At 40.5% G+C, this 288,358-nt stretch overlaps 1 protein-coding gene across 1 annotated transcript; it reads left to right on the top strand.

Annotated features, from left to right (window-relative positions):
* The first annotated feature begins 45,726 nt into the window (after positions 1 to 45,726).
* Positions 45,727 to 259,356, top strand: ST6GALNAC5 (ST6 N-acetylgalactosaminide alpha-2,6-sialyltransferase 5). Its single transcript, XM_052637829.1, has 5 exons — positions 45,727 to 45,741; positions 46,554 to 46,784; positions 236,113 to 236,522; positions 245,813 to 245,920; positions 259,125 to 259,356. The coding sequence occupies exons 1-5, from the start codon at positions 45,727 to 45,729 to the stop codon at positions 259,354 to 259,356; spliced, it is 996 nt and encodes a 331-aa protein (XP_052493789.1).
* The last annotated feature ends 29,002 nt before the right edge of the window (positions 259,357 to 288,358 follow it).

Below are 288,358 nucleotides of genomic sequence, written 5' to 3'. Positions count from 1 at the left end.
GGTTTCTATTTTGTGTGAACTGTTTAAAAAATGCTACTTCACCCCTTGAGGTAAAGATTTTATCCTATATTCTATTTCAGAAGGTTTAAAGATTTCTTTTCACTATTAAAGTTTTAAGTCACCTGAACTACATTTTTTTTGGAATACAAGGCCTAGGCCCAATTGTACTTATTTGAACAGAGAGAGTCAATGGTCCCAACATAATCAACAGCACAGCCCATTTTCCTGCTTGGTCCGCAATGTGAGCTCTGTATAAGTCAGGTTTCTATGTATGAGTGGGTCTGTTTCTGACTCTCCTGTTTAAGTGATCTCTTTATGTATCCATACACCAAGCTAATGAAAGTGAAAGTCACTCAGTTGTGTCCGACTCTTTGCAACCCCATGGATAGTCCATGGAATTCTCTAAGCCAGAATATTGGAGTGGGTAGCTGTTCCCTTCTCCAAGGGATCTTCCTAACCCAGGGATCAAATCCAGGTTTCCTGCTTTGCAAGTGGATTCTTTACCAGCTGAGCCACCAGGAAAGTCCACATCAAACTAATACAAAGCATTAAAATAAGTCTTTACAGTTCTAGGTCAAGTTTCCCCACATTTTTATTTTCAAGCTGTTCTTGGCTGTTTACTTTCCCTTTTCCCTTTCCTTTACACTTTAGATGCTATCTACTGAGCGAAGAGTTGACTCATTGGAAAAGACTCCGATGCTGGGAAGGATTGGGGGCAGGAGGAGAAGGGGACGACAGAGGATGAGATGGCTGGATGGCATCACTGACTCGATGGACATGAGTCTGAGTGAACTCCGGAAGTTGGTGATGGACAGGGAGGCCTGGCATGCTGCGATTCATGGGGTCACAAAGAGTCAGACATGACTGAGCCACTGAACTGAACTAAACTGAGATTTACCAACAACTCAATTGCTATGTTAACAGATCAATTATGGGAGACCTGATCATCATACCTAGCAACATGTCATGTCCCCATTTATTTAGGTCTTCTTTCTACGTAAAAGACAGACATCTTTTGTTAAATTTATTCCTCAGTATAAATTGTTGTTGCTATTTTAAAACACTTTATACAAATTAACCCTTTATAACTATTGGTTGCTATTGTATTACTATGCAATTGGCTTTTAATAATCTTACATCTAGCAGTCTTCCTAAACTATCCTAATGTATTGTGTGTGTGTGTGTACATGTAAATACAGTAGTCCTTCTACTTGAACAATTTTCATGTCATCTCTGAATACTCAGTTTTGCTTATTTCTTTCCACTCATGGAAACTTGTATTTCATTTTCTTGCCTTACCCCAGTGGCCAAAACCTCTAATAATGGAGGTTTTGACTCAATATGACTGAGTAAAAGTCATAACACATGACTTCCAAAATTAAAATAAATCAATAACTTCTTGCATGGGAGTCATGCTAATATTTCTGAACTCATTCCAGGGTTGGTATAGATGCTGCCAAAGTGAGACAGAGCTCTGTGGCCTCAGGTGGCAGTCGGCCCCTCCTGGGTGCACATGCAAGGACCTGAGATGACTCCACAGGTGAGCTCTGCTTTCTGAGGAGGAAGAGGCTGTTTCCAGAACAAGTTTGAGCCTTTGGACCAGAATCATACCTTTAACCACCTCTCCCTTTAGCCCACCTCCTTGAATAAAGTCTCGTAAGAAGCCATGACATTTTTCTGTTTTCAACTACTTTGAAAAAGTGAGGCATCACTTGTGCCACAAGGTGAGCAGTAGGAGATCCCAGGCAAACACATTATCAATCCTCCAGAGGACCAAATTTGCATTAGGCACTAATACACTTGATTATCTTGCCAGCCCCAGATGTGTCATCTTTATTACCTAAGTAACAAAGTGAATGTGCTGAGGATTTTCAGCATGCAGTCTCTCGCCTTTCCTTCTAAATTCCTATTAGACAAATTGGACTTTCAGCAGCCAGTGGCAGATTTTGGTCCATGTTACTCTTTTCTGGTGTATGAAAGTGAAATTGAGCATTCGGTTTAAACTCCACTGGATATTTAATCTACAGCATAAACTGGGACATTGACAGTGAAAAGGGGTGCTAAATAAATTAGATGTCTGGGCAGAGGTCTAAACTGCAACTCTCCTGAAAAACCCAGGGCATCTAACCACTTCAGCTACGCCACTTTTATAAGTGCCCTTTTTTTCTCTAGCTGCTCTTGCCGTGATGTTTCTTCCTGTCATGTCTCATGCCTAATTCAAATGTTTCTCAGTTCTATTTTGCAAGGGATTCACCCAACCAGCAGCCAGCCTACACAGTCCACTTGTAAACCGTGAAACCGCAAATGAGGTGTAGTTTAAGTACCTCATGAAAAATGATTTCAAAGAAACTCTGATTGACCTCAAATGCTGTGTTTCACATCCTTTGTAGTGTTGCAGATAAGGCTCTAATCTTCTCACCTATACTCTACGTTCCAAATTACATTATCCAAATTTCCTGTACAATGGATGGCATGCATTATTTACCACATATACACACACATAAAATACAACATAAATGATCTATTTGTCCTTGATCAGGGAAATCTGCTATAAACAGCACAGCATCAAGATGCTTTGCGGGATGCTTTTGTGTTTTCCTGGTGATACTCAGAGGAAGGCATTTCAGCTGTTTTCAAAGAACATTTAAATGGGTTTCTGGCTTACTCTGCCAACCTGATGGGCCTCCTGGGCAGCTCCATTTCTGAACGCTTCTGCCACAATTCGACATCATCCTATGCCAGCGTTATCATTTATTAATTGCATTTTAATTGGTTTCAACTATTGCCAGCTAACAAGAGGAGATGACCATCAAGTGTGGTTAGACATTAACTGAAAGAGAATAGAGTAGGAGCTACTCCAGTTGAGGAACTGGCTTATCTGAGACAGATAAAAAGTTCCACAAACCACATTTCTTGATACTCCAAATAGTCTCCTAATGGTCCCCAATTTTATATTTGCATAAGAAAATAAAATGTTTATCTGTCAAGAAAGATGGATCTAAAGAGCTGGATTCAAGATGAGCACTGAGTCAAGTCTCACAGGTACATGGAGAATAAGAAGCTCACAAGATGGCAAATGGTAATAATTAATATTTGTTAAATTCCTACCATATGCTGGGATCTTATTGCGTCAATAGCTTAATAGCTATTATCTCATCTAATCTTCACTACCCTGTGATGTTGGTACTTATGTTATCTTCACTTAACAGTTGAGAAAACTGAGTAACTTGCTTGAGGCTGTAACATGGAGTGGTAGAGCTGGGATCTGACGCCAGAGGAGGTGCCCTTGAATAACCCAGTATACAATAAGGCTGGTTTTATGTATGTAGTAAGTGCAAATCTCTGATGTTTGCCTCCCAAATATCTTGCAACCAGCTTCTGCATATGTACCCAGCATGACTAAGGCATGCCTTACCTGTGCCCCATGACTGTAGTAAGATACAAACATTTATAATTCCCATAGTGATTCAGTCACCAAAAATACACATTGCTACAGTTACACAAAGGAGTCCCACTTGCAGGCTATGACAATAAAGAAAAACTTCACAAGGAAGGTTACAGTTGACCTATTCTAAAAGTGAGGATGGGAATCATTCAAAGTTAGAAGAAATAAAATGTGATAAGATACAGAGTTTGGAAAGCATAAGTATTGCTTAAGAAATAGGGTAGTTCACTGTAGACATAGCATAAGACACTGTGATAGAAAATTCATTTGGAAATGCAGATTGGGCCAGATCATAGAAGTTATAAGATTAATTATTCAGGCTGCCACACACATCCCAGGAAGACTGATGGTTCCTTAGAGTCAGGGACAGTAACATTCACGTTAGCGACCTCCTCTCCCACACAGGATATTGCATGGTGTCTAGCTCATTAAAGACATTTACAAATATGCTAAATATATAAGAAAATAAAGTATCAGTCTGTCCAAGGCAATGTGCGTGCTAAGCTGCTTCAGTCATGTCTGTCCCCTTATGGACTGTAGGCCGCCAGGCTGCTCTGTTCATGGGGATTCTCCAGGCAAGAATACTGGAGTGGGTCTTCCCAACTGAGGGACTGAACTGTGGTCTCTTAAATCTCCTGCATTGGCAGGTAGGTTCTTTACCACTAGCGCCACCTGGGAAGCCCCCAAGGCAACAGGCTTTTTTTTAAAAAACATAAATCAAAGCCTTAAGTGAGCAGAAGTCACTCAAGTGGTGCCGTGGGGCTCCCTTAAGAAAACAGAGAAGAATTTAAGGAGTTAGCAGCATCTCCCTAGAATTCCTAAAACTGCATGAACTTATAATAACTAATATTTTCTGTGCTCTCACTGTGTGTCTGCCTTTGTCCTTGTTGTTACATTCAGCATCTCACTTTACCTCCACAAACCCTATGAAAACAAAGAATTATTATTCTTGGTGTCCATCCAGGGATTCTGAGGGTTATTAATTATCTTTGTCACATTGAACTAAAATTAACGTGTAAGCAAAATTTACGGAAGTCTCAAAATCAGGATTCTATTAAGTCTGACCACTCTTCAAGGTTTGCCAACACTGGAAATCTTATTCTGCATGAAAATATACATAGTTAAAACTCCCAATGTTTAGAGGAAGAAAGGTTGTTATTAGAATATTATTAGTGTCCTGAAAGGCAGTGCAAAGAAAATGCTAATTATACAATGCTCACCAACCACTCCTGACATTATTATAGTACATACTCATCTGTTTATTTTATTATTGCATGGCTTCCGCAACATAATACAAGCACCAGGAAAAGGAAAAGCCCTTGTTTGGTTCACAGCTGTGTCCTTAGCACCTAGAACAGTGGCCGGCATATAGGGGCCTGCCAATAAATAGGAACAAATTGGCTAAAAGGAAAGTTTGCCAGTTGTCCTGGGACTAACATTGTGTTAACCCTTATGTGAGGAGCAATGTTGAGAACAGTGGTTTTATAAAGAGGCAAGAGAGTGTTCTTTGTGGTACCATGTCTTTTTACCCTTAATAAAAGCCAGAGATATCCACATGACGTGTCTCAGAAAGGCAGTTCAGTGGAGAACTAAGCATGCCATTTCTAGTAATCAAATTTGATCAAAGGGCCATAAAATAGAAGAGTTCAATAAAATATTGGTGGCAGGATCAAGGTGGTGGAAATTACGTCAATTTTCCCTGAGTTTGAAAATGTTCTTAATTGAGTGTTTGGAGAACATCCCTCAAAAAAGAACATTATTAGTGTGTTCTTGATTGATCAGGGTTTTCAACAGGTGCTAGGCTTGCTTTTTAATTACTGTTACTTTAGTTTTCTTATTTTTAATTCAATGTTTCAGTTCAGTTCAATCGATCAGTTGTGTCTGACTCTTTCTGACCCCATACCAGGCCTCCCTGTCCATCACCAATTCCAAGAGCTTGCTTAAACTCATGTCCATTAAGTTGGTGATGCCATCCAGCCATCTCTTCCTCTGTGGTCTCCTTCTCCTCTCGCCTTCAATCTTTCCCAGCATCAGGGTCTTTTCTAATGGGTCCAGGTCTTTACCAATTCAATGTTTATGGATTAATAGCTCTAAAATAGATAATGTCTTTGGAAGAGCCTATAACTTTTTGGAAACAAATATGAAAGAGTTTGAGTGTAGTGCTTATTATTTTGTTTTCCTCCAATATTTTTTGCTGCCATAGAGTTGTTTTTTTAATCCTAGGAAATGGGAAGGAGTACAGCAGCAGCAAGACAGATGAATCAAAGACTCTTTTGCTCCATATAAGCAGGAGGCAGTCAAAAAATAAAAGGGAAAAAAGTGACCTAGAAGTGTGTGTGTTTGTGTGTTCTCAGTTGTGTCTGACTCTTTACAACCCCCTGGACTGTAGCCCTCCAGGCTCCTCTGTCCATGAGATTTCCCAGACAAGAATACTGGAGTGGGTTGCCATTTCCTACTCCAGGGGATCTTCCTGACCCAGGGATCAAACCCTGGTCTCTCATATCTCCTGCATTAGCAGGTGGATTCTTTATCACTGCACCACCAGGGGAAACTGACCTAGAAGAGCAATGCTAAATTAATGTCATTGGATAATTCTTGCCCTCTGCTCTCAGATCTGACACCTCTTATCAGTCATGACATTTTCTTTCACTGAGCTAAGGTGCAGCTTCAGATTCCTTCCTAACTCAGCATTCCAGATAGCATGTGGGCAGAGGAGTTAGCCCCTATTTGCAATCTGTCCTATAGCTATAGTCTAATCTTTGATTGGAAAAGACTCTGCAACATAATTACTCCTTATAAGTTTATTGTTTTGGTTGGCACACACAGGACCATTTAACAATATCAACATTGTCACTCATATAGCCATCTTTATGCATCATGCTAAGGGTTTTATAGATTATCTCTCTTCATTCTCACAATAACCATCTCAGGCAAGGACAATGGATCTTTATTTTGTGATACCTCTGTAGTCTAGAAGGTGAATCATATTTCCAAGTGACTGACTTGCTAGGCCCCCAGGTCCTAACAACTAATGACATCTTAGTCTTTGAACAAAAGAGAAAAGTTTCTAGAATAATGCTCTGGAAAAGCTTTAAATGACAAATATTTAAGTGATCCTGAAATTATGTGAATGTGAGTGTTATGAAAAAAGAATTCTCATAAGAGATAAGGAGGCTGTATAGTGGAAATTTTTCAAGGTGAACAAGGTTAGGACTAAAATTAAGCCTCTCTATAAAATATAAAGTATATTCTACAGGAGTATGTGTTAGGGAATGTGACAGTTATTTTCACCATGTTTATTCTCCACAACTATGGGGCATGAGTGTTATTAATCAGTTCTATGCAAAACAGTATTGAGTGAGATGAAGGTACTTTTCAAAGTCTCACCTCTAGGAGCCAGGATTCAAACAGCTCATCTGAATCCAAAGCCTGGACCCACCCTGATGAGGCAACCTGAGGGAAAAAATCAGGGTCAGCTTTAAATGATGTTTGATGGGGCTCAGAAAGCACTGACACCGAAATTCAAAGACTGGATCCTACACTGGGGACTGGTCAAGGTCTATGATGGATTCAAGAATAAGATATAAGCAACTTTTATGGTTAGGTACAAAAATGGGAAATGGGTTTCCCAGGTGGTGCTAGTGATATAGAATTCACCTGCAAGGCAGGAGACATCAGGGACATGGGTTCGATCCCTGGGTCAGGAAGATCCCCTGGAGAAGAGAATGGCAACCCATTCCAGTATTCTTGCCTGGGAAATCCCAAAGACAGAGGAGCCTGATGGGCTACAGTCCAGGGGGTTGCAGAGTCAGAGACCACTGAGCACACACACACACACACACACACACTGTCACCTCTGAAATGGAAAATGGAGTTAGCCACACATTTGAACACTCTTTTACCCAACAGCTTTTCATTTCAATCAAATATTTCTTCTCTCCCCTAGGGCAAACTCTTTTCTTTTCTAACCCACCGTGCAGGTGCTACAAGCTGACATCATTCATTTTAGCCCATTGTAGTGTCATCAGGCAAATCATGCCCGTGATTATTTCTATTCACTTGCCAGAGAAAATGCATCAGGAAATGTCAGCCTTCCATTTCTCATCTTAAGGACGACGGCATTAAACAAGAACCAAAATTCACACAGGTGAACCCATCTGTGCTAAGCATAAACTCACACAGTTCTCAGGATGAATTATTTCAACATTTAAGCTTTTAGTCACATGACCAACTTGGTCAAATTATTAACATGTTACTGTTTTTATTTTCTCTCAGAAAATGACAGTTCAGAAGGAAATTCTAACTTATGCCCTCTTGGCATCTTGGGTTTCAATCATTCAGATTTTCCTAACATTTTGAAAGCAGTTGGTGGAGAACTTGCATCCTTTTTCCCTCTTGTCCTTCATTAAAAAACATGTGTCTCCTATTAATCCACCAACCATTAGGCAGCTCTGAAATCAAATGTGCTTCCTCATTGTTCTCCCATCCGCCTGAGATAATAACATAGGTCAAGCTTCTTTGAAATCTCATTTAGTTGATGGTACAGATATTGCAGGGACCCACTACAAGGGTCAAGATTGGGAACCTGTAACTTTTCTTATGGCTCACTTTGCCTTAATCTAAAAAAAAAATTCAGGGAAATATCTTTCCCTTCACAAAATATTTATTCAAATGGAGCATGATTTATATACTAAATGTTTTTTTTTAAATTATAAATTCTTCTCCTAGCAAGTAAATGAAAAATAAAATTACTTTTATAAGCATTTAAAGAGCATATTGCTAAATTTTTTAGTTTTAGTCATAATAATTAATACCAGTCTTTTCAGAATTGTTTGTTGAGTCTTTCATTTTATTTCCCATGGACAGAGGAGTCTAGCAGGCTACAGTCCATTAGGTTGCAAGAGTTGGACAAGACTTGGTGACTAAATTACCACCACCACTGTTTTATTTCATGTATAATAAGGCTCAAAATTAGTAGTTTAAAAATAAAAAATTAGACTTAAACATAATTACCCAACTTCTTGTCCCCTAAATAAATATATTATTTGATTATTTTTCTTATCACAAGAGTGATGCATGTGCTTTTTATGTCTTCCAAGTTTTTCTAAAAGCAAAATAAAACATAAAATTCACCCAGAGTCCACCATCCAGAGTTAAGCTCTGCTAATATTTTAATGTAGATGTCCCTGACTTTCATCTTTCCCCATGAATTAACATATAGATTATGTACTTATTGGATGTGGGCTAAGGAAACTTAATTTAAGGAATTAATGCAAAAGAGGGGATTTATAATGAGCATAGTAGGATGCCTCCATGAACTCAAAAGAAGGAAGGCAGCCAGGTCTTAGACACAGACTAAAGCATGGCAGGGAACTGGAAAAGTTTCTTCTCTCCATCCCTCACTGTTTTCTCCTCTTATAGCAGAAAAGGACACAAACTACCATCTTGTGATTTTCAATTTCCTCTATTCAAGCAAGCAGCCAGACAGAGACCGGACATTCTTGGTCACAGTCCCAGAGCTCCCAGGGAAGGGCATCAGAACTCTTTAAAGAGCCCATCACAATCCAAGGGGCATGCTTGTGTCCCAGCAATATGGCTGCTTCCATTGTAACTGCATGTCTGGATTGAAGGACAGTAACAAGGGAGGCGTCACTGTGAGACACAGAATCTACTAGCAATAGCTGTTACTTTTCAAAGGTGAAAATAAACCACATGTATTGTTTTATAACTTGCCCTCTCACTTAATACATGTTGACCAATATTCAAATAGGCTTCCTTTATTCTTCCTTTATTTTTGTTATTGATGAGACTTTCTCTGCATATTCATTTTCCTTAAATAGTTCTTTCCAACCTTTTTTACATGATGACATATGTGCATGGAAAATAATACTTCTGTTGCACACTCAGGAAACTGGAGGAAATATGAAGGCTTGATGCAAAATATTTTTTCTTTATATTATGAAATTATGATTAAAAATGAAAAAGTAAAACTGAGGAACATTTAAAATACAAAATTTAGGATAGAAAGCGCAGAGACAAACCCACACACCTACAGTCACTTAATCTATGACAAAGGAGGCAAGAAGATACAATGGATAAAAGACAGTCTCTTCAATAAGTGGTGCTGGGAAAACTGGACAGCTACAGGTAAAAGAGTAAAACTAGAACACTGACACCATACACAAAAATAAACCCAATGGATTAGTGACCTAAATGTAAGACCAGATACTATAAAGCTCTTAGAGGAAAACATAGGCAGAACACTCTCTGACATAAATCCCAGCAAAATCTTTTTTGACCCATTTCCTAATGAAAATAAAAACAAACAAAAAACAACAACAAATGGAGCCTAATTAAACTTAAAAGCTCTTGCATGGCAAAAGAAACCATAAACAAAATGAAGATAGCCCTCAGAATGGGAGAAAATATTTTGCAATCAACAAGGGGTTAATCTCCAACATATACAAACAGCTCATGCAGTTCAATATATATATATATATATATATAATACCCAATCAAAAAATGAGCAGAAGACCTAAATGGAGATTCTCCAAAGCAGACATACAGATGGCCAAGAGGCACACAAAAAGATTCTCAACTAATTCTCACTGCTGCTAAGTCACTTCAGTCGTGTCCGACTCTGTGCGACCCCATAGACGACAGCCTATCAGGCTTCGCTGTCCCTGGGATTCTCCAGGCAAGAACACTGGAGTGGGTTGCCATTTCCTTCTCCAATGCATGAAAGTGAAAATTGAAAGTGAAGTCGCTCAGTCGTGTCCGACTCTTCACGACCCCATGGACTGCAGCCTACCAGGCTCCTCCGTTCATGGGATTTTCCAGGCAAGAGTACTGGAGTGGGGTGCCATTGCCTTCTCCAGTAACTAATCAAAATTACAATTAGGTATCACCTCACACCAATCAGAATGGTCATCAGAAATTTTACAAACATTAAATGCTGGAAAGGGTGTGGAGGAAAGGAAACCCTCCTATGCTGACAATGCTCTAATTTTCAGAAACAGCATATGCTCTCGAAGAGGCCATCCTGAAGCTGGCTAAGTTGCCACTAAAGAGGCATTCTGCCACCAATGGGCATGTTTTCAGATGTATGTAAAAACAGGGAACTGTGCCCACCTGGACACCCCTACACTGGACGAGCATCACAGGAAGCTAAGTGTGGTTCTCCAGCTACAACTGGTGAACACTGGCTGCTGAAAGAGGGGGATCCAGGATGCACAAGTGCTTCCTCATCTGTGCTCTGGCACAGCCCCAAAGAGCAGAGGGCAAATGTAGAAAGGCATGGCCAGCCTGTGGGGGCTAAGAGGCACCATCAGATCACTTCGCCCGTCAGGAAGCCCTGGACGTAGCTCCATGTCAAAAACTATGGGAATCCAACAGCCCCAGGCTTGCTCACCCACCCCATAGTCAGAGGAGATCATTATCTTGAAGCTGGAGTCCATTCATAACACCTTGGCAAAAGCTGTGACATGGAAGATGACATGGAAGATTTATTCATTCTATCTATTAGATAATATCTATTAAGATAATGGTTTTCAAATTTTGCTCCATGAGCTCCAAGATTTTGTTCCAGGGCCTCTGAGTCCTCAGGTAGATGCAAGGGAAGCCCAGGGGTCAGTTTTGAGTGTGCTGTTCTCTCTCAACCAGAGCAGGCATCACTATGACCTCTTTTATATTTAGGTGCGTGGGTGTGTGAAGAGGGAAAGAGGAAAATTTCAACTACTAAAAACAAAAAGGTGTTAAGCTACTATATTGGTGTTCATCTTTGAAACTTTTAAAAAGCACATATGAAGGACTTCCCTAGCGGTCCAGGGGTTAAGATTCCATGCTTCCAATGCAGGGGAGCACAGGTTTGATCCCTGGTGGGGGAACTAAGATCCCACATGCCACACAGTGCAGCCAAAAAAATTAAATAAAAATAATTTTTTTTAAGTTAGCTACTTTTTAAAAAATTTGTGAAAACATATATTTCTATTAACATCAAACATGAAACAGTATACTTCTTCCTATAAAATGTGACATTTTTGTTGAAATGATCTAGGACTTTAAATCTCAATCTTTTCAGTACTTTTTTGACATTATGTATCTTCTCTTTCCCTTTATTTTTGACATTTGCAGTAAGTTCCATAACTACATTAGCAATAATAATCTAAATTTAATGTTATTTCACTGGTTTCATCTTTCACTACATTTTCTTTTATAAATCCTCTTGATTTCTAAATTCTTAATTATGATTAATTTCTTGGTTCACTGAAGCACTTAGTCAATACTTTTTTTCAGGAAAGGTACACTAATAGTATGCATTTTGAAGCCTTGTACATTGAAGATTGTTTTCCTTCTACCCTCCCATGTGAAGGCTAATGTGTCTGGGGCTAGAACTCAGGAATACAATGTTTGTGCCTCAAAATTCCTTCAAAAAAAAGGAAATCTGTACTGTTATGTGGCCAGTGTCCATTGTTTTCTTCCAGTGTTTATTTTTTAAAGAAGAGTTCTGATGTCGGTTGGATTATTTTCCATTATAATGAATATTTCCCTTGAATCTGCATGCTTTAAAGCACTCAAAAATCATTGAATTAAGAAACTTTGCCCTGACGTAGCTAGACATTTTAATTAACTGTAAGAGTCAAATTTTTCCTCCACTTAAAAATAGTTTTCTTTCGCTATTTCCTGCACCTATAATGTCCTCTCTGGAAAGCATTTCAGCTATGCGATATCAGCTCACTTATTAATAGATCATGTCACATGTTTCTTTGCTCTCAGTGTTTCCATTCCTTTATTCTTTCCCTTACTGTCTTGGGAGAGTTTATCAGCCTTACTTTTCATGCATTAATTCCATTTTCTCCTGAGTTCAAATCATTAGCTGCTTCTTCCACTGAATGAATTCAGAGTTAATGTTCTTCATCTCCAAGATGAAAACTTTCAACAGAAATAGACTCACAAACTTGGAGAATGAACTTATGGTTGCTGGGGGGAAGGATGGAGTGAAGGGATAGTTAGGGGGTTTCGGATGTACATGTACACACTGCTAGATATAAAATGGATAGCCTACAAAGTCCTACTGTGTAGCACAGGGAACTCTGCTCAAGGTTATGTGGCAGCCTGGATGGGAGAGAAGTTTGGATACACGTATATGTAGGGCTGGGCTTCTCTGGTGGCTCAACAGTAAAGAATCTACCTGAAATTCAGGAGACTCTGGAGATGCAGCTTCAATCCATGTGTCTGGAAGATCCCCTGGAGGAGGGCATGGCAACCTACTCCAGTATTCTTGCCTGGAAAATCTCATAGACAGAGGAGCCTGGCAGGCTACAGTCCATGCGGTTGCAAAGAGTTGAACACTACTGAGCAACTGAGCACACACCCACATAGGCCAGAGTTCCTCTGCTGTTCACCTAAACCTATCACAACATTGTTAATCGACTATACTCCAAAATAAAATAAAATGTTTAAAAAAAGATGAAAACTTTCAGACTCCTCCCTTTTCCAGACTGCCTGCTTTTTCATCATAAATGCAATTTACTCCTATTGAGAATGCAAATAAGAGGTTATCTGAGAGTTTTCCTTCTTCTTCCTGTGACTTGCAGGGTGACACCTGCCCTGTGGCATGAGGATGCCCACTGTCTTTAGAGCTGCTGTTGTTTTATATCACATGCCCAGTGAGTGAGTGTTCTCTGTTTGCCCACTCAGAAGAGGAGCAGCTATGTTTCCCCAGCATTGTTCAGGCAGATTCTGCCACAAAGACTGCGGGTCTTTGATCAAATATTTCCAACAATATTAGACACATATTAAAATAAGAATATTTAGATATACTGTAGTTTTACTTGTGAGATTAGAAGGATGGCTACTCTCTGGGAGGGGCCTTCCTGTTGACTCAGCAGTAAAGAATCACCAGCAGTGCAGGAGATGCAGGTTCAATCCCTGGGGAAGATCCCCTGGAGGAGGGCATGGCAACCCACTCCAGCATTTTTCCCTGGAGAATCCCATGCATTCGGAGGAAGTTTGCAGCCCAGGTCAGTCCCTGCAGGTAACCTCATCTCTATGCAGTGGCTATTTTCCACAGGCGACTTGGCAGCCAGAAAGTTATCTGGAGCTCCAGGCTTCCCTTCTCTAAAGGATACAACCACCTTCCCTGGGAACCCACACAGCTTAACTCATCATCCAAGCCAATTACAGACTCAGTGAGTGCTCTGAAGGTGCTGGTTTCCTCCCACACCAGAGGGGTTGCTAGGATTGAATACTTACCTCGTAGTAGTATATGAGGATTGGATGGAGACCTCACACGCACACCCACACATCTGCCACATGTGCCCCGGCCTCTTTCTCACCTCACAGCAGTCTCAAAGCTGGAAAGCACTTCCCTTGGTCTGAACTCACCATCTTTTCCAATTACAATATTTTGTTGTGTTCAGTGAGAATTTGAAGGAGGGAGTAAGTTCTTACCCTACTCCAACAATATCTGGCACAAAGTCAGATCTTTTTTATTTATTTATATTTATTTATTTTTAATTGGATAATTGCTTTACAGCACTGTTAGTTTCTTTCATACATCAACATGAATAAGCCGTAGGTATATATATGTCCCCTCCCTCCTGAACCTCCCTACCACTACCCACAAAGTCAGATCTTAATTTATATCTGTGGAATGAAAGGTGATTCATAGTATCAGCTCCCCCTCTTGATTCTAAAGCTGTCCTGTTTATGAGAAAGTGACCTAATGTCACCTCCAGAATGTCAGGGCTTACTGAAAACAGTTTTATCACAGTTGGCAGCAGCTGACACCAATCAAAGTCCAATTAGTTGATGAGAATGCTGGAGAAATGATTTTAGAGCCCTTTAGGGCTGGGAGTTGGAAAGGCAATCGGTCAGTGGTGTTAGACAAGAGGCTTGGAAATTTACTGAAGAGTTTTTAAAGGAGTTGGAACACCTAAATGAACATATCCTAATCAAAGATAGACCGAGCAGCTGAAATCTGTTCAAAGGCTTTGAGAGCTTCAGCACTGAGCTAATTTTAATCACCGTCTTTAGATAAGAGAGAAATAAGCAGGTCACTTTGGCGCGTTTAGAAATTCTATGTGAGGTTTGAGACTGAGAAGTGAGGAAGGGGAAGACAGAGCCTAAAATTTCTCCCCACACCAAGACTGCAGAGTCCCAAATACATCAGGAGACTGACACTACTTCTCAGTTTCTGGAATAAGTTCAAAAGAATATTAGATTTGGAAAATAGAATTCATTTTGGAGCAACAAAATTAATCCTTTTTTAATGATGAAAAACATGGTACATCCATGATCAAAACGAATTTCAGAATGGCAAGAGTCAAACTATAGAAACAAACTAAGAGGATTTGCAGTACAAGAAAATAACAATAAAAACTCAGACCTTCATGAGGCTCTCTCCCAGTGGATTTGGTTGTACACAGTACAAAGGGACATTGGTCAGATAAGTTCAAAGCAATGATAGCACATGACAATTTTCCTAGTAATGCCAAATAGCAGGCTGTATCCTAAAGAAAGTGGAGCTCCCCTCACCCGACCATAAAGGAGAGCTTTAAACTCTTGTTAAGCCACTAAGAAATAGAAGTTTATTTCTGCAGTACATTCTAGCTTTAATATTAGCTTTCACTAAGGATTTCTTTGGCAGAAATGATGCTAAAGCTGAAACTCCAGTACTTTGGCCACCTCATGCGAAGAGTTGACTCATTGGAAAGGACTCTGATGTTGGGAGGGATTGGGGGCAGGAGGAGAAGGGGACGACAGAGGATGAGATGGCTGGATGGCATCACTGACTCAATGGACGTGAGTCTGAGTGAACTCCGGGAGTTGGTGATGGACAGGGAGGCCTGGCGTGCTGCGATTCATGGGGTCGCAAAGAGTCGGACACGACTGAGCGACTGAACTGAACTGAAGGTATGCTGTGAAAACAACCACAAAATATCCGTAGCTTAGAACACTATTAGATATTCTCACATTAGATGTGGTTGTGGATCGGCTGTGTATCTGCTTTATGTGTCTTCACTCAGGCGTTTAGGATGAAGAAGCAGACCTAGCTGGGGTGCTGCTATTCTCGTAGCAGAGGCAAGAAAGTGGGAGGACCCATGAGATGGCTTTTAAAGCTTCTGCTCAGAAGGGGCACGCAATAGTTCTGTCCCCATTTCATTGCTCACACCAAGTCACATGGCCATGCTTACTACAAAGGAGCAGAGAACTATAATCGCTCCACAGAGAGGAGCAGCAAATAATTCGGACCAATAATATTAATATAACTTACCGTAATACCTTACCCTGGCTAATACACATATTGAGAACAGAAGCAGTGAGCTGTCACCAAATAACAAATCAAAAACAAATCCCCCATAATTATAATATGTGGCATTGGTCCAGCAGTGAGATATTAAGAAGACTGATTTCTGAAGTTAGAGAGATGGAGATCCATGTATCATATTTGGTAAAACCACCTTCTGAGATAACATGAAAAGCAAATTGTGTGTCTACTGAGCAGGCATCTTTAGATGGAGAGATAGGAAAACGGAAATGTAATTTTATGTATGTTGTTACTGGCCGTGTTTGGCAATATTACAAGACAAATAATACCACATGGGGAAACAAACAGCAATTTCGATCAGTAACAAAGTAAATAGAGAGTCTAGAAATGGAGGGTGTTACAGAAAAACTAAGTTCCAGACCCCACAGTGATATATGAGGTGTCAAAACAACTTTAAGTGACAAACTAAAACAGGGAAATTTGATTTTTCCAACAGAACTTACCCTCCATCTACCCATCTAATTCTGGACCAATACATGAAATATAAACTTTTATCTTATCTAAGCTAGTATGTTTTGGGGGTATCTTTGTTATAGTAGTTTAGCCTGTACCCTAGCCCACAGCAGTAAAGTCTGTTTATCATTGCTTCCAAAATTCAAATGTATAGCCTCCTGGAGATCAGAACAATTATCTAGCACTGGTGACATCTAACATGACCTTGAGTAACTTCTTGTTCATTTAGCCTTTATAATTACCAAAAGAAAGAATCTCATCTAATTCATTTCACACCTACTATGAAGTATCACTCTTAGGGAAATATCAAAGAAGTCAAAGCACTGCAAGAAATTATAATTTGGTGTAATTATTACAATCTGGTATAACTATTACATTCTGGTGCATGTGTACATGTGTGCTAAGCCACTTCAGTCATGTCCAACTCTTTGCAACCCCATGGACGGTGGCCTGCCAGCCTCCTCTGTCCATGAGATTCTCCAGGCAAGAATACTGGAGTAGGTTGCCATACTCTCCTCCAAGGGATCTTCCCAACCCAGGGATCAAACCCACATCTCCAGTAGCCTCTGCATTGCAGGCAGATTCTTTACTGCTGAGCCATGAGGGAAGCCCAATATAATCTGTTATAGTTATTATAATCTGGCACCAGAGAAACCTTGAGAGTCCCTTGGACTGCAAGGAGATCAAATCAGTCAATCCTAAAGAAAATCAATTCTGAATATTCATTGGAAGAACTGTTGCTGAAGCTGAAATTCCAATAATTCTGCCAGCTGATGTGAAGAGCTAACTCACTGGAAAAGACCCTGATGCTGGGAAAGATTGGGGGCAGGAGAAGGGGGTGATAGAGGATGAGGTGGTTGGATGGCATCGTCAGCTCAGTGGACATGAAAAGAGTAAACTCCAGGAGATAGTGGAGGACAGAGGAGCTTGGATCCCTGAAGTCCATGGGGTTGCTAAGAGTAGGACATGACCGAACAACAACAATAGACTTACACTGAATTTAAAGACCAGTGAAGATGCAAGGCCAAATCTAGGTAATGACATTCTCCTCAGTTCAGTTCAGTTGCTCAAACATTTACTGCAGCCTGGGAGACTGAGAGATAGACAGTTTTTGCCCTCATGAAAGTTCCTATTGATTAAGAGAAATGATAAATATGCAGAAAGTTGTAATATAGTACAGTAGATGCTACGGCAAAGGGAAGTACGCATGGAGTGCTACAGGGACATGGATGCACAACACCCGTCTCAGCTGGAGGCAAGTGCTTAGGGCAGGTTTTGCAGAGAAGGAGATGCTTTATCAGAATTCTACAGGAAAAAGTGAAAAAACATCTTTGCAAAGGGAAAAAAATTAGTATTAATATCATAGGCAGAAAGAGCAAAGTCAAGTATGTGAAGGCAACACCTTTATTCCTGTTCCAGGATCTCCAACTGAGCATTTTATCCAGCTCTATCACTCTTTGTTGAGTACATGGCCACTGGGACTCTGGAAATTACCTCTTGTGCTTGCCATTCTTTTGTTGGGAAACCATTTCAGATGGCCAGGCTAGAGAGTGTCCTTACACACTTGGTCATGTGTATAAAGTTGCTAGGGGCTTTAATAGTCTTTCTCTCATATGTTGGTTGACAATTCTCAATAGTGTTTCTGTTTTTCTTATATCAGCTTTTGTTCCACACTGTTTTTTCAAGGTTGCCTGTGTAACAGACAGCCTTGGAAGACAGATATAATATCTCCCTCCAGGACAGAAAGCTCTTTAGCTTCATGATCCAGGGTAATGAAGATAATGTCTGCTTCCAAAGATTATCCCAAGGTTGGGCAAGTTTAGTAGAATAACTCTTTCAAAAATAGGGATTTCCTCAACTGTGATTCATAGCTTCACCTAGGTCCCCAGTGAGACTTGGGCACAAGGGGAACCAACGTGAGCATGAAGCTCATGCGGCCTGCAAAGCCATCAGCATCAGAGTCCTTTGTCTCTGACACAGAAGACACCTGTCTCCTACTAGCTTGTGTGAAATTGTGGCAGGCTAGCTTGTTAGCTTTCGAGTAAATAAAATCTGAGACTCCTCATAGTTCTTGACATTACAGGGATATTTTCTTTTTGGATCAGAAAACATTTCCTTAAACTAGGAGGATGAATTTCTAATGAAGAATTGCCAGACACTAACAGCAGACAGAGAAATATTTTTTCAACAATGAACCCTCTCACGGCCACCACCATTCCCAGCTGTGTGTTAGGACAGCCCTGAGTGGTTTGGAACTGGCTCACCCTCTGAAAGGAAGAAGTGGAAAGTCAAGGTGAATGGAGCCTTCAGAAGGAGATGCTTGTCAATGTATATGTGCATATGTGTGTGCTGTGCTCAGTCATGTCTGACTCTTTGGGACCCCGTGAACTGTAACCCACCAGGTTCCTTTGTCCACAGCATTTTCCAGGCAAGAATACTGGAGTGGTGGTGATGGTTTAGTCACTAAGTTATGTCTGACTCTTGTGATTCCATGGACTATAGCCTGCCAGGCTCTTCTGTCCATGGGATTTTCCAGGCAAGAATACTGGGGGCTGAAAGGGCGGGGGTTGCCATTTTCTATGAAAAGGGATATTCCCAACCCAGGGATTGAACCTGTGTCTCCTGTATCTCCTGCATTGACAGGTAGATTCTTTACAGAGCCACCAGGGAAGCTTACTTTTCAATGTACTGCAAGAAAAATTTCTTTGGAAGCCTGGAAATGATTTATAATCCATGGGTACAATGTGTCATGTTCTAGAGTGTGGAAGCATAGTTAAATCAACTTTGTGTGAAACCACTCATGTCAAAATCCTTCCTTCTGAACTATAGAGGCTTTGTCATCTCCCGGGAAGTGGTCCTAGTTATATAATCAAAGCTATCTCAGCAGCACAGGATCCATTTTCAGCCCATGGAAAAGCAGAAAATGAGCATATGGAATTCAAGCAAATGTCTCTAAGTGGCATGGAAGTTGCATACTTCCCTTCTGCTCATCACCTTTGGGAGAACTTGTTCATATGGCCACACTCAGCTGCAGGGGGAGCTGGGAGATGTTGCCTTGGGCTGCGTTGCCTCTAGTTGTGTGCCCTGATAAAATCTGGTGGGGTTGCATAGCGGCTATATGAGTACAGAAAGGGGAGATACAATACTGGAAAAGAGATAGCTGTCTTTTTCACAGACTGAAAATATGATCATTCACTGTCTTGTGCATCCTTGCAATAAATCCACTTATCAAAGGTAATCTGTATGAGTCAGTTCCTTAAAATGTCCAACTAGTGTATGTGTGGGTCTTCAACAAAGTTTCTAATTTAACCTGGTGAGATAAAGAAGTGCTTTCCTTTTATTTATGCAAAGTGACTACAACAGCACCTGTTGAGTGTCTGTAATAGGTCCAGAGTGAGGCCCAGAGTTGATGCCGCCACAGAAATGAAAATCTCTTGTGTACCTGGCCAACTGCAGTTACTCAGTGGAGAGAAATCAATATCCCTTATGTTGACGAGCAGTAGAAACTCCTATGTTACTACATTACTATAGATTAAAAGCCACTGATATCCCATTCCTGAGCATGGTTCTCGAGAAAACCATAATCTGAAAAGATACATACAGCCCAGTGTTCATTACAGCATTATTTACAATTGCCAGGACATGGAAGCAACCTAAATGTCCACTGACAGAAGAATAAAGATGTGGTACATATATACAATGGAACATGAAGTTCAGTTCAGCTCAGTCGCTCAGTCGTGTCTGACTCTGCGACCCCATGAATCGCAGCACGCCAGGCCTCCCTGTCCATCACCAACTCCCAGAGTTCACTCAGACTCACATCCATCGAGTCAGTGATGCCATCCAGCCATCTCATCCTCGGTCGTCCCCTTCTCCTCCTGCCCCCAATCCCTCCCAGCATCAGAGTCTTTGCCAATGAGTCAACTCTTCGCATGAGGTGGCCAAAGTACTGGAGTTTCAGCTTTAGCATCAGTCCTTCCAAAGAAATCCCAGGACCGATCTCCTCTAGAATGGACTGGCTGGATCTCCTTGCAGTCCAAAGGACTGTCAAGAGTCTTCTCCAACACCACAGTTCAAAAGCATCAATTCTTCGGCGCTCAGCTTTCTTCACAGTCCAACTCTCGCATCCATATATGACCACTGGGAAAACCACAGCCTTGACTAGATGGACCTTTGTTGGCAAAGTAATGTCTCTGCTTTTCAATATGCTATCTAAGTTGGTCATAACTTTTCTTCCAAGGAGCAGTGGCTGCACGGGTGCAGGAGGGCCTAGAGGAGCTACTCCACGTTCTAGGTCAGAAGGGGTGGCGGTGAGGAGATACCCCTCGTCCAAGGTAAGGAGCAGTGGCTGCACTTGGCTGGAGCTGCCGTGAAGAGATACCCCATGTCCAAGGTAAGAGAAACCCAAGTAAGATGGTAGGTGTTGCAAGAGGGCATCAGAGGACAGACACACTGAACCATAATCACAGAAAACTAGTCAATCTAATCACACTAAGACCACAGCCTTGTTTAACTCAATGAAACTAAGCCATGCCCTGTAGGGCCACCCAAGACAGGCGGGTCATGGTGGAGAGGTCTGACAGAATGTGGTCCACTGGAGAAGGGAACGGCAAACCACTTCAGTATTCTTGCCTTGAGAACCCCATGAACAGTATGAAAAGGCAAAATGATAGGATACTGAAAGAGGAACTCCCCAGGTCAGTAGGTGCCCAGTATTCTACTGGAGATCAGTGGAGAAATAAGTCCAGAAAGAATGAAGGAATGGAGCCAAAGCAAAAACAATACCCAGTTATGGATGTGACTGGTGATAGAAGCAAGGTCCGATGCTATAAAGAGCAGTATTGCATAGGAACCTGGAATGTTAGGTCCATGAATCAAGGCAAATTGGAAGTGGTCAAACAGGAGATAACAAGAGTAAACATCGACATTCTAGGCATCAGTGAACTAAAATGAACTGGAATGGGTGAATTTAACTCAGATGACCATTGTATCTATTACTGCGGGCAGGAATCCCTTAGAAGAAATGGAGTAGCCATCATGGTCAACAAAAGAGTCCGAAATGCAGTACTTGGATGCAATCTCAAAAACGACAGAATGATCTCTGTTCATTTCCAAGGCAAACCATTCAATATCACAGTAGTCCAAGTCTATGCCCCAACCAGTAGTGCTGAAGAAGCTGAAGTTGAGTGGTTCTATGAAGACCTACAAGACCTTTTAGAACTAACACCCAAAAAAGATGTGCTTTTCATTACAGGGGACGGGAACACAATGGAATATTCAGTTCAGTTCAGTTCAGTCACTCAGTCGAGTCTGACTCTTTGCAACCCCATGAATCGCAGCACACCAGGCCTCCCTGTCCATCACCATCTCCCGGAGTTCACTCACACTCACGTCCATCGAGTCAGTGATGCCAACCAGCCATCTCATCCTCTGTCGTCCCCTTCTACTCCTGCCCCCAATCTCTCCCAGAATCAGAGTCTTTTCCAATGAGTCAACTCTTTGCATGAGGTGGCCAAAGTATTGGAGTTTCAGATTTAGCATCATTCCTTCCAAAGAACTCCCAGGGCTGATCTCCTTTAGAATGGACTGCTTGGGTCTCCTTGCAGTCCAAGGGACTCTCTGGAGTCTTCTCCAACACCATGGTTCAAAAGCATCAATTCTTTGGTGCTCAGCTTTCTTCACAGTCCAACTCTTGCATCTATACATGACTGAAAAACCATAGCCTTGACTAAACGGACCTTTGTTGGCAAAGTAATGTCTCTGCTTTTGAATATACTATCTAGGTTGGTCATAACTTTTCTTCCAAGTAGTAAGCGTCTTCTAATTTCATGGCTGCAGTCACCATCTGTAGTGATTTTGGAGCCCAAAAAATATAAAGTCTGACACTTTTTTCACTGTTTCCCCATCTATTTCCCATGAAGTCATGGGACCAGATGCCATGATCTTCGTTTTCTGAATGTTGAGCTTTAAGCCAACTTTGTCACTCTCCTCTTTCACTTTCATTAAGAGGCTTTTTAGTTCCTCTTCACATTCTGCCATAAGGGTGGTGGCATCTGCATATCTGAGGTTATTGATATTTCTCCCGGCAATCTTGATTCCAGCTTGTGCTTCTTCCAGTCCAGCGTTTCTCATGATGTACTCTGCATATAAGTTAAATAAGCAGGGTGACAATATACAGCCTTGATGTACTCCTTTTCCTATTTGGAACCAGTCTGTTGTTCCATGTCCAGTTCTAACTGTTGCTTCCTGACCTGCATACAGATTTCTCAAGAGGCAGGTTAGGTGGTCTGGTATTCCCATGTCTTTCAGAATTTTCCACAGTTTCTTGTGATCCACACAGTCAAAGGCTTTGGCATAGTCAATGAAGCAGAAATAGATGTTTTTCTGGAACTCTCTTGCTTTTTCGATGATCCAGCGGATTACTCAGCCATAAAAAAGAATGAAATAATGCCATTTGCAGTAACATGAATGGACCTAGAGATTATCATACTAAGTGAGGGTAGGTCAAACAGAGAAAGGCAAATTACCATATGATATCACTCATACGTGGAATCTATGTTTTAAATGATACAAATGAACTAATTTACAAAATTGAGATAGCCTTATAGGTATTAAAAACAAACTTCTTATTACCAAAGGGGAAATGTGAGGGGGAGAGATAAATTAGCATCTTGGGATGAACATATACAGACTACTATGTATAAGACAGTTAATCAACAAGAACGTACTATATAGAACAGGGAACTCTATTCAATACTCTGTGATAACTGACATGAGGAAAGAATCGAAAAAGAATTAATGTTTGTATATGTATAACTGAATTACTTTGTTGTACACCTGAAATTAATACAACATTTTAAATCAAATATATGCCAACAAAATGGGGGTGGGGAGAAAGCCCCTGGTGGTGGAGGTGATGGGGATGTGGGGTTAATAGTCTCTTTCCCTCTGTGTGAGTGTGCTGGGGAAAGACACAATGAAAATAGAACAGAGAGGGCAACTCCTTCTTGCCTGGACACAGGCTGTCCTAAAATAAAGAAGAGATACAGTGTCTGTTAGGATGGATCTGTTTTCTTAGTGGATTATCTGAAATAATTCAGCAATGTATTTTCTTGCTTGATGTAGAGGATGTAGTTAAAAAGATGCCAACCAGCATTTTATTCAATATTTGTAAGAATTTGGAAATGAATTGCTAAATTGGTTTGGTCCCAAGAGTGATTCAAACACAAGTTTAAAAACAACAAACCAACAATCCCTCCATCAGTATTTATGTAAGTTAAGTGAAAACACACTCCACTAAATGAAAACTAAGTTGGGAGCCTAGTGTGATCAGCACAATCTCTCATTAGCAGCTCTCAGCCTGAGGGAGACACCTCTCACAACAAAACCCTTCCACAGGCATCACATGTGCCACTAGAATCCGAAATAAGCTATGTTCACAGTGTATTTTCACAATTTTTAGTTTGTTGCCTCTGTGCAGTCAGTTCTAAAATGGTTCTCCATCCTGTATTCTGTCTGTCACATGTTCCTTCCCTTTCTCTTCCCTCTGGATCCTTTCTATCATCGCTGGAATAATCCTCCTGAAACACATGCCTCACCATGTCACTCCCTGACTTTATTTCCTTCCGTGGCTGCTCAGGGCCAAGGTTATTGGCTCTCAATGGCTCAAGCAGATACCATCACAAATATTTGTCAAGGGAGCCTTATGTACATGTTCCCAACAAGATATCTTATTTTATGCGGAAAAAAATAGCCAAATATAATCTTTACTGTAAGAGGAATTTCAACTTTTTCCCCCAGAACTCTAAGGTTATTCCTACCTCAGGGCCTTAGCATCCTCTCACCTGTTCATGTGGCTGGTGCTCCCTTCTTTCAGCTTCTGCTCTGTTGCTACCTCCTTAGGAAGGTCCCCTGTGATGGCCCCCAGTCAATGTTATCTATTTCCTTACACTCTGCATTGCATTGTCTTAATTTCTTCCACACTAAATTTATCATTCCCTGAGATTTTTATAGTGTACTTATTCATTTCTTAATTTATTTTCTCTCTCTATTAGGAGACTATAAGGTCTCTAAGGGAAAGATCTTTCTTGTTTACTGCTATATTCCTGGTAACTATAAGAACAGTGCATAAATATATTTCTTGAATGAATGAATAAATGTGGAGGCACTGCTCATTGTTTCTTAAGCTAGAATTACTTTTATATTCAAACTTATTATTAAAGTATAATATACATTCAGAAGACTATACTTACATATCCTAAATATACAACATATTAAGTTCTATGGATGAAACACATTTGTGTAAATAGTGCATGCTAAGCCACTTTAGTCATGTCCAACTCTTTGCAACCCTATGGACTATAGCCCACCAGCCTCCTCGGTCTATGGCATTTTCCAAGCAAGAATACTGGAGTGAGTTGCCGTTCCTCTTCCAGGGGATCTTCCCAGCCCAGGGATCAAACACACGTCTCTTACATCCGCTGCTTTAGCAGGTGGGTTCTTTACCACTAGCACCAACAGTACTCAGACCTAAAAACATAACAAGACCAACTATTCCAAAATTCCCTCTTCCTCCCTGTGTCATTCACTCCCACCATAGATAATCATTATCATGACTTTTACAGCATAGATTAGTTTTATCTATTTTTGGACTTCATTGAAATGGAATAATAAACATATTATCTTTTGTGTCTGATCTCTTTGATACATGATGCTTGTGAGATTCATACATATTTTTATATGTAGTTTTAGTTTGTTGTTGTTGTTGTTTTAAAAAGAATTTTTATTGAAATGGTTGATTTATATTGTCATGTTGGTCCCAGGGGTACAGCAAAGTATGTATATATGTATATGTATGCATCTTAGCTCTGTCCACTGACCCAGTGCACTACAGCAAAATCTTGGTTTCTAAATTCTATCCTACATTATAAGGAAACAGGACTCCTTGGGGAAATAACTAATTCCAAAGGTGAGACAGGAAAAATATGAGACAAACCTAGAATATCTTATTGGACCATAATTGAAGGAATGCTCAAAGAATAATAAAGATTCATCAAAGGGACAGAGGAGTCAGCTTGAAGAGGCTTCTACTGGTCAAATCTGGGACATTATAAGCATCAAAATAAATACTGATAGTAACAGATTAAAATATATTATTCAGTAAAATAGACATCCGTGAGCCAACACTGATATGAATGAATGAAGGGGAAAGAATAAAAAGCTGTTCCTTACAATAGGAAATAAACTAATAAATATAGAAGAAATGATAGAAATAGAAAACACCATTTGATAATCAATATACTGGTAGTTGATATAGTAAGAAATTGCCTTGGAAGTAAAGGTTGGTGGCTGATGAAGGGGAATAGGATTAGTATTTATCAACTACAAAAGAAAAAAATGGTGACTTTGTAGTACAGAAACCTGAACAACACTATCGTGTGCCATGACCAAGATTAACATTGGCAATGATGTCAACACCTTGTGCCTCCTGATATGACAAACCACAAAGGACACAGCTCCGCTTCTGCCAAGAACGCCTGCCCGAGTCTGGCCCTGAGGAAGCAGCAGGTGGGCCCGAAGCATGACTCGCAGTGACAGCGCCCTGCCCAGTGTGCCGGCTCTGGCTGCACGCGGCTCTCAGGCGCTTGGGATGTGACCAGTCTTAACTGCAATGTGCTATATTTACACTGGGTTTCAAAAAATTTATGGAAAAATAACATAAACAGACAATTTTTGTACTGATTACATTTTTAAATGATACCATTTTGAAAACAATGGATTAAATAAGTATATGTCGTTGCTGTCCAGTCGCTAAGTCATGTCCGATTCTCTGTGACCACATGGACGGTAGGCCGTCAGGCTCCACTGCCCATGGGGTTCTCCTGGCAAGAATATGCAGTGGGTTGCCATTTCCTTCTCCATAAATAAGTATATTATTCTTATTAATTCCTACTAATGGATCGTCTTATTAATGAATTCATCCTTCCTTTTCCTAATGCTAGAAAAAACTTCCATTTCGCTTTTCCACTAGAAAATTTTAAAATATATACTTACTGCATGTATTGAACAATGCATGAAAGGCCTGCACTGTTTAAAACTATCACAGATGCGGGAAAAAAAAAAAAAACCAAAGATTGTAAAACTATTCCAGACTGAAGGAGGCTACAGAGACAGGACAACTAAATGCACAGCTAGGGTCCACCAAGTTTCCTCATGACTAGACTCAGGAATTCAGTCTTTGCTTGACATAGATAGACAGATATGCTGTCTCCTCTTATCTTTCTGATATATACATGTGAGAGATTAGAAGACCTACAGTAAATGCAATAATATATTGACAATCAGGAAATCTGAGCAAAAGGAATGTAGGAATTTTTTAATACTACTTTGTTAACTTTTGCATAAGTTTGGATATTTTCTAAATAAATAATAAGTGTACCCACAGGTCAAGTGAAATATAAAAAGAAAGTAACAATGGAACTACAATTCACAAACACTAAGACAATGTCTTACCTCTATAATCATCAGAGCCCAGTACCAGAGGCGCACCATGCTCTGTGATGGAGATAGAATAGAAAATGATTTGTGTACAATTCTTGGAGTAGCAGTTAAAATTCCACTCTGTTCTCTCCCACTCAAGAAAACAAATCAGAATGCAAGTAGACAAGATGAATTTACAGAAAAAAACAGCCTTAAATCTGATCTGATTTATAAAAGAAACAATCACCTATAACCCTTGGAATTTCAACTAATTTTAGTACCAATTTGCACCATAATAGACAAAATGTGTTAAGTACTTTACAACTGAGAACTACTGCTGACTTAGACCAGTTGTTCCCTGCCATTTCAGCAGTAAAGCTTCTTATGTTTTAAACATTTTCCACATACCACATGACAATAATTCCATAGATTTTCCTTCAGTTTATAGGTGAAGTTCTTAAAGACTTTATTTCAACTGTAGAGACACATAGCCAACATATTGGGACTCACCAGGCAAGGATAAGAAACACTTAAAGATTAATTTTGTATTGACCCTTTTTTCTGAGCTACTTGAAGTTATCCAGACTCACCATGCTGTTTAAGACCATCATCATTTGGCTCATGACTTCCTAATGCCAGGAGTATTTATCTTTTCCCTTTCTGTCTGCTTTAAGAGCTTTCTATTCTGACCTAGTTAGGGTTATTGGATTCCAATCTAAGCTTGGAATCCAATCTAGTCTCCAATTAATATTAGACAAAATGAATTTGTTTGATGGATGTAGGATGGTTCACAAGATGGAAAGAATATTAGAGGAATAGGGCTCAGAAGGAACAAGAATCAAGATAGCTCCAGAGATTCTGGTGGAAGGAGCCAGACATGGTGCTACCACCATGAGGATTCGTCCACTTCAACCTGATTTCATTTCCTTCTTTGTATCAGTCTGCTCAAGCTCTCATCTTCTGGGAGATGAATTCCTATTAGCCAAGGACATGTGTACCAAGTCATGAATTCACTCATTAGTTAGACAAAGGCAGGGCCCCTTAATGGAGAGTTCCATCTAAATGACACAAATTGGGGAAAGGGGATTTCTCAAAAGAAAACAGGGAAGAGTGGATTCTGGGAGACAGGAAAATTAATAAACTGACCCCTATAATCTTTAAAAGTTAATTCAAGCAACACATTTATCAAATAAAAGAAGGAAACCATACCAAAGCAAAAAAATACCTACACTCTTCCCCACAAAAGGAAGACTATGCCAATGCAATGTAATGTGATTTGACTGACTCTTGCCCTTCACCCAGGTCCTATTCAAAGCTGAGCTCAACTATTTACAAGAGCCAGAATATGGAAGCAAACTAGATGTCCATGGGCAGATGAATGGATAAGGAAGTTGTGGTACATATACACAATGGAATCTTAGTTCATTTCAGTTACTCAGTTGTGTCTGGCTCTTTGCGATCCCATGTACTCTAGAACGCCAGGCCTCCCTGTCCATCACCAATTCCCAGAGCTTGCTCAAACTCATGCCCATTGAGTCAGTGATGCCATCCAACCATCTCATCCTCTGTCATCCCCATCTCCTCCTGCCTTCAATCTTTCCCAGCATCAGGGTCTTTTCTAATGAGTCAGTTCTTTGCATCAGGTGACCAAAGTATTGGAGCTTCAACTACAACATCAGTCCTTCCAATGAATATTCAAGACTGATTTCCTTTAGGATTGACTGGTTTGATCTCCTTGCTGTCCAAGGGACTCTCAAGAGTCTTCTCCAACATCACAGTTCAAAAGTGTCTTCTTCAGGGCTCAGCTTTCTTTATGGTCCAACTCTATATGACTAGTGGGAAAACCATAGTTTTGACTATACAGACATTTGCTGGTAAAGCAATGTCTCTGCTTTTTAATATGCTGTCTGGGTTTTTCATAGCTTTTCTTCCAAGGAGCAAGCATCTTTCAATTTCAAACCTGCAGTCACCATCTGCAGTGATTTTGGAACCCAAGAATATAAAGTCTGTCACTGTTTCCATCATTTCCCCTTATATTTGCCATGAAGTGATGGGACCAGATGCCATGATCTTAGTGTTTTGAATGTTGAGTTTTGGCCAGCTTTTTTACTCTCCTCTTTCACTTTCATCAAGAGGCTCTTTAGTTCCTCTTTGCTTTCTGCCATCAGGGTGGTGTCATCTGCATATTTGAGGTTATTGATATTTCTCCCGGCAATCTTGATTCTATCTTGAGCTTCATCCATTCTGGCATTTCTCATGATGTACTCTGCATATAAGTTAAATAAGCAGGGTGACAATATACAGCCTTGATGTACTCCTTTCCCAATTTGGAACCAGTCCATTGTTCCATGTCGGTTCTAACTGTTGCTTCTTGACCTGCATACAGATTTCTCAAGAGACAGGTAAGGTGGTTTGGTATTCCCATCTCTTTAAGAATTTTCCACAGTTTGCTGTGATCCACACAGTCAAAGGCTTTGGCACAGTCAATGAAGCAGAAGTAGATGTTTTTCTGGAATTCTCTTGCTTTTTCTATGATCCAATGGATGTTGGCAATTTGATTTCTGGTTCCTCTGCCTTTTCTAAATGCAGCTTGAACAATGGAATATTACTCAGCTATAAAAAGGAGCATGTTTGCATCAGTTCTAATGAGGTAGATAAGCCTGGAGTCTATTATACAGAGTGAAGTAAGTCAGAAAGAGAAAGACAAATACTGTATATTAACACACATATATGGAATTTAGAAAGATGGTACCGACAATCCTACATGCATGGCAGCAAAGGAGCCACAGATGTGAAGAACAGACTTTTGGACCCAGTGGGAGAAGACAAGGGTGGGATGACTTGAGAAAATAGCATTGAAACATGTGCATTACCATATGTAAAACAGATGACCAGTGCAAGTTCACTGTATGAAACAGGACACCCAAAGCCAGTGCTCTGAGATCCAGAGGGATAGGGTGGGAAGGGAGGTGGAGGGGAGCTCAGGATGGCGGGGATACATTTAAACCTATTCATGTTGCCTATTCATGTTGATGTATGGCAAAACCCATCATAATATTATAAAGTAATTATCCCCCAATTAAAATAAATAAATTTTTTTTTAAAGTTGAGCCTGGTTTAAGTTCTTATCTTCTTGAAAGGGGTTAAGAGAAAGGGTAAGTAGAAAGTGACTGCCTTATAATCATTTGGGACTTTCCTAGTTTTGTTTATAGGATATATTCTGTGTGTAAGTTAATCTATTTTCTGCATAACTAAATAATTGAAAAATTCCCTTTTCTTTTACAAGGTGACTGAAAGATCAACTCTAAATACCACTTTTCAGGAACCTTATTAAAACAAGAATGTTTAAAAGTTTGGGGTCCAATTTTCATGTTATGGTGAGGTTTTACTATGTATGTATGTATATGAGTGAGGCAAATGTGATAACCACTACACTATGGAAACACCACATATGTATGTATGTGTCCATCCATCCACCCATCCAGCCATCCAGCCTCCCAGCCAAATTTTTATCTGGCTAGCTAGCTACCTGTCTATCTAGCTACCTAGTATCTACCTATCGTCTATCTATCATCACCTCTATAGAATAGCAAAGAAGGAAATACAACTCAAGGCTATACATTCTGTGTCTCTTTGCTTTATCAACTCATTTGTTGGAGTTCTTTGCCCAGCTCATTGACCAGACTTTCATTCTTGAGGGATCGGAGTCCTTGCTGGACCTGTCTATGTGGAGTTGCGACAGTCTTTCATTAAAATTCCGTGAAGCATTTACTGTTTCCATCCTTACTTCTCCCTATTCTCACCATTCATGTAGCCTCAGCACTATTTTGCTACTCACAATCATCAAGCCCAGATGAAATACAATCTCTTTGGTGGCAGCATCCTAGGGACATGAAGAATTTGAAAGCACAGGGTAGCACTGGTTGATTCCAATTCACGAGAACAACTATTGTATCTCCAAGTAGAAATAGAACCCAGAGGCATAAGGACAGGAAGCACAAAGTTGCTAGGAGACACTAGATGTAATCACAAAAGGCACTACTCCACTCAGCTTTTGGTTCCCCAATGTCTGTATTTTGGTCATAGATAACAGGAGGAAAAGGACCATGCCAGACACTGATCTCTTGATTTATAGCAACCTATAAGATATCACACTAACTTTACAGGATGCTGGCTTCAGCCAAGAACAGCAGTGTTCAATATTCTATTCTTACACTTTAGAAGACTAGCTGCTCCTGGGGACTGAGGAATGTGATAGTACCAACGACTTCCATAAGTATCATCACATTGCCTTTTATTCTGCCATGATGTATATTCTTTGGTCCAATGTTACATAGACTCTCATAATTCTGCATTATAAGGCATTGGTTTGCAAAGAGATGGTGCTGGCAGAAGCATGATGGATGGGGAAACCAAATCCAAATCCCTTTATCAATTCTATGATATAGGTGTTCTTTTTATTTCCATTTTATATATAAAGAAACAGATGAAAGTGACAGAGACAGGATCCACACCAACTGACCAGCTTCAGCTTCAGTGAATGGTCTTTTCCACTGAGCCTCTCCTTGGAGAAGTTAGGTGACTCAACCAAAGGAATCAGCAGGCTTGGCTCTCTAACCACTGCCTTATCACCCTGCACTCTCTGCTGTACTCCCTGCCTGCTTGGGGAATTGCTGGAAAGAGAACAGCAAGGATTTACAATCTGTAGGAGACGAAGAGTGAATATGCTTTACATAACTATTCAAAGTACTAAACATATCATGTTGTTTATCTTGCAAAGATGAAATGTGAAACCTCATTAATTTTTAAGTAGCACAGATTTAACAGCATAGATTTTCACCAAACAGAAGGACACTGAAATCACTGTCACCCTCCTCTGTAAAACCCTTCAGTTATCCCTCAATACTTTTCAAATGAAGTCCAAATTCCTTTACCAGGCAGAAATGTACACCCCGCCACACCCCCACCCCCAGCCCTACTACTCACATGTCCTAACTCTGGATTCCAAGCATATTAAAATACAAACAGATTCTTCCAGGGCCCTTAGCATTTGCATAAATGGAACCCTCTGCTCAGAAAGCTCTTTTCTCTTGATTTAGTCCTGGGTTGGCCTGGCCCAGATGGGAGGATTAACCATATTCTCCATTTCGTATATTTTGATGCCTTGATATCTGGGGACTTGCTGTTTCTGGAGGGACTGCTTCTCCAGGGGTTAGCTAATTCCTAGAGAAAGACAGTGAACAACTAGCCCAGGAGCATGCCCTTTACATACAAACCAAGCGATCCAGACCCCACACCCTCAACTGCCTTCTTTACAGGTCTCATCCACCTGCCTTAGTCGCCCAGGACCATATACCAGGCAACCAGGGCCAACCTCTATGCCCCAGAGTCCACTGAAATCACTCAACAAGCCAGTCCTAAACTTGCTTACCCTACCTTGCTTCACCACAGGAAAGCCTCCTGCCCACATCCCATCCTCCCCCTACATCCTGACCAACCCTGGATCTTTCTCAAGTGGTACAGCATGCCCCTTCTCTTGGAATCTCTGAATATAACAGAGTATAAACTATTTTTCAATGGAAATCATCTCACAATCTGTTGGCCTCATCGTAGCATACTGAAAAAATTGGTGAACTGATTGTTCTTGCTTTTTTGTTACCACCATACCACACAACTATGGCTGCACATTCCGCACACCATGCGGCAAGCCTTTACAGAACCGTCTCTACTGATTGCCTATGAGCTTCCTGAGAAACTCTTTCATCTTCATATTAACAGCACCTAGTATGCTGCACATCACCATGTAAGTTCTCAATAAATGTTAGATAGGTGAAGCAATTAATTAATAATTAGTCCTAGAAGCTCCTGCATGTCAAGTCACTTAAATTCAAATCTCATCACTTTTCAATTAGCCTTCCCACTTCTGACACATACAAATGCAAGCACCAAATTTATACGTGGAAAGCTAAAACTTAGCTCATTGGTACATAAGACTGCTTGACATAAGCATGAAACAATGCCAACAGTTATACAAATGTCCAAGCTGAAAAGAAGTTTTACAACTGCAAAATATTATTATTCTGTCCAAAAATGTGTGTGAAAGAAGTTCTGAGCCAAAGTATGGAATGGAGCTTTAGTGCCTCAATTTTATAACATTCATTGTAAGCCCATGAATCTGAGGGTTCATAAATTCTATTTGATGATAACTTAGAAAAGGAAGAAATGACCTCCATATTTTAATCCCTTGATGTATAACAATGCAGATTCTTTTCCAGAAGAGCCACTAGGGAAGCCCAAGAATAGTGAAGTGGGTAGCCTATCCCTTCTCCAACGGATCTTCCTGACCCAGGAGTTGAACCAGGGTCTCCTGCATTGCAGGCACAATCTTTACCAGCTGAGCTACAGGGAAGCCCAGATTCTATTTGATGATGTTAGAAAAGGAAGAAATAACCTCCATATTTTAAGCCCTTAATCTATAACAATGCATATATTGTAAATGATCTCACAGTATGTAACTTAGGCTACCATGTTATTAAAGAAGAGAGGAGACCATATGTAACTGAGGGCCTACCATATGACAGAGATCAAGCCTCATGAGCATCTTGCAAGTTAGGTGCTGTGCAGCTCTGTCCCTTCAGAGATATCATGCTGAAGAAAACCCCAGCGTTTTGACTTGAAAAGGGAAATAAATTCACTTGGGAAGTTTTCCTTGGTTGGCAGAGCATGGAAGGAAGGTTCTGAACATAGAAAACAAAACAATGCAAGTCTCTATGGAAATGATGATAGAAATATTACAGAATATGTAAGAACACATGGGGAAAAAAATTAGTGTCTGGTTTGAGATGGTACAACAAGTAAGTGGTCATCCAGACCACACCCAGTGGGGAATGGGCAGGCAGGGGCACCAGTAGGTGCCAAGAGTGATGACTCAGGGGGAGGAGGTGTAAGCATATATAGTTGGGTTTCTACTTCTGTATCTTGAATCCAACAAACCCCAAATACTGGAACTGTGTCAGATACATACTTTGTACTCTATGACTTTGTTTGCTGAATGAATTAATGAATGAATACTTCTCAAACAATTTAAGTTGTTAACTACAAATTTTAATGCAAAATTATCTGGTGGCACCACTCACCCACCCTCATTTGGATTTCACAAAACAGGCCCCCCAAAACCTATTGTCATGGCTCTGGCCTTGTCTGTCAGCTTAGGAGATGCAGCTGTTTATTTGAGGAGCAACAGGATAGGTAGTTACCTCTGAAGTATCCAATGGGACATAGAAGGCATTCCAAACAGAACATGTGTAAGGATCCATCAGTTGTTTTTGTTTTTAATTCATGTTGATTTTTCTCTATCAGCAATAGGATGGCCAGTGGTTTCCAACCAAGTGACAGCCACTTTGGGCAGCAGGAAGAAATCTGGACTTCCCACTCCTATCTCAGCCAAAGTGAAAGTGAAAGCGTAAGTTGCTCAGTCGTGTCAACTCTTTGCGACCCCATAGACTATACAGTCCATGGAATTCTCCAGGCCAGAATACTGGAGTGGGTAGCCATTTCCTTCTTCAGGGGATCTTCCCAAGGTTTTCCACATTGCGGGCGGATTCTTTACCAGCTGAGCTACCGGGAAAGCTCTAATTTTAACTCACAAAACAAACCTCCAGGAAAGATTTTATTTAGGCAACAATAATAATTGACAGTGCTTTTTTATAAACTTCATTATGTGTGAGGGTTCAAATATTGATACTGCTGCTGCTGCTGCTAGGTCGCTTCAGTCTTGCCTGGAGAATCCCAGGGACGGGGGAGCCTGGAGGGCTGCCGTCTATGGGGTTGCACAAAGTTGGACAAGACTTTCTCCAGTGCAGGAAAGTGAACTACCACTCAGTAACTCTGTGATCTTGATCAAGACTTTTTGCCTATTTATGCCTCGATTTCCTTATCTGTAAAAGGACACTATGACAGTAGCTAACCGAGAAGGTTGTTGTGAGGATTAAATACATAAAAATTCTATGGACCTATTGGAAATTATCATCATTATCTCCTTTAAGCCTTTAAATAGCCCCACTGAGGAGGGCATTATTACCATCATCCTTGCATGGATGAGACAAGTGGGGCATAGAGAGATTTGGTATCTTGCTCAAGGTCACAGTCTATAAAGAGTAGAAATGAAATTCCAACATAGATGTAGTTGACAGTGGAGCCTGTGCCCTTAATACAGAAGTGAAGTACAGTTTCCACAGATAAAAAGAAATTCAAAAGTCACAAATTTAGGTCTTTTCATGAGAAAGCAAGGTCCACACTGACTTAAAAAAAAAAAAAAAGTTGACAGGTTAAAAGTGTAACATTTCTGTATGGCAGAAACCAACACAATATTGTAAAGCAATTATCTTTCAGTTAAAATTAAATACTTTTTTAAAAAAGTGTAATGTTTCAATGCTACTTAAATAGAATCAGCTGTTTAAAATGTCATATGCAATATTTCCTAACAAAAGGAGGAAGACACAAGAATGATATAAATTAGAATGGGAAGAGAAGCAGAAAGATGCTTATAGATCAATCATGCTTTTTACATTAGCAGAAATTTATTGCAAGGACACTCAAGAATGCACTTTTAAATTCATTTTGAAAACTCTTTAGCTGGCTTCCCCTCTTGCAGCTGCTACCCCTTATGTTGAATGCTGCACAAAAAGAACAAAAAGGCCGGTCTTCCTGGATGTAGACCCCGCATCACCCTTGACTTCCCACGTGACAGAGGGGCACAGCGAGTTGTATAGCACATGCTCACTCAGCTTTCAGGTTTTGCACTGGGTCCTACAGGGAGGGTGCTTTGTCTTTCACACATGGAAAGAGAAAGTTTTTTCACATATGGAGGGTCACAGTGTTTGTCCCCGTTTGTCTTTCCCCATTCTACTTTGAGATATTATAAACAACAAGACAAAAGTCAATTCCTAATGTGAAAAACTCCCCTAATCCAAAGTTTCCTGGTCTTCCTTTCTAGCGTTGGCCTGCCTTCAAATATTAATACTCCAAATGTTACAGGGCTCTGGGATTTACGAATTCTCAACAGAGTTGCCATGCCCACCCTCACGGATCTGTGTCGTGGCAGTAAGATTTCTCAAGAGGAAGGTGGAGGAGTTGAGTTCAAGTCCTGTAGTCTCACTAGTTTTGTGACTTTAAGTTGCTTTAGCTCTGTCAGTCCAATTTTAACAAAGTGAAAAACGCGATGATTATAATCATTCATCCAGCCACTCATTTACTAAGTTACATTTACTAAGCACCCCCTGTTTACCAGGCTCTGATAAAACAAAGGTGAGGTATACAAAATTTCTAGATTCAGCAGTTCACAGTCTACATCAGGAGACAGATATCTAAACAGGTCAGTAGTGAGGAAAAGGGGAAAGACCTTGACAAGAGATGTGTTTGTTTGGAATCACAGCTATGGAGGCAGGAGCAACTGGCTGTGAATAGGAGCCTCCCAGCCTCAGCTGGAAACCACACATCTTTCTAACTCACAAAGTTGTTGGGAGGTTCAAACAACTTAAAGAGTTGAATCTTTTAAAAACTCTAGAGAGCGATTTCCACATGTGGCAGGTGTTGTGGGTCCTCTGCCCATATCCCCTGCTTCTGCCACTTCAGTGCAACCAGGGTCTTAAACTTCCAGTGCCTGCCAGCCTCTGCCAGAGGGACTTTTCTAGCTCCTGGAGCCCACCTCCTTTGCCACCTGTGAGGCAGTCAGCAGGAGCCAAAGAGCCAGCACCCATTGCCCCACGCTCAGAGCAGCCCAAAGACCACCTCTCCCTCAGCCCCCAGTGGAATAACCGTGCCTGGCATCTGCATTGCTGCCAGAATCTCTCCAGCAGGACTGAGCCCCCATTGTCTACAGTAGTAACTTGCTTGATAACGCATTATGTATTGGCTGTCTTCTCTCCCTATTTCACTTCCCTACTCCCCTCAAAGTTTTCTCACCTGCCAAAGAGATGTTTGCACATATATCTTTATCCCAGAGTATACTTGTGAGAACCCAAACCAAGATATCATGTAAGCCAATTTTTCTGTTATTATTGTTTATCATTTTGAAATGTGGCCAGAATTATATGCACTATTTTGCACGGAAAAAGCACTGCTTCGTATTTATAAATCCTCTTCTGCATAGTTAGGATTTGATTAACTGTAACCATTATAACATAATACCTGCTTAAGAATTTCTTGAATCCTATCCCAACCACCATTGCCCTGACTGAAGACTTTATCTGTCACCTGGATTTCCATAACAGTGTCCTGGGTGTTCTCTCTAGCTCCCGTCTTTCCCCCTATAAAGCCATCCCTCTCACTATCTCCAAAGACCCCACCTAAAAAGTAATTCCGGAGAAGGAAATGGCAACCCACTCCAGTATTCTTACCCAGAGAATCCTGTGGACAGAGGAGCCTGGTGGGCTGCTGTCCACAGGGTCACACAGAGTTGGACACAACTGGAGTGACTTAGCAGTAGCAGCAGCAGCAGAAAATAATTCTGACCCCACCATTCCCAGTCCAAATGGTACTACTGTGCAAATGTTTAAAGCTTCGGAGGACTTCCCTGGTGGTCCCGTGGCTACATCTCCATGCTCCCAATGCAGGAGGCTGAAGTTCAATCCCTAGATCCCACATGTCACAACTAGGAGTTCACACAACCCTAACTAAAGGTCCTTCAGGCTGCAACAAAGACCCAGGGCAGCCAAATAAATAAATACTTTTTTCTAAAAAGCTTCTCATACTTACAACAGTTTACTTCCATCTAATCAAAAATTGTTATATTATTCTGATATGTGTAGAGTAAGATGCTTTCTGGTCATTTTCAAGGAAATTGATGAAAAGAAAATATACAAATCTGCAGCATCAATGACTGCAACAACCACTTAGATGTGTATCCTTACACACTGCACAACCTGCACAAATGTACAGAACCTGGTAACTTCTTACCCACACGGTTTCTATGTTTTCTGCACCTACCATGGGCTTTGCTTTGTTATGTTGTCTTTTCTGCCAAGGGACACAGGCTTTCTCTTGATCTATTTCTGGTGATCCTTTAAAACCAACTAAACATCCCTCTTTTGCCAGAAATCGTATCTGAAGCACTCTCACACAGCCATATGTCCGTTTTCTGGGACCTCTTTATCCTTCGTGTATAACTCAACTTTTACACTTAGCCTGAAAAAAAAGAGTTAATTGCTCAGTTGTATCCAACTCTTTGCAACACCATGAACTATAGCCCACCAGGCTCCTCTGTCCATGGAATCCTTCAGGCAAGAATACTGGAGTGGGTAACCATTACCTTCTCCAGGGGATCTTTCCAACCCAATGATTGAACCTGGGTCTCCCACAGTGCAGGCAGATTCTTTACCATCTGAGCCACCAGGGAAGCCCTTTGGGGTAATATTACTTGATCATGGATTTGTCTTTAGAAGACTGTGTCTTTCTCCTCTTTGCACCTCCAGCATCTAGTGGAGGACTTGGCCTTGAGTCAGAGAATTTAGAAAAGAGTGGAGTGTGGAGTGTGGAGTGTGGAGCTTGTGAAGGAAGGCTCTGCAGACAGACAGACCTGGGCAGGTCTTGGTTCTGTCCCTTTCTAGCCATGTGACCTTGAGCAAACGGCCTCACATCTCAATGTTTCAGTTTCCTTGTTGGTAAAGCAGAGATGACATCATATCCTATTTTAAAAGCCTACAATTAGCGCAATGCCTGACAACAGGCACACAACACCTATGAACTATTATTTTAAGTTGAGTAAATATTTGAGGATGAATTCTTCTCTCTTTTTACCAAATAGGCAACCCCTTAAGAAAACATATCTTTTATTTGATCCATCTGTATAGTCAGTATGGTGATGAACTCTATCCATATGTTAGCATGTTTTGTCTACACAGCTACTGGGCTTGAAAGGTTTTACTATCTGCCTGTTACAAATGAGGACACTGAGAAGGGCAGTCAGTGGCTTGTTCTCAGTCACATTAGAGTTAGTGTCAAAGGTTGGGCAAAACCTGGTCTCTATGACGCCAAGCCTATGCTTTTAACTGAGCTGGGGTGGAATTAAGGAGGGGCCTCACTGTCCACCTGCAGGTTTATAAAGGAGAGGATACTGGTGGATGCTGTACAGGCTGAGATGTGAAGTAGGACAGAAAGGGACTTATTGAAAGACCCAGCTGACGGCCCACAAATACTGTAAATTCAAAGAACAGTTTTTATGGCTAATTCAAAGCATCCCTAGGTAGAGAGTCAGAAGATGAGATTCAAAGGGAATGGTGGATCCATAGTTAGGAAGGACCTGGGATACTAAGAAAGGATTTCTAGCTTTATCTGGAAAACCGTGCAAAAGCAAAGAGACCTTTAAAAGACTGCCAACAGCATATGCTGACAGGATGGGGAACAATGGAAACTCTCATTTGTTGCTGGTGGGAATGAAAAATGGTCCAACCACTTTGGAAAACAGTTTAACAATTTCTTCTAAAGTTAACCAGTCACTTGTCACACGATCCAACCATTCCATTCCTAGGCATTTATGCAAGAAAAATGAAGTTATGCATCTACCAAATGGCAAGAATGCACTTAGTAACTTTATTCCTAAAAGCTCAAACTGGAGCCCACCCAAATGTTCATTAACAGGGGATTAGATAAAAACAATTGTGTCATTTTCAAACAATATGAGTACTCAGCAATAAAAAGGACTGAACTCTTAAAATACCCAACAACATGGAGAAACCTCAAAATAGCAAGTTAAATGAAAGAAGTCAGACTAAAGGGCATATGCTCTATGTTTTCATCTATATTATGTTCTACAAGGCTAATTTAGATGAAAATCGGGACCATGTTTGCCTCTTTGCTTACTGGGTGAGGGTTAGTCTAACTGGAAGGAAGCATGAGGGGATTCTCTGGGATGATGGAAATGAACTATAACTTGATAGCAGTGGTAGCAACAAATGCATAATTTTTTCAGAACTCATCAAATTGTACACCTAGTTTTATGTATTTTACTGTCTGTAAAATATACCTTGAAAAAACAAAAGTAGCAAAACAGTATATCACAAAACAAGGAACTGTTCTGGGTCATATTATCTAAATATTTGGTGTAAATTATATTCTTATAAATCAGACTAGTTTGGGGTTTAGTAGAGGAACTTGGTTCTGGGAACTCTTACAAAGCCTCTAACCATTCATTCTTAAATTAATATTTGTTTGTTTTAACAAATATTTATTTGGCCTAATGCTGTTGTTGTTCAGTTGCTAAGTCATGTCCGACTTTTTGTTACCCTGTGGACTGCAGCGTACCAGGCTTCCCTGTCCTTCACTATCTTCCAGAATTCACTCAATTTCATGTCCATTGAGTCAGTGATACTATCTAACCAACCCTAATGCTCACCACTCACCAAAGTCACCAAAGTCAGACTGACTTTGCACAAATGACTTTCAGTGTCTCAGTCCACTCATTTGTGAAATGGGGAAAATAATAGTACCTACCTCGTGGGGTTGTTGTGAGGAATGAAGGAGTGAAAATATAAAAAACTCAGATTAGTGCTGGCACATAGTAAGGAGCTGAATAAATGCTAGTGCTTAACATTTTTTACCCTTGCTTAATGTGCTGGGCTTGTAGGGTATAAACAGTAATAGGACACAGTTCACATTCTAGAAAATTTATGATCTAGAAGCAAGGATGAACAATAAATACATAAATGAATATGTTTGGTACAATAACAGAATTTGAAAAGTGCTTTGAGGGCATAAATGACTAACTATCTTGGAACGGAAAATCCATTCAAAGTGAAAATAATCAGCCACCTAAATCAAATCAAGTTTAGAGAGTCATTTATTGTTTTCTCCAGTATCATCATTGCTGTAATAATGCCTTCTATTCTCGGCATCTGAAATTTGGAGCTCCCAGGGCTCAGACTGGTGACCTCCTCTCATCTATGTCCTGGCTTATTCCTAGGTGACTTCATCCTTTCATGAACTGTGATGCCCTGTTCACGTCTCTAATCCCAACATTATGCCTGAATTCCAATTGCCTGTGACATTTCATATTGAGAACATCTACATGCAAATTTCCATTCTCAGCCCCCCAAACCTGCTTTTCCAGAGCATTCATCATCTTGGAATTAGCACATCTTTCCCCAAGCTTCCCAGGTCTAAAGTCTTGCATTTGCTTACCCACTTTCTTTTTCTCATGTCTCATACCCAGTACCAGCAAATCCCTAAACCAGTCACTTCTGAAAGCACCACCACCTTCTTCCACCTAGACCACTGAAAGAGCTTCCTAAGCAGTCCCCCTCCTTCTTGCTCCCCTAAAAGCTCTTCTCTGCACATCAGCCAGGTGATCTTTCTGGCCTTCCTCTGCTCCAAACCCGCCAGTGGGTTTCCTTTCCTCTGTGCTTTCATGGTCTATGAGGTGTTAGACAATCTAGCCCTGGACTATGGCTCTGTGCTCCCCTCCACAACTCTTCCTCTCATTCCCTCCAGCTCCAGCCATACGACCTCCTTGCTGGCTCTTCAGCGTGCCAACCAAGCTCTTACTTCGTGGTCTTTTCATAGGTTGTTTCCTTTGCCTGAAATGCTCCTCCTCCAGATAGTTTCGTGGCTCCCTCACTCACTTTATTAAAATCTCTCCTCAAACATCACTATCCCACTAAAACAGTACTACATCCCATCCGAACCTCTAGCTTGCTTTACCCTGCAATTTGTTCCTAGTTCTTGACATTCTAGTATATTAGTTCATCGCCCCAGCTCAAATATAAGGTTCATGGGCCTAGTTGTCTCTGTCACATTACTGTGTCCCTGGCACATGATATTTCTTGGATGAGTGAAAAGAGTTTCTATTATCTTAGCTCATGCAGAGCTTCATAGTTTACAAAGCAGTCAGTTATACAACATCATCATAACCCCTCCAACAATTTGGGGGCAGGGCTTAGTTATATTCATTTTACAGGTCAGTTTACAGTTTGCTTAATATTTTTAAGTTCTTTGGTCAAAGTCGTGCAGGTCTTGGTCACACAGGTCAAACCCTGTTTTTCCCCCTTCAAATCCAGTCTATTAATCATAGTATTAGTAATCAAAGTATCAATTTATTCATCAAAGTATTATTAGTAACAGCTTACAATCTGTTAGGCTTCCCTGGTGGCTCGGTTAGTAAAGAATCCACCTGCAATGCAGGAGACTCCCCAAAAAGCAGAAGACCTACATTCGATCCCTGAATCGGGAAGACCCCTTGGAGAAGAAAATGGCAACTCTCTCCATTATTCTTGCCTGGAGAATCCCATGGACAGAGGAGCCTGGTGGGCTACAGTGCATAGGGTTGCAAAGAATCGTGTTTGACTTAGAGACTAAACCAATGGTCTGAGTGTTCCTCTTGACACTTCATTTGTAGTATCTCAATTAACTTTCACAACAATGTTTTGAGGCAGGTGCTTTTGTAGTTTCTACTTTACAGATAAATCAAGGTACAGCTAAATAACTTACCCAAGGTCACAGCACTTAAAGTCAGAATCTGGGTCCTGACAGCCAAACTCCATGGACTTGTTCCCAACCACGCAGCCCATTAGGCACAGGCTCTGGGTTGGGAAGATCCCCTGGAGGAGGAAATGGCAACCCACTCATGCTGGGAAAGTCCCACAGACAGAAGCCTGGCAGGCTACAGTCCAGAATCAGACACCAAGCAACTGAGCTCACATGCACGTGAAGTAAAAGGAGTTAAGGAAACTGAGGAACAAGTATCACTTTGTTCTAGGACTTTCTGCCATTATGAGACTTTATGCTCTTGTAGTATTTATCAGAGCATTTTTTCTTTAAGGTCATGAAGTAGAAATCAGTTACGCCTTAATGCAGTTTACACTATGTTGCTTTCTGCTTTTCATACATCTTTGGAATGTTTGAATCATTTGTTTCTGATTTGAGAGGTCATTTAGCAGTCATGGGCAGGGCTCACTAGTTTCCAGCAATCTGTCTTTCCTTCTCCCTGGTAGCTTTCTGGTGCCTCTGTGGCCCTGTGTACAGGCAGGCGTTCCCTTCAACCTCTAGATCCCACCTTCTCAACTATGACATGCTTTATTTCATAAACCCTTACCTTCAGTTTGCCTCATAACCTACATAGTGGAACACGCAATTTCTTTGTCTTTCCTTTCATTTTCTTTCAAATGTAAGAATCTGTCTGGTTGGATGTGATGGCACCAGAGGCAGAACTGTGGCAAAATTTTAAATGGTGAGAAATCCATCTCAGCTGGATTTTGAGAAGCAAATTGTGATTCCTCGACTCACTTTGTATTGAACAAGACAAGTTAGATGAACTAAAAAACTTGATTGACTTGTCTACTTGTCTCCAAGTCAATCAAGTGTCTGTGAATACTGCCTATTTTCTGCTGTTTCTGGCTCTTCAAAGTACTAACTTAAAAGTGTGCAAAAAGTTACATCAACAGAGGTGGATACCCTTAAGATAGTGAGCCCCTCAGGTAATAATAAGCTAGCACTCAGAAGTTGAAAAACAAGCCAAACATTTTGATTGTTTTCTAATTCTTTGTAATATAAAGATTCATGACAGTTATTTGGGAATAATAGGCTGTGAGTTGCTTCAGGGCAGCATGTCATCTATTTATCCAGGTATCCCCATGCCTGGCATGTAATAGGTACTCAGAGGAGATGCTTAATATGGTGGGCACTTGACAAATATATGTTTATTTCAATCTTTCATTACCAGCTTGCAAACTTGTCACATACACACACACACACACCCTAGGCTGTGAGCTCTTAGACGACAGGATCTGTGTCTTATTCCTCTCTGAATTTCCTAATATAAAACCACCAGATAGGAGATGATCATTAAATGATCATTACACTGAACAGCACAAGGATTTTCACTTTTGTCACTTGTTTTATCTGCCCTCCCCAAGGCCCCTTGTCCATTTGTTTCTCGGATCACAGTGCCTAAAACCTTTGCGTCAATCTAATCAAATATTTGAAAGCCAGAGACCGTGAAATTATTCAAATCAACTTCAGAATTACATCTTTCAGATTTATCCTGGTCATCTCATAAGTAGATCGAGCTACTTGCTAACTGCTATCCCAGGAGAGGGGAAAAAAAAAGCACAAGCTTAATGAATTTGGTCAGACATACTGTGTAACAGATGTCCAACGTGCTGCCATGAGCTTAAATCATAAATATGATGGCTCTGTTTGGCATGGCAAAATATATTAGAAGTGTTTTATTGGTCACCGGGCAACATACTAGATGGAAGGGGAATCATTCTGAAAAATGCAGAAGCTATGTCTAGTAGCATCTCAAAAGTAGCCCTGGAGAAACACAGATAATCTGCTTGCACCAATTCATCAAGTTGGTCCTTTGTTTCCCTAATTTGAGTGTCAAGAGCAACCATCCAATAAAGAACTGCCAAGACCCGATAAGATTCTCCTCTGGCTGCTGCTTTTTTTGCCCTAACAACTGGTACTATTCATGTCTAAAGCACAAATTGAATAAATAGCTTCAAGGCTGGCAATGTTGGACACTGTTTGGAAATTTTTGTTCTTCCTTGAAAGGCTAAATCCCATATGTTTTTCGCTTCCCCCCAAACACATAGCATTGATAGTCATTGTTGCACTGACTAATTTTAACTTTCTTAATACTGAGTATAGAAGGATGCTTCATAAGTTAAAAATAGTTTCTGTTGTATCATCAGTTCAGCAATGGATTAGTGAAGATTAAAAAATGGATTGTAATGCCTTCTTTGGCCTTGAGAAAGCTCTTATTGTGTCTATGGTTCAGTTGGTCTGCTGATCATTTTCATCTTAATGTAATCTTTAACATTACACTGCTACAGGTGAGGAATTGAGTAATACATTAAGACAACTATTCCCACTGAGCAATTTCACAAGAAATATGTTTCTAACTAAATTAGACATTTAGCAAATGCCATTTGTAATTCAACGTGGGGTGGGAGAAGGGGAGATCATTCTTTAAACAAGATATTGATTATGCATTTCCTGAGAAAAAAACAAATAATTATTTTTTTTAATTTCAATTGGAGTTCTAAATGTGAAATTATATACTGTCAGTGCAGTAGAACAACACAAGGAGAGCACTAAAGGCCTTAAGATTCTTACAAAATAAGCAGTAAACAGTTTATCTCTAGCAGCCAGAAATCTTTCATTTAAATTAAGAAGAATCTACAGGTCCAGTTAATCCTGTGGATATGATGTGCGGAATGTTCTTAACACTTAAATAGTTTAGATGAACACTAGGAACCTCAAGGTTCTGATAAAAAAAATAAATTAAAATGTTTAAAACGTAATGAATTTAATAATTTGGATGAAAATGAGGCTATAAAGATTGCATGAGAATCACTAAATTTAAAAAGTAAAATTAAGGGGAAGAGAATATCAGAAAGCTTACAATTGGAAAACTGAAATATTAATTAGTTTACTTGAAAAAAAAATTTCGTGACAGATTCCTCCCTGCTAAGAACATAAATGCAAATTCTATAAATAGAGCCATTGACATTTCGGTTGTTGATTTGTTGTTACCAAAATCACAAAACAGAAATATTAGTTTGCAAATTTTCAAATGGCTATCATGTTCAGAATCCAACTGGATTCCCTCTTCCTTTTTACTTGATGACTTCATAAAAGATAAATAAGCCCTTGGACTAAGAGGTGGGTATACTGGCACGGTTAACTCTCTCGCCCAAGAAATTCTACTCCGCTGAGATTACTATTTGGGGGCTGGAAGGGGGGAATGCAGAGGTCTTTAGGACCCAGCAGGCGGCGGCAGGCGGCAGTTGTGTAGATCGCTGGGAGACTACGAGGGTCCGGTTCAGTTTTAATTCTGTCTCTAATCTCTGCAACAGCGGCGCTTCCTGGGTCCCGCGGCTGCCCTGCTCACTCAGCCGAGGCTGGCCGCCGGGCGAAAATCAAAGCCGCCTTCGCCCCATCACCCACGATGGAAACCCTCCAAGAAAAAGTGGCCCCGGACGCGTGTGCCTAAGGATTCCGCACAAAAGAAGTGCCCAAAATGAAGACCCTGGTGGTGAGTCATTTGCTGTAACTCCTCTGGGCATCGGCGGGATCCCGGGGCGCAGCGTCCCCAGGTCGCACGGGAGAGCTCCAGGGCGCCTAACCCTGAGCTGCCAGATCCCCCGTTACGAAGGGAGAACTTTTCACCTGCTCCCGGTCTACTCCCGATTCCTCGGTTCTGCTAGGCTCGGAATCCCAGAGCCGGAACGGGAACTCGGGTTGCTGGGCTCCGGGATCTCCGGCCGGAGTTCCGAGCTGTCAGCGGAGAGCTAGAGAAACCTAGGAGTGGTGGGCGTCTTGCTTGGGAATGGGGATTGCCCTAAAGCAACAGCTTGGCAAAAACTAAGAGGGGCGGGAGCGGGGGACCTTTGCCGACTTTCTTGATTTCCTCGTCGTATTTCAAACTTGCAAGGATGGCCGAGGTAGAGCCCCACGGGTCCAGAAAGGAGAGGCTAGACATTCCAGCAGCCGAGCTGGGGACAGAGGGCCCCCTCCCAAAGTGCAAGCCCACCCCTGCCCCCGCCGCCGGAGCGCTGTCCCTCGCGTAGCCTAGCGCCGCGCACCACCTGTCCTCTGCCAGGAGATGTGGGAGGCGGTGGCGGCCGAGAGCAGCGACGCGCAGGGAGCATCCCCTGCGCTGCCCCCGGGGACTGTGCCTTCTCTGCCCGGGCTGTGCGCGGCCGGGGTAGAAACCTAGCCACGCAGCCCCCGTCCCCGACCTCCCCCGCCCGTCTTGTCTGACCGTCGCGCCGGTGTCCCCGCCGGGCGCGCTCCTCCGGGTCGGCGCTCAGAGACTCTCCGGTGCTCTCTCCCGCCCGCCCGCAGCGCCATGGTCTGGCAGTGTGTTTAGCGCTCACCACCATGTGCACCAGCTTGTTGCTCGTGTACAGCAGCCTCGGAGGCCAGAAGGAGCGGCCCCCGCAGCAGCAGCAGCAGCAGGAGGCAGCGGCGACCCTCAGCTCGCGGCTGTCGGCGGAGAGCAGCCCCCCGCCGCGCCCGGAGACCCCCGCGGGACCGCGGCCGCTGGACGGATACCTCGGCGTAGTGGACCACAAGGTGACAGCTCGCTCGCCAGCCTGCCCGCCACCCAGCCTGGGGATCCCGCACACCTGAGCTTGCCCCCTTCCCCTGGGCTGGGAGGCGCCGTGAGTAGGTGCCATTCGGAGGCTGAAAGGGGGAGTGGACCCTGCGGGGTGGGATGGGATAGTTACTACTTGGTGTGAATTTCTATTTGGAGAAGGTAGCAAAGTTTTTTAGGGAACAGGGATGAGATGGGTGCACCCCAAAGCCTAATTTCCTGACAGGAACCGTCCCTGGAACTAGAACCGCTCATCCCCGGAACGACAGCTACTGCTGGGTGCTGGATTCCTGAAGCCTCGGGTTTGGCGGCCGAGTCGCGCCCTAATGGGAGGAGACCGGGGAACCGAGCGGGTACCAGTCCGAGCGGTTACCTCGGACAGGGTGCCGGAAGCTAAATAGCAGCTAGTCCTCTGCCGGCCGCTGCTCAGGCTCGCAGATTCCTATCTGATCTCTGCTTCGGATGCTCAGGGCTGAATTACCACAGCCCTGGAGAGCAGTGCCCAGGCAGGCGCAGAAGGCTTGAGGCACAAACTCAGCTTCCATTGGCTTGAAACTCATCATTGAGGGCCTATTTTCCTCTGCCTTCCGGGAAGCCGCTGCATGGCTTGGCTAATAATTAATAAGATGAATTTTTAAGAAATTGAGCTTTCTTTTCCTGGAATAATAAATCTCTGGTTTCAGAGTGTGAAGCCTCTGGGAGAATTGTAATCAAGTTTCCTGATTCTAAAAAGATATTTTAATACAGTTTAAATGTATTTCCCATTATTTGAAGCTGTTAATATATTTTTATTAAAACACCATTCCATTCCATATATGCTCTATAAAGCTACCTCTTGAAACCACCCAACTGTTCTGCTTTATGTATTACTACGTTTTATGGTTGTGAACCAAAGTAATATTTAGGAGGCGCTCCTTTTGTGTGAAAAGGTGGCTTTTGTCATGCATGAAAAAGTCAGACTTTTTAAAGTGGCAATCAAAATACTTCTACTCACTTGTGCAATGTATAATGCTAAGGAGTTTGGAGGGTACAAAGGAATTTAAGGCAAGACCCAACCTTTAGAAATCTTTGAATGCCTATGGGGAAAAAACGACATACCATGAAATATGAATGGATAGATAGATGACAGAGATAGATGGTAAATACAAATGTATGGGAAATACTGGATATAAACAGTTATTATTGTTGGAATACAGAGATGAGAAAGATCTCTGCTCTGGTAGGATTAAGGAAAGTTTGTTTGAAAAGGTGGAACTTGCACTGGAAGGATTCAGGAAGCAGAAAAGAGGGAGAGATTTTGTTAGGAAGTGATTTGCTGGGGAGGGGTCTGGTGATAGATCTTAAAGTCAAAAGTAGAAACGGCTGTCAGTTTCACAGTTAAGGGTTCTGTTTATCTTTAATTTGTTGACTGATTACATACTTTGTATCTGCAAGCAACCCATAAGGGCTGAGTCCTAGAAAAGTTTGGGCACTGGCTTCTGACTGTGGATGGATGTGGTGTTTATGTGTTTATGATGAATCTACTGAACATGATGGATTCTCATGATGTGGTTTAATGGAAATGGCAAGCATTTGTGAAGCTTTGGTTAATAGGAATGTCAAAAGGTAAATTTGCTGAAAGCTGTGATCTACCTTTAGGAAGATGTTGCTAGTACTTCCCTTCCTGTGCTCTCCTGCTGGACCAGCACTAGCTAAGAATATTGATAGCCTAAGGCAAAATATGATGCCCTCATGTTCTTTTTCAAAACAGTGTTTATTCACACTAATATACTGGTTTTCATTTTCAGTGAATCAGCATTATATTTCATTAAAATGAAGAACAGCCCTTTTAGGGAAGGAATATGGACACTATATATGAGAAATTGAGATAATCTGTAGTAAAGGGTTTTGTAAACTGTAAAGTGTTTTGTGAAGGATGGATATGTGTGGAAGACCTTGGAATTCTTAGCTGAGAATTATAAATGTGACCAGGAAGGTCTTTGTAGATAATATTAATGAAATTCTTTTCTAGAAAACCAACTTCTCACAAAATTCCATACCCAAAGGGTTCAAAAAAGTTTACGCTGCCTCAAGCAAAGGAACAAATGCAGATCTTAAAACCAGTGCCTTCTCTTTAGGCATTATTGCAATTGTCCCACCGAATGAAATGTAAGCTGCTCAGAATGTAGTCACTTTGTTGTTGTTTAGCCACTAAGTCATGTCTGACTCTTTGCGACCCCTTGGACTGTGGCTGCCGGGCTCCTCTGTCTATGGGATTTCCCAGGCAATAATACTGGAGTGGGTTGCCATTTCTTTCTTCAGGGGATCTTCTCGACCCAAGGGTCGAACCTGTGTCTTCTGCACTGGGCAGGCAGATTCTTTACAACTGAACCACCAGTGAAGCCAGTAGTCACTTTACGGCTACTGTTTACTGACTAGAAGTTGGGCAGAGTTTCATCTCCAATGGCTATCTGAAGGTATACATGTAAAATGTTTATGTTCTCTCCCAGTTGCTGTTAAGGTTTACTTGGGATTTTCCTATATATAGTCTTGCTTAAGCAGAGGTAGAAATCATTTGTTAGACTATTGTTGGGAATTTTCTTTCCAGTTAATACCGAGGAAGGTAAGAAATGAAAGCTTTTCTATTCTTATTGTGTTGCCAGATGATGCTCTGATTGCTTTTTGCCCCTCACTCTCACATCAGGCTTTAGAAAAATTACGGGATGTCCTGACTGTGATGACCAAGCCATATGCTGCTACATATTGAATCGGAATTGCAACAGACTTTCTATTTCCCATTGATTTACTGAATCTGGAGAGGGTTTCAGATACCACTTAGGAAAACGTTCACATCTCCATAGCTGGAGGTCCCAAAGTCTGATAAATATGTAGTGTTTTTGATCAGTTACATGATGGTATTAACATTACAACTCCAAGATTAAATTCAACAGGCGGTCCTAATCCCCAACACCTGAATTTCACAAATTACCGCCTGTCTGCAATGATAGTCTTGTCTTATACGCTGCAGACTGAATTACTGTTGAGATTAAATCACTATGTGCTTTTGTTGAAAGACATGCCGCAAGTCAAGCCAGTGATGAGCAATATGTGTAGAAGCTTAAAATATCACTTTGCATGGTCATATTCCATACTTCCTCTTTCACAAAGATGTGAGCGGAAATTGTAATTCCAGTATAACTAAGTAAGTGAGGGATTTTTGCAATATCTTGTGACAATGAAGCCATTTCACTTTGTCTTAGATTTTTTTTTCTCTTCATTCCCAACCCTTCCCCTAAACTTTTTCCTACAAATCTCCCACTAACTCATTTCCATCTTGTTACATGTCTGTTACTGCAGCTACTGTATCTGCATCCTGGCATTTCCTGGTCCCTGTTTTTGGAAGCCATTGATTTCTAATCAGATCTGCCAGATCTAAGCAAAGAAGCCAAGTTTCATGGTTTGGGGAAACTTCAGCCTTTGAACTGCAGCATAATGTATAATCAAACTAAAATACACATGCGTGTGCTTGCACACAGACACACACACACACACACACACACACACACGCTAAATCGAACCACCCCCAGAGGAAAGCACCAATTCTCCCAGCAGAGTGGGAGGGGGCATGTAGCACATTCTATGTCCAGACTGGGTTGGCTCCAGGTAGGTAAAGTCATTGGCCACCTGCTGGACCCTGTGAAATGAAATTGTGAGCCAATTCCCATTTCCAGTGCAGCAACAAGAGAGGCCCTTCCAGTGGACAGGAGCTCTTATCACAGAAGGCCAACTTGTCACCTGGGCTGCCCTTTGCTTAAATGGCTTGTAAAGAGAAATGATCATAGGGTCTAAAGCTGAGCTGCTCTCTCCTCGCTTTAGCACGAATGGATTTTACATGTACCAGTGGCATGCTTGCCTTGGTTCTTTCTTTCCTTAAGCACTCAGTTATATAGACAAAACCAAACTGCTTAGAGGTAATAGTAATATCACTATTAATTAGTAGATGTCCAGTTGGAATGCTAAGACAAATTAATGCAAGAGTTGAAAAAAGAATTCAAAACTGGAGAAAAAAGGTTCAGTTCTGACTCTTTGTGACCCCCAAGGACCGCAGCACAACAGGCTTCCCTGTCCATCACCAACTCCTGGAGCTTACTCAAACTGATGTCCATCGAATTGGTGATGCCATCCAACCATCTCATCCTCCGGCATCCCCTTCTCCTCCTGCCTTCAATCTTGCCCATCATCAGGGTCTTTTCCAATGAGTCACTTCTTCGCATCAGGTGGCCAAAGTATTGGAGTTTCAGCTTCAGCATCAGTCCTTCCAATGAATATTCAGGACTGATTTCCTCTAGCATGGACTGTTTGGATCTCCTTGTTGTCCAAGAGACTCTCAAGAGTCTTCTGCAACACCACAGTTCGAAAACATCAGTTCTTCGGTGCCCAGCTTTCTTTATAGTCCAACTCTCACAATCATACATGACTACTGGAAAAACCATAGCCTTGACCAGATGGACCTTTGTTGGCAAAGTAATGTCTCTGCTTTTTAATATACTGTGTAGGTTGGTCATAGCTTTTTTTTCAAGGAGCAAGCATCTTTTAATTTTATGGCTGCAGTCACCATCTGCAGTGATTTTGGAGCCCAGAAAAATAAAGTCTGTCACTGTTTCCATTGTTTCCTCACCTATTTGCCGTGAAGTGATGGGACCAGTTGCCATGAGCTTAGTTTTCTGAATGTTGAGTTTTAAGTCAACTTTTTCACTCTCCTTCCTCTTTCACTAAAAAGGTATATGCCATATAACTTACTCTGAAATTATGGCATAAGAATTCTTTTTTTAGAGAGGTGTATACATTCTTAGATATAAGTTTATATCATTCATTAGACTTTTTTATAATATTTGAGGTATCCAGTGAAGGATAATTTGGTTCTCAAAGAAATTTAAAGTGACTCATTTGCAGTGTTCAAGTACTATAAAATGTAAAGTGCCAATGATGACAAAACTCTGTTATCACAAAGCATCAACTAAAAGAAATCATGAAATGAATAGCTTTTTACTGGCAAAAATTTCCAATAATGTAGTTGTTTTAAACTGGAAAAGTATTCTTATAAAGGTTAATAAAATAGTTAACCTTTCTTAATTCTGAAATCCATGAGTATTTCTCCAACTTCCCATAGGAGTAATCCCAAGATACTGTTATGCCAAAGCCCATATTGTACCTAACGGATGAGTCTGACCTGGCTCTCTTTCAAGTGTCAGGTATTCTGGCCTCTTTCTGATCCTTGCACATGCATTGTGCCTCAGGACCTTTGCACTGGCTGTTTCATCTCCCTGGAAAGCTCTCGCCCAAGATCTTTTACATGGTTGATTCCTTCTGATCATTTAGTCCTCAGATCACATATCATCTTCTTGGGTATCACACTCTTTAAATAGCCCCCTTCTCAACAGTCATTCTCTATTTTACCAGCCTGTTTTATTTCCCTCATAATACTTAACAATATCTGAAATAATCTGAAAGTTTATTTGTGTCTTATCTGCCCTCCCCCCAAGTACAATCTAAGTGCTGTGACAGCAAATATTTATACCTCTTGCTGAAGAGTTTAACTTCAAGCCTAATGCTTGGCCACTGGTCAGCACACAATAAGTATTTACGGAAGGAAAGAAGAAAGCAGGGTGTATTGAGGGTACCTTACATCAAGTCCTTTCTCTACAAGAAACATTAGGGCAGTCCCAGGCCCATGTATGTTCTGTCTTTCCTAAATTTGGTTTACTATTACTCCACCTAATAATGATAATGGAAAGGAAGAAGAAATAATTTAAAACATAAGACTCTTTCGGAATAAGATTTGGGAATCTACCAATTTAATAGGCTTCCCTTATTACCGTGCACATTAAAGTTTGAGAATCATCATTTGATACATTTTTAATCATCACAATGTGTAGTTCTGTAGCTGATTTGTTTCTGGGTTTTGAGCTACTCACAGCCCTTAGTAAATATTCACTGAAGGCCTAATAGTTGCAAAATTACAGGGAATTCTGGAAGAACACAGTCCCTACCCTCAAAGAACCTTTTTGATCTAACTGGAAAGAAAAGACAAAGAAGCAGGAAAGGTTAATAAAGAAGCAAGTGCTGAATAATAATATGAAACCAAGAAACAGTAAATCAAGGCAGTGGCACTAAAAAGGAGGCAATTTCTGTGATCTTTTCCGTCTATAAAATAGGTTAAATACTATTATTACCTTAGAAGTTATAAAACTTTCAAACTATAATTCCATTATTCATTAACCCTTTTAAATATATGTGTGTGTTTCTATATATATAACATAGATGACAGGCAGTGAATAATTAGTTAACAACTTGAATATTAAATCAACTTCAAAATGGATTGATTTTAAATTCAAAATATTCAATCTCTTTATGATTCTCCTTTGGAATGGCATAGGATCCCCTGGACTCTTGAAGGGAGCTAACCCTGTTACCTTGTTCACCTGTCTCTGTAACATATGGTGACTATATTTACAAACCAAATCTCGTAACTCATGGTATGATGAATTCGAACATAATCATGTTGGCCACAAGACAGAATATTTGCAATCGGATCTGTCCTGAAACACAGCATCTGTTATCGAGGAGACTTTTCATAACCTCTAAGGTCAAACCACAGCTCAGTATAATTCCTGTCCTCCAAATGCTGGGATAAAGAGAGATTAGAGATGAGAAAAGACTGAAAGGTTAAAACCCATCATTAATCAATAAATTATTCTGAAAAGCTTTTATACATCTATTAAGTAGCCTTTGAACAGCTGTGAAGGGCCTTACATATTGAAAGACATGGAATGATGATTTCTTAAATAAGAATATTATTACCCACACCTTGTGATTCAAGAGAATTCCCTTGTGAGTCAGTAAATTTATGATCAAATGGTCAATAAAAACTTGGGAGTGGGGGCTTTTGTGAAATGTACTCAGATTCTTCTTCTCAAGCTGTTTTAGTCTTAAACTCAGAGTGTGGGCCTGGGACAAATAAATATTTTCATTGCATGCTCTATTCAATATAGTTTCCCAAATAATAGCCACAGGCATGTATAGTCTTAGTTTAGACAGAATATCAGCAGGGAAGCCTTCCCAGACTTGTAGCCCATGATGGATCTGAGCTATATGCTTTGTCTTCATCACCAGGTTCCCACGATAATACAATATAAATTTATTGTCATTTTTGTCTAAAATTGTCTGCTTTTCCTGTTTGACAATCAACTCTTGGAGATGGGGAATTTTTTTCTTTTTTTGTCATTAAATCATCAGCCTGGCATATAATGGGTCATCAATAAATATTTGTTGAATGCATAAGTGTATCTATAAAATATTTTATATTTCTTCTAAAATAAGCCCATTTATGACCGCTTGGAGTCACTGAAAAAGAATAACTACATATTGTAAATATCAATTTTTCAGGCCACAATTTGTAGTTCTGTAACTATTTCATTTCCACATTCTTGTACTAATCAGATCTCTTCAACATACTCAAAATTTTAGAACTAGAACAAAAACTTCACAATTATCAAAAGGGATTCATGAGTGGTCATGCAGTTTTCCCAGAGTGGCAGAGCTAGGGCTAAAGTATGGGTCTCTGATGTGAATATCATTACTATAAAAGAAATTCAGTGCCAATGTATTCTAAGCAGTGACTCAATGCTATTTGAACAGAATTTATTAAAATGAAGAACCTAGGCCTATCCAGTTATTGGAAAAAAATAAATATTTAAACATCTTATTATTCTGAAATGAATATGAGCATATGCCTCTAGATAGTTGAAAAGAGCTCCCACCAACCACTGACTTAGCAACGGGTACTCTAAAGGCTGCATAAAATGCATGGCACTGATGTAATTGGAACAGTTTGCAAATCAGAGTAGATTTTGCCTTTAAAAAGTAAACCAAGCCAAAAGGAGTGTGGTGTTTAATTATTTGCAGAAAATGTCATAAGTAGACCACTCATTCAGCTGAATGACCTTTTCCTCAATGGGGAAGGAAACATCAGTGGGAGAGTCAGTTCACCGAGTTTCTTCAGGTAACCACTGACTCCTGCTAGATTCTGAAATGAGCTTCTTACTCTGAGATAGAATGACTTGAAGCAAATAAGAAAAACCATTTTACCCATAGTAGGGAAAATGAACCTTGATAGTTGTTGTAGCTCAGAATGAAAAGGAATCTTTTTTATTATATTCTCTTTTAATAGCTAACAAGATGTCTTTAGTGTTCCTGAGAAACTCTGTCTGAAGATACCCTGGCTGACTGAAATGCAGAGTTAAATCATTCTTAAATAAGAAAGCATATTCTGGAAATTAATTGCACATAAGGGACCTCTCTACTGACTGAACTGCATTACTGAGTTTCTCATTTACAGATCTGCTTTTGTTCCTCGCACACCTCCAATGGCTTCCCATTTCCTGGAGGATCACATTCAGACTCCATAGGATGGCTCACAAGGCCTGACAGGTCTCTGTGGCCTAATTCTCCAACCTCACCTCTCACAGCAACTCGTAGCCCAGGCTCCACACATCCTGGGAACACAGCTTGCTGTTTCACACTCACCTGCTCTTCCTCCATTAAGGAATGCCCTTTCTCCTTTTTTCCACCAGGTAGGGAATGAATCATCCATTAAAACCCAGTGCAAGCATTTCCTTGCTAAAGTTTTCCCAGAGACAACCTCTGTGCAGAGTAAACCCCTCTCTTATGCCAATGGCATATCAGTCAGTCAATCAAATATTGGGTGAGTGCCCACTATGTGTTAGACACAGAGAGGGAAAAAATAGGGAGGACTGGGCTGCTGTCTATGGGGTCGCACAGAGTCGGACACGACTGAAGCGACTTAGTAGCAGCAGCAGCAGTCCTTACCCACAGGAAAATCACAGAGGAGGAAATATATATTACAATAACTGTACCTTGGTAAGTGCTAAAATATTCTCTGTATCCTGTGCACATCTCTAATAGCAAAATATTGCAATCATTTGTTTGCATGCTTATTTCCTCTACTAGACTGCACCTTCTTGAGGCTAGGAACGAAACTTATCCATTGTAGTATCTCCAGAATCTGAAACTGTACATCATACATGTCAAAATTCATCAAATGTTTGTTGAACGGTAGGTGGACAGAAAGTGAAAGTGAAAGTCACTCAGTCGTGTCCAACTCTTTGCAACCCCATGGACTGTAGCCTACCAAGTTCCACCATCCAGGGGATTTTCCAGGCAAGAATACTGGAGTGGGTTGCCATTTCCTTCTCCAGGTGATCTTCCAGACCCAGGGATTGAACCTGGGCAGACGCTTTACCGTCTGAGCCACCCGGGAACAGAATCCTGTTCTAATTATGTGTAATAGGAAGAGAGCTGAACAAATCTGGCTAATAGACTTATCATAAGAATGGCAGAAATGATAAGTAGGGACAGAAGGACTTCACATTTGTGGCACACACATTTTTGATTTCTGGTTCCCCTTTAAATGCAGTGCAGCTTTTGCTGACCTTTTCAGAGTGATTGACCTGGTGCTGAGAAATAGGAATGCCTCTATCTGAGGGCAGAATGGTATTGTGAAAGGCAGATAGGCAGTCCAAGCTTTTTACTTGTTATGAGCTCCCTGGAAAGCCCTGTAACTTTTAGGCTAGTCTGTAGAAGGGGCAGTGAGGCTAGATTTGTTCATTCTTTCATTTATCAAATGATATTGTGTGATTTGCCAATATGTTGAGGACCCAGAAAGTAGCAACACATAAGGTATGATCCCTGACACTGTGAAACTTACATATATGAGAGGCAGATAAGCAGGCATAAAAGCACAGCACAGATTTGGAAAGAAAGATTTACATGTTATGGAGATTAACTTTTTATCCTGAAAAGACTTTGAGGAAGTCTTCAAAGGGTGAATTAGAGAAATAACTTCATCAGATGTGTTTCAGTGGATCATCATGGCTTTGGCATGGCACAGGTCTGAGCGGTCCTAGGTTACAGGAACAGGGACCAGTTAGCAGAGTGTAGATGTGATCTGAGGGAGAGATGCTTAAAAAAGATCTAAGATTTGTGCCTGCCTTAAGTTTCTATGATCACCCACCCCACTGTCAGTGCAGACAGTCTGAGTGCATCTTCTCGAAGAGCAGAAGGTTTGTGGCTCAAGATTGCCTCTCAAAAGTTAGTGAAAAGAGTTTGAGGATGATCCCAGATGGCACTCCAACTTTGTCTAATTTTGAACCTTGCTGTGCGTCTGAATACCACATACTGACTTGAGCAAAACAATGGTGTGATGGTTAAGGCTGAAGCAAGCTGTTCGTGGAGATTCCGTCATGCACACTGGCAATGAATGACAGGAATTAAACCCTCCACCTGCAGCAGAGCCAGAGGGGTGTGGAATACATGTGATGAAGACTTTTTATTAGGTAACAGTTCTACAAGGAGAGAATTTACTCTAGAATAACCTTGTCATAGGAGACTTTTGTTGCATAATAAATCTCACCAGGTGTACATCTGTTTGAAGTATGGGGTGGAAGGTGGTCTCCTCTCTTTTCATTCCCATAGTTAGAGAGCAATTGGCATTCTTTTAAACCACTTAAGTTTGTTAACATCTTCTAAGAAAAGTGGATTCTATTTCCCATGCATCAGAAGGAAAAAAATGTGTCAAGGGGGTCTGATTCCTAATTCATATGAAAACATTTGGTTGGAAGCAAAAAATACGTACACCTGAATGAGTTCTAGTTTTATGGGGCTCGTATTTGGAGTTACTCAGCAATGTCGCACCTGCCAGGCTGCCATCAGGGATTTCCAAGTTGTCTCCCATTACCTAAGGAATACATACTTCCATTCTGTAGTGCAAATCATAAAGCTGGATCATTCCATTTTTATTCCTCTTGCAGGTTTTGAACAAAGTGCTAGAAGTGGTGATATTCTACTTGTTTTCTGGAACATGGAAAAGGGATTATAGGAATCTGTGTGTGTTCCCCACTGCCAAAGAAAAAGAAGCTTCACCCTGATACTCAAGCCATAATGAATACCTTAAAGAATTATACCCATCACTCTTCATAACAACTGTGTGTGGTTTTTGGCTCTGTTTCAAATTTGAAGGGGTTTTAATCCAAAAGTTCAGAAATAAAAATCAGAGAAAGCCATTATAAGAGAACAGGGTATCCTGACTGGATGAACCTTCAGTAGTGAAGTATAAAGATGAAATAACTAAATCCCGGACCAGGAATAAAGACCAGAATGAAAAATAAGACCAGTTGCTTCTTCCCCTGTTATCAAAGATGAACTCTTCCTGACCATACAGACATGAAATACTTATTGGGTTCCAGAAAGGTGATTAGGGTGGCTTATCATGGGTTCTGTAGTGTCTATGAAGGAGTCACAGTTGTTTGACATTATTATATTGAGTGTGATTTGATGTGCTGTGTTGTAACAGAACAGAAACATCAATGGACAAGGAATCACAATAGTCTATTTTTTCCCTGAAATGACCACTGTGGTTGCCCGCTAAGATGAGCAGCTCAGGTCCTCAAGGGAGTTATTAATCTCAACATTAATAATTGATCTTCCAAGTGGAAGACCATTCTTAATGGGTCCACAGAGTATCCTGATGGTGTTTCACACTTTAAAAGGTGTAAAGGATGGAAGCAGGGGCAGACCTGCATCTTCAGGATCTTATGCCAACCAGTGAACACCAAAATTCAGTACCATCTCATGAAAACTATACTTCCAGACCGTATTTGAGAGCATAGAATGCCTTCTCTCTGAGAAAAGCTTCTTCGGCAGCATTCCCACAATTGCCTGTTGAAAAAGAAATGAGAGAAAAGAGGCAAAATGTTATTTTTGTAAAGTATACTTTACCCCCACCCAGTTTTCGATGCATATCTTCTCTGTTTCTCAAAATGGCAAGAAAAGAATTATTCATAAACTTACTACCAAGACCTAATTACTGTTGGTAATTTAATATATTTCCTTACACATTTTCCCATATATATCAAATACATGTATCTGTGACACTTTAATGTACTTCTTCCCTGCTTTCAATTCATATATGTTGGGTACATGAGCCTTTTGTTGTTGAGTCATTAAGTTGTGTCCAACACTGCGATACCATGGACTCTTTGGATCCCTCAAGTCGCTAAGTCGTGTCCACCTCTTTGGACTCTTTGGATCCCTGGAAGTCGCTAAGTCGTGTCCGACTCTTTGTGATCACATGGACTCTTTGCAATCCCATGGACTCTTTGGATCCCTGGTAGCACGCCAGGCTTTCTTGTCCTTTACCATCTCCCAGAGTTTGTTCAAATTCTTGTCCATTGAGTCAGTGATGCCATCCAACCATCTGATGCTCTATTGTTCCCCTCTCCTCCTGCCTTCAATCTTTCCCAGCATCAGACTTCTCCAATTAGTCTATATATGCATCTGTGTGCTGTGCTTAGTCGCTCAGTAGTGTCTGACTCTTTGCCACCCCATGGACTGTAGTCTGCCAGGATCCTCTGTTCATGACATTCTCCAGGCAAGAGTACTAGAGTGGTTTGCCATGCCCTCCTCCAGGGGATCTTCCCAACTGAGAGACTGAACCCAGGTCTCCCACACTGCAGGTGGATTCTTTACTGTCTGAGCCGCCAGGGAAGCCCATAAATGCCGGAGTGGGTAGCCTATCTCTTCTCCAGGGAATCTTCCTGACCCAGGAATTGAACTGGAGTCTCCTGCATTGCAGGTGGATTTTTTACCAGCTGAGTGACCAGGGAAACCTATATGTGTATATATATACATATGTATATATGTATATAGTTTTACAATATGATATGATTGCTGGTATAGTAAAGGACATGAGCTATACATTAGATCCCAGTTAAAGATATTTCTTTTAATAGCTTAAAACCCAAATATATTCCAATTAGAGTTGAAATAATTAGTAAATATCTCTTGATATTTGTGCTAAATTCTCCACTTATTAATCCTGAAGATATGTACATCCCTTACTAGGGTATGAACACTTTTTTTTTTTCTTTTTTGGCAGAGCTTGTGGGATCTTAGTTCCCTGACTCCCTGACTAAGGATTTAAACCCATGCCCTTGGCAGTGAAAGTATGGCCTTGTATCTACTGGACCACAAGAGATTCCCTAAACACATTTTTCTTTCCTTGTTGTTTACAATTCTCCACCACTTTTTAGTTGTGATGATGCTTTCATCCCCTGCCTGTTTGCTCAGTTACAAAATGTGTTCCAGGATTTTTCAGTTTTATGCATCATTCACAACAGTCCCTTAATTCTTCTGCTCACTTTCTTTGTAAATTCCCTTCAATCCATCAGTTGCTATTTTGGGGACATAACTGGTGGCAAACTCTTATGAGCTTGCAGGACTCAGAGATGATCGTCATCTTTGTAGTCAGTGAGTGTTCCCTTTCCAGATTTTCATCTCATTTTAGCCTTTATTTTCTGGTCTTCCACTCAGTATTTAATTCCCTGTCTGTATATATTACAGTTTGAATTGCTTGTCCATATACATTACAAGTTTAATTTGACGTGTCTTTCCTAAAAAGAAAATTTACAGCACAAATAATTATATCACCTTCTTAATCAGCAAAGTTTTCTGTATTTCTTTTTTATCTTCTAGTTTTATAAAATATTTTAATTCATTTATCTTGTTTTATCCTAACTGTTGAATTCTATGACTATTCTTCTGACTTTTTTTTTTTAGTACTCAATGTCTTTGAGCTACTCTTTTTCACATTTTTAAAATACGTGCTAAATGTTATTTCTTGACTTTGGCATAATTTCATAACTCCTCATTATTCTTTCAGTCCATGGGTAGAATAATTCTGTCAGTAAAGACATCAGGGCCTGCCTTTTCCATGACAGCCAACTGGCAGGGGATGTATTTTATACATCTTGGTTTGGTGGCTTCCAAGTAAAGGGATGAATCGGAGAACATAAGATCTTTGCCAATAAGCTCTTTATGAAATCAGTCCTTTGGTGCCTGAACTCTTTCCTTTATCCTTTAGATTGAAGCATCACTAAAATTTTCTGACCCACTTTTGTTGTTTTGTAGTTGTCTATAAGACACCCACTTAATTATTTTTTATTAAAGTGTAGTTGCTGTACAATATTATATAAGTTATAGGTGTACCATACAGTGATTCACAGTTTTTAAAGGTTATACTATATTTATTATAAATAAATAGAATATTTATTTCATAAATATTGTATTTATTATAATACTTTTATACATTTTATAAATGTATACAAGATGGTGGCTATATCCCCTGTGTTGTACAATATATCCTTATAGCTTATTTTATACATAATAGTTTGGATCTCTTCCTCTCCTACCTCTCCTTGCCCCTTCCCCATCCACTCCCCACCGGTAACACTAGTTTGTTCTCTATATCTGTCTAATCCACTTTTTCAAATGTTTTTATTGTGGTGACATATGTATAACATAAAATTTGGCATTTTAACCATTTTTAAGTCTACAATTGAGTGACATTTTAAGTAATCCACGGTAATGTCGATCATCATCACTATTTTCAAATTTTTTCATTACCACAAATAGACTCAGTAACCATTATGCAATAACTCCCCATTCTTCCCCCCCTCCAGGCCCTGGTAATCTCCATTCTACTTTCTGTCTGTCTCTATGAATTTGCTTATTTTACATATTTCATAAAGTGGAGTTCAATCAGTATTCCTCATTTTATGTCTGACATTTCACTTGGCATAATCTTTTTTTCCATGTTTTAGCATGGATCAGAACTTTGTTCCCTTTCATTGCTGAATAATATCCATTTCATGGCTAAGCTGCATTTTGTTTATCCACTGATCTTTTGATTGACACGTGGGTTATTTCCAGCTTTTCGCCATTGGGAAAAATGCTACAGTGAATATTGGCATTGTTACTGACTTTTTGAAGTACCTCTTTTTATTTTCCCCTCCTTTCTCATCCCCATGATAGCACCTGAGCCTCCAGCTCCTATCACTTCACACCTGGAAGGTCACTTTATCCCTAGCTGTTCCCACCTCCCTGCAAAAATAAATAAATAAAAAGGAGAAGTCATTAATGGCACTAGTTACACTTGTTAAAAAAATGATGCAAGCTATTTGAAAAATAAGGAAATGTTCCCATAATTTTATGACTTTAATGTAAATGATGATGTAATTTTGGCTTGTTTTTGTCAATTTTTGGCATTGCATTTTTAATTTAAATGTGAACATGTTATGTGTTTTTTCAATAAGTGTGTATGATTTAAAGTTTGTTTTGTTTCCATTTTGCTCATAATCGTTAAGATTTATTTTGGTTAATGTTTGCCTTTTGTATCTTTTTGCCTACTATATCCATCCTATAACTTTAAGTCTTTGGTGTTCTTATTTTTTATATATAGCCAGACCTGTCCCTAATATTTGCAGGGCCCAAGACAGTGCAAGTGGAGGCCCATATACATCCTAATTGCTTTAATGAGTAATTATTACATCTTAATTTAGAAAAGATTTCCATGTTTCAGAAATTTCATGTGATGTACCACATGGAGGATGGTACGTTATGGATTTGATCAGAATTTATACCTTGTACATTTTATTGTTTGATCAATAATTAAATCTTCATTAAGTGAAAAGGTTGTAATATCATACTTGTGAATTTTATGTGGGGAATGCTTGACAAAAGTCTGTCTACTTGCGTTATCTCCAATTTTTTTATAAAAATGTAAGCAGACTGCTTCTTTAAAGATTTCTCTTTATTTTTTTCAGTTTTTTTCCCTCCTTGAGGCTCTTTTTCATATGCTCTATTTTATCTCAATTTAAAATTTTCATTCTGCTTCCTTCTCTCTGCCCTCCAGACCACACACACTGCAGCAGTGATAAGCTCCACCTCAGCAGCAGTACAGCTCATACATCTTCATGACATTTGAACAGTGACCTTTTGTTTCAAGGGTAGAGCACAAGAAATATGGAGAAACACTTTTTCTGGGGACTGACCGATGTTAGATATAAGAGTGGATGTTTACAATTATGGGTGTTGCTGTGACAATGAGAGAGGTGTCCAGGTGGACTTTGATACAGTTTGTGCCTTGTCTGTTACTTGCTGTGCCCTTTAAGCAGTGCTTCTCAAGCATTAATGTATATATATGAATCGCCTGAGAATCTTATTAAAATGCAGATTTGAATCTTAAGGTCTGAGTATGGGCCTGAGAATCTGCATTTCTAACAAGCATTCCATGCAGCTACTGGTCCAAGAACCACATTTCGAGTTGCAAGGTGTTGAGGCATAGGGCCCAGACCAGAGGTTACTCTCATCTGATATTAAGGGTAATACTGTGTATCTTGTATGAATAGCATATAGCTGGAATTAATTTTTAATCTAAATTTATAATTATTTTCCTTTAAGAGCTAAATTTAGTTCATTTACATTTATTGTGATTTTATATATATATATATATTACTGATATACTGGATATCAGTATACTGATATACTGATATATATATATATATATATATATATATATATATATTACTGATATACTGGAGTTTTTTTTTTAAACTTCACTTAAACATTGGCTTATTTATCTCATTTTCTATGCCTTTTTTTCTTCTCTTTTTTCCCATTCCTCTGGATGGGTGGAGGATTTTGTGTGGGAGGGAGAGGAGGTTGTTTTTCTTATTCCATTTTTAACTTACACTGGCTTGGAATTTATACTCAATTTTTATTCTTTCAATGTTATTCTTGAAATTTTAAGAATACTTACCAAAATCATAAGTTATCTTTACCCTCATTCCAGATAATTCAAAGGCATTGTAACAGTAACTCTGGGCAACCTGAACAGTAGTCTTACTATTATATTGAAGTATTTTCTCTTTTTCAAGCCTAACAAATTGGATATTAGCATTATTAATGTCATTGTTTCAGATAATCAATGTTTATTTAAATTTATCTGCATATTACCATTTTTCACTCATCATTTCTTCTTGCAAGTTAGATTTCCATTATCCTTCTTCCTAAAATAAATTTTTTAGAAGTTATGCTGATGAGGTTCTGTTGGTAGTAAACACTGTTTTAGTTTCTCTGAAAATATCTGTGCTTACACTCCACAGAATACAATTCAAAATCACTAGTTATTTTCTCTCTCAGTATTTTGAAGGCCTAATTCCTATGTTTTCTCCCTCTCATTTTGATATTGAGCTGTTTGCCATCAGACTTGTTGTCATTACTTTTTATGCAATCAAAACCATTATCTCTTTATAGGATCTCTCCTTCATTCTATCTCTTTGTAATGCTTTATTTGCCTAGGCTGCGTTCTAATTTTTTTCTGATTTTCCAGTTTGTTTATTTTCTACCCAGCTATGTCTTATCTGTTATTTAACTCATTCACCAAGTGTTTTCCCCCACACATTTTATTTTAATCATTTTGTTCAACATTTCTAGATTATTTTTTCCCTCACATTATCCTGGTCTTTTTTCATAGTATCTTCTTCCTTACATACATTTTTATTTCCGCATCTGATGCCTCCAATATCTTAAATCTTTGGAAGTCTAAGTATGATTTTTCACTTTGTGCTGATTTCATTCAAGGAAACATTTATTGACGTGTTTTGTTTGTGGTTGTGTGGATGTGGATGTTTATTGTGACTCCATGTTCATCTGGATTATATATGTGGAAAGTCTTAGTGACCTAAGTTAAAGCGTATTCCTCCAAAGAAAGCTTTCATTTTCTTCTGCCAAGCTCCTAGGGGCCATACCAACTAAGAAATACCACTTTGTAGTAAGCCTGACCTTTTGCACATGTCAGTGGTGTGAATGTAAACTGCAAATCAATGTGCTTTTTATGAATTCTTAAGAACAATTATTTACCCTCTTCAGTTCAGTTCAGTTGTTCAGTCGTATCCAACTCTTTGCAACCCCATGAATCGCAGCATGCCAGGCCTCCCTGTTCATCACCAACTCCTGGAGTTTACTCAAACTCATGCCCATTGAGTTGGCGATACTATTCAGCCATCTCATCCTCTGTCCTCCCCTTCTCCTCCTGCTCCCCAATCCCTCCCAGCATCAGAGTCTTTTCCAATGAGTCAACTCTTCACATCAGGTGGCCAAAGTGTTGGAGTTTCAGCTTTAGCATCAGTCCTTCCAAAGAACACCGAGGACTGATCTCCTTTAGAATGGACTGGTTGGATCTCCTTGCAGTCCAAGGAACTCTCAAGAGTCTTCTCCAACACCACAGTTCAAAAGCATCAATTCTTCGGCGCTCAGCTTTCTTCACAATCCAACTCTCACATCCATACATGACCACAGGAAAAACCATACCCTTGACTAGATGGACCTTTCTTGGCAAAATAATGTCTCTGCTTTTGAATATGCTATCTAGGTTGGTCATAACTTTCCTTCCAAGGAGTAAGCGTCTTTTAATTTCATGGCTGCAGTCACCATCTGCAGTGATTTTGGAGCCCAAGAAAATAAAGTCTGTCAGTGTTTCCCCATCTATTTCCCATGAAGTGATGGGACCAGATGCCATGATCTTCGTTTTCTGAATGTTGAGGTTTAAGCCAACTTTTTCACTAACCTCTTTCACTTCCATCAAAAGGCTTTTTAGTTCCTCTTCACTTTCTTCCGTAAGGGTAGTGTCGCCTGAGGTTAGCATATCTGAGGTTATTGATACTTCTCCCAGCAATCTTGATTCCAGCTTGTGCTTCTTCCAGCCCAGCCTTTGTCATGATGTACTCTGCATAGAAGTTAAATAAGCAGGGTGACAATATGCAGCCTTGATGTACTCCCTTTCCTATTTGAAACCAGTCTGTTGTTCCATGTCCAGTTCCAACTGTTGCTTCCTGCCCTGCATGTAGGTTTCTCAAGAGGCAGGTCAGTATTCCTGGTATACCTGGGAATACCAGACAGTCTGGTATTCCCATGTCTTTCAGAATTTTCCACAGTTTATTGTGATCCACACAGTCAAAGGCTATGGCATAGTTGCTAAAGCAGAAATAGATGTTTTTCTGGAATTCTCTTGCTTTTTCCATGATCCAGAGTCAAAGACAGAACAGACAGGCTTTACTATACTTTCCCCACACTGAGTATATTTTCTTTTTTCTAGTTTACTCTTTTCTTGAAGGTAATAGCCTCGGGGTTCCTCTTCCTTGCTCATCCTCGAGGCTGTACCTTCTGTCCCTCCACGTGGATGCTGAAATCCGAGGCTCTAAGTGAAGGGACCAGCAGTTACTCTTAGAGTAGCAGCTGTCTTCAGTGCCCACTCATCATGCTCGATTTGTTCTCTGGCTTCATTTTCAAACTCTGGGCACTTCCCTTACTTTTTTGTTAACCTGAAACTCCAATAGTTTGGCCACCTGATGTGAAGAACTGACTCACTGGAAAAGACCCTGATGTTGGGAAAGATTGAAGACAGGAGGAGTAGAGGACGACAGAGAATGAGATGGTTACATGGCATCACCAGCTCGATGGACATAACTTTGAGCAAGCTCCGGGAGTTGATGATAGACAGGGAAGCCTGACACACTGCAGTCCATGAGGTCACAAAGAGTTGGACACAACTGAGCAACTGAACTGAACTGAACTAATTTAAAAAGATTTAAAAACATTTTATTCAACTTGTTTTTTTAGGAATTTTGTTATCTGATTACTTATATCAGTGGCAAATTTTGAGGTATTATTTTTTAAATAAATATATGGTTATTATGGAGAAGGCAATGGCGACCCACTCCAGTACTCTTACCTGGAAAATCCCATGGATGGCAGAGCCTGGTAGGCTGCAGTTCATGGGGTCACTAAGAGTCGGACATGACTGAATGCCTTCACTTGCACTTTTCAGTTTCATGCATTGGAGAAGGAAATGGCAACCCACTCCAGTTTTCTTGCCTGGAGAATCCCAGGGATGGGGGAGCCTGGTGAGCTGCCGTCTATGGGGTTGCACAGGGTCAGACATAACTGAAGCAACTTAGCAGCAGCAGCAGCAGCATGGTTATTATGGTTAATTTAGAAATACAGAAAAGTAGAAGGATAAAATAAAAATCTGCAGGGACTTTTTTAAACTATAGATGGCATAACCATTGTAAAAACTTTGGAATGTTTCTTTAAGGTCTTTTCTCTACATACATTATTTTTACATAGATGAGTTTATACCATATGTATCAATTGAAACATAATTAAAAGATATTCACAAGTGGGAAAGTGGAAGATTATATAGAGAGGTTGGCAGCAAATAATATTAAGTCTTTCCAATAAAATTCTTTATTATGCAGACTTCTATTTGTGGAAAGTGAAAATACTTTTATTTAATCATTCTGTTAGCACAGTGTCCCAATCATGTAAAAAATTTTAGTAGTGTTGGGAATAGAACAGTATCAGTAATTAATTTAGACAGTCATCAAACATGGCAAGAGATTTCATCTAAGGCATAGAGTTAAAAAATAATACTAAAAGATCTAGTCCTATGACTGGGATAAAAATCTTAAGTGGAATAACTAAGGAAGAAGTTTAAGGACAACCTTACCCCAAACCAAAGAACTCACAAGAAAACAATAGTCCATAACTGGATTTCTAACTTTCAGTTTAAATCAGATAAGGTAGATTCCCGTCATTTTTGCCCCAACTTTCTTCTTATTGTATTGATTTGTCTTTATCTCTTTTGGCTGGAATATACATATAAATCACTTTTTCAACTGGAATGGATAGGTGGATCGACTTCCTAATTCCTTGCCTAGCTGACATTCTTAGATGCTTTCAAGTTGGCTGTTAAAAAGTCCCTGGGTGACAAAATTTTTATTTCTACTCTCTCAGCTAGGAGCATGTAGAACTAGGGGAATGCAGTAGAACTCTAGTTTGGAGCTCCCAATATATTTAGAAAAGACAGACAATAAAGCAACTGTTTAATAAGCGTATCTCCATCTGATTTGATTTTTAATAACAGATTTACTCATACATATAATCCATCATTTTGAAGTTTGCAATCCAGTGGTCTTTAGCATACTCACACACTTGTGCCACCAATACCACAATCTAATTTTAGAACATTTCATCACCCCTAAAAAAACTCCATACACATTAGCAGTTACCTCCCATTCTCCTCTCTCCCCATTCCTTTTTGTTGTTTAGTCCCTAAGTTGTGTCTGACTCTTTGCAACCCCATGGACTGCAGCACTCCAGGCTTCTCTGTCTATCATTATCTTCCTGAGTTTGCTGAAACTTTTGTCCATTGAGTCTGTGATGCCATCCAACCATCTCATCCTCTATCGTCCCCTTCTCCTCCTGCCCTCAATCTTTCCCAGCATCAGGGTCTTTTCCAATGAGTCAGCTCTTCAAATCAGGTCGCCAAAGTACTGGAGCTTCAGCTTCAGCATCAGTCCTTCCAGTGAATATTCAGGGTTGATTTCCTTTAGGATTGATCTAATCTTAATCCACTTTTTACTTCTATGAGTTACTTCAGTTCAGTTCATTTGCTCAGTCGTGTCCGACTCCTTGCGACCCCATGAATCGCAGCACACCAGGCCTCCCTGTCCATCACCAACTCCTGGAGTTTACTCAAACTTGTCCTTCGAGTCGGTGATGCCATCCAGCCATCTCATCCTCTGTCATCCCCTTCTCCTCCTGCCCCTAATCTCTCCCAGCATCAGGGTCTTTTCCAGTGAGTCAACTCTTCCAATGAGGTGGCCAAAGTATGGGAGTTTCAGCTTCAGCATCAGTCCTTCCAATGAACACCCAGGACTGATCTCCTTTAGGCTGGACTGGTTGGATCTCTTTGCAGTCCAAGGGACTCTCAAGAGTCTTCTCCAACACCACAGTTCAAAAGCATCAATTCTTCGGCGCTCAGCTTTCTTCACAGTCCAACTCTCACATCCATACATGACCACTGGAAAAACCATAGCCTTGACTAGATGGACCTTTCTTGGCAAAGAAATGTCTCTGCTTTTGAATATGCTCTCTAGGTTGGTCATAACTTTCCTTCCAAGGAGTAAGCCATGAGTTACTTATTCTGGATATTTCATACAAATGAAATCATTCAACATTTCATCCTTTGTGACTGGCTTCTTTCATTTAGAATAATTTTTAAAGATTCATTCATATATCAGAGTTTCTTGCTTCTTTACAGTTGAATAATATTCCTTGTATGGATAGACCACATTTTACTTATGCATTCATCAGTTGATTGACATTTGTGTTTTTCCACCTTTCAGCTATTAAAGATAATGAACATTTGAATACAAATTTTTGTGTGAACACATGCTTTCATTTTTCCTGGATATAAACTTAGGACTGGAACTGCTGGATCATATCTTAATTTAGGGTTTAACCTTTTGAGGAACTACCAAATGGTTTCCCCAAAAGACTGACTGCACCATTTACCAGTAATGTATGAACTTTCTGAATTTGTCCACATCCTTGTCAGCACTTAATATCATCTGTCTTTCTTTATTCTAGCCATCCTAGTGGGTATGAAGTAGTATGTCATTGTGATTTTTTGTTTGTTTGTTTTTTGGCCCCACTGTGTGTTTTTGGGTTCTTACTTCCCCAACTAGGGATTGAACCCATCCCTTGACAGTGAAAGCACAGACCACCAGACCACTAGGGAAATCCTGTATTGTGGTTTTTATTTGCATTAACATAATGAAACAGGTTTTAATTTTTGTGATTTTAAATATCCATTGCTTTCTCTTTTGTGTTTCTCATTTATGTTTTTGGTGTCATATTTTAAAAAACTATTGCCTGTTACAAGATCATAAAGATTTACTCTTGTTTTCTTGCAAGAATTTTATAGTTTTAGCTCTTACATATATTCTCCAGTTTGAATTAATTGTATAAGTGACCCAAATTTGTCTTTGCACTTTGCATGTGAACGTACAGATGTCCCAGCACTATTTGTTGAAAACAATTATTCTTTCCTCGTTCAGTCACCAAGGGATCCTTGTCAAAAATAAATCATTCATAAATTTAAGGGTTTATTTGTGAATTCTCAATTCTATTCCATCAACTATTTTATATGTATAGTCACTAGTCATACCAGGTATCATGCCAGGTATTTGTATATCCTTATGATTGGCAAGGATAATGATTATCAATAGTCATGGAAAAGAATAATGGTCTATTATTTCCAAAAGTCCTGCAAAGATGCATGTGCAGCTGAGAGTTTGTTTGGTTTATATAAACTAAGGATAGATCTGCTTTGTACACTATTAAGTAGTTAACAGATTGTAAAATTTCTCAGATCTCTCAAAACTCACACTTGCTGGAAGTTTGATTTAACAACTTGTACATGACGGTCTCAGATAAAACTATTCCCATGAGAGTGTTACTAGGGACAAAAAGAAAAAAAAAGACTGCCTCTTTTATTGTTGTTATTGTTATTTTGGGCTCCTGTGGTTTTTTGTTGTTGTTTCAAATGATTGCCTTTTGCAATCAGCAAAAGCATAGATAGATCTTAAATAGAGAGGACTATGTTTAGGATTTTTGTTTATTTTAGTCACAGTGATTTTTCCATTTACCCTGGAAAGCAGTCACCATTATTTATAAGCAGTGAAGATAAACAGGGTTTCTGATACTCATCTTTATGAATAGCCTATATGTGTACGAATAGAGCAAAAACAGTATCTCAGACTTTTCTTTCAATTCTAGAAACATCTGAATATATTTTGAATATTCTACCCAAACTAATCTCATTTCTAAATAATGAGATTATTGTTGAATGTCTAAGGTGGAGAAACAGAAGATCCTTAAGTAACACCACATAATCACATTTTTTTAAAGGAAAAGGGTCACTTGTAGCTGATGACAGAGAAACTAAGGGGAAAAAAATCCCCTTATCAAAATCAAAAATATATTTGAAATATTTTAGGCTACAAACAAATGAACTATCATAAAATTTACATGGTACTCTCAGCACACATAATAAAACCTCTCATTTTAAGTTTTTCCACTCGAGTCTACCCAGTTGTGCAAAGAAAGGGAAGAGGATTAAATATGCGATGAAGTAGTGGGTGCCTTTAGCTGCTTTACAGGCTATTCCTCAAAATGAATCAACACATGTCAGTCATTCATTATAACTTGTTTATTCTCAGCAGCATTTGCTAGAAGGTCCAGATTCTTTGCTGTAGCCCCAAGCACATGAGTTTCCTGGAGAGCACAATTTTGTTCTAAGTATTAATCATGTATTCACTCTTTAATTTACACCTGTAGTCTTGGCAGGCATGGGGAATATCACAATAGAAAAATGTAGATCCTCCCTTTATGGATTTTGGGAGCTTTGGAGACCCAGCACTCAGAAAATAGCGTTAGTAAAACTTTGTTAATAGAGAAGGAAAGGAGGGAGAGAGGAAGGGATGGACAGACAGAAGGATGAATGGACAACTTGCATTCCATCCCTCCCACCAGAGAAAGATGAAATTGTGTGATGGCACATTGAGACCTAAAATGGTGTAAAATGTAAAAAGAGGTGAGCAAAAGGAAGGCAGAGGCATTAGCAAAGGAGAATTAGAGCATAATGCTTGAGGGCACTGTCTTTGGAGACACAGATCAGATTTTAATCTTAGATCTGTCATTTATTGACTGGTTTGGAGCAATTCACTTAATCTTTGAGGCTCAGTTCCCTCTATAATATATAAGGAGTAGTAGCTGCTACCTCATTGGATTATTGGGAAGATTTAGTAAGATAATAAGAAGATAATACATGTATCCCTTTAGTATGATACACTCAGGAAATATCAGTCATTAATAGAAGATGCTAATTATATTCAGGTTTTCTTTAATCTTTAAATGTGGCCATACACATACACAGGTAAAAATTCGCAAATCAGTCATGAGTTGGGGCTTTTATGTTTATTTCTTTACTTTTGAAATAAGTTCAAGACAATGTTGCCATGGAAAGCCTCTGTACAAGAAACTGTCATTTTTTTGATACCATTTGCCTTTCTAAAATCTGTCAAATTCCCAAGGTTTCCCCCTTGACCTTCCTGGAAGCTGAAACAAAAACTTAATTATCATAAAACTTTTTGAGGTTTGCTTTGAATCTATTTTGGAGCTACATGAGTGAGGTCTCTTGGTAACTGACAACCTGAACAGGCCTATTACGGAACAGAGAGTGCACACCTCCTACCTGGCTACTGCTGCTGTGTCAGCAGTGTTCAGATCCTTGGGGTGAAACAGAGTAGAAAGCCCAGAAATAAATCCCCATATGTACAGTCAAGACTCTTGAGAGTCCCTTGGACTGCAAGGAGATCCAACCAGTCCATTCTAAAGGAGGTCAGTCCTGGGTGTTCTTTGGAAGGACTGATGCTGAAGCTGAAACTCCCATACTTTGGCCACCTCATGCAAAGAGTTGACTCATTGGAAAAGACTCTGATGCTGGGAGGGATTGGGGGCAGGAGGAGAAGGGGACGACAGAGGATGAGATGGCTGGATGGCATCACTGACTCGATGGACATGAATTTGGGTGAACTCTGGGAGTTGGTGATGGACAGGGAGGCCTGGCGTGCTGCAATTCATGGGGTTGCAAAGAGTCGGACACGACTGAGTGACTGAACTGAACTGAACTGAACAGTCCACTGATACTTGACAAGGGGCCAAGAACACTGAATGGTTAAATAGTCTCTTCAGTAACTGGGAAGACTGGATAAAATGATATTAGATTCCTATCTTGTACCGCTCACGAAAATTAACTCAGAGTAGATTAAACACACAAACATAGGCTTGAATCCATAAAACTCCTAGAAGAGTTTCATGTACAGAGTTATGACAAAAATCAACTATGTGTAATTAATAATATCCGGTAACATAATAATTTGGAGCACAGAAGAGAGAGGAGGGACCTTTAAGGCAAGGAAACTTTGTATCCAGCTGTGCCCAACAGACCCTTCCTGTGGACTTCATAGGCACCCCATGGTCATTTGTCATTTGGAGATTGAGTCTATACTCAAAAGGAAAAAACCTTTACCTTTCACGGTGTTATCTCAGCAGTGCAACTTCATGAGTAAAGATGATGATGTTCTAACAGTTAATGCAAACTCTTTAAAATGTTGGAACTAACCAAAAAATTCAGTAAAGTTGCAAGATATGAAATCAGCATGCAGAATGGAGTTGTATTTATGTACACTAACAAAATATCTGAAAAAGAAATGAAACAATCTCACTCACAATAGTATCCTAAACAATAAAAGACTTAAGAATAAATTAACGAAGGAAGTAAAAACCTATACAGTGGAAACCACAAGAGTTTGATTAAATAAATTGAAGAAAACACCAACAAATGGAAAGAAATCCTAGGTCCATGGATCAGAAGAATTAATATTGTTAAAATGTGCATGTTACTCAAGTCACTTATAGATTCAATGCAGTCTCTATCAAAATGCCAGTGGAATTTTTCACAGAAAAACCATAAAATGTGTGTGGACCCATAAGGCCCAGATAGTCATCATAATACTGAGCCAGAACAAAACTGGAGGAATCACACTTCCTGATATCAAACCATACTATAAACTGATATTAACCAAAACAGTATGGCACTGGTATAAAGATAAACACATAGACCAGTGAAGCAGAGTAGAGATCCCAGAAATAAATCTCAATATGTACAGTCAACTAATACCTGACAAGGGGCCAAGAACACTCAATGGTTAAAGAATAGTTTCTTCAATAAATGGGAAGACTGGATAACTACAAGTAGAAAAATGAAATTGGATTCCTATCTTATACCACTCACAGAAATGAACTCAAAGTAGATTAAAGATGTAAACATAGTCTTGAATCTATAAAACTCTTAGAAGAAAACATGGGAAACGTTGGTCTTGGCAACAAATTTTGGGGTATGACGCCAAAAGCACAAACAACAAAATAAATAAATCAACAAGTGAGACCACATCAAACTATAAAGCTTCCATGCAAAAAGAGAAAATCAACAAAATGAAAGCACAACCGACATAATGGAAGAAATATTTTCAAACCATATTTGATAAAGGGTTAGCACTGAAAATACATAAATAACTCATACAACTCAATAACAAATAACAAACACTCCAATTTAAAATGTGCAATGGAACTGAATAGACATTTTTCCAAAGAAGACATCCAAATGGCCAAGAGGTACAAGAAAAGATCCTCAATATCCATAGTGGCTGTACTAGCTTGCATTCCCACCAACAGTGTAAGAGGGTTCCCTTTTCTCCACACCCTCTCTAGCATCTATTGCTTGTAGATTTTTGGATCGCAGACATTCTGACTGGTGTGAAGTGGTACCTCATTGTGGTTTTGATTTGCATTTCTCTAATAATGAGTGACGTTGAGCATCTTTTCATGTGTTTGTTAGCCATCCGTATGTCTTCCTTGGAGAAATGTCTATTTAGTTCTGTGGCCCATTTTTTGATTGGGTCGTTTATTTTTCCAGAATTGAGCTGCATAAGTTGCTTGTATATTTTTGAGAGATTCCTTAAAAAATTGCAAATAGAACTGCCTTATGACCCAGCAATCCCACTGCTGGGCAATCCCACTGCTGGGCATACACACCGAGGAAACCAGAATTGAAAGAGATACATGTACCCCAATGTTCATCGCAGCACTGTTTATAATAGCCAGGACATGGAAACAACCTAGATGTCCATCAGCAGATGAATGGATAAGAAAGCTGTGGTACATATACACAATGGAGTATTACTCAGCCGTTAAAAAGAATACATTTGAATCAGTTCTGATGAGATGGATGAAACTGGAGCCGATTATACAGAGTGAAGTAAGCCAGAAAGAAAAACACCAATACAGTATACTAACGCATATTATGGAATTAAGAAAGATGGCAATGATGACCCTGTATGCAAGACAGCAAAAAAGACACAGATGTGTATAGTGGACTTTTGGACTCAGAGGGAGAGGGAGAGGGTGGGATGATTTGGGAGAATGGCATTGAAACCTGTATACTATCATGTAAGAATCGAATCGCCAGTCTATGTCCAATGCAGGATACAGCATGCTTGGGGCTGGTGCACGGGGATGACCCAGAGAGATGTTATGGGGAGGGAGGTGGGAGGGGGCTTCATGTTTGGGAACGCATGTACACCTGTGGTGGATTCATGTCAATGTATGGCAAAACCAATACAGTATTGTAAAGTAAAATAAAGTAAAAAAAAAAAAAAAAAAGATGCTCAATATCACTAACAATCAGAGAAATGCAAATAAAAACCACAATGACCTATCACCTGTTAGAATTGCTATTATCAAAAAGACAAGAAATAGTGTTGATAAAGCTGTAGACAAAAGGGAACCCTCATGCACTGTTGGTGGGAATGTAAACTGGTTCAGCCACTGTGGTAGACAGTATGGAGAGTCTTCAAAAAATTAAGTAGAATTACCATATTATCCAGCAATCCCATTTCAGGTTATATATCCAAAGGAAATGACAACAGCATATTGGAAAGATATATGTACCCCATGTTTATTTCAGCATTATTCACAATAGCCAAGTCATGGAAACAAAAGTATATGGCAACAGATGAATGGAAAAGAAGTTGTGATCTACTTCATATATATACATATGTACATGTGTGTGTACATATACATATATATGTATATATGTTGTTGTTATCATTGTTCAATAACTAAGTTGTGTCCAACTCTTTACGACCCCATAGACTATGGCATACTAGGCTCCTCTGACCTTCACTATCTCCCGGAGTTTGCTCCAATTCATGTCCATTCAGTTGGTGATGCTATCTAAACATCTCATCCTCTGCCACTCCCTTCTCTTTTGCCTTCAATCTTTCTCACCATCAGAATCTTTTCCGATGAGCTGGCTATTTGCATCAGGTAGCCGAAGTATTGGAACTTCAGCTTCAGCCTCAGTCCTTCCAGTGAATATTCAGGATTGATTTCCTCTAAGGTTGACTGGTTTGATCTTACAGTTCAAGAGACTCTCAAGAGTCTTCTCCAGCACCACAATTAAGAAACATCAATTCTTTGGTGCTCAGCCTTCTTTATGGTCTAGCTCTCACACGACTACTGGAGAAACCATAGCTTTGACTCTATGGATCTTTGTTGGCAGTTATGTCTCTGCTTTTGAATATGCTGTCTAGGTATATATGAATATGAGTATTACTCAGCCATGAGAGAGGAGGAGGAAATCTTGCCATTTGCAACAACATAGATGGAACTTGAGGGCATTATGCTAAGTGAGATGAGTCAGAGAAAGACAAATATTGTATAATATCAATTACATGTATAATTTGAAAAAGCTGAACTCATAGAAGCAGAAAGTAAAATGGTGGTTGCTAGGGACCGTGGGGTGGGTTAATTGAAGAGGTGGTCAAAAGACCCACACTTGAAATTAGGAGAGAAATAAATCCTGGTGCTCTAATGCATAGAATAATAGTTATAGTCAACAGTACTGTATTACATCTTAATACTTCAAGGCTCCTAAGAGACTAGATTGTAAATGTCCTTACCACCAAAAAGAAATGTTAATTATGTGGGGTGATAGGTGTTTTAGCTAACATTCCAGTGGTAATCATATTGTACTATATAAATGTATCAAGTCAACATGCTGCGAACCTTACACTTACACAATTTTGTCAATTTTATCTCTATTTGTGAAAAACCTCCATCATCTAAAAAATTAAACATAAGTAAATAATAAAATTAAGTGCTACTAAGTACTTTGCAAGTGGTAGATGTGTGATGAATGGGATAAATATTGAAATTTGTTTGAAATGTGAAATTATATGATTATAGTTTGGTGTTTCCTCTACAACCATAAGTAGTACCCAGCAGCTTATATTCATTCCTAACTATAATTATTAAAAATAGTAGAGGCCACAATACAATAAAAATATTCATCTCTCAAAGAAGCATTTGGTGTTAGCCCAGAATTAGAACATTTTTGCAATAGAAAATGTTTATCAAATCTGCCATAAGGAGGAGCTAATTATTCATAGGTCTTTTCCCCTGGGATTTTAATAAATCCCCTTGATTCCTGATCAAAGCACTTAACATTCTAACAATGAACAAACTGAGAGCAAGAAAGTGGTCAGTCTAATTTCAACATGAACAAATTGATAAAAATAATTATCATTTCAAGTATTTCATTTTTACATTTTGCAAATAGGAATAATTTTTCTTAAACATGTTTCTTATTTCTTCAGTGATTAAAAATCACATTTAGATACATTTACTGCAAATGAATATTTTTCATAGCTTAATAACACTGGTTTTCTGAGAATTATCTGAATATACAATTAATTCAGATAATAAATTGGGAATAGATTTATAGATTAATATTATATTTTCTCAGACTATCAATGTTTTAAGAAATAATATGTTTACAGTCAGAACATTATTGCCCTCATTAGATGTTAGTGTAATTTCCAAGTAAATATTTTATAAAGCCCCTCAGTATTCTTGAATGAGAAAATGTTTTCCTTTACACCGTAGAGGTTAGGAGAAGGCAATGGCAACCCGCTCCAGTGTTCTTGCCTGGCAAATCCCATGAACGGAGGAGCCTGGTGGGCTGCAGTCCATGGGGTCACTAGGAGTGGGACATGACTTCACTTTCACTTTCACTTTTCACTTTCATGCATTGGAGAAGGAAATGGCAACCCACTCCAGTGTTTTTGCCTGGAGAATCCCAGGGACAGGGGAGCCTGGTGGGCTGCCGTCTCTGGGGTCACACAGAGTCGACATGACTAAAGCGACTTAGCAGCAGTAGCAGAATAGAGGTTAAGGAAGGAATAGTTGCAATAAGTAAACAATAAGTGATACCTTAATTCCAGCATCCTCTTCTGGTGAAAATAAATGACTGGTATATCTCTACACATCAACAACAGGACCACAAAATTCTCCAAGGACATTAAGAACTATCTATTCATAGAATAAATCTTACATTTTTTTAGCCCTCAATGTCTTTTTGGTAGAATAAAAGGTCCTACTTATATTGCAGCATATTGGTCAGCCTTTCAAGGCATTTCCTAGTTAAGAGTTGAAAGAAGTTTGGTTTCTCCAGCTGTGCCCTGTGTGTGATCAGTCCTGTCTGACTCTCTGAGATCCCATGGATTGTATCCCGTGAGACAAGAATACTGGTTGTTGTTGTTCAGTCGCCCAGTCTGTGGGACTCTTCGCAACCCCATGGACTGCAGCACACCAGGCCTCTCTGTCCCCCACCGTCTCCCAAAGTTTGCCTACATTCACGTCCATTTCATCTGTGATGCCATCCAGCCATCTCATCCTCTGACTCCTGGAGCAGGTTGTTATCTCCTACTCCAGGGGATCTTCCAACCCGGGGATCGAACACGGGTCTCTTGCCTCTCCTGCACTGGCAGGCATTTTCTTTGCCACTGAGCCTCCTCAGAAGCCAATACCTTTCTATGTGCTCTCTCCGCATCTGCCGTGAGAGGTCAGCACTGAAAGCACCTCTGTCTGTGGCTAGATTTTCTTCTTTTTACAGTAGGGCCTTGTTCTTCATTGTGAGCATGGCTAAAACCTATGTTTTTATGTGGAACAGTTCAGTCCAGGCAGTGGTGATATATGCTCTCCTAGTCTAACATAGTATCATTTTAGCTCTTTTATTACAAGTCATCAAACACTGTAAGTGGAAAACATGAGGATAAATTATAGTACATTCAGAAACTGCTGAGAAATAACAAGGAACAGAGAACAAGGCACTTTGGGAATATAAGATCTATCGAATGAAGAATGCTTTGTGCTGGCTATGAATGGATCTGTTACTTGCAGAGAAACTCCATTGCATTGGTCTTCTGAGCTGGACTTTTCCTAAACTTTTGCCTAATGGAGCAAATAAAATCTCATGTTATATATTCTTTTAGAGAATTTCCAGACTGTCTTTATTAATTTGAGTTTTGACTTTTCACTTTATTGTGAAGCTGATTTTTAATTCTCTTCAGTATGTTCACTGCTGCTGCTGCTGCTGCTGCTAAGTCGCTTCAGTCGTGTCCGACTCTGTGCGACCCCATAGATGGCAGCTCACCAGGCTCCCCCGTCCCTGGGATTCTCCAGGCAAGAACACTGAAGTGGGTTGCCATTTCCTTCTCCAATGCATGAAAGTGAAAAGTGAAAGTGAAGTCGCTCAATTGTGTCCGACTCTTCGAGACCCCATGGACTGCAGCCCACCAGGCTCCTCCGTCCATGGGATTTTCCAGGCAAGAGTACTGGAGTTTACTGGGTGGCCATATAGATTGGAATAATCTGTTTCTAATTGCAAAATGTTACACGTGATATTTTTTCCAACCTAATTGTACATTTGTTTCTCCCCTGTATTCCTTTGCAGTGTATGCCTTAGGATCAGAGGATTTTGTCCTACCCATCTCCAGAAAATTGTTAGAAAATACTACGTTGAGATTAACAGGTCTCTTCTTTGTTATGATTACATTTCTCTAGGAAAATTTTTGTAAAAAGGGCATATGTTCTTGTATAAAGAAAGTCCTAAGGAATACACTGAAAACTGTTGGGACTTAGAAACAAGTTCATCAAGGTTGCAGGATACAAGATCAGTATACAAAAATCACTTTTATTTCTATATAATTACAATGAGAAATTGTTACTGAGTCCAAGCTTATACTGCTTGCTGCTGGTCAGGTCTGTGAATTGATAGATGAGTTGCTGGGGCAAAGAATAGTGACTTTATTTGAAAAGTCAGCAGACCAAGATGGTGAACTAGTATCCCTAAGAACCATCTTGCCCAAGTCAGAATTCAGGCTTCCCTTAAACTGAAAGAGAACAGAATAAGCTCAAACATTTATTGGCCCTGATCGTTCTCTAGAGGGGATGTTTTAATTTTTTCCTTCTTGAAGCTATTCACAGATGGACCTGGTCAGGATGTTCCTGTGAGCTAACCAAAAGTATTTTAGCTTAATGCTTATTGTGTAGGAGGCAGGGTTCCCAGAGATGGGTCTTTGTGTATAATTTAACCTTATAGGCAACATCCCTTCAGTGACTAACTTGTAGCAAAAGCAACGGAATACAAAGATTAAAGTAGAAGAAACAGACCCAATATGAAGTCAGATTTATTCTTTTCTATTACATGACCTGAAAATGAAATGAAAAAACAATTCCATTTACAATGGCATCAAAAAGAACTAAATATTTAGGTATAAATTTAGCAAAAGAAATGTAAAACTTATACTCTGAAAATTACAAAATATTGTTGAAAGAAATGAAAGAAGCTCTAAATAAAAGGGAAATATCCCATGTTCATTGTCATATGTCTCTATTTTCAAGTTGACAGTACCCCCCAAGTTGATGTTCAGATTCAGTGCAATCTCTACTGGAATCCCAGGTGGCTTCATTGTACAAATTGATAAAGCTGATTTTAAAATTAATATGGGACTGCAAGGGACCCAGAGTAGCCAAAACAATTTTGAAAAACAAAAATGAAGTTGGAGACTTTCAAATTTTAAAACTTTTCTATTTCAAAACTTATTATAAAGTGAGAGTCATCAAGATGGTGTGTTACTGATACAAGAATAGCCATATAGGTCAATGGAACAGAATTGAGTGCAAAAGTGAAACCATGTATCTGCGGTCAACTGATTTCAACAAAGTTGGCAAGGCCATTGGAGTCAGAATAGTCTTTTCAACAAAAGATGTTGAGATGGCTGGATAATCACATGCAAAAAAATGAAATTGGATTTCCACATACCTATTGAAACTTAATTCAAGATGGATCAAAGACCTAAATAAGATATATGTAAATGTTAACCTATAAAACTCTTAGAAGAAAATGTAGGAGTAAATCTGTGTGACCCTGGATTTGGCAGTGAATTCTTAGGTATGACACCAAAAGCATAAACAATGAAAGAAAAAATAAATTGCTCTTCATCAAAATTAAAATATTCTATGCCTCAAAGGACACTATCAAGAGAGTGAAAAGACACCCACAGAATCGGAGAACAGATTTGCAACTTATGCAGCTGATAAGAGACTGTATCAAAGATTATGTGAAGAACTCTCACCACTCTATAAAACACATATACCCAATCTTTAAATAGGCAAAGGATCTGAATAGAAGTATCTGCAAAATAGATATACAAATAGACAATAAGGACATAAAGATTCCCAACATCATATGTAATTAGAAAAAAATGCAAATAAAAACCACAAGATATTCCCCTAGGATATATCTTATACCCACCTAGGATGGCTGTTTTTAAAAAGACAAATGATAATAAGTTGGCAAGGATATGAAGAAATTGGAACCCTCATACACTGCAAGGCAGGAATGTATAAAATGGTGCTACTACTTTGGAAAACAGTCTGGCAGTTTCTCAAATGGTTACACATAGAATTACCACATGTCCCAGCAATTCTATTCCTATATATATATCAATAGAGATGAAAATTCTCAGCCACAATAAACACTGATCAGTGATTTTAATAGTATTATTTATGACACACAAAATGTGAGAACAACCTAAACGTCTGTCAGCTGATCAATGAATAAACATGCGGTGTATCCGTACAACGGAGCGTTATTCAGCTACAGAGAGAATGAAGTACTGACACCTGCTGCAGTGTGGATTAACCCTGAAATCGTCATGCTAGGTTACAGAAGCCAGTCACACATGAAAAAAAAAAAAAAAAAATATGGGAGTTTCCTGGAGGTTCAGTGGTTAAGAATCCTCCTGCCAGTTCAGGGGACATAGATTCGATCCCTGGTCTGGGAAAATCCCACATGCTGCAGAGCAACTAAACCCACGCACTACTAGTACTGAGCCTGTGCTCTAGATCCCGAGAGCCGCAACTGCTGAAGCCTGAGTGCCCTAGAGTCCATGCTCTGCAGCAAGAGAAGCCACCACGAAGGGAGCCCACGCACCCCAGCTAGAGAGCGGGTCCCGCCCTCCCCAGCTAGAGAGTGGGTCTCGCTCTTCACAGCTAGAGAAAGCCACTGAGTAGCAATGAAGACCCAGTGCAGCCAAAATAAATAGTTAAAGGTTTTTTAAAAACACATATTGTATAATTATATTCCTATGAAATGTCCAGATAGACAAACCCATAGAAATAGAAAATAGATGAGTGATTTCTTAGGGTTTGTGGGGCAGGGATCAGGGTTAGGATTTGGTCAATAAAAGCTAAAGGGTATGGGATTTTTTTTTTTGGAGTGATGAAAATTTTCAAAAACTGGTTGTAGTGAATATGCAGGCATAACTTGGAGACACGGTGAGTTCAGTTCCAGCCTATCACAGTAAAATGAATATTGAAATAAAATGAATCACACATTTTTGGGGGGTTTCTCAGTGCATATGAAAGTTGTTTACACTAAGCTGTGCAATAGCATTGTGTCTAAAAATGTATGTATGTTAATTTAAGAAATGCTTTGTTGTTAAAAAAATACTAACCATTATCTGCAACTTCAGTGAATCACAATCTTATTGCTGGTGGATAGCTTAAAATATCAGGATAATTACCAAAATGTAACACAGAGACACAAAGTGAGCAAATATTGTTTGAAAATGGTGGTCTTAGTCCTGCTCCACACAGGGTTGCCACAACCTTCCGTTTGTAAAAAATGCGATATCTGTATAGCACAGTAAAGTGAAGCACAGTAAAATGAGGTCTCTGGTACTGGGAGGGTGAATTATGTGGGGTGTGAATTAACTATACCTCAATAAAGCTGTTAAAGCTTTAAGCCAACATTTTCACTAACCTCTTTCACTTTCATCAAAAGGCTTTTTAGTTCCTCTTCACTTTCTGCCATAAGGGTGGTGTCATCTGCATATCTGAGGTGATTGATATTTCTCCCAGCAATCTTGATTCCAGCTTGTGCATCTTCCAGCCCAGAGTTTCTCATAATGTACTCTGCATATAAGTTAAATAAGCAGGGTGACAATATACAGCCTTGACATACTCTTTTTCCTATTTGGAACCAGGCTGTTGTTCCATGTCCAGTTCTAACTGTTGCTTCCTGACCTGCATATAGGTTTCTCAAGAGGCAGGTCAGGTGATCTGGTATTCCCATTTCTTTTAGAATTGTCCACAGTTTGTTGTGATCCACACAGTCAAAGGCTATGGCATAGTCAATAAAGCAGAAATAGATGTTTTCCTGGAACTCTCTTGTTATTTCCATGATCCAGCAGATGGTGGCTATTTTATCTCTGGTTCCTCTGCCTTTTCTAAAACCAGCTTGAACATCTGCAAGTTCGCGGTTCATGTATTACTGAAGGCTGGCTTGGAGAATTTTGAGCATTATTTTACTAGCATGTAAAGTTGTGCAATAGTGCAATGTGTAAAATTGTGCAATAGTTTGAGCATTCTTTGGCATTGCCTTTCTTTGAGACTGGAATGAAAACTGACCTTTTCCAGTCCTGTGGCCACTGCTGAGTCTTCCGAATTTGCTGGCATATTGAGTGCAGCACTTCCACGGCATCATCTTTCAGGATTTGAAATAGCTCCACTGGAATTCCATCACCTCCACTAGCTTTGTTCATAGTGATGCTTTCTAAGGCCTCTTGACTTCACACTCCAGGATGTCTGGCTTTTTTGCATATCTTTATCTTGGGGATGGTCTTGATGCCTGTCTCCTGTACAATGTCATGAACCTCCATCCATAGTTCATCATGTACTCTATCTATCAGATCTAGTTCCTTAAATCCATTTCTCACTTCCACTGCATAATCATAAGGGATTTGGTTTAGGTCATACCTGAGTGGTCTAGTGATTTTCCCTACTTTCTTTACATCTGAATTTGGCAATAAGGAGTTCATGATCTGAGCCACAGTCAGCTCCCGGTCTTGTTTTTGCTGACTGTATAGAGCTTCTCCATCTTTGGCTGCAAAGAATATAATCAACCTGATTTCGGTGTTGACCATCTGGTAATGTCCATGGGTAGAGTCTTCTCTTGTGTTGTTGAAAGAGGGTGTTTGCTCTGACCAGTGCGTTCTCTTGGCAAAACTCTATTAGCCTTTGCCCTGCTTCATTCCATACACCAAGGCTGAACTTGCCTGTTACTCCAGGTGTTTCTTGAGTTCCTACTTTTGCATTCCAGTCCCTTTTAATGAAATGGACATGTTTTTTGGGTGTTAGTTCTAGAAGGTCTTGTAGGTCTTCATAGAACCATTCAACTTCAGCTCCTTCAGCATTACTGGTTGGGGCATTGGCTTGAATTACCGTGATATTGAATTATTTGCCTTGGAAACGAACAGAGATCATTCTGTCATTTTTAAGATTGTACCCAAGTACTGCATTTTGGACTCTTTTGTTGACTATAATGGCTACTCCATTTCTTCTAAGGGATTCCTGCCCACAGTAGTAGATATAATGGTCATCTGAGTTAAATTCACCCATTCCAGTCCATTTTAGTTCACTGATTCCTAGAATGTGGACGTTCACTCTTGCCATCTCCTGTTTGACCACTTCCAATTTGCCTTGATTCATGGACCTAACATTCCAGGTTCCTATGCAATATTGCTCTTTACAGCATCGGACCTTGCTTCTGTCACTAGTCACATCCATAACTGGGTATTGTTTTTGCTTTGGCTCCATCCCTTCATTCTTTCTGGAGTTATTTCTCCACTGATCTCCAGCAGCGTGTTGGGCACCTACTGACCTGGGGAGTTCCTCTTTCAGTGTCCTACCATTTTGCCTTTTCATACTGTTCATGGGGTTCTCAAGGCAAGAATACTGAAGCGGCTTGCCATTCCCTTCTCCAGTGGACCACACTCTGTCAGACCTCTCCACCATGACTGGTCCGTCTTGGGTGGCCCCACAGGGCATGGCTTAGTTTCATTGAGTTAGACAAGGCTGTGTGTGATCAGATTGGCTAGTTTTCTGTGATTATGGTTTCAGTGTGTCTGCCCTCTGATGCCCTCTCTCAACACCTACTGTCTTACTTGGGCTTCCCTTACCTTGAACGTGGGATATGTCTTCACGGCTGCTCCAGCAAAGTGCAGCCGCTGCTCCTTACCTTGGACTAGGGGTATCTCCTCATGGCAGCCCCTCCTATCCTTGAACATAGAGTAGCTCCTCTTGGCCTTCTTGGGCCTGCGCAGCTGCTGCTCCTGGACGTGGGGTTGCTTTACCACCTGAGCCACCAGGGAAGTCCAAGAATGTTCGTAGAAATACTATTAATAATAATCCCAATATCCATCAAGGACTTCCCTGATGGCTCAGATGGTAAAGCATCTGTCTACAATGCAGGAGACCCAGGTTCAATTCCTGGGTCGGGAAGATCCCTGGAGGAGGAAATGGCAGCCCACTCCAGTACTATTGCCTGGAAAACCCCATGGATGGAGGAGTCTGGTAGCCTACAGTCCATGGGGTCGCGAAGAGTCAGACACTACTAAGCGACTCCACTAATATCCATCAAAATTTGAATTGAGATGTATTTAAAATGGAATGGGCTTCCCTGGTGGCTCGGAGGGTAAAAAATCTGCCAGCAATATGGGAGATCTGGGTTCAATCCCTGGGTTCCATCCCTGGGTTCAGGGAGATCCCCCGGAGAAGGAAATGGCAACCCAATCCAGGATTCTTGTCTGGGAGATCCCAAGGACAGAGGAGCCTCAGAGGCTACAGTCCAGGGGTTGCAGAGTCAAACATGACCCAGAGACTAACACTTTCACTTTCACTTTCTTTTTAAAATGTAATACCATTTGGTAGTAAGAATGGATAAACTGCAAAAGTCACAACACAGATGAATCTCACAAATTTAACATTGATCAAAAGAGCCATTAGTGAAGATACAAGTTATGTGATTCCATTTAAATAAAGTGTAGAAATAAGCTTTATTTAAATCTATGTCATAGAAGACAGATTAATGTTTATTCTTGGGGGAGGGGTTGTGAGTGGAAGCAGAGAAAGGGCTTCTGGGGGCTGATAATGTCTTATTTCTTGATCTGTTCAGTTCAGTTCAGTTCAGTTCAGTCACTCAGTTGTGTCCGACTCTGTGACCCCATGAATTGCAGCACGCCAGGCCTCCCTGTCCATCACCAACTCCCGGAGTTCACTCAAACTCACGTCCATCGAGTCAATGATGCCATCCACCCATTTCATCCTCTGTCATCCCCTTTTCCTCCTGCCCCCAATCCCTCCCAGCATCAGAGTCTTTTCCAATGAGTCAGCTCTTTGCACGAGGTGGCCACAGTACTGGAGTTTCAGTGTTAGCATCATTCCTTCCAAAGAAATCCCAGGGCTGATCTCCTTTAGAATGGACTGGTTGGATCTCCTTGCAGTTTGGCAACAGATCTTCTTTATCTCTTATGTTGTTTTTATGCAGTCTGTAAGTCATGTCTGACTCTGCAACCCCATGAATTACTGCATGTTTGGCTTCCCTGTCCTTCACTATCTCCCAGAGTTTGCTCAGAATCATGTCCATTGAGTTGGTTATGCTATCTAACCATCTCATCCTTTCTCATCTCCTTCTCCTTCTGTCCTCAATCCTCTCCAGCATCAGAGTCTTTTCCAATGAGTTGGCTCTCCTCATCAGATGGTCAAAGTGTTGGTAATTCAGCATCAGTCCTTCCAATGAATATTCACGGTTGATTTCCTTTGGGATTGACTGGTTTGATCTCCTTGAAGTCCACAGGATTCTCAAGAATCTTCTCCAGCACCACAATTCGAAATCATCAATTCTTCAGCACTCAGCCTTCTTTATGATCCAGCTCTCACATCTGCACATGACTATTGGAAAAACGTAGAAGTAGAGATTTTCTGACAAGGTTGGAGTGGAGGGTCATCATTTATAGGAATAAAGTTATGGAGCATTTCCTAAGCATAGAAAAGATAGAACCCTTCCAGTTTTGTCATTTCATTTTTATTTCCTTGGAACCAGACTGTCCAGCAGTTCTGCCTAACATCAGGTAAACAATGGTGGTGGTCATCTCCCGCCACATGTTTAGGCTGCTAGAGCAGCCTCCCTACCTGATTTGCATAGAGACAGAAGGTGTAGACAGGAGCATGAATGGAGTAGGAAACAGTACATCTCTCTGTGGTGTTGCTGTTCATCGTTCAGTCGCTCAGTCAGGTCAGACTCTATTACCACATGGACTGCAGCACTCCAGGCTTCCCTGTCTTCACTGTCTTCTGGAGTTTGCTCAAACTCATGTTCACTGAGTCAATGATACCATCCAACCATCTTATCCTCTGTTGCTCCCTTCTCCTGCCTTCAATCTTTCCCAGCATCAGGGTCTTTTCCACAGAGTCAGCTCTTTGCATCAGGTGGCTAAAGTATTGGAGCTTCAGCATGAGTTCTTTCTGAATATTCTGGGTTAATTTTCTATGGTGTGCTTCTGTCCAAATCAGAAATAGTGCTCATTCTTTCATTAAGAAATCTAATTGCTAACTCTCAGGGTATTGTTCTTCAAACTGCGATTGGAGGAAGGGATGCTTCTTTATGAGTTCTATGAAAAACTCAAAATCCCAGTGCTTTGATAATGAATAAAATAACCTTTCCAAATATAAAGACAGAACTTCTATATTGAAAAGTTATTTTCATAAAATAAAACCTCAGTTTCTTAAGTCAGCCTTTTGCAATTTGGAGTTCATGTGTGAATTATCAAAAAAAAAAATGTTCCCAGTAAATGCACTTGGGCAGGTTTTGTTGTGTTTGATGTGTACATGAAACTGTGAGGGAGGTGAGTGATACAGTCATCCTTTCATTTGCTGCAGTCTTTCCTTGGAACAGAGTGGTTTTTAGCTGGCACTAAGATCGAGAGAGGGGTCTTCTGTAGTGTTTTTGCAGAACTACCTTATTCTTTTAAGCATACAGAAAGTTAGCATGACCTAACGGCTTCAAAGGAAGCAAAATGCTCTTGTCTTAAATATATTCATCATTCCGAGAGAGGAAAAGGCATAATGAGTCTTTCTTTTCTCTTTTTATTAACTGAACAGCAGCAAATGATACTTAAGCTATTATCTAGCAACAGAAAAGTCCATGCTAAAGTGAAAAAATATTGCCTGCCAAAATTCCTCTCTACTGGGCAGTTAAATAAACCTCTATAGCCAAGTTAAAAGCCCTTTCGAGTTGGAAAATATGACAAGAAAAGTGACATACCCCCAAACCAAAGTGGACTTTCCAAGAGCTTCTAGAATAAAGCCACTCTCATTAAGGTTTCTCACACTGGTTTTTGGTGTCAGCCTTTCTCAGGAATCGTTTGCTCCATGGGGGGAGTAAAGTGGTAGAATCGTTCATGGCAGTTGCAAAAGGGGAAGTAAGAATTTAAATTGAGAAAGTCAGTTAAGATAATATCTGAACTTTTGAACTTTTTGATCAGATAATTCTTCTTGAAAATCTGTACAAGATAGGAAAAGAGAATTAATGCCACTTCAAGTGTTGAATTTTAGAGGAATACTATCATTAATGATAGTACTTTTCCCATAATTGTTTGATTGTTGAGTACAGGCATGACAAGAATTTTATGAAGACATTTCTGATTGATAAAATGTAGTATAAACAGAAAGTTCTTGTAAGTAGTAAGGTGAATGTGTTTGGAATTTGAACTTGCCCCTTTTTGCTTAGAAGTGAGCATGATTAATGCAAGACACCTATCTGTATCTCCACCCCGAGTCTCTCTCCTAAGCTGCAAATCTGCATATCCAACTACTTATTACACAGATTCCCCTGCATGCTCCACAGATATCCTAATTCAATATGTTCAAAAAAACTCATCATCTCAGCCTCCTTCTGTCCCCCATACTATTGTCTCTTGCTTCTCTTTTGTATTAATCATTGTTAAACCAGATCCCCAAATCACATGTCTAGGTGTCATCTTTGGGTTCTGCCATCTCAGATGCTACACCCACTTTCTGCCTCCCCATCCTTGCCCATCTAGAAGAGACCACTGTCATTCTTCCATCAACTCCCTAGTTGGAACAATGTTCTAACTAGACTTCCTGTGTCTGTCCATCTGTTTGCCCGTTTTAATCCATTACCACCAGAGAGATCTTTCTTTTTAAATTTCAGTTTTATTTTAACAAAATTTTATTGGCATATAGTTGCTTTACAGTGTTGTGTTAGTTTCTGCTGTATAGCAACGTAAATCAGCTATGTGTATACATATATCCTCTCTCTTTCAGATTTCCTTCCCATTTCATTCACCACAAAGCACTGAGTAGAGCTCCCTGTGCCATACAGTACGTTCTCATTAGTTATCTATTTTATACATAGAGCGATCTTTCTAAAATTCAACTCTCAGGTCACTTCGCTACCCACTTGTTGGTTTCTGATCTTAGGATAAAACCCTTAACGTGGCTTTTAGGATTCAGTTATAATCTTGACCCTGCTTACTCCACTAGGCTCTGAGTCCCTATTGGCCCTGAGCATCCCCAGCTATCTTTGGAGGCAGCAGCGAGGGACAGAAAGAGCAACTGAGGCAGCAGGCTGTCAGATTGGCTGAGAACCTAGGCCAACTCGTAGAAGTCACTAAGTCCAAGATAAGGCCTTTCTGAGGGGTGATGGGGGTGATAGTGACAAGACTTTTCATGGCTTTTTACTAGCTACACCTCCACTGGTGAGAGAAAGCCCTGCTCTGCAGTTTCTTACATCACCAGGCTCTGGGCAGCCTCTTACATTTGCCACCCAAGTGTTTGCTTCCCTGATGTGATCTCACTCTTTGTCCTGGGCTCGGAGTCTTCCAGCTCTTCCTGAGGTTCCACTTTACATTACTCTAGTCTTGATCACTGTGTGCTTCATTTACATGAGGTTTTGCTCCTTACTAAGATTGGGGAGAGAGATCTCATAACTGGAACCAAGACAGGTATTTGAACTTAGGCTTTGACTTAGGGCTTCCCAGGTGGCATTAATGGTAAAGAACCCACCTGCCAATGCAGGAGACTTAAGAGACATGGGTTCAATTCCTGGGTCAGAAGATCCCCTGGAGGAGGGCACAGCAACCTACTACAGTATTCTTGCCTGGAAAATCCCATAGACAAAGGAGCCTGGTGGGCTATAATACCTAGTGTCTCAAAGAGTTGGGCATGACTGAAGTGACTTAGCACACTTCACTTAGTGGATTCCAGCTAAGTGGAGATCCTTGGTTCACATCAATTTTAGTCCCAGGATCATCCTGGTCTTCTTCTTTGTGTTTTGTTATCACTTTCATATATCTTATTAGGAAGGAATACGGAAAGCATTAATTTAGTGCATTGCATTTCTATCGTGGCAACACCTGAGCTATTTCTACAGATGCAAAACTACTTGCAGAGCCTGTGGAAGGGTTTATTTCCCTATGCGTGATTAGCTTAATACGCTATTTTAATACAATAAACTTTCTTTCTGATGATACTACCTAGTACTCACCTTCCCAACCAAGATGCAAACTAGTCTAATTTTTTCACTCCCTTGTTCTTCTCAAGACTTCTACACAACAAATTGCATCTGGACCAGTGGGATCATTCCCCTCCTCTTTGCTTACCTACTTCTTAATCTCTGCTTAGACCTCCCTCCCTCCAGAACATCTGAGTTAGAGCTTTTTCTGTGTGCCCCCTAGCTCCTTTCCCTTCTTATCACATCACACTGAACACACTCTGTTGGGTTGTTTGAGTGTCTGTAAGCTGTATCACTGCAGGATGCTTGCTGTCTTGTTTATCCTTGCCTCCTCAAAGCCTGTTGCAGTATCTGGCCCAGAGGGACTATTTAAAGATCATTTCTTAATGAATGAGTAAATAGTTCATTCTGTTAATCACTGAATCATTGAATTAATGAATTTACAGTCCTATAGAAGTCTCTGATGCTCTAAGAAGTTGAAATTGTGTTTCCTGAAATTACGTATTAGTTTCATTTCTTAAAGTATCTTATTTGTCCCTACTTTCAATCATCACTACTGTGTTTATTAAAATCTTGCTACTGTCAGTGAAATGCATACAGCATCTAATAATGCCTTAAGACACTTATTTCAGGCATGTTTGTCAGCATTTTCATTTCATATGAGATTATTGGTATTTATGTCTCTCTAACCTGTAAGATATGAAGTGTCTCAAGGGCAGTGACCATGTCGGATTCATCATTGTATCTTCACAACCTCATATCTATGCAGTGTCAGCAGTCAGTAAATGTATAAATGCTTAAGGGAGGCCAGAAATCAAATCTAGGCTCCACTACTGTCTGTCTCTGACACTTTTCTCTGTACTTAAGCTCTCAAAGCCTCAATGAATCATGTGTAAAGTGAGAATTCTATTGGTCTAAAAGATCACCTTGCAGGGTTGTTGTGAAATATTACATAAAATATACTGTGAATAAGTACCTGGAACATATAGATATTATGAATAATCTAGACTAAAGGATAAATCTAAGCTTCTTTGTGAAGAATGCTGGCATGCCAGAATGTTAATTTTTCAGTCACAGGTTGGCAAGATGTTTTCAGGTCTAGCAAAATCTTTGCAAAAGAAACCAAAGATGCAACCTTCCCAATTTTTATATTAAGGATGTTTGTCTGAAATAGAAAACAAAGCAAGAAATTAGGATGCAAGTAAAATACACTACAGGGCAATTTATGGAGAGTTCAAATGTATCAGTTGCATAATTTGTCTTATGAATATACTCTTCAAGAAGGAAAATGAATTGGACAAAAGACTGTAAATCCTTGAAAAAGAGATGTATGTTTGGAGACAGCTCATAGAAAAGAGGACCAGAAAATCATAACTGGACCTACTCTTCCCTAACTAAAATAAATCCATAGTGTTGTCTGTAGTGTGTTCATGTTTTATCACTTTACTGATTATTCTCCTCTTTTCTTTGAGTTTATAAGAAATTACTAAGGAAAAAGATTCTCTAGTCATAATGTGTTTAGGGAAGATGTTAAACATTCATATTATAGGCCTGGGAACCAAATTTAAAGGAGAAAGAACTCTGCTCTTAAACCTGAAACTTCAAATTTTTTAGCATAACATGCTTCCATTTGCAAAGACCAAGGCATTTTGCTGGCATGTTTTCTCCTGTATTGTTTTATTCATCTTATGATGCTGTATAAGCCCCACCAGGGACTTCCCTGGTGGCTCAGATGGTAAAGTGTCTGTCTGCAATGCGGGAGACCTGGGTTTGATCCCTGGGTCAGGAAGATCCCCTGGAGAAGAAAATGGCAACCCACTCCAGTACTCTTGCCTGGAAAATTCCATGGACAGAGGCTACAGTCCATGGGGTCACAAAGAGTTGGACATGACTGAGCAACTTCACTCACTCAGTGCTTTCTCTGTATTGGTTTGTCTGATGATTTTCATATCATATACTGTCATTTTAGTGGAATTTGTAATTTTTAAATTGTTGCCTCTTTAATTATTGTAATTTCACCTTATATAATTAGCGTAAATTTATGCAGTCATGAAATTAGAACAAGCGGGTGGTGATATGCAGTGTCACAATTGCAATGGTTAAACATGGATGATTTTTGAAGGGCGGGGGAGCTAAGTAAATATAGTGATTTCAGGAGAGAGCATTTTACCTGTCTAAGGTGACTGCTCAGAGAAGTCAACCAAACATTTTTATTTAGGCTTAGATAAGAAGTTTTGGTTTCGCCTGTACTTATAATGAAGAGATTTGGACAACTTAGTTTTAAATAAAAAGTTTGATATCTGGTGAAACACCTATAAAGAAAGTTTCAGCATTAACTTTAAAATCTAAAACACTGAGGATCCGATCTTTCTAAAGATACCTTTCCTATAGGTTGCTATCAATGAGAATTTGAGAGGGAATTCACTAACATCTTGAACTGGATGTGTATTACCACCATTGACATCTATATCTATAAAATTGAAGTTGTTTATATGGATGTAGATAAAGATGCAGATAGTGGTGATTTTCATGCCTTTCAGAATGCCTGTGACTATAAAATTTGTTCCTCTAATTACTCATTAGGTGAAGAGTATATTTAAATAAGTAGTTAAGACTAAAAAAAAAGCATAATTCAAATTCAGCACTCACTGGAATCCTAGATGATGAAAACCAGGCTTTAATAAAGCTACCTCCATAAGCTCCCTGTGTATGAAGAGACCACAGTCTGTTGAGCTGCATTCATCTTTAATTAAAGAGCTGCACTTGCTATTAGAATATGAGAGACCAACAGTGCATCTACTCACTTAGGGAAGACTTGCGGCTGGTGTAGATCTATGTTAAGATTTTAACATCTTTCTAAAAATTCCTTGGTGGTAATAATAATCACTCTGCATATTTGAGAATTTAGAACATGAAGATAAAACGCGTTTTCTACCAAAATAAAGACAAGATTGATCTAGTTATCTGCATTTAAAAAAAATTCTCTGAAGTATTCATGTAGAATATATCTCCCATGGATTGGCTGCTTGCATAGTTTTAGGAGGAATGTGTCTTTTACTTTTGGACCAAGAAGAGAATCCAAATTTTGGTTGAAAACAAAGTTTTCTATATCTGTGTTCTAAGTGTTTCTGAGACACAGGTTGCAGGTGGGAAGCTGGGACAGATGACGCATGGAGGAGAGAAGTGAGTCAGCCACCTCACAGGGCTGCAATGCACTATCTCTCCCAACCCACCCCTTGTGCAGCATTGAAGAACAGCCACACATTGCCAGAGAGGCTCTCAATCTTTAGTTCTTTGCAAAAAAAAAAAAAAAAAGCCAATCTCCATGCCCTATTCAAATGGCACATTGATCTTATAGATTGGAACTAAAAACTTCATCACCCAGGCCCTTTTTCTTCCAATTTAATCTTGGTCTAAATTGTATTTTTTAGTAAATGGAAGAAGTAAATTTTCTGTAAACATCAAGATTTTGGTAGCCACTAGAAAATGAATGAAATTATTAAGGGATGGGATTTTGAAACATCTTTAGTGCTCAGTAGGGACCAACCACAAGGCATGAATTTGTCTTTCAGTGCTCTGGTTAAAATCTAGCTGGTATGTCATTGGTTTTGTTAAAAAAAAAAAAAGACTGTTTTTGTTGTTGTTTAGTCATTAAATTGTGTCTGACTCTTTTGCAACCCTATGGAGTGTAGCTAGCCAGGTTCCTCTGTCCATGGTATTTCTCAGGCAAGAATACTGCAGTGGGCTGCCATTTAAAAATGGGATTATGTTTGTCAATACAAAATTGGAGGGTTTTTTCTCAGTTTTTTCCTCACTTTTTAGGTATTCTTACAATTAGGATATACCCTAATTAAATCTTGGTTTTGGCTTCATGGTCCAAACAATATGTTTTCCCTTAGAATATGTTAGTATATTTTCCCTGTAAATTAAACTTTGTATGTCAAATGTCACCAAAAATTTAGTATAGGTATTAACAAGGTATATTGATAAATAATTTTAAAGAAGATAAAGAGAAAAATCCTAAGCAGAGTTACTGCTCTTCTGCAGAATTATTTCTTCCTAGATTAATTGTGTAGTCTCCCCAGAAACCCCTTCAGAATGAGTAGAAAATCAGGTGGGCAAGGCTCTGAGCCCTACTTCCTTCCAATATACAAATTAGGATTTTGGAAACAGAGCTTTGAATTCATTTTTGACCTTGTTGAGGACCAGGATGTTAGACGTGTACTTTACTATTGCTCTTTGCACAGGTATACATAAAAAGAAAGAATTTTTATTTCTTCAGTTTATAATGAATGTTAATGATATAAATAATCAACACAAAATAAAGCTAGAAAGACTGAAAAAACATAGGGTTAAATTTATGACATACAAAAACTGACTTGCTCCTCACATTGAACGTTGCTAAAAATCAAGCTGGGGGAAAAATAGATACATCAGGGTCAAAATGTCTTGTATTTGTTTAAGATTTATTATTAAGCTAGGATCATTAACAAATGTGTACAGTGTGATTCAGTTGTTTGGAAAAATTAAGCTGGCAACATATACACACACACATATACACATTCCCACTGCCTCTGGTTAATGGAGTTATAAATAATTTGAATCTTTGGTTTCTTATTTTTAAATAGATAATATTTTATCCAAGTAACATATTTAAAGTTTTTGAATATTCATTTTGGCCGTGCTGGGTCTTAATTGTGACATGTGGGATCCAGATCTCTGACCAGAGGTTGAACCCAGACCCCCTCTGGGAGCCTATAGTTTTAGCCATTGGACCACCAGGGAAGTCCCTAAAAATTATTTTTTAAAAAAGAAATTTAGGACTTCCCTGGTATCCCAGTTGGCTTTAAAAAAAGCTGGCTTAAAACTTAACATTCAAAAACTAATATCATAGCATCAAATTCTATCATTTCATGGCAAATAGATGGGGAAACGATGGAAACAGTGACAGACTTCATTTTGAAAGTGAAAGTCACTCAGTCGTGTCTGACTCTTTGCAACTCCATGGACTGTGTCCATGGAATTCTCCAGGCCAGAATACTGGAGTCGGTAGCCTTTCCTTTCTCCAGTGTATCATCCCAACCCAGGGATCAAACCCAGGTCTCCCATATTATGGGCAGGCTTTATTTTGGGGGGGCTCCAAAATCACTGCAGATGGTGCCTGCAGCCATGAAATTAAAAGACACTTGCTCCTTGGAAGAAAAGCTATAACCAACCTAGACAGCATATTAAAAAGCACAGACATTACTTTACCAGTATTGGCCTATATAGTCAAAGTGATGGTTTTTCCAGTAGTCGTGTATGGATGCAAGAGTCGGACCATAAAGAAAGCTGAGTGCTGAAGAATTGATGCTTTTGAACTATGGTGTTGGAGAAGACTCTTGAGAGTCCCTCGGACTGCAAGGAGATCAAACCAGTCCATCCTAAAGGAAATTAGTCCTGAATATTCATTGGAAGGACAGAGGCTGAAGCTGAAGCTCCAGTACTTTGGCCACCTGATGCAAAGAACTGACTCACTAGAAAAGCCCCTGATATTGGGAAAGATTGAAGGCAGGAGGAGAGGGGGACAACAAAGGATGAGATGGTTGGATGGCATCACTGACTCAATGGACATGAGTTTGAGCAAGCTCCGGGAGTTGGTGATGGACAGGGAAACCTGGTGTGCTGCAGTCCATGGGGTCACAAAGAGTTGAACATGACTGAACAACTGAACTGAACTGAGTTGTTAAGAAATCTGCCTGCCAATGCAAGGGACATGGGTTCAATCCCTGGTCTGGGAAGATTCCGCATGCCATGGAGCAGCTAAGCACATGCGCTGCAACTGATGCCTGTGGGCCTAGAACCTGTGCTCCGCAGCAAGAGAAGCCACTTCAAAGAGAAGCCCAAGCACTGCAACTAGAGGAAACCTGCATGCAGCTGTAAAGACCCAATGGAGCCAAAATAAACAAAATTTTTTTAAAAAAATTTAATGAGTTGGATAGAAATTATCGTCTTTGTAAAAGACAAAGACATAGGCAAGAGTCAAGTTGATGATGTGCCTGAAATCTTTCCTGGCTTCTAGCACAGTTTGAAAGCACAAAAAAGAAGACAGCTCAGTAAAACTTTTCTAAGTATTCAAGTCATTTTTTTAACCACAGCATCAGTGTTGGAGAGGCAAGTCAGAAGAACGAGGCCCCACACCAAGCTCTGGACACTCCTCTTTCTCACGGCTTTAGTGTTTGAAGTAGTGATACCTTGGACCCTACTGAACACTCTCTTTTGCTGGCAGCAGCACAAATCACTCTGTTGAATGGACAACACCTATTACACACACATATGAACACGCAGATTTAAAGTGAGATTCACTGCCACGAAGTGGCCTCTATCACTGAAGAATCATAAAGATTCTGTTCTGCCCACTTCTTGTTTTCTTCTCCATGTCTTTGTTTTCACAGCTTAGGATTACTAGAATGTCATTAGGATATTGTAAGGCAGCCTTTATATCCTACCTTTCAACTTCCTCAGATAACCACCTCTCTACCCTTTTTACCAATGCCTTGGTTCTCAGACCATTGCCTTTCTCTTCAATCGTGTGTGTGTGTGTGTGTGTGTGTGTGTAGGTTTCAAGCATGGGTGCTAAGTTGCTTCAGTTGTCTCCAACTCTTTGTGGCCCTATGGTCCATAGCCCATCAGGATTCTCTGTCCATGGGATTCTCCAAACAATAATACTGGAGTGGGTTAACTCCAGGTCGTCTTCCCAACCCAGGAGTTGAACCCATGTCTCTTAAGCCTCCTCCATTGGCAGGCAGTTTTTTTGTTTTGTTTTCTTTTGTTTTGTTTTTACCACTGGTGCCACCGATTTATGTTGGCAGTTTAACTTTTTCTTTCTGAGCTGGTTTGGCTGCCTCTGGGTTTACCCCTTCACATTCATCTTCCATGCAGCTGACTGAGTGGTCCCTCTGAAGAAAAAGTGTGAGCATGGCCCAGTTTAAACATGATCCAAGCTTCCTGGGTACCCAGAGGATGGAATGAAAGCTCCTACAGGGTATGGACAGGCGCCGCCCACCACCCCCACACCCCTCCGCCCTGCTTGCCTCTTGGTTCCAGCACTCTCATCCAGTTGTGTATTTTCTAGCACTAAACAGTGTAGTTTTTTCACAGGCACTAATTATTGACACTATTTAATCCCACTCCTAAATTGCCTTTCTTCCCAATCTCACAAATCCCTGCCTTATTCCCTTAATGAATTTCTATTCATTTTTTAAGGCATGGCTCAACCACCCTCTTATCTGAAAAGTTTTCTCTAATAGCATCTCCCTCTTAAGGACACGGTGCCTTTCCTTTTTTGTCCAGAAGAAATTTACCAGTGGTAACCCTGGACATGGATGAACCAACTGTCTCATCTGCTAAGCTGTAAGGTCTTTGATTTTAGAACCTGTATTAATTCATCTTGACGTCCTCAGTGTCTGACAGTGCTCAATAAACATGGGGTGAACCAAACTAAATTCCCAGAGATTAAGCTAAGGGCACTTAGTTACTTAAAAAATAAACTTCTGACCTTTCTCCATTATAATCTTAGCAAACTCAGAGTACTTTTGCCTTAAAATATCTTTGTAATTGGAGAGTTGAAGTTAGAGTGAGGATGAGCAGTGTAGCGTTAAAGAAGGAATTTTTTTTTTTTTTAGCATTGTGCAAGAAATAACAGAAAAGAGCTATAACCAGTTTCACTGAGGACTGCCAATAAAAATCAGAGAAAACACCATAAATATGGTATTAAATAAGGTGGAAAGTTGTGCTAAAGCTTTAAGATGGAAATATTTGTGGGAAAATAAGGCAGTGAGAAATAATATCCTGTGTCATGTTTTGACATACTGTATTCATCCTTCTGGTGGTGACTATATTTCAGATGTAAATTAAGAAAAAAAAGAAAGAAAGAAAGTGTAAGTATGTCATGTCCAGGAAGGGATAGTCAAGTATCTTAGAATAGCTTCTCGAGTCAGCTTTATATATCTGGCCTTTTGAAGTATGGCTGATTTTTTTTAATCTTGCCTTCTACAAAGAAATAACAAAAAGTAGAAATTTAAAAATCTCAGTGACTATAAATTCAATGACTTTACATGAATCAATCTATTATTCTTTGACATCTTAAAGGAAAACAGCCATATGACTGATAACCTTTGGTGAATTTCAGACTCATATGACATAGAAGCTGAAGAAATTGAAACAAAAAGTAGTGATATTTAAAACTTTTTAACTACATATATTAGGTCAGATATAATGGCTATCATAGAATAGTCTGCTTATCTTGTTTACCAAAAATGGCCAAAACTTCAAACTAACACTGTAAGTATACCCAGTTTGGAACTTTAAGTTGTGGTTTTCTCTCAGTGCTTCATAGACCCTCTATCCAGAGCTCCCTTCTGATGAGTTCCTATGTACAGTCACCAAGCTTTGTAACCACAGTATCTTGCTGTGCTGGTCACAGATGACTGCATCAGGGAACAGTGGCCAGCCCAGAGTCAGCCTATGGGCTGACCTTACAAAGTGGATGTGGCCACTCTAGCAATTTTTACTAAAGACCGACTGGCCAACCAATTCAATACTCTCTTGAAGAATGTGCCAGAAACACAGATAATGTCTGATGCCAAAGCTCACAGACACGGAGGTAACAGGCAGAGAGCAAGCGGAATCTACAACAAAACAGAAGACATAAGATGAAAAGAGGAATACAAACCCAGACTTGGGTAGGGCAGTAGAAACTGTCTTTAGTAAGAGGCCAGTGTCAGAACTGGACTAGCCACCAGATTAATACAAAAGAAAGAAATTTAAAATTCATTTATATTGGAAAGACATCTGTTTGCAGATGACATGATTTTCTGCCTAGAAAGTGCCAATGAATCTGAAAAAAGAAAAAAGAAAAAGAAGAGAAACCTGCCAGAGCTAATGAGTCCAGCATGGTCACAGAATAAATGATCAGCATGCAGAAACCCAGTGGATTTCAGAAGCAGAATCAGAAGCAAACTGGGACATGACTAGAGGGAACTCACAAGAGGGGCGGGGGGCAGGATGCCTGAGGTAGACTACCTGCTTGAGAAGTGTAATAGTGGGGAAAGCAATAGTTTATTGGAAATTGTGCCTGAGGGACTTTATTTACTGTGGAACAGAGGCGAGAACAAACTTATGGGCTAAGAAGCTTGAAGATGAGAGAGAAAGCACAGATACTGAATGTGGAATACCCCAGAGAAGAAAACCGAGGCAAAACTGGGGAGAAGGCGCTTAGCCTTTGAAAGGAGGAAGGAGCCTTCCTTTAACACAAAAGGAATGAAAAAGAGACGGGCTGGGGATACCAAGAACTAGAAAGAAAATGAGAGAGAAAAAGAGCTCCTCCTGTCTTGGAGACATGATCTTCAACAAAAGAAGGAGAAACTGAAAACAGTAAACAAAGAAACAGAAAGAAAAGCAATGAAACAAAACGCTAATTCTTAAAAAAAAATCAATAAAATTGATAAACTTCTAGCAAAACCTAAAGAGTTATAAAGGGAAAAGACAAAAATCACCAGTATCAGGGATAAAACAAAGATATTGCTACAAATCTTCATCCATTAAAATGACAATGGAATAGTGTGAGTAATCTGACATTGATAGATTTGACAACATAGAAGAAATAGAACAATCCCGTGAAAATCACAAATAACTGCACCTCGATCTGAATAGTTATAAAGCCATTGATGAAATTAGATTTGTAATTTATAATTTCAGAAAAGGAAATCTCCAAGTATGCAAAACTAATTCATCACTTGAAAATCAATTTAAAGGCTAAAGGAGAAAAACATGGAATCATATCCATTGATACAGAAAAGCGTTTGACAAATTATTATACCTATTTAGATCAAGACTCATCAAGTTGAGAATAGAGGTGAACTTATTAAGGTCAATTTATTAAAAATATCTACAAAAATATGTACAGATGTGAAAGTTGGACCATAAAGAAGGCTGAGTGGTGCTGGAGAAGACTCTTGAGAGTCCCTTGGACAACAAGGAGATGAAATCAGTCAATCCTAAAGGAAATCAGTTCTGGATGTTCAGTGGAAGGACTGATGGCTGAAGCTGAAGCTCCAATACTTTGACCATCTGATGTGAAGAGCCTACTCATTGGAAAAGATCCTGATGCTGGGAAAGATTGAGGGCAAGAGGGGAAGGGAGTGACAGAGGATGAGATGACTGGATGGCATCACTGAGTCTGGACATGAGATGGACATGAGTCTGAGCAAACTCTGGGAGATAATGAATGACAGAGAAGCCTGGTGTGCTCCAATATATGGGGTCACAAAAAGAGTTTGACCTGACTTAATGACTGAACAACAGCAACAAAAGAAAACATAAATACGGCTAACATTGTGCTTAGCAGGGGAAGATAATGCATCCACTCTAGGATGGAGAAGAAGGAAAGGATGTACAGAATGACTCTTAGTAAGCAGATTATTGGAAGTTCTAGCCACCAGATTAATACAAAAGAAAGAAATTTAAAATTCATTTATATTGGAAAGACATCTGTTTGCAGATGACATGATTTTCTGCCTAGAAAGTGCCAATGAATCTGAAAAAATAAAGAAGAAAAAGAAGAGAAACCTGCCAGAGCTAATGAGTCCAGCATGGTTACAGAATAAATGATCAGCATGCAGAAACCCAGTGGATTTCAATATACTCACAATGAATGTGTGGAAACTGAAATTAAAAACTTGAAATGATTTACAGTCACTCCAAAGTAAATTAAGTGCTTAGTATAGACTTAACAAAACATGCACAGAATCCATATTTTGACAATCACAGAATACTGATGAAAGAACCAAAACTTAAATTAATGGAAAGACACTCTGTTCATGGATTGAAAGACTCACCATAGTTGAGATTTTGCTCTTCCTGCCAAAGTCCAAACAAGGTTGTTTATAGCTATAGACAAGCTTACTCTAGAATTTATATGGAGGGACTTCTCTAGCAGTCTAGTGGGTAAGACTTCCAATGTAGGGTGTGTGAGTTCAGTTCCTAGTTAGGGAACTAAGATTGCACATGGCTCATGGCCAAAAGGCAAAATATAAACAGAAGCAATATTGTACCAAATTCAATAAAGACTTTAAAAATTATCCACATGAAAAAAACTGTTTTAAATAAAATTTATTTGGAAAAACACAAACCTTAGAATAGCACAAACAACCTTGAAAAAAGAAATGAAGTGAGAGCAGTAACTCTACCTAATAATGAAGCCTACTGTGTAGCTACAGTAATCAAAATCATGTGGTGTTGCGAGAATGATAGGCACATAGATCACTGAAACAGAATAGAGAACCCATCAATCAGTTCAGTTCAGTTACTCAGTCGCGTCCGACTCTTTGCGACCCCATGAACTGCAGCACACCAGGCCTCCCTGTCCATCACCAACTCCTGGAGTTTAGCCAAACTCATGTCCATCAAGTCGGTGATGCCATCCAGCCATCTCATCCTCTGTCGTCCCCTTCTCCTCCTGCCCCCTATCCCTCCCAGCATCAGGGTCTTTTCTAATGAGTCAGCTCTTCGCATGAGGTAGCCAAAGTATTGGAGTTTCAGCTTTAGCATCAGTCCTTCCAATGAACACGCGGGACTGAGCTCCTTTAGGATGAACTGGTTGGATCTCCTTGCAGTCCAAGGGACTCTCAAGAGTCTTCTCCAACACCACAGTTCAAAAGCATCAATTCGTTGGCTCTCAGCTTTCTTCACAGTCCAACTCTCACATCCATACATGACCACTGGAAAAACCATAGCCTTGACTAGACGGACCTTGTTGGCAAAGTAACGTCTCTGCTTTTGAATGTGCTATCTAGGTTGGTCATAACTTTCCTTCCAAGGAGTAAGCATCTTTTAATTTCATGGCTGCAATCACCATCCACAGTGATTTTGGAGCCCAAAAAATAAAGTGTGACACTGTTTCCACTGTTTCCCCATCTATTTCCCATGAAGTGATGGGACCAGATGCCATGATCTTTGTTTTCTGAATGTTGATCTTTAAGCCAACTTTTTCACTCTCCTCTTTCACTTTCATCAAGAGGCTTTCTAGTTTCTCTTCACTTTCTGTCATAAGGGTGGTGTCATCTGCATATCTGAGGTGATTGATATTTCTCCTGGCAATCTTGATTCTAGCTTGTGCTTCTTCCAGGCCAGTCTTTCTCATGATGTACTCTGCATATAAGTTAAATAAGCAGAGTGACAATATACAGCCTTGATGTACTCCTGTTCCTATTTGGAACCCATCAATAGACCCATACAAATATGTGCAGCTGATTTTCAACAAAGGTGCAAAAGCTACTCAGTGAAGAACAGATAGCTTTTTCAACAAATTGTGCTGGAGTAATATGGCATCCATAAACAAAATGGTGAACCTTTTCTTAAACTTCACACCTTATGAATCGATAACCCAAAATGAATGATGGATTTAAAGTAAAATATAAAACTTCTAGAAAAGAACATTGGGAGAAAGTCTTCAGGATCTAAGGCTAGTCCAAGTCTTTTGTCTTGACACCAAAAGCATGATCCATAAAATGAAAAATTGATAAACTGGACCTCATCAAAATGTAAAACTTTTGTTTAATAAAGAATTTGTTAATAGAAAGAAAAGTTAAGATACAATTTGGGAGAAAATATTTGCAAGCCACAGATCCAACAAAGGATTAGTGTCTAGAATATACAAAGAACTATCAAAATTAAGCATTAAAAAAGAAAACTATTCAGTTGGGAAATGGACAAAGATATTAACAGACATTTCACTGAAGAATATATATATATGTATTTACATATGTATATATTGGAAATAAGCACATGAAAAGATGTTCAACATTACTCATCATCAGTTAAATGCAAATGAAAACCACAATGAGATGTCATTGCCTACCTGCCATAATACCTCAATAAAAATTAGTGACAGCATCTAATGCTTTGCCAGTAACTAAATTGCTCACACAGTGCTCATAGAAACGTAAAATGATATAGCCACTTTACTGTGCTTGATATAACAAAGTTTAGTAGTTTGTCAGAAAACTGCTTGTATTGTCTAGCAATAACAATCTGGTAATTTATCTCCAAGAAATTAAAACTTATGTTCACACAGCAATCTGTACAAAAATGTTCTTCATAATAACCAAAGATTGGAAACAAGCCAGATGTCCTTCAGTGAGTGACTAGATCAACAAATAAACAAATTTTAGTGTATCTATTTCATGGATACTACACAGTATTAATAACATAGGGAACAAATAACTAATATGACAATTTGTATGAATCTGCAGGGAATTATGCTGAGTGAGAAAAGTTAGCCTTAAAAAGTTATCTGTTGGATGGTTCCATTTATGTAATATTTTTAAAATCACAAAATTAAAGAAATGGAGAACAGATAGTGGCTTCCAGGAGGTTAGGGAGAATAACTGAGAGACAGGGGAAAGGAGGTCGTTGTGGTTCTAAAAGAGCAACATGAGGGATCCTTGTGGTAATGAGAATGTTTTAAACATTGACAGCATCATTAATACCCTGGCTGTGACACTGTGCTTTAATTTTGCAAGATGTTAACCATTTCGAAGATGCTGCATGAAAGACATATAAGATCGCCATTATTTCATATAGCCACACATGTATCTATAGATATTTCAAAACAGAAAGTTGATTTTAAATAATTAAATAATACTGCCAAATGGAAAAAGAAAGAATTAGTTCAGGTCAGAAACAGAAATTGGAAACTTGCAGTCACAGGACAGCTTATGTGGAAAGCTTGGTTGTCAACTAGAGATGAATAAAAGGTTTACCAAGCTCCATCATTAGCTCTTCTGAGGTTAGATTTCATGGTTTGGAAGCAGAACAACTGACATAACTAAGTGTATTTGGAATAGCATGATCCCAAGTTATGGCTTCCCCCTGCCACTTCTAGGAAATTCCATGCAGATATACATTTGAACTATAATGTATCAGCTCAACACTTCAAAAATTAATGTGATATTCCAATGAAAAGAAACTGCGTGCTGTACTCCTGGGCTTTTGCTCATGCCTCAAATGAAAGTCCTATTGAAAACATGGTCAAATAAACACAGCATGATGGTACTAAACTGAGCATTAAAGTCGGGTAGGGAAAAATCAGCACTACTGTGGTACCTAGAAGTGGGACAGACAGATTTCTGCTGAGCTGTCTTCATGTGTGTGTGCGTGTGTGTGTGCACATGCATGTGCTTACATGTGCACAGGAGTATATTAGTGTAGATTAGTACTGTCTGTGTGTGTAAATATACAAGTGTGGATGAGTTGAAGCCTGAATTAGAGACTTTTTCTTCCAGATAAAAGAAATATTATTTATATCTTCAAAGCCTACAAACCAGAGTCTGTTCGGTGGCATAGCTTTTGCACTCCTCATGGGAAATAGATGGGGAACAGTGGAAACAGTGTCAGACTTTATTTTTGGGGGCTCCAAAATCACTGCAGATGGTGACTGCAGCCATGAAATTAAAAGACGCTTACTCCTTGGAAGAAAAGTTATGACCAACCTAGATAGTATATTCAAAAGCAGAGACATTACTTTGCCGACTAAGGTCCGTCTAGTCAAGGCTATGGTTTTTCCAGTGGTCATGTATGGATGTGAGAGTTGGACTGTGAAGAAGGCTGAGCACTGAAGAATTGATGCTTTTGAACCGTGGTGTTGGAGAAGACTCTTCAGAGTCCCTTGGACTGCAAGGAGATCCAACTAGTCCATTCTGAAGGAGATCAACCCTGGGATTTCTTTGGAAGGAATGATGCTAACACTGAAACTCCAGTACTTTGGCCACCTCATGCAAAGAGTTGACTCATTGGAAAAGACCCTGATGCTGGGAGGGATAGGGGGCAGGAGGAGAAGGGGACGACCGAGGATGAGATGGCTGGATGGCATCACGGACTCGATGGACGTGAGTCTGAGTGAACTCCGGGAGATGGTGATGGACAGGGAGGCCTGGCGTGCTGCGATTCATGGGGTTGCAAAGAGTCGGACATGACTGAGTGACTGAACTGAACTGAAGCCCTTTCACTCCAGTGCCAACTGTGAAAGGTGAAAAGCAGAACATTGAAGGGGTGCTCCACTACCTAAGTATCTAGAGATAATTTTTCCTTTGGGCAGATTCACCCAAATCATGTTTCCTGATGGCAGGTCCATTTCATGCATCTTGTTATACCAACCACAGTTACTTACATAGGAACACACAAATATCTGTTGTGTGGTCAAATGGGTATTATTGAGAGCAAACATTGTGTCTACCAGTTTATTGGACTAAATGGAGGATGCTTGTGTGCTAAGTCACTCAGTCATGTTTGACTCTTTGTGACCCCATGGGCTGTAGCCCACCAGGCTCCTCTGTCCATGGGATTCTCCAGGCAAGAACACTGGAGTGGGTTGCCATTTCCTTCTCCAGGGGATCTTCCTTACCCAGGGATTGATCCCATGTCTCTTACGTCTCCTTCATTGACAGGTGAATTCTTTACTACTAGCACCCCCTGGGAAGCCCAAATGGAGGATACTAAGTATTTAATACACAGTCATTTTCCTAAAATGTTTATAACCAGAATTTTTACATGTCTTTTCTCTGCAATGTCACCTTTACTGATGGACTAGTTCAAACATGTTTCTTTAGCTTCCATATATACTGTTTCCTACCTACTGAAAGTTCCTCTCTATTCTACCCCTGAACAGGAATATCAACAGACCTATAAGATTAAACATCCAGGATTTCAGACCAATGGCAATTTCAACTAAGGGGACCAAGAGGTTCCAAGAGACCTTGAAGGATTAAGTACTATGTAGTCTTATGTGTGTGTGTGTGTGTGTGTGTGTGTGTGTGTGTTGGGGGTAGGGGTGGTTTCCCAAGTGGCTCAGTGGTAAAGAACCTGCCTGCAATGCAGGAGACGCAGGTACAATCCCTGGATCGGAAAGATCCCCTGGAGAAGGAAATGGCAAACACTCCAGTATTCCTGTCTGGGAAACCTCATGCACAAAGGAGCCTGGCAGGCTACACTCCATGGAGTCACAAGAGAATCACATGACTTAGTGACCAAACAACAAAATCTTTGGGTCCAAATATTCCTGACCAGTGCAAAACCATGAGCAGTAACTAGACTGCTTTTAAAAAACTCCTTTGAAACTAAAAAAGGTAAGTAATTATGGATAGCCTGGTTTCTTCAAAAATTCCAGCAATCTATTTGACTTTGTTAAGTCAAAGCTGAAGACACATTTATCTTTGTTATCAGAATAACTTATATGTGAAGATCATAGGGGTTAACAGAGCAGAGTCTATTTTTCTGCCTTCAGTCAATATTGTACCCAAATTAACTCATAATAAGAGCAGTCTGTCCTTTCTTTGAAATTTCAAATGACAGAGCTGCTCATGGAAATACATTCAGGAGTTTTAAAGCCTCCATCATTAGGGGGTCATCAGAGTCAAATATTTGATACCAAAAGAAGAAAAGCAATGAAGAGTCTGTGTGCTACATGATACATTTCATCATTAGTTATATGTTTTGAAAACAAATATAGAAGTGAAAACCTAGATTCTAATATCTTTCAGAAGTTACACTAATAAGTGTTAAGTATTTTTCCTAGAAACTGGGGGAGATACAAATTGCCATTTCAGAAACTCTGCATGGATTGCTTTTCCTAACCTTAGCAAGACAATATTTACAAAGATAACTAGTGACAGACTGTCTAGAAGAGATAACTGGGACCTAGACTGACACATTTTAATTCATAAACCAGCAACACTGAAACCAGGACTTCAACCCAGGAGCAGCTTTTCCAGGCTCTCTGGATGCTGAAATCCACAGTGTCAGCAGAACTCTGCAGTGCCATGTGCCCCACTCCACTGACACATCTGTGGGAAAACTAAGTAAAAACATCAGCCTGATTGGATCAAGGCAGTGAGCAACAGCTCGTGATTCCAGAGCTCTTTCTTTCTTGTTACTTATTTTATTGTTTTCCTTGTGAAGATGAAGCAAAATCATAGTAGAAAACTTAAAAATTATTGAAAATTCTAAAAGAAAGAAAAAACCAATTAATAATCCTTCTATCACATGATAATCACTTTAATCTTTGCACATAAATGTGTTCTAAAATTGGTTGCATGCATATTGAGAAGATTCAAGCATTGTAGAAAAAAGTATAAGTATTCCATCATCCAGAGGTGACTGCTGTTAATATATCAAGAATATCTAGTCATCTCTTTGATCACACATATATATACATTTATCACTGTAATTTAGGTAAGGCGTCATTCTCTATATCATGCCGTGCACGTGGCCTTTGTTTATCCAATCAATATTCAGGGAGATCTTTCCATATCAGAAAATATAGAAAAACATTCTTTTTAAGGCATGCAGATAATTATTTTAAATGAATGAACGGTTGTTCTGGAAGTTATGCAGCCAGTCCCTTATTTATGAGTATGTCGGCTGTTTCTAGATTTCTATTCTCTGAAGTAATGCTTCAGTGAGGCTCTGTGTACATGTATGCTTGTACTTAATAGCTCTTTAAGATAAATTTCTGGAAAAGGAATGCTGCTGCTGCTGCTAAGTCACTCAGTTGTGTCTGACTCTCTGAATCCCCTTGGACTGGAGCCCACCAGGCTTCTCTGTCCATGGAATTTTCCAGGCAAGAATACTGGAGTGGGTTGCCATTTTCCCCTCCAGGGGATCTTCTCGACCCAGGGATCGAACCCAGGCCTCCTGCATTGCAAGCAGATTCTTTACCACGAATGCCACCATAACTGGATCAAATCTGATATGCTTTTCAGGACAACCAAAAAAAAGAAAAAGAAAAAGATTGTGAGGATGTATGCTTTCACTGTAATGTATAAGAAAGGTGGATTCTTCACTCTCTCATTATTACCAATATTTTCCTAATTTACTAGGAGAAAATGAAAGATTTATCCCATTCATTACTCACTTTTACTAATAGTTTTTCTTTGTGCAAACATCTTTCCATACATTTATTGAGCATTTAATTTATTTTGTGAATTACCCATTTTTCAATCGGGATTTTTGTCTTTTTAAAATTGGCTCTGTAAAAATTTATTTTGAAATGTAAATAAATATTCATGTCTAAAGCTTATTGCAATATTTTCCCAATTTGTCATTTGTCCTTTGACTTACAATGTATTAACGTATAAATGTTAATATCTTCAAATAACAATTGATGCATAATTTTTATCTGACTTTTGTCATTGAGAATTGTAATTTTACCTTCCCTTATTATTAATATTTCTAGTAAAATGTTTTAATGAATGTATAAAATACATTTTAGTAATGTACCATTGTTTGTCTGTTTCCTTACTGTCGATAGTATTTATATTGTTCCAGGTTTCGTCACTATAAATAGTGCTGTATTCGAGAGTAGAGAGGTGATAAGCAGATGGAAAAAAAATAAAATAGCTATGATCTTCAAAATTTTAACAACAGGAGAGACTGGAAATGAAATGAGACTATTTTTCCTTTTTCACTACTGGGAAAGGGTGAAGGGCGTAACTAGCAAAAAAAAAAGCCCAATCGTGACACTTTCAAAGAAATTGAGATGCATGTTAAGAAAAAATAACCTTGGTGGAAAAATATATAGAGGACAATAGTACATTAAACTTGCATGATGCGGTAGACATGATTTTAACTGAGCCTTCAAGTTTTTTCTTTGCACCTGTCCCATTTGCTTTAATGGGACATAAACGGTTTTTTTTCCCCTTAACTGTAGAGTCCCTCATGATCTCCATTGCATTTTGTTACTCTTGGCAACAGTAAAATGTATCCATTCTCTTTAGGTCTGTCTAATAGGAAACATTATTGCATTATTCAAGCATTTAAATTTGATTGATGAGTTTACCCATAAAGTTGTTCATAAATCTGTTAAAGTCATTTATTTGTGATTCCCATATAATTGTGTATGCCAGTATTAATGCTTCTTTCCAGGAGATTAACCATATGTTGTAGGGCTTAATTTGAGGTTCAGAATAGAAAGTGGTGATACTTTTGACGAGTGATTTATTGGAGGAAAAGGAAGCTTGATGGATATAATCTGGGAGCAAAGACACAGTTATGAGAAGTCCCCAGATAGATCCCTTTTTACTTTGCTGTTATTCAGCAATTTATATTGTGGGACTTCTAGCACCAACAAGGGTGACATATAGCTTCACTTTTTGCTGTCAATTCAGTCGTATCTTTTTTCTTTACTAAGACCAGGGAAAAGAACATAAAGGTCGACAGCTTTATCCTAATCTGAATTGTTTCAAATATTATATTTTCATCCTTCATTGAGTTTTAACATGATGTAATGTATTATAGCAATAGTCATTATAGTGTGGTGCACCAAAATTATGCTGTGAAAATGTGACTTTTAATAAAAGGAAATGCTTGTGATTATTTATGCGCATCAATTGTGTCACCTCAAATCCATAATACTCTGTTATTCAGGAGGGTTGTTTTTTCCAGTTTCATAGCAATAAATGAAGCACACTGGTTCCATTGCCGCGCCAAAGTTTTAGAGCTGTTTTGTACCATTGAGAGTTTCACTGGTAGTTCCCATGCCTTTTCACCTAAATCAGATGGATGAGTCTACCCCAGCTAGTAAGGATCAGGTGCATAATTGGATAGCTGTAGGTGAAAAGATGACTTATTTTGGAAATGGGCTCATCTACTCTGTTTTGTTCATTGTTGCTTGTCTGCTTTGCAGTTTTTCATGTTTATCTACTCTTACCTAGCTTCAGAATTTTTCATCTTTGCTCTTCAGGATGTAGCCTCTTGCCATCCCTACTTCTTTATCCCAGCTTCCTTTGTGGTTCAGTTGGTAAAGAATCTGCCTGCAACACAGGAGACCTGGCTTCAATACCTGAGTTGGGAAGATAGGCTACCTACTCCAGTATTCTGGCCTGGAGAATTCCATGAACTGTATAGTCCATAGGGTTGCAAAAAGTCAGACTGGCCAACCAACTTTCACTTTCACTTTCTGCCCAGATCCCAAGTCTGTTCAGATTTTGTTCCCTGCCCATACCCACACTATGTTGTTAAAGTATCTATCTCCCTTGTGTGCATCTTAACAGAATTTGGGTCTGTCACCTTACATTCTCAGGGCTTGGTGTCTATCATGGATTCCAGCATAAGGTGACTTTTGATTAGTTCAATTGAGTGAATCCAGTCTTGTCATCTTAACATATTAAGGTGCAACTGATTATTAAAATATTAATCCATCTTCCTTCAAAGCTTTTTTTCTTCCTTTCAAAAATATTTGTTGAATACTTGCTTCAAACATTGTTCTTGGCACAGAGAAATATGATGAAAATGATGGAAATAACTCTTGTCTTCAGGGATTTAAAAATCTAACGAAAACATTTAATAGTCTTCTTTGCCCAATTCACATGCTTTTAAGTTTTTAGATTAGAGAAAACCAATCAAGTATCTCTTTATATTAAAAAAAAATTTTTTGACTGCATTTGGGGCTTTGCCAGTGGCAACATGGTATAGAAGACAAACATGACAAAGAGCTGTGAAGTCCAGGACTGTAGCCACTTTGCCATGTGTAGCTGCTAATACTTGGGATGTGCTAGCCTGATCTGAGATGCACTAGATTTTTGAGATCTAGTATGGCAAAAAGATGCAAAATATCTCAATAATAATTTGCATATTGATTGTTGTGTTAAAATAATAATTTTTATATTTTAAGTTTAATAAAATGTTTCTAAAATCAATTTCACCTAGTTCTTTTAAAAATTTTTGTGACTACTATTTAATTTAAAATTACAGATATAGTTTGCATTTGAGGCTTACATTATATCGCTATTGAATACTGTGAGTACAGAGAGTAGTATAGCCTAGACTAGAGCAGAAGACTTCACTTCAGATCCTGGTGTGGTGCCCTACTGGCTGTGTGGGCCTGGATGACTTCCTTGATCTGTGTTTCTTTTGCCTTATCTTCTTGTAACATCAAGGTAGCAGCAGTAGCTAACTTGTACTATTGTTATGAGGATAGAAGCATAAATCTTCTAGAACAGTGCCTGGCAAATAGAATACACTTTCTAAGCATTTGTTAAGTAAATGAACATATAGGTTACTAGCGTTTTCACCCCAGTGGGTAGAATTATCAAAGGAGAAACGTCATTTTTTAATAATAGTTTTGTGAATAAGCTGTATTTTTCTAGGGGCAATTTCTAGTGGCAATTTCTACTACTATAAATTTAATTTCTAGTAGCAATTCTAGACTGATATAGTGAATATTTTTGATGGTTTCCTAATTCAATTCCCTTCTCCCCACCCTCCTTCCCTCAGAACAGATGGAGGGAAAAGAGTAAAGCTCAAATGAATTAATTACCTTTCTCTCTAGCAGACTATTTTTGAGAGATATGCTGAAATAAATGGCAAATCTACAAAATTCTCTCTTACATGATTGCAGTTCTCAGTTACTTTGTGTTGTTTCCTAGAAAGAAATCTAAAATATGAAAATCCAAGGTTCTAAGTTTGAGAATGGATTCTTGACAAAACATCCATTAAAAAGCACTATTGTCAATTCCTACATATTTTAAACTGATTAAAGAAGACAGCTTGAGGTCAGTCAAAGTTATTTATGATATCTGTATATAAAGGAAAACATATGTTTTAATAAACCTGTCATATATGTTTTCATAGTTGAATAGTAGTCTATTCTATAGACAGTAAGAATATCTTTTGAATCCTTTATTTGTGAACAATTAAATTGTGTTTTTCTCCTATCACAATTAGGAGAGCAAATATCTTCATCAGTTCAGTTGAGTTCAGTCGCTCAGTCGTGTCCGACTCTTTGCAACCCCATGAATCACAGCATGCCAGGCCTCCCTGTCCATCACCATCTCCCAGAGTTCACTCAGACTCACGTCCATCGAGTCCGTGATGACATCCAGGCATCTCATCCTCTGTCGTTCCCTTCTCCTCCCTCCCCCAATCCCTCCCAGCATCAGGGTCTTTTCCAATGAGTCAACTCTTCGCATGAGGTGGCCAAAGTACTGGAGCTGCAGCTTTAGCATCATTCCTTCCAAAGAAATCCCAGGGTTGATCTCCTTCAGAATGGACTAGTTGGATCTCCTTGCAGTCCAAGGGACTCTCAAGAGTCTTCTCCAACACCACAGTTCAAAAGCATCAATTCTTTGGCACTCAGCTTTCTTCACAGTCCAACTCTCACATCCATACATGACTACAGGAAAAACCATAGTCTTGACTAGACGGACCTTAGTCAGCAAAGCAATATCTCTGCTTTTGAATATACTATCTAGGTTGGTCACAACTTTTCTTCCAAGGGGTAAGTGTCTTTTAATTTCATGGCTGCAATCACCATCTGCAGTGATTTTGGAGCCCAAAAAAATAAAGTCTGACACTGTTTCCACTGTTTCTCCATCTCTTTCCCATGAAGTGATGGGACCAGATGCCATGATCTTCGTTTTCTGGATGTTGAGCTTTAAGCCAACTTTGTCACTCTCCTCTTTCACTTTCATCAAGAGGCTTTTTATTTCCTCTTCACTTTCTGCCATAAGGGTGGTGTCATCTGCATATATGAGGTTATTGATATTCCTCCCGGCAATCTTGATTCCAGCTTATGTTTCTTCCAGTCCAGCGTTTCTCATGATATACTCTGCATATAAGTTAAATAAGCAGGGTGACAATATACAGCCTTGACGTACTCCTTTTCCTATTTGGAACCAGTCTGTTATTCTATGTCCAGTTCTAACTGTTGCTTCTTGACCTGCATACAGATTTCTCAAGAGGCAGGTTAGGTGGTCTGGTATTCCCATCTCTTTCAGAATTTTCCACAGTTTCTTGTGATCCACAAGTCAAAGGCTTTGGCATAGTCAATAAAGCAGAAGTAGATGTTTTTCTGGAACTCTCTTGCTTTTCCCATGATCCAGTGGATGTTGGCAATTTGATCTCTGTGCCTTTTCTAAAACGAGCTTGAACATCAGGGAGTCACAGTTCACATATTGCTGAAGCCTGGCTTGGAGAATTTTGAGCATTACTTTACTAGCATGTGAGATAAGTGCAATTGTGCTGTAGTTTGAGCATTCTTTGGCATTGCCTTTCTTTGGGATTGGAATGAAAACTGACCTTTTCCAGTCCTGTGGCCAGTGCTGAGTTTTCCAAATTTGCTGGCATATTGAGTGCAGCACTTTCACAGCATCATCTTTCAGGATTTGAAATAGCTCCACTGGAATTCCATCACCTCCACTAGCTTTGTTCGTAGTGATGGTTTCTAAGGCCCACTTGACTTCACATTCCAAGATTGTATCCTAAAGCATTTGTGTAATCATTTCTATGGACAAAATGCTAAATGTTGAATTCCTTGTTCAAAAAAATGTGCATTTAAAATTTTGACATATGTTGCCAAATTGCCCTTCCAAAATGCTGTGAGTTATTATGCTGAAAATTAAAAAAAAATAATATTTTTTGCCAAATTGCTAAGTAATAGGTGTTAAGTTATAATGGGTTTTTAAAATTTTTATTTTATTGAAATATATTTGATTTACAATGTTGTGTTAATTTCTGCTGTACAACAAAGTGATCCTGTTATACATACACACACACACACACACATATATATACATTCTTCTTGTATTCTTTTCCATTATGGTTCAGATGGTAAAGTGTCTGCCTGTAGTGCAGGAGACCCAGGTTCAATCCTTGGGTCGGGAAGATCCCCTGGAGAAGGAATCCACTCCAGTATTCTTGCCAGGAAAATCACGTGGATGGGGGAATCCACAGGCTACAGTTCATGGGGTTGCAAAGAGCTAGACACAACTAAGCAAACTCACTTTCACTTTCATGGTTTATTACAGGATTTTGAATATATTGAGTTGGCCAAAAAAGTTCATTGAGGTTTCCATAAAGTGTTATAGAATGATTTGAATGAATGTTTTGGCCAACCCAATAGTTCCCTGTGCGATAAAGTCACCTTGTTGTCCATCCTTTCTATATATAATAGTTTGCCTCTGCTAATACCAAATGCCTACTTCATCTTTCCCCCACCTCTCTAGGAAAATTATATATTGGTTGTGGCAAAGACTCTTAGAGGTGACAACAACTAGATTGAGATTATAAGTGGATCCTAACCCAGGTGAACCTCTTATGAGACCACAGTCCCTACCAACACCTGGATTTCAGCCTTGTAAGACCTATGCAGAAGACCCAGGAAAGTCATGCTCAGACATAAACTGAGACAATAAATATATGTTATTTTAAGCCTCTAATTTGTCATAACATTGTTATTGAGCAATAGATAATTAATACACTAATACTTTGACATCCAAATTTTTACTTCCAAGCATATTTTATAGGTAAAGCAAGATTTATATGCATCAAAATTATTAGAACTCATGTTTCTTTTCTCCATTTTAGCTGTTCTTGCCATTGTAGCAAGACTGGCTAAGGAAATTAGGTGTGTGATATTTAAAAATAAAATCAGTTACGATGTTTATTGCATTTTATAGCCTTTTAAACTTTAATAGCAACCCATTCCAGTACTCTTGCCTGGAAAATTCCATGGGTGGAGGAGCCTGGTAGGCTACAGTTCATGGGGTTGCAAAGAGGTGGACACTACTGAGCGAATTCACTTTGTAATAGATTTTCAGTTGGTAGATGATAACTCAGTTTCCCAAGTTATTTTGACTCAGTTCTGTAGTTTAGAGAATATCAAACACATATATCTATGGTTCCAAAGAGAAATATTGAACAGAGAGAGTTTTTTTTTTTTTTCAAATCGTTAGCATCTTTCAGATGGTAGTTAGAGCTACTAAAATGGATTAAATCACTTAGTTGTCTGTAGAAGGTAAAGAAGACTAAGTACAAGGCCCAGGAAAGAAACAGCATGTAAGGGACACAAATAAAAAGAGTCAACAACAGGGGAAACCAAGTCAGGAAGGTAAGCAGAGATTTAGGAAAAAATAATGTCAAGGATGCCAAGAGTTTCAAGACAAGAAGAATTCAAAATAAAAAAAGAATAGAAACCTAAAATGAAACCTGAGTTAATTGGATTGAGGAATTAGAAAGCAAATTTTTTTTTTTAATCTTAGTGAGTTAGGACAGAAGCTGGATTTTAATAAATCACTAAATAATGTAGGATGCTAAAGCTGAAACTCTAATACTTTGGCCACTTCATGTGAAGAGTTGACTCATTGGAAAAGACCCTAATGCTGGGAGGGATTGAGGGCAGGAGGAGAAGGGGACGACAGAGGATGAGATGGCTGGATGGCATCACCGACTCAATGGACATGAGTTTGGGTAAACTCCGGGAGCTGGTGATGGACAGGGAGGCCTGGCATGCTGAGATTCATGGGGTCACAAAGAGTCGGACACGAATGAGCAACTGAATTGAACTGAAATAATGTAGGAATGACGAAGTCAAGGTAAATATTCACTAGGTGAAGGAGATTAATGAGTCAAGAAAAGAGCTTTCTTTAAATGCTGGAAGAGACTTTTATGCTTGTTGTCCATGGGGAGTTACTAGAAGAAAGGTTGCTGATATGGGAAAAGAAGGGGATTATTGGCAAAGTGAGGTCCAGAATTTTGTGACAGTGTATGAGTGGGGTGGACAGCATGAAGTATTACCCATAGAAGGGGGAGAACACCTTTCTCCCAAACTAGAGGAAAATAAGTTAGGCTATATGTGGAAGTAAATACATTCTAGGTGTGAGGGTGAAAAGTCAGGGAATTTACACATATCAAGTCTTTCATTCTGCTGAGTAAGTGGGCTACTGTTGAATACGGTCTTTAAGCAGGGTGGTGAAATGGACACAACTGCTGAGGAGATTCAAGGGAAAGTTCACTGAACACAAATGAGAATGTTGTTGAATACAGCTCAGTTCCTAAGAGGAAGTGAGGATCTCGGCAAAGCTGACGTAGTACTGAGACAGGCTGGGACCTGGGACCCTTTGCTGCAGTGCTGCAATGCTTGCACCAGGACACACCTCTCCTCCAGCAACAAAATACAAAGAAGCTATATGGGACTAAAAATAACTGTATGCATGGGAAGTTGGGGCACATTCTGGACCCAAAAGCTAACAAACCCAATTGCCGCTTTTGAAGAGCAAGGAGCAAAACTGATTGTTGAGAGCATAAGTAGGGTACTGTACATGCGCCCTGCATTCAACATCACCATAGGCGTGGGCAGAACACCTGAGTCACCCTTCTGCTCAATCCCGGCACACACCCCTACCCTCAGCCCATATAAGGAACAAGCTCACTTCCTTACTCCAGGAGTGAGCAAGCAAAGGAGCCTATTGTTTGTTCTTGCTCCCTCTGCTGCAACAGGGACCCCAGTAAAGCCTGGCCTGAAGTCAATTTCTAGTAATTGGGGAAGGCCAACAACCTGGTCAGTAACAGTACCATTATGAAATCTCCCTTGGAATTGAAGAAGATAAGATTTTTGTCTCTATTAAAGTGTGAAACACCTTGCAGCCCACCTGCCAAGACTTTTGCCAAAGCCATCCCTCTTGTACTCATGTGAATGTCCTCACGCCTCTTGACAAACTAAGTTTTTGTTTTGCTTTGCCTTTAATTTAATATGGTCATACACATACACACAATTGAGATCTTCAGGTTGGAAGTAAGGAATTGCATTTGTAGGATGTATTCCTTGCATGAGGTGACGTATGCCCACCATCCTCATTACTAAAAGGTACTACTACTTTACTTTCTCTTTGCCATTGGACCTGTTTTCAGTTCCCACCTCTTTCTATTTCTGATATAAGTAAAATGAGGTCAGAGTCATCCTTCTTTTTTCTCTGAGACTGGTTCTTTAGAAAACTGCATGCATTAAACTCTTTAGAGGTAATGTTTTTTTCTTCAAAAGACTCTAAGTCCATAAAACTAGAATTGTTGTCCACTCCATTTCTTAAATATATCTTAAATTTTTGCTCCTAGAAAAATGGATCGTAAAGAAAGCAACCTCCATGTCTACAGCATCTATGTAGCAATGGAGCTCTGACAATGGCTGCTGCCAAAGCCAACATTCAGATCTTCTGAAACTCTCATAGCAGTTTATTCTTTCCTTTAATATAATGCTTAAGTACATGCTATGTGTCTAGTGCTGTTTTAGGCTACAAATAGGGCCCTAACTTTCAGGGAGCTGCCTTTCTTAGGTGCTTGTGATGGGGAGAGGGGACGGAGGCTGAAGCTGAAAAGAAACATCTAAACAAATATATTTTCTAAAAGATATATCAGATTATAAGTGATAAGTATGAGCAAAATAAAGTAGATATGATGGATAATGACTGGGAAAAGGCTAGCTGTAGACATCTGGAATACCATACAGAACTTGGATTATTAGATTGTAACCAGACAGCTAAAGAGTCTGTGATTACCTTGGCAAGAACACAAATGGCATGAGGCCTGCTGTGTCCATATTTTTGAAAAGCTGAATTTAAATCAGGAGAAATATTTCTCTCCTGTGAACTCAGGATCTCAGAGACACATCCTAGCCATCAGCTGAGGTTAGTACATCCTTTCCTCAGCTAAAAAAAATAGTTCATCCTTTCCTTAGCCAAAAAAGCATCCTAAAAACCAGAAAAGAAGCCAGGAAACCTTATAGATGAGGAAAATTCTTTGTTGGAAATTCAGTCTCTTGGCAGGAAATAGTCCTCTTAGTGTATTGCTGGCATTCAGGCTCTCCCCTTGTACCACCCCTTTGTCTCACATTTTTAATCAGTTGATTATATAACACTAATAATAAACATATTACTACCCTCTCTTGTCCTGATCATCACAACGATGGCCTCAAATGGCCTCAAACTCTACCTTCTCTTTTGTTTAGACTTTGGATTCTGAACTTACTTTAACTACATACAGACTCTGGGAAATGGAGGTTTCTGGGGTTACATTTGAAAGATCCTTGAGTGACAGGCTTTCGTTGGCCACACAAAATTTCAAGAGTGCAATAAAAAAAATGTGGCCATAGTTCAAACTCCAGAAGCTTTTTTTCACCTCAGAAATGGAGTCTGGCTGTGGCGAGCCCTAGGGAATGTAAACAGAACCTTACCTGTAATTAACCCAGGGCTTCTCTTGTTCTCAATGCAAATAGAGTTATAATTGTATTTCCTTTAGTAGAATAGAGAGCCTGCATTTCATGGGGGGAGCTGGCAGTTGAATAGAGGACAAACTGTCTAACTGTGACAGCTCCCTCCTATCTCCTTCTAGAAACCTGAATGATAATAAAACTAGAGTTGCAGTTGATGTAAGACATATGGTAATTACTATAATAATATTATCACCCGGGTTCTGCAATGGTTTTGTCAGTGAGGTGCAATTTCACATATTGTCTGCGATAAAATCCCCAGTTTTTTTGGTTATTGATAGCAATGCCTTTCTAAAATGGTATAGGTGTTTTGTGACAGCTGTGAAGTTCCTGCTTCATATCCAGGTAATTGGGTTGAGAATAAGGCCTGCATGCTAAAACCTGACAATGTAAGAAGTGGTGAAAGCCCAGGGAATACTGTGAATATTTTGGTAGTTATTAACAGGCTAAAAGGAAAGCTTTTGCTTGGCAGATCCTTTGAAGCAATCAATCCTGAATTTTTAAAAAAAATCTCCATTTAGAAAGCATCTACGGAGTCTTGAGACATGATTTTGAAAATTTTAGCTAATCAATCAGACTATGAATCTGTAGGTGATATTTTAAGGCTGTATACTATATTCACAAATTAGACGACAACTATTTCCATTTAATTCTGCTCTTGGGTGTTTCCTAAGTCAGATTTCACTTTGCCTAATTTCTGATTTAATAGAAATGACTTCAGCATAATAAGTATGTGGGCAGGTAATAAACACTTTTATTTATTTGTCACAGGAAAATTGGTTCCACAGTATGTTATCCTGAGCTCGCTATATATACTCAATTTTACAGCTGCTTCCAGGGAACCAAATACTGAAAACATAACAGCATGTTAAAATAGACTGCTCTAAAGCTTTTTTCTTTTTGGAAATATGTGGGAAATGAGTAATAAATAACAATAATATGTCAAAGCGATTCTATTGCTGAGATTAATAAAAGAAAGCCAATACAATGTCCAGACAGGGGGAAAATCAAATCATGGGTTTTTTCCTTTTTAATATCATCTCTTATGCAGAATTCATTTTTTAAAATTCTCACTAAAGACCCATAAAGCAGAGCTCTCTTCAGGAGTTATTATTTAGGAATAAATCATTACTAGTGGCAATATGGCATTGTATATACTCTTGTTGAATTGAATAAATATGTATATGTAAAGGTGTATGTTGGTAATTTACTTCTTCTGTGAAGTGTTAAATTATCAAATTATCAGAAGTAATGTTAATTATTTAGGTGTAAAACTGGTGTTGTATTAGTTGGTTATTATGACTTCAATTCCTTGGTTAATTCTTTTTTTTTTTTGAAAAGGAAAATTTTTTCAGATGTTGAAAAATCGAATTGTAAAGTTAACACAAAAACTTAAGACCTTTGATCCTAGCATTTACAGCAAAACATTTGGGATTTGTAAAAAAAGATTTATTGTAAGGTGGTAATTCAAATCATTTTGATGTAATATAATTCAAGAATTATTATTACTATTATTATTAAATATCTGAAAAGGCCAGGCTCTATCTAGCCCCTGGGAGTACAGACATGAATAAAATTAGGTTCTACTCTCATGAGCTTACACTTAACAAGATGTAGATTCTGTGCCAGACTTTGTATATAACATCTTAGGTACAGCTAGTGCTAACCCTTTGAAGTGTTATACCAATTTCTCACCAAAGCTGGAGACTCCGAGCAGTCATTTATTAATACAAGAAAGTACCAGGAATCAGTTCTAACTCCCTAAGTACTTCCCTGGTAGCTCAGCTGGTAAAGAATCCACCTGTAATGTAGGAAACCCCGGTTTGATTCCTGGGTTGGGAAGATCCCCTGGAGAAGGGATAGGCGACACACTCCGGTATTCTTGCCTGGAGAGGTCTATGGACAGAGGAGCCTGGCAGGCTACAGTCCGTGAGGTTGCAAAGAGTCGGACACTACTGAAGAACTTTTCACTTTCCACAAGCACTCTGAACTTTCCTCTAGTGTAATAAGAAGGTTGTCTTCTGCAGACATAAAAAACATCCTTAATTTAAAAAAAAAAGAAGTCAATAAAAGCCTCTAGTTGGGTTAAAAGTTTTGCATATATATTTGTTCACATACGATTTTCTTTTGTGACTTCTTCATTGACACTTGCAGGATCTTACCATTTTACATTAACTTGAAGCTCATTATGTTAATAAGCTTTTACACCTTTGTCATATGTACTGTAAACACTGTCCCAGTCTATCGCTTTCTTTATTTTGTTGATACGCAAATCTTTAAAGCAAATACCTGATTCACTGTATTTTATTTGAAGCAACAGATCTACCTTCAATCGAAGTAAGAACCAAACTTGCAGTTTAGTTGGTTGTTCATACTCTAAAACAGAGTAAGGCACACCAAATATGTTGGCCTGTGTCTACTTAGGAATGAGCGTTTCCCCCTTGGAGGAAAGGTTACTAGCAAAGTTTCCCTGCAGGATGTTTTTCATTTGAGACATTGTGTGCATGTGCTGTTGGAGTCTGAGGGAGAAGGAAGCCTTTCTTTGCATTAGTTCCCATTGTGAGGTCAACCCTTAGAGAGTATCATGATAAGGTAATTAAATAGTATTTGCGAGATTGCCCAAATGGAGTAAATCTGGGAGATTTATTTTCAGGTTTATGTTTTATCTTTGAAATTACATCAATTGTTGAGCTACTGATAATGAATCTTGGCTGCTAAAGATCTTTCTAAGGCCCATAGAAGAGGTTACATGGTGTTGTAGTGGAAAGAACATTGGACTTTGTACAAGATGTGAGTTTTCATCTGCAAATGAGGACATGGACTGGAGGATTCCAAGGCCCTTTTGGAAGTGGGGGATTCTAGGACCATTGGAAAAGTCTTCTTTTTAAATAGGGGTTATTTTCTTTTTAAAAAATGATTCCTCTTTTCTTCCCCTTCCTAGATTTAGAGACATTCAAGAATGCAGTTGTACTTGCTGAGTCTTAGATGTCTGAGCTGGCTCTTAGCTATATGAGCTTGAAGTCCAGATGAAAATTGAAACTGAAGATGCATATTTGGAAGTTGTAAATAGGTAAATATTATCTAAGTCCATAGAAATAAGTAACGTAAACACATGATATTAGAAGAATTCAGAATAGAACCCTGAGAAGATTCAATAAATAGTTCTAGAGAAGAGGAACTGCAAAGGAGACAGGGAATCATGTCTAAGAATTGAATATGGTATTTTGTTGTCCGGTGCGATGCAGAATTGATTATGACATCATGGTCAGTATCAAGTAATTAACACAGATAATAAATTTTAAAAAATTAACTCTAGTCTGAAATGATCCAATAAGTATTGGAAGGGCCATGGAATATACTTCTTGGTATAATTATTGGTTGAATTCCTACGTAATTTAGGACTTAGAAGAAAAGGCTTCATATCCAGTTTTAAAGGGGGTTGGGGGCTCAGGGACTGGGAAGTTCTGCAGGAAGAAATAATTAATCTGAACCTCAAAGGATGATGGGAGGAGCCAAGTGAAGACATTCCAGATAGAAGGGGAAAACTAAGCAAAACCAGAAAAAGGGTGCATATAGGATATGTTCCAAAAACAGCATAGGGCTCAGTGGGTTCCAGCCAGTCCTTATGTAAATGAGTTGAGGGCTGAAAGTGGACAGGTAAGTAGGGCCCTGTTATGAAAAAATTTCCATGCTAGGTGGGAAGCTTATTCACTAACAGTCAGATAATTGGAAGTTCCCTGGTGGCTCTGACAGTACAGCATCTGCCTGCAATGCGGGAGACCCAAGTTCAATCCCTGGGTTGGGAAGATCTGGAGAAAGAAATGGCACCCCACTCCAGTATTCTTGCCTGGAAAATCCCTTGGACGGAGGACCCTGGGAGGCTACAGTCCATGGGGTCGCAAAGAGTCGGACACGACTGAGCGACTTCACTTTCCCTTTCACTTGGAAGTTAGCGAGTGAATCCTGAAGTAGAGAAATTTGCTTCAGATAACCATTTCAAATGGAAATTTGAAAGTCATAGAGGAAGACAAAATTTAGAACTTCTTTATTAAGCATAATTAATTAATGCTTGAACACTTTCAGGCTCAGAGAGCTTCCTTTGGGTAGAAGCAGAAGGTATGACTAGAAAAGAAAGTATCCCCTTGTTGACAAAGTCATTCCCATACTCCATCATCAGTTCTCTGGCACCTCCAACATACAGGAGATCCTCCAAATTCAGTCCAGTGTTTATTCTCCCAGGAAGGAGAATAAACATCCTCTGACTTAATACGAGACAGGTCCTCCTTTCTCTTTGCTGATAGAAGGATTTTAAGATAGAATCCAAAATCGAACTGATGCAGGGGAAGTGGGCAGGCAGTTTCCAGGTTCCCAAGGCACCAGTGTCATGTGTCCCAAGCTTCATTCAGCAAATGCATCCCAACCACCATCCAAGTGCCATATGCTCAGAAAATCAGGCTCATTCACTGTTGACAGCCATAAAATCTAGTTGATTATCAGGATATTGTCTGGTTTTTTTCTTCTCCAATTTAGCTGAAAAATAACACTTATCCCCATAACTCATTCCCTTCAGAAAGGCCCGTGAAGAGTTAAGGCTGATTCTGAACGCTGAGCTTATTTCATCTCCCATCTCTCAGTCTGTCTGAAACCTCAGTGTGAAATATACATTGGTGCAAAGAAGGGATGGAGTCAGAGAAACAGTGGATTTCTTCAGGCAAAAGATGAAATCTTCAATGAGGGAAGTGAGAGCAGAATTGGGTGCAAAACGTGGACTGTAAAATCTATTTCAAAGTGAGAATTGATTTTTCCCTTTATTTATTACAAAATATTGAGTATAGTTGCCTGTGCTAAAAAATCTTTAAAAAAAAAAAAGATGTATGTGTATGTATAACTAAATCACTTTGCTGTACACCAGAAACTAACACAACATTGAAAATCAGCTATGCTTCAATTGTACAGAAAAGAAAAAACACACACACAAAAAAAAACAAAGTAAAATTGACAGGACTTTGTGACCCACTGACTGAAAGATAGGGAAGACTAGAGACTCAAAAGTGAGTCTGAAGTCACAATCCAACTTACAACAGGAAGTTGAGCCTGTGTGTGTGCCTGTGTGACTGTTGGCAGGGCTGGGGGAGTTGTCAAGGAAAGCAGTAAGAGGCTCATTCTGGACACATTCCTTGAAGATGCCACATTGAGACGTTTTGTAGACCATCAAATATCATCTCCCTCTCTAGAGATGGCCTGTACTGGAAGATATAGGTCTGGGGATCAGCAACATAGCAGGAGTTAATAGAAGCAAAAAAAGAGATTAAGATCACTCTAGGAGGGGTTGTAGAGCAGAGGTCCTACACTAGCCTGCAGGTTATTTTTGGCTTTGTTTGTCATTTCTGTTTGATTATTGTTTTTGATGATTTGACAATAAAAGATTTTCTGAAAGACCAAAGTTTTGCAAATTCACACACTAAAATAATAGGAATGGGGGGGCGGGGATTAGGAAAGAGGCAAAATCACTCAAAACCCATAAGTTTGTAACTAGGATGTTAATAAAAAAATAATAATCTTATTAAATTATCAGCATAGTTAAAAACCATACTACACTTCCCATAATTTTTTTTTGATGAGAATATGTAAGTTTTACTGTCTTAGTGAATATCAGTTATACAATACAGTGTTATTAGCTACAGTCACTATGTTTTAGTATTTGTTTTCGTTGGGGCTGCAGTGGGCCTGCATTGCTGTGCACAGGCTTTCTCTAACTGCAGTGAGCAGGGGCTACTCATCCTTGTGGTGCACAAGCTTCTCATTGCAGTGGCTTCTCTTGTGGAGCACAGGCTCTAGGAACAAGGGCTTCATTAGCTGCAGCTCGTGGACTCAGTAGTTGTGGTGTGTGGGCTTCAGCAGTTATGGCACATAGGCTCAGACATGGTACACGGGCTTAGTTGCTCTGCGGCATGTGGAGTTTACCTGGACCAGGGATCAAACCTGTGTCCCCTGTATTGGCGGGCAGATTCCTATCCACTGTGCCACCAGGGAAGTCCTAAATGTAACCACTTCTTTCTTCATTTGTTTTGGGTTTTGTTTGTTTATTTGTTTTTGGCTCCTGGTACATGGGGAAACTTAGCACAGCATGTGGGATCTCAGTTTCCCAATCAGGGACAGAACACACATCCCCTGCATTGGAAGTATGGAGTCTTAACTACTGGACTACCAGAGAAGTCCCTAGTCACTATGTTTTACCTTAGCGCCTCAAATCTTATAGATCTTACAGCTAAAAATTTATACCCTTTTACAAGCTATTTCTTGTTTCCCCGACCACCACCACCCAGCCCATGGCAACCACTTTTCTACTCTCTGCTTATAAGAGCTTGGCTTTATTTTTTTTAAGATTTCACTTATAAGTGACATTATGCAGTATTTCTTTTTCTCTGTCTTATTTCACGTAGCATAATACCCTCAAGTTCTATCCATGCTGTTGCAAATGGCAGGATTTCCTTTCTCATGTTGAATAATATTCCACTGTGTATATGAAGTGAAGTGAAGTCACTCAGTTGTGTCCAACTCCTTGCTACCCCGTGGACTGTAGCCTACCAGGCTTCTCCGTCCATGGGATTCTCCAGGCAAATATTCTGGAGTGGATTGCCATTTCCTTCTCCAGGGGAATCTTCCCGACCCAGGGATCGAACCCAGGTCTCCCATATTGGAGGCAGACGCTTTAACCTCTGAGCCACCAGGGAAGATCACTGTGTATATATTCATATAATATTTATCCATTCATCTGTTGATGGACATTTAGGCTGTTTCCATACCTTGGCTAATGTGAATAATGCTACAGTGAACATGAGAATGTGGTTATCTCTTTGATATCCTATTTTTATTTCCTCTGGCTATATGCCCAGAAGTAGGATTGCTGGAAAATCCGGAAATTTTGTTTACCAAATAAATACCAAAACAATATTTAAGGAACTTTGACGCTGTTTCCAATAGTGGTTGCACTAGCTTACATTCCCACCAACAGTGCACAAGTATTTTGTTTTCTCCACATTCTCACCAACACTTGTTATTTCTTGTCCTTTGGATGACAGTCATTCTGACAGGTGTGAGGTGATAATTTGTGATTTTGATTTGCATTTCCCTGATTAGTGATGTTGAGCACTTTTGCACGTGACTGTGAGCATTTGTAAATCTTCTCTGGAAAAACAAAAACAAAAAACGCCTATTCATTTTCTCTGCCCATTTCTTAACTGGATTGTTTCGGGTTTTTTTTGCTATTGAGTTGTATGAGTGCCTTATATATTTTGGATATTAACCTCTTATCTGCTGAATAATTTGCAAATATTTTCCTTCATTCCTAGTCTAAAACCATGTTCAGTTCAGTTCAGTCGCTCAGTCATGTCCGACTCTTTGTGACCCCATGAACCACAGCACAGCAGGCCTCCCTGTCCATCACCACCTCCCGCAGTTTACCCAAACCCGTGTCCATTGTGTCCGTGATGCCATCCAACCATCTCATCCTGCATTATCCCGTTCTCCTGCCCCCAATCTTTCCCAGCATCAGGGTCTTTTCAAATGAGTCAGCTCTTCGCATCAGGTGGCCAAAGTATTGGAGTTTCAGCTTCAGCATCAGTCCTTCCAATGAACACCCAGGACTGATCTCCTTTAGGATGGACTGATTGGCTCTCCCTTGTTGGACTACTGGTTGGAGAGTCTCCAAGGGACTCTCAAGAGTCTTCTCCAACACCACAGTTCAAAAGCATCAATTCTTTTAAACCCCCAATATTTTTTTTTTAAAGAGAATGGTTGCTAGCTTGATAGAAGGTGGTGTGAGGAAGAAGTGTCCTTTGCGTTCAGTTGCTGTTACTTCTTTGTGTCTCATGACAAGAAAACCCAATAGAAAACCAACAGCAACCATCCCTGATACTGATATCAGTCCCATCTTTACCAGAGAAGAACATAAAAGAAACATGCCTTTTCTCCTCTGTCCTACCTGACCATTGTCTAACCTCTGGTGGCTCAGAGGTTAAAGCGTCTGCCCGCAATACAGGAGACCCGGGTTCAATCCCTGGGTAGGGAAGATCCCTGGAGAAGGAAATGGCAACCCACTCCAGTATTCTTGCCTGGAGAATCCCTTGGACGGAGGACCCTGGGAGGCTACAGTCCACGGAGTCGCAAAGAGTTGGACACGACTGAGCAACTTCACTTTCTTTCTGCTGCTGCTGCTGCTGCTAATTCGCTTCGGTCATGTCCGACTCTGTGCGACCCCATAGACAGCAGCCCACCAGGCTCCCCCATCCCTGGGATTCTCCAGGCAAGAACCCTGGATTGGGCTGCCATTTCCTTCTCCAATGCATGAAAGTGAAAACTGAAAGTGAAGTCGCTCAGTCGTGTCTTAGCGACCTCATGGACTGCAGCCTACCAGGCTTCTCAGTCCATGGGATTTTCCCGGCAAGAGTACTGGAGTGGGGTGCCATTGCCTTCTCCGTTCTTTCTTTCTATCTGACCATTAATATTTCTGCTTATAATTACTTGCTCTTGGTAAGGCCGCTGAAGAGAGCAAAATGACTTTATTCCAATTTGAATGCCTTTAACATGAGGGTATACAATACCCATTTACCGCAGACCGCACCACTCCCTATTGTCTTATACCTCTCCTATCCCATCTATTTCACGAGTTTATGTTTCTAGCTTTCTCTCTGTTGGACTTGCATTTGCAGGCCCTTGTATAGAGAAGAAAAGAATGTAGGGGGAAAGCTCACCTTTGAGGGCAGGCCAGGAACTAAACAGCGGTCACCAGAGAGGTAGATGGAGCATCAGGAGAAAATGATTTCAGAAAAATAGAGTTGCAAGTATAAGATGCTGTGGAGAAGTCTTAATAGAGCATTGAGACTTCCCTGATGGCCCAGTGATTAAGAATCCACCTGCCAATACAGGGGACATGGGTTTGATCCCTGGTCTAGGAAGATTCTACATGCTGCAGAGCAACTAAACCCATGTGCCAAAGCTACTGAGCCCACACGCCCTAGAGCCCTTCTCTGCAACAAGAGAAGCCACCTCAATAAGAAGCCTGTGTACTGAAAATAGACCCCCATGTCCCACAGCTAGAGAAAACCCACACACAGCAACCAAGACCCAGTGCAGCCAGAGAAATAAAGAAATGAATACATTTTAAAAAGATTTTTTAAAAGAGAGAGCATTAGATTTATGGGGCAGTACAGCATCAGTAACTGATGGGAGCAGTTTGTGTGTGGTGTGGTGATGGCAGGGTCAGGTTGCCACACCAGGGAAGCAGGGCTGCAGAGAGGGAGGAGGGAATGCGCTACACTCTTTTCAGAAATTTGATGAGGAAAGAAAGGAGAGAGGAGAGGCTTTTACAGGGAGACACGTTGAGAGAATTCTCTTTGTACGAGGAGGAACACTTGAGCATATTATTTTTAGAATGAAGAGAAGTAGCTACCGGGGAGGAATAGGGAAATGATTGAAGATGAGAGAGCGAGAGCAAGAGAAAAGACTAAATGGAACAACTCTCCAGGGAGCTTATTTCCATTACATAATTCACTAAACAAATGTGGATTCATCTTTGTTTCAGTTCTAGCACCTTCTGACTGCAAGTGTGATTTCTGGCAGTAAGTTTACATGCTCTCCCCTGCCCCCGCTCACACACGCCCCAGTAACAGCTCTGGATAGAGCCTTTGGAAAGATCTGCATACTACAGTGGTGTGGACCAGAAGACAGCTGCTGGTAGTGAGTGTCTTTTGCCAAGTTGGAGTGAAGTGCTGCATCCGGAAACTGTCAGGAACTGACACAAGCCATCTCTGCTGTGACCCAGCCCTGAAGGCGGCCGGGGAATCTTCAGGATGAGTGGACCCCTTCTTATATGATATCAGCTGCCTCATTATGCTTAACATTTCAAACATTATTAATTTTTAATTATTTACATTTAATTATCTGCAACACTTAAGCATCCAAATTCCACAGCTGATGTTCCTGATGAAATATTTACTAAACAATCAATCCTCTTGGATTCCACAGAGCTGGATGTTTTCAAGCGGGAGCAAGTCCTTCCTCCAGGAGGCTGCCTTTGCTTTCTTGTGTTCTGGATGGACGTGGCTGCACTCTGAGCACTCGTGGCTTCAGCTGCGGTGTCCACTTTATCTCAGGGATGCTCTGTCAACACTTAAGGGATGAGTGGCCCTGCTCGGCATTAGTGATAGCAGGTTGAGTGCCGCTGGGACACTCAAGCCAGCTCCCTTTTCATTTCTCTTCTGTTAGGGCTGGAAATATATTAACAGGTAACCAGTTTTGGTGATAGAAAAGCGAGACAATCTTATTCATGGTCCAAAGGCAGAGGCATGATGAAAACTAATCAGAACTCCTACAAGAGATGGTCACTCATACAACTAATCAGCCAGCTGGCTTTTCCTTGCAAAATCAGGACCCACTGTCAATGGGAATGCCATTTCCAGAGCAAAGGCCAAGGGAAGCAGGCTTATCCACTTGGGCTCCCTGACACAAATACTCCACAGTTCTATCATCCTTTGTGCAAAAGGAAGGGGCTTAAGGCCAACAAAATATGCACAGTTTCACTTGGTTTTCCAGGAGCAGAGATGAAAGAAATGATGCTAATCTACCTGGGCTCACCACTAGGGCCTTCCTTGCTGTCTCTTACAAGGTCATTGGGAGGGCTGACTCTGTGATGTATCTGGCAGTGTGGTTGAGAGAAAGGGATAAGAGTTAACTCTTCACTCATTCACCATGTATTTATTGATCACCTGTTGTATGTCAGATCCTGCTGTAGGCACTACAGAGGCAGAGGCAAATGAGACAGACATGGTTGCTACCATCATGGAATTTATAGTCCAGGGAATGGAAGACTCTGGGATTTGACTGCCACCTACCTGCTGAATGACTTCACTTAAGTTAATTAACCTCTCCATTTCCTTATCTGAAAATAAGAATAATCTGAGTACCACTTTCATAGTGCCACTGTGATTATTTAATTATGTACATGCAAATGCATGTACAACTCAGAAATCATAAGACTTGCACCCACAATCAGTTTCACTGAGTTGTAGGTTAGTTATGCATGTATAGTTCACTAAAACTTATATTTGAGGCATGTAATAGAATTAGCAATTTAACTATGAGTATTGGGTTACAATTGCTATTACTAGGCACGGCTCTAATTTAAATAGCAGTTGGAGACAGGATACAGAAGATGTGGCCATGGTGACCACCTATTAGAGAGGAGGGGTTTCTGAGTTCAGGTAAAGTCAACCCATTAGTATAAAACCTGGCATGAAGTAAGTGTTCAATAAATGCTAGTTGTTGTCAGTATTGTTATGATTATTAGGCCCTGAAGTCTTCATGAATAGGTAGACTCCCTACTCCTCCTCTTTTGTTTGGTTTGGTGGGCTTTTATCATGTTCCTTTACCTGCTGAATATTTCTCTGCCTTTTCATCTTGTTTAGGTTGCTGTGTTTGGAGTTGCCTTTCTGTATGCTGGAAGTTTGTGGTTCCTCTTTATTGTGGAGGTTCCTCCCTGTGGGTGGGGTTGGACGAGTGGCTTGTCAAGGTTTCCTGGTTAAGGAAGCTTGCACTGGTGTTCTGGTGGATGGAGCTGGATCTCTTCTCTCTGTAGTGCAATGAAGTGCCCAATACTGAGTTTTTAGGCATCTATGGGTTTGGTGTGACTTTTGGCTGCTTGTATTTTTGTGCTCAGGGTTATGTTCCTGTGTTGTTGGAGAATTAGCTTGATGTGTCTTGCTCTGAAACTTGTTGGCTCTTGGGTGGAGCTTGGTTTCAGTGTAGGTATGGAGGCTTTTGGATGAGCTCTTGTCGATTAATGTTGCCTGGAGTCAGGAGTTTTCTCGTGTTCTCAAGTTTTGGATTCAAGCCTCCTGCCTGTGGCTTTCAGTCTTATTCTTACAGTAGCCTCAAGAATTCTCTATCCATAGCACTGATGATAAAACATCTAGGTTAATGGTGAAAAGATTCTCTACAGTGGGGGACACCCAAAGAGACTCACAGAGTTACATAAAGAAGAGAATAGGGAGGAGGGAGATAGAGGTGACCAGGAGGAGAGGAGGGGGAATCAAAAACTGGGAGAGCAATCTAGCCAGTAATCAGTTCCCTGTTTGCTCTCCACAGTCTGGAACACCTAGAGAGGTTCACAGAGTTCCATAGAGAAGAGAAGAGGGAGGAGGGAGATAGAGGTGACCAGGAGGGGAGTCAAAAGGAAAGAGACAGGTCTAGCCAGTAATCAGTTCCCTAAGTGTTCTCCACAGCCCGGAAGTCACAAAGAGATTCACAGAGTTAAGCAGAGAAGAGAAAGAGAGGGAGGAGATAGAGGTGACCTGAGGGAGAAAAAGGAGAGTCAAAAGGGGAGAGAGCAATCAAGCCAGTAATCACACTTCTAAGTAAAAATGGGTACTGAAGATTGGATTCTTAAAGGTACAGAATTGATAACAAATACCAAAAAGTAAAGATTAAAAATCTAGAGTAGAGGTTAGACTCTCAAAAACACAATCTTAAAAAAAAAAAAATCACAAAAGTTATTAAAAAAATATGAAATTTGCTTTTAAAATAGGATCTTTTTTTGCAGGGTAATAGTAGGTTTTAAAAATGAAGATTAAAGGAGTAATAAAGAACTTAAAATTTTTTTAATTTAAAAAATTTAAAAATGATGATAGTAAAATATATCTAGGAATTTCTCTGGAGATGTTGAGGGCAGTGTGTGGTCAGTTCAGCTTCAGATAGTTCCTTGTTCCAGCTTGCATTTTCTTCTCAAGGTCTGTAGGTCCCTTCCAGTGTAGCCAGTGCTAACTACAGGGTTTTAATCTGTTGCGCCTGTCACTTCCAGAGTGGTTCCCTCTGTTTATTTTGGCTTCCTCTGTTTGCAAGTCTCTTCAGTGTCTAACTTCTGCCCCGACATAAGGAGATGAAGGTGGTCATTTGCTTAGGCTCACTTGTTCAATTGTTCTGTGGGGAGGGAGGAACACTGCAAACAAATATCACTGGCATATGTGGGGAGTGCGCTCAGTGTCTAGGCCCCAGTGGGTTTGCCCCCACTCACTGCGTGTGTGCTTTCCCGGTCTACACTGTTCAGGCTCCAGGTTGCTCTGCAGGGAAGCTGTCTAAGGCAGGCCCTGGATTACGTGCACTTCCCAGATCTACGCTGCTCAGGTTCAGGAAATCGTTACTCCACAAAGGCGCAGACTCAGTTGGGCCTGCATTTTGTGCCCTTCCCAGGTCTGAGCAGTTCAGGCAACCAGCTGCTTGCCGAGTGCACTCTCCCAGTTTGGCAGTGCATCTTATCACCTCCCCAGTCCCAGCCACTCGGTTTCCTGGGTGTGCAGCGGGAGCACCATCTCAAGTGTGCCGTGTGCCTCCTCTGGGGAGCTGATCTCTGGCTGTGACCCTCCTGGCAGATGGCAGGATCCCAGGAAGACTTGGTTAGCAACTGGAAGCCTGCTCGCAGTTTGGTAGAGGCTGCCGTCTAATGGCACATTCACTTTTCACTTTCACGCACTGAAGAAGGAAATGGCAACCCACTCCAGTGTTCTTGCCTGGAGAATCCCAGGGACAGAGGAGCCTGGTGGGCTGTCGTCTGTGGGGTCGCGCAGAATCGGACACGACTGAAGCAACTTAGCAGCAGCAGCAGCAGCAGCCACCTCTGGGGCCGAGTTTGCCCCTTGCCTTCCAGCTCTGGCTGACGCCCACCTGCCTCCCTGCCTCTGGTGGGGCATGGGCCGGCCCACTGTCGGCTAGCTCACCTCTGGTACTTATTCCTCAGTCCTTTGTTCTGTGAGCAGCCTGTCAGTGCCTTAGGTTAGAGCTCGTTGTGGGAAAGTTCTCTCTCTCTCTCTCCTCTCTCTCTCTTTTATTTTCTCTCTCTCTCTCTCCTCTCTCTTTTATTTTTTTTCTCTCTTCTCTCTCTATTTTCTCTCTCTCTCTCTCCTCTCTCTTTTATTTTCTCTCTCTCTCTCTCTCTCCTCTCTCTTTTATTTTCTCTCTCTCTCTCTCTGGCTATCCCACAGTTTGGGTTTCTCTCTCACATTATCTCCTTCAGATTGTCCTCAGGGAATTCAAGCCTGGTCCTTACCCTAAGCAATGCAGCCCGCGCCTCCCTGTGCACACCCCACTTGCTGGTGGTGGACGCTAGCGTCTGGGCTGCTTCTCTGCTGGGAGTTGCAGTTAGGCACATAATCTGTGGGTTTTATTTATTTTTTCCTCCAGGTTATGTTGCCCTCTGAGATTCCAAAACTCCCCGCAGACCCACCAGTAGAGGGTTTCCTGGTGTTTAGAAACTTCTCCTCTTTCACGATTCCCTCCCCAGGATGAGTCTCCATCCCTAACTCTTTTGTCTCTCTTTTTATTTTTTATATTTTGTCCTACCTCCTCTCAAAGACAATGGGCTGCCTTTCTGGGTGCCTGGTGTCCTCCGCCAGAGTTCAGAAGTTGTTCTGTGGTATTTGCTCAGCATTCAAATGATCTTTTGATGAATTTGTTGCAGAGAAAATGGTCTCCAGTCCTATTCCTCTGCCATCTTAGGGGAGAATCTCCAAGCCTTCATAAATAAATAAGACTGATGTAATGGAGCACAATGTGGTGCTTGTACATACAAAAAAATTAATAAACGTTAGCTCACACAGACTCATGTTACTGTGCTTTTTATGACAGACTGTTTTAAATGTGTATTAAAAGGAGGGGACCTTAGAAGCGATGTCATCTGGCTCCTTCAGGGTGATGAAACTTGAGATCCTTAGAAATAGAATTACTTGGGCAAGTTACATAGTGAGCAGTAAACTGGGAATTAAAATCCTTTGCCACAGCTGGAAAAGGTCTGCTGTACCCACAGTGCCGCTCTTCTAACTCCCTCGTCTCAATCAAGTTCAACAAAAAGGATGATAAGGTCCATACTGCAGTGGCAGCTGCAAACACCATTTGCTTTTATGCCAAGCTACGTTACAAGCCTTGGAGTGCACCCGTTTTGCCTTCTCTGGCTCCTCACCTTTCTGCCACCTGTCTTTTGGGGTTCATAACAAAAATAAAACACAAACACAAAAAGTGTAGGTCTGACAATCATAGCTGGTTTCACTGGATGGCTAGACCTTAGTTATGCTTGTAGAGATTCACTGAAAACTCTTTTGAAGCCTCAAAAAATTAGCATTGTTATTGTGAGTATTAACTAAAACTTGTCATTACTGGGCACAACTTTTGTTAAGTAGCAGTTGGAGGCAAAATACAGAAGCTGTGCTTGACCAAATGTCAGGATTATCAACTCTGTGAGCTTGGGTGATGGGTAAGACATTGTGTAATTTCTTGAAGCACACAAGCCACTTAGATACTTACTACCTCTGTTCCTTTTAAATATATAGTGTACTCAGTGGTTTGCACTGAACATGTAACAGGCAGCATTCAGTGAAGTCACTTGACAGCTCCTTCTAAAATAAATCTGATTTTATCTTTGTGTCATATAATTTCCCATGCTGAGAAGTTCACATTATCATCAACATAATAACAGTACCTACAGCAGGCAGTCCTGAAGTACTTCTAAACCCAGGTTCCCTCAACACCACAACTCTTTCTAGCACAGGAGTCCCCAATCTCCAGGATATGATATCTGGTTATCTGAGATGGAGCTGATGTAGTAAGAATAGAAATAAAGTGCATAATAATTATAATATGCTTAAACCATCCCCAAACCATCCCCCTTCCTGCCCCAGTCTGTGGAAAAATTGTCTTCCTCAAAACAGGTCCCTGGTGCCAAAAAGATTGGGAACCACTCTTCCAGTAGGTTAGGGAGGAGGCTATCTAATTCCAACCATGAGTAATCAGACACAAGTAACATGAGAATTTAACTGTAAGTTTTTTTTTCTTTCCCCTGATGTCTTAGTATATAATTAATGCTTTTAATTCATTGTTGTGCCAAGATATTACATCTAGCCCATGGAAACCAGTTCTAAAATACAAAGACATGTTGGCTGCCAAGGTTCCGGTCATACACATTTCAAATGGTGTGGACTTTCTCTGGAGTATACCTGACTATTGTGTTCTTTAACAAAAGTAGGGTGTGAGTTTGCACATGTAGGGTGCAACAGGAGGATTGTGGGTGCCCAGCAGGTAATTCATTTAGTGGTCATGTGCTGAGGAAAACACGAGTTTTGAGTGTAGATGGATCAAAAGCAAGGAGTCCTGTGTGTCCCCGCTGCTGCTTCTCTGACCCTAAGGCTGCCCAAGGCGAGAGTTTTCATCCTGGTAGGATGCACAAGTGCTCCCCCTGATATAGGGGGCCAGAAATCTAGAAGTAAATGTGTTCTGGTTCTGTCTGAGAACACTAGCAACAATTCCCCTGCAATTGCTTTCGTTTTTTAAAAGGGAGAAATAGATGACTACCGGGTCACTTTCACAGCAAATAGTTTATAGGTCAAGATAATCTGGAGCTAAGAAATGTGATATTCATTATGAAAAATAGAAAACTTTGTTTAGCAGAGAATTTTTGTTTACTTACAAGCCCAAAAGGCTGAGTATAAAAAGTATTTAATGTACCAAGAATAAATTAAATTTCCCCCCTTCTATCTTTCTTTACTTATTCCTCTGATTGTTTATTTTGAAACCTCTCTTCACCCATGAGAATGTGAGCCACACAGAGGTAGGGATTTTTGTCCATTTGCTTGCTGTGTATCCCCAGGGCCTTACACAGAGTCTGGCAAATACGAGTATCCAATATGTACTCACTGACCAACAAATGAATGAATGAGTGAACTGTAAATTGAAAAACCATCCTTCCAAATGAATTCATTTGTGGGTGTAAGCTAGCACATTCCCTAGAAAGCAGCTTCCTTCATTAAGGGTAGGCTTTAAGGTTCACAGGAGAGTTTAGCATCAGCCTAATGATGCTGATTTTCCTTGGAAATTGCTCTCTGCTCCTCTCCCCTAGTTTGTCTTCCTCAGCATTTGTTTTCAGATCAGCATAGGATCTGAACTTATAGCTTTTTCTCCCCAGAATTCACCTGAGGAAAAATTGTCTTTTCCTTGCATTTGAAGCTTAGCAAATTGAGGAAAACCAACTTAGGCGAACATCTGATGATACTGAAAAAAAAAAGAGACCTGGAAGCTCAAGACAGATGGTGCTGCTCCTGCCTTGGGGATGCTGGGCAGCTTGGGCCCAGGTTGGAGTGGTTCTCCAGGGAAACCGGGACTGGCTGGATTCTCTTCTAACTCAGCAGAAGTGCCAGGGCCATGCCAGTCGCAGGGTGAAGTGGCTGGGGTGTGGGCCCTACACAGAGAGGGTCTGTAAAATCCTTCTTACTGACTCGAGCCCCATCAGGCATTCTAAGATTTCAGGACTCACCTAAACCTAATTAAAGGTGTCCAGAGGGCCCGGGGTTAACACTGAGTTGTTCTTTAAGTACAAGATTATGGTTTCCAATAAAGTGGATTTGTGGTACCTGAGGTGATTTTGTGGAAGAAAAAAAGGAAGATTAAAAAGTCTGTGTCAAAGTAGTATTTTGATTAGACCAGAAGCATAATTTTAAGAAGTGGAAAATAGTAGAGATGCCACAGGAAATGCGCTTGGGGCCTGCCCTCCCCGGAGGAACGGAGTCGATAAATCATCTCCCGCCAGTCCCAGTTTTTCAAGTGTGATATTTTCGACATTTTGTAGACTTACATTTTAAAGTAAAGAACGCACAACCCCCTATATTTAAGATTATGTTATCGCATTTGTCATCTTCTTTAATTTTGGAAGATATTTCATTTACCCTTGTTAGGTGTATATATGATCCTGTGCTTTACTTTTCATGAAGGAAGGAGAGTAAAACAACAAGCTTCTTGGTTTAGGAAGAACTAACTAGTAAATTTTCCTCCAGTTCTCCAGGATTGTGGCAACTGCTTCTTTCCTGGCAGTGAACTTTGCATCCCAATCTCCATTAGTCTTAATAGAAGCCAAGCATTCTCTCCCCATCACTGTGCTATAAGAATCATTTTTCTTGAGTGGAGTAATGGTTATGAAGTCATTTAGGTATTCACAGAAAAAAATGCCTTTTACTGTTGTTTTTTTATTGATTCCAGGAATGTGGCAGAGAGAAACCCTGTTCCATTTTACCGTAAATACTATTAATCCAGAGATGACTTCTTAGTATACAGCAATGATTGATTTGAATTTAAATGAGTTGATATTCAGAGTTTGCATCTAAACTCAGATAAAATAACAAAATTATCCAGTGACTCTGGTTACATCTGGAGTTGCTACTTAGATTGCATACATAGTCTTGTATTTTCAGTACCCAGATTTGGAAAAAAAAAAAAAAAAAAAGGATAAGAGCTGATGTATATTAGATCCTGAAAGTATATACCTTACCTCTCCTATTACTGACATTCACTCTTGACTTCATTTCTGAAGAATTTCACCCATTTTTCCCACCAGGTCCAAGATCAATATCTTATTTTAAGTAAAAAGTTTTCACTCAAAATAGGTTGACTTTTGAGTCTGACAAAGTAGAAATTAGAGTTATGGTGCTGTTTTAAGAGAAAAATTGGAGAGGTCTGATTCCCAGTCTACATAATAATTCAACAGAATTTAAGGCTGTCTTTAGCACTTTGCATTAGCAGCAAGTAATTACCTCCAACTAGAATGAAATGAGGGTCAAGAATGGTTTCAAGCAATCAAGTGGAAGTGTTACTTGCTTTATTGAACATGCTAATTCAAAGCTGTACTTGGAAGAGTTAAAGAAGAAAAATGCCTCCAGCCCCAATTGCCTTATGAGCTTTTTTGCAAGAGTGGGCCAGAATGGTTTGTGGATGATAAAAGTTTAAGTTGTTTAGTTTTAATATTTTAAATGACTTTACCTAGGAATTTAAGTGATTTCAGATTTTTCATTTTTGTGTCTAAATTTAGTGGTGCATTTGATGTACATAAGGATAAGCACACATACATTTTTCTGAACATGTTAACAACTATTTTCAAATGGGTATGCCTATCCCTGAATGGATAGGTTGGTCTCCTACAAAATTACAAAATTAAGTAGATATGAATTAGTGTGTGGAAGTGTTAGTGAATTAAACTTGGGTTCACCTGCCTGCTACCCAGCATAACCAATCAATTGACACAAAGTTGCAGTGAAGGAAAGTACAGTGTCTATTTGCAGTGCACCAAGCAAGGAGAACTGGTAGCTCATGCTCAAAAGACCCAAACTCCCCTGTGGTTTTCAGGGAAGGGTTTTAAAATGCAATATTTGGAGTGAGGGTTGCAGGGTGCATGCATTTCCTTTGATTGGGTGGTGGTGGTTAGGTGACAAGGTGGTATTTCAGGAATCTCAGTCATCAACTTTCAGGTTCCAACCAGATTGAGGTCAGTATATAAGCACCATCCTGTACTTAGTCGGGGGTCTTAGTTTCTGCATAACAACCCAAACGTATGCATCTGATTACTGTGTATATTCCTTGAGGAAGACTGTCACTGAACTATTGTTCAAGCTATCTTTCTTAATTGCTTTTCCTTTGTTTCTGCATATCATCATTTCTCCAATTACTAACCATTTGAGTCTGCTGTTTGAAACTAAGGAAGGTATAGGAGAGTAGAATCTTTTTCTACAAACAAGAAAAAGTGGAGGATACACAGGGGCTTTTGTACGTGGGAGGGACTCACAGAGTCCTGTTCAATTTCAATCCCCCTTTTTCTTTGATGCTTATCAATCCTGAGGGGAGCAGGAGCCAGACAAGAAAGGCAATTAGGTTTTGGATAGAGAGGTTAATCATACTTGTCAGGGAAACTCAGTTTTGGGGAGACCTGGTTTCTGAAGTGCTAGCTGAGTCCAGTTCCGCTTATGAAATTCTAGGCCTATAGAATATTGATCCAAACTCAGACACAGTTTTGCTTACTCAATTATCCGTGATACTAACCTTGGGGAACAATTAAAATTCATAACTGTATTTATTAGCAACAGAGCTTCCCAGATGCTCAGTAGTAAAGAATTGTCTCCTGCCAATTCAGAAGACAAAGGAGACCTGCATTCATTCCCTGGGTCAGGAAGATCTCCTAGAGAAGGAACCCACAACCCACTCCAGTAGTCTTGCCAGAATAATCCCATGGAGAGAGGAGCCTGGCAGGCTACAGTCCGTGGAGTCACAAAGTGTCGGACACAACTGAACGTGCGCGCATGCACACACACACACACACATTTATTAGCAAGAGAGTAATGAGAGTAAAAATGAAATCATGTGCAGAATTCCTGAATTTGCCTTTTTTTAAATATAAATTTATTTATTTTATTGGAGGCTAATTATAATACTGTAGTGGTTTTGCCATACATTGACATGAATCTGCCACAGGTGTACATGTATTCCCCATCCTGAAACCCCCTCCCACCTCCTTCCTCATCGCATCCCTCTGGATCATCCCAGTGCACCAGCCCCAAGCACCCTGTCTCACTCATCGAACCTGGACTGGCGATTCGTTTCACATATGATAATATACAGGTTTAAGTGCTATTCTCCCAAATCATCCCACCCTCGCCCTCTCCCACAGAGTCCAAAAGACTGTTCTATACATCTGTGTCTCTTTTGCTGTCTCGCATATAGGGTTATCATTACCATCTTTCTAAATTCCATATATATGCATTAAATACTGTACTGGTGTTTTTCTTTCTGGCTTATTTCACTCTGTATAATAGGCTCCAGTTTCATCCACCTCATTAGAACTGATTCAAATGTATTCTTTTTAATGGCTGAGTAATATTCCATTGTGTATATGTACCACAGCTTTCTTATCTATTCGTCTGCAGCTCAATTCCAGAAAAATGAATTTGCCTTTTTTATTAGATGTTAACTGGCGTTTAGGATGAATAATATATTATATATCTAGGTTGATTATAATATAAATAATTCTGACTTAGAAACTGTATCTTGTAGCTTTAAAAACATATTTTCTCTATCATGTGGCAGGAAATAAGTAGAGATTAAGCTCTCTTAAAATAATTAAAGACAATTTAGGTGATACCAACAAACTTTATTTAACACTTCATGAAGCAAGCAGTCTCCGTTTGCCAGGGTCCAGAGAACTTCATAATGGGCTGGAAGGCAGGATGCTTTTATAGGATAAAGAATAAGAAATAAAGAAGAGAAAATGAATAAGGAAAAAGGATATACATATAGAACCCTGAATTGGCTTGGCCTATGGGGATTGGTTGACAGGATACACTGTGTTTCTGGTCAAATGAAACTTTTCTCCGGACTTGAAAGTTACCTGTATTAGTTTGCTGACCTGGCATACCAGGCAGGAGTAGCTCCATCTTGGACCTAGACATTTATTTCAATGGCTATTTCAAGTTAATCCGCAACTTTATTTTTTCAAGAAGACAATTAGTTTTTTATTTCAGATGTTGTAGTCTGAAACTCAGTTGGTATTTTTTTTAATTGAAAAATATGGTAACCTTATATACTCATTAAATGCTATCTTTCTAAAACATTGCTTGGAAACATGCAGCATGCGTGTTTAACCTCAGTACAATGGATTCAAAACCAAGTATGCATGTTACCTGCATCAAGGCTGGGTTACAAACTATTATAGTCATCATCATCATCTTCACATTTTGTTTTCAGTGCATTTGATGATTCATTGGCAGTATTTTGGTGATGACACCACATTAATGGTAATAAGAATGTTTTAGGACCTAATTAATGATGGTTTAATTACAACATTCTGAATGACTGCCATTGCAGGAATTGATGCTTTACAGCTGGGGATTGTGAAGTGGATATCTGTACTGTGAACCTTTGCCCTGTGAGGGACACTGGAGTCCCTGCTTTAGCTGACACAGACAGGGTATGTGGGAGTACTTGGTCAGCTCATAACTGAACCAACACTTAACTGAGGAACTATTCTTCTTCTTGCAGAAATAGATGACTTTTTTGTAGAGACCTAAATCTATAATTCTGAGCAGTCAAGCAATATCTCCCAGGTAGCAATCTAGGGCTTTAATATGACTTGGTCAATGGCAAGGGAGTTTGATTTCTTTGCCTTGCAATATCGAATTTAAAAATCTCTTGGGAGAGGAGAGGTAAATGATTTAATTGGTATCTTCTTTTCCTGCATTTCCTTCATTTATGTCAGCTAAGAACAGGACATGAAGACCCAGAATTAATCTGCACATTTGCTTCTCTGTCCATGGGATTTTCCAGGCAAAAGTACTGGAGTGGGTTGCCATTTCCTTCTCCAATTCATAAGGTTATGTAATTCAGAAGGAAATAGTGGGGATGAAAAGTTTCAGTAGGAAAAAAGACAATGAGATGGGAGATAGGATTGTTTTCTTTACTCTGCAGAAGATTTTTTAGTTTGATGTAGTTCCACTTGGCTATTTTCGCTTTTGTTGCCAATGTTTTTGATGTCAGGTCCGTGAAATCACTGCCAAGATTAATGTCATGAAGCGTTTCCCCTGTTTTCTTAAGGAAAATTAGTAATTTTAAATGAGGGATTGTTAAAGCTGAAAGAGCATGATGATTAAAAAGCTATAAAATTATTGAAAGTTCACCATCTGGAATATTTAAATCTCCAGAAAGTTTGTCTTTTATCTTATAATAGGTTTTTTGGTTTTTTGTTTGTTTGTTTTTGTTTTTTAGCAAAAAAAAAAAAAAAGGAGCACGGGGGAAACTAGGACCAAAAGAGAAAATTTGGGCTTGTGTATAAATTCCCCTCAAATCCCTCTATCCTGTGAGACACATTCATATTTCTAAGCAGGATAACAGGAATTGTTTTTCAGTCGTTCAGTCGGTCCGAATCTTTGCGATAACAGGATCAGATAAAGAGAGGAGGATCTCTAACCAAATGCAAAATGTTGAATTCATAGAAGCCTCCTGTGCTGCATCCTGCCTGCCCCCCACCCCCTGCCTCCAACTTGTCATCCTCAGATGAAATGGGCTTGATAAATCAGAGGAAAGATCAGGATAGACTATGCTTCAGTAACAAATAAACCTAACAAATAAACCTAACACTGAAGTTTATTCTGCAATCAAAGTCCTAAATGAGTCAGACAACCCTTTTCTATCCTGTAGCCTGCAAGCTGGCTGTGTCAGGAAAAGAGGGTGCTAACAGAGACATTGAGCACAGACTTGTGGTTGCCAAGAGGGAGAGCGATGGGAGAGGGATGGATTGGGATTCTGTGATTAGCAGATGCAAGCTCTTATATAGAGAACAGATAAACAACAAGGTTCTACTGTATAGCACAGGGAACTACATTCAATGACCTGCAATAAATCATAATGGAAAAGAATATTTTAAAATATGTATATATGCACACATATATATACATATATAACTGAATCATTTTTCTGTACACCAGAAACTAACACAACATTGTAAATCAACTACACTTCAATAAAATAAACTTTAAAAAAGAAAAAAGGAGAGAGCTAGAAGTTTGTTTCAAGTGCCTGTGGGGGCCAGGAAGTACCCTCATGACACTTCCTCCCACATTTTATTGATTGTAACTTGGCCACATTATCCCATCCTAAGGGAATTTGGGCCAGCAAGGGGACATGGAGTGGGACTTAGAGGTCTCTGCCTCAGGAGACTTTCTGACTCCTGTAAGCTCATCCTACGTTAGCAGTCAGCTCCCTAATATCTCTCCACAGAACTAGCTTCCCTCCAAAGAAAGAAAACTGGCCAGTAAGAAAGAGAGAGAGAGAGAGTGAATGAGAGCCTTAGCTCTCATGTCAAGCTCCAGAGCACAGAATCACAGAATGGTTCCAGATTCCAGTGTCAGAAAGTCCAGGTCATCCTGAGTTGCTAATGAGTGAGAAAAGAGAGAAACAAAACTATTAAAATAAGAATATATGCTAACACTAGTTAAATAAGGTGATAAATAAGAATATAATTCTTACTCTCCTTCCCTTCCACCCGTGTAACTATTTCCACTACAGTGATTCTGACAAAGTATATGTCTGATTTCCTTACTCCAAAAACATATCAAGAACCATAAGCTCCGATGATTCATTTTCAACCTCATCTTCATTTGTTAAAGGGCAACTATTACTGAGCCATTTCGTATTCTACTGAATATCCTGTGACATTGTGGTCACCAGCATGAGTGACAGTTTTTGGACTCATCCAACCAACATACTGAATGTCTTCCATCTGCCAGGCCTTGTGCCAGGTTGATGCTTGGACTGCTTCTTCTCTAGAGCTCATGGCCTAGCAGCTGCCATCTGAGTCTAGACAGATATATTCCAGGAAACATATCCGCCGTTTCTTGTAAGCCACATCCTGAGGAGTGTTTCTGGGTCAGTGCTCAGCCAGAAAAGGAAGAGGGCCTCTGAGGCACCAGTTACTTACCGCTCCCTACTAATCACATCCAGGATGGGATGGCATGTACATTAAAGACAAAAATCTTCACTGTTCTCATGGGAGTTAAGAATCAGAATTAGCTTTTCCCAAAGCCAACTTCAACTCTCTCCAACAGTCAGATTTTGAGAACTGGGAGAGCAGGGGAGAAGACATTGTGTGTCTATTTGGATCTCACTTTGGCATCAGAGATGCTCCTTGCCAGCTGTGACACTGGCCCAAGGTGAGTAGGACTGAAGGGGGAGCAGAAGCTGTGAGCTGGGACCCTAGGAGGTGCGCTTCCAAGTTCTTTCACTAACTAGCTCTGTGACCTTGAATGAGTCCTTTGGTCCCTCCGATCTCCAGTTTCCTCATGTGTGAGATCAAATGCTTGGACTAGACAGGCGTCTCACAGCTGTGACACGTGATCGTTCCGGGCTTCTGTGTTCCTGCCTCTATAACTGAGGTCCCCAGGCCTGTGTAACATGGGGTCGGCAGGGAGGAGGCATCAGTGCCTTGTCATCAGAGTGATCCACTTGAGAGGCATTCCCCCACATAACTTGCCAAGAGAAAAACGATTAGATACGTCACCTCCAAAACTCTTTGGAGTTGATTTCTTTTTTTCCACGACTTTCAAATTATCACCATGATCACAAACTGAAGAAGGAAATAGTCCTTATCCAGCCAGTAAAATCAACAAGTGGAATGTCGGGGGATCTCTGCACATCACCAAAACACTTTGCCAAAGGGTCCTTAGCCCACTGGTGAGGGTTTAGCCCATTGGTGAGGATGCTGCCTGTCCCTGAGAGCCCAGCTCACCCAAGGGAACTTACCACGTGATATTGTGGAGGTACAGACCTTAGTGCTTCTAAGAGGCTCAACCTTCTTGCATTCACAAACATATTTTGCACTTGAAGGAACTGAGCCCAAGGAGGTTGATTACCCCAAGGCCATGAACACTGGGGAGAAATGAGATGAAAACTAGCATCTTCTAACTCCTCACTTACAGGCCCCAGCTCTTATCCTACACTGCACTAGAAAATTCATAGATGCTTTCACTGAAATCTGAATCTTTATCAGTAATAGTCACATGGCAATGATAGTGCTGGGCTTCCCTGATAGCTCAGTGGTAAAGAACCCGCCTGCCAAGGCAGAAGACAAGTGTTTGATCCCTGGGTTGGAAAGATCCCCTGGAGAAGAAAATGTCAACCCACTCCAGTATTCCTGCCTGGGAAATTCCAAGGACAGAGAAGCCTGGTGGGCTACAGTCCATGGGGCTGGGAAGGGTCAGACATGAGTCAGCAGCTAAACAACAATAATGGTAGTGCCAGCAATGGTAATAATATATACCACATATTTATGTTATATGTGTATTTTATACACACACACACCATTTATTGAGCAGCTACCATTAGCCAGGCACTGAGATAGTCATTTTATATATCTTAGATCTATTTTTTCTCTTCATCATCATTTATAGTCCTTACCATGCACCGGCATTAAACTAGCCACCATGGTGAAGTTTAGAAATAAATTAAGAAAGAGCCTTGTCCTTAAGGAGATAATAGGAACCTGTGACATAAGCCACAGAATATGCGACAGCAATATGAGGGAGAAGATGTCAGAAGAAAGGTCTGGCTACATTCTGGGGGAATTCAGAGGAAAGGACATGTATTTTTCCGTATTGAATGGATTTGGAAAGGAAAGACAAGGGAGGAGGTGGCTGAACTGAATCCTCAGTAAAAGAAAGGATGCTGGGCACTGGAATTGGGATGAAGGACTTTCCAGAATAAGCAGAAGCACTGAGCCTGAAAGTCTAACTATACTACATGGAACCAAACAGCAAATCAGCTGGGATGTTGATCTTGGGCCAGTATTTGTCACAGCCAAGGGACAGTGATTGTAAAACATTTAGTAGGTAAAGACCCAAAGTGACTAATCCCGTGAACCATCTGCTAGAAAGAAATCTTGCTTTCAGATTTTGTTATACCAAAAGAAATGAAAAAACCACTAGAAAACTTGTAAATTTGGAATCTAAGCTGAAAGCAAAGTGGAACTTACCCAGCCCACTCTAAGGGTCTCTTCACAGGAGAAACTAAAGCATCTTCCTGCAGAGTCAACACAGTTTACAGTGGTAGAAGGTCACAGATTCTGAGCACACAAATCTGAACACACAGGGGTCATATCAGTCTCCCAGAAACAGAACACAAGCAAAAGGTAAAAGCCTGATGTGGCACGATTAACCTATATCTGTGCTTTAAAGGGGAGTGGTGATTTAAGAGGATTGGACTTATGCCCGTAAATAAATAGTGTTATGCCAGGAAATGTTTACACACTAGCTCTCTCTCTTTTTACTATAATTTTTGATAATTAGTTTTAATTGAGTAATAGTTACTTTTAGAAAAGGCAGAGGAACCAGAGATCAAATTGCCAACATCTGTTGGATCATCAAGAAATCAGGAGAGTTCCAGAAAACATTTACTTCTATTTTATTGACTACACCAAACCCTTTGACTTTGTGGATCACAATGAATTGTGGAAAATTCTTAAAGGGATGGGAATACCAGCTACCTCACCTGCCTCCTGAAAAATCTGTATGCAATTCAAGAAGCAACAGTTAGAACTGGACATGGAACAACAGACTGGTTCCAAATCAGGAAAGGAGTATGTCAGGGCTGTATATTGTCACCCTACTTATTCAAGTTATATGCAGAGTGCATCATGCAGAATGCCAGGATGGATGAAGCACAAGCTGGAATCAAGATTGCCAGGAGAAATATCAATAACCTCAGATATGCAGATGACACCACCCTTATAGCAGAAAGCGAAGAACTAAAGAGCCTCTTGATGAAAGTGAAAGAGGAGAGTGAAAAAGTTGGCTTAAAATTCAACATTCAGAAAACTAAGGTCATGGCATCTGGTCCCATCACTTCATAGCAAATAGATGGGGAAACAATGGAAACAGTGAGACACTTTATTTTCTGGGCTCCAAAACCACTGCAGATGGTGATTTCAGCCATGAAATTAAAAGATGCTTGCTCCTTGAAAGAAAAGCTATGACAACCTAGACAGCATATTAAAAAGCAGAGACATTACTTTACCGACAAAGTAATGCTGTCTAGTCAAAGCTATGGTTTTTCAGTAATGTATGGATGTGAGAGTCAGACTATAAAGAAAGCTGAGCACTAAAGGATTGATTCTTTTGAACTGTGGTGTTGGAGAAGACTCTTGAGAGTCCCTTGGACTGCAAGGAGATCCAACCAGTCCATTCTAAAGGAAATCAGTCCTGTATATTCATTGGAAGGACTGATGTTGAAGTTGAAACCCCAATACTTTGGCCACCTGATGTGAAGAGCTGACTCATTTGAAAAGACCCTGATGCTGGGAAGGATTGAAGGCCAGAGGAGAAGGGATGACAGAGGATGAGATGGTTGGATGGCATCACTGACTTAATGGACATGAGTTTGATCAAGCTCTGGGAGTTCACAATAGACAGGGAAGCTGGTGTGCTGCAGTCCATGGGGTCTCAAAGAGTCAGACATGACTGAGTAACTGAACTGAACTACTTTACAATATTGTGATGGTTTTTGCCATACATCAACATGAATCAGCCACAGTTATACATGGGTCCCCCCTATCCTGAACCCCCCTATCTCCCTTTTAAAATGTAAATGTGTACATGCTTAAGCTTATTGTGAATTTTATTGATGTGATGGCAGTACACACTTTAGAAATAATAAAATACTAACACTACTACTAATAAAATGCAAATATGCAATATTTTTTGTTGTTAATTTCATACAGCAAATTGGTCCTCACAGAATGCTTTCACTAATTTTTACAAAATTCTTGTGTCTACTATTTACAATAGCTAGGACATGGAAGCAACCTAGATATCCATCAGCAGATGAATGGATAAGAAAGCTGTGGTACATATACACAATGGAATATTACTCAGCCATTAAAAAGAATACATTTGAATCAGTTCTAATTAGGTGGATGAAACTGGAGCCGATTATACAGAGTGAAGTAAGCCAGAAAAAAAAACACCAATACAGTATACTAACACATATATATGGAATTTAGAAAGATGGTGACAATAACCCTGTATGTAAGACAGCAAGAGACACAGATGTATAGAACAGTCTTTTGGACTCTGTGGGAAAGGGAGAGGGTGGGATGATTTGGGAGAATAGCATTGAAACATGTATAATATCATATAAGAAATGAATCACCAGTCCAGGTTCGATGCAGGATACAGGATGCTTGGGGCTGGTACACTGGGGTGACCCAGAGGGATGGTACAGGGAGGGAGGAGGGAGGGGGGGATCAGGATGGGGAACATGTGCACCCATGGCGGATTCATGTTGATGTATGGCAAAACCAATACAATATTGTAAAGTAATTAGCCTCCAGTTAAAACAAATAAATTTAAATTTAAAAAAAAAGAAAGCTGTGGTACATAAACACAATGGAATATTACTCACCTATAAAAAAGGATGCATTTGAGTCAGTTCTAATGAGGTATATGAAACTGGAGCCTATTATAAAGAATGAAAAGTAAGTCAGAAAGAGAAACAGCAATATAGTATATTAATGCATATATAAGCAACAGTTAGAACTGCACATGGAATAACAGACTGGTTCCAAATAGGAAAAGGAGTACGTCAAGGCTGTATATTGTCACCCTGCTTATTTAACTTCTATGCAGAGTACATCATGAGAAACGCTGGACTGGAGGAAACACAAGCTGGAATCAAGATTGCCAGGAGAAATATCAATCACCTCAGATATACAGATGACACCACCCTTATGGCAGAAAGTGAAGAGGAACTAAAAAACCTCTTGATGAAAGTGAAAGAGGAGAGTGAAAAAGTTGACTTAAAGCTCAATATTCAGAAAACGAAGATCATGACATCTGGTCCCATCACTTCATGGGAAATAGATGGGGAAACAGTGGAAACAGTGTCAGACTTTATTTTGGGGGGCTCTAAAATCACTGCAGATGGTGACTGCAGCCATGAAATTAAAAGACGCTTACTCTTTGGAAGAAAAGTTATGACCAACCTAGATAGCATATTCAAAAGCAGAGACATTACTTTGCTGACTAAGGTCCGTCTAGTCAAGGCTATGGTTTTTCCAGTGGTCATGTATGGATGTGAGAGTTGGACTGTGAAGAAGGCTGAGCACCGAAGAATTGATACTTTTGAACTGTGGTATTGGAGAAGATTCTTGAGAGTCCCAGGGACTGCGAGGAGATCCAACCAGTCCATTCTGAAGGAGATCAGCCCTGGGATTTCTTTGGAAGGAATGATGCTAAAGCTGAAACTCCAATACTTTGACCACCTCATGTGAAGAGTTGACTCATTGGAAAAGACTCTGATACTGGGAGGGATTGGGGGCAGGAGGAGAAGGGGATGACAGAGGATGAGATGCCTGGATGGCATCACTGACTCGATGGACGTGAGTCTGAGTGAACTCCGGGAGTTGGTGATGGACAGGGAGGCCTGGCCTGCTGTGATTCATGGGGTCGCAAAGAGTCGGACACGACTGAGCCACTGAACTGAACTTAACTGATATGGAATTTAGAAAGATGATAATGATGACCCTATATACAAGACAGCAAAAGAGACAAAGATGTAAAGAACAGACTTTTGGACTATGTGGGAGAAGAGGGTGGGATGATTTGAGAGAATAGCATTGAAGCATGTATATTACTATATGTAAAATAGATGGCCAGTGCAAGTTCGGTGAATGAAGCAGGGCACTCAAAGCCAGTGCTCTGAGACAGCCCAGAGGGATGGGTGGAAAGAGGTTTAAGGATGGGGGATACATGTGCACCCATGGCTGATTCATGTCTATGTATGGCAAAAACCACCACAAAAGTGTAAAGTAATTAGCCTCCAATTAAAATTAATTAATTAAAAAAATTTCTTGTGTCTGTAGCCAATCTGCAGTTGCAATTATTGAATGTGTATAGTCCCAACATGAATGTAATTGCTATTTTTGGTTACTTAATGAGAAGAAAGGGCTTCCTTGGTGGCTCAGTGGGTAAAGAATCTGCCTGCAATGCAGGAGACACAGGTTCAATCCCTGGGTCGGGAAGAGATGATCCGCTGGAGAAGGGAATAACTACCCACTCCAGTATTCTTGCCTGGATAATTCCATGGACAGAGAAGCCTGAAGGGCTACAGTCCATGGGATCACAGAGTCAACATGACTGAGTGACTAACAGTTTCACTTTCACTTCAAGAAGAAGAAGGTGAAACAAAAAAAGACCAGTGTTGCAACTTTTCTCACTCATGACAAACTTCTTTGATGAATCAAAATGTGAGGAATTTCTTTGCTGAATCAAACAATAGTTTTCAAATAATAGAAGACTGGCTTATCAATTTGATGCTCTTCATGACATCATGGTTTATAGACACAGCACACTTTAAAGCTTCATTTACAATATTAACATTTTCTCCACTATTCTACTTGTTTTGCAATTAGCAGTACAATAAACCAAATTCTGGTTTATAGTTTGTACTTATTTCTATGATATAAATACTATTATGTGGCTGGATTCCAGCCATGAATGAGATGTCATTGAATGCAGAGTAGGGAAGAGAGGCATGATAGCAGAACTTGTATGATGCTTCCATTGTTAGGGACTCAATGTTTGCATCCCCTTAGTATTTGTATGTTGAAGACTCCCTCCCAGTGTGACAGTATTTGAAGCTGGAGACTTTGGGAGGTAATTAACTTTAGATGAGGATAGGGCTCCCATGGTAGGATTAATGTCCCTATTAGAAGAGGAAGAAACACCAGAGCTTGCCTGCACACTGCCATGTAAGGACACAGCCTCAGCTGGAAGGCCAGGAGGAGCATTCTTACCAGGAACCAAATCTGCCCAGCTCCTTGATTTTGAGCTCCCCCACCTCCAGAACTGTGAGGAAAGTCTATTGTTGAAGCCGCTCAGCCTCTGGCATTTTTCTTACGGTAGCCTGAGCTGACTAATACAACCAGCATCAGGTGGATTTAAATAACTTCAGGACAGAGTTAATACTGCTGCTGCTATGTCACTTCAGTTGTGTCTGACTCTGTGCGACCCCATAGACGGCAGCCCACCAGGCTCCCCCGTCCCTGGGATTCTCCAGGCAAGAACACTGGAGTGGGTTGCCATTTCCTTCTCCAATGCATGAAAGTGAAAATTAAGAGTGAAGTCACTCAGTCGTGTCCGACTCTTAGCGACCCCATGGGCTGCAGCCTACCAGGCTCCTCTGTCCATGGGATTTTCCAGGCAAGAGTACTGGAGTGGGGTGCCATTGAAATGCTGTAAAACAATTAGAAATTGCTGTCTTGACTATTTATTTCTTATGCATTTGTTTTGTTTGCTTTTTTATTTTGAAGTAATTATAAGACACATAGGAATTTGCAAAAATAGTAGAGCCCCACATACCCTTCGCCCAGCTTCCCCCAATGTTGACAACTCATATAACTGTAATACAATATCATGAACATGAAATTGAGACTTGTATGATACTACTGGAGCTGAAGCTCCAGTATTTTGTCATCTGATGCAAACAGATTACTCATTGAAAAAGTCCCTGATGCTGGGAAAGATTGAGGGCAGAAGGATAAGAGGGCATCAGAGGATGAGATGGCTGGACGGCACCACTGATACGATGAACATGAACTTGGGCAGATTCTAGGAGATGGTGAGGGAGAGGGAGGCCTGGCATGCTGCAATCCACGGGGTCACAAAGAGTTGGACACAACTGGGCAACTGAAAAACAACGACATGATACTACTAGACTAAAATCATTGATCAGTTATCATCATTTTTATAGGGATCCATTTGTCAGTGTGTGTCGGTGTGTTATGTTTGTGGCATGTGTGCAGTTTCATCCCCTGTATAGATTTGTGTAACCATCAGGACGTTCAAGAGGCATAAATGTCCCATCACCACGAAGGAATCCGCTTGTGTTTTCTCTTTAGATTGTCACCACTCTGTCCTTGTCTCTCACAATTCTTAGTCTCTTCTCCATGTCTGTTGCTAATAGAACAATCAATGTCCAGAATGCTTTAAATACAGAACCATAGGTTATGTAAATCTGATGCTCTCTTTCACTAAGCAGAATTCTCTGAACTTTGTTTCAGGTATTGTTCCTTTTTATTGCTAAGCAGTGTTCCATTGTGTGGATATACCAGTGTGGTTAACCACTCACCCACTGATGGATTATTTGAGTTGTTCCAGCCTTATACTGTTATGGATAGAGCTCCCATAAACATTTGTGTACAGGTTTTTGTGTGAATGTAATTTTTCAGTTTTCTGGGATGTGACAGAGTGTGACTGCTGAGTCATATGATAAAGTACAGGAAATTTTTCCAAATTATTTTGGAAATTGTTTTCTCAGGTGGTTGTATCATTTTAGTTTCCTGCCAGAATATATGACAGATCAAACAAACATCCTTGCCACAGTTTTGTGTTGGTATTATTTTTCACTTTAGCTATGTTAATAATTGAATAATGAAATCTTATTGAGATATTAATTTGCATCACTTAATGGCTAATGATGTTAGACAGCTTTTCATGGATTTGTTTGTCACCTCACCTCTTTCATGAAGTGCTTCTTTATATCTTCTACCCAGCTTCTAATCAGATTTTTTGTTTCCTTACTGTTGAGTTTTGAGAATTATTTATATCACCTAGATACAAGAATTTTGTCAGATATGTGGTTTGCAAGTTTTTTCTTCCAGTCTGTAACATATCTTTTCATCCTCTTAAAAGGGCCTTTTGTGGCACAAAAATTTTAAATTTTGATGAAGGTAAGTTTATCAGTGCTTTCTGTTATGGATCTTGTCTTTAATGTCGTGTCTAAAGACTCCTCACCCAGGTTTAGATCCTAAAGAGTTTCTCCTATGTTTTCTTACAAAATATTGAAATTTTAAATTTAAATCCACAATCATTTTGAGTTAATATTTTATATGGTATGGGTTTTAGGTCAAAGCTACTTATTGCCCATGGTTGTCTAGTTGTTCCAGCACCATTTGTTTGAAAGCTTATTCTTTCTCCACTGAAATTTTTTTTTCATATAATTTATTTTATTGTAAGTTTAATTTTTAATAATGGCTGTGGTTTGACATCCAGCTCACAAACTCTCTGAAAATTTAACAATGTGTTCTGGGAGCCAGTACAGACTGATTCCAGCAAATCATTGATTTATATTGTGTGTATGGTTTTGGTTAGAGGAAAAAAGACATCCATAGGGATGATTGGGGATGGTTAGCATGTGTAAACATTGAAATATATAATGTAAGGCATTATAAAAACACCAAGCCCAGAGATGACATTAGTATCATCTTGTAGAAAATTAAAAGTCAGATTTGAAATACATACTTTTTTAGCTTTGGGGAGAGGGAGCAGGCATTGGATATAATTCATGTCATTAATTTGAAATGGCTTAATTAATAGGTTCCCTTTAAACTAATTGGGTGGCCAAGAAGCTTGGAAGGATAGTCAAGGCCTCTGTGGTCAAATGGAGCTGAGCCTGATTCTTGGCACTGACATTTACTAGCTTTGAGGAACACCTCAATGACCTTCAGATCTGGTTAATTTTAAAGCTGGGAGAAGAATCCAAAGCTGTGTTTATTAATTTAACAAATACTTGATGAGTTCCAGGCTATGTAGAAGGGATTAGAGATACAGCAGCAAGCAAAGTTATTACAATTTTTACCCTCAAAGAATTTACAGTCCAGTGGAAAGGTGGACAATGAACAAAAAAGCACACTAGTAAAAAATGCTATTACATAAGTGATAAGTGGCATAAAAGGGGGAAAAAAGAAGCAGGTGCTGTGATTGAAACACGTAAACAAAAACCCTGCACAGTTCCAGGCACACAGAGGTTGCGAAGTGGTAGCTCTTTTTTTTTTTTTATTACAGATCTGGATCATATGAAGGTGGACAGACAAAGATCTGAAGACCTTATCTGAGGGCCTGACTACCCTTCACTTGTGTTATATACTGTAAAGCCTACTTTGTATAGGGAGCTGTATTGGATATACTTTAAAACCCTCTTAAGATTCCTAAGTGTCTAAAAATCTGTGACTGTCATGTGTGTCAAGCAGGGATTTGTTTAATTTTTTTACATAAAGACACAGATAAATTAGCAATCAATATGGTAGTCATTAGGTCAGATATTGCATATGTTTATATTTTTAATAATAGTTGGCTGCCATCCTCTCTAGCCATTGTGCCCTTTTAAAACTGGACTAAATTACGAAAAAGTACTTAAGGATATAGAATTCTGAAACCTGAGACAATGCAATTGCTGACGTGTTTTATCAATTTTATTTCAACTATATACACATTGGCTTTTGTTTAGAAGTTCAGTTCAGTTCAGTTCAGTCACTCAGTTGTGTCCAACTCTTTGCGACCCCATGAACCGCAGCATGCCAGGCCTCCCTGTCCATCACCAACTCCCAGAGTTTACCCAAACCCATGTCCATTGTGTCGGTGATGCCATCCAACCACCTCATCCTCTGTCTTCCCCTTCTCCTCCTGTCCTCAATCTTTCCTAGCATCAGAGCCTTCTCAAATGAGTCAGCTCTTCACATCAGGTGGCCAAAGTATTGGAGTTTCAGCTTCAACATCAGTCCTTCCAATGAATACCCAGGACTGATTTCCTTTAGGATGGACTGGTTGGATCTCCTTGCAGTCCAAGGGACTCTCAAGAGTCTTCTCCAACACCACAGTTCAAAAGCATCAATTCTTCTGCACTCAGCTTTCTTTATAGTCCAACTTTCACATCAAGTTATTATTAATCAATGTTTTTTTGTAATGAAGTCCATAAATCTGCATTAAATAAACATTCAGACTTGTCGATGTCTTTTTGCTTTCCTGCTTGAGCCTGTGTATTTTCATCAGAATAATTCACTAAATTCAATATGAGTCTATTTAAACATTTTTTTCCTAGTTTTCTACTAAGTTTCCCCTGACCTCTTGAACAACCAGCCCCAGTGTCAGCTGCCCAGGCAGGACTAGGGGAGGGGCTATGGGGCATTTGAACACTTTTGCTTCTTAACTGATTTTCTTATTCTTTGAAACAAAAATAATCATCTTTCCACCCCATTGCTATCTCTGCCACCTCCATTTTTTTTTTTTTTCCAGTGGGAAGATGAGGATTAAGAGGGACATGGCTAGTTCTTTAATTTTTTCTGATTATCAAATTTGCATTACCTTATTGGAAAACTACAAAATCTTCAAAGGAGAAAATAAAATTTTCACAGTGGTTGCACTGTTTGCAAAATTCTTTTCCCCATACCTTGAAACACTGGGCATGATCATTGCAAAATTTCGGAGTCAAGCTCTGTTGAAATCACTGCTTCTGCATTTACCATGGTTTGAGACTACCAGGTAAAGCCATGTACAAGGCCTGAGATCCAAGAAAAATGTACAGCACAAACATGCATAATGCTGGGTTGCAGAAATGCTTTTTAGTACTATGAAGACTCATTTCTTACAACAACCCTATGAGTATGATGATTATCCCTGGTTTTCTAAAGTCACAAATGCAGAGTAAGACACCCTGGATGCAGACCCCAGAAGACCAGTTCCAAGTCCACAGACTACAATAACCTTCTTACACTACAGACAGCCTGGTGACAGCTCCAACCTCTCTCTTTCCCTGCCCGTCCCTTTCTGTATAAAGCAACACCTTTGTTTGTTTGTCCCAAACCAGGCCCAATATTGACTTTGCTCATATTTTGGCTTATTAGATGACATTATCATTCCTGTGAATTGAAGATCTGTTTTGTCCCTTTATCCTGTTTCCTGGAGATGGTGGAGGAAAGAAAGCCTGGCATGCTGCAGTCCATGGGGTCACAAAGAGTCGGATGTGACTGAGCAATGCAACTGAGCAACTGAACAACAACAAACTCTTTCCAGAACCTTCACTCCACTCATTTCTGTTGAAGGCCAACTGCATTTCCTGTGGCTCAGCAGTGTTATTCCCAACCACCTCCCCAGTTTTGAACATCTGGTGCTTCTACACAATAATCACAGTCAGTCACACAAGATTTTGGGCATAAATTTAGGGAGGAGAGAGATGATTATGCTCACTTTTTAACAGGGCGGTCAGGAGGTTTTTTGAGGTCACTGAGGGGCATGGACTCCTCACATTTATTGGGAAGATAAGCTTGGTTGATTTATTTCCTTGATTTTGTTCTGTGAATCAATTGAATTTTTAAAATTTTATTTATTGTTATTTTTTCCTTACTTGTGATTTTGAAATACTTCTGACCTACTGAAAAACCTGCAGTATTTTCACTGAGTAAAAACCTAAAGTATTTTTAGCTTTACCTACCATATTAATTTCCCCAGGACTTGCATAACTAATTACCACAAATTGGGTGACTCAAACAACAAAAACTTATTTTCTCATAGTTCTGGAAAGTAGAAGTCTAAAATCAAGGTGTCCACAGGCCCTGCTCCCCCCTGAAGGCTCTGGGGAAATTCTTTGCCTCTTCCTAATGTTCAGTGATCGCTGGCAGCCCTGGGCACCTCTGTATTTTTCAGAACTCTGCTTCCATCATCAGAACTCTGCTTTCCCCTGTGTGTCTTTCCTTATAAGGACCATATTAGGTTTAACATGTGTGTGTGTATGTGCGTGTGTGTGTGTGCATGTGTGTGTGTGTGTGTGTGTGTGTGTGTGTGCTTGCTCAGTAGTGTCCAGCTCTTTGTGACTCCATGGACTGTAGCTCATCAGGCTCCTCTGTGCACGGGATTTCCCAGGCAAGAATAGTGGAGTGGGTTGCCATTCCCTTCTCAGGGGACCTTCCCAACCCAGGGATCGAATTCACATCCCCTGCATCCCCTGCACTGCCGGCAGATTACATTTTTTTCTTTTTTTTTTAATGCTGAGCTACTAGGGAAGCCCTGTATTAGGTTTAGGGCCACCATAATCCAGAATGACCTCATTTCAATGTAACTAATAATTATCTGCAAAGACCTTATTGTTAAACACAGTAACATTCTGAGCTTCTATGTAGAAATGAATGAGGGGGTGAGGGGAGGGACTATATTTAACCCAGCACACCTACATGCATTAGTTATTACATACATTTTTAAATATTGCCTTCCAATTTTCTTTTTCTTTAAAATTTTTATTGGGGTGTAGTTGGTTTACAGTGTTGTATTACCTTCTGCCGTACAGGAAAGTGAATCAGCTACACATACACATACATCCACTCTTTTTTAGATTATTTTCCCATATAAGTCACTAGAGAACACTGCGTAAAGTTCTCTGTGCCACATAGTTGGTTCTTTTTTGTTGGGGATAATATCTCTTGTTGTTTAGTCATTAAGTCATGTACAACTCTTTTGTGATCCCATGGACTGCAGCCCGCCAGGCTCCTCTGTCCATGAAATTCTCCAGGCAAGAATACTGGAGTGGGTTGCCATTTCTTTCTCCAGGGGATCTTCCTGATCCAGGGATTGGACCCACATTCCATGCATTACAGGCTTTCTTTACCACTGAGCCAGCAAGGAAGCCCTCAGTAGGTCCTAGTATATTTGTTTTATTGGCCATACCACTCAGCACTCCAGTTCTTAATGCCCCAGTGAGGGATTGAACCTATGTTCCCTGCAGTGGAAGCACTGAGCCTTAATTCCTGGGCCGCCAGGGAAGTCCCTCATTGGTTATTAACATTCTGACAAACCTGTTTTATATTTAACTCCATCCATCTATTCGTGCATCCATACATCTACCCACACTCAGACTTTGTTGATCAATTTGAAAGTTTGTACTAAACAGGATGCCACACCCCTAGATACTGCAGCCAGGTGGTAACTAAGGAAAAATAACACATTGTTCTACATCATCACAATACAACTGCCACAACATAATAGACTTAATATCTGCTACCATAATTTATATGAATACAGAGCATATTCAAATTTCCCCATTTATTCCAAAGATATTCTTTATAACTGGTGATTTCTTTCTAAATCAGGATTTAATAAAGAATCAGATGCTGAATTTATTTATATCTCTTTAATCTCCTTTTACTGGAAGAATACTTCCCCTCCTTTGTTTTCACGTCACTGACAGTTCTGAAGGGAGTGCAAGCCAGTTGTCTTTGAGAATGTCCTATGTTCTAGATGTGTCTGATTATATCTTCATGATTAGATTCAGGTAAAATATTTTGGAAAGAATACTACATTGGTGATACTGTATTCCCCTAGCACATCACTCTCTGAGGTTCAGAATGTCCATTTGCTGATTATCAGTGATGCTAAATACAGTCTCTTGGCTGAGCTGTTGAGACCCAACTTTCTCCCTTGGGATAATTAGTTAGTTAGTTAGTTAGTTCAGTCGCTCAGTCGTGTCCGACTCTTTGCGACCCCATGAATCACAGCACGCCAGGCCTCCCTGTCCATCACCAACTCCCGGAGTTCACTCAGACTCACGTCCATCGAGTCCGTGATGCCATCCAGCCATCTCATCCTCTGTCATCCCCTTCTCCTCCTGCCCTCAATCCCTCCCAGTATCAGAGTCTTTTCCAATGAGTCAACTCTTCGCATGAGGTGGCCAAAGTATTGGAGTTTCAGCTTTAGCATCATTCCTTTCAAAGAAATCCCAGGGCTGATCTCCTTCAGAATGGACTGGTTGGATCTCCTTGCAGTCCAAGGGACTCTCAAGAGTCTTCTCCAACACCACAGTTCAAAAACATCAATTCTTCAGCTCTCAGCTGTCTTCACAGTCCAACTCTCACATCCATACATGACCACTGGAAAAACCATAGCCTTGACTAGACGGACCTTTGTTGGAAACAACAACTTTTTCACTCTCCTCTTTCACTTTCATCAAGAGGCTTTTTAGTTCCTCTTCACTTTCTGCCATAAGGGTGGTATCATCTTCATACCTGAGGTTATTGATATTTCTCCCAGCAATCTTGATTCCAGCTTGTGCTTCTTCCAGCCCAGCATTTCTCATGATGTACTCTGCATATAAGTTAGATAAGCAGGGTGACAATATACAGCCTTGACATACTCCTTTTCCTATTTGGAACCATCTGTTGTTCCATGTCCAGTTCTAACTGTTGCTTCCTTGGGATAGTGTTCCCATATTACCCATTTAATTGATTCCTATTTAAATTTTTTGAAATTGTGTCCATTTCTGTTCTGAGCTTTTTTATTTCTGATTAGAAGTTTGTTTTTTTTTTTTTTAATATACAAAGTGCTTTTTTATGTATATTTAATTCAGTTGGAAGTTGTGCTTGTTTCTTCAACTTTGTAGTTTTGGGGTACAGGGAGAATTTCCACCCTTTGAAATATTTTGATTCTCAATTTTCAAGGTCTTAGAGTGACTTTGTGGGGATGATATCTGCCATTTTAACTCTGAATGGTCTTGTATTTTCCTGGATCAGTAACAACACATGATTCTGTATGGACAACGTTATGGTTTTGAGGAGGCTCACTTAATTTCTTAGTTCAAGAGTGCTGTTTTCTATTGGTATAGTTAAGAGCCCTTTTCAAAACTAGATGGCACATTTTATTGGGGAGGGTGTCCTTTTCTTTTCCAGTGGACCCCAATCTTCCTTCCTCCTTCTGCTTCATCACCTGGGCTTTAGCGACATCTCTCACCTTCCCAAAAAGGCGCCTTCCCAAGACTGCCACATCTGGGCAGCCCCCTCCGTTTGTGTCCCCACTGATGGTGTCTTGATCCAACAGATTATCAGCTTTTGTCAGTGTTGATCCTCTCGGAGCATGACATCTTCCTGGTAGGAATGATTTTCATCTGTGCTTGGCCACTGCCAGGCCTGCTGCCTTCTGGTCGTTCTCAAGCATCCTCCAGCAGATTCTCAGCTCCAACAATTCTTCAGTGCTGGCACTTGCAGTTTTCAGATTCTTCCTTCACTACTTCTGGGTAAAATAAGATTTGTAGCATCCTCTGTCATCTAGTTATGTTGCAGATGGAGGTTACTGGTGGTTTTATTTGTTTTTGTTATTGATCTGTGTAGGTTCTAGAGAACAGGTGTAGAGAGATTTGTATTTAGTTAATGTATAGAGACTCAAAGCCTGTATGTATTTATTCTTACTTTCTTGGTATTTTAATGTAAATACAATGATATATTTTGCTTATTTTAAATCTCTAGTGGTAACGTAATTATATCTATTTATATCTATGTATTTCTCTTTGTGTGTATGGTTTGCTTTTTACCTTTAACCCTTGTATCCTTCTGGAAGTACTCCTTGTTTTGGACCTGCTTATCTAGACCCTCTGTTCTGGCCTGTGGGCACAGGAGAACATAAAGAATCATGGCCTAGTTTGCTTAGAAATGGACAGATGCTGAGAGAGATGAAGGGCAAATTACGGCCTTGTAAAATGTAGTTGATGCATTTTGAAGCACAAAATGGACAGGGGCAGAGGAATGCTTGATTGTAAACTCTTGTGAAAGTTGAGTGCCAGCCTCTTGACACTTGAGGTCCTCATTTCTGTTAAGTTGTTGTTTTGTTTTGTTTTTTTGAAGACAACTGTCCTTCAAAGCTGGCTGTTCATCAGATTCCTTGGAACAGCTTTATGCATTGTCACATTGTTAGACACTTGTGTATGTCCCAAATTCTTCATTAAGATTTTATATTCTCATGAGCAACTCCTACCTCCTTCTCTCCCAGGGCCCTCTGCAGGAGTCCTGCTCAAAATAGGTTCTGAGGGACTATTCCATCACCTTTGAAAGTCTCTGTCTTGAAAACTCAAGAAGTGTTACATCAAGAGCAGTTTCTTTTTCTTTGGAGACTGATGAGAAAAAAAAAAAAGACACCTGAGCAGAAATGAAGATAGGAGCATTTGTGTGCTCTATAGGCTTTCTAGACTGAACCTGTAACATGTTAAGCCCTCTTCATTTTGCTCAAACAGTGGTTTAAAAAAGACCATTAATACTCCTTTTAAAAATATATGTTATATGGGTTTGCACAAAAGTAGCCTCTCAAGTTGTTGTCTGGGCATTGCCTGGAAAGCTCTTTGGGAGGGACCAGATTATGAATTCAGTTAAGAATCTTTACTTTGTACATTCAAAAGGTCTGCTGTTATTTGAGGTTCTGTGGGTTATTCTGTTTACATTTATCAGTCATGGCACACACATGTCCCTGGGATGTAAATACCTAAATAAAGCCTAAATAAGGATGTAGATACCTAAATACCTAAGAAAGTGAAAGTGCAGTCGCTCAGTTGTGTCTGACTCTTTGCGACCCCATGGACCGTAGCCTACCAGTCTCCTCAGTCCATGGAATTTTCCAAGCAAGAATATTGGAGTGGATTGCATTTCCTTTTCCAGGGAATCCTCCCCACCCAGGGATTGGACCTGGGGCTCCCGCATTGCAGGCAGACGCTTCACCGTCTGGTCCACCAGGGAAGCCCTAAATGCCTAAATAAGGATGTAAATACCTAAATTTAGGTAAATACCTAAATAGGATGCAAATCCCTAAATAAGGGGGACATGAAAATTGAATGATGTCACCCTCCCTTGGAGAAGCTCTGCTATGGTTTTCCTTGTCTTGGAGTAAAGAACAAGTGTTTTCTAGAACCTGTAAGCTCTTATATTGTCTGCCCTCTGCCTGATTCTCTGCCATCATCTGCCACCCCAACTCCCTTGCTGGCTATGCACCAACCACACTGGCCTCCTGTCTCTCAAATAATCCATGCTTCTTGCCTCGAAAGGATGTTTTCATAAGCTGCTCCCACTCCCTAGCTGTTCCTGCTCCCTGGACTATACCTATCCTATCTCTTCCCTTAGTCAACACTTGCATGTCTGCCAGATCTCAGGTCAAATATCACTTATTGAGAGACATCTTAGAATGTCCCTGTCACATACCCTCAGATTTTCTGGTACTTCCAGGGTATTTCTTACAGTTGTAATTTTACTTTTTTTTTTTTTGGTAGGGTCATTTCCATAACACAGTTCTCCTTCACCAGACTATCACCTTCGCAAACATAAGAGCAGATTTTGTTTTTGCCAACCATTGAATCTCATGTACCTAGAACAAAGAGTGGTCCATAGGAATAGCTGAATAAATTTTTTGTTGGCGGCATGACTGAATTGATTAATGTAAAGCAATCGATGAGGGTTAACTGTCCAAAATGAAACAAATACTAAACAGTTGTTTGGCCAGAGAGACAGTTAGCTGATTAAAAACACAATCATCATTTGATAATCTCCAGAAAAGATGCTGGAACAACTGAACACACATATAGCCTGAGAGACAGATGGAATAACTAAGAGGGAAAAGTTGAGGAAGGAGGTTGAAGAAAACATGATAAAAAATTCAGAGCTACTTGCTGGCTGTGTCTGAAAGCACAGTGTTCATTTCTAGCCACATCACTGCTGCGAGGAGTTTAAAGACGCTGAAGAGAGGAGCCTGGGAAGGGCAGCCTGAATGATGCCAGATCAAATGTCAAGCAGCTCACAGAAAGTTAGAGACATACAGTGGAAAGTCAAGAGGACTGGAAGGAGATGTAATCATAGATCCAAACTGCAGTCGCTGTACATGATAATGTCACCTACTTTCAGTTAAACTAAGACCTGTTTATACAATGCACACCCTAGAGTGGAGGTCTGGAAAATTCAAAGCAAATTTATGAAGTATTTTCATCATCAATAGCAACTGAAAGATCTAAAGGCATAGAGTATTGAAATGATATCTGAGGATAAAGCGTTGAATCTGTCGATGATGTCTCTGGTGTGCACCTGCGCGCGTGTGCACACACACATACATATGTGCTAATTTTAAGAAAAGCATAAAAAATAAAGACTATAACAAAGAGATGGTGTTAATTTGATCTTTTAAACCAAAATGCTGCATATTCATCTTGCATTTTAATCACCCTCTTTTTTTCTTAGTCTGCAAGAAACAGAAATATGGCTGTTTTCTACTGATTAGTGTATTCTTTTGACTCTAAAATTGAAGGGAGATTTTTTTTAATCCTTTACTGTTCACTAAGGGTTTTGAAGGGAATATCTGAACATTGACTCTTTCTTTAGTGTTGTTTTGGTTAGAGTTTTTTTTTTTAAGAATTGTTTACTTTGTACCAATATGGAATTGGCTCCTCAAAGCATAGTTTTTGAAGTATATCTCTTACATTTTGTAGAAATTTGTGCATAAGATTGTTGGAACATTTGTGGAAGACCTAGTGAGAATAGAGAAGGGAATTGGTAGGAAAACTGGGAATGGACAGAGGTAAGGAGGTCGTAATCATGGACTGTGATAGTAGAGAGATATTGCCTACTAGCTACAACTGATTACTTACAGTATTCAAGAATGTGGCTTATAGCTGAAATAGCCATACATTTTTTTCCCGCTAGAAAATAAATCAAATTCAATATGAACAGCAAATGCATTATTAGTAACAGGCTAAAATCACAGAGTGAGTGCTCTGGCTAATCAGATTGCTATACATTTATGACCATTCCTATTAGAGCAGATACAGTTTGGCCTACAAAACCAACATGGAATTGTGCATAACCAGAGACGTAATTGGTCTGAATGTCTTTGATCTTGAGATGAGATAATCAGTAGGACTGAGCAAGATAGGGACTAAATTCAGAACAGACCTAAATTGAAGAATGGGGTGTCTTAATCACAGGATAATTACAGGTTTCGATGACCATCATATAAACAGTTGGGAAGCTAATTCAGCAAGTAGGTAGAGGCTACCAGAGGTAGCCAGATTGCTTCTCAAACTCGGGTGAAGACTTGAGTGTGCCCTGACTCACACTGAGTGTGTCTATTTGTACGTCTACCTCTGTGATAGGCAGAACAAAAGCCCACAGCTATGACCTAAATAAGACAAACACGTCCTAAATGGTATTAATACATATCCTAATTCCCAGAACCTGTGAATAAGTTACCTGCAATTCCTTGCCTTTACCATATCTAAAGAGATTTTGCAGGATGATTAAGGTTAGGGATCTTGAGATGGGGAAAGACAGAAAGGGAGGTTGCTCAGTCGTTTCGGACTCTTTGCAACCCCATGGACTGTAGCCTACCAGGCTCCTCCATCCATGGGATTTTCCAGGCAAGAATACTGGAATGGGTTGCCATTTCCTTCTCCAGGGGATCTTCCCGACCCAGGGATTGAACCCGAGTGTGCCACATTGCAGGCAAATGCTTTACCCTCTGAGACACCAGGGAAGCACAAATGGGGAGATTATCCTATATTAGTGAGGCAAAACCAATCTAGTCGTATGGGTCCTTAAAAGGGGAGTGCCTTCCACAGCTAAAGTTAGAGTCAAAGGGAAATGTGACTACCAAAGGAAAGGGAGAGAGATGCAATAGCAGTACTATTTTTGAAAATGAATGGTGGGAACCTTGAGCCAAGGAACACATGTAGTCTCTAGAAGCTGGAAGAGGCAAGGAAGATGTTTTTAGAACACCCAGGAGGAACCAAATCCCTGCCAACACCTGCATGGGGCTCTGTCTGACAGAACGGAAAATAATACATGGTGTTGTCTTAAGCTCTTGTGTTTGTGTTAATTTGTTAAACAGTGATAGAAAACTAATGCAATCCCCTAATCCAGCCACCAACATCATTCAGCTGAACTACTGCAGTCTCCTAACTGGTTTCCCTCCTTTCAATTCAGTCCTTCCACAGCCAAAATCATTCAGAGTTGTCTTGTTGAAAAATGCCAGATAAATAGTATTTTCTGGTTCAAAGCTGTTTGACAAACCCACTGACCTTAGGCTAAGACCCAGAATTCTTAATGGCCCTTCTCTAATCTCACATCACACTGCTTTCCCTCCATGGACCTAGAAATACCTCCCCAGAAATGACTTTTTCTGACTTTTGTAATACTTGCTTCCTCCTTTTTTTCTCCATAATTTAATCACTTATATGTATCTCACTAAATTATATAATTTAGTTTTGTCAATTTCTTGAACAGTATGTAAATGGAGTAATACAGTAAGTCTTCCTTTGAGCATGACTTTCACTCAATACTATTTTTGAGGATCATGTGTTGAATTTAGCTGGAGCTTCTTCATTTTCATTCTAATAATTCATCTCTGAATTCTTTTGAATTTGCTCTGTGAACAATCACATCATTTATAAACAAGGAAAATTTTGTTTCCTTCCAAAACTACTTCTACTTCTTATTCTTTACAGCAATGTTTAGAACTTTCAGTACAATGTTGAATTAAAGTGGTAATAGCAACCATTCTTATCTCAATTTCAGCAAGGTTTCAGCAAGTCACTAATAAGTATTAATACACTTTTGGTTAAATTTTTTTTCTCTTTTTCTTTTTTTTGTAAATAACATTCATCAGACTGAAGAAATTTTCTCCTATATGTAATTTGTTAAATGTTTTTGACATGGATGAGTGCTGAGCTTCCAAGATGATCATATCAACAATTTTTCTTTTTTATAATAAAAATAAGGCAAATTACATTAATTAATGTTTAAAATGTTAACACAAACTAGTATTCCTGAAATAAATCCCATTTGATCATAAGAGGTGTATAGGGTGTTTGTGCGGGTACGTGTGTGTGTATTCTACTTTCAGTTTGCTAATGTTTAACTCACGATTTTTACAACTGTGGTCATGAGTGAGATTGTCTGGTAATTTTCTCTAGTGCTTTATGTGCTGATTGGATTGATTCATTTGCCTTATTACACACCCGAAACAGACTGCTTCAATTACTGAAGCTTTATAGAATATTTTAATTTCTGAAAAAGCTAGTTCTCCCCTTCTTGTTTTCCTGATGATTCTGGTTTATAAAACTGAAAATCAGCTTATCTGGTTACAGGAAAAAACATGATGTTTTTACTGGATTTGAATTTAAAATGTAAATGAGGGAAGATTGTTATTTTATGATTTTGAATCCTCCTATCAACATGTGGGCTTCCCTGGTGGCTCAGTGGGCAAAGAATCCACTTGCAATATAGGAGGCAAAGGAGACATGGATTCAATCCGTGGGTTGGGAAGATTCTCTGAAGGAGGGAAATGGCAACCCACTCCAGCAGTCTTGCCTGAAAAATCCCATGGACAGAGTAGCCTGGAGGGATATAGCCCATGGGATTGCAAAGAGTTGGACATGACTGAGAGACTAAGGGCACATCAAAACATGTGGTGTGTCTTTTTACTTGTTGATGTCTTCTGTTATATTCTTTATACCTTTTTTAAAGGTTTTTGGTTTTTTTCCCCTAGCAGAATCCTGGATATATTCTTAGTAAATTTATTCATAAATATTTTATTATTTTTTTATTTCATTATTTTTGTTGCTGTTGTAAATGGAGTCTTGCATGAAGGCTATTGATTTATTAGTTTTATAAGCTGATACATTATTGCATTTCCTTTTAGATATAAAATCTTTTCATTCCTTCTTCTTTCCAAGTTGTATACCTCTCCTTTTTTCTCAAAATAATTTTATAAGATTGTAATTCTGGTACTTTGTTAAATAAATAATGTGAATATTTGATATCCTTTGCTTGTGAGGATACTTCAAGTGTTTCCCTACTAAGAATGACACTTTGGCATAGAGGTAGATTCATTTCTCATGTTAAGCAACTAATCCATGATTACTGTTTCATACAAGAATGAATTTAATTTTTCAAATATTAATATTTTTCTGTATCTGTGGAGATTATCATATTGTCTTCTTTTTTGACCCATTAAAATGATAAAATATATCTATATATTTCCTAGTATTGAATCATCTTTGCATTCCTGGGATATATTCCACGTAGTCATAATGATTCTTAATTCTACAGGATAAGAATTCTTATCTTCTTGTTTATTTTTAAAAAAATCCAAAAATTGAAAATAAGCAATAATTTCACTAACAGAACAATAGATGAATTGGGGTATTTTACACATAAAGTATTATACATGAATGGAAATTAATAGATTACAAACACTTCCACCAAAATGAATAAATCTTGCAAACATAACAAATTTTCCCAAAAAGCAAGACACAAAGTATATACTACATGATTTTATTTATGTAAGTTCCAAAATAGGCAAAACTAGAGTGTTTAGAGATGCATATTTAGGTGATAAACATAAATAAATAACAAAATGATTATCATAAAAGTTAGAATAGCAGTCATCTTTAAAGAGGAGAGAGGGATGACTGGGCAAAGTTACTTGAGGGTCTTCTAGGGTTCTGGTGATATCTGAATTCTTGACCTGGGTAGTATTTGCATGGGCCTATGCTTTATAATAATTTATGGATCCTTCTAGGTAATGCAGTCTTTTCCATATGTGTATATTGGATTATGAAAAGGTTTTTTAAAATTACTTGCTAATAATTTATTTAGGATTTTTGTGTCACTATTCAGGGTTTCCAGGTGGTGCTAGTGGTAAAGAACCTGCCTGCCAATGCAGATGTAAGAGACAGTTTTCATCCTTGGGCTGGGGAAGATCCCCTGGAGTAGGAAATGGCAAACCACTCCAGTGTGTCACTATTCAGAAGTGAGATATCTATATATTTCTCTTGCTTTTATTATATTTTGAGATTTGGTATGCTGGCTTCATAAACGGAACTTAAAGATTTTCCTTTTTGTCTGGCTTTCAAAAGTATTAGAATCACTGTACAATTATCTGTTCTTTTTAATTTATTTTTAAAATTTTGGCTGTGTTGTGTGGCATGCAGAATCTTAGACCCTGACCAGGGATTGAACTCATTCCCCTTGCAGTGGAAACACAGAGTCTTAACCACTGGACCACCAGGAAAGTCCCTAGCTGTTCTTAAAATACTTAAATGTAAGACCCTGAAACTATAAAACTACTAGAAGAAAACACGTAGAGAAATATTGATATTAGTCTGGGCAATGGGGTATTTTTTTGGAGATGACCCCAGAAGCACAAAGCAACAAAAGCAAAAATAGAAGAGATTACATCAAACTGAAAATGCTTCTGCAAAACAAAGGAAAAACAGAGTGAAGAAGCAGTTTACAGAATGGAAGAACATATTTGAAAACCATACATCTGATAAGGGGCTAATATTCAAAATACATGAGGAAGTCAACTCAATAGCAAGAAGACAAATAACTCAATTTAAAAATGGGCGAAGAATCTGATGAGACATTTCTTTTGAGAAATACGGATATAAAAATGGCCAATATGTACATGAAAAGACACTTGATATCTTCATATCTTGACTCATCAAAGAAATCCAAGTCCAAATCACAATGAGCTGTCACCTCACACCTGTTAGCTGTTATCAAGAAAACAATAGATAACAAGTTTTGGAGAGAATGTGGAGAAAGAGAATTCTTGTGCACTATTGATGAGAATGAAAATCGGTGCAGCCATTATGGAAAAACAGTATGGAGTTCCTCAGAAAATTAGAAATAGAACTACCATATGGTCAAGCAATCCTCCTTCTGTATGTATATCCAAAGAGAATGAAAGCAGTATCTTAAAGAGATGTTTGTAGTCCCATGTTCATTTCAGCAATTTTCACAATAGCCAAAATATGGAGTCATCTTAAGTGTCCATTGACAGACAAATAGATAAAGAAAATTTGATATACACAAGCATTCACACATACCATGATATATTACTCAGCCTTAAAAAAGAAGGAAATTCTGTCACTGCAGCATATAGATGACACTAAAGGACATTATTCTGAGTGATATAAGCCAGACAGAAAAAGACAAATACTGTATGATCTCATATATGTGTGTTAGTTGCTCAGTCATGTCCAACTATCTGCAGCCTCACGGACTACAGTCCAACAGGCTCCTTTGTCCATGGGATTCTCCAGGCAAGAATACTGCAATGAATAACCATTCTCTTCTTCAGGGGATATTCCCAATCCAGGGATAGGACCCAGGTCTCCTTCATTGCACGCAGATTCTTTATCGTCTGGGCTACCAGGGAAGCCCCACTTGTATGTGGAATCTTGAAAATAAAAGTCAAACTCTTATAAGATGAGAGTAGAATACTGGTTACCAGGAGCTAAGTGGTGGGGAAATGGAGAGATGTTTGTCAAAGGGTACAAACACAGTTATATACAAAGATTTAGTCTAGAACTCTTGTGTACAGCCTGGTGACTATTGTTAACGATACTGTATTAAATACTGGAAATATGCTAAGTAGATTTCAGGTGCTCTCATGACACATACAAAAAATGATAACTATGTGAGGAGACAATAGGGTAATAACCTTGACTGTAGTAATCATTTTACTATGTGTATGTGTATCAAATCATATATACCTTAATTACATACAATTTTTATTTTAAAAGATAATTTTTAAAAAATAGTTACATGTAAATCTCCATGAGTATGGCTAAGGTAGAGGGTTTTTTGTTGGAAGGGGTAAGGAAGGTTTTCTGAAATTGATTGTAGTGATGGATGCCAGCCCTGTGAATACACACTGAGCTGCACACTTTAAATAGGTGAAATTATATCTCAAAATATTGCTAAAAAAAAAATCTAAAGTCCCTTCACTTGCAGTTCCTCTTTGTAAATATCTTCTTGTTTTTACTCTATCAGTCTTGATACCACTTTTTTTGCTGCATATACAGTTTGCAACTTTTGTATTCTGCATTGCAAATTGCATCTTTTAATATTTTTTTTTCTCTTAATGCCTTTTGGCCTGAGCCAAGTAGGAAATATTGTTACTGAGATCACAGATTCTAAATTGCTTAGGTTTAAATTCATACTTTCACACTTGCAATGCTAACTGTCCTTGTGTCCCAGTTTCTTCATCCAAAAAAAAAAAAGGACAAAATGATAGTAACTAACTCATTGGGTTTGAAGCAGATTACATAAGTTAGTTTATATAAAGCACTTAAATAAGTAGTAAGTGGTTTGCAGGTGGTGCCATGGTAAAGAATCCACCTGCAATGCAGGGGAGACAGGTTCAATCCCTGGGTTGGGAAGATTCCCTGGGTTGGGAAGACCCCCTGGAGAAGGAAATGGCAGCCCACCCAAATATTCTTGCCTGGGAAATCCCATGGAGAGAAGAGCCTGGTGGAGTCGCAAAAGAATAGGACACAACTTAGCGACTAAACAACAGCGACAAAAGATGTTGTGAATCTTTTCACTGTCTGTTTGTATGTTTTTTTTTGCAGACATGTCTATTCAGATTCTATGCCGCTTGGCAGGCAGATTCTTTAGAGCCCCCTGGGAAGCAACGAGTGCTTACTTCACGCTTATTGGCACGTAGTAAGCGTTAGGTTAAAAACTGTCTGCTCTTAAGCTTTATTATCATGACTCTCGCTATTTGTTTACATTTGCTGATATACTTCTGTCCATTCTTTGATTTTATTTTTACTTTTCTGAATCCCTTCATTTTAATTGTATCTTTTGTGCACTAAAAATCACATATGAAATTCACTTTCATTTGGTAGGTAATATTGGCTCAACTGGCTATGTTTTGTAATAGGTCTGTCACTTTATCCTATATTATGAATTCTTACTATTTTTTTTTTCAGAAACTGTCACTGTGATCAGTTTTCTTCACTTCGCTTTTTTTGTGTGTGAAGTTCTTTTGCATTCTTGATGGAAAAATTATGGGTTTTTTATAGTTATCTTTAATTATAAATTACTCTTAGTCATGTTTATGACTATTTATCTTTATTATTAATAGTTACAACTATGAGAGGGGCTTCTCAGGTGGCACTAGTGGTAAAGAACCCCCCTGCCAAAGGAGAAGATATAAGAACCGTGGCTTAGATCCCCGGGTCAGGAAGATACCCTGGAGGAGGGCATGGCAACCCGTCCCAGTATTCTTGCCTGGAGAATCCCATGGACAGAGGAGCCTCGTGGGCTACAGTCCATGGGGTCGCAAAGAGCTGGACACGACTGAAGTGACTTAGCACACAGGCACACCAGTGAGCAATTAAACATTTAATGTATTTCCTCCTTCTCCCTCCTCTCATCTCCTCTGCATGCTGATTTCAGTCAGAAATATCTTTCTTGGTACTTGCCTTGATACACTTTAGGTTTTTATTTCCTGATTTATCAACTTTAAATGAAATCCTTTGACTTCAACTTTTGTATGAGACAGTGAACACATTTACTCTTTCTTTCCATTTTTTTCCTTCCCTGTTAATTTTTCAGTTGTACCAAAACTGCCACTCTAACCATCACTTTTTCTAGTTTTATATTGACTCTCTTCCAGTTTTTTCCAAACTTCTTGATCAGCTGAATGTTGTTCTTTTATTATTTTCCACGATAAAAGATCAAGAAAATAATCTTCCTCCAGTTTTTGCATCTTTAAAGTTATTGTTTATAGTCTTTATTCTTGAAGGACAGCCTGCATGAATGTACCATCTTTATCTTAAACTTTCTTTCCTTGAAAATCTTGTCAGTATTGCATCTGGTATTCAGTGTTGCTATATAAAAATATGAGGTCAGCTTGACTTTTTTTTCTCTTTATAAACGTGACTAGACCTTTTCACCTGTCTGCTCCAAAGATTCTTTATCTTTTAAGCCCAGTAACTTGACTGGAATATGTCTCATTGATCATCCTAGGTCTTTCTTTATTTCTATTTCATTGCATTAACTTTTTCATTTCAATTCTTTGTGAATCTACTGTGTTTTCTATAGTATCTGTTCACTCTTGTGCTCCATTTTCCCTTCATTTCTTTAATTTTTGCTATTTTTTTTCTTATACACCTTTACTAAGTTCTGCCAATTGATAACTTATCTCCTGTTACTCCACTGTATTTTTCCTACATTCTTCCTTTTTTTTAATGGAATGTATTCATTTATTTATGCTGTGCTGGGTCTTCCTTGCTTCATGCACGCTCTCCTCTAGTTGCAGTGAGCAGGGGGCTACCCCTTGTTACAGTGCACGGGCTTCTCCTTGCAGTGGTTTCTCTTGTTGCCAAGCACAGGCTCTGGGGCATGTGGGCTTCAGTAGTTGTGGCGCATGGGCTCAACAGGTGCAGCTCCTGGGCTTTAGAGGCTCAATGCTGGTAGTGCACGGGCCCAGCTGCTCCACTGCATGTGGGATCTTCCCAGACCAAGGATCAAGCCCACATCTCCTGCACTGGCAGACAGATTCTTTACCACTAAGCCACCAGGGACGCCATGAATGCTTCCATTTCCACAGTATTTTCTATCTTCTTTCATCCAGTTGGTCTCTTCATTTTGGATTTTTTCCCCTCCAAATTCATGGCAAACATGCTTACAACTTTCATCTGCCCTATGATATTTTACAGAAGGATGTACTTTGTTCATAAATTTTGCTTATGTTTGCCTTTTGTCTTAGAGTATCTTAGAGTATCTTTGTTAGAGTATCTTTGTTGGGAAACTAGGTTTTTCAAATTTTTTTATCACCGAATGATTTTTTTGTTTTCCTACGCCAGATATTTATAACAACTTTCTTGAGAAGGGCCAGTTAGCATTTCTGTCCACAGAGTTTCAGAATACACAGGTCCTCTTCTCAGGGCTTACACAAAGCTAGAATGCCTCCTGAAAATGTACCTTCTCAGTCTGACTCTTTCCTCTTTTTTAAAAGCTTGACCATGTCATGTGGTATGTGGGATCTAGTTCCCTGACTGGGGATCAAACCTGGTTCTGGTGCTGCATTAGGAGTGCAGAGTCTTAATCACTAGATCACCAGGGAAGTCCCTGAATGTTTCCTCTTTTACACTGAACTTGCTATAGTTCTGTTGAGGTGGAAAGTAACCTTCTGTTTCTGCTCAGCAAATGGTCCAGCTTGTTTCTCAGGATACACATCTCATTTTCAGGAAGTGAATTTTTTGTGGCATTTCCTGCAATCTGTCAGGGCTGGGCTCCACCCACTGACATCTTAAAATCTTCCCTCAGCCTTTCTCCACTATTTCCTGGAAGAGCTCTGTTGCTTTTAGAAAATACTAAAAATGTACTAGGATCTCCTTTGAAGTTTTATTCAAAACTGAGTTTTTGTTTTTACTTTTCATTCTTCTTGGATAGTTTCCAGATAGAGGAGTTGTGAGGTTGTGTTACACAGCCATGCACATACCCTGGGAATTTCATACCCAAGCTTCATGGAAAGTTTATTCTTTTGAAGATTCTTTCTTTTGCCTTTTTAGTTTCTTTGTACAGTGACTAAAAATAGTTCAAGAACATATTCTTTGCAACCTCAAGGCATTGCTCAGCATGTGGCAACCTGATTTATAGAACTTCTCCACTGCAGAATTGATGGTCCTGAACATGAACTCAAACAGCAGTTACCTGAAAAATCTAGACACATGACTTTTCACCCCCCAATTTGTCAGTTCTTTCAGGGTGAAATGTGGACCTTCTCAGCCTTCTGCTGTGTCCGCTGCTCATTTCTCAGTGGTTGAGTAGAACCACCCCAGAAGAATCATCTTGGTGCTGACTCTATGGCTCTGTACAGACACAGAGTCTCCAAAAGAAAGCAACTTATGCCTCCCCAGATTCTTCCCTGCTCCCTGTTTGACCTAATCATCTCAGATGTAGTGCTCCCTCCTCTTTATGCTAGGGACCAGTGGAAAAAGGGATCAACTGACAATTGACAGGTTGTTTTATGAATCAAACTCTTCCTGGAAGCAAACCAGATAGCACACTCAAACTGAGTGATTTGAGAATTTAACAAAGAGATAATTAATGAATCTCCTGAGACGGAATCCTCTGTTGGGATTTGGGGAAAGCAGTCAAGGGATAATGCAGTGCCATGGGGTCTGTGATAGTCTGAACAGTCTTTGGCATTGACTTTGTTTGGGATGGGAATGAAAACTGACATTTTCCAGTCCTGTGGCCACTGCTGAGTTTTCCAAATTTGTGGCATTTTGAGTGCAGCACTTTCACAGCATCATCTTTTAGGATTTTAAATAGCTCAGCTGGAATTCCTTTAACTTCACTAGCTTTGTGTGTGGTGTTGCTTCCTAAGGCCCACTTGACCTCTCTTTCCAGGATGTCTGGCTCTAGATATGTGATCACACCATCATGGCTCTCTGGGTCATGAAGATCTTTTTTGTATAGTTCTTCTGTACATTCTTGCCATCCCTTCCAAAAAGAGAGAGAGAGAAATGCCAAAGGATGTTCAAACTATTACAGTTGCACTCATTTTACACACCATCAAGGAATGCTCAAAATTCTCCAACTGAGGATTCAACAGTACATGAACCAAGAACTTCCAGATGTGCAAGCTGGATTTAGAAAAGGCAGAGGAACCAGAGATCAAATTGCCAGCATCCATTGGATCATAGAAGAAGCAAGAGAATTCCAAAAAAAAAATTCTGCTTCATTGACTACACTAAAGCTTTTGACTCTACCATCACAACAAACTGTGGAAAATTCTTAAAGAGATACCAGACCACCTGGCCTGCCTCCTGAGAAATCTGTATGCAGGTCAAGAAGCAACAGTTAGAACTGGACATGGAACAACAGACTGGTTCCAAATTGGAAAAGGAGTAAATCAAGGCTATATATCATCACCCTCCTTATTCAACTTATATGCAGAGTACATCATGCAAAATACTGGGCTGGATGAAACTCAAGCTGAAATCAAGTCTGATATGCAGATGACACTACCCTTATGGTAGAAAGCAAAGAAGAACTAAAGAGCCTCTTAATGAAAGTGAAAGAGGAGAGTGAAAAAGCTGGCTTCAAACTCAACATTCAAAAAACAAAGATCATGGCATCTGGTCCCATCACTTCATGGCAAATAGATGGGGATACAATGGAAACAGTGACAGACTTTATTTTCTTGGGTCCAGAATCACTGCAGATGGTGACTGCAGCCATGAAATTAAAAGATGCTTGCTCCTTGGAAGAAAAGCTATGACCAACATAGACAGTGTGTTAAAAAGCAGAGATATTACTTTGCCAACAAAGGTCTATCTAGTCAAAGCTATGGTTTTTCCAGTAGTCATGTATGGATGTGAGAGTTGGACCATAAAGAAAGCTGAGCGCTGAAGGATTGATGCTTTTGAACTGTGGTGTTGGAGAAGACTCTTGAGAGTTCCTTGGACAGCAAGGAGATCAAACCAGTCAATCCTAAAGGAAATCAAGTCCTGAATATTCATTGGAAGGACAGAGGCTGAACCTGAAGCTCCAATACTTTGGCCACCTGATGTGAAGAACTGACTCATTGGAAAAGACCCTGATGTTGGGAAAGACTGAAGGCAGGAGGAGAAGCAGATGACAAAGGACAAGATGGTTGGATGGCCTCCCCTACTTGATGGATATGAGTTTGAGCAAGCTCCGGGAGCTGATGTTGGACAGGGAAGCTTGGTGTGCTGTAGTCTATGGGGTCACAAAGAGTCGGGCACGACTGAGTGACTGAACTGAATTAAACTGGGGTTTGTGAACGGCAGGGAGCCTTTATCATCTCTAAGCCTGAAGGAACCAAGAGTGGTAGTAGTAGAGGATCCCACAGAGGGTCAAGAGAAGGCTTCCTGAAGGAACTGTAGCCTTTAGTAGATGGATGTAAACCACAGAAGGAAGGAAGCAAGGAGTAAAAACCCAACCTCTTTTCACTCTCGCATCTCCCACAGTGCCTCTCACTGACCAAATCCAATTGAAAGCCAGATGGCAAATGGAGACTTTTCATCGATCCATAAAAATCAGCCTCCCAGGGCAAAGGGAAGAAGAATGGAGCATGGATCTGGAGAGGCACACAGAAGATAAACAGCACTCTATGGATCCGCCAATCAACTAAACAAAATTTGAGAGGGATTGTTTTATTCTGTAGCAAACATGCTGCAAAGATTGCTGGCTTGCAAAAAGCAAATATGAGGTTAGTCTAAAGAAAATATAAATCTGAGCCTTATGTCTTTTAAAAGGCAAGTTTTAGGGCTTAACACAGTTTTGCATCATCATGTATAAGCGAACAAATAAGTGAGTGAACAAATACCTGTATCTGAAAGCTAAGGCATAGAATTATTCAGACACACCCAATGAGCTTCCTCTGAAAATCATCAAGTTTTTTGTTACCATTTTATCCTGAACCCCCTTGGCCACTTCTTATTCAGTTTCCATCGTCTGTCCTCCTCTTTCCACCATTATTTTAATCCTTGGCTATCTGACTTCAGCCTTCCCTCTAGTTTTGTCCTTTCTCCTGGGAAGGTGTTTTCATTTCTTTGATATCAATTTCCACATCTTACCTAGTGAGACTTCAAACAATTTCTCTAGCTCAGCTCTGTTTCATGAGCTCCGTGGATGCTTCCTGGATGTTTTTATCTGAATGCTTTACAGGCATCTTAAAATGTATGTGCTGATAACCTAGAACATTATCTTAATCTCTCCCAACATCTTTCCCCAGAACACACACTAGTGCTTTTTCCTGTATTCTCAAACTTCTTCCACACTATGTGGCCTCCTTAATTTTGTTTTCCAAAAAAACAGATAAATGCATGGAGGAAATGTTCCTTTTGGGCAGAGAAATAAGTAAATATTAACAATTTTAACCATGTTTTCTATAATGAAGAGGAAATCAGCAATTTCCATAGTCTATGGGGGGATCAGTTTCTGAAAGGCACATCCCAGAGGCAACCCTCAACTCTACCTTCATTTCCCACACACACATGGTCATAAGTCTATGGTAAAGAAATATAGCTCATGTCTTCCTTCCCTGGGCTTCCCTGGTGGTTCAGTGGTAAAGAATCCCCCCACCAAAACAGGAGACACAAGAGACATGGGTTCAGTCCCTTGATCGGGAAGATCCCATGGAGGAAGAAATAGCAACCCACTCCAGTGTTCTTGCCTGGGAAATCCAATGGACAGAGAAGGCCGGAGGGCTACAGTCCATAGGGTTGCAAAAGAGTCAGACATGCCTTAGTGACTAAACGGCAACCAAATGTCCCACTATGGTATTGTATCCCCCACGCCTAATTTTGAAATCAATATTTCATGAATGAATGAATGACTCTACATCTTATGGTTCTCCCTTCTAACTCTCTTCACCTGCATCCCTATTGCTGCCTCCTTGACACAGACCATCATACTTTCCCTAGACCCTTCTAGAGGTCTTCTTGCTTCCAAATACTCCCCTCTGCAGATCTTTTCTTTTCACTGCAACCAAATACCTTTTTAAAGGGCAATTCTGATCCCAACACCCTCCATTTTAAATAATAAAATAAAGACTGCCATGAACTATCCCTTGTTTGCTGGACCCACAGATGATTCTGGTGTTTTTGCCCAACAGTGTACCCTACTCCTGAATTTGCACACTTTTAAGGCAGCATGCCCTCTCTGGTACCCACTGGCCCCTGAGCTAACTTCCAATTTGCTGTTCAACTTGCCTTTCTGGCCTCGACGCCATCCTCACCTAACCACTCACTCAGAACTACATTATGATCTGCTCAGCTGTTTCACAAGCCTCAAAGTCCTGGATTGTATTGCAGCTTTTCTCTATCATCCCACTCCTCAGTGCAGAACTTGGAACAGAGCAAAGGCTAAGCCGATGTCTTTAAAACTCAGCATTAAAAGAAAACTAAGATGATTTTATTGGGTTCCATCACTTTATGGTAAATAGAAGGGGAAAAAGTAGAAACCGTGGCACATTTTATTTTATTGGGCTCCAAGTCACTGCAGCCATGAAATTAAAAGACGCTTGCAAAAAAAAAAGAAAAAAAAAAAAACGCTTGCTCCTTGGAAGAAAAGCTATGACAAGCCTAAACAGCATATTGAAAAGCAGAGACATCACTTTGCCAACAAAAATCTGTCTAGTCAAAGTTATGGTTTTTCCAGTAGTCATGTATGGATGTAAGAGCTGAACCATAAAGAAGGCTGAGCGCTAAAGAATTGATGCTTTCAAATTGTTAAATTATAGTGCTACAGAAGACTCTTGAGAGCCCCTTGAACTGCAAGGAGATCAAACTAGTCAATCTGAAAGGAAATCAACCTTGAATATGGAATGGAAGGACTGCTGCTGAAGCTCCAATATTTTTCCATCTGATGTGAAGAGCTGACTCATTGGAAAAGACCCTGATGCTGGCAAGGATTGAAGACAAAAGGAGAAGGAGGAAGCGGAGGATAAGATGGTTAGATAGCGTCACCAACTCAATGGACATGAATTTGAGCAAACTCCGGGAGATAGTGAAGGAGAGGCAAATCTGGCATGTTGCAGTCCATGGGGTCACAAAGAGTCAGACATGACTTAGCAACTGAACAACAGAATTGATGTCTATTAAATTAATGAATACTTTATTAACTTATATTTATAGAGCATTCTTGATATCGATTAAACAGTACCCGGTCTCATGCCTTAGCATATGTTTCACTGAAGCTTTCTCAATAAATTTTGTGAGAAATATAGTGGACTGTTCTCTAGTCACATGGCAGTTTCATTCCTGTTTATATTTCTCTTGTACAAGCCTGCTGCTGCTGCTGCTGCTAAGTCGCTTCAGTCATGTCCGACTCTGTGCGACCCCATAGACGGCAGCCCACCAGGCTCCCCCGTCCCTGGGATTCTCCAGGCAAGAACACTGGAGTGGGTTGCCATTTCCTTCTCCACTGTACAAGCATACCCTGGCAATATTGTAGGTCTGGTTCCAGATCACAACCATTAAGCAAATATCACAATAAAGCAAGTCACACCAATTTTTTGGCTTCCTAGTGAGTATAAAAGTGATATTTATATTACACTGTAGTCTATTAAATGTGTGCAATTAAAAAGCATACATACCTTTATTATTAAAATGTTTATTACAAAATAAGTAAATAATTTACTGCTGACAATGTCTACCCATCATCTGAGCCTTCAGCAACCCATAGTAGGAACATCACAGATCACTGCTCACAGATCATCATAACAAGTATAATAATAATGAAAAGTTTAGAATATTACAAGAATTCCCAAAATGTGACACAGAGACATGAAGTAAGCAAATGCCATTGGAAAAATGGTGCCAGTAGATTTGCTTAATGCAGTGTTGCCACAAACCTTCAATTTGTTAAAAAGCAAGCAAACAAAAAACGCCCCAGTATCTGTGAAGTGCAAAAAAAGCAAAATACAATAAAGCAAAGTATGCCTGTGTTACTAGAAATAATGCCTGTAACTACAATGGTGAGCCTCTGAAATTTCTGTTTAAGGAGATCGTTACCACTGGAAACATTTGCAGATCCACCAGGCTCATCTCCTTGTATCTAAGCAGTTAAGTCTCTGCTGTGTTATGTTTAACTTTCAACTCTTGAAAATGCTCTCCACCTCCTTTGTGCAAATGTATCCAACTGTCTCCTCTTACTTTCATCAGGTTCTTGCCTTAAAGCCGTATTTTTTCTGTTTTCACTTGTGAATTTATCTCCATTGAAGCTTCCTGACATAGAATCTATTTGAGGAAGATTTGGTTGAAAAGGAGAAAGAGAGGAAAAAAGACTTGTTGTAAAGTTTCCCCCTTTCACCTAGTATTGGATGAAATTTCTTTAAAATTCAACTAACTTGTTATAAAATAGCACACACTGCGAAATACGCGTACAACCACAATGTCATTGTAAATATATTTTTCTTATCAGAGAAGGCAATAGGCAAATCAACCACTCTTGCAAGGTTATATTTCATAGAGACAGCTAAACTCACCCACTGTTGAATTATGTTATGAAGCCAGTGATTTAACATTGTCATCTATTTTGATTGACACCAAAAGCCTTCCAGGACAGTAAATGTAAAGACATTAGAAAAAATCACTTACAAAATGGCTTGATAGCTTTAATGAGTTTTAAAATGCAGGATAACAACTTAATCAAATCAGACAGCTCCATAAAAGAATTAATTTGGTCATTGGCTCTTTTTCCAAAATGACTTTGTTTTACTCAGTAAGGTGAGAATTTCTCTGTGACTAAAATAGTCACAATGAAATTCAGAATGACATGGGCTGGAATGGGTAATGCATTTCCCAAAGTTTCTCTGGAGCTGTTTGTATTGTGGCTTCCTGATGAATGAGACATACACTTTTTCTTAAGTTTCATTTTAATGAAAGAGAAAAAGAATGTGAATGAAATATATTAAAAACCATGAGACACACTTAGAACCTCCATTTTGGGTAGCGGGTAAATTTTAGAAACCAGAATGATGCTGAGAGGCTATTTATGGGCCCCCATGCAAGGGGACTTGGAAATATGCCTACTCTGCCAGACTACAGCAGCCATTTCTGGCAGTGTCAAGAGAAAAATGCATACGGGACAATAATCAGTGATAGACCGGAAGTACTACATCAGTTTTTGCTAGACTATTGACCCAAACTCCAGAAGAGATTATTAACAGTTGGGCTTCCCCAATAGCTCAGTTGGTAAAGAATCCGCCTGCAATGCAGGAGACCGCAGTTTGATTCCTGGGTCGGGAAGAACCGTTGGAGAAGGGATAGGCTACCAACTCCAGTATTCTTGGGCTTCCCTAGTGGCTCAGCTGGTAAAGAATCCACCTGCAATGTGGGAGACCTGAGTTCAATGCCTGGGTTGGAAAATCCCCTGGAGAAGGGAAAGGCTACCCACTCCAGTATTATGGCCTGGAGAATTCCATAGACTTTATAGTCCATTGGGTCACAAAGAGTAGGACATGACTGAACAACTTTCACCTTCACTTTCCTTTGACCCCTATAGAAATGTGAGCTAATACCCAGACTAGAGGCCTCATTTAAAAAATACTCATTTCCTGTCTACCCAAGCTTAAACCCCAGACTTTTAGTGTAGCTCTAAACCGGGGTTAGGGACTTCCCTGGTGGTCTAGTAGTTAAGAATCCACCTTACAATGCTGGGGACACGGTTTCAATACTTGGTTGGGGAACTAAGATCCCACATGCCTCAGAGAAATTAAGCCTGCAAGCTGCAACTACTGAAGCCTACAGGCTCTGGAGGAGGGAAAGGCTACCCACCCCAGTATTCTGACCTGGAGAATTCCATGGACTGTGTAGTCCATGGGGTCACAAAGAGTTGGACACAACTGAGCAACTTTCACTTTGCACTTTTTTCACAGGCTCTGGAGCTCACACGCCTCAACTAGAGAGTTTGTGCACCACAACTAGAGAGCCTGTGTACCACAGTGAAGATCCCTCATGCCACAACTAAGACCCAATGCAGCCAAATAAAAAACATAAAAAATGAAAACAAAAAACTGAGGTTAGTTCAGAAGTGAGATTTAAGGAGAAAATTACATATGGCCAGAATTCCCCATCAGCTGTAAATCATCCACCACTGGTACAGTGTAGTCTCTTGGGTTCAGCATCAGATTGAGTGGTCAGCTTCCATTCAGTTCTAAGTTATATAAAATGTTATAACTTTCAAAATTAACAATGCTCTTGAGAGGCAAGCGAAATTGGGACAGAGTGAGGAAAGAGTAGATTCATGGGTCCTACCTCTAAATTATTTGGGCCACATTCTTACTGATGATCAACTTACCTGCACTTTTCAAATTACTGTTTCTTCTTCTCTTCCTCTCCACCTTCTTTTCTCTACTTTCTCTCTCTCTTAGAGTCCTAGGAATTTTATCTCCTAAATCCCTGTGTGTAGTGCTTGCCACCATCACTATTTGATATTGACTTGTGTGTTTATTAAATGTAGGTCTGTGTCATCTGTGAGCCTGTTGGCTCCAAGAAGGAAGGGGTTGTGTCTCCTTTGGTTCACTATTATGATTTTAGCAACTAGCATAGTGCCCAAGAGGAACAGAACAAAGTATATCTTCAATAAATGGATAAATAAAAGAGAGACCACTGGACATCACTGCCTTTGAAAGCTCTACTCTTAGTAAATGTGGCTCAATCACAATGCAGTGCTCTAGGCACCTTTATCATTTACAAAGAGCTTTCACAAACATGGCCTTGTAGAAGTGACAGGCCTCATGCCTCCCCCCACCCACCCACACACATTCACAAAAGAGACTGAGATCTTTAGATCTCAGTCTGTGTGACTTGCACACAGTTGCACAACTAACTTGTGACAGAAGCAGGCTTTGAACCCCTCCCTGACTTATAAGCCTGAACCAACCCACCTGGGGCTCCCCATACCAGAGTTCCACATAAATTTTCAACTTATTTTGTTGAAATTCTACTCTGCCCATGGCTGCAACAATGTGCAAGTTAAACAAAAGGAAAAGCCAGGTTTGGTGGTTTGCATGTACATGAAGGGGTATTATTTCAGGTTTGAAATTAGTTTTTAACCATTTTTCACATATGTTGGGGATTATCACAGTAATGTGTATTTGCAGAGCTGAGGCCCTAGGCTTAAATTTATGGAAGGACAATGGAACTTCCCTCAGCATGGAGAGTTTGAAACAAGGATTACATTGCCAGGGAGTTGCTCTGGAAAATATAAGCAGCAAGCACATTCTGTCTTTTCCTTTTTTCTAGTGTTAGAGTCTCCATAGAATTCCAAGTGAGAAAAGAGCCTGCAGAGGTGTGAGGTAGAAATCATATTACAGATTTGGGCAGGTGAAAGCAGCACAGATGACAGGGGAGAAAATGGCACTTTAATGCATAAGAGTAATCTCCCAGGATTTGTACCAGGATGTGTTCAATTTTAACAAGAAGGGTTCCCAGAAGGGTCAGTTTCAGCAGCGTCACGTGAGGCCCCAGAGAAGATGGCTGATGGGCTGGCATATCTGAGAATGTTGAATGTGCTGGGTAAAGCGGAGGGGGATTGTGAAGTCCTGGGAAGTGCAAATTACAAAACAAAATTTTGTTTGTTTGTTTGTTTCACAATAGATGACTTTGAAACAAAAAGAAATAAATAACGCTTGTAAGTGAGTAGAAATTTAAGAAGTAAAACTAAGTGATAAAGGATTGGTTTTTACATGTAGGAGATATGCAGAATGTGTATGGTTTCATGGAGACAAGAACTCCTAGCTTCAAAAAAAGTACTCTTCTTGGCAAGGAGACAGTTATGAACAATGAAGCAACATGACAAGGTTGTGAGGGGCTCAAGGGTAGTAGGCCTGCATGAAACATGGAGCATGGCAGCAACAGCTTAGGCTAGCTTGGGCTGAAAATTAGCTAAAAATTTAGAGAAAGCTTCCAACTAAGCAGTGCTGTGACATGGAAGACTCTGCTATGTGGACTGAAGCTTTTCTAGGACTTTCATTAGTCTGTCCCTCTTAAACACGCTGGGCTTCCCTGATGGCTCAGTGGTGAAGAATCTGCCTGCCAATGCAGGAAACAGGTTCAATCCCTGGTTGGGAAGATCCCCTGGAGAAGGAAATGGCAACGCACTCCAGTATTCTTGACGGGAGAATCCCATGGACCAAAGGGCCTGGCGGGCTACAGTTCATGCAGTCACAGAAGAGTCGGACACAACTTAGAGACTCAACAACAGCTTAAACACGATCCAGGCAACTAAACTACCATTCATTGAATACCATAGTGGGTATAGGTAGAAATTCAAACTTTCTTTCATTTTGTATTAAATAAATAAAATTAGATGATCTCTTTAAAACAGAAGCCTACATTTGAAACTAATGATTTTGTGTTGTGTCTGACATAGAAGCACTCTCTAAATGACATATTAAAGGAAAAAAATGTTTAGGGCAACAAACTGTATTCTATTTCAGATTCAATGATGATCTGTGGGGACTATTGACAAGATGGATTATGTTTTGTGCTGAGCAGAATTCAAGACATTATTTACCGGAAAAGAAGTTCCAGTTTCCTTTATGTGCTATTTGCATATTGGGATATTTTTCTCATTAATAGAATTTAAGTTTTTTTCGAGTTTAGAGTTTTAAAACTCCCCAGAAACTTTGAGCCATCATTGAGTAATCCATCAAAAATCGAGCGGCACTAAAAGTTCTGTGACTAATATGTGTGAAATGTTTGAAGATAAGAAAGACTCTTTTTTGTAATTATACACTGCAGAATACAGAATAGTTTCTACCGTGTGAATTACCTACCTGAGGATACTATTTGAAAGTTCTATCTTGCGTAAATAACAGTCAACCTCTTATAGAAGAGAAGCAGTGTTTACATTCCTGTAATGGAAATTATTTTAGAATCATTTACATGCAACATTTTCTCATTATTACTCAAATCTATGAAAGGGAAGTAAACTCCCACAGCTGGCCCTTTTCAGGCAGTGATTCAGTTTATTCTTGTTTCAATATTGTAGGAGAATGAAAAGGTTAGAATTACCTTTTGGATTCAGTGTGGTGTTTCCCTTTGATGCCTATATAAATGGAAAGCAAGTGGCTTTGCCAGCTTTGGATTCTAAGATAGTAAGGGATTTCCCTTGTAGAGTGTTTTATCTGAAATCCGGTATTTTTCCATCATGAAGCATTTGCAGCCTGAACTTAATCCTTCAAGCAAAGTCAATGTCTTGTGACTTTTCCAGATATTGTCCTAGTTTATAAGAAGAAGCAAACTTACTTTATTTCTTGTCTGATGTGTATGTATGTTCTTTTGAGCTAAAACAATATGGGAGATGGGATGATCTAGTACAAACCGACCCTGCCCTAGAGATGGTGACTTAGTGGGTGAGAGGTGGGGTTCAGGAATGTGTAGCATTGGGTTCTTTTCTTTATTATGGTAAAACTTATGTAACATACAATTTATCATTTTAACCACTTCTTACTGTACAATTCTGTGGCATCAAGTATATTCACATTCTTGTGTAACCAGCATGACTGTCCATGAACTTTACCACCATCCCAAGTTAAAACTCTGTACCCATTAAACAAGAATTTCTCATTCTGTCTTCCCCTCAACCCTTGGAATCACCATTCTACTTTTTGTCTTTATGAATTTGACTCTTCTGCAGATTTATGTTGATGTATGGAAAAACCAATACAATATTGTAAAGTAATTAGCCTCCAATTAAAATAAATAAATTTTTTAAAAAAAGAAAGAAAAAAAAGAATTTGCCTATTCTGTTTAACTCATATAAGTGAAATCAGAAAATCTTATAATATTTTTCATTTTGTATATGGATTGTTTACTTAGCATGTTTTCAAGGCTCATTAATTTGTGGTATGTATCAGGATTTCATTCCTTTTCAAGGCTGATATAGTCCATGGCACATATATAACACACTTTGTTTATCCATTCATCCACCAATGGATGTTTAAGTTGTTTTGCCTTTTGGCTATTGAGAATAATGCTTCTATTGATACTGGGCTGCAAATATGTATTGGAGTCTCTACTTTGAATTTTTAGGCATATATTTAGATGTGGAATTGCTGGATCATATAGTAATTATATGCTTAATTTTTTGAGAAACTGTCATACTGTAAGAATGTATAGTTTTAACCAGTACTCCAGGTGGGTTCTATGATCAGATAATTTGGGAAACACATATTTAACAGTTACACATTGTTGCAAAACAAGCCACCCCCAAAATGAATGGCTTAAAGCAACATTCCTTTACTCAGCTCACCAAAAATGGGTGGCTGTTCTGGACTGAGATAGACTTACCTCTTCTCTGTTAATCTAGCTCACACTTTTGTGTCACTTGGCAGGTCAGCTGGGTGCCAGCAGCTCCCACTTGGCCTCAGTTGTATGTCAGGTGGTTGTTCAGCTCTTGGGTGAGGCAATGAAGTGACTGGGGCTTGAATCTCCCAATGGGCTTGCTTTCATGGCAACAGGGTTCCACGGGAAGCAAGAGGAGAAGCCCCAAAGCACAAGCACCTATCAAGTCTTAGCTTGCATTTCATGTGCTTGTCCCATTGTCCAAAGCAAGTCATCTGGCCAAGCACTAAGTCAACATGGAGGGCCCACCAAAGGATGTGGAGATTGAGAGGGAGAAAAGGAGCTGAGACCAGGCTCACCTCACCACAGCCCAGGTGCTTAAATCAATTTTCCAATTAATTTTGGGTTACCTGAGATCTTTCTCCTGCCATCGCGAATCAGAGTGAAACATAATGGTCTCTGAGTTTACATACAACCCTCAGAGCTCCTTGTCCCAGCTGTTCAAAATGCTTTCCAGGTATGTGCTTATTCACTAATTTAATAAATACTTACTGTGCATCTACTTGGACCTGGAACTCGTATAGGCCTTAGGAACCAAACCATCAGCAGCACAGTCCAAGTCCCATGGTTTTAGGACTTACATCCTATTAGTGATGAAAAAGTTTTGGCAGTGAGAGTAAATGTGTTTGGATCCCTCACACATATCCAGGAAGTTTAAAAAAATTAAAAAGCCTGGAGAATATTCCTCATTCTCTCATTCTGCTCTCCTTCGTGCCTTTATGAATAGCTGAATATAATAGTTGGGTTAATTAGAAGTTCCAGATATTTGAATGCCAGAAGGCAGGTGTAAAATTCTGCAAGGATATGAGAATTGACTTCAAACTTATAATCTTTGTCTGAGAGATGGCTTTGCTTCTCCCCTCCTTTGTGGTCTCTGCAAGGCTTCTTGGTTAGAACTTTTGGCCGCATGGCTGCCTGAGGGAGGGCAGCTGACCTTTATAGCACAAAAGACACTGAAGAGTCACCTACAGGTGAATAGTGATGGATATCTAGGACAGGCCTTTTCTTTGCACATTTCTTTCTTGACTTTGTCTGTATTTAGTCCTGTGGGAGGACAGTAGAATCCTGTTTTGTTTTGTTTTGTTTTGTTTTAAGTAGCACAATTTTGTTGGAGAGGTTGATTTTTATAAACTAACAGTATCTGTTAGCACCTGAAGATGAGATCAGCTTAATGCCCTGCCAGCAGCTCAGAGGAGCTGGGACACTCCACACCAAGAACTTGGCCAAAATAGAAACTCACTGCAGGCACAAGAGCTTACTTTGACTAAGCAGCTGAGCTTTGTGTCTGGTGTAATCAGACATCGAGGTGGGGAGCTATGAGGAGATTACATATGGAAGGGTTCAAAGCCTGCACTTCAGAGTCAGACAGATGTGTCCTAATTAGTATTAACCTTAAGCAAATGATTAACCTGAGTCTCAATTTATCTGTCTATAAAATGGGATAATAACACTATCTTAATAGTTTCATGAAACTTGGAACAATTAAGAGAGTGCATGTAGCTCTCTTAGCACAGTACCTGTAGTAGGCACTTCACTAAAATATTACTTAAAGCTGTTTTTGTAATAAATGCTGTTACAATGTACAATTTCATCACTGCAAAGAAGTGACTTAGGCTTGGCTCTCAGGGTCAGAAATTAAGCTGCAGGGAATGGACTTTGTGAACCATTCGAGCACCAGTTCAAGTTGAGATAAAGACATTTGTGAAACTAACTTTGCTGTTTATTCATAGCCAGTCAGGTATTCCTATCTGGGCTATTACCTATGATTGGAGCAATTTTTCTGTAACTTGGAGTTTTCCCAAGTTAGTCTTTCTCCAACAACAACAAAACCAGTACTTCAAACAGTAGGGTTTTTAGAAAGACAACCCCCCAGACATCTCCTGGGTAGTTTTCCACCAGACTTTCTGGAAGAACCTACTATCAAAATGTAAATGTATTCAATCTGGTGTTTTCCAGTTTGGACTTAGCTGAAAGTAGCAGCTGCACCCAGTGGGAGTTTGGGTTGAGAGTTGACTTTGATGGATGGAAACAGGAGTTTTTATGAGGTAAGAAGAGAGAGGGGATCTGGATACCAGAACCATGCAACCTGCATTTTCTGAAACAATCCAATTTCCCCATAAACCTGAGACACCAGAAAGGGGTCAGACTCTACCTCTAGGTAGCTGCTGGAGGATTGCAAGGATTTGGTGCCAGTTAGAGCAGAGAGATAAAGAAATTAGGAGTAGTTGCAGGATCCAACTGGGAAACAAATGAGAGTGAAATGCAAACTTTTCAGCCAGGTTATAAGAGCAACATTAGCTGTGATGCACTATGGAAAAATACCACCTTCCTGTCCCCCATGTGACAGGAAGCTGATCTGTCTGCCTGGATTTATTTCACTCTGGGGCTGTATTTTTCTCCTTACTTTGTTTGTCTCACTTCCTACTTTGTTATAGGTGATCTTTCTCCCCCTTCAGGAAATCATAATTCTATCACTGTGAAAACTGAGGTATCTTCAAGTTTCTTACTAGTCTTAGAATATTTTCTTGGGACAAATTGCCAATTTCCTCTTTTTATGGAAAATACTAAAAAAATTTTTAATAGAGGGACCTTGTTTCCATTTGCTATTCTTTCCAATTCATTGACTAGAGCTAGAAAAATGGAATTGAAGGACTTGTCAGCGTGGTGTCAACAGCCACACTGAGAACATTAAAAAGTTTGCTTTGAGAGTCCTTGAAGCAGTCCCAGTGACCAACCATGAAGTGACAGAACTAAAGACACAGAGCATCATTCAATCTGACTTCTCCAGGTACAAGCATGAGGCCTGATGCACAGTCGGCGCTGATAAGTATTTATTCAGTGATTGGAGGGATGGTCTGTGATGTAAGATAATAACCTTGCCAGATACAATTGAAACCACTGGAGTTAACACCTCCAGCAAGTGTTCCTTGGCAGCTCTGCTCTGGACCGTGTCTCCCTCCTTCCTTGGAGCACTCTCCCTCAGCCTGAAACACCATCCATCTAAATGGGTAGCCCACGGTCTCGACCCTAGAAACCTGGGTTCCCAGTGTGTGACAGTCACTTGAACCTGTGGCTCCAGAACATCTAGGCATCAGGACTGAACACCTGGCCACTCCTCTCCTTAAATATGTCAGAGATCATGCTCTCATTAGTTTTGAAATGGACACTCTGAGACTATTTCTAAAAGCAACTGCAACTTGGGGACAGATTGATTCAATTCATCAGTTCTCCTAAAAATGATGTTTGAAAGGAATATTGAGCTGTCACTATCTTCCCAAAGAAATCTACATGGCCCTCCAGAGGCAGAAATTTCTTTATCCCCTGATGTTTCAGTTCAGATAAGAACCTCTGATCCTTGTCCTTCAAGTCTGAGGCTACTGTTGTTGGACTCTTTAAAGCTGAGGACAGAATGCCCCAGAACTCTCAGGCTGGTAGGTGACTCCTTGAAGAGAATAAGTGCCGGCTTATTTCCAAGGTCAGTCGTGACTGGAGCAGTAACTTATGAGACCACATTGTAAATCAACTATACTCTAATATAAAATAAAAAAATGTTTTAAAGAAACTTATGGGTGGTGCTCAATAGGACAACAATAATGAGTGCAATGAAGCTTTTACAGTGGGAAAACTTGACCCACACACAGAATTGAGAAACATAGAAACATTTCTATTTTACTGATGTATCTCTTGGTATCTCTGGCCTGTACAAGTTCGCCCACACATTCAAACACAAGTCAAGACTTAGGGACACAAAAGTGTTAGCAGTGGAGGCTACACTGTGTTAACCCCTGGAGTAAAACAGTTTCACTGTCAGGGGGACAGAAAAACCATTAGAGATATTCTCTGGGTATGTAGTCCTGTAGCCTGGTTATTTTTATCTTTTTAACAAACATCCCAAATATCCCAAAGCATGATATTGTCCCTGAGAGCGCTCCCTCGCTTGTAGTTTATACAACTGTATCTCAGACTAGTTAAACCTGTTTTGTTTTTATTTATGTAATGATAATATTTACTTTCATTTTATGTATATTTTAAGAATTTTATTTTTATATTTTGTGTATGTTGTATATAATACAATTATTTTGTGTACAATATCTTTAGATTGTATTTTTATTGTATAATATGGGGATGATGATAACATATTAACTGTGTATATAAAGATAGCTTATTATATACAAGATATTGTTCCAAATGCTTTATATACATTATCACCGTTTTACAGATGAGAAAAGACAGGCACAAAGAAGCTAAGTAACTTGTCTGAAGATCCATAGCTGGCAAGCAGTAAGGCTGGATTCTATCCAAGATCTGCTAGGTCTGGCACTCAAGACTTTTAACTACCAACTGCCCTGTTCCAAGTAGCCTGATGTTTTTGGAGACTGAGTGGAGAGAGCTGCATCCCAAGGAAGTAGAGAGGTATAAGAGTCATTGAGAAGGGAATGAATGACTCTGCTGCAGAAGTCACGTTTAGGACTTAGATCATGTGTTTGTGGCCCAGACTATACTTAGTTGATTAATGTCCAAACCTATAGAAACAGAGACTGAAGAACCCCAGTGACCAACTGTCAAGATGGGTCTGGAAGGAATGGGAACTCCACTGCTCTAGAAATGAGAAAGGAAAAGAGTCCATAAGAAGCAGCTCTTGGGCTTCACTCAGTGTGGACTGGGGGAAGGTCTTGCCTCTGAATGGGAGTTAAAACCAAGAACAGTAGAAAAGGGATACAAAATGTGAAAAAAGTATTTAAATTTCTGATGCAAAGTCTTATAGGTTTTTTGTGTTATGGAAAGCTCTCTGTATTAAGAGGAAGGCTAGTAGGACATGTCCTAATTGAATTGAAAAGACCTCCTGTCAGTAGGTGAGCCCCTCTTCATTGTGAGCCAGTAGAAAGGCTTTTATAATACTGTGGCCTAGATGCTTTTAGCTGAAGTTCCAGAATATTATGGGTAAATTAGGAGAGTTTTCTAATTTATCTTAATATTATTTATTCACTCATGAACACTTATCAAGTGTTTTTGATGAACCAGCTATACTCTAGGGGACACAGAAAGGGATAAGGCGGAAGGGTTATAGAAATAAAAAAAAATCATCCCCATCCCTACATCTCTCACAGGTGAGTGGTGGAGACAGATAAGAAAACCAACACCAGCTTCATGAAGTGGTTCTATGGATATGTGAGAGAGTTACTTATGGTATCTCTGAGGCCCTTAAAACCTCCTAAGGGTGGAGAAGTTGATTCCAAGACAGTACTTTAAGGAAGTTTCTCTTTGTGTCTCAATAGATTCGTAGTGGCCCAGGCTGCTGTGCAGGGCATCTTGGGCGGAGGGAGAAGCGTGTACATGCCTCAGTCATGTAGGTGCACTGTGGTCACCCACCTCCTATGTACTCTTTGATGGAGGCTTCAAACCCAGTTCTAGACCGTCAAGAACCCCACCTCATAGTCTGTGTCTCAGTAGGTAGTAAGGTTCCATTTCTAGATCCTCCTCTGAGATTGTCTGTCTAACTTTGTACTAAAGCACCTGGACAATGAACGTATTAAAGCCATTCAGATCTACAAATTTAATGTAATCTCTATCAAATTACCCAGGACATTTTTCAAAGCACCAGAACAAATAATCCTAAAATTATATAGAACCATAGGAGATCCAGAACTGCCAAAGCAATTGTAAAGAAAAAGAACAAAGCCCTCCCAGACTTCAGACAATACTTAGAAAGTTACAGTAATCAAAACAGTGTGGTACTGGCACAGAAAGAGACATCTGGATCAGTGGAACAGAATAGAAAGTCCAGAAATATTTCCACACACCTACAGTCAATTTAATCTTTGATAAAGGAGGCAAGAGTATAAAATGGTGAAAAAACAGTCTCTTCAACAAATGGTGTTGGAAAAACTGGACAGCCACATGTCAATCACTGAAAATAAAACACATCCTCACACCACACAGAAAACAAACTCAAATTGGCTTTAAGACTGAAATATAGGACATGACATCATAAAACTCTTAGAAGATAACATAAGCAGAACATTCTCTGACATAAATCATACCAATGTTTTCTTATTGAACTCATTGAACTATCAATGAACTCTTCAATGAGTTCTGTCTCCCAAGGCAATATAAATAAAAGCACAAATAAACAAATAATACCTAATCAAATTTATAAGCTTTTGCACAGCAAACAAAACGATCAGCAAAACCAAGACAACCTATGGACTGGGAGAAAATATTTCCAAATGATATGACTGACAAGGGCTTGATTTTCAAAATATACAAGCAGTTCATCCAACTCCACAACAAGAAAGCAAACAACCCAATTGAAATATGGGTTCAGTTCAGTTCAGTTCAATCACTCAGTTGGGTCCAACTCTTTGTGACCCCATGAGTCGCAGCATGCCAGGCCTCCTTATCCATCACCAACTCCCAGAGTTTACTCAGACTCATGTCCATCGAGTTGGTGATGCCATCCAGCCATCTCATCCTCTGTCATCCCCTTCTCCTCCTGCCCCCAATCCCTCCCAGCATCAGAGTCTTTTCCAATGAGTCAACTCTTCGCATGAGGTGGCCAAAGTATAGGATTTTCAGCTTTAGCATCAGTCCTTCCAATGAACACTCAGGACTGATCTCCTTTAGAATGGACTGGTTGGATCTCCTTTCAGTCCAAGGGACTCTCAAGAATCTTCTCCAACACCACAGTTCAAAAGCATCAATTCTTCGGCACTCAGCTTTCTTTAAGGTCCAACTCTCACATCAGTACATGACCACTGGAAAAACCATAGCCTTGACTAGACGGAACTTTGTTGGCAAAATAATGTCTCTGCTTTTTAATATGCTATCTAAGTTGGTCATAACTTTCCTTCCAAGGAGTAAGCGTCTTTTAATTTCATGGCTGCAATCACCATCTGCAGTAGGACACCTAAATACGTATTTCTCCAAATAATACATAGAGATGACCAAAAGGGACATGAAAACATGCTCAACATTGCTAGTATTAGAGAAATGCAAACCATTGCTGGTAGTATTAGTGAGATGCTACCTCAGTCCAGTCAGAATGGCCATCATTAAAAAGTCATTTAAAATATTCTAAAACTAACAAATGCTGGAGAGGTATGGGGAAAAGAGAACTCTACTACACTGTTGGTGGGAAAGTAAATTGGTGCAGCCACTATGGAAAATAATATGGAAGTTCCTCAAAAAACTGAAAATAGAGTTGCCGTATGATCCAGCAATCCCACTCCTGGGCATATATCTAGAGAAAACTCTAATCTGAAAAGATGCATGCACCCACAGTGTTCATGAAACTGAACTGAAACATTCTCTCAATCATGTCTGACTCTCTGCAACCCCATGAACTTTTGCCTACCAGGCTCCCTTGTCCATGGAATTCCCCAGGCAAAAATACTGGAGTGGGTAGCCATTCCCTTCTCCAGGGTATCTTCCTGACCCAGGGATTGAACCCAGGTCTCTCTCATTGCAAGGAGATTCTTTACCATTTGAGGCACCAGAGAAGCCCACAGAGTTCATAATAGCACTATTTACAATAGCCAAGACATGGAAGCAACTTAAATGTCCATCAACAGATGAATGGATAAAGATGTGGTGGATGGATAGATAGTTAAATTGATGATAGATAGATAGATAGATAGGTAGTTAGGTAGAGAGAGAGAGGTACACACAAAGGAATAGTACTTAGCTATAAAAAATGAACTAACGCCACTTGCAGCAACATGGATGGATCTAGAGATTATCCTACTAAGTGAAGTAAGTCAGAAAGAGAAATATAAAAACCGTTTGATATCACTGATATGTGGTATCTAAAATATGACACAAGTGAACTTATTCACAAAACAGAAACAGACTCACAGACATGGAAAACAAACTTATGGTTACCAAAGGGGAAAGGAATGCGGGAGGGATAAATGAGGGATTTGGGATTAGCAGATTCAAACTATTTTATATACAACAGGTAAACTACAAACTCCTACTATATAGCACAAGGAAATTATATATATTTATATATATATATATACGTACACACATAGGGAGAGAGACTCTGCTGTACATCAGAAACTAACACAATACTGTAAATCAACTATACTTCAATTTAAAAAAATGAACATAGATATAGATATATTCAAGCCATTCAGCCCTTTTTGTGTAATTAGAGTTGCCAAGGAGGAAAGGAGCTAATATTTCTTGAACAGTCACTATCCTCTAGGCAAGGAAGTATGTACTTCTGCGGTGGGGGGTGGGGGGTTCTTGTTATTTGTTTTTATATGATTGCCTTTACCAGCAATTTTCTCACTAAATGGTACCCGCTTGCTTTTAATCAACCACTGAGAAGCATCCTCTTTTAAGCAGAGATAAGCTGGGACTTGTTTTCTTCTGGGTTTCCATTTGCACTTGGTTACAGCGCCTTCCTCTCTGAGAAGCCATCCTTCAGTCCATGATATTTCTCTAAGTGCCTGGCGTCACAGCCTCACTCCCAGCTGCCACTCATACCCTAGAAACTATCACGATTATTTACATCCATGTGATGGCTCGCTGCCTTTAGCAAAAGGATACATAACTAATGTCTTAGCTCGTGGCAGCAGGCTGGCCTTTCTAGAGTGCCAATAGGACCCGTCTTGGAGAGAGCCATGCAAAATGGCTACTCAGACTGAACTTTTAACTAATTATTCAATCAATGATTTGGCAGGTCAATCAATGGGAAATGATGTACAGTGGGCTGAAATTGATCACACTTCATTTCCCATCAACTGTCAAGCCAAATTGTGGATAAAGTCATAAGGATCATTGCCCATCATTCTTGGGTCTGGATTTACATATCCCTTCCACTTACTTAGACTCCAGGCTGATTGATAAAAGCAAGTATTTTACAGAGGGAACCCGTATAAAATGTTTACCACTTTCTGAGATGCGAGGGGAGGGGAGAATAGTTTCTCTTTCATAAATGATGCAACTGCAGCCATATAATGCCCTAACCTTGTCAGGCAGCTCGGATCTGGAAGGTGGATTTTAAATCCCATAAGCCATTATGCATGCTTGCTTCTACATCTATTACCATTCCATCAGCCAAAGGACAGGATTCCCCATCAGGGCTTTTGAGAGTGTGGGGCTCTCTCACCTCATGCCTCTAGAAAGGCATGTGCAACTTCACCCATAGGTGATTTACAGGCAATTAGCAGAAGGCAATAGCAGATTTTGTGTAGCTTTTCTCAAAGTTATGAATAAAGGATACAGGGAGGCAGATTTTTCTCCCCAGAAAAAGGTTTGGAATGACTCAAGGAATGAATTTGGTGACTTTAACCACTGCCTTCTCAGAAGATGTCATAAAATAGGGCATGTTCTTGACTGAGTTGGCTGAGAGCTGCTCAAGCCCACTGCTAGCCCAGCTGGTGGAAAGAGCAGGACACAGTCTCACTGTATCACTCCATTCCTGTGCCCCCAGCCCAGCTGACCTCCCTCCTTGCATTCTAGGAAACTGTTGACTCCTTATAAGAGAAGTCCTCTGGGACGTGGACATCAGCCACCAGGAAATATCCAGGATGGAATTTTCTGAGAAACACATCTCTGTGTTAAAATTATCACATTTCCCTCACAGTGATTTATGAGTCAGAAAGGGTAGAGTTTTTTAAATCTATATTTTGCAGGGTAGGAAATGAAGGTTTAGAAACTTTAGTGACCTCCCTAGTGTCCTGAGGTAAATAACTTAATGACAAGGCTAGAATTAAACTCCAGAGCTCCAGGGCAAGATACTTTTTTTCCCTAAACCATATTTCCTGAGTCAGTAGATTCCTATTTACCAGTTTCCTCCTTCATAGACACATCCTTTATTCTCTTGTTCACTCAAAACCTATTTTTCAAGAACTCACTGTGTGCTGTGTGCTTACTTTGTATCCTCAAGGATCTCACAGTCTAGGGAGAGAGACAGACCAGCAGGCGAGCAAAGTGATAGCGTGTGAAGCACTAAGTGGTTGGATGGAGCATAGGTGCTTAGGGAGTACAGAGGAAGGGTGCCTACTTCAGTCTTGGTGATGGTCCAGCAAAGTCTTTCCTGAGGAAATGACTAAGACCTCAGGGACAAGCGGGAGTGAGTCAGGTTGACAAGACTTGCCACACGGAAGAAACAGCATATGCAAAGCCCCAGAGGCAAGATGAAGCTTCACAGGCAGATGGTTGGAGCTTAGAAAATAAGGTAGAAAAGGGGAGAGACCTCCCCGGTCTTTTATGGAGGAGCTCGTAAGCCTTTAAGTGGAGCCAGGCCCCAGATCCCAGCAGTATCTTCCCCCTCACCTTTCTCTCCCCCTCTCCCTCCCTTTTCTCCTTTTCCCTTCTCCTTTTTCCTGGAGGAAGGAAGATTGACTTTTGGTCAAGCACTTCTCAGAGTGGCTTCAGCAGAAAAAATGCTTCTACCTCTAAGTACACAATAGTGATTGCTCATGCAAAGATTTTTTTCTCAAAAAAAAAAAAAATAGTGAAGGTGGTGAAGGTGACTCTGAAGGCTGATTTGATCAAGGTCACTTGCTGCTAGTCTCAAAAGGAGCTGAGATTTGAGGCCATGCCTCCTATCCCAGGGCTTCCCTGGTGGCTCAGAGGTTAAAGCGTCTGCCTGCAATTTGGGAGACCTGGGTTCGATCCCTGGGTCGGGAAGATCCCCTGGCGAAGGAAATGGCAACCACTCCAGTATTCTTGCCTGGAGAATCCCATGGAGGGAGGAGCCTGGTAGGCTACAGTCCACGGGATCACAAAGAGTCGGACATGACTGAGCGACTTCACTTTCACTTTTCTGTCCCAGCTGCTTTCATGGCGGTGGTGGTTTAGTTGCTAAGTCGTGTCCGACTCTTGCGACCGCATGGACTGTAGCCCGCCAGGCTCCTCTGTCCATGGGATTTTCCAGGCAAGGATACTGGAGTGGATTGCCATTTCCTTCTCCAGGGGATCTTCCCGACCCAGGAATCGAACCCAGGGATCTAACCCAGGTCTCCTGCACTGCAGGCAGATTCTTTACCGACTGAGCTAGGAGGGAAGCCCGTAACAGTATTTAAACACACTGCCTTTGGTCTCCTTGTTATGTTGGTGTTTTTACTTAAAAAACTTACTAGGATGCACTCTCTTTCAAATTATATTTTCTTTTCCAGGGTGTTTCACACTGAAGAAAATAAGACCATTCTCAAGCCTTTAAACTGTCCTACATTCACAAAAGGCGGGAGGGGGGATAGGGGATGGGGCGGTGTGTGTTGCACTGACATTAGGATCTTCAACAACTTCTTAAATGCCTCCTTTTTAACTGAGTGAAAGTAATAGACTCGTAATTGTTTCAAATACAATGTGGTAAGCTTTGTGATTAAGACCTCTTATTTCTGACTGACATGAATGATTCAATAGGAAAGAGTTAGCAATGGCATGCATGGGACATTACATGCTACGAGTCTGGGTACCAGCATTCAAAAACTAGAGAGACTAAGCCTTCTTGTAATATTTCAGAGTTGGTGAGCATGAAGGGAGCAAACTTAGTCCAAGCTATGTGTTACAGATTCTATAACCAGGAAAAGACAAAAAGAAAGTGAAGACCAGTACCTCTAGGCTCCTTCCCCAGCAGTAAACACTGGGGCACCAGACTGTGGGAGCCTTGCCTTTCGTTAAGTCCATGACGTCAATTTCTATTTCCTTCAACATCAGAATGTCAATGAAGTAGAGCAGAGAATGTTTCCACAGATATTAAAATGACAGAGTCTTATTCTCCCTTAATTGGAGAACAGAGCTGACAGCTATCCACTTGGTATGGTTTTAAGTGGTGCAAATACAGATGTCTTCAGGAGCCAGGAAGGAAGGATAACCATGCAAGGCTGGCCTGGTGGGTGCCAAGGGCACGAGGCAGATTCCAGTCTCTATATGGAGGGCTGCTGCCCTTCTCAGCTCTGCGTGTCTGGGATCACAAGGGACTAGGGATACCCAGTGACCCATATCCTCTATGTTTTCAAGGGAAGCTAAAATTCTAATTTTTGCATTTCTTTTCTGTATTTTTAAACTGGAAAACTTCTAACCTACAATGTTGTAACCCTGGTTTGTATCCTTATTTTGTGGAAGGAAGAGTCATAGTTTACTGCATATTATTTCAAGTCCATACTTGGGATTTTGTAAATCTCAATAATTAGGGAAAGAGATTTGGTATTAAATATGGAAAGTGAGTCTTCTAAATATGGAAGCAACGTTACAGAGACCTTGTGTAAGGAGAAGTTAGTCGGGGAGTAGAAAGAACCCTGGGCATGAGATGAGATTTCTGAGTCCTGATGTGTCCACGGTCAAAGGCTTAGATAGTTTCTTCATCTGGAGAGCCAAAGATTTGATTCTGATGATATCTGCTCTCACCTCTAAGCATAACCCTCAGCCCTGGTGAAGTCCATGCAGCACCTCGAGGGATGCCCCCTCAGCATCAAGAGGTTTTTGATTCTGAATTACAGGGCTCTCTTCCAGGACGTATTAATGAATAAGAATAAGAACATTCTAACAAGGCACAGGGAATATAGAAAGAAGAAGGGAATAATGGGAGTTCCAGAAAGAGCCAAGCTTTGGAAAAATTTGGTGCACCCTCATCCTCTCGACATTAGGATTTCATCTGTTCTCTCCAGCCAGGTCCAATCCCTTTGTAGATCATAATTACACCTCTTATCAACAGTGAAGACTCCCAACAACGGTTAGGAGTCAGAATCTTCTTCAGAGCATCAGTCATCTACCAAGCGCTTGTCACACACCAGGCACCATGCCAGGCACAAATGTTCATTCTCTTCACAACGACCCCAAGTGGTCAATCTCTGGGGAACTGCTGCTGTGCATGGGTTTGCCGATGGGAAATGGAGGCTGGAAAGGAAAAGCCACGTATGTGTGCAAAACACACAACAAGGAGAAGCTGGATCAACCAGGACTCTGGCTCCAAAAGACTTGATCTTAATCACACCTGAGAGGCCAAGGATTGTGTCCTATCTTTTGGGCTCTAGGAATCGGGCCTCAGTCCAAATCTGGCATTTGTCACTCCCTGGCCATCCTTTGAAAAGTAATTTAATCTCTTGAAAGCCCCAGTTTTCTGATCTGTAATTGGGAAGAGCTGAAGTACCTGTTACAAGTTTTGAGGATTGAGTGAGATAGATAGTCCATATCAAGTATTTGTGAGCATTCAATAAATAGCATGATTATTGTAGTTAGTCCATTATTATGGTCTCCTGTCTTCTTTCTCATTGAATTGCCAGAATAAAGAGGCGGCAAACCATCCCATGAAGCAGGCAAGCAGGAAATCAAGAAATCACATAACAAATGGAAATGACTTTTCCCCAGGGAGCCAAGACAAGGGGCTGCAAAAGGACTTAGGGGACATCCAGGCAGCCCCTTGGCCATGCTGACTGGACACTTTGCTTCTTTAAAGCCCCCAGGAAGAATGTGAAACAATAGAAATTCCCTTGAGCTTCTGGGAAGGAAAAATGCCATCTCTGCTTATACTGTCCCATTGTTAAAAAAAAAAAAAATCACATCCTCTGGATGATGGAGAGGGAGGAAATATACCTAGATCTTCCCTCAGTGTACTTCATTAGGAGCAGATGTACTGGATGTTCCCCACGGCCCAGTGGTGTGCAGCTGGGGAAGGAGGAATGAACACATGAACAGGAGCAGGGATGAGGGCCTTGCCTGCCTGCTGAGTGGGGCAGAAGGGGCAGCGAGCTTCAATGTCACCACGAAGTGCCTTGGAGCACAGGCACCGCGGGGCAGGAGAAAGCCATCCAGTGCAATGCAGATGAGCCCAGCAGATTTGTTTTGCTGCTGTGTCCTCATCACATCCCAAACTGCTAATTTAACCTTATTATGCCTTTGATAAGTTTGTCTTATATGTCTTTGAGTCTGTTTCTGTTTTTTAAACTGTGAAATCTCCTTATGATCCATGTAATGATGACAGATGTGCATGCTTTGGAGAGAATTCTAGTGTTTAATTTATATTTTTAGAGTGCCTAGAATGTGGTTCTAAGAGGCATTTGAGGCTGTAGTGTTGTACCCATGAAGTCCAGCCCAGCCAGCTTTGCTTTTGCTTCTGTGTTCTTACCACACAAGATGTTTGAGCCCCACCAAATGCTCACCAAGGGAGCCTGCATCTTCACAGCTAAGGGAAGTTAGAGAGCTGAAAGCAGGCCTTAGTAACTCTTCAGAAAGCTCCCCACACTGTCCAAAACACCATCTTCCTTCTCCATGGTAATTCTTAAGCCTGGCCTGGAGGAACTTCTGCCACCTTTGTAATTAGCCTGACTTTATCAGGTATGACCTAAATCAAATCCCTTATGATTATACAGTGAAAGTGAGAAATAAATTTAAGGGACTAGATCTGATAGACAGAGTGCCTGATGAAGTATGGAATGAGGTTCATGACATTGTACAGGAGACAGGGATCAAGACCATCTCCATGGAAAAGAAATGCAAAAAAGCAAAATGGCTGTCTGGGGAGGCCTTACAAATAGCTGTGAAAAGAAGAGAAGCAAAAAGCAAAGGAGAAAAGGAAAGATATAAGCATCTGAATGCAGAGTTCCAAAGAATAGCAAGGAGAGATAAGAAAGCCTTCCTCAGGGATCAATGCAAAGAAATAGAGGGAAAGACTAGATATCTCCTCAAGAAAATTAGAGATACCAAGGGAACACTTCATGCAAGGATGGGCTCGATAAAGGACAGAAATGGTATGGACCTAACAGAAGCAGAAGATATTAAGAAGAGGTGGCAAGAATACACAGGAGAACTGTACAAAAAAAAGCTTCACAACCCAGATAATCATGATGGTGTGATCACTCACCTAGAGACAGACATCCTGGAATGTGAAGTCAAGTGGGCCTTAGAAAGCATCACTGCAAACAAAGCTAGGGAAGGTGATGGAATTCCAGTTGAGCTATTTCAAATCCTGAAAGATGATGCTGTGAAAGTGCTGCACTCAATATGCCAGCAAATTTGGAAAACTCAGCAGTGGCCACAGGACTGGAAAAGGTCAGTTTTCATTCCAATCTCAAAGAAAGACAATGCCAAAGAATGCTCAAACTACCGCACAGTTGCACTCATCTCACACGCTAGTAAAGTAATGCTCAAAATTCTCCAAGCCAGGCTTCAGCAATATGTGAACTGTGAACTTCCAGATGTTCAAGCTGGTTTTAGAAAGGCAGAGGAACCAGAGATAAAACTGCCAACATCCACTGGATCATCAAAAAAGCAAGAGAGTTCCAGAAAAACATCTGCTTTATTGACTATGTCAAATCTTTTGACTGTGTGGATCACAATAAACTGGAAAATTCTGAAAGAGATGGGAATACCAGACCACCTGACCTGCCTCTTGAGAAACCTGTATGCAGGTCAGGAAGCAACAGTTAGAACTGGACATGGAACAACAGACTGGTTCCAAAGAGGAAAAGGAGTACGTCAAGGCTGTATATTGTCACCCTGCTTATTTAGCTTATATGCAGAGTACATCATGAGAAATGCTGGGCTGGAAGAAGCACAAGCTGGAATCAAGATTGCCTGGAGAAATATCACTAACCTCAGATATTTAGATGACACCACCCTTATGGCAGAAAGTGAAGAGGAACTAAAAAGCCTCTTGATGAAAGTGAAAGAGGTTAGTGAAAAAGTTGGCTTAAAGCTCAACATTCAGAAAACGAAGATCCTGGCATCGGGTCCCATCACTTCATGGGAAATAGATGGGGAAACAGTGGAAACAGTGTCAGACTTTATTTTTTGAACTCCAAATTTACTGCAGATGGTGATTGCGGCCATGAAATTAAAAGACGCTTACTCCTTGGAAGGAAAGTTATGACCAACCTAGATAGCATATTTAAAAGCAGAGACATTACTCTGCCAACAAAGGTCCATCGAGTCAAGGCTATGGTTTTTCCAGTGGTCATGTATGAAGAAAGCTGAGCACTGAAGAACTGATGCTTTTGAACTGTGGTGTTGGAGAAGACTCTTGAGAGTCCCTTGGACTGCAAGGAGATCCAACCAGTCCATCCTAAAGGAGATCAGTCCTGGAAGTTCATTGGAAGGACTGATGCTGTAGCTGAAACTCCAATACTTTGGCCACCTCATGCGAAGAGTTGACTTATTGGAAAAGATCCTGATGCTGGGAGGGATTGGGACCAGGAGGAAAAGGGAACAACAGAGGATGAGATGGCTGGATGGCATCACTGACTCGATGGATGTGAGTCTGCGTGAACTCTGGGAGATGGTGATGGACAAGGGAGACCTAGCATGCTGCGATTCATGGGGTCACAAATTTGGACACGACTGAGCAACTGAACTGAACTGAACTGAATGGAAATGTGGCACTTGAGTCCTATGTTCACAGTAATCTAAGTAATAGATATTGCCAACATTTGCTGGATCATACAGAGAAGGCAATGGAACCCAATTCCAGTACTCTTTCCTGGAAAATCCCATGGGTAGAGAGCCTGGTGGGCTGCAATCCATGGGGTTGCTAAGAGTCAGACATGACTCAGTGATGTCACTTTCACTTTTCACTTTCATGCATTGGAGAAGGAAATGGCAACCCACTCCAGTGTTCTTGCCTGGAGAATCCCAGGGATAGAGGAGCCTGATGGACTGCCATCTGTGGGGTCACACTGTGTCGGACAAGACTGAAGTGACTTAGCAGCAGCGGTTGGGTCACAAAGAAAGCAAAGGAATTCCAGAAAAACATCTGCTTCATTGACTACACAAAAGCCTTTGACTGTGTGGATCACCACAAACTGTGGAAAATTCTTAGAGATGGAAATACCAGACCACATTTCCTGTCTCCTGAGAAACCTGTATGTCAGTAAAGAAGCAACAGTTAGAACCAGACATGGAGCAAAGGACTGTTTCAAAATTGGGAAAGGAGTACGACAAGGCTGTATATTGTCAGCCTGCTTGCTTAACTTACATGCAGAATACACCATGCAAAATGCTGGGCTGAATGAATCACAAGCTGGAATCATGATTGCTGGGAGAAATATCAACAACCTCAGACATGCAGATGATACCACTTTAACGGCAGAAAGCAAAGAGGAACTAAAGAGTCTCTTGATGAGGGTGAGAGAGGAGAGTGAATAAGCTGGCTTAAACTAAATAATCAAAAAACTAGATGCCAAAAATCATGGCATCCAGTCCTGCCACTTCATGCAAATGGAGGAAAAAGTGCAAACAGTGACAGATTTTATTTTCTTGGGCTCCCAAATCACTGCAGATGGTGACTGCAGTCAAGACTTTCAAAGACACTTGCTCCTCAGAAGGAAAGCTATGACAAACCTAGACAGTACATTAAAAAGCAGAGACATCAGTTTGCAGACAAAGGCCCATAAAGTCAAAGTTATGGTTTTTCTGGTAGTTATATATGAATGTGAGAATTGGACTATAAAAGAAATTTGAGCACCAAAGTACTGATGCTTTTGAATTGTGGTGCTGGAGAAGATTCTTGACAGCCCCTTGGACTGTAGGGAGATCAAACCAGTCAATTCTAAAGGAAATCAAACCTGAATATTCATTGGAAGGACTAATGCTCATGCTGAAGCTCCAATACTCTGGCCACCTGCTGCAAAGAGCCACCTTATTGGAAAAGACCCTGATACTGGGAAAGATTGAAGGTAAAAGCAGAATGAAGTGGCAGAGAATGATTGGTTGGATGTCATCACCAACTCAATGGACATGAATTTGAGCAAACTACAGAAGATAGTAAAAGACAGGGAAGCCTGGAGTGCTGCAGTCCATAGAGTCACAAAGAGTCAGATATGACTTAGTGACTGAACAATAATTTTTAAAAAAAGTAGTGGAAGGGTTGCTGAAAGTTCTTGCCCCGTTGCAATAACACTGTTTCGAAGATTAGTTCCCTTTGCTAGAAAAACCCACCCTGGAGGTATCTGCAGCCCTGGCACACACTTAAAAAAATGTGTTTGTCACATTTAGAATTGCCGTTTTGTTCATAGACAAATGGAGGAGTGTCTTGTGTTTCATTTGCCTCATGCACATTCCTGTCTCCTTTAGACTTTAAATTGACCTGAAAACTAAACAGCCTTGGAATCAGACCACAGGCACCAGGCCACATTGCCAGCACAGTAGTTTCGCAGAAAGATCCAGACCATATGCTACATGAAAATCTCTCAGATTGTGTTTATGCTATCAAAATAATGCAAAGAACTGAGCCAAGCGTCCATATTGTTTTGATGATGAAGAAAACTTTAATTGTGATAATAACATTGAGCAAAAGTTTTAGCAATAGCTCTGAACAGTGGAGTGGGGACACTATTTTCTTATTGAAATATAGAATATAATTGTACAATATTGTGTTAGTTTCAAGTATACAGAAAAGTGAGTCAGTTATATTTTTTCAGATTATTTTCCATTATAGGTTATTACAAAATACTGATTATAGCTCCCTGTGCTATACAGTAAATCCTTGTTGTTTATCTACCTTATATTATAGTAGTGTGTATCCTTTAATCCCATGCTCCTAATTTAACTCCTTTTCCCCTTTGATAGCCATGAGTTTGTATTATATGTTTTTGAGCCTGTTTCTGTTTTTTTAAACTGTGAAGTCACCTTATGGTCCATGTAATGATGACTAGTATGCTTTGGAGAGAATTCTCTATTTAATTAGTATTTTTAAAGTGCCTGGAATGTGGTTCTAAGAGGTATTCGAGGCTGTGGTGTTGCACTCATAGGCAGTTCGTAAGTATTTTCACTTCCTTCTCGTTATATTAATAGTTCTATTGTTTGGGAGAGAGGGGCCAATGGTGTTCATGCCATGTCTCCTAATAAATGCATTAGTTAAAAAAATAATAATAAAATTGGTGTAAAAACATAAGAATCATTTGCTACTATTATCTCTCAGTTGTGAGGTTTGACTAGATCCAGATCAACAGATCTCCATCAAGATCTTTATTATGATTCATATGATTACAGTCAGAGTCTGGAGCTGGAATCATTAAAAGCACTCTGACATCTCTGGAGGCTGATGATGGCTTTGGGCTGGGACCTCAGTAGGACCCATTGGCCAGAACACCAACAAATGGCCTCTTCCTGTTGCCTGGGCTTCCTCATAGCATGGCTGCTGGGTCCCAGGGTCAAATATCCCAAGACGCAGAGCCCCACAGATGCCTTACCAGCATTCTAGGGCATTCCATTCACTGCAGGTAAGGCACTAAGCTTGGCTTACCAGGTGGTGCTTGTGGTAAAGAACCTGCCTACCAATACAGGAGACATAAGAGATGCAGGTTCGATCCCTGGGTTGGTAAGATCCCCTGGAAGAGGGCATGGCAACCCACTCCTGTATTATTGCCCGGAGAATTCCATGGACAGAGCCGGCAAGTTACAGTCCATAGGGTCACAAAGAGTCTGAAGTGACTTAGCACGCATGCAAAGCACTAAGCTCAATCCTTAGTTAGGGCAAGGAGGATTAGACTGAACCTCTTGATAAGAGGAGAGTCAAAGAATTCCAGAACATGAAAAACTTCAGATCAGTCTTTTTAAAAAAGGGACTTCCCTGGTGGTCCAGTAGCTAAGGCTCTCTGTTCCCAATGCAGAGGACCTAGGTTCAATCCCAGGTCAGGAAACTAGATCCCTCATGCTGCAACAAAGGTCAAAGATCCTGCGTGCCACAACTAAGACCCAACCCAGCCAAATAAATAAATATATATATATATATATATATATATATATATAAACAGTCAATCTGATTTCAGTGTTGGCCATCTGGTGATGTCCACATGTGTTGTTGGAAGAGGGTGTTTGCTATGACCAGTGTGTTCTCTTGGCAAAACTCTGTTAACCTTTACCCTGCTTCATTTTGTACTCCAAGGCCAAATTTGCCTGTTACTTCCTGTATCTGTCTCTTGACTTCCTGCTTTTGCATTCTAGACCCTATAATGAGGAGGACATCCTTTTGGGGTGTTAGTTCTAGAAGGTCTTTCAGGTCTGCATAGAACCATTCAACTTCAGCTTATTCAGCATTACTGGTTGGGACATAGACTTGGATTATCATCATATTGAATGGTTTGCCTTGGAAATGAATAGAGATCATTCTGTTGTTTTTGAGATTGCATCCAAGTACTGCATTTCAGACTCATCTGTTGACTATGAGGGCTACTCCATTTCTTCTAAAGGATTGCCCACAGTAGTAGATATAATGGTCATCTGAGTTGAATTCACCCATTCCAGTCAATTTTAGTTCACTGATTCCTAAAATGTCCAAGTTCACTCTTGCCATCTCTTGTTGGACCACTTCCAATTTACCTTGATTCATGGACCTAACATTCCAGGTTCATATGCAATATTGTTCTTTACAGCATTGGACTTTATTTCTATCACCAGTCACATCCACAGTTGGGCATTGTTTATGCTTTGGCTCCATTTCTTCATTCTTTCTGGAGTTATTTCTCTACTATTGACTCCAGTAGCATATTGGGCCTCTACCAACCTGGGGAGCTCATCTTTCAGTGTCATATCTTTTTGCCTTTTCACTGTTCATGGGGTTCTCAAGGCAAGAATACTGAAGTGGATTGCCATTCCCTTCTTCAGTGGACCACAGTTTGCCAGAACTCTCCACCATGACCCATCCATCTTGAGTGGCCCTCATAGTTTCATTGAGTTAGACAAGGCTGTGGTCCATGTGATAAGTTTGATTAGTTTGATTATATTATTTGCAGCCAAAGATGGAGAAGCTCTATACAGTCAGCAAAAAAAAAGACTGGGAGCCGACTGTGGCTCAGATCATGAACTCCTTATTGCCAAATTCAGACTTAAATTGGACAAAGTAGGGGAAACCACTAGACCATTCAGATATGACCTAAGTCAAATCCATTATGGTTATTCAATGGAAGTGACAAATAGATTCCAGGGATTAGATCTGATAGAGTACCTGAAGAACTATGGACGGAGGTTCATAACACTGTACAGGAGGCCGTGATCAAGATCATCCCCAAGAAAAAATGCAAAAAGGCAAAATGGTTGTCTGAGGAGGCCTTACAAAAAGCTGAGAAAAGAAGAGAAGTGAAAAGCAAAGGAGAAAAGGAAAGATATACCCATCTGTGTGCAAAGTTCCAAAGAACAGCAAGGGGAGATGAGAAACCTTTCCTCAGTGATCAATGCAAAGTAATATTGAAGTGAAGACACTCAGTCGTGTCCGACTCTTTGCGACCTACCAGGCTCCTCCATCCATGGGATTTTCCAGGCAAGAATACTGGAGTGGGTTGCCATTTCCTTCTCCAGGAGATCCTCCTGACTTAGGGATTGAACCCAGGTCTCCCGCATTGTAGGCAGACGCGTTACCGTCTGAGCCACCAGGGACTATCAATGCAAAGATACAGAGGAAAACAATAGAATGGGACGGACTAGAAATCACTTCAATAAAATTAGAGATACAAGAGAATATTTCATGCAAAGATGGGCACAATAAAAGACAGAAATAGTATGGACCTAACAGAAGCAGAAGATATTAGGAGGTGGCAAGAATACACAGAAGAACTATACAAAAAAGATCTTCATGACCCAGATAAAACACGATGGTGTGATCACTCACCTAGAGACAGACATCATAGAATGCAAAGTCAAGTGGGCCTTAGGAAGCATCACTATGAACAAATCTAGGGGACGTGATAGAATTCCAGTTGAGCTTCAAATCCTGAAAGATGATGCTATGAAAGTGCTGCACTCAATATGCCAGCAAATTTGGAAAACTCAGCAGTGGCCACAGGACTGGAAAAGGTCAGTATTCACTCAAATTCCAAAGAAAAGGCAATGCTAAAGAATGTTCAAACTACCACACAACAGCATTCATCTCACACACTGGCAAAGTAATGCTCAAAATTCTCCAAGTCAGGCTTCAACAGTACATGAATTGTGAACTTCCAGATGTTCAAGCTGGATTTAGAAAAGGCAGAGGAACCAGAGATCATATTGCCAACATCCACTGGATCATCCAAAAAGCAAGAGAGTTCCAGAAAAACATCTACTTCTGCTTTATTAACTCTGCCAAATCTTTGACTATGTGGATCATAACAAACTGTGGAAAATTTTTCAAGAGATGGGAATACCAGATCACCTCACCTGCCTCCTGAGAAATCTTTATGCAGGTCAAGAAGCAACAGTTAGAACTGGACATGGAACAACAGACTGCTTCCAAAAGGCTGTATATTGTCACCCTGCTTATTTAACTTATATGCAGAGTACATCATGAGAAATGCTGGGCTGGATGAAGCCCAAATTGAAATCAAGATTGCCAGGAGAAATATCAATAACCTCAGATTTGTAGATGACACCACCCTGATGGCAGAAAGTGAAGAACTAAAGAGCCTCTTGATGAAAGTGAAAGAGGACAGTGAAAAAGCTGGCTTTAAACTCCACATTCAGAAAACAAAGATCATGGCATCTGGTCCCATCACTTCATGGCAAATAGATGGGGAAACAATGGAAACCATGACAGACTCTATTTTGGGGGCTCCAAAATCACTCAGATGGTGACTGTGGCCATGAAATTAAAAGACACCTGCTCCTTGGAAGAAAAGCTATGACCAACCTAGACAGCGTATTAAAAAGCAGAGACATTACTTTGCCAACAAAGGTCCATCTAGTCAAAGCTATGGTTTTTCCAGTAGTCATGTATGGATATAAGAGTTGGACTATAAATAAAGCTGAACACCAAAGAATTGATGCTTTTGAACTGTGGTATTGGAGGTGACTCTTGAGAGTTCCTTGGACTGCAAGGAGATCCAACCAGTCCATCCTAGGGGAAATCAGTCCTGAATATTCATTGGAAGGACTAGTGCTGAAGCTGAAACTCCAATATTTTAGCCACCTAATGCAAAGAACTGACTCATTGGGAAAGACCCTGATGCTGGGAAAGATTGAGGGCAGGAGGAGAAGGGGATGACAGAGGATGAGATGGTTGGATGGCATCACGGCCTCAATGGACATGAGTTTGAGCAAGCTCCAGGAGTTGAAGGACAGGGAAGCCTGGCGTGCTGCAGTCCATGGGGTCTCAAACAGTTGGACACGACTGAGCAATGAACTGAACTGAACTGCAAAAGCAGTCAGACCTGTCCTTCATTCTGTCATTATCCATTCACATCCCAAGGAATAACAATTCAATGAGTCTACCAAAATCTAACAAACCAAACTGGTTGAGTCTAGAGGTTGTTGCTTTTATCTCTTCCAAGATGAAGTTATCTGTGAAACTAGAATGCCAATTTCTCTTTTAGCAGCCTCTGGAATTAGCAAATGAATCTCAAGTAAGACAGGTAAGACTCCTGAGTGGCAATGATTTTATTACATTTTGGTGCTGCCAGAGTCAGGTTGCCAGAGGTGATAGATAAGTGGGCTTGCATTCCCCTTAGGCTAAGCAGCAGGTGATACCCATTGTTTGAGAACAGCATTGTTCACCTGAGCTTTGTCTCCAGAACAGCTCCTGTTCATCAATATGATGTATTGCATTCTGATTTTCTACTTCTGTCTTTCTTTCTGGACATTCCTTTCTCCTCTCTGATTGCTTTTTCTTCTTAGACCATTACTCTAGTTGATAGTGCCAGGTTATCATTGGTTCCCATCTCCCTCTCCAATAAGCCTGTGATTGATACTAATCTTCCTCATGGGACACATTTTATAGGAGGCACAGTGGAAACCACTCTCTAAATCTTAGCTTTATATGTGCTGACAGTTTACAAGGTTGCACCTCACACTCATCTCAGGAGGCTTAAGGGGAAATTTGAGAACTGTGTAATCAGGCCTTCTAATAAGAACAGAAATCTTTTTCATACACAGACACTGTCATGCCATTCAGCAGTCTGTGCTACGCCCCTGTTTGTAGTTTTTAATTTTTTTTTCCGGTCAACAAAATGCACATCTAGGTAAGTGCAATTTGAGCCATGACCAGTTCCTAGAAGCCCAGCATGCATTATTTCTTCCTTCAGAGAGTGGTATTTTAATTACTCTAGTGAAAGCTTTCACTTGCCATCAATTCCATAAAAACAGAAAATTAAGATGATAACAAGCTCCTCACTGAAGCAGAAACCTTACTTCATAACATAGCTTCACTTTTCCTAGGAAAAGTGAGCTCCTGAGAGATTTGTAAACAGAGCATGCTTCATCTGACATAAGCTTGGGTTGCAATTTTATTTTTCCAGACCCAAGAAAGTGTTTTGATTTCTCACGTAAAGTCTGTACCCCTAAAATAAGCAGGCCAGCAGAGCTAATGTAATGCAGCATTTGGTTAAAACAGTATTAGACTCAGAGTGTTCTTCAAATGAATGCCTGCACCTTGGAAATAGAGGTGCTTATCAGAATCAAGGGCTTCCCCGGTGGCTCAGCAGTAAAGAATCCACCTGCCAATGCAGGAGACTCAGGTTCGGTCCCTGAGTTGGGAAGATCCCCTGAAGGAGGAAATGGCAACCCATTCTAGTGTTCCTGCCTGGGAAATCCCATGGACAGAGAAGCCTGGCGGGCTACAGTCCATGGGGTCACAAAGAGTCAGACACCACTGAGCACACACACACACACACACATCAGAATCAAGGCTTTCAAGCCACATGAGCTGAATTCATGATTTGTTAATGAGATGATATGAAACTTGAAGAACAAGGCTTCTGTCTTATCTGTCTCTGTATGATCACATTGTGGACCAGCAAAACAGTAAGGAAAATTGGGGATCCTTTTATGTCATAACTTAAAAATTCAGAACCAATTACATCCACTGGGGAATAATACAAAAATTTGGTTGTTTTGAGTAGTTAGATCTCCTTCCCAATCTTGTTTTCACATCCAAGAGTGGATTGGCCCTTTTAAAAGAGATAATATCTCAGAACCTTTCTGTTTCTCTTCCTTCAACATCTGTGTTCTCTGTGAATAAATATTAGTACTTGTGTTCAGGGACTTCCCTGGTGGTCCAGTGGCTAAGACTCCATGCCCCCAATGCAGGGGGCCCAGGTTCCACCCTGGTTAGGGAACTGGATCCCACATGCCACAACTAAAGATCCTGAGTGCCACAACTAACAAACAGTGCAGCCAAATAAATAAAAATAAAATTTTAAAAATACTCCTGGTCAAACTAGGGGTTATGAACTAAATTGTTCCTCCCTCCAAAATTTTGCATGTTGAAGTCTTAACCCCCAGTACCTCAGACTGTAACTCTATTTGAAACTAAGACCTTTGAAGAGGTAATGAAGTTAAAGTGAGATCTTTAGAGCGGGCTGTAATTCAGTACGTCTGCTGTCCTTATAAGAAGCAGGGATTAGGACACAGACAACACAGAATGAGACACAACCAGCAGTGGGAAGGTGACCTTCTACAAGCCAAGGAGAAGGGCCTCAGGAAAACTAACCCTGCCAGCATCTTGCTCTTGGACTTCCAACCTCCAGAACTGTTGGACAATATATTTCTGTTGTTTAACCCACTAAGTTTGGTGTTTGGTTATGGCAGCCTTGAGCACTGGGAGTTTTTCCTGCTTATAACAGAAACCCATTTTTCTCAGTAAGTAAAAGTACCTTGCACATTTTTGGAGAAGGCAATGGCACCCCACTCCAGTACTCTTGCCTGGAAAACCATGGGCGGAGGAGCCTGGTAGGCTACAGTCTGTGGGGTCGCTGAGAGTCGGACACGACTGAGCAACTTCACTTTCACTTTTCACTTTCATGCACTGGAGAAGGAAATGGCAACCCACTCCAGTGTTCTTGCCTGCAGAATCCCAGGGATGGGGGAGTCTGGTGGGCTGCCATCTATGTGGTCGCACAGGGTCGGACACGACTGAAGTGACTTAGCAGCAGCAGCAGCAGCACATTTTTAGGTAAAGCTGTGGGTGGGTCACAGGGTCCTGGTCTTACTTTCAGGATTTCAAAAAATTAAAGATGGACACTAGTCAGAGATAAGGAGGGATTGTAATCAGTAATATTTTGATTAAAATGGGAAATATTAGGGGGAAAAATCCAATGTGAACTGAACTCAGCTTTGATTTACACAAAGGAATCTGGGCACATTAAAGGGAGAATAAGGGCCTAGGGAGGGGGTTCGGGAGCTCAGCAGAGTCATGGAAGTGAAAAATAACAACAAGCAGGAGGGGAGCTGGCCCATGTAAACCCAGCTGGCTCTCCTAACTGGCACTTATGGAAGTTAGGCTCCCGACCTCCCACAGAGGCTGAGAGAAGGGCCCTGTCTTCAGGTGTGGGCTGAAACAGACAGTAAATTCTTTTGACAGCCTTGAATTTGCTAAAGCAGCCACTTCAAGGGGCTAGGGTTATCCTAGAGATGCAGCCTTGGGCTGTTAGGAACTATGCCAGTGTTTGTTCAAGTTTTCATGGGCCAAGTTTGACTGGCCTCATGGAGAAGAAGGCTCAGAGGAGCCTGGCTAGAGTCTGATCATGAAGAGAATCTTTGTCAAGGGCCCCCAGAGTCAGCAAAGCCCACGTGCTGACAAACGCCACACACACACTCTCACAGTCCAGCTCCCACTGGGGAGCACTGAGGTGCCCAGAGCTTGGTGCTGGTGCAGCAGCATCAGTAACAGAAACCAGGGCCCTTCAGAACTGGGGGATGGCACAGGCTGGGGAGGAAACTCCATACAAGCAGACCTGAAGTCTGCGGCAGCCTCAGAAATAATGGCAGGGGAAGAGGCAGGTGCCTTCAAAGTTAGAATTTAGGGTTGGCTCTTTTTGATACCCATTGTGCTTTATTACGTTGTGTTTACACAAGGTAGGCAGAGAAGGGAGAGGCTGAATACAGAGTGTAGCAGAATCAGGCTGGTGCCAAGGCAGCTAGAAGGGCATGAGCTACAAAGCTGATGGAATAATTTTTAAAAGGGGAGTGTTTGGGGTGCCTTAGGCAGGTGTCCTGTGCCAATGCTAGTTACATACCAACGTACCAGCTCACATAGGTAAAGGCATCACCATCACAGTGCCGGTTCTGAGAAAGCCCAGGGCACAAGCCACAGCCCAGGGGCAGTGGAGGAAAATCTGGTGCAGGTTTGTGAGCTTGGGGACTTCTCAGAAGCCAAGACCACAACAGGATTCTGACAAAGACCACAAAAGGATTCTGCCAGCCAACACCAGACTGGATCCACTCCTAGTATAAATATTCTCATAACATCCCATGCATTTATGAGTTTGTTATGATGTATTTGATTATTAATCAATTATTTGATTAACATCTGTTCTTCCATTAAACCATACGTTCCATGGAGATAGAAACTGTGGCTACTTTACTTGCTATTGACTTCCCATTATCAAACATGGCCCCTGGCAAGAGCTGACACTCAGGAAATGCTTGTGGGATGAATGGACGAGTTGATTCACAATGGCACTCCTAAGCGTATCTTCTAGTCTGGAATTGTGTGGGGTGCATGGAATCTCAAAGTTAGGAAACAGCTTCCACCCAGGGGTGAGAAGCCTCTGCCCTCACCGGGCCTAAGGGCTTGGATGCCAAGTGCATCGCTGTGAATTGGGAGAGCATCTCACCTCTGACAGGCCAATGAAGAGCTCAGTGACTGAGTCTGCTTCTGGAGATTTCACAAGGGACTTGACATGAGAGGTCCAGGAACTCTGCAGAGTGAAAGGAAGGCAGTGGACCTGCCTGTGGAGACCAGGCCAGGATACGATCTCTGTCTATAGGGTTCATGGTCCTTGCAGGCAGGAGGAGGCATCACACAGAGAGCTGTTTAGCAGCCTCCAAGCCTTGCCTAGATGGCAACAACAGAGTCCGTAGCAGTCCATGGACCACCAGATCCCCAGTCACCCAGGGCGGAGATTCACAGAGGTTTCCTATCCTATGACCCCACCTGCTGTGACCTGCCTTTCCGTGTCACCTGAATACTGATCAGGTCACCTCCCAGGCATTCTGCCCCTTCTAACTTCCTCTGTCTTCTACCCTTGGTCCCCAGCCTTTCCTCTATGGATTCTGTTCATTTTAGACATAAACACCATAGTCACTGAACAGTGTTGGAAAAGCTCCACTGATTCTGAAACCTCTCTCTCTCAAACATATGGACGCATACACACACAAACACACACATACCCAGCATTGTCCCACTCCAGTGATGCTTAAATGCCTGATATTCCACCCATTTGGCTCAAAGAATTGAAGAGATTACAATTAAACCATTCTTCTGTCTGGACAACCCAATTTACTTGGTGAAGATCAGCTTACTCTGCATACCTAGAATAGTCTTGGAAAAGATGGATCATGGACTAGATGGATTTTGATCAGGAAATGTAGTTAGAAAGATCTGGGAAATCATGCACGCTTCTGTAGACACGGTGAGATCTTTGGGTGGCTCTACCCACTATGTCAAATCACCCCAGGCCTCCCTCCCCGAACCTACCTCTCCTCCACAGGCAGTCTCCTTTCTGACTGCAGAGCCCCCACCTGCCAAGACCACCTGGCTCAGAGGTTTCACTCCCCTTAGCAGATGATAAAATAGTAAACAGGAAAATACAGGCAGGTCACCCAGTCACTTATCATGATGCTCTCTCATTTCCTTAAGGAGACTGGCACTTGTCCAAACTAGTTTCAGGAAAGAGTATTACCCCCTAAGATTTTATGTTCAGAGGCAGCATTGCATAATGGGAAGGAAACTGGGCTGGAAGCTTTAGACCAAATTCTGGTCCCACGTTGGCACTGACTCTGTGACCTCAGGCAAGTTCCTTCACCTCCTGAGGATGTTTTCTTTCTTTAAATGTCATGCCACCTTTGACTTGTTTGCTGCCATTTCTGTGGGGGGAAGCACCCAGGGAAATATGACTAAGGAGGGACTCTTGTTCTCTTAGCTGTGGAGGGGGACCTTAGTGCTCAGTCCCAGTGAGCGCTTTGGATCAGCCTCAGCTCCTCTTGAGTTAATTTCCTCACCCTTCTCTCTAATCCTGCTGTCCCTGTATAATGGCACAGCATGGCCCTTTGCATTTAAAACTGCTTTCTAGAAAGTCCACACACACATCCTGGCTGGGCTGCCTTCATGTGGAGCTGGGACTGATTCATCTCAGAAGCCTAATTCCAGCCATGGCACTGGTCTGCAGAGGCGTCACTGAGAGGGGCTCAGAAGGCTAAACTTAGTGACTCTCCAGGACGCAGGTAATATGGCTCTGGCCCCACATGCAAGGTGCAGCAGATGTAATCCTGGGTTCTCCAAAGTCAGCAGAGAAGTTTCATTTCTGCACCCTTTTTACTTATTGATCTGTTTACTATCTGTACCTCCAGTTTGTATATTATTTCCATCATGGCGGAGGTTCTGTTCAGTCAGCTCACCCTTGAGTCTTTAGCTGTGGAATTATACCTGGAAGACAGTAAACTGCTAAGAAATGCATTTTCAATGGATGAATGGCAATTGTTTGGTCCAAGTACTCTGCTGGCAAACATATAGAAGAGTCTGGCCTTCTCCCAACAGGCCACCCCTAAGGTGATCAAGGGCAAAGCAGGGAGAGGTTGCAGGCAGGGACACAATTGGGTTGGGATCATCACTGCTCAAGAACCCTTTGCTCAAGTGTGACTGTTCCCCCAGCTGATGGAAGGAGTTTGCAAGGATTGTTGCTGACAAAGAGTCCTTTCATCTCCACTCTAAAGACAGAAAGTAATAATGACATGTGCATGCCTGCTAAGTCGCTTCAGTCATGTCTGACTCTTTGCGACCCTATGGACTTAAGCTCGCCAGGCTCCTCTGTCCATGGGATTCTCCAGGCAAGAATACTGCAGTGGGTTGCCATGCCCTTGTCCAGGCGATTTTCCTGACCCAGGGATTGAATCTATGTCTCCTGTATTGGCTGCTGCTGCTAAGTCACTTCAGTCGTGTCTGACTCTGTGTGACCCCATAGACGGCAGCCCACCAGGCTCCCCTTTCCCTGGGATTCTCCAGGCAAGAACACTGGAGTGGGTTGCCATTTCCTTCTCCAATGCATGAAAGTGAAAGTGAAGTCGCTCAGTCGTGTCCGACTCTTAGCGACCCTGTGGACTGCAGCCTACCAGGCTCCTTCATCCATGGGATTCTCCAGGCAAGAGGACTGGAGTGGGTTGCCATTGCCTTCTCCTGTATTGGCAGGCAGGTTCTTTACCACTAGCGCCACCTGGGAAGTCCAGTAATGACGTAGAGGAGAGCAAAATAGTCCCTTCAAGGTTCTAGCATGCAATTAATCCCAAAAGATGTATTCCTTGTCATCCAATCGCAACAAAAATAAATGCTGCCCTTTATACTGAAGATGGATTGAAATGGGTGAGGTTCCTTCATTCCTGGATGTGGGGCTTCTGACCCATCTCAGGGGACCAGCACTTGGATGAAGGTCTGTGTCAGTTTCCCATTGGCTTCTTCTAATGACTGGAAGCATGAACCATTTATTAGGCATGTACTGTGTGTCAGACTCTGGGCTAAGCTCTATAGATAAGACAGCATCGTTTAGACATTTGTAGTCTAGCAAAGGATGCTGGCAAATAAACCACAGTTGTAGCAGAGTTGCAGCAATTGAGGTGACAGATGGTGGAGGGCTGAACTGAGATGTTTACAGTAGGAACGGAGAGCAATGAGCAGAATTGGGAGGAAACTGGAGGTGAACGACAAAACTTCATGATTACTTGGTTGAGGTGCAGAAGGAAGGGAAGCAGTTAAATGGGACTCCTAGGTTTCTGGGCAGGCAGGGCAGCGGGGTGGGCCTGAGCCCTTCACTGGGAGAGAGGAAGAATGGAAGCTTTGGGGAGGCTGAAGATGCCTTCAACTCCAGATATGTTGAAGGCAGGGCTCCTATGTGCCATGCAAGGAGAAAATCCATTAGGAAGTAGAAGATTTAATACAGAATAATATTTGAAGAGTGGGGAAGTTTCACTGTTTTCATATCTTTAAACATCAATAGTATTCTAGAGAGACATATCCTCCTGCATTTGAAGACTGATTTATAGTCCTGGCCTCCTTCATAAGTAAGCCTTTTTATTTTATTTTATTTTATTTTGGAGTATAGTCGATTTGTAACATTGTGCTAGTTGTACGTGCACAGCAAAGTGATTCTGTTAGACTCAGACATACATCTATCCTTTTTCAGATTCTTTTTCCATATAGATATAGAGTAGGTTCCCTGTGCTATACAGAAGAGTTTCCTGTGCTTGTTGATTATCTATTTTATATATAGTAGTGTGTATATGTTAATCCCAACCTCCTAATTTGTCCCTCCCTCCAAACTTTCCCCTTTGTTTTCCGTATCCGTAAGTCTGTTTGGTAAATAAGTTCATTTGTATCACTTTTTGGTTCCACATATAAGTGATATACGATATTTGTCTTTCTCTGTCTGACAGTAACCTTTATTTTTGCAGCCCTGAGTGCCACTGAGAACGAGCAGGGCCAGGCCAGTGGGGAATCCGGTCTGTCAGACTCTGTATTTACCATTGCCCTCCTTCACTAACCCCTGCCCTCATGCCTGTGCTGTCAGCTCTGAAGGATATTTAGTTCTCTCAGCCTCAAAGTATTTAACCCTTCTATGGCCTCTGAAGACAAACCCAGGGTAACTCAGACACATCATGCATGTCCAGGAATTAGCACAAAAGACAAAACTGTCCCCCTCTGCTCCGCGTGGCCAGAGAAACTCCCTAAGTTTCATGCCTTTAAAGCCAAAGCAAACTTCCTAGCAAAACAGGTCCCCATGCTTGAAGGGTGGATAATTACACAGGAGGTCAGAAAAATGATCAAAGCTTCTTCAAAACTTCGGCATATTAAAAAAAAAAAGCCTTGTCATTCTCTGATTAGAATTCAAGCTAGAGGAAAACATCATAGTCCTCTGAGCAAATCACGGGTGAATGCAAGGATGAAGCCCAGTTCCTGCAGCTTTAGAAATTCATATATTCATTCATTCAACTGACATGGATTAGACATCTCATATATTTAAGCCACTTTTTTGTGGGGTGGTGTGGAGATGCAAAGATAAAAAGTTATTCTCCCTCCCAAGGGGGTGACTCGTGAATGGTCAAAATGGGTGAAGAAATAATTTCCAGTATGAATTGTGGGGTAGGCTGAGGGCTCGTGAATCCACTGTGAGCAAGCTGTGGCTCCTCTGGACTCACGAACACACACAGCCCTAGGAGGGAGGTTGGATCATTACCATGATTTTATAAATGTGGAAATTAAGGCACAGGCAAGTTGAGAAATTTGCCTAAGGTCACTAGTTGGTGAGTGATGGGATTTGAACCCAAGAAATTGGAATTAAGGACAACTTTGTTGATCAAAGGATGATCACAGTAGCTATAGTTCAGACGGTAAAGCATTTGCCTACAATGCAGGAGACCCAGGTTCGACCCCTGGGTCAAGAAATCCCCTGGAGAAGGAAATAGCAACCCACTCCAGTACTCTTGCCTGGAAAATCCCGTGGACCGAGGAGCCTGGTAGGCTACAGTCCATGGGGTAGCAAAGAGCTGAACACAACAGAGACTTTACTCTGTCGATAAAATGGCCTTTATGAAGAACTTAAATGGTAGGGTGGTTTTCAGTGAGTGGAGTTGCTGGCAAGTCCATTCCAGGGGGTCACAGGGGTAAAGACGAGGACATGGCACATTTGGATAAATGAGTGGTATTCCAGTTTGGGGGATTTTAAGGTTCTTGTACCAATAAAAAATAAGATATGAAGGGTCCCTTTTAGAAATGTAGACTTCCCTCTGTAACAGGGAGTTATGGAAAATCTCTCAGCAGCAGTGATGTCATCAGAACTATACTTGAGGGAAAAAAGCATGGTTCCTGCACTCTCTCTGTCAGTTGCTCAGTCATGTCCAAGTCTTTGTAACCCCATGGACTGTAGCCCGCCAAGCTCCTCTGTCCATGAGATTCTCCAGGCAAGATACTGGAGTGAGATGTCATTTCCTTTTCCAAGGGATCTTCCCAACCCAGGGACTGAACCCATGTCTCTTGCATATCCTACATTGGCAAGCGGATTCTTTTCCACTGGGGCCATCTGGGAAGCATATTCTAGCTACTTGGTAAAATAAGTGGGAAAAAAAAGGAAGTTTCCTGGTTGCTTAATGTGATAATTACAGTTACACTGCCTGCTTCATAAACAGATACCAAAAAAAGTGTCATAGTTCAAAATGACAGTTTTGGGGTGGTTTTTTTTTTTTTTAATCTCACAACATAGTCAAAAAAGTGAGCATGATTAATCTCTCTCACCAAACAGTGATTCGTTTTGGCTCTGCCATCTTTGACACAGGACTTCCAAGTTCACTATGCTGGGTGTACCAAGGCAACAGAAAGGGGAGGTGTGGAGAAAGCACCTGCTTCTTAACTTCTCCAGTGACTCCTGTTCCGATTCCATTGGGAGGCACGTGGCTCCTCCTTGAGGCACAGGGACAAGAGATGTAGTTTTGACTGGGCAACCACTTCCCTCTCTGTCTACACTGTGGAGTGGAAGCATGAATCTTCGCAGAAAGTCTACCACACCTGAGTGAGGGAAGAAAGGCTTATTTATCCTTCAGCAATAACTTTTCAAAGTAGTCTAGCACCTCATTTTGAAGCATAGTTGAGGAATGAGTCTTATGAGCAAATGAGTCTGAAAATAACATAAGCGAAGTTCCTTTTAGCACCAAATCGTATTTGTCTAAATTATTTTTGAAGGTTCCAAATTGATTTTATACTTTCCTACCTAAGTGAACAAAGCTAAACTTAATTTAAGCTTTTCTTGATGACTTAGGTTCCACATTATGAATGCCACATTATAATACAGAGTGTTGTATACGGTTGGCTTTCGAGTGGTATGAAAATGTTTGTTCCTGCACTGAAAGCCTCCAGAATTCTAGGCTGTTCTGCTAAATTGCATCTTTAACCTTTCTGACATCCTAAGAATTTGTATAGACACATTTCAGTTCAGTTCAGTCGCTCAGTCGTGTCCGACTCTTTGCGACCCCATGAATCACAGCACGCCAGGCCTCCCTGTCCATCACCAACTCCCAGAGTTCACTCAAACTCACGTCCATTGAGTCAGTGATGCCATCCAGCCATCTCATCCTCTGTCGTCCCCTTCTGCTCCTGCCCCCAATCCCTCCCAGCATCAGGGTCTTTTCCAATGAGTCAACTCTTCACATGAGGTGGCCAAAGGACTGGAGTTTCAGCTTCAGCATCATTCCCTCCAAAGAAATCCCAGGGTTGATCTCCTTCAGAATGGACTAGTTGGATCTCCTTGCAGTCCAAGGGACTCTCAAGAGTGTTCTCCAATACCACAGTTCAAAAGCATCAATTCTTCGGTGCTCAGCTCTCTTCACAGTCCAACTCTCACATCCATACATGACCACAGGAAAAACCATAGCCTTGACTAGACGGATCTTTGTTGGCAAAGTAATGTCTCTGCTTTTGAATATGCTATCTAGGTTGGTCATAACTTTTCTTCCAAAGAGTAAGCGTCTTTTAATTTCATGGCTGCAGTCACCATCTGCAGTGAGTTTGGAGCCCCCCAAAAATAAAGTCTGACACTGTTTCCCCATCTGTTTCCCATGAAGTGATGGGACAAGATGCCATGATCTTCTTTTTCTGGATGTTGAGCTTTAAGCCAACTTTGTCACTCTTCTCTTCACTTTCTGCCATAAGGGCAGTGTCATCTGCATATCTCAGGTTATTGATATTTCTCCTGGCAATCTTGATTCCAGCTTGTGTTTCTTCCAGTCCAGCGTTTCTCATGATGTACTCTGCATATAAGTTAAATAAGCAGGGTGACAATATACAGCATGATGTACTCCTTTTCCTATTTGGAACCAGTCTGTTGTTCCATGTCCAGTTCTAACTGTTGCTTCCTGACCTGCATACAGATTTCTCAAGGGGCAGGTTAGGTGGTCTGGTATTCCCATCTCTTTCAGAATTGTCCACGGTTTATTGTGATCCACACAGTCAAAGGCTTTGGCATAGTCAATAAAGCAGAAGTAGATGTTTTTCTTGAACTCTCTTGCTTTTCCGATGATCCAGTGGATGTTGGCAATTTTATCTCTGGTTCCTCTGCCTTTCTAAAACCAGCTTGAACATCTGGAAGTTCACGGTTTGCGTATTGCTGAAGCCTAGCTTGGAGAATTTTGAGCATTACTTTACTAGCATGTGAGATGAGTGCAACTGTGCGGTAGTTAGAGCATTCTTTGGCATCGCTTTTCTTTGGGATTGGAATGAAAACTGACCTTTTCCAGTCCTGTAGCCACTGCTGAGTTTTCCAAATTTGCTGGCATATTGAGTGCAGCACTTTCACAGCATCATCTTTCAGGATTTGAAATAGCTCAACTGGAATTCCATCATCTCCACTAGCTTTGTTCGTAGTGATGGTTTCTAAGGCCCACTTGACTTCACATTCCAGGATGTCTGGCTCTAGGTGAGTGATCTCGCCATCGTGATTATGTTACCTGATGTCTCCAGTTTTTGTTTTCTGTTTTGTATGTTTTCCTGCCACTTTTGTTATCTAACTAGTCCCTCCCCTCCTTAGGCTTCTTTTTTTAAGATCTTTCAATCATCTTTTCTAATTAAAAAAAAATTTTTGTGTCCACACCACATAACATGTGACTGTTATGCGGTAGTTCCCCAACCAGAGCCCACACCTCCTGCATTGGAAGTGCAGAGTCTTAACCACTGGACCACTAGGAAAGTGCCCGATCATCTTTTCTTTGCAGTCTTTCTACTCAAGTCTGTTTGTCTGTCATAGTGGACAGAGCGTGCACACACTTGAGAGTGGGATTGACCTCAGCACCAACACAGGCTGAACCTTAGAAATTACGAGCTTGAGCAGTATAACCTGAAACCTCTGTTTCCTCAAGTATAATCCGAGGTGGTTAGTACTGTTCATAGCTTGCCAGTTTACTTTAGGGTAAAGTGATAAAATAATGGTAGTACGAATAGCTTCTATGTAAAAATTGGTAGCCTTCAGCATTGCTCTTTTGGCACGTATAGGACCTGGTTTCTAACTCGTACTCTCTATAGAAATAAAAACAATCCTCAAAACCCCAGATACCTGGGATCCAGATACAGATGGAGGAAAAGCTAGAATATGGGAGACACTTTCATGGAGTGCGTGGCCAAGGCCATGCGTCAAGGTCCTGATAGTCACCAGGAGTTATGGGTCCATTAATATGCTTGGAATACTGGAGTGGGTTGCCATTCCCTTCTCCAGGGGATCTTCCTGACCCAGGGATTGAACCCAGGTCTCCTGCATTGCAAGCGGATTCGTTACCATCTGAGCTACCAGGGAAGTCCCTAATATATTTGGATGTAATCTAAAGAAAGATCTGGCATAAGTGGATGAAGCCAAAAGAGAAGTATCAAGAAAAGAAGGCAGGGTAAAAGTCTCCCCCATTTCTTATTTTTAAAAGCTCCGCTGCAAAAAGAAGGAAACCTTTCTTAACCCTGAAACTCTCTCATGTTATCAAGTCTATTTGCCTTCACCAACCCCCAGGCTTCTTGAAGGAGCTGGGACACCTCTGTAATTCCTTGCCAGGAATCAGCTTCCTTGTATTTTAGGTCTTCCCTTGGAGTCTGAGGATCAGTAGAAGACTGAAGACAGTTGTGTACTGGGCAGCTTGCCCAAGAGGTCCCGTTACACAGACGGTAGGTGCTTAATAACTGTATGTTGAGGAAATGAAATGGGAAAAGAAGAGAAAGTGATTTTTCACTAATACAAAGTAAGTTATGCAGCCCAGAAGATGCATCATATTTAGCAAATTAAAGCAGGGGGCCAAGTACTTCCCCAGGGTGTACATCATGTATAATGTCCATCAATGGTCAGCAAAAGAGAACACTGCTTGCATTGGCAATCCTGCTTCTAGCCTTGTGCTTTATTTATTTAACTAATGGCTGCTTTGCTAGTGGCTCATCACGACAGTGTTACTGAGCTTGGCAAAGTGAAAAATTATGATTTTGTTTACTCATGTGTTCCCAGCTGGGGTACTGAGTTATCCAGGCTGCTGATGGTCATTCTCAGAGCCATTAAAATAGGCAGTTCAATAAACAAACCATCATCCCGAGAACCAGAGTATCAATACTGACATAATCTGGTTATTAGCTACCTGGCAGTAGTCAGTATCCAGACCCCTGTACAAAGACTTATTCTGAAAAATGAGTATTTGCACCAAATTAAATAACCTATTTTGGATGAGCTTGCCTATACTTGGCCTTATCAAATGGAAATGAAAACTGAAACACAAAGCCTGGAAGAGGCTGTAGTTCTGGAACAGTCCCCTCAGCTGCATGAACTGGTTTGGTTACTCGTGCAGTAAATATTTAGTGAGTACCCACGGTATATTAGGTCCTGGGGATATTTTAGTGACCTAAACTCAATACAGATATAGACTAAATTCTTGAGAACTTTGCCATTTTGTACAGAAGAGAGAAACTGAAATAATGATTACAGATATGATGAGAATTATAAAGGAAGAAAGAGGATCCTAAACTAATCTTGGCATTTAGGGATGGTTTCAAGGAAGTGGTACTTTGGACAAGTGATGAAAGAATTACAAAAATCATAGATGGGGAGAGGATGCAGGGGAGGGAAACTTTGAATGTTATTATTATCTCATAAAATAACTTTTTCCATGGATGTGTATTGTTCTGGTTTACAACTGAAGGAAGTTAGGTTCTAGGAAATCATGTACAAAGGCCCTGAGGCAAAGTCGTATGAATAGTGCCACTTGGAGCTGCAAGGGGCTACAGAGTCAAAGTCAGCATGACTACACTGTAGAAAGCCACGAGAGGGTTGGGGGTACAGTAGGACCTGGCAAGGTATCAGGGCCTGGTAAGCCTCAGGGATGATCTCGTAAAGCTCTCATCCTCACAAAGCAACGGAGGTCATATAGGGATACTAAGTAAAAGCAGACCTTAATTAGATGTGCATTTAAAAAGGCCACTCTGCCTGGTGGGGAGACTAAATGGGAGTAGATGCAGGAGGACTGGCTAAGAGGCATGGCAGTGCCCGGGCAAAGATGGTGGGCTGAACTAGATGGGATCAAGGGAAAGCCATGTACAGGTCGATGCACGGGTACTCCATCATTTCAGCCATGTCTGACTCTTTGCAACCCTATAGACTGTAGCCTGCCAGGCTCCTCTGTCCATGGGATTCTCCAAGCCAGAATACTGGCGTGGGTTCCCTTACCCTCCTGCAGGGGATCTTCCCAACCCAAGGATCAAATGTGCGTCTCTTATGTCTCCTGCATTGGGAGGCAGGTTCTTTACCACTGAGCCACCTGGGAGGCGCCATACAGGTGGATAGAAATGTTCAGATTCAGCAGAGGTGAAGGAGGTTGAGTTTGCAGGCTCAGAGAGTGATTAGACATGAGAGGAGAAGATGTAGTAGGTTATTCAGGAGGGCTCTTTTTTAATCTGAGATAATGAAGCCATGATAGTAATAATAGTTATTTCTTACTTAGTGTCTACTGTGGCCATTTTACAGAAGAGAAAACTGAGCCTGAGAGTAGGCAAGTACCTCCCAATAAATGGCTGAACTGAGATTTGAACCCAAGTCTGACTCAAGACAGTGCCCTGTCTACTTTAACATTGTAAATTTCATGCTTTGTTCAATTAGGTTTTTTTCTCAGTTGGCCACCTGAAACCCTAGCTTTCCCCCCTCCACTTAACACAGCTGTATGTGGAACTCCCACATTCTCATAATTCTCTTGGCTTTGACTATCAGTCATCAGTGCTCCTCCCAGATCTGGGCCATGCTGTATTTATCTGAGGATCCTTGCAAGTGTAGCAGACGCCAAAGAAGCCAACTCTGTGGAATCAGGCTTGTCTGGCAGCATTAAATATCACCTTCCTCTAATGAAAATGGAGTTTTTTGTTGGTTTTAATGAGCTCAGGGGGCCTTTATATCCCATCTCCTCCTAGAGGAAGTAACTGCATATGAGTGACCTTGATGTGAAGGAAATCACATCAAGGAGTTATTCAAAAGGCTACGAGGCGAGCCGGGGGTAACATCAACCACTGTACTAGCATTTCAGAATGGGTCTAGAAATGGGCTTGTCTCACTGACAGCTCATCTGTGCCTCTCTGGACAGAGAACAATCATCTACCACTTGCTGAAAAAGTAAGGTAGTCCCGTATTAGGAGATTTCTTTCTCTTTTGAGCACCTGCTGTATACCAAGCATACATCATGATCTCTACGCTCATGGCACTCATGTTATAGAGGAAGTGACAAAAAATAAATAAATAAATAACGTATGTCATTAGAGACTGTGGAAAGTGCCATGAAGGATATAAACAGGATCATGACAGGTGATTAATTTGTGCAACTTTCTCATCTGATAAAATAAGAATGATGGTAGAATTTGCCTCTCAAGGCTGTTTCAGGATTAAGGTAGATGATGCATGATCTGTGCTTAGAATAGTGCCTTACACGTGAGTTAGTTGAACATTTTGTCAGTGTTATTAGTGGCTAATATCTTTCTTATATAATAAGTGAGGGAGGCTGCATCCAATTAGAGCAGCCAGGGAGATATTCCTGGAGGAGATGGCTTTTAATCTGACATGTGGGACTTCCCTGGTGGTCCAGTGGCTAAGACTCTGGACTCCCAATGCAGCAGGCCCGGGTTTGATCCCTGGTCAGGGAACTAGATCCCACAGGTTGCCACTAAAGATCTTACAAGCTCTAACAAAGATCGAAGATCCTGTTGCTGCAACTAAGACCGGGAGCAGTCAAATTAATAATTTTTTTTAATCTGACACAGGAGAGAATGGGACAAGCATGTAAATAATAGGGGGAACAGAGACCAGAGATCAAAGAAGGAGTGCCTGATCTCTCCCCGAAGCAGAAAGGAGATCTGTGGTCAGTGGGGCCGGAGAAGGAAACAGTGAGTTGAGGACCAAGAGGTAGGCACGACTCCAGCCAGGTGAAGAATTTGGATTTTGTTTTTCTAGTTATGCTTTAAAATCTCCCTCTGAGAGTCATGCAGAGAGTGAACTGTAAGGGTGAAAGCTGCAGGGCCAGGATGGAGCCTTGCCGGCTACACTGCTGGCAGGAGGCTGGAAGGCAGAGTAAAGACTCTGTGGGCGGGGTGGAGGGCGGCAATGCATTGGTTTCCCAGAACTTCCAAAACAAGTTTCTACAAAGTGGATGTCTTAAAACAACAGAAATTTATTCTCTCACAGTTCTGGGGGTCAGAAGTCTGAAATCAAGGTTTTGGCAGGGTCCTGCTCCCTCTCAAATCTCTCAAAATCCTTCCTGGCATCTCCCAGCTTCTGGAGCTTGCCGGCAGTCTTCGGTGTTCTCAGGCAGCAGATGAATCACTGCAATCCGTGTCATGGGGTTGCGAAGAGTTGGACACAACTTAGCGACTGAACAACAATCTCTGTCTTATCATATGATGTTCTCTCTCTTGGTCTCTAGGTCTTTGATCTCTTCATATAATGACACTAGTAATTGGATTTTGGGCTCTCTAATCCAGTAAGACCTCATCTTGATTTGCATTTTAAATACATCTGCAAGGTCCACACTCACAAGTACTGGGGTGTTAAGACTTTAACAGAACTTTTCTGAGGGACATAGTTCAACCCACAACAGGCAGAAGGGTCCTGACCTGCTATGCCTCCAAGAAGCTGTGCTGGAGAGAAGCTAAACTGGCCCAACTTCCCCAGCAAGAATAACCCTGGCCACACACAGAGCATCAGCATCTTCCACCCCTGTAATAGGGGTTTAAGTGCTCTTTAGTTATCCCTGGCTGCTCCTTCCAAATCAGCAGGCAGGTGGCACAGAGGCAGGAAGCCCTGCAGATAAGGAATGTTCCTTCTTATTCATCTATCTCCACCACACCTCTTCCGTTTGCAGATTTAATCTTAAGTAAAACTATTAATTCATGATTCCTTTTCAGTGAGTCCCCAGTGACTTTAAACCATCTACAGACATAGGCGAATTTTCTTAGATTTGTCGAAAGAGGAGACCTGAGGTTTATCTCAGATGGTGCCCTTAGTGTGTGACCTTGAGCAAATCATATAATCTCCTGAGTTTCAGCTTCCTCTTCTATAAAATGAAGGCATTGTCCTGGTCTACGGATTCTCAACCTTGAGAATGTGTCAAAATCACCTGTGCTGCTAAAACACAGATTGCTGGGCCTTACCTCAGAGCATCTGATTCAGAAGGATTCTGGCAGAGCCTGAGAATTACAATTCTAGAAAGTTTCTAGACTTTATTGTTCTGCTGGTTGAGGAACCAATCAGAGAAATACTGTCCTAGATAATCTCTGAGATTTCTGCTGGTGATTCTATCCCATAATTCTACAAAAATCAAATTTTAATATAATCTGAGTAGGCAAAGTAAAATGTCTAAATTTAATTATCAAAATCTGGCTTTCCCAGTTTTACTGACATATAATAGACAAATGAAATTGTATATATTTAAAGTACATAATGTGATGATTTGATATACATATATATTGTGAAGTGATTACCACATCCATTAATTAATTAACACCTCTATCACTCCACATTACATTTTGTGTGTGTAGGTGTGTGTGGTGAGAAAGCTTAAGATCTACTCTCTTAGCAAATTTCAAGTATACAATATCATATTGGTAACTATAATCACCATACTGTACATTAGATCCCCAGAACTTATTCATCTTATGAATAAAATCGCTACCTTTTGACCAGTATCTGCCCATTTCTCCCAGCTCCTGGCCACTGCCATTATACTCTCTTTTTCTATGGGTTCAGTTTTTTTAGGTTCCAAATATGTAGGATCATCTAATATTTCTCTTTCTCTGGTTTAATTTACTTAGCATAATGTCCTCCAGGTTCATCCGTGTTGTAGGTGGCAGAATTTCCTTCTTTCATGGCTGAATACTGTTTAATTGTGGGTTGAATATTTTTCTTTATTTATCATTTTTCTTTATTCATACACTCATTAATGGACACTTACAGTGTTTCCACATTTTGGCCACTATGAATAATGTGGCAGTCAACATTAAAGTGTAGGTATATGTCCAAAATACTGATTTTATTTCTTTCATATGTACATTGAGAAGTGGGACTGTGATATCAATGGTGGTTTTATCTTTACAAGATCTGGTTTAAATATAAATATATGTCCCAGTCACTGCTCACCTTATTTTTCACTTTGGATTTATCTCTCCTAACCTAAAGATGTTGATTAAAAGGCTCCTCTTTCTCTATATTCTCTGTACACATAGACTATGCACTTTCCTCTGCCTTGTGAGTCCTGCACCTACAAGACTCCTGCAGAAGTCAACAGAGTGTTGACCTAGCGTTTAATAGAATCACCTACTCCTGGTAGAACTTATTTGGGGGTGGAAAAGGAGTCAAATAGATGGAATTAGAAATTTGAAAACTATGGCATAAATAAGACTATGAAAAGATCATCAATATCTTTATCCATTAGGAAAATGCAAATCAAAAACACAATGAAAATTCCAATGACAGAAATTCTAAACTTTGTATGGAACCACATAAAACTGCAAATAACCAAAGCAATCTTGAGAAAGAAAAAGAACCAAGTGGAGGCATCACACTTCCTGATTTCAAACTATATTACAAAGATATAGTGATCAAATAGTATGATATTGGCATAAAAAAAGACACTTATATCAATGAAACAGACTAGAGAGCCCAGATATAAACCCATGCACTTATGATCAATTTATTTATAACAAAGGAGCTACTGAATATATAATGTGTAAAGGACAGTCTCCTCAGTAAGCAGTGCTGGGAAAACTGGACAACCACATGCAAAAGAAAGAAAATGGACATTCACCATGTACAAAAATCAATTTAAAATGGATTAAAGACTTGAACATAAAACCTGAAACATAAAATTCCTAGAAGAAAACTTGTCTGGAGAAGGCAATGGCACCCCACTCCAGTACTCTTGCCTGGAAAATCCCATGGACAGAGGAGCCTGGAAGGCTGAAGTCCATGGGGTCACTAAGGGTCAGACATGACTGAGCGACTTCACTTTCACTTTTCACTTTCATTCACTGGAGAAGGAAATGGCAACCCACTCCAGTGTTCTTGCCTGGAGAATCCCAGGGACGGGGGAGCCTGGTGGGCTGCCGTCTATGGGGTCGCACAGAGTCAGACACGACTGAAGTGACTTAGCTGCAGCAAGCTACTTTTCATAAGTCTAGATGATAATATTTTTTTACTCCAACACCAAAAGCAAAAATAAACAAGTGGGACTCCATCAAACTGAAAAACTGCACAGCAAAGGAAACTATGAACAAAATGAAAAGGCAGACTTCCCTGGTGGTACAGTAGATGGACATCCACCTGCCAGTGCAAGTGACCTGCGTTCCATCCCTGCTCCAGGAAGCTTCCACATGCCTCAGAGCAACTAAGCCTGTGTGCCACAACTACCGAGCCCAGGTGTTGCAGTTACTGAAGCCCAAGTACCTAGAGGTTGTGCTCTGCAACAAAATATGCCACCACAATGAAAAGCCTGCACACCATAACTAGACTGTAGCCCCTGCTCTCTGCAAATAGAGAAAGCCTGAGTGAGGCAATGAAGACCAAGCACAACCAAAAAAATAAATAAATAATTTTCTTAATGAAAAGACAACTTACTGAATGGGGGGAAATATTGGAAATCACACATCTGATAAGGGATTAATATCCAGAATATTTAAAAAAACTCATACTACTCAATAGCGAAATCAAACAAATTATCCAGCTTAAAAATGGGCAGAGGTCATTATGCTGTACATTTTAAACTTACACAGTGCTATATGCCAATTATACCTCAATAAAACTGGAAGAAAAAATTAGTCAATGATCTCACAGACATTTCTCTGGAGAAGACATACATATAGCCAACATGTATTGATACATGAAAAGGAGCTCAACATCACTGATGATGAGTTCAGTTCAGTTCAGATGCTCAGTTGTGTCCAACTCTTGTGACCAAATGAACCGCAGCACGTCAGGCCTCCCTGTCCATCACTAACTCCCAAAGTTCACCCAAACTAGTGTCCGAGTTGGTGATGCCATCCAATCATCTGATGCCCTGTCATCCCCTTCTCCTCCTGCCCTCAATCTTTCCCAGCATCAGGGTCTTTTCAGCTGTGTCAGCTCTTCACATCAGGTGGCCAAAATATTGGAGTTTCAGCTTCAACATCAGTCCTTCCAATGAACACTCAGGACTGATCTCCTTTAGGATGGACTGGTTGGATCTGCTTGCAGTCCAAGGGACTCTCAAGAGTCTTCTCCAACACCACAGTTCAAAAGCATTAATTCTTCAGCACTCAGCTTTCTTTATACTACAACTCTCTCATCCATACATGACCACTGGAAAAACTATAGCCTTGAATAGACAGACCTTTGTTGGCAAAGTAATGTCTCTGCTTTTTAATGTGCTGTCTAGGTTGGTCATAACTTTTCTTCCAAGGAGCAAGCATCTTTTAATTTCATGGCTGCAGTCACCATCTGCAGTAATTTTGGAGCCCCCCAAAAATAGTCTGACACGGTTTCCCCATCTATTTCCCATGAAGTGATGGGACCAGATGCCATGATCTTCGTTTTCTGAATGTTGAGCTTTAAGCCAACTTTTTCACTCTCCTCTTTCACTTTCATCAAGAGGCTCTTTACTTCTTCTTCACTTTCTGCCATAAGGGTGGTGTCATCTGCATATCTGAGGTGATTGATATTTCTCCCGGCAGGCTTGATTCCAGCTTCTGCTTCTTCCAGCCCAGTGTTTCTCATGATGTACTCTGCATAGAAGTTAAATAAGCAGGGTGACAATATACAGCCTTGACGTACTCCTTTTCCTATTTGGAACCAGTCTGTTGTTCCATGTCCAGTTCTAACTGTTGCTTCCTGACCTGCATATAGGTTTCTCAAGAGGCAAGTCAGATGGTCTGGTATTCTCATCTCTCTCAGAATTTTCCAGTTTATTGTGATCCCCACAGTCAAAAGCTTTGGCATAGTCAATAAAGCAGAAATAGATGTTTTTCTGGAACTCTCTTGATTTTTCGATGATCCAGCAGATGTTGACAATTTGATGTCTGGATCCTCTGCCTTTCTAAAACCAGCTTGAACATATGGAAGTTCAATAAGGTTCAAGTATTGCTGAAGCCTGGCTTGGAGAATTTTGAGCATTACTTGACTAGCGTATGAGATGAGTGCAATTGTGCAGTAGTTTGAGCATTCTTTGGCATTGCCTTTCTTTGGGATTGGAATGAAAACTGACATTTTCCAGTTCTGTGGCCACTGCTGAATTTTCCAAATTTGCTGGCATACTGAGTGCAGCACTTTCACAGCATCATCTTTCAGGATTTGAAATAGCCAAACTGGAATTCTATCACCTCCACTAGCTTTGTTCATAGTGATGGTTTCTAAGGCCCACTTGACTTGACATTCCAGGATGTCTGTCTCTAGGTGAGTGATCACACCATCATGATTATCTGGGTCGTGAAGATCTTTTTTGTACAGTTCTGTGTAGTCTTGCCACCTCTTCTTAATCATCAGGGAAATACAAATCAAAATCACCATGAGATATCACCTCATACCTGTAAGAAAGATTGTTATCAATAGGATGAAAAATAACATGTATTGGCAGAGATGTGCATCTCTTTAGGATCATGGGAATGTTCTTAAACTAGATCATGGTGATGGTCAGAAAACTCTGTAAATATTCTTAAAATCATTGAACTTACAGTTAAAAGGAATGAATTTTATGGTATGTACATTATGTATAAATAAAGTTGTCTAAAGGCATTTAAGTAATAGAATGCAATTCCATTAAAATTAAAAAAGAAACTAATGGGATATCCTGGGCCTCTCTTTGAAGGTCACCTAATGCTGAAAGTTGTTATGACATGTGCAGGAGAATTCAAATACTTCTCTTTAGAAAATATCAACCTATTTACCCAGACCAGAAAATATTAGACTGGTTACTAGTTGGTAGAATGGTGACACTTAAATACATTAAGCACATTTGTTTCATATTCTCGATGTACCAGGCACTGTGGTAAGTGCTGTATGCTTTATCCTTCAGTCATTCATTCAAAAATATTTATTGAACTTATTTTTTATGCTCAGCATTGTTCTTGATGCTGAAGACACAGTATGAGTAAGACAAAGTCCCGCATTTCTTGGAGCTTACATTCTAGTAAGGGAGAAAGACATAAACATGTAAACACACAAGCCATAATACAGATTACTTTAGGTGGTTATGTATGAGTTTAAAAATAAGCCTGGATAATGGAGAGAGTCGCAGAAGATGGCAGAGGAGGGCAGTGGAAACTGAGGGCTCAGGGAAGGTCTCTGGCAAAGGAGGGGGTAGATTGAGGTAACATTTGAAGAATATAAAAGTGTCATCATCCAAGGATCGGGAGAAGAGTGTCCTAGGTGGGGAAATAGCTAATATAAATCACATCGGGTCATAGGAAATGGAGAGATGGCAGTGTAATTAACAGAAAGCAGAACAAAGTAGAGGCACCAAACTCCCTGATTTCAACTATATTGCAAAGCCATAGTAGTCAAACAGTGTGGTACTGGCGTCATCTTGGACAGAACTCTCTGTTAATTACATATTAAAAGTCACCTTAGAAGCTTTGTGGATATGGGAACATGGAAGAGGGAGAGAATGAGGAAAGTAAAGAATTAAGAGTGTGCAGCAGGAGCTAAAGAGAGATGATGGTGGCTTTGATGAAGAGGTGGTGAGAAGTGCTAGCATCTGGGACATCTTAGGATAGATCCAATAGGGTTGGATGCTCTGTACAGGGTGGAGAAAGAGGTGTTGAGAATGATCCTTGAATTTTACCTTGAGCAACAAGGTAAAGGCACACCATTAACTGAAAGGGCAAACTTCTTTGAGATTGACTCTACTATATCCTGATCATGGATGAAGAAACTGGGGCTCGGAGAAGCTAAGCCACTTTGCCCCAGGTTATCCACCTAAGGAATGGGAGAAGCGGGTTCAAAGCCAGTGACTCCAAAGACCATATTTTGTCTCTGTTTATTTATTCATTTTGGGGAGCTGTGCTGGGTCTTCACGGCTGTGCCAGGATTTCTCTAATTGCGGCAGGCAGGGGCTACTCTCCAGTCGCCGTGTGTGGGCTTCTCGTTGTGCTGGCTTCTCTTGTTGCAGAGCACAGGCTCTAGGGTGCACAGGCTTAGTTGCCCTGCAACACGTGGGATCTTCCCAGACCAGGAATCGAACCCACGTTCCCTACATTAGCAGCTGGATTCTTAACCACTGGACCACCAGGGAAGTCCCAAAGGCCATATTCTAAACGCTGTTTAGTACTAACTCCTGCCCAAAGTGTTCCTTCCTCCTCAGCCAGACAGTGGACAGAAATCATGGAAAGTAGCATTGGGTGGCTAGAGGAGGGCTTCTTGGCTAATGGGTGGGCATGTCATTGAACAAAAGGGAGAGGAGCAACTTGAAGGAGTAACATTTTTCCAGTGAATCATATTAAATAACCAGAGTGCCTTATACCCAGTGTCAGGCTGAACAGAGATTGACAGGTAATAACAGCCCAGTAATTACAGGAAAACCTCAGCTGGAAAAGTGCAGAGATTCTTGAAATACCTGAAGCCATTTAATATATCTTATGTTTGCTCCAGACCAAGAGTCAGCTCCCAAAGCAAGACTGGTCTCATTACCAAACTAATGGACATCATGTTCTGAGGTGCGTTTCTTTCTGCCAAATAAATCAGAATTTTTAAAACTGAAGCCAAAGATAGCCATGCTGCAAATGTTTGCAAGGATATCACTGAGTGTTTCAGGTGTCAAGTTTAATTTGACTTGGCCCGGTCTGTTCTTTTAAGACAGGCTCAGGAGGCATCAGCTGGGTCACAGGGAGAATTCCTTCTGCTCTTGCTCTTTGAGCTGTGACAGAAATCAAACCTTGATTTCCTGAACATACTTTCTCAAGCAGGAATTGCCCCTGTCACTATGGCCCAAAGGAGTAAGTTGTGATGAAAGTTGTCATTCTCCCCTATTCCCTGATTGTAGGGTTGTTGGGGGTTTTTTTTCCCCCAGGAGTAGGGGATGGAGAGAGAAGTTCATTCACACTTTCATGAGCCCCCAGTAAGTGGCAGCCACTGTCCTAGGAAGTGAAAGTGAAAGTCGCTTAGTCATGTTCAACTCTGTGACCCCATGGACTATACAGTCCATGGAATTCTCTAGGTCAGATTCTAGAGTGGGTAGCCGGTCCTTTCTCCAGGGGATGTCCCCAACCCAGGGAAGTCGGCTGATACCAAATCTTTATATTATCAAAAAGCATAAGTGATAGCAAAAATAAAATGGTAAAGTTGTGTGTGCCCACATCTGTGTGTGTGTGCATGTGTGTGTGTGATATGTGCACGCTCCCTCAGCTGTTCCCCGCACACTCCTGTGCACCGCACTCCTAGGGCCTGAGCATCAGCGGCCTGGACAAAGGGAAACTCCTCCGTGCCTTGCAGACTTTCCTCGGCATTTTTCACCATACAATAGCTCTAATGACCTTGGAATCGAGCTCTTACTGGGGATTAATAACTGGCTGGGTTTAATGGCCCTTACTGTGTCCTGGGCCATTTTCCCAGTCAGCCATTAATTCCAAGCAGTGCCCTGGGCTCTGGCCATTATGACTCTCTGGGCCAAGTGGCTGCCTTGAGGCAAACAGCCCAGCCTCCTTTTCTGCAGACAGAGCTTCCACTGCGCTCTCCCCTGCTTCTCTCCATAGCATTGGTACCTAGGGCTGCAGGCAAATTGTTGGTTAGGGCATCACATGACGTCTTCTTTTTATGTGTGTAGGTTTTCTCAGAGGACAGAGAATCGTAGAGGCTGAGTTTCATTCACTCACTTATCAACTCATCTGTCTATTCAGTAGCAATTGAGTGTTTTTTATGGGTCAGGAAGCAAGAGAGATTTTGGAGTGACCTAATATGGGTGCTCACGTTTCCTACCAGGGTCAGGACACCTCACCAAATGGGGCTTTAAGGAAAATGTCCCTGAGACTCAGGGAGGCTGAATACTGTGAGAAGAAAGAAAGAAAATGATAGGGCTGCAGTGCGTTCACAGGGAGCCACTACCCCTCTTGCATCCTTGGTGCAGGTTTACCTCCCAGGTGTACCAGCACAGCTCCAAGTTCACTTTCCCAAACTCCTCTGTGTGATTCATCAACTCAGCATCTGGGTGCTTAAGTGAAGACTGTCAATACTCCATCAGGAATCTTAACTCACAAAGGCATGAATATATCCACCTGTTTCATTAAGACACTCAGGATGGTCATGGTCCTGCGACGTGGAGGAGCAAGGCTGTCTCAGAGGAGTTACATTCCAAGAACCTGGATCCCAAAATCTGTATAGTCATTCCACCTCCCAAGATATCCTTAGTCCCTCTGAATGCAGGAAAGAGACTTCATTTCCTCCTTTGGAAGGGATTCAGCCTTTGGTACACGCTGTCAACTGCAGGAAGTGTAACATTATGTTTAGAACAGTTACTGGCATTTTATTGGCTCCACTTACTGAAAGGCACTTAAGGCATAATTCAGACATCGATTTTTCTGCATTGTTTGGTGCATCTGAGCAACACAAAGAGAGGGTGCTGGTGTCCAAGGTAATCAATATACCTCAGAGCTCAGGCAGGTGAGCATGAAGGAGGGCTTTCTGGGACAGGGTGGTCCCCAGTGTGTTCTGATGGTGCCCAGGTATCACAGAGGCTCTGTATGGCACAGTCAGGAACGTTAACCTTCCCTAAAAGGGTCTTCATCTGGCGTCACGTGGGCATAGGAGAAAGAGAGAGAGAGGAGTCCTTGGAATCTTCAGAGGGGTTACCAATTTCACCCATCAAGCAGCTTGTGCTCTGAGAACCACAGTAGAATAATTCATTACAGGGAAAGAGATGCTGGGAACTTCCTTTAGAATTTTTCCCCAGTAAAAATGAGCACAATATCTAGAAATTATAGATCAGACTGGAAAAGTCAGGATTAATACTTATAGGTGAGTCTGATAAGAAAAAGCAGGTTCCAATGGCCTTGGGGTCCAGTGGAATGAAATCTTACAAAGTGACCTTATCAAGCAAATGGACTGAGTTACACTGTACTTCAGGGGTATATTAAGTGCTCAATGAATGTCTTTTAAATGAATGAATGAATGAATGTCATCTGGCTATTAGCATCTTAGTTGGCCCTCTCTTTGTTTTACGAGTGAGAAAGTTAAGTACCTGATTTGCGGTGAAGTCTGCTTTAGACCCTGGGTCCCCTGACCCTAATCATCATTTGGTAATGTGCTATTTGTAGATGCCCCAGTCATCTTCGTAGAAATGTCTTAAGTGGGCTTCTACATAAGTAGAAATTTCCCAGGATATAAGACTTTTGATGCTAAAACCCAAATAACCCCTAATAAACCGGGTTGTTTTTCCACTCCTCAATATTCTCAATAGTGAAATAGGGGTGATGATGTATATTTCTTATAGGGTTATTTGAAGAATTAATGCAATTATATAAAAAGCTCATAACAGTGCCTGGCACATAGAGGACATCCAGAAATATTAACTAATATTAATGTTAGTTCACGCTTTCCTTCATGTCCCCCACTCTGCTCTGCTCCAAACAGCCCCCTTCACTAACACTGAGGCGCAGCCCTGCAATGTGTCATATTTTATTGCTCATCTTTATTGACCTGCTGCCCGCTACTAAAGTATAAACTGAAGGATTCTGTTTTTCCATTCCATTTGCATTCTTACTGCCCCGCACAGTGCATGTCACCTAAGAGTAGTGAAACTGAAAGTAACTCAGTCGTGTCCGACTCTCTGTGACTCTGCGGACTGTAGCCTGCCAGCCTCCTCTGTCCATGGGGATTCTCCAGACAAGAATACTGGAGCTGTGGCCATTCCCTTCTCCAGGGGATCTTCCCAACCCAGAGATTGAACCTGGGTCTCTTGCATTGCAGGCAGATTCTTTACTGTCTGAGCCACCAGGGAAGCCTCACCTGAGAGTAACTTGATGTCAAATGAATGATGAGAATTTGCAGTGGTAGAATTGCCATTTCATAAGCCCATGTGTCAATGATTGACTCCGGGTGATCAGTACATACTAACTTGGTATGGACCTACTCTGCTCTCCACTACGCCTGATAATCCCTGAATCAGCCATCACTTAATGAATGACACTGTGCCCGGCCCTACGGTAAGGACTGGGTTGAACTGCATGCAATTTCTATTAATAATTTTGTAGGTCAAATATTGGCAATTTCATATGACTCAAGCTGATACTATGTGTTCCAGCAAAGTGGAATGGTGCATCAGTTATCCCCAGTTAAAGATGAGAAAACTGAGACTTGTGGAGGTTAGCGAATGGGCAAGGTCCCAAAGCTAACAGGTGGTAGGGCCGAGTCTGGACCATCCTGTGTGGGTGCCCTGTGCCACTCTGCAGTGAGGGAAGGTGGCCGCCCTTGGGTGCTCTTTGTCTGATTCTGAAGTCAGAGCCATGGCTCCAGAAACTCCCAGAGTAAAGATACAACTGCTGAATACATGCAGCACAAAATTGGAACCAATTTCCTGGGACTGTGCAAGGAATGGACCCAGTGTGTCCAGTTCAAAGTTAACAGGGAAGGAGGACAGAGTCTCTGGGGAAAATATAATAGAGCAACTGTCCTTCAGAACATTCTTGACTGTCAGTTTCTTGTGCACTTGTTGGCCTTGGCCTCAGGCCCTAATTGCATTATCTTCAAACAGCAACTGAGATATTTCTCTTTAAACATGACCAGGGAAATGTATAATGTGGAGGAACATTGCTGTTCAGAAAACACATCAGGGGTTCAGGGTGTTGAAGCGAGCCCTGTCCTTGGTGTTGCCCTGGTGGTGACTGCAGGCCCAGGGCTCCCACAGGGCATGTGTGCACTCGATGAACTTAAGGCTTTCTTCTCATTTCTGAAGGTGGACCAACTCAGTTTCTCACTCTCTCCCTTTAAAATGGGAGAAAGAATCCTAACTGTCATTTCAAAATTATGGCATCTGAAGGGTTACAATTTGCATGTCTTTTCTCCTATGATTTTTAGACGATGCCTATTTAGGAGAAATATATTTGTACAGCATCCAAGAACACTGATATATGCTTAACTTCCAATCAGGTGAGTCAAGAGCATCAAAACCAGCGTCAGAGTACATTGTAGTATAGTCTTTTCTTCAGCTTAGGGGTAACTTTGGATTCAGAAAGACCTGAATTTGAAAGCATGACTTCATTACTTGCTAGTTATGTATCTGAGCATTTTTTTTTTTAATGTCTCTGAGCCTTGGGGTATCATTATCTGTAAAATGGCAGTCACAGCAAGCTTGTTACATTGATAGGACAGTCTGATATGTTAATATCAGTGAAGCCCAGACCCCCATGTTTGACAGGTCACTGCTGGCTCTTTTCCTGTTGTCCAGTGCTCCCTGACACCAGTCTGATGAGGTAATAGCATCAGGGGTATATTTTGGCAAAAGAGGGAGGAGAAAAAAGAGAGGCAGCCCTCAGATGCAGGGAAGTGACCTGCTGGTGCCAAGAGAGCATTGCCCACTGATGGAGTCCTCCCTCTCCTTCCAGCCCCTGAAAATGCACTGCAGGGACTGCGCCCTGGTGACGAGCTCCGGGCAGCTGCTGCGCAGCAGGCAAGGCGCCCAGATTGACCGGACTGAATGTGTCATTCGCATGAATGATGCCCCCACGCGTGGCTACGGGCGGGACGTGGGCAACCGCACCAGCCTGCGGGTCATCGCGCATTCCAGCATTCAGCGGATCCTCCGCAACCGCCACGACCTGCTCAACGTCAGCCAGGGCACCGTGTTCATCTTCTGGGGCCCCAGCAGCTACATGCGTCGCGACGGCAAGGGCCAGGTCTACAACAACCTGCAGCTGCTGAGCCAGGTGCTGCCCCGGCTGAAGGCCTTCATGATCACGCGCCGCAAGATGCTGCAGTTCGACGAGCTCTTCAAGCGCGAGACCGGCAAAGACAGGTACGGAGGCGAGGGCAAGAGGCAGCACGGGGGCGGGCTAGGGCGAGCAAACGCTCTCCCTGGCTGGCCAGCTCACCAAGAGCAAAGCTTGTTTTTTCAAATGCTTATGTCAGATAAGCTTCTTTTTCTTTAAATTTTTAATCATTTTTTTTAATTGAAGTATACTTCATTTACAATGTTGTAGTTTCAGGTGTATAGCAAAGCAATTCAGTTATATGTGTCCTCACTCCTGTCTGACTCTTCACAACCCCAGGGACTGTAGCACTAAGGTTCCACTGTCCATGGGATTTTCCAGGCAAGAATACTGGAGTGGGGAGCCATTTCCTACTCCAGGGGATCTTCCTGACCCAGGGATTGAACCCATGCTCTCAAGTCTCCTGCCTTGGTAGGCAGATTTTTTTACCACAGAGCCACCTGGGAAGCCCAATTCAGTTTTGTGTATATATGTGTGTATATATATATATAGAGAGAGAACATATATGTGTATGTATGCATGTGGAGAATATATATGTTTGTGTGTATATATATATATGGAGAATAACTATGTATAATTTTATATATATATTATATGTATGCTGCTGCTGCTGCTAAGTCGCTTCAGTCGTGTCCGACCCTGTGCGACCCCATAGATGGAAGCCCACCAGGCTCCCCCATCCCCAGGATTCTCCAGGCAAGAACACTGGAGTGGGTTGCCATTTCCTTCCCCAGTGCATGAAAGTGAAAAGTGAAAGTGAAGTCGCTCAGTCATATCCGACTCCTAGCGACCCCATGGACCACAGCCCACCAGGCTCCTCCACCCATGGGATTTTCCAGGCAAGAGTACTGGAGTGGGGCCATTGCCTTCTTGTCACAGTTGCTGCTGCTGCTGCTGCTAAGTCGCTTCAGTCGTGTCCGACTCTGTGCGACCCCATAGACGGCAGCCCACCAGGCTCCCCCGTCCCTGGGATTCTCCAGGCAAGAACACTGGAGTGGGTTGCCATTTTTATACTTATGTGTAATATAAACTTTCTCAGATTCCTTTCTGTTATAGGTTATTACAAGATATTGAATATAGTTCCCTGTGTGGTAGTGTAAGTCCTTGTTGTTTATATGTTTTATATATAGGAGTGGTTAATTCCAAACTCCTAATTTATCTCTTTCCCTCACTACCCCTTTCGGTAGTTTTTATTCTAAATCTGTGAGTCTGTCTCTGTTTTTAAATAAGTTTATTCATACAGTTTTTTTTTAAGATTCTACATGTAAATGATATCATATGATATTTGTCTTTCGCTGATTTACTTTACTTAATATGACAAGCTCTAGGTCCACCCATGTTGCTGCCAATGGAATTATTGATTCTTTCTAAAAGCTCTTGCTTAAGGCTTTTTGTTATGGCCCTGCCACTCATGCTGTGGACAGAGTTCAGCTGTAGGGTCCTCCTGGAGATTGGACTGTTTAAGTTGAATTTATAGGCAAAGTGAAGAGAGTATTTATGTGGATAATTCAGGGCCATATCCCTTCTTTGGAAGAAGAGGTGACACTGCTGCTGGCTTACATTGGTAGTGAGTGCAAGATAATAGGCTTCTTGCATTTTATTTCCTCATGTGAACACTAACCAAAAAGAAGTACATAGGGTTGTTTTTCTCTTCAAAGGCAAATATGTATTCAGTCAACAGATATTTCTTAGTGCCTGCTATTTCACTGCACCTGATATGGGAAATACATATAGTCAAAAATAAGGCAGATGTAGAACCTGCCCTCCAGGAATATAGTCTTCTAGGGTGGGCAGATATTCACCAAGTAGTGGCCAAAGTGCTAGGTCTTGTGAGGGGAAGAAAATGGTCCTCTGACCTGTGGGACAGGGAGACGGGCTGTAGTCTAGGGCAAGGCTTACCAAACTGCTAGTTACAGATCCATGATGGGACACGAAATGCATGCAGTGAGTCACTATAAGATTTTTTTAATATAATAGAAAGAATGGAATAGATGTAATAAAAGACAATTTCAGCATTCATTCCCCACAGTAAGTAAGGAAAAGTATTATTTCATGAAATAAAATTTGTTTCAGTTTTACACATAAAAATGTACATATACAGAGACGTCTTTTTGATGTGATAAAATCATTCTAGAAGTAGATAGGGATGATGATGGCATAACTGTGAATATACTAAAAAGCACTAAATTACGTGCTTTAGAAAACTATGAAGTGAAAACCATGTATAATACATGTGAGCACATACTCTCAATCACGATGTAAAATGTATTTCTTACTGTAAGTCCAAACCTTTTGAAAAGCACTGGTCTAGAAGATGAGGATCTGCTGGAAAGATTTTCTCCCAAAGATGTATTTAAGCAGAGGCCAAGGTCAACAAGTATTTATCCAGGTAGAGAAGAACCTGAGAAGCAGAGAGAAAAGTGCCCTTATGGGTATGAGAAGGTGAGAAGTGAGAAGACTTGCAGGGGGTTGGAGAAGAGTCCCGGTGACTGTGGGCAGGAGGGCTGGTGGTGAGGTGGCATGGTGGGCATCTGGAGAGTAGGCAGAGACAAAGGGTGAGGAATCGGCTAAATCTCAGTGAAGAAAAAGACAGTTACAGGTATCGAAAGGAATAATGCGGTGTACACAGTGAGCAGTGCGGTGTCCAAACACACAGCTCTGGGTTGGAATTTTGACTCTGTCCCTCACTAGTTGCATAGTCTAGGACAAAATAGCTAACCTTTTAGTAACTTCACATGTGAAAAGCACACAGTGATTAGGCTTCATAGGACTGGTCTAATGATTAAATTTTACTCATTTCCTCAATTCTAAAAACAAGTACTTTTACAATTAATACACATTTAATGATATAACTTACCCCTTTCCTAACAAAAACCGTTCTTGAGCCAATTTCCGGTAAATAAAGAATTTGCTGTTGTTCAGTCATTAAGTCGTGTTCAACTATTTGTGACCCCGTGGACGGCAGCGCACCAGGCTCCCCTGTCCTCCACTATCTCCCGGAGTTTGCTCAAGTTCATGTAAATTGAATCAATGATGCTATCCAACCATCTCATCCTCTGCCACCCTCTTTTCCTTTTGCCTTCAATCTTGCCCAGCATCAGGGTCTTTTCCAATGAGTCAGCTCTTCACATCAGGTGGCCAAAGTATTGGAGCTTCAGCTTTAGCATCAGTCTTTCTAATGAATGTTGCTGTTCAGTCACTCAGTCATGTCCGATGAATTGCGACCGCATGGACTGCAGCACACTAGGCCTCCCTGTCCTCCCAATGAATATTCAGGGTTAATTTCCTTTAGGATAGACTACATTGATCTCCTTGCAGTCCAAGGGATTCTCAAGAGTCTTCTCTAGCACCACAATTCAAAAGCATCAATTCTTCAGAGCTCAGCCTTTTTTTATGGTCCAACTCTCAAATCCATATATGACTACTGGAAAAACCATAGGTTTGACTATATGGACCTTTGTTGGCAAAGTGATGTCTTTGATTTTTAATACATTGTCTACGTTTGTCATAGCTTTCCTTCCAGGAAGCAAGTGTCTTCTAATTTCATGGCTGCACTCACCACCCTCAGTGATTTTGGAGCCCAAGAAATAAAGAATAGGAAGTACTAAATCCTTTGGGCTAGCTTAAGCAACTCATTATGGAGAACAGTCTTAAAGAAAGAACAGAGCTCACTATCCCCAAATTCTTTGTTGGGAAGAGCTTTCTTTTTAAATCCTGGAAATCTTTGTGATCATTGGAGGGCTGGTCAGGCAAGAGTAAGTATGATTTCTGATGGAATGAGAAGAGCGGGATCCAGCTGCTGGCACTGTGGCCTCCTTCCATGGAGGTCCAGGTGACTAATTCCATGGTTAGCCCAGTCAGTAGATCACACAGGGGATCTTGTCATCATCACATACTGTCATGAAATCCAGTCATTCATTGTCTTTTAAAAACCACAAATAAGACAGACTGTTGCTCATTTGTATAGTTCTTTAACCAAAAGAGCATTTTATAAGAGAAGAAGAATGAAGGAAGTTATTTACAGTTTCAATTTTTGTGTTTGGAAAATTCAAAATAAGTAAAAACACTCTCTTCAATAGAAAACATTTCTCTTTTGAGTTTAATGGTTGTTTGCTAGATTTAAGTATTCCTGAAACACTGCTGCAGTGTTAGCTATATCAAATAATTACGCATTGCTCTGGATCTTCTTGGGGTTTCCCACGTGGCACTAGAGGTAAAGAACCTTCCTGCCAATGCTGGAGACATACAAGAGACACACAAGACACACGGGTTCAATCCCGCATCGAAGGATTGGGTCGGAGGATTCCCTGCAGGAGATCATGGCAACCCACTCCAGAATTCTTGCCTGGAGAATCCCATGGACAGAAAAGCCTGGTGGGCTATAGACCATAGAGTTGCAAATAGTCAAACGTGACTGAAGCAACTTAGTCTGCACATATGCTGGATCTTCTTAAGGGATTAAGTTGATAACTTCGAGATTAGTCATTCCATCCTGATTCTCCTCAGACCTCTAGGAAACAATCTCACATAAAGACATAACCCACTCACCAAATTCATTAAATTCTGACCAGTGAAAACCTTTTTTGCAGTATGCAAGAAGTAAGGGTTTTAGAAAAGGCAGAGGAACCAGAGATCAAATTGCCAACATCCGCTGGATCATCGAAAAAGCAAGAGAGTTCCAGAAAAACATCTATTTCTGCTTTATTGATTATGCCAAAGCCTTTGACTTGTGTGGCTCACAATAAACTGTGGACAATTCTGAAAGAGATGGGAATACCAGACCACCTGACCTGCCTCTTGAGAAATCTGTATGCAGGTCAGGAAGCAACAGTTAGAACTGGACATGGAACAACAGACTGGTTCCAAATAGGAAAAGGAGTACGTCAAGGCTGTATATTGTCACCCTGCTTATTTAACTTCTATGCAGAGTACATCATGAGAAACACTGGACTGGAAGAAACACAAGCTGGAATCAAGATTGCCGGGAGAAATATCAATAACCTCAGATATGCAGATGACACCACCCTTATGGCAGAAAGTGAAGAGGAACTAAGAAGCCTCTTGATGAAAGTCAAAGAGGAGAGTGTAAAAGTTGGCTTAAAGCTCAACATTCAGAAAACGAAGATCATGGCATCCAGTCCCATCACTCCATGGGAAATAGATGGAGAAACAGTGGAAACAGTGTCAGACTTTATTTTGGGGGGCTCCAAAATCACTGCAGATGGTGACTGCAGCCATGAAATTAAAAGACGCTTACTCCTTGGAAGAGAAGTTATGACCAACCTAGATAGCGTATTCAAAAGCAGAGACATTACTTTGCCGACTAAGGTCCGTCTAGTCAAGGCTATGGTTTTTCCTGTGGTCATGTATGGATGTGAGGGTTGGACTGTGAAGAAAGCTGAGTGCTGAAGAACTGATGCTTTTGAACTGTGGTGTTGGAGAAGACTCTTGAGAGTCCCTTGGACTGCAAGGAGATCCAACCAGTCCATTCTGAAGGAGATCAGCCCTGGGATTTCTTTGGAAGGAATGATGCTAAAGCTGAAACTCCAGTACTTTGGCCACCTCATGCGAAGAGTTGACTCATTGGAAAAGACTTTGATGCTGGGAGGGATTGGGGGCAGGAGGAGAAGGGGACGACCGAGGATGAGATGGCTGGATGTCATCACTGACTCGATGGACATGAGTCTGAGTGAACTCCGGGAGTTGGTGATGGACAGAGAGGCCTGGCGTGCTGTGATTCATGGGGTTGCAAAGAGTCGGACAGGACCGAGCAACTGAACTGAACTGAACTGAACTGAAAGGTTTTCCAGGTGGCTCAGTGGTTAAGAATCCATCTGCCAACGCAGGAGACACAGGTTTGATCCCTGATCTGGGAAGAAGACCAACTAAGCCTGTGTGCCACAGTTACTGAGTCTGGGCTATAGAGCCTGGGAACTGAAACTACTGAGCCCACACACAGGTCGCAACAACTGAGCGCATGCTCTGCAACGAAAGAAGTCATAGCAATGAGAAGCCCAAGCACCACAATTAGAGAGTAGCCCCTGCTCTCTCCAACTAGAGAAAAGCCTGTGCAGCCACAAAGACCCACAGAGCCTAAAATAAATAAATAAATATTTTTAAAGTATACTTAAATAAAAGAAGCTGATCTTGTACTGACTCAATATTCTTATGTGTCCATATTCTTAATTTGTAGTATACCCCAAGCTGAAAGAACAAAGTCAGAAACAGCCCTTCAGGGCAAAACTGTTTCTGTAAACTAAAACACAAAACATTTAGTGTCTAACAGTATTGCCTGTATTATGCTTTTCTTGAAACCTAACACAGTAGGATTGATTAAAGATACACTTAGTATGGAGTATCTGATTTTGCACATCTCGTGATCCAGACATTCATTTCAGGCTAATATTTTGAAGAAATGGGATAATTCAGTAGATTCTGATTTATGGAAGTTTCACCCTACTTAAAAGTAAAGAAAAAAGTGGCTCAGAAACAATCTGCAATTAAGAAGCATGACAAATGACATAGATGGCCAAGCGGTATTCTTTGATATTAGAAAGTAACTATACTTGAAAATAACTTTATAATTAAATAAGGGTACATTAGGAAAATATGATTCAGAACCAATATTATAGTAATTAGATAAAAGAAGCATCAATGAAATAACTGCAGGAAGAATATTTCCATAGAGATTATAAATGAGATTCTGGTGGAGCAGAAAGGCCTTTAATTGTAATTTAGTGTGCACTATAGAATTATCAGCTCAGTGTGTTACTTCATCATATAAAAGAATATCTGATCATTTTCCCTAATAAGCACATGACAGCTCTTCATATTCCTTCATTACAGCTGATTAAGTGTAAAAACAGTAGATATTCCTTTGCTGGAAAAAGAGTTTGAATCATTTTAGACAGACAGTGCAGGGCAGCTGAATGTCTGTAGCATGTGATCTTTTCCAAAAGGCTATTATTTTGCAGGTCTGGGGAATTTTAAGTGGCACTTTAAAGAAATCTTCATCTTGGTTTCTTTAGTCCTCCATTTTGTATTCTCCCCATTTTTACCCATTAAACCTTTTACTGTAGAGTCCCATCCTCCTATATATCAGACTGTGGCTTGTGATTTCTACTACATCATACAAAAGAAAGCAAAAATTGTGGGGAAGTTTCTGCCACTGGGAAAAAGCCCTCTTGGTGTTTCCTACAACTTGAAATCATAGAGACACAGGTGTGATTCCTGGATCAGGAATCTGTGGATATCAATAAGCTGTCATTCTCTTCCTGGGCCCCACATTCTCCTGCTTATTCACTGACCTAGTTTAAGTCTAGAACAATTGGCCATCTCAAGGTCACAGCCTTGGTGAAGACGAGGCATGGCACAGCCTTCCCTTCCCCTCCCCCATTCAGCTCTGCTACCCCCTCAGTCCCAAAGGCCTTAGGAATATACAGTCCTGGTGAGAAAGAAGTGGGATCGTTAACACCTGTGTAGACTGGAGGTCCCAGAATTTTCTGATTACTTCCCTAACTACTGATGATGGATTCTACATAAGAGCCAGTAGCCATGTTAGAAGGATATCAGTTTCTTTGTGTGTGTTAATAAGCACTGAGAGTAATGGCTGAATTATTTACTTCATTTGCTCCCACCTAGCAATCAAGAGAGGAGGAAGGGATCTTGATGTATCAACATACCAGACTTTGTACTTCTTATGATGTTGTCTCTCTTAGTCTTTGAAATTACAAGTTGCTCAGGAAGAAAGAGCTTCCCATGCCTGCTTTCTGGATAAGAAATCAAGGCTCAAAGAATAGCAGTAACCTGCCTCAGGTCATTCAGCTGGTAAATGATAGAAGCTAGTAAGATACAAATCTGTGTTATTTCCATCTTGAGAATCTTTTAAATGTACTTCCTGGGATATTACTGGATCAGGATACAATAGATGGAAAATAAAAATGAGTAAAGGGATTAAGAAGTAGAAATTTGAAGCCATGAGCTCAGGAATGACTAAATTACCCATTCCTGTCAAGTATGTGACAAAACAAAAGACTTCTTAAAACACCTTTTTTGATTGTTATTCCTTATGTGAAATGGAGATAATGCAAACTGCTTAACAAAAACTCTTCCTCCTTAAAGAGCGGTATTATGTAGTGCCAGTAGAAAAGCTTTTCTGCAGCTCCACTATTCATATCACATATGGTGCTATGGCTGGGCAAAGTCAGGCAGTCTGACCTTGGGGATAAGGTTTTAAAACTGGCTAATGAGGCCTACAATAAGCACTGGGGAAAAAAAATAAAAACAGCAATCCCCAAAGAATTGAAATTAATATCCACAGCAGCATAGCATGGTGGACCAAGTCATCCTCACAGGTCAACTGAGACCTTGATGGTATGTCTCTACAGTTACCCTTGGACTCAGCATGTGGTTAGAGCTCAACACAGATGTTTGAATGGGTAAATGAATGAATGTTGAAACCCACCAACGCAATCCTTACATTCTGTCAATTTTTGATTCTTCTAATAAAAATTTTCATAGGGCTCTGACTCTTTTGATGGAAAATAAAGCAAATAATTAAACATAAGCATTCCTGTGTCTTCTTCCTCTGATCATTAGTCCCTTCCTAAATGAATGGACTTCTTTTAAGGAAAGACATTCAGTCAAGATTTGGGTGTCATAGTCTAGTTAAAGGCAAGCTTCTACCCTACAACTATTTGATTGATCAATCAGTCAATTGGTAGATAAAAACAACTGTATTTATTCATTTTAATAATCTCTTCATTATCCACCCTGCTTGGAGAAAAAAGAATATTTATAGCCAGTCAAATATTCTAGTCAAAAAAGATTTGACACATGAGGATTGTAGTCTTACAAAAAATTGAGTGGTGGGACTTCCCAGGTGGTCCAGTGGTTAAAATCCACCTTCCAATACAGGGGACATGGGTCCTATCCCTGGCTGTGAAATGAAGATCCCACAAACCATGGGGCAACACAGCCCTCATGCCACAAGTAAGATCTAATGCAGCGAAATAAATAGATAAATAAATATTTTTTTAAAAGAAATTGGTAATAACTTGCACATAAACATTGATCATGACTACGTAGAAGCCCCCTAAGAACCCACCATAATGGAACACTGACATCATTTACCATTGTGTCATGGAATATGGTGGTATTGGTAACATATTGCTATCTGGTAAAGTTCTGGCTGTTTATCAAATGGAGAGAGAGAGTGTGTATGTATATCGTCATCCTTGTTCCAGATAAGATTTAAGATGGAAGGGGTATAATGATTACTTTACCAGCTTGCAGACTAAACTATTGTTCCTTCCAGGAAGATCTCCAACACTTGGCTCAGCACTGGCTGGTTCACAATGACAATAGCCCTGGAACTCTGTGACAGGATCAATGTTTATGGCATGGTGCCCCCAGACTTCTGCAGGTAGGATTTATTCTGCGCACATAATTCATCAGCAGTGTTATGCAGTGTTTATAAATATCTGATTGCAAATATCAACCACGAGACATGTCTTACTGTCTTCTTAAAGCAATTAATTAACATGTCCCAAGTCCTGGTTCTAGAAACAACAAACAGCATTTAATTATGTGATATAAAATATTGAAAGTTTTTTGTTTGTGCTGCTGTAGAATTAATCCATCTTGTGGGCTTCATTTATCCCCTGAATATTTATCAACCAAAAGTAATGCAATAATTGGTATAATATTAACGATGAACGGCATTAAGAAATATTAGTTTTATTCTCATTTGAAAGGAATGTGGTAATTTTTAATGAATTAAAGAGGGCAATTTCTTTGACAGTAAGGCCTGTTTTCTAAAATTAAAATATTCCTCTGAGTCTCTTTCCCTTTCCACATCAGCAGCCTCAGTTTGTGCTTCTAAGACCAAAAGCACAGGCATAATTATTTTGATGTATCGCTTTGAAGGAAACATACATCTCTGTTGCTACCTTAAGTTACCTCCTGGCATGTGTCCAGACAGAGTTTGGTATGTACTCAGAGATGCACTGAGAGACATTTGGGGCCTGATTTGTGGAAGCCTGATTGAAAATCCACCTGTAATCTAGAGGAGTGGTGCCAATAAATTCAGAAAGTTTCCTAGTTCTCAGGCATGCCTGCTGACCTGCACATGGACTCAGTTCTGATCTTCAAATGGTAAAACCTAGGGTAGGAGGGCATTCCCAACTTGTTCATTAAAATTTACACTCACTGATATCTTCATGTGGGGCTGGTGGCTCAGTGGTAAAGAATATGCAATGCACGAGACACAGGAGACACAGGTTCTATCCCTGGGTCAGGAAGATCCCCTGGAGGAGGACCAAGCAACCCACTCTGGTAGTCTTGCCTGGATAATCCCGTGGACAGAGGAACCTGGCAGGTTACAGTCCAGGGTCACAGATCAGACATGACCTAGCAATTGAGCAGGCATGCCTGCATACCTTCATGTGTTTTAAACCTAACAGCTTCTCAAAGGCCATGGATCTTTAGATAAAATCTACAATTGGGAGGTTAGATGCAAGGATGATTAAGCATGATGAAGTAGACATCATGCCATTACCACTTTGCCACTTCCCTCCCATCCTTTTTAACCCAAAGACAACACAGCAGCAGTACTAATGTATGTGTAACAGTCAGGTCACAGAGAAGGAAAGACATGGATAGAACAGGCCTGTGAAATCTTCTTGGACTCATGAATCCCCAGGGAAGACCTAATGTAGTAAGGAAGGATACGGAGTCTGTACTCAGGTGGCACAGGTTCAAAGCCCACCCCCGCCGCCTACTAACCTAGTGTGACCTTGAGCAGGTCACTCAATCTCTCTGTATCTCAGCTTCCTTGCCATTAGAAGTGGATGTGATGATAGTAATAGATGCTGCCTCATAGGTTTGTTGAGAAGATCTCCTGGAGGAGGGCATGGCAGCCCACTCCAGTATTCTTGCCTGAAGAATCCCAGACAAGAATACTGGAGTGGGCAGGAATACTGGACAGAGGACCCTGGTGGGCTATAATCCATAGGGTTGCAAAGAGTCAGACACGACTGAAGAGACTTAGCACACATGCCACATAGGGTGGTGGGTGAATTAAATAAGCGAATACACATAAGTGCTTGGAGCAGCGCCTAATGCATGACCAGAGTGAGCGTGGACCCTCACGCTGTTCCTCACCACTTCATGCACTGGCTTTGTTTCCCCCTTTAACGACCTCCATGCAAAAAGTTAGGTTGGATGGTGTCAAAAAACCAAACTGCCTCCTCAAACCAACAGGCCAGCAAAGGCAGTGGCAGCAGCCCCTTTGGGCATGCCAAGAGCCATCAAAGCTGATGGTTAGATGGAAGATATAATTATGTAATATTGCCATTAAGATGCCAGAAAGAAAGAGTATAAATAAGTTGAAATGTTAATGACTTAAAGTGTTCAAGGAAATATTCCATTTATTATGGAAAACAAATGAACGGCAAGTTAACTTGTCATTTCTCTCACTCAGAGTTAGTTCATCACAACCTAGCACTCGTGGGATGGGAGAAATTTCTGGAATGACACTAGTAAGGAAGTCCAGATACTGCCCATGCACCGGATGGAATTGCCACCCACTCAGAATTTCTGTCCCTCAGTCACCATCCCAGAGGTACCATAGGTATTCTCACAAGATGCTTTTGGCAAAAATTCTTCAGGAGGATCCCTACCCCGAGTGTCCTTCTGGGGAAAGTGGAGAGGTCTGCTGGGTGTCTTCTGGTGCAGAGGGTTAGGCTGGAGATAGCATCCTCTTCAGTCCCAATGCCTGTTTAGAAAGGAAAAGAAGGGAAAGACCAGGAGCAGCACAGACTAATCCCAAGTTCCTTTCCTCTTCATGCCCTGGACACCTGGGTTGAACCACCAGGCACACAGGTCCCAAATGGTGGAGGCTCATCTGCAAGATGGGGATGAGAAAACAACAATAAGTGAATGGGTCATGGTGAGGATTAAATGAGATCATGGATGTAGAATGTTTGACACAGTGCCTAACACAGGGAAGATTATTAATATCATTCATGTTATTAATACATTATACTATAAGAGATACAAACTATTAATAATTATTAATATTATCTTAAGGACTCAGGAGTTTCCCAGAAAGGTACAAGGAATTTTGAGGGTGTTCAAAGAATAGGCCACAGCTCTTGCTTTCTAAAGGGTTACAATAAGCCTCATTTGCCAGGAAATCTAACACAGCAGAGCCACTTGTAGTTAAATGTCTCTTGCAAACAACATCTGCCACCAAAGAATGAAAATGCAACTTATAAGCTAATCCTGCTACTGGCCTGACCTTTCCCCGTTTTGTCCTGATTTTGAAAGAAGCTAAGAACTCTAAGGCTAACATAGTATGTGTATCATGAGTTCTAGGACTTACAAAAGTAAAATATCACAGGAAAGGTGAGATAGCAGGCCTATGCTGGTTGAGCCCACCAGAATATAAACACCTAGAGGGCAGAGACTTTTGTGTGTTGAGATCACTGTTGGAGCCGTGGTACACAGGACAGTAGATAGGTACCATCCTGGCCTATAGCAGATGCTTCATACATACCGAGTGGATAATGGCCCTGCCCATTGTCTCTCATGCTGTAGTAAAAGGGTATTTAATGGGTGAACATAAGCCATTTCTGCCTTTCAGAAGCTATGTGACCCTGAGAAAGTTATTGAGCCTCACTGAGCCTTCGTTACTTTGGGCAAGTTACTTTGACTGTCTACCTCAAGCCTTAGTTTCTATGTCTGAATGATGACAGTAGTACTTACCTCCAGGGTTTATGTGATAATCCCATGAGATAATAGATGAGAAAGGCATGGCACAGCCTTGGTGTATGCTAAGCATGTATAAATCTACCAAGTGAAAGGATTCGCTCATCTGCACTTGTGGATACCCACGAGTACATTTTAAGAAGCTGTTCAGTGAGTGCTAATTAGTCAGTGGGAAGGACCTGGCTTCTGGAAAGGGAAGGCATTGCGAGCATGTTCAGTTGTGCCCGACTCTTTATGACCCCATGGACTGTAGCCAGCCAGGCTCCTCTGTCCGTGGGATTTTCCAAGCAAGAATACTGGAGTGGGTTGCCATTTCCTTCTCCAGGGGATCTTCAGACCCAGGGATCAAACCCATGTCTCTTGCATTGCAGGTGGGTTCTTTACCAATGAGCCACCAGGGAAGGCCCTCACACACTTCTAAAGAGAATCTGATCATCACTTTCTCATTGCCAAGGAAACTGAGGCACAGAAAGACTAAAGATTGGACTAATTCTGCAGTCATTTCCATCAGCTTAGCATGGCAGTGACCCAAAGGGAATCAATGTCGCTTGCTGAATGCTGGGACATATAGGGAGGGGGTGGGGTAGGACAGGGAGTAGAGGCCTAAATTATATCCTACGGAGCAGACAGCTGAGGAAACCCACGAGTGCCTGCCTTCTAAGAAGTGTGCGTAGATTATCCCTCACAGGCCTAGAGCTGTCATTGTCTTCCAGTTCTCCTGCAGGTCTGGCCTTCTCACCCCTCCCACCCAGAGGGGCCTGACTTACTTCCAGAGAAAGTAAATCCCAAGGACAGAGCAACCTGGTGGGCTATGTCCATGGAGTCATAAAGAGTCGGATACAATTGAACGCCCCCATAATGCCTTCCCTTTCCAGCAGCCAGGCCCTCCCCACAGACCGATTGACATTTATTGGCCAGAAAACTTCTAGTAGCCACTTCTAGTATTTCAGGTGCATGGACTCCTTGGGGAGAATAATAACCCTATGTTCATATTTAAAATCACAAATGGAGGCAATGAATGTGTAAATGACCATGTTGGCAGATGAAGGACATGTTATTCAAAACCTGGCAGTATCTAACACTGGTTAAAAATCACGTGACTGGTGTGCAACCGTTTCCTCCTTAGTTTGGTGCCACTGTAGCCTGCTCTCTCCGACTCTGGTCTCTTTCCTCTAGATAACCATCAAATCTGACTCTGTCACCAAAACCACTCAGTTAGGTCCCCACAGTTTTTAGAACAGTGTTTACACTCCCTAGCTGAGCACACAAGCCCTCAGGACCTACCCTCTGCAGCCGCTTTAGTCTCATCTCCTGGCTTCTTCAGTGAAGGCTCAGTGGGTAAAGAATCTGTCTGCAGTGGAGGAGACTTGGATTCGATCTCTGGGTTGGGAAGATTCCATAGAGGAGGCAATGGCACCCCATTCCAGTATTCTTGCCTGAAAACTCCCATGGACAGAGAAGCCTGGTGGGTTACAGCACATCCACAGGGTCACAAAGAGTCAGACACAACTGAACAACTAAGCACACACACATCTCTATTCCCAGACTGATTTTAGCCACAATGAGGAACTTAAGAAGGAGCTCACCTTGTGCACACCTGTCCCTTTGCCCTTATCTTGGAATGTCCATCCCCTCATCCTTAATCTGGCTGATTGCTACTAGTTTTTCATTGTAGTATTAATAGCTGATATTTTTCTACACATACCAAGTGCTGGCCCTATGCTTACTGTGAATACATGTGCCATTTCATTGAACCTTGATGATAATCCCAGGAGGTGAACATTTTACATATGAAGCTTGAGGACATGAAACAGCTGCCAAAGTTGTGGGGCAGGAAAGTGATGGAGCTGCGATTTGAATTCAGGTCTCCAGGACTCAAAAGGCAAAACTCTTAACATCTCACTCCAGTGCTTCAGAGATCCTCCTCCTCCAAGCTTTCATTGACTTCCTGTCTGGGTCAGACCTCACCTAGGCCCCTCCTGAGGCCTCTGCCACCTCCTCTTCTGCTCACCTCACTGGGTGACACATTCATCTTCTTCATCAGCCCGTGATCTCCTTAAGGGAAGGGGTCCTATCTCAAGCCACGTTTGTATCTCCAGTTCTTGCCACTTTTTCTGGCACATAGTGTGTATTCAGTATTGATTAACTCAGTGAATAAACAAAAACCTTTCTTTCCCTGGCAGTGTTTAGGAGACTAATTCTATATTTATTCTAAGATCAAAAGTGCCAGGTGAGTGAAGAGTATAATTAACCAGTGGCAAATTCAGATTTCAAGGATCCAAAGAAGTCACTGGTAGCCACCTGTATCATTCTCAGCCAAGGCCAGCACTGGTCCTCAGAGAGAGGTTCAGGCATGAGGCATCAGTCTCTTCTGCCTCTATCACTCCGACTGCAGGCTCATCAGTGTTCAGAAAGCTGGAGAAAATTAATGTCATGTCTCACCAGAGACAGCCTCAAAATATATTATTATGTGGATGTGGACCTTTAAATCATGCCATATCCATATAGGAAGGCAAATCCATTCTCTCTAGATGGACTATAAATTGCAATGAAAAAGATCTGTTATCATTGCTTTCCAAACTAAGTTATGGTGAGTATTTTTAATCCCATTTTCCATTGTAAATTATTTGTGATAATAATGGGCCAAGCATTTAAATTCTACCTAGTAATCTTATTTCTGATCGTACTTAACACATTACCAAGTTTACAACTCTCTGTTACCCATCATTTCTTGAGTATTAATTAGCAGAGTAATGACTCAGAGTGATCACTGTCATGGAACTAAATTAATATCTCATCCATAATGTGAAGGACATCTCAAAGGTATCATGAATATCAGAGAATTGATTCTGCTAGAGTTATTAGCTAGTGAACATTAATAAAGCTGCCAGCATAACAGGGCAAGTTCCTACCTGGCAACAGTCCACCATGTAGATGCTTACAGAGGATGGGTATGGAATCTAATGCATCCATGTGGTTCACATTTTATGAAGTGAACTTAAAATCAGTTGTTGCATTTTTCATAGATGTTTAATTTTTCCGTAATTTTTTCTTTTATCTCTGCTATAATTTGACCAAATCTTACTGGTCACTGGGTGTTCTCATTACCTTCCTCTGTCCCGTGGGTGCAATGTTTCTGAGGTGCCTGAGTGGTTGGTAGTGGATACAGGGTTCAAATGACTCATTTGTACCCTTTGATCCATGAAGGGTGGACAGCTACAGGCTCTCAGTGTTTCCTGTGCCCCAGAAACACAAGTATTATTCCACTGGCTTCTACCACTTTAGGTGTGCAGCAGTTTCCTTCCAAAAGAGGCTGTAAGACAAGAAATCGAGGGAACAGAATGAAGGTGTCTCATGGGGCTTCACAGGCCTGGAGCTGTGTGAGAAGGCCTGTTAGGGGAACACTTTCTTCTGAATGCTCTATAGTATCCAGAGCAAGCCAATTTCAGAACCACCAGGACACTTGACAGATGTTGATTCAACTCTATTCTTCAAAGTTTGCCTGACTACCGGCCAGTTCAGTGCAGTTCAGTCACTCGGTCATATCTGACTCTTTGCGACCCCGTGAATCGCAGCACGCCAGTCCTCCCTGTCCATTGCCAACTCCCAAAGTGCACCCAAACCCATGTCAATTGAGTCCATGCCATCCAACCATCTCATCCTCTGTCATCCTCTTCTCTTCCTGCCCTCAATCTTTCCCAGCATCAGGGTCTTTTCAAATGAGTCAGCTCTTCGCATCAGGTGGCCAAAGTATTGGAGTTTCAGCTTCAGCATCAGTCCTTCCAATGAACACCCAGGACTGATCTCCTTTAGGATGTACTGATTGAATCTCCTTTCTGTCAAAGGGACTCTCAAGAGTCTTCTCCAACACCACAGTTCAAAAGCATCAATTCTTCGGCACTCAGCTTTCTTTATAGTCCAACTCTCACATCCATAGATGACTGCTGGAAAAACCATAGCCTTGACTAGGCAGACCTTTGTTGACAAAGTAATTTCTCTGCTTTTTAATATGCTGTCTGATGCTGCTACTAAGTCACTTCAGTTGTGTCCAACTCTGTGCGACTCCATAGACAGCAGCCCACCAAGCTCCCTTGTCCCTGGGATTCTCCAGGCAAGAACACAGGAGTGGGTTTCCATTTCCTTCTCCAATGCATGAAATTGAAAAGTGAAAGTGAAGTCACTCTAGGTTGGTCATAACTTTCCTTCCAAGGAGCAAGTGTCTTTTAATTTCATGGCTGCAGTCACCATCTGCAGTGATTTTGGAGCCCAGAAAAATAAAGTCAGCCACTGTTTCCACTATTTCCCCATCTATTTGCCATAAAGTGATTGGACCAGATGCCATGATCTTAGTTTTCTGAATATTGAGCTTTAAGCCATGTTGTACTATATACCATGCCAAGGATACAAGTATGTTTGAAGAGAGTGTCTGAGAGCTCTAAAGAGAGACAAAAGCACCATTCTTTCATCAGGATCTTTAGCCTTGTAGATAATCCAGGCCAAATCCAGAAATCAGGGTCAATCTGGTCATACCCAGAAACGGAAGTATCCACCCTCACCTGTTAATGATAAGCTTTTCATAATTGCAAAGCTTAGCTTTAGAAGATTTAAAAAAATGGCACATCACCAACTCCTGCTGCCAGTGATATCAGTGGCTAGAACTGAGTTTAGAAAATAAGCATGGTGACTACAGCCATGAAATTAAAAGACACTTGCTCCTTGGAAGAAAAGCTATGAAAAACCTAGACAGCATATTAAAAAGCAGAGATATTACTTTGCCAACAAAGGTCCATATAGTCAAAGCTATGGTTTTTCCAGTAGTCATGAATGGATGTCAGAGTTGGACCATAAAGAAAGCTGAGCACCGAAGAATTGATGCTTTTGAACTGTGGTGCTGGAGAAGACTCTTGAGAGTCCCTTGGACTGCAAGGAGGTTCAACCAGTCCATCCTAAAGGAAATCAGTCCTGAATATCCATTGGAAGGACTGATGCTAAAGCTGAGACTCCAATATTTTGGCCACCTGATGAGAAGAACTGACTCATTGGAAAAGACCCTGATGCTGGGAAAGATTGGAAGCAGGAGAAAGGGATGACAGAGAATGAGATGCTTGGATGGCATCACCAACTTGATGGACATGAGTTTGAGCAAGCTCTGGGAGTTGGTGAAGGACAGGGAAGCCTGGGGTGCTGCAGTCCATGAGGTCACAAAGAGTGGAACACGACTAACCAACCAAACTAAACTGAAGCTCTGATTTGGCAGGGACTTAACTAAATCAGCTGTCTTCAACCTGGCTGCATGTTAGGATCTCCTACATAACTTTATAACATTATTACCTTTTCAAAAGGAGCTTCCCCGGGGGCTCAGTGGTAAACAACCCACCTGGCAATGCAGGAGACTCAGGAGATTGTGATTTGATCCCTGGGTTGTGAAGATGCCCTGGAGGAGGAAATGACAACCCATTCCAGTTTTCTCACCTGGAAAATTCCATGGACAGAAGAGCCTGGCGGGCTACAGTCCATAGAGTCGCAAAAAGACGAACACCGCTGAGCACGAGCACCATTTTCTTTTTAATATTTATTTATTTATGATGTGGTTGTGTTGGGTCCTACTTGCGGCACATGAGGTCCTTGTTGAGTCATAGGAGATATTTCACTGCAGCGTGCAGGCTCTCTAGTTGCTGTACACGGGCTCAGTAGTTGCACTGTACAGCTCAGTTTCTCCATGACATATCAGATCCCAGTTCACCCCCCACCCCCCGTCCAGGGATAGAACCCATAGCCCCTGCATTGCAAGGCAGACTCCCAACCGCTGGACCACCAGGAAAGTCCCACATTATTATCTTTTTAAATTTTTTTGTTTTGAAAAAGTTTTAGACTTACAGAAAACATTGCAAAAAAAGTACAAGAGAGTTTCTGTATATCCTTCATCCTGCTCCCCTAAAGTTAATATTCTGGTGCAGTTCTCAAAAGTAAAACATTAACGCTGGTGCAGTACTCTCAACTAAACCGCAGGCTTTATTCAGATTTCACCATTTTGTTCTACTGATGCCTTTTGTCTCCTCCAGGACCCAATCCAGGCTCCCTTTGCATTTGCTTATCATGCCTCCTCAGTCTCCTCCAGTCTGTGACAGTTCCTAAGTCTTTCCATATCTTTCATGACTGCAACACATTTGAAGGATTCTGCTCATTACTGTAGGATATCCATTGCTTTGGATTTGTGTGATAGTTTCTCATTATTAGATTGAGGTTATGCATTACTGAGAAGGACGCCACAGAAGGAGTTGCATCTCATATCAAGAGGTACATGATGTCAAAATATCTTACTACTGGTGATGTTAACCTTGGTCACTTGGGTATGGTGTCATCTGCTGGGTTTACTCATTGTCAATTTACTATTTTTTCCTTTTGTCATTAAACACCTGGGGGGTGCTTTATGCAAATAATCTATTTCTCATCTCCCCTCCCATCATATTCCATTCATTCATGCATCTTGCCTGCAGTAATTACTGCATTATTCTAATGGTGATTTTCTACTCCCTCATTTTTTTCTAGAGTATGAATTGAAATTATACTGCAAGGAAATGCTTTTTCTTCTCCCTCATTTATTTATTTAATCAGTAATTTATTGAAATCATCATGGACTCATAGATGTTTATTCTATTTTACTTTATGGGACTTACAATTCAATATTGCCATTATTTATTTTGATACACAAAACCAAGTCACTTTTTAAAATACCTATGCCTGGGACCCTCTCCAAATCAATTAAACAAGACTCTGTAGAGGTGGAGCACAGGCAGTGGTATTTCTTTAAAGCTCCTCCAATGCACTAAACATTAGTTCCTTTATCCTCCCCACCTGGTTTCTCTATAAAGAAAAAGAAAACTCCTTCTTCACATTATTCTGCAGGATTTTGTTCCCACACTGGCCCCTGGGGGGCTGATGACAGGCTGCAGCCACTTAGGGAACAAACTGGCTCTGTAATTACCATAGCCCTCCCACCCGCACACCTTCACTCCCTGAGCGTCCCCTGGCCCCCACCAGCAACTTGGATGCCAGAATCCTCCCTTCTACAATAGTAGCCTCCTGATGTGGAAATTCTGCTGATTCTTATTGTTGTATTCACTTGGATCAGGTGGAGGGAAAAAACCTGTAGCAGCTTATAGAAAGTCAGGTTTGAGAAAAAACTCGAGGAATTATAACCTGAAATTTTCTAAAGGAAGGGCTTTCTGAATGGCACAGTGGATGACAGCTAACAGCATGCTGACAATCTACAGGGAGATTGTTCCTGCAGTTGCTTCGGCTCTGCCTTCTATAATAAATCCCATCAAGCACTTTTCTGCCATTTGGACAAAGTTTTAAAGTGTGGAGACAACCCCCACTTATTTGGACACCTTTGAAACCATAATAACCAAAGATGTAAATTTAATTCTCCCTTGAGGAGATCAGCAGGGAGCCAGATGTGTTTTCATTCAAGGAGATGGTCTTCCTGAATAAGGAAATTGAACCTACAGCGTCCTTTAGCTGGTTTCCAATTTCCCTCTATTCCTAGGTGCCAAATCAATCTCATGATATTTTTAGAAACCTGATTGTTTCTTTAGTCATATTGATGCCAATAATATGCTCAAAACTTAGCTGAATCAGATTTAAAACCTGATGCATGCTGGGGTAAAAACTTAACACCAAGTCTACTATGGTGACATGAATTTAGCATGGTTCCCCAAATTATGCCATATGAATCTAGGAAAGATATGTCTCGAAACTTTTTATTTCTTTATTTTCTTCATACTGCTCAGTTCCAACTTGAATTTTTCCTACCACACACTTTCTGTGTTGAAAACAACTTCTAGTAAAATTTGAAGGGGATTCTAATTTCTAGGGCAATAAATAAGTGAAAGCGTTAGTCACTGAGTCAGGTCCAGCTCTTTGCAACTTACAGACTGTAGCCTGCCGAAGTTCTGTTCATGAAAATTTCCAGGCAAGAATACTGGAGTGGGTAGCCATTCCCTTCTCCAGGGGATCTTCCTGACCCAGGGATCAAACCTAGGTCTCCTGCATTGCAGGCAGCTTCTTTACTGTCTGAGCCACCAGGGAAATAAATAAGTGAACGCTATAATAACTAGATAGGGCGGGATCTGATGTCTTACTATAAAACACCGAATTACTTCCGAGACAAGCATAATAGAGATGCAAAGTATTAACTCAGCATAGCATCCAACCCAGGATGAAGAATGTTTAAATGGTGCATGACAAAAATAAATCTCTCTTCCTGGAAGAACTTTAACCTCAGAGGAGAGGAAGCTCAAAGGTTTATTGCTGTCAGAGCCACAAACTCGACACCCCTCTTGATAAAAGACTTCGATCTCTGACCTCAGTGAAGTTGCTACTCTAAAAGCCACTTGTGTATTGATCTCTGAAGAAAGCGAATAGGTATCTAGCAGGATGAGCATCTCTGGGAAACCAAGCTACTGTACTTAGAGTAGAGCCTAGTGCTGGGAGGGGGGCCCTAGGGCATCAGGTGCTATAAGGTGGTTTGCAGGAAGCTGGGATGCCTTTTAAGAGAAGCCATAAGAGGGACAAGAAAAACTTAGTTTCTGCAGCAAGGCTGGTTAGTGAGTGTAGGTCAAAGTAGGAAGGGTAATCTACTGGGATATCTTGACTGCTCTTGTCATGCAGACTTCAACACAGAAGAGATGGAATGGACTGGCCTAGAATGGAAACTGGTCTGAGACCAGAGCTCTTAGAGGGTGGAGATATTTTAGTAATCCAACATCAGGGCGCCAACCACCCCTCATGTTAATCCTGTTCACATTACCTTTAAGAAAGAGCAAGTATTTCTCTTCTGAGGCAGAATATAGAGACAGGGATATGGAGCACTTGCTAGGAATAAGACAAAGGCCTATTCTCATAAATAGACAAGAAGCAAGTAAACAACAATAGCGTTTCAGAAACCGATTAATGCCATAAGGAAAATAAATTCAGGGAGTTCCCTGGTGGTTCAGGGAAGACTCCATGCTCCCAGTACACGAGGCCTGGGATCGATCCCTGGTCAGGGACCTAGATCCCACATACTGCAACTAAGAGTTAGTGTGCAACTAAAGATCCTGCTAAGACCCAGCACAGCCAATAATAAATATTTTAAAAAACAAAAAGAAAGAAAATAAATCCAAGTGAGATGGAGAGAAGGGGGCAGGCATTGGTTAAGGGTTCTCTGAGGATGATACATCTGTGTCAATCCCCAGCAGTGAGGAGTTAACTGAGGGGGTGTACCAGCCAGGCGACTGCCCTCAACAGCCATGACCTCAGGGGAGGGACCAGCTTGGCAGAGTTGACCACCAGAGAGGCCAGTAAGATCGGAGCTAGCAGACAAGGCTGAGTAGGTTAGGAGAGGCTCTGGAGTGAAGCTAGCTTACACCCTGTAGGCCATGCTCTTAGTATAGCTGGAAGCCTCTGGAGGGTTTGGAGAGGGGTCGGGGTGGGGAAGCAGAATGATCTGTTTTTGTTTTATAAATATTATCATAACTGTTTGTGCTAAACAGACTGTATGGGACAAGAGTGGAAATCAGAACTACAGTTGGGTCTTCGGACTATGTAGTTTCTAAATCCTAAAAGCCTGAATGTCCTACTGCACATATTTAATCTCACTGATCACGATGGTCACTGACTTTATTTCACAACCTCAGAACCTCTCTATGTGTATATTGCTTAAACATCAGAAAAGCCATTTGTTGAAATTCATTTAACTTGAAAGTGTAGTTTGTGCTTATCAGCTTACTAAAGATAACATCTTACCTCAATCAGTGAAAGGAGATTTTGTTTGTTTGTTTGTTTTAATCAGTTATTTCACTTTCTTCCTACAGGGATCCCAACCACCTTTCAGTACCTTATCACTATTATGAACCTTTTGGACCTGATGAATGTACGATGTACCTGTCCCATGAGCGAGGACGGAAGGGTAGTCATCACCGCTTTATCACAGAGAAACGAGTCTTTAAGAACTGGGCACAGACATTCAATATTCACTTTTTTCAACCAGACTGGAAACCAGAATCTCTTGCTATAAGTCATTCTGAGAATAAACCTGTGTTCTGAGGAATGTGTGTGGCCAGACGGAAATCCCAAGAACCCCACTGTATCAAACATTGGGCCACTGAACTTCCCGAATCACCAGACATGAAAGGGGAACAAAACTGGTCGCAGGAACAGCTTCCTCCTCAAGAGGTACCATGTATAGATGCCTCTGAGGCATGACTACAAACTAGTGCAGTTGGTCTATAAGGGAAGATTCCAGAATTAATACATGCTAGTGAGTGTTGTCCCTTTCTAAAGGGGTTACCTTAGGAGCCAAATGCACGTTTCAGTGATGCTGCCGTGGCAGAAAGTGTGTAGGATCTTTTTAAGTATTGCCTTCAAAACTGAGACATAAACAACTCAATCTTAGATGTATCCCTTTGTAGAAATACCACCTCTAAAGTCATTTTTCTATCAAATTGTATCCTAACCTGAACTATAACCTTTGTTATCTGTTGGACTCTGTATGTGTGATTTATAAAGAGTAGCCTTGAAAATATGGACATGATTTCTGAAGAGTACATCTTCACTTTCATAAGCAAATGCCCAATATTTATTTATTGAGAGTTTTTTAGTGTGCGCTAGGCCAGTATTTTTATAGATTATGATTATGTGGTAATTTATCCCTCCTAATTATTTAATCCTGAATGATAATTGGAAAAGGCCCAGAACTGGGAGATGAACTACCGTGCTCACAGTGCTCATTGTTAGCAAGCAACAGTATATGGCTTGGAAACGTTGCATTGCATTTTTTGAACCCTCAGGCTTCAAGAACAACTATGATATTTTCCAACATTCAGAAATGCTCCAAATGACAGTATTGAAAACCAAAAACTGTGTTGTTCAAACAAAAACCAGACCAACAACAGAAACTGCAAGACAGTTGGCTTGGGTAATAATTAATGTAGGACACTTCATTTAACCCCTAGTTTCCTCTTCTGCAAAGTGATGTCACTGTACCAGAGGACAGTGACATCACTGAAGTTTCAGGCCAGATCTGAAATTCTCTCAATGAGCATCTCGTTGAGCTACATAAGGACTTTATACTTGGAATGATGGGGCTGCTGCAGTCGCAGGAGCCTTATTTTAGGGGGCCTTTTATATCTCCCTGGTGGCTCAGACAGTAAAGAATCTGCCTTCAGTGCAGGAGACTTAGGTTCAGTCCCTGAGTTGGGAAGATCCCCTGGAGAAGGGAATGGCAACCCACTCCAGTATCTTCCTGAAGAATTTCATGGACAGGGGAGCCTGGTGGGCTACAGTTCATGTGGTCACAGAGTCAGGACTGAGCGACTAACACTTTCACTTTATATCTCCCTACTACCTAGCTCCCCCTTGTGGTGAAAAAATACCTCCTCCCTGGACCCCATAGGCAAAAATCTATCCCCTGATTCTCTGGTGCTTTTTGCACCAAAAGAGTGAGAGAGAATGTATGTGTATTGCGGCAGTAGGGGGAGGTGGGGACTTTCATACTATTCCCTGTGAACGAGTGAGGCAGGAGGGAGAACTTTCATGCTGTGCTCTGACTACACGAACAAGGAACTACACCTCTGTGAATCTGTGAGAAGAGAACCCAAGATGTTTTCGTTACATGACTCATTTATCCTATGAACTGTTCAGATTCACTCACTGCAAGTCTTATATTCACTGCCGTTCCCTGGTCTTCAGGAGTATAAAGGACTTATTTTATTCAAAGCCAAGATCAGCTAATATGGAAGATTTCAATTATGCAAGTAATATTGTTCAAAAATAGCCTTTTGAAAAATATATCAATGTTTTCTTTACTCATGGCTTAGGAGGAATTAATTTCTCTAATGCCAGATTTGAAGGCACCAGCAAATATTATGTATGTAGACTGATGTTGTTTTACAAAACATGACCTGGTTTGTGATTAAAGAAGGTTTCTCACATTACCATCTTTTCCTTCTCCTTATGAAGTACTTAAATTCCATTCTCTTGAATTAGTACTATTAATTATATGGAGTACTGTTATTGAGATGCAAACACAGTCCAGATACTCATATAGCAAAAACAATATTGGTATTATTGTGGTGTGGCTTGAGCTGTAAAAAGTCAATACAATTGAAATGTCTGTCCAAGACATATTGGAATGTGTTCTTTAAATTTTCTCAATTTTTTAAGGAGACAAAAGGAATTTTATTCCAGCACAATCTCTTCTACAGCACAGACTCTGAACAAACAATACTTTATGAACTTACTAAAAATCACAAGAACATAGGCCACATTTCCTATCACTTGAAGAGATTATGTTGCTCAGATGTAAATAGCTTCTTTAACAAGTCTTTATTTTTATGAAAATTCGGAAAGGCATACTCGAGACATGCAAAAATGTAGCTATATTACTGAATCCAATAATAATCTCAAATGTCTGTTATCTTTAGGTTTTAGGGGTTTTGTTTTTGTTTTGTTTTTTTAAGAATATATGATAGCTCCGTCTTTTTTGAAACTTTCCCCTCTCAAATACTCCAAAGAGTGTCAATCAAAGGAATTCTGAAATTCCTGGCTTTGTTGGGAAATATTTTAAATCTACATGTGGCTAGGCTATGTATGTGAATTTATATTTTTTAAAAATATGGTGTAAATATGTAAGAAATCATTATTGGTCAGTGGTTTTATTGTAGCATTTAAAGAAAATACCTAGAATTCTGATAAGTTGTGCTGTTAGACCTGGTTATGAGCAACTGAACTATCTTGCCAAATCATTTCATGACTATCATTTTTAACACAGTGCAATGCCATTAAAATCAGCTCTGATATAAAAAAACTACAAACCACGTTTGCAGACCTCAGTGATTTCAATATCCAATTATATTTGAAGCCTGAGTCATACTCACTATATTATATACCTTTTCCCTCTCTCCTCAGCTTTGTCATCAGCTTCCTCCTAGCTTTTAAGACCGAAGCAACTCAAAGCCACGGCTGGCCCATCCGTGGAGTCTGTTTTTTCAACACAAGAACATTTGAATAGAGGCCATTACAATAGATAGCCTTTATGGGCAAGGATACAGGAATGCACAAACAAAATCAATCACTTCAAATGGCCCATAAAAAGAGGAATCTTGCATTTAATATTCTACAGTAAATATTCACCCAAGAAAACATACATTAAAAGAACATTAGGAGGTAAACATTCAGTGTGCTGCGTGGGGCCTTCGCTGTGTGATTTCCATTATGGTTAATGGGTGTTTGGTAGCTAAGTCCCTGTGCTTCACTAACCCTGGGATGTGCTCCTAAGGGCCAGACATAAAATCAGAGCCATGCAGGAACTTCCAGGATCCTAGGACGGCAGACTTGGAGCTTCTCTCCAAAAAAATAAATGAAAGCAAAACAGAGTCCTGTACTTAAAAGAGAAATTTCTATGAGGTTCCTTGGAATCCTTAGGTTACTATTGGATATGTGTGTCGGATTCCAAACAAGACCACTCAAGACAGATTATCTTTGTTTTCGGAGGTTCTCTCTGTTACTGATTTATTTGAATTCCATGACAAGTGGAAGATTATAACCTCATTTTGAAGTAAAAACTCACCTCAAAATTAAAATTATTGATTTAGATGGTAAGGGTATTTAGAAAGAAGGAAGATGTTGAAATTAGGAATGAGAGTGGTTATTTAAACACATATGTACCTATTTAATAAGCCCAAATATCTGCACTTAGGTAGGAGTGACCTCATTTCAGAAATATACCCTGGATTCCACCGGCGTGATGATTCAAGTTGTTAAACAGACCTACTCAGAGAAGGGCCTGTGTCCCCACTCTCTGTGTTAGGAGGCGATGCTAACACGTACGTCTTTCTTTCCTCGCCCAATCATGTCTCGCTTGCATCCTCACCGCTCTTGTAAACCTCATTCTGTCTTTGCTGTCGTTCTTTCCTGATGTCTTCTTCTGTCTACAGAGTGCTCTTAAACCAGCAGTCTTTGGGGGCTTGTTAGGGTCTTTCTTATACATTTTTCAGCTAGAGACCTAACTGGGGAACAGATTAGGGGTGAGTCCTGCCAGGGTAATGGTCATAGTAGGTGGGAGAGCTACAGGAACAGGTAGTTCAGAAGTACCGTCCTGGTTTCCCCAGGCTCAGGGGAGGAGAAAAGGAGAGAATTTTCAAAATTTGGACATTTTGCACTAAAATCCAGACAGCCCCAGGAAAGCCAGAGCAGTGGGCTATCCTATCAAAAGGGCACCTCAATGAGAACTACAATACCAAGGTCTTTGGGGTAAAAGTGAACCAATGGCCAAGGTTGTAGCACTTGCCAGAAGATACTTTGGAATGGAAAAGATGAGAGAGTGTCTACACAGCTTATAAATGAATAGGAGTAACCCTTTTATTCCAGTTCCCTCGTCCCCCCCTATTCAGGGTATTGAGCCACCATAGAAATGAAAAAAAAAAAAAAAAGGCAGCAATCTTATTTGTTTCTACTCAGTGACCTAATGTTGTATGTTACCTTGGATCGTCTTTTGTCTTTTTATGCGTGTGTCCTGTTAGTCTAGTTAGATTGTAAGCTCTTTGAGAGCAGGGACTGCTTTCTTCTTTGTCTCTGCAGCCCCATGCCTAGCACAGTGCCTTGCATATGATAGGCGCTCAATAAAGGTCTGTTGTTGATGATGACATCTTAACGTTGGCCCATTGGATTGGTAGTTGGGATATATCCTTCCATGTAAGAAGTACAAGAGACAGAATAGGTGGTAAAATAGTTAAATTTAAAGTGGGTTTTTAGAGGGTCGGTCCTTAAACCTATAACATTTTTAATCAACAGAGTTGACCTAGATTCAGTAGAATAATATTGCTGAATTCATTAGGTTCGCTATGCTGGGTGTTCTGAACTCACAGAATGAAGTTCAGCAAGCTTTGTTTTCTCACTGTTAGTGAGCTGCTCTTAGCACAAATTAAATTATTGACAAATGCTATAGCACATGCAAAAAAGGGAAAAACATTTTGGGCTCTGACTTCTGTGATTCAACTACAAAAAGGAAGCTAAATGAGATGAGTATAGCCTGCCTTAAACTTGACAGCTTAATTAAGCTGCTGAGAATCCAACTGATGGTTACCGAAGGTCTACAAAAATTAACCGTATATTTATCTTAAAAATAAAATATCCCCCCAACCTTTTGTTTTCATGCAACACATCTAAAATGGTTTCATCTCTATCAGAATATGAGGGAAAAGAACTCTTGAGAAAAGGTGTCCTCAGGTGGAGTATCCCAGGCTCCTGCGTCACCCCACCTGGCCAGTACCTGGCACCGGAAGACCACCTGGTTGCAGAGGGCAAAATGGCATAATGTCAGCAAAGGTGAGTAGCTGCTGGTTGGGACCTCAATAGGAACCATAACCATTACCTTTGTGAACATGTGAACACTCTGGAATTCCCCGCCTACATTATCTGCTCTTCCACCTAATTATTTAATTGTGTGATCTCAATTTCAATTTTTAAACATAGAAAAAGGGCTGGAAGACACTATGTGAAACTGTGAAATGTGCTTATCTCTGACTGGATAGGATTATAGACTTACCCATATTTTCAGAAATAATATAACTTCAAAATGTAAATCTGTTACAACATTGTGTCTAGTCTTTCAATCTTGCTTTTTACTCCAAGATTCATCCACTCTCTTGTAACTCTCATTTGTTCTCAAGATTGTATTGCCATTGTATAAATATACCATAATTTATTTCTATCCATTTTTATGTAGACATTTAAGTTTCCAGTTTGTTGCTTACTGCTTTTACGAACATTCTGGAAAGGTCTTTCAATACATGTGTGCAAGAATTTTTATGCAGAGTATATATCTAGGAATAAAATTGCTGGGCTATAGTATAAAATGGTTCACATGTGCATTATATTGCCAGATTGTTTTCCAAAGTGGTTGAACACTTTATACTCTTAACAGTGGTTGTTCACATCCTTGCTAACGCATGACTTGGTATTTTCAGACTGTAAATGTTTGTCCATCTGGTACATGTAAATTATATCTCATTGTCATCTCAACTTGTATTTTCTTGATTCCTTATCAGGTTTAGCTTTTTTTTTTTCCTTCTCCACTAGTATTACCTCATCGATGAAATGGGGCTTCTCTGGTGCCTCAAATAGTAAAGAATCTGCCTGCAATGTCAGAGACTCTGGTTAGGTCCCTGGGTTGGGAAGATCCCTTGGAGAAGAGAATGGCTACCCCCTCCAATATTTTTGCCTGGAGAATTCCACAGACAGAGGAGCCTGGCAGGCTACAGTCCACGGGGTTGCAAAGAGTCGGACACAACTGAGCAACTAAGCCATGCACAGCACATACTCCATATGAAGTTATTATAAAATATTGCCTATATTCCCTGTGCTATACATTATATCCTCATAACTGTTTATTTTATACCTAGTAGTTTGTACCTCTTAATCCCCTTCAACTACCTTGCCACTCCCACATCCCTCTCCCCACTAGTAACCACTAGTTTTTTTTCTGTATCTGTGAATCTGTTTCTGTTTTGTTATGTTTGTTTATTTGTTTTATTTTTAGATTTCACATATAAGTGAAAAAATACAATATTTGTGTTTCTTATTTCACTTGTGACTTATTTCAGTAAGAATATTTGTGACTTATTTCACTAAGAATAATACTCTCTAGGCCCACCCATATTGTTGCAAGTGGCATTATTTCATTCATTTTATGGCTAAGTAACTCACCATTGTACCTACAGATATCACATCTTCTTTATCCATTCATCTATTGATAGACAATTAGGTTGCTTCCATATCTTAGCTATTATAAACAATGCTGCTAAGAGCTTTGTTGTACATATATTTTCTAATTAGTGTTTTCATTCTCTTTGAATAAATACCCAGAATTGGAATTGCTGGATCATATGGTAGTTCTATTTATAAGTTTTTGAGGAACTTCCATATTGTTTTCCATAGTGGCTGCACCAAGTTATATTTCCACTAACAGTGCACCAGGGTTCTCTTTTCTCCTCATCCTTGCCAACAATTTTTATTTCTTGACTTTCTGATGATAGTCATTCTGAAAAGTATGAGATCATATGTCATCGTGGTTTTGATTTGCAATTTGCTGATGATTATTGATGTTAAGCAGCTTTTGATGTGCTTGTTGGTCATATGTATGTCCTCTTTGGAAAAATGCCTTTTTGGGTCCTCAGCTCATTTTTTATTCAGGTTGTCTTATTTTTCTTGATACTGAGCTGTATGAGTTCTTTACACATTTTGAATATTGACCTCTTATCAAATGTATCATTTGCATATATCTTCCCCATTAAATAGGTTGTTTTTTGTTTTCTTGATAATTTTCTTCACTGTGCAAAAGCATTTAAGTTTGACTGGTCACTTTTGTTTATTTCTGCTTTTATTTTCCTTATCTGAAGAGACAGATCCAAAAAACAATATTGCTAAGATCTATATCAAAGACTGTATGGACTCAAATTGGAAGGGAATAAGTAAAACTGTCACTATTTGCAGGTGACATGATACCACACATAGAAAACCTCAGACTCCACCAAAAACCATTAGAACTAATAGATGAATTCAGTAAAGTTGCAGGATACAAGATTAATATGCATAAAATTGTTGCATTTCTATACATTAGTAATGAGTTATGAGAAAGAGAATTCAAGAAAATAATACCATTTACAATCTCATCAAAAAGAATAAAACACCTAGAAATAAATTTAACCAAGGAAGTGAAAGATCTATACTCTGAAAACTTTAAGACACTGATGAAGGAAATTGAAGATGATACAAATAAATGAAACATTACCCTGTGTTCAGAGATTGGAAGAATTAATATGGTTAAAATGTCCTTATGACCCAAAGAAATCTACAGATTTAATGCAATCTCTATTAAAATACCCATAACATGTTTCACATGACTAGAACAAATAGTCCTAAAGCTTGTGCGAAACCAAAAAAAGAGCCTGAATAGCCAATGCAATCTTGAGAAAAAAGAACAAAGCTGGGGTATCATGTTCCCTGACTTCAGACTATACTACAAAGTTACAATAATCAAAATAGTATGATATGGGCACAAAAAAACAGACACCTAGACCAATGGAACAAAACAGAGAGCCGAGAAATTAAACCACACATGTATGGTCAATTCATCTACAACAAAGGAGGCCAGAATACACAGTGGGGAAAACACAGTCTCTTTAGTAAACGGCACTAGAAAAACTAAGCAGCTACACATGAAAATTGAATTGGAACATTTTCTCCCACCGTATACAAAAATAAAGTCAAATGGGTTAAATACCTAAATGTAAGACAAGAAAACAAAACTCCTAGAAGAAAACAGACAGTATTCTTCTGGCCAATTCTTTTAATTGGACTGTCAAGTTTTTTCTTATTTACGGGAATTTTTATGAGAATAAGTCCTTTATTATTACAAGGTGTGGCTTGCCTTTTCATGTCTTGAAGTGAAGTGAACTGAAAGTCACTCAGTGGTGTCTGACTCTTTGCAACCCCATGGACTATATGGGTCCATGGAATTCTCCAGACCAGAATACTGGAGTGGGTAGCCTATCTCTTCTCCAGTGGATCTTCCCAACCCAGGAATTAAACTGGAGTCTCCTGCATTGCAGGCGGATTCTTTACCAACTGAGCTATGTTTCATGTCTTAATGGTATATTTTGATGACTAAAAATTCTTAATTTAATTATTTTAATTCAAATTTATCAATATTACATGCATACTATGATTTGTGTATTATTTAAGAACACTTACCTAGACCAAGGTCATGAAGGTAATTGCTTATGTTTTCTTCTAGAAACTTTATTCTTTCTCTTCTTTCCATATTGTATTTATGACTCATCTCAAATTGATTTGGGTATATGATGTGAGGAAAGGGTCAAGTTCTTTTTTTTCCCCTTTACAGAAATCCAACTGACACAGTACCATTTATTGTAAATGCCACTTCATTGGTACTTTGTTGGTAAATCAGGTTACCATATATACTTTGGATTATTTCTTGACACTGAGTTCTATACCATTTTGTACTCTTACCACATTATCTTAAATATTATAACTTCATAAGCCTTGATATCTAAAAAGTTTCCAGCTTATTCATCTTCATCAATATTCTTTAGCTGTTCTTGGCACTTTGTATTTCCACATACAATTTTAGAAACCGAGTATCATTTTCCATATTTAATAAAACCTGCTGGGATTTATTGCTATTGAGATTGTATTAATTCTATGGAGACTTTAGAGAGAAATGACATTTTAACAATAAAAAGTATTTAGTTTTTGAGCACAGTTTAAAGTTTTCTGTATAGAAGTCATCCACATCTTTTCTTATAGCTATTCCTGGAAATTTAATGGGTTTGTTTGGTGCTATTATAAATGATATTGTTTGCAATTTAATTTTCTACTTGTTATTATTATATAGAATACAACTGATTTTTAAATAGTTTTATCTATTTATTTATTTTATTTTTGACTGTGCTGGGTCTCTGTTGCCACATGTGGGTTCTCTCAAGCTGTGGTAGATTGTGGAGGCTGCTCTCAGTTGTGTGAGCAGGTTTCTCATTGTGGAGGCTGCTCTTGTTGTGGAGCATGAACCCTAGGGCACACGGGCTTCCGTAGTTGCAGCTCACGGGCTCAGTAGCTGTGGTTCCTGGGCTCTAGAGCACAGGTTCAGGAGTGTGGCACACAGGTTTAGTTGCCCCACAGCACGTGGGATCTGCAACCAGGGATCAGACTCATGTCTCCTGCATTGGCAGACAGATTCTTTACCACTGAGCCACCAGGGAAGCCCCACAATTGATTTTTGTATGTTGATCTTATTTCCAGCATAAAGCTAAGTGAACTCAGTGATTTTAAGAGTATGTTTGTAAATTCTTTCAATTGTCTTCATGTGCAATAATACTTTTGTGAATACTGACAGTTTTCTTTCCAATCTTATATATTTTTTAATTTGCTTATTATATTCAGTAAAACTTCTAGTCCAGTGTTGATTAGAAGTGGTAACAGTGGTCATTTTTATTTTCTTCCCAACCTCAGAGAAAATGGTTTAATATTGTTTAAATAAAAAATAATGATGCTTATTGTAGGCTTTTGGTAGATATATACTTTATCAGATGAAGGGGATTCCCTTCTATTCCTGGTTTGCTAAGAGTTTTTATTTTAGTGTTTTTGGATTGAAATAAATGCTTATTCTGCATCTATTAAGATGAGAACATAGATTTTCTTCCTTATTCTATGATATGCTAAAGTACATTGATTTTCAAAAGTTCATAAAACTTGAAATACTGGAATAAACATTGTGATGTTATATCCTTACTGTATTTGAGTGCTAATATCTTGTCAAGAATTTTTACATCAGAGATCATGAGCTAGCTTGACCTGCAATTTTTCTTTTTTGTCCATATTGGCTTTGTCAGGTTTTGCTGTAAAGGTTATGCTGGTGTCATTAATGAATTTGCAAGTGTTTGTTCTTTTTCTATTTTCTAGAAAAGTTTATGTGATATTGATGTTATTTCTTCCATAAGTTTTGGAAGAATTGAAGCCATTTGGAACTGTAATTTTTTGTGTGAAGACATTTTAAATTACAGATTTAATATTTTAATACATATGGAGCTATTCCAATTTTTCTATTTTTATCATAGCAATTTGGTAAATTGTGGTTTTTAGTAAATTTGTCCATTTAATCTAAGTTGAATAAAGTTTTTCATAATAGGCTTATTCTCTTTTTAATTTCTTTGGGACATCTGATATATCTCTTTTTATCATTGCAATTTGCCAAGGATTTCTTGTCTTTATTGTAATATATTTGCTTAAAATATCCTTGAATTGTTTATCTTTATTTTTTCTTCCTTCTCCTTTCTTCAGTTGAATTTGCTATGCTTGTTCTAGTTTCTTGAATAGGTTAGATTGTTTTTTCAACCATATGTCTTGTCTTGCCTAACATGTAAATTAGAGCTATAAAATTCTCTAAATTCTGCTTTAGGAGAATCTCACAAGTTTTATTATGTTGAATTTTCCTTCAGTCAGTTCAGTTCAGTCACTCAGTCGTGTCCAACTGTTTGTGACCCCATGGACTGCAGCATGCCAGGCTTTCCTTTCTATCCAAACTCCTGGAGCTTGCTCAAACTCATGTCCATAGAGTCAGTGATGCCATCCAGACATCTCATCCTCTGTCGTCTCCTTCTCCTCCTGCCTTCAATCTTTCTAAGCATCAGGGTCTTTTCTAATGAGTCAGTTATTTGCACCAGGTGGCCAAAGTATTGGAATTTCAGCATCAGTCCTTCCAATGAATATTCAGGACTGATTTCCTTTAGGTTTGACTGGTTTGACCTCCTGGCAGTCCAAGGGACTCTTAAGAGTCTTCTCCAGCACCACAGTTCAAAAGCATCAATTCTTTGGCACTCAGGTTTCTTTATAGTCCAACTCTCACATCCATACATTACCACTGGAAAAACCATAGCCTTGACTAGACGGACCTTTGTTGGCAAAGTCATGTCTCTGCTTTTTAATATGCTAAGTTGATCATAGCTTTTCTTCCAAAGAGCAAGCGTCTTTTAATTTCATGGCTGCAGTCACCATCTGCAGTGATTTGGAGCCCAAGAAAATAAAGTCTCTCACTGTTTCCGTTGTTTCCCATCTATTTGCCATGAAGTGATGGGACCAGATGCCATGATCTTAGTTTTCTGAATGTTGAGTTTGGAGCCAGCTCTTTCACTCTCCTCTTTCACTTTCATCAAGAGGTTCTTTAGTTCTTTTTCACTTTCTGCCATAAGGGTGGTATCATCTGCATATCTGAGGTTATTGATATTTCTTCCAGCAATCTTGATTCCAGCTTGTGCTTGGCATTTCACATGATGTGCTCTGCATATAAGTTAAATAAGCAGGGTGACGATATACAGCCTTTACGTACTCCTTTCCCAATTTGGAGTCAGTCCGTTGTTCCATGTCCGGTTCTGTTGCTTCTTGATCTGCATACATATTTCTCAGAAGGCAGGTAAGGTGGTCTGGTATTCCCATCCCTTGAAGAATTTTCCAGTTTGTTGTGATCCACACAGTCATAGGCTTTGGTGTAATCAATAAAGCAGAAGTAAATATTTTTCTGGAACTCTCTTGCTTTTTTGATGATCCAACAGATGTTGGCAATTTGATCTCTGGTTCCTCTGCCTTTTCTAAATCCAGCTTGAACATCTGGAAGTTCACAGTTCATGTACTGTTGAATTTTTCTTATCATTCAGTTAAAATATTTTCCAATTTTTATTGAGATTTCTTCTTTAATACATGTCATTCATATGTGTGCTGTGCAATTTCCAAATAGGAATTTTCTTGAAATGTTCTATTATTTTCTAAATCATTTCCACTGTGGTCAAAAGTCATACTCTTCATGATTTCAGTTTTTATTTGAAATTTATTGAGAATTATTTTATGGCCCAGAATATTATTTATTTTGATCAGTGTCTCATGATCAAAACCTGTATGCTGGTATGGTTGTATATAGTATTCTTTTTGTCAGTTTAAGCCAAGTTCATTACAAGTGTGGTCTAAATCTTTTCATACTTATTAATTTTTTTCTCTACTCTTCAATAAGTTACTAAGAGAGATGTACTGAAATCTGTAACTATCATTGCAAATTTGTCTCTTTCTTCTTCTAGCCTGTAAATTTTTCTTTATATATTTTGAAAATGTGTCATTAGATACATATGTATTTAGGATCTTATATCTTCCTGTTGAAGTGATCCTTTTATCATCATGAAATATTCCTCATTATCTTTAGTAATATCTCACTCCTTAAAGTCTATTTTATTTGGCGGAAGTATAGCTACATTTTTTTTTTACTTTATGAATGCTTGTATGTTTACATTCTCTTCTATCCTTTTTATATTTTTTAAATTTGAATTGTTCTTTGTCTTCATTTGAATTGCTTCTTATAAATAGCAATAATTGATTTTTTAGTCTACTAGGTCAAACTATAACAAAGAAGTACTTTGTTTTTTATTAGTATTATTATTTTTAATTTAAATTTATTTATTTTAATTGGAGGCTAATTACTTTACAATATTGTATTGGTTCTGCCACACATTAACATGAATCCGCCACAGGCGTACACATGTTCCCCATCCTGAACCCCCCTCCCACCTCCCTCCCTGTACCATCCCTCCGGGTCATCCCACTGCACCAGCCCCAAGGATCCTGTATCGAACCTGGACTGGTGATTCGTTTCTTATATGATATTATACATGTTTCCATGACATTCCCCCAAATCATCCCACCCTCTCCCTCTCCCACAGAGTCCAAAAGACTGTTCTATACATCTTTGTCTCTTTTGCTGTTTCACATACAGGGTTATCGTTACCATCTTTCTAAATTCCATATATGCATTAGTATACTGTATTGGTGTTTTACTTTCTGGCTTATTGAAATCCTCTAATATGATACTGAATTTCCCTCCTATAAGTCAACAAATATTTTCGCTATTTTGAGGTGCACACAACTTTATGATTGTTTATCCTTCATGGTGAAATTAATTATTATCATTTGGTATTAACAACTTGGTATTCTTGGAGAAGACTCTTGAGAGTCCCTTGGACTGCAAGGAGATCCAACTAGTCCATTCTAAAGGAGATCAGTCCTGGGTGTTCTTCGGAAGGACCAATGCTAAAGCTGAAACTCCAATACTTTGGCCACCTCATGTGAAGAGTTGATTCATTGGAAAAGACTCTGATGCTGGGAGGGATTGGGAGCAGGAGGAGAAGGGGATGACAGAGGATGAGATGGCTGGATGGCGTCACCGACTTAATGGACGTAAATCTGAGTGAACTCCGGGAATTGGTGATGGACAGGGAAGCCTGGCGTGCTGCAGTTCATGGGGTTGCAGAAAGTCGGACACAACTGAGCAACTGAACTGAACTGAAGTGAACTTGTATTCTTAATACTATATTGCCTTTTTCTAAAGTCTTCGTTTTTCTGCCATTGAAATAGCTACCTCAGTGTTCCTTTTGTTATTATTTTCTAGGACTGTCTTTTTTCATTCTTTTATTTTCAGTATCTCATGTCTTTATATTTTAGGCAAGTCTCATAAAAAACTTGTTTTTTCTTTTTTAAACCAGACAGTCTCTGACTTTTATGAGAAAGTTGAGTTCACTTCCAATTTGGGGAGATTAATATTATATTTAGACTTGTTACCATAATCTTACTTTGTAATTTCCATTCATTCTCCTTTTTCTAATTTTTTATTTCCTTTACTGTCCTTTGTTTCAACTGATTGTGATTACTATTTGACTTTTTTCCTATTAGTTTGAAAGCAATATGTTCTTTCTTAATGATCACTTGAAGTAAAATTTTATCATATATAGATACATGATATATATATATAACAACTTAATTCTTTGAGTAATCAATATCTGTAGATTCCCTGCCTGAATAATCAAGGATCCCTCTCATCCATAGTCATAAAATTCTTACATACAGCCTATTTCCTTCTGTCCCATTTTTAATGCCACACCTTATATTATTTTTTAACTTTATATATAATGCATATAGCTTAAATTTATTAAAATATCTAAAAATACATACTTGCTTAAATTTATATTAGTTTTACTTTATTTCCTTGCTTTATATACTTTTTTTGCATATCAGACATTTTCTATGTGTTTCTATCTTTCTTAAATTACATACTTTAAAAGTTACATGGGGAAAGATTTATCTATAGGTATTTAATATCAGATTTAAATCCTTGCAAATGTCTTTATCTCATCCTTGATTTTCTGGATGCATAATTCTAGGTTAAAAGTGATTTTTATTTCACTTCTCTAAGGATACTGTCTCCTTATTTATGCTGCTGTTGAAAAGTCTCCTGTTTTTCACTTCATTCTGTCGTATGGTCTCCGACTGCTTATTCAATCTTATTTCTGTCTTTGTGGTTGTGAAGTTTTACTATAACATGTCTGCTGCTGCTGCTGCTGCTGCTAAGTCGCTTCAGTCGTGTCCGACTCTGTGCGACCCCATAGACGGCAGCCCACCAGGCTCCCCCATCCCTGGGATTCTCCAGGCAATAACACTGGACTGGGTTGCCATTGCCTTATCCAATGCATGAAAGTGAAAAGTCAAAGTGAAGTCGCTCAGTCGTGTCCAACTCTTAGCCACCTCATGGACTATATACTAAACAATGGTAATTAGAATCCTTACCTTTGGGCTGCTGTTTTTACTACTGCTATCTGTGCATTAGCATGAGGAAAACGTCTTACAGTTCCAGAGCATAATGATGTATTTTGTGTATTTTCACTCAATTTCTTATTGTTGCTCAACATGTTAAGTCCAATTGCGTTGCCTTTCAAAGGTTTGAAACTTTCGGTCTTGTTTCGTCTTGCACATGTCTAGATACAGATTTTCTTTCTTTCTTTTTTTTTTTTTTTTTTTTTTGCCAAGTAAACAAGCTCCTTCCTACATGTACTAACTGATGTCTTTTATCAATTCCAGAAAATGATTAGACAGTTTCTCTTCACCGATTGCCTCTCCTGTATTTCCTCTGTTCTCCTTTTCTTTGGACTTAGATTAGATACATAATAGATCTTCTATTTTATCCTCCATGCTCTAAATCATTCTTTCATATATTTCATCTCCTTGTCTTTGTGTGCCACATCCTAGTTAGGGTTTCCAATTCTAATCTCTGATTTGTTAATATTCCCTTACCTTGTGTAATCTATTATTTAATCCAGATCAACCCAGAACATCTGACCAATTCAGAGCAAAAAGTTTGGTCCAAATCCACATTTCTATTCATATATTTTTTGGGGAATATTCCTTTGTAGACATCTCATCAAGTATGTATTTGTATAATCTATACAAATATCACAAAACACACAAGGAAATATGTCAGCATAGAGGAGGTTTAACAGAAAAAAAAAAAAACAAGACTTTGAATGTTTGAATTATTTATCAGAATCAACATAGAAAATGTATATGGAATTTTTAAAAATTTAATTGCATTTTAAAACAGGAAGTTTTAAACTACAGTTCCCAGTGGCATCTTCGTATAATCCTGTATGCCAAATCATATCAACCTCAGGGGAAAAAACAATTAACCTAAATAAAGAACGTAACATTTATCTATGTTAAATTTAATCTTACTGGTGTCAGCCTGTCAAAACAATTTTAATTCTGTCATGTATTATATATTTAATCTCTTATTGTCTGTGCTAAGTATAAAACTGATAAGCATATTATTCAGGAGATGGTTTTCTAGGCAAGGTTTCCCTGTAGGGTGAGAGAAAGCTGCTAATTTGGAAAGAACTGACCTGCCTGGTAGTTGTGACTTATATTTCACTACCTTTTTATAAAGATGCAGTGGAAGCCTTTAACAAACATGTTGCTAAAATACAGTGTCTGTATCATCCCCCTGACTAAACATAAAAAGAAAATCAAGTTGGCACCCGGTGACCGCTGTGTTCCTTCTCTTAAGTTCTTGCTTCACAGAATTTTCAAAGCTTTTTTCTGTGACTCTTAGCTGATTTACAGCATAACCCTTCCCTGCAGTGTTCTGCTCTGGTTTCCAGTTTCCTCTATTCCTTGTGTCACAGACATATCCTTCCACTTCTTGAATCCATATGTCTGCCGTAGTCCTCCCCTGGAATTCAAAAGAGATTTGAGGATCTGGCTTGCATTTTTAATAAGGAACAGAATGAAACAAGACATTGAGAAGGGTTACCTTGATCTGCTTATGCCTTACCTTTTCACTATCACTTTATTCTTATTTGAGGTAGTAACAAGGTATGGGTTTGACAGATACCAAATGGGTCTGTCCAGCTAATCCCTCCATGAGACTAGAGTTCTCTGTTCTGGATCAAATAAGAGGTACAGAAGGGGAATCACCTCCAGCCAGGCTCACCTACAGGGTAAAGAAGATGGTAGACATGTCCCTGGCAAAAGACATGCTTCCACAATGTGCCAGATTGGAACTTCAGTCAGAAGAAGGCTTTGGATTCCTAGTGAGTATTTTCAAAACAAACAGTACTGTCAATAGCAACAGGTATCATTGAGGAGGCAGGACCAAAGCTAAAAGTAAGTAGAGAGAAATAAGCATGGACAAAAAGGAAGAACTCTACAAGTAGCCTGTAAATGAAACTAGAAACATAGATTACGGTAAAATTACTGCCGACCTTGAATTCCAAGTTGAAGGTGAGATTTGGTGATGTCAGCCAAGTACCACTGAAGTATAAGCATGTTAGTTATATGAGTGAAGCAATGTTTTATGGGGTTCAAGGAATGTTTAAAATGTTTTCTGCAGCTAAAAATTATTTTTAAAAGAAAAACATAAAAATAACTTTAAATATCAGTGTTTCCATTTCTACAAGATGACTTCTTGTTTTCAGTGTACTTGTGAGTGGCTCTAATGTAAGGAGAAATGAATCTTAGTTGACTTATTTTAGTAAAAATAAACCTGTATTCCTAATATTAGGTAGTCTTTCATTTTAGATTAACCATCACCATGTTATGCCAAATGTGTGTGTCTGTGTGTGTACAGTGTATTCTATGTGTGTGTCTGACTATCTATAACAGGCTTCTTCAAGCAAATGTCAAAACAATTGGGCTGATTTAAAAAAGTGAAATAATGCCATCCACAGCAACATTAATGGACCTAGTGGTTACCATACTAAGAAAGAGAAAGACAAATAACATGATATTGCTTTTTCATGTGAAATCTAAAATATGATACAAATGAATTTATTTACAAAACAGAAATAGACATAAAAAACAAACTTATGGTTACCAAAGGAGAAAGGAGCAGGGAAGGATAAACTTGAGTTTGGGCTTAGCATATACACACTACTATATATACAATAGATAAGCAACAAGGACCTATTGTATAGCACAAGGATATTTTGTAATAACCTATAATGAAAAAATATGAAAAAGAATGAATAGCATCACTTTGCTGTATATCTGAAACTGACACAACATTGTAAATCAACTATGCTTCAATAAAAACAAACTGTTGGGCTGATTCTGGTAAGTGAAATAAAGAAGTGACATAGCTGAGAGCAGAAAAGGGGTCCCCCGTTTTCCAACCTGAATCAACTCCAAAAGGACAATCACTGCAAGCAAAGAGGGGGCAGTGGCTGTATGCCCTCCTGGAGCCAAAGACTTGCAAGCCAGGACTATTCCCAAGCTCACCCTCTACTCTCTTCCCAGCTACATGCCTCTCTACCACTTTGCTAAACCTCCATTTTCTATAAACTGGGGTTGTTCTTATTGTTTCTATTATATGGCATTGTAGTAAGAATTAAATAAGAATATATGAAAGGCTCCTTTCCATGATGTCTCAGTGCCAGCATGGCTGGGAGTTGCTCTGAAACTAATCTAAAAGAAATGGACTTGTATTTCTGTAGACACCCATGAGGTCAAAGCTGTGATGGCCTCCCCCAAAGTAGAATACCTCCCTGCTGACTGAGTGCTTCCCACTCAGTGCTTTTTCTCTCTCCTGCCCATCTCCCTGGCTGCTGGTCTTTTAAGACTCATATCACATGTTGCCTCTGATGGAGCATTTCCTGATCTCACCATATCTCTCCTCCCACTGTATTCTGCATAGATGTCTCTTCTAGTGCTTGTTAAATGTCTCACTTCCCACGGTAGAGCCTCCTCATGTTCAGGACTACCTGGAACTCATCTCCGTCTCTCCAGCACCTATCATGATGTTTGGGTCCAGGCAGAGGTGCTCGGGAAAGGGAGGGAGAAAAGGTAAGAGAAATGATTTCAGTCAACAAGAAGAGGCTTCTGGTCTCCCGCTCATAGTGGGTGGTGAACATGCACATACGTAACGCAGAGGCAAGACACTTGGACCCGAGCTTCTATGGGGTAAGAAGAAGAGGAATTCTGATCAGAGGATTCCAGGAGGTCTCCAGAGCCTGTATGATGAGTCAGAAATATCTCTATTCTGTCTGCTTTACTGCAAAGTAGTTTAACCATTTGATGGAATAGACGTGTATAATGAGTTACAGAACCATTGACTCATTTTCCCTCAACAGGTAGTTTCCTCCCTTTGAAAAGTAAAGCTCACAGGGATTATTTGATCTTTGTTTGAAGCTAATTAAATATTAAGGGATGTTTCCCTCCTTTACACGAGCCAACAGACTAGATAGTTCTTTTCAGGTAAGAAGATAAAGGAGCCTAAGGAGCCCAGAGTTTAACGTTAGCTCCTCTCCTGTCTCCCTGCTCCCTGCTTCCCTGTTTATGCTCATTTAACTCTTGCCTGGACCACCGCCATGGCCTCCCAGGCTTGCCTGTCTCCGATTCGCTCTACCAGTGCAAGATGAGTCTCAGAAAGGACTTATTTTGCTCCGAACCTCGTTTCAAGTTCTGACTAGCTGCTGCATTTAGTCCTCATTCCGTAGCCGGGATTCAGAACCACTGCCTGCCTTATTTGCTCTAGGTTCCTCCCTCAGAGCCCAGCCATGTGAGGCCTGGAGCTCTAGCCGTATCACTTGACTTAACATGGCTCCAGGCTTCACCCAGGCTGCTCCTTGCCCCTCGAGTGCTAACCCTCCTCCTGTGTCCCCATCTGTTGACAAGCCTTCCCCCACCACAACTCTATCACCTGTCTCCACACTGCCTTCAAGGCTTTTAAAGTCAGCACCTGCCATTGACAGCCCAGCTTCCATTCCCTTACCTTTCAGGCGAAGGTTCCCTGTATTTTCTTTGGAAAGTCAATCTCTTCACCATTAACCATGTGGTTAGCTCTATACACAGCAGCAGGGGAAGGCCCTGGCTGGCTCTGACTGGCTTAAACCTACTGGCATATCTTGTCCCCCAGACACAAGAGTTGATTCAGGCATGGGAACATGATCCCCATGCAGGGATACGACTCTTCCCCCTAGCTCATAGGGCTTTCGAGTTTGAGACTGATAAGTCCATGTTTTGCTACCACAAGAAGAATCCCCTTGGGAATGAAGCCATCACAGGGGAACCTGCTATGAGCAACAGATGTTAGAATGTTGTTGAGTACGGGATCAAGCTGAGCCTGAAGACAATCTCTCCTGTACGTTCAGTTATATAAGTAAATTCTGTTTTTATTTTAGCATGTTTATATTGGGTTTTTTGTAACTTTCAAAAAGTTTATATTCAACCTATGCTCTTAATTCATGACAACTTCTAGAAATTCTCCTGGACTTCCTCTCATCTGGCTCTCCATCCCCAACTGAAAATAAACAAGACAGAATAAAGACATTTCTAACTCACCAGACAGACTTATATAAAGATTAGATGGGCACCAGGGTACAGTGAAGTACACAGTCAGTACAAGGATGTTTGCAATAATTCTACCACCCTGTAGGACATTTTCCTTGGCTGGGGCTCTCCACATTCTCGTGGAACTTGGAAATGTACATATAGCCAGATATTTTTTGGAAACCATCAACAAAACTATAATACAATGGAATAGAAAATTAATAGGTGTTTTATATGAAGAAACAATCAGCAGTATTTTGTAAAACTTTTCTTTTGGTTCTATAGATTCACACACATGTATGTGCATCAGATCACAGTGTGAAATTATTTCTTAGTGCAAAGTATTTTTTGAGAACCATTGATCTGGCTCCCACCTGAGACAATTCTATAATACAGAGTACAAAAAAAGCAGACAAATAATAGTGTATGCCATTAGAGAGGGTACTTTTTCTATAAAACTTTTTTAGTCACATAGATATGTACACATATATATGTAGTCACAATATGATACGTATTTCTTACTGTGGGTGGTAGCCCAAAAATTTGAAGCACACTGATTTGTTTTCTGAGGCCAGAAATATTACAAAGCAGTACAATTATCTGAGCTGCAGCCAGCAATGAGAAGGGAAGAAAGGAGAGTCTATGATCACCTCACAATTACCTCAGCACTGAGACCTATGTAGGTGGAATATACATTTCTAGAATGAGCTTCTGGCCAATTAGTGACAGCATGTCCGCGGTCACTCAGACAGTAAAGAATCATCCTGCAATGCGGGGGATGTGGGTTCCATTCCTCGGTCGGGAAAATCTATGGAGAAGGGAATGACTACCCACTCTAGTGTTCTTGCCTGGAGAATTCCATGGACAAAGAAGCCTGGTGGGCTACAGTCTATGGGGTCACAAAGAGTCAGACATGACTGAGTGACTAACACACTTTGTCTGAAAAACAGCTCAGAGGGCCAAGCTGACAACAGTGTTGTCCAAGCCAGGGATGTGTATCTTTCTAGCCTACTGCCATGTTCAACTATTCAAGTTCAGTTCAGCTCAGTTCAGTCGCTCAGTCCTGTCCGATTCCTTGCAACCCCATGAACTGCAGCACCCAAAGCTTTCCTGTCCTTCACTATCTCCCAGAGTTTGCTCAAACTCCAGTACATCAAGTCTGTGATGCCATCCAACCATCTCATACTCTGCCATCCCCTTCTCCTGCTGCCTTCAGTCTTGCCCAACATCAGAGTCTTTTCCAATAAGTCAGTTATTCGCATCAGCTGGTCAAAGTATTTGAGTTTCAGCATCAGCATCAGTCCTTCCCTTGAATATTCAAGACTAATTTCCTTTAGGATTGACTGGTTTGATCTCCTTGCAGTCCAAGAGGCTCTCAAGACTCTTCTCCAATACCACAGTTCAAAAGCATCAATTCTTCAGTGCTCAGCTTTCTTTACAGTCCAACTCTCACATCCATACATAACTACTGGAAAAACCATAGCTTTGACTAGATGGACCATTGTTGGCAATGTCTCTACTTTCTAATATGCTGTCTAGGTTGGTCATAGCTTTTCTTCCAAGGAGCAAGCATCTTTTAATTTCATGGCTGCAGTCACCATCTGCAGTGTTTATTGAGCCCCTGAAAATAAAGTCTCTCACTCTTTCTGTTGTTTCCCCTTCTATTTGCCATGAAGTGACAGGACCAGATGCCACGATCTTCGTTTTTTGAATGTTGAGTTTGAAGCCAGCTTTTTCACTCTCCTCTTTCACATTCATCAAGAGGTTCTTTAATTCCTCTTCACTTTCTGCCATAATAGTGGTGTTATCTGCGTATCTGAGGTTATTGATATTTCTCCCAGCAATCTTGATTCCAGCTTGTGCTTCATCCAGCCGGGCATTTCACAATATGTATTCTGCATATAAGTTAAATAAGCAGGGTGACCATATACAGCCTTGATGTACTCCTTTCCCAAATTGGAACCAGTCCATTGTTCCATGTATGCTTCTCGACCTGCATACAGATTTCTCAAGAGGCAGGTAAAGTGGCTGAAATCCCCATCTCTTTAGAAATTTTCCACAGTTCGTTGTAATCCACACAGTCAAAAACTTTGGTATAGTCAATAAAGCAGAAGTAGATGTTTTTCTGGAACTCTCTTGCTTTTTTGATGATCCAGTGGATGTTGACAATTTGATCTCTGGTTCCTCTGCTTTTTAAAGTCCAGCTTGAACATCTGGAAATTCTTGGTTGTTCACGTACTGCTGAAGCCTGGCTTGGAGAATTTTGAGCATTACTTGACTAGCGTATGAGATGAGTGCAATTGTGCGGTAGTTTGACATTGCCTTTCGTTGGGACTGGAATGAAAACTGACCTTTTCCAGTCCTGCGGCCACTGCTGAGTTTTCCAAATTTGCTGGCATATTGAGTGCAGCACTTTCACAGCATCAGGTTTTAAGATTTCAGATAGCTCAACTGGAATTCCATCACCTCCACTAGCTTTGTTCATAGTGATGCTTTCTAAGGCCCACTTGACTTTGCATTCCAGGATGTCTGGCTGTAGGTGAGTGATCACACCATCATGGTTATCTGGGTCATGAAGATCCTTTCTGCATAGTTCTTCTGTGTGTTCTTGCCACCTCTTCTTATATCTTCTGCTTCCGTTCGGTTCATACAATTTCTGTCCTTTATTGTGCCCATCTTTGCATGAAATGTTCCCTTGGTATCTCCAATTTTCTTGAAGAGATCTTTAGTCTTTCCCATCCTATTGTCATCCATTTCTTTTGCATTGATCACTGAGGAAGGCTTTCTCATCTTTCCTTGCTATTCTTTGGAACTCTGCATTCAAATGTGTATATCTTTCCTTTTCTCCTTTGCCTTTAGCTTCTCTTTTTTTCTCAGCTATTTGTAAGGCCTCCTCAGACAACCATTTTGCCTTTTTGCATTTCTTTTTCTTGGGGATGGTCTTGATCACTGCCTCCTGTACAATGTCATGAACCTCAGTCCATAGTGTTTTAGGCACTCTATCTATCAGATCTAATCCCTTGAATCTATTTGTCACTTCCACTGTATAGTCTTAAGGGATTTGATTAAGGTCATACCTGAATGGTCTAGTGGTTTTCCCTACTTTCTTCAATTTAAGTCTGAATTTAACAATAAGGAGTTCATGATTTGTGTCACAGTCAGTTCCCAATCTTGTTTTTGCTGACTGTATAGAGCTTCTCCATCTTTGGCTGCAAAGAATATAATCAATCTGATTTTGGTGTTGACCATCTGGTAATATCCATGTATAGAGTCGTCTATTGTGTTGTTGGAAGAGGGTGTTTGCTATGACCAGTGCGTTCTCTTGGCAAAACTGTGTTAGCCTTTGCCCTGCTTCATTTTGTACTCCAAAGCCAAATTTGTCTTCTACTCCTGGTATATCTTGACTTCCTACTTTTGCATTCCAGTCCCCTATCATGAAGAGGACATCTTTCTTGGGGTGTTAGTTCTAGAAGGTCTTGTAGGTCTTCATAGATCCGTTCAACTCCAGCTTCTTCAGCATTAGTCTTTGGGGCACAGACTTGAATTACTGTGATCATGAATGGCTTGCCTTGGAAATGAACAGAGATCATTCTGTTGTTTTTGAGATTGCACCCAAGTACTGCATTTTGGACTCATCTTTTCACTATGAGGGCTCCGTTTCTTCTAAGGGATTCTTGCCCACAGTAGTAGATATAATGGTCATCTGAGTTGAATTCACCCATTCCCGTCTATTTTAGTTCACTGATTTCTAAAATGTCAGTGTTCACTCTTGCCAGCTCTTGTTTGACCACTTCCAATTTACCTTGATTCATGGACCTATGCAGGTTCCTAGGCAATATTGTTCTTCACAACATCAGACTTTACTTCCATCACCAGTCACATCCACAACTGGGTATTGTTTTCATTTTGGCTCTGTCCCTTCATTCTTTCAGGAGTTATTTCTCCATTCTTCTCCAGTAGCATATTGGGCAGATACCAACCTGGGGAGTTCATCTTTCAGTGTCATTATCTTTTCACCTTCTCTTACTGTTCCTGGGGTTCTCAAGGCAAGAACAGTGAAGAGGTTTGCTGTTCCCTTCTCCAGTGGAGCACATTTGCTCCACTACGACCCATCTGTCTCGGGTGGCCCTACACAGTATACTCTTAGTTACTTTGCAACTCTTCAAGGGACTGAATTAAAAGCCATGTACACACATGGCCCACCCCTTTGCTAAAAAAGAGACCTGACTTTGTCCCTGGGATCGCATGTCCATGCATGGGGTCACAAAGGGTCGGACCAGATGGAGTGACTAAACAAGACACATGAGCCAGGTGACTTAGAGAATGGTTTAACATTTTGAACTGCTTGCTACCTTTAGCTTTTGGTCTGAAGAAACCCCAGGGTGTTGCTCGGCAAGGAACTTGACCTTGGGAATCAAAATTACAGACACGATCTATTGGAATTTGTAGCTGCTTGAGTATCTATAGAACAACGATAACAAAAGCCAGGTGTCTCTTAAAAAGCAGGTAATTTGCTTTTTAAAAAATTGTTTGCTCTTCTCATGTCTAAATTATTCATCTCTTGTCTTCTATATTTAGTTTTATTTTGTTTCATTCTCTAAATATTTAGCACTTAGAGAATGTTGTATTTTTTTGACTAGTTTTAACTTTATTTTAACCTTCTCTTAAAATAAATTTTTCAGCTACCTGGCTTACTCTTTATATGCCATTTAATTCTCTCCTCCATTGTTTTCACTTTAAAACATGTTTCATTTCCTTTTTCTACTTTAACTTTATTCACAGTTATTAATATCTCCTTAAAATTCTAAGCCTCTGATTTTAACATCTAACATTTTAAATTATTTTATCTCATTTTCCCTAGTTATACTTAGTAGTTTCTGAGCTTCGGGTTTTGTTTCTTAACATGTTTAATGTATAATGTTTATTCCTTTCATTTGGTTTCTCTTATTTCAGCCTCAAGTTTTCTCCTTCACTTCTGGTTTTATTGGCTTATAAGTGTATTTTCTTATTTGTAATTTTAATTATTCTGTTCCTTGTATAATGTGCATTTATCAGGCTGACAAGCAATAAAAATGCAAAGCTGACTCTTAACCACCACGCTATTCAGCCTTATTAATCTTTGAGCACTTTCATAACCAACCAAACAAGAGTATTTCCTGCATCAGTCTTCCTCTAACTTGCTTTATTCTCTTTTGATCCATTTATTTCCTTGGCAGGGTTACAAGAAATCTTGTTGCCTGAATATTTTTCACTTCCTGTACTCATTAAAAGGAGCAAGGAGATGCTGTCTAGAGCCAGAAGAATCCAGAGTTTTTAAAACAGGGTCAATGAGACCCTCACTGAATGGCTTCTACATGTCTGAAAGGTCCTGTGCAAGAGATATGGGGAAAGTTGTCCAGAGGACATGCCCTGCCAGTAGCACCCATGATGGAGATAGATGCCCAAGGAGGTATACTGGAAGAAATGCCCTCCATAGGTGTGCCACTGCAGAGCAGCAGGAGGCAGGTTGCCCCTCATAAGGAGGTGCTTTGCTGACAATCCTCTGCTATGAAGCTGACCACAGGAAGGTGCTCTGTGCTGTCAACCACCGGGTGCTGCAGAAAACACATGTTCACTGTGAATGCATGTGCACACACACACACACACACACACACACACACACACACACAGACTGCAGAAGACATATGGGAGGAATACACCGGGAAGAGAAGTTCCTTCTTCTTGCCATGCCTCCCCAGCACCCTCTACTGACAAAATGATAGTAACATCATATTCACTACATGGGGACATTCTTAAAGGGTTCAGTTGAGATTGTGAATTGATCACTGGAACAGTACAGTTCTTGGGCTACTCAGCTCTTGCATCCACTCTTCCACACATGTGAGGTCTGTACAATGACATGTCTATATTTCTATCTAACAAGATGTTGCTGTTCTTGCAAATGAAGAAATTCTCAACCTTCAACAAAATAAAGAAATGCACAGCCCCAGCTGTTGCTGTATGAGCTGCTGGCTACATTAATTACCCCTCAAATTTCATCACAGTCCTATGGAATATCTTCTAAGATTTTCTTTATGGGACAATTTTGAAGTCTTTGTTGAATTTGTTACAATATTGCTTCTGTTTTATGTTTTGGTTTTTTGGCCATGAGGCATGTGGGATCTTAGCTCTCCGACCAGGGATGGAACCCACAGCCCCTGCTTTGGAAGGTGAAATGCCAACCACCAGACTTCCAGGGACGTTGTTATTGAATATTTTATCTAAAGATTATATTGTAAGGTTAAACCCCACCAAGGTGAATAAAAGTTGGGGGAAAGAGGGAGAAAAGGGAGAATAAATAGCATACACACAAAAACATGTAACAGCCAAAGAGAAAATACACAAAGCCATCACATTTCAGTAGTTGTCCATAGGCCATAGTTGACAACTATGGCTTCCTACCTTCCTCTTTGCTGCGAATTTCCCTTGGTCTTAGCCAGAAGTTGGTCAGTTTATTAACTGGAGGAGTGACCCAAATTTTCATTCAGAAGAGTGAGTCCTCAATCACCCTGCCTTTTGATGGTTGTAATTGGTTTCCACTAACCTTTGCTTTGGTCACATAGCTAGTAGGGGCAGCTTAGAAAATCCTCCTGCCACATAGTTGTCCTTGCCTTCAGTGTGTTGCAGCCACTCATTTTCCCTTTGGTAACTGGGATTAATCACTCCAGCTAGTAGAATAACTCCTTATTTTTGACATGTTGGCTCAGTGATATGAAGAGCCCCAAATCGCCAGGTGGCAGGCAATCTTCTCTTCAAATCTAATGGAAATACCATTGTGTCTCCTGATGAAAGCACTCCTCTCTTCGCCGCTAAGACCACCAGATCAGCAAAGCTCAAAGTTGCCAGGATGGGAAGCAAAGATTCTATATTGTTAGATGTAATAGTGAGAGGAGTTGCCCCATTTCTACTCTTGCTCCCAGATCTATGCATTCTGGCTGTGGGGGAAATAATGCTGTCCAATGGTCTCTGGTTTGAAGCCAATACCATTCCTTGTGAAACATAACTCCCTCGTTTCAGAGTGCTGTGTCCTATGGGTTATGTGGTGCATGCAAACTACGTGCGTATGGGTTATATGGTAAGTTTGATTAATTTCATGGGCATAAACTCACTGCTGCACTTCCTCTGCTGTGAAATCAGTTCCTTAATCAGACTCACTACTCTGCAGAATGCCATGATTGTGGATAAAGATTTCTGTGAGTTCATAGATGGTGATGCTGGCAAAAAGCTTAACAGCAGGAAATACAAATCCATGGGTTCCCCAGTGGCTCAGTGGTAAAGAATCCACCTGCAATGCAGGAGACTTGCAGAAGACCTGGATCAGTCCCTGAGTTGAGAAGATCCTCTGGAGTAAGAATGGCAATCCACCCCAGGATACTTGTATACTTGCCTGGGAAATCCCATGGACAGAGGAGCCTGGTAGGCTACAGCCCATGGGTTGCAAAGAGTCTGACACAACTAAGTGACTAAACAATACAAATCCATACTCAGAAGGTGTGTCTTTTTTTCAGGGCAAATGAATTTCTGCCCATTTTATGATGGTCAATATAATCAACCTACTACCCGTCAGCTGACTGGCCTGGCCCCCTGGGGAATAGAGGCACCAACTCAGTTAGTGGCTGTTTATTTTTTAAATTATTTTTGGCTGCTCTGGGTCTTTGTTCCTGTGTGCAGGCTTTCTCTACTTGCAGTGAGCTGAGGCTACACTCTCATGGCAGTGTGCGGGCTTCTCATTGAGGTAGCTTTTCTTGCTCTGCAGTAGCAGAGCAAGGGCTCTAGGGTGCCCCAGCTGCAGTAGTTGTGTGACTTAGCTGCCCTGTAGCATGAAGGATCTCAGTTCCCCGATCAGGGATCGAACCCACCATGTCCCCTGCATTGGCAGGCAGATTCTTAATAACAGGATCACCAGGGAAGTCCCAGTGGCTGAGTTTTAATGAAAGTTCCTGCTCCTGGTAGATTAGGCTCTCAGCAGAAGCATTAGCCAGATCAGCCTGGTAAAGAGAAATTCAGCCTGTTGAGCCCCAGCATGGTGTCTGTCCTCCACCATAACCAGTATTCTTCATGGCCCCAGTGGCAAGCACTGGCATGGCTGGCAAAACAGGCTAACTGACATCCACATAGCATGTAATTTAACCCACTTGATTATGAGGCGCCTCCATGTAGTAAATGTTATGGTAAACACTTATATGGGCCACAGATACCTTCATTATTTGTGCCCATCTAGAGAGGATTCATCTATTTGGCTTGCTTGGTGGCTCAGAGGATAAACCGTCTGCCTGCAATGCAGGAGACCCGGGTTCGATCCCTGGGTTGGGAAGATCCCCTGGAGAAGGAAATGGCAACCCACTCCAGTATTCTTGCCTGGAGAATCCCATGGACAGAGGAGCCTGGTGGGCTACAGTCCACGGATCGCAGAGTCGGACATGACTGAGCGACTTCACACACATACACGGAGGATTCAGGATATTAAATTTTAAAAAAAGAAAATAGAGAAATAAGAGCCAGGAAATGAGATGATAATGAAAGATAGTAAGTTCAGTTTGGGGTATGCTAAGTTTGAGATTCCTGTAGGGCTTACAGGTAGAAAAGGGTGGTTCTGGAACTCGAGAGATCCTGGGATATACAAATTTGGCTGCCTGTGATGTAGAGGTAATAGCAGAAGCCACAGTTGGTGATGAAAATAATCAGGGATAGTGTTAAATTTGAATAATTTGAGGACAGAACTTGGCACAACATCTGGGGTGCACTGTCAAAGAGAAGCACTGAAAAGGAGAGGCCAAGTGAAGAAAAGCTGGTGAGACAG

This window comes from Budorcas taxicolor, chromosome 3 (assembly GCF_023091745.1).
Source record: "Budorcas taxicolor isolate Tak-1 chromosome 3, Takin1.1, whole genome shotgun sequence".
NCBI classification, from domain to species: domain Eukaryota; kingdom Metazoa; phylum Chordata; class Mammalia; order Artiodactyla; family Bovidae; genus Budorcas; species Budorcas taxicolor.
Note: the sequence above shows the minus strand (reverse complement) of the source record. Positions and strands in the feature narration are given on the sequence as shown.

Excerpts from the sequence above, each read along its gene's own strand:
- ST6GALNAC5 (XM_052637829.1), top strand. Across the intron at positions 46,785-236,112 it reads TCGGCGTAGTGGACCACAAG|CCCCTGAAAATGCACTGCAG; the intron begins GTGACAGCTCGC and ends CTCTCCTTCCAG. Across the intron at positions 236,523-245,812 it reads CGCGAGACCGGCAAAGACAG|GAAGATCTCCAACACTTGGC; the intron begins GTACGGAGGCGA and ends TGTTCCTTCCAG.